A 248,157-nucleotide genomic window follows, 5' to 3' on the forward strand; every position below is an offset into this window, starting at 1 on the left:
AAGTAATTCTAGGTATTTTTGTATAATTCTTTGCTTATAATTTAAAATACTGTAATGGGTACTTATAAATGTTTTTGAGTAAAAAAAAAAAGTATGGGGTCGGGGATTTAGCTCAGTGGCAGAGCGCTTGCCTTGCACCCGTAAGGCCCTGAGTTCGGTCCTCGGCCCTGAAAAAAAAAAAAAAAGTAATGTGGGGCTGGGGTTGTGGCTCAGTGGTAGAGCACTTGCCTAGAGTACATATGAGGCACTGAGTTCAAAGCTCAGCACAAAACTAAATAAAATACAAACTAAATAAACTAAATAAAATAAGGTTATTATTTTTAAAATCCATTTTAAAAAAAATAGAAGCAGCAGCTGCAGCTGTGTGCTCTGGGGATGTAGCTCAGTGGTAAAGCACTTGCCTAGTATTGCAAGGCCCTGGGCTTCAGATCCAGCACAAACAATACAAAACAAATACATGATCCAACTACATACTGTTTGCAAGAAAGTGATTTTAGATTGGAAGATGCAAATGAGTTGAAATTAAAGGATTAGAAGGGCTGGGGTTGTAGCTCGGTGGTGAAACATTTGCCTTGCATGTGTGAGGCACTGGGTTCAATCCTCAGCACCACATAAAAATCAAATAAATAAAGGTACTGTGTCCATCTATAATTAAAAATATTTTTTTAAAAAGAAATTAAAGTAATAGAAAAAGATATTACTAACAACTAGTACCTGAAAGAGAGTTAAGGTGGTTATATTAACATCAAACAAAATAGACTTTAAGTTAAAAAAATGTTACAAGAGACAAAGAAGGTGGGTCATGGTGCTGCACACCTACAACCCCAATGACTCAGGAGGCTGAGGCAGGATTGCAAGTTTGAGACCACCCTCAGCAAGTCAGCAAGACACTGTCTCAAAACTTAGAAAGGACTGGAGATGTGACTTAGTGGTAGAACATCCATTGTTCAATCCCCAGTACCACAGAGAGAGGGAGAGGGGAGGGGAGGGGTAAGGGAGGGGAGAGGAGATCCTCAGCATCACATAAGAATAAATTAAAGGTATTGTGTCCATCTATAACTTAAATATATATATATATGGATATATTTTTAAAAATCAGCTGTTTTTACACATCAACAGGAGAGGGAGAGGGAGATTGAGATTATAAATTACTCAAGAAGATATAACAATTGCAAACATCTTTGTAGCAAATAGTAGAGTTCCTAAAATATGGGAAAAAAAAAAAAGGCAGAATTGAGGGGAGAAATAGTAGTAGCTGGAGACTTCAATGTGTGAGCGATGAGCCCCCAAGTCATTGGCTGATCCTGCTGTGTCAGCAAAAACTAAGGCTGGGAATCACTCCTTGCCAAAAGGCAAGAATGTTAACAGCCTTGACACTTGGCTCTGATGCTCACAGTTATTAGTCGCTCCACTACAATGGGCTTACTAGGTGCAAAAGAATAACTGCAAAAATGTTTCTAGCTCTGTAACTTTTTAGTCCACAAAGAAGCCTCTTGATAACTCATAAGCCTTGAACAATTTACAATGCCCCTATAGTTTAACTTCCTGATCATGAGACCCTAGATAATAAACTTGCAGAGCTAGTTCTGGGTCACTATTCCTCCATCAGAGTCCCAACTTTACTTGAAAATGTCTGTGTTTTCCCTCCATCTCCAGTTGCCCCTACTTGAGATCCTTTGTTGATGCTGCATGGGTTGTAAACTTCAACACACCCCACTTTCAATAATAAACAACATCTAGACAGAACAATAAGGAAACAGAAGACTTGAATGGCATTATAAACCCACTACGCTGGGCTGGGAATATAGCTCAGTTGGTAGAGTACTTGCCTGTCAAGCACAAGGCCCTGGGTTCAATTCCCAACAAAAAACCAAACAAAACAAAACAAAAAAAACCACTGTTCCTAACAGATATATACAGAACACTTCCTCAGTAACAACAACATTTTTCTCAAGAGCACGTGGATATGTTCAATTAATCTTAAAATATTGAAATCACACTAAGTATCTTATCTGATCACAGTGGAATTAAGCTAGAAATCAATAGTAGACAGAAAACTGGAAAGTTCATAAATACATGGAAATTAAATAACACAAGATTGATTCAGGAACAAGTCAAGGATACTCACTTTCACCACTTTGATGGGAAATTCTAACCAAAGCAAGGAAGAGGAATAAAAGGCATTCAGATGGAGAAAAGAGATACAAAACTATCCCTATTCATAGATAACTGGACCTTTATATAGAAAATGCCAAACGTTCCACAAAAATGTTAATTAAAAAAAGTCTGGCAAAGTTATAAGATACAAGACCAACACAAAAACCAACTATGTTGGGGCTGGGGTTGTGGCTCAGTGGTAGAGTGCTCACTTAGCACATGTGAGGCACTGGGTTCAATCCTCAGCATCATATAAGAATAAATTAAAGGTATTGTGTTCACCTATATCTTAAATATATATATATATATATATATATATATATATATATATATTGTTTTTTAAAAATCACCTGTTTTTACACATCAACAATGAACCATCTGGAAAGAAAATTGATGAAGAGATTCCATTTACAATGACATAAAAAATAAGAAGGAATATCTAGGAATAAATTTACCCCAGGAGATGAAAGACTCAGACATTAAAAATTGCAAAATAGCCAGGTACAGTAGCTCAGGCCTGTAATCCCAGTGGCTTGGGAGGCTGAGACAGGAGTATCATGAGTTCTAAGTCAGTCTCAGCAATTTATTGAGGTATTAAGCAATTTACCAAGACCCTGTTTCTAAATAAAATACTAAAAAGTTCTGGGGATGTGGCTCAGTGGTTAAGTGACCTGGGTTCAATTCCTGGTTAAAAAAAGTTGCAAAGCTGGAAGAATGGAGGAATCCCTAAGTAAATGGAAACACATGTGGACTGGAAGACTTAACATGTTGAGGTTAGCAATTATACTCAAAGCAATTCAAAGATTCGATGCTAGCCCTCTAAAATTCTAATGGTTTTTTATTGTAGAATTGGAAATACTAATCCTAAAATTCATTTGGAATTACAAGGGCCCCAAACAACCAAAATAATTTTCAAAAAGAAGAAAACAGCTGGAGAATTCACACTTGCCAGTTTCAAAACTTAACTAGAAAAATAAAACTTAACTATAGAGTTTACAATAATCAAAATACCACTAGCAATTTGACAGATATAAAAGTCAATGGAATAGAATCGAGAATCCAGAAGTAAAATGATGTATCTACAGCAAATTGATTTTTTGACAAGAGTGCCAAAATCATTTAATGAATTTTTGGTTTTTCAAACTGGGGATTGATCCCGGGGTGCCCTACCACTGAGCTACATGCCCAGCGTTTTTTATTCTGACACAGGGCTTGCTCTAATTTGCAATCCTCCTGCCTCAGCCTCTGGGGTCACCAAGACTGTTCAATTTATAAAGAAAGTTGCTGGGACAACTAGCTGCCCATATGCAAAAGAATGAAGCGGAACCCACCCATCTCCCACACCATATACAGCAATTAACTGAAAATGGATCAACAAAAAAGATCTAAATAAAAGAGTTAAAAGTATAAAATCCTTAGAAGAAAACACAGGGGTAAAATTTCATGACATTGGGATTGGCATTGGAATCTTAGATACAAAATGAAATCATGAGGGAAAAAAAATTTTTTTCAGAGTCAGGCATGGTGGCATAGTCTGTAATCCCAGCAACTAGGGAGGCTGAAGCGGAAGGATCGAAAATTCAAGGCCAGCCTCACTAACTTAGCAAAACCCTGTCTCAAAACAAAAAATAAAAAGCTCAGTGGCAAACGGCCCTTGGGTTCAATTCCCAGTAGAAAAAAAATATATATATATATATATATAAATCGGACTTTATGTAGGTGTTTACAGCTACAGATTTCCCTCTATGCTTTAGCTGCATCCCATTTTGGTGTGTAATGCATTCATTTTCATTCATTTCCAAATATTTCTTGATTTTCATTCTAATTTTTTTTTTTTTTTTTTTTTTACCCTTTGGTTATTTTAAGAGTTTGTTGTTTAATTACCACATATTTGTGAACTTCTCAAACTTCCTTCTCGTTAAAAAGGTTATAAAGCACATTATGGGGCTGGGGATGTGGCTCCGTTGCAGAGTGCTTGCCTAGCATGCACAAGGCAGGATCAACTCCCAAAACAAACAAAATAGTAGAGTTCCTAAATAGATGGAAAAAAGAACCAGAATTGAAGGGAGAAATAGTAAAAGGCTCAATACAAGAACTCTCGACAAAATTAAAAGCACGGTGAGACAGGGAGTGCCACCTGCTCCCGGGGCCGCCTGAGCTGGGGCCCGGGACAGGTGCGGTCTTGGCCCTGCGGACACCAGGAGCCGCGCCGCAGCTGCCCGCTGCCCAGGGCGTGGCCAACCTCTCCCCGAGCCTTCCTCCACTACCTGATGACCTGACCGAGCACGGACCCCAGGGGCTGCTGGGTCTCTATGACGTCACGTGACGAGAAGAATGAGGCCGCAGAGGCCGTTGGAGGCTAAGAGGGCCGGAGGCAAGTGGATGCCCCAAAGCTCGGCTGCCACTTTACACAACCCGCTGCACAGTTCTGTGTCCTGGAGTGGCCGTCCTGTGCCATTTGGACGAGACCTCACCCCATCCGATGGCCATGAACAAAGAGGCCTTACCGGTGCTGGAAGGTGAACGGAGCCCTGATCACGACGTGGGGACCGGCTAGCGCCCGCGGGTGTGTCTTCCTTCTACCAAAGAGAAACGGCACAGGGTTGCTCAGTGGCAGAGCACTTGCCTAACGTGTGCCAGGCCTGGGTTCCATCCCCAGCACCACAAAGAAAAAGAAAAAAGAAATGGTGAAGGAACATGCCACGTTTGGCCAGCTGGAAATGCCCACCACCCTTTGGGAAGGCTTACTGGCCATTTGTAGAAGACCTGTGTATCCAGTATGAAAAAGCTATTCTCAACTTTCTCCCTATCCTTTTAAAAGAAAACTTTTCCTACATCTGGACATCCTAGGTGTAAAGAGGCTGGACTTAAGATAGAGTTAGAAAATAACAGTTCTGGTAAATGTCCATTTGTTTTAAAAGTTCAGAAATGTCTATTGGAAGTGACTTTTTGAAACAAACTTGGTATTTTGACTTTAGAAATTACTTGGGAGGCTCAGACAGGATTACAAGTTCAAAGTCAACCACAACAACTTAGAGGCCCTAAGTAACTTTTTTTTTTTTTTTTTTTAATATTTAGTTGTCAATGGACCTTTTTTTATTTATTTGTATGTGGTGCTGAGAATCTAACCCAGGGCCTCACACATACTAGGTAAGTGCTGTACCACTGAGCCACAACCCCAGCACCCCCGAAACTTTTTTTTTTTACTATGCCTCAAAATAAAAAACTAAAAGGGCTAGGGATGTAACTCACGTGGTAGAGGGTCCCTGGGTTAAATTCCCAGTACCTAAAAAGTAAATAAAATGAACTTCCTAGGAAAGATTGTCTTCTGAGAATTTGAGCATTGTAGCCCACTTAATTGTGAATTTGAAGACACTTTCTAATTAGAACTATTGTGACATGTGTGCAGTTTATTCAAGACTATTGAGTACCTAGTGGACAAATTGAGTCTTTACTTGAAATATCTAGTGTTATGTAGACGTTTAGAAGTGCCAGTGTATGGTAAGTATAGAGGTAGTAAAGTATCACTTTGTAAGTATCTTCTTTTTTTTCTAAAATTCATATGAGATATTATCTTTTGGGAATGGAATTATCTAACCACCTCTGTGTGCATTATATCACTGCCTGTATTGTTCACTGGTGTGGAGGTGACAGGAGGGGAGCAGTGGAAAGGGTAATATGCTAGTACATTCACACTTGGGCATTTTCAAACGTTTTTCTGTAGGCTTTGTACATTTTGTTTTGCTGCATATGTAGTATAAATAATGGACAAAGGAGTCCCAATTTTGCAACATTTATTTTCTGGATGTTAAAGAGGTTGCCAGTGTGTGGCAAAGTTGCAAAGTTGCACATTTGTATATTTTGTGTTGAAATTCATAGGAAAACTTGTTCTCTGTAAATGATTTCTGAATATGAATTTATTCAACCATCTGGAAACATTACATATGCCTATACTTAGCCACTGGACTAACGGCAGAGAGAAGGAAATGAGAGAATGGTTTAAGAATGATCATATCAGAAGATCATTTTGTGTTTTGTGTGTGATTGTATTCACTAGGACTATGTGCATAGCAGACAAGTTCCTATATGAAATATCTAGTCCCTGATTTATTTTTTATTTTTTGTACTGGGGATTAAACCCAGGGGTGGTCTTATCCACTGAGCTACATTCCCAGACCTTTAAATTATTTTTATTTTGAGACAGGGTCTTGCTAAATTGCTGAGACTGGCCTCAAACTTGTGAACCTCCTGCCTCAGCCTCCCCAGTTGCTGGGAGTCACTGGGATTACAGGTGGGCGCCACAGCATACATATTCTTCAACAACTAATGTGTCAAAGGAAAAAAATTTCCAAGAGAATTAAAAAATAATTTTGAATGAATGAAAATTAAAACATGGATTCAAAAACTTATGGGATATAGCAAAAGCAGTGCTGGGAGAGAAATTTATAACCACAAAAGCAGAAATTACAAAAGCAGATCTCAAATCAATAACATAATTATACATGAAAAGGAATTTAGAGTCTACAAAACCCAAATTCAGCAGATGGAAGAAAATAATACGCATTAGACTGGAGATCAAATAGAAGATAGAAAAACAACAGAGACAATAAAACTAAAATCTGGTTTGTGAGATCAACAAAATTGCCAAAATTTTAGCCAGATTAACTTAAAAAAATAGAAGACTCAAACTATTAAAACCAGAAATGAACTGACACTGCTGGTGCCCTTGGTCTGCTTGAAGTTCAACCTCTTGGTGATGTCTGACCACCACAAAAACCACAACAGCACATGCTCAGGAAGATTTTGTTTTGTTTCCCCACTCCCCAAAGAGCTGTGACAGAATGACAAGTCCTGCAGGTGCCCATGTGCAAGGGCAACAAGGTTCAGGTGGTTCAAAGACACTGCAAGGACCAGCAAATCAGCAAGGTAGTCCAGGTGTACAGAAAAATATGTCATCTGCATTGAGTGGGTGCAGCCTGAGAAGGCTAATGGTACAACCGTCCACATGGGCATCCACCCAAGCAAGGTGGTTATCACCAGGCTAGACTTTGACGAAGATAGAAAAAAACTTTTTGTTTTCTTTTGTATGCAAAGCCAAGTCTCAGCAAGTTAGAAAAGAAAGGCAAGAATAGGGAAGAGTTCATGGAGAGAATGCAGGAACAAACAGAAGCTGTTGCACAACTGTGGTTTTAGCATAGTATGTGCTGCTTGGAACTTTTCAGGATGTCTCTGGAACATTTCATTGTCCTCCTGCTTTGTTATTGGTCTATGCCTATGTAAATCTGCTTTTGCAGTTTTGATTAATAATGTTATGAATAAAATTTGAACTGTTTCCTAACTCAAAAAATCATTAGAAATGAAAGTAAAAACATTATTATTGATTTTACAGAAATAAAAAGATTATAAGATAATACTACAAATGGTTGTACTCCCACAAACTGGATAACTTAGATGTAATGGAATTTTTTTCTAGAAACACACAATCTACCAAAACTGACTCAAGAAGAAATAGAAAAATCTATAACTAGCAAAGAGACTATATCAGTAATCAAAAAATATCCCAACATAATGAAAAAGTCCAGAATCAGATGGCTTTACTGATGTATTACTTAAATAAACTAATACCAATTTTTCTCAAACTCCTCCAAAAATTTGAAGAGGAGGGAATATTTTCTGACTCATTCTATGGAGTCAGCACTACCCTGATAACAGTTCCAAACAAAAACAAGAAAATTACAGACCAATATCTCATGAACATAAATGCAAAAATTCTCAACAAAACTCTAGCAAACCCAATTTAGCAGCAAATTAGAAGAATTACACAATCATAACAAAGATTAATTCATGGAATATGCAGATTATTAAATGTGGTAAATTGAATAATACAATGCATATAATAGAATTAACTAATAAAGAAAAAACATTTCAATGCTGAAAAAAGTTTAACAAAAATTTACATGTTTTATTCTCAAGATAAAGTACATTTATAAAAATCCACAGTTAGCATCATACTCAGTGGTGAAAGAATGAAAGCTTTAACTCTAAGATTAGGAAAAAGACAAGGATGCCTACTTTCATCACTTTTTCAGTGCTGGGGATCAATCCAGGGCAAGGCAAACACTTTACCACTGAGCTACATTGTAGCTCTACTTCTACCATATCTGTTTGACTTAGTACTGGAAGTTTTAGCTAGAGCAATTAGGCAAAATAAATAAATAAATAAATAGATAGATAAATAAATAATGGCACACAATTGGAAAGAAAAATATCAGTTTGCAGAGGACATGTTTTATGTAGAAAACTCTATAAAGAATTCACACACACACACACACACACACACACACACACATTTTTACTGTTAAAAAGTGAATTCAAGGGCTGGGGTTGTGGCTCAGTGGTAGAGTACTTGCCTAGCATGGAAAAGACCCTGGGTTCAATCCCCATTACCAAAACAAAACAAAACAACAACAAAAAACCAACAACAAAAATATAGGCTACAAAATCAACACACAAATATCAATTGTGGCTAGAGTTGTGGCTCAGTGGTGGAGCGCTTGCCTAGCATGTGTGAGGCACTGGGTTGGATTCTCAGCACCACGTATAAATAAATGAATAGAAGATCTATCAACATCTGAACTATTTTTTAAAAATGAATTTTATTTCTCTTTGTACTTTCAGTGAACAACCCAGAAAGGAAATTTAAAGACCATTCTAAATACAGTAGCTGAAAGAGAATAAAATACTTTGGAATAGATTTAAGGACTGATTTGTACATTAGAAATTATGGAGTAAGGTGGCAAGCACCTGTAGTCCCAGCTACTCAGGAGGTGGAGGCAGGAAGATCGCTTGAGTTCAAGAGTTGGAGATCAGCTTGGGCAATACAGCAAGACTGCATCTAAAAAAAAAAAAAAGTAAAACTGAGACCTAAACAAAAAGATATTTTATATTCATTGATTAGAATACTTAATACTATGAAGGTGATAGTACAAAGGTGGTCCACAGATTCAAAACCTTCTAAAAATCCAAATGGTGGTGTTTCTAGAAAGAAAAGGCCATCCTAAAATTCACATGGAATCTTAAAAGACTCCAAATAGCCAAAACTATCTTAGAAAAAAACAAAGTTATAGAGCTCACACTTCCTGGTTTCAAAACTTCCTACAAAGCAGCAGTCATCAGGGCTGGGGCTGGGGCTCAGTGGCAGAGTGCTTGCCTAGAATGTGTGAGGCACTGAGTTAGATCCACGGCACCACAGAAGAATAAAGTAAAGGTATTGTGTTCATATATGACTACAAATTTTTTTTAAAGTAGTCATCAAAACTGTGATACTAGATAAAGACAACACATAGACCCATGGAATAAAGATGAGAACCCCAAAATAAACCTCCACTCATACCATCAACTGATATTTGACAAGGGTGCCATAACCATTCAATGGACAAATGTGGACAAATGACATCTTTTCAACAAATGATGCTGGGCAAACAAAATATTTACATGTAAAAAAATTGTTTTTTCTTGTATAGTGGCAGAGATGTATATTTCTGCATAAAAAGTGTGATGATGTACTTATTCATGCTAAACTTTTTATAAAAGTCTAGTTGTAAACTTAACCCTTTTAAACAAAATAAATCAAGTGTATTTATTGAATGGCGATTGCCTAGGGGCTGGGGAGATAGCTCAGTCAGTAGAGTGCTTGCCTTGTAAGCACAAAGCCCTGGGTTCGATCCCCAGCACCCAAAAAAAAAAAAAAAAGAATGATGATTGCCTGCTTTATTTCAGAGGAGGACCAGTGCTTTGATTTTTATTATACTATGTTATAACTGAACCCAAATAAATACAAGTTCAAATTTATGTAGACTGTATTAAGATTATAATAAAATGTGTCTGAAGTAAAAAAAAATTCAGTTGGACTCAAACTCTATACAATGATTAACCCAATTGATCAAAGACTTAAGAGTTAAAATTAGAAATTCTTTGAAGAAATCATAGCGAAAAATCTGACATTGGATTTGGTGGTTATTTCTTGGATAGAACACCAAAAAGCACAAGTAATAAAAGGCAAGATAGGTAAGTGAAACTTCATCAAAATTAAAAACTTTTATGTATCAAAGGACACTATCAAAGCACCAGGTATGGTGGTACACACCTGCAATCCCAGTGACTCAGGAGTCTGAGGCAGGAGAATCACGAGTTCAAAGTCCACCTCAGCAAAAGCAAAACCCTGTGTCTAAATAAAATACAAAATAGGGCCGTGAATGTAGCTCGTGGTCGAGTGTCCCTGAGTTCAAACCCTGGTATCACCCTTCCCCCAAAAAAAAGACACCATCAAGAAGGGCTTTTTTTGCAATAGGTTTGCCACCAGAGGGTGTCGTGAAAAACCACTGCTAAGTCAAATCCAAAATGGGAAAGAGAAAGACATGAACATCGTTGTCAGCAGACACGTAGATTCTGTCAAGTCCACCACTGCTGCCATCTGATCTACAAATGTAGTGGAATCAACAACAACAAAAAAAAAAAACAAAAAATTGAAAAATTTGAAAAGGAACTGCTAAGATGGAAAGGGCTCCTTCAAGTATGTCTGGGTCTTAGATACACTGAAAGCTGAGACCCGCAAGACCATCAGTGATGTCCCAGGACACAGAGACTTTAACAAAAACATGATTACAGGCACATCTCAGGCTGACTGCGCTCTCCTGATTGTTGCTGCTGGTATTGGTGAATTTGAAGCTGGTATCTCCAAGAATGGGCAGATCCATGAGCACGCCCTTCTGGTTTACACACTGGGTGTGAAACAACTAATTTTGGTGTTAACAAAATGAATTTTACTGAGCCACTCTACAGTAGGAAGAGATAAGAGGAAATCATTAAGGAAGTCAGCACCTACATTAAGAAAATTGGCTACAACCATGACACAGTAGCATTTGTGCCAATTTCTGGCTGGAATGGTGACAACATGTTGGAGCCAAGTGTTAATATACCTTGGTTCAAGGGATGGAAAGTCAACTGTAAACACACTGCTGGAAGCTTTAGATTTTCTCCTGCCACCAACTCATCCAGCTGACAAGCTTTTGCATCTGTCCCTCCAGGATGTCTACAAAATTGGTGGTATTGGTACTGTCCCTGTGGGTCAAGTGGAGACTGCTGTTCTCAAGCCTGGCATGGTGGTCATCTTTGCTCCAGTTAATGTCACAAGTGAAGTAAAGTTGGTTGAAATGTACCATGAAGCTTTGAGTGAAGCTCTTCCTGGAGACAATGTGGGCTTCAATGTCAAGAATGTGTCTGTCCAAAGGTGCCATAAACATACATTGGAGAAAAGACAGCCTCTTCAACAAATGTTGCTGATGTGACAGGCTGACATATTTTGACTCCATGGAAATGTTATAGGCCAGGCTAGTGGGCAATGACAAAAAGACTATTTTACCCTGAGGCTCCATGTTATGTAGGAAATGCTTCTCCCATGGGAGCACCTTGCTTCTGTACCCATCAACGGTTGCTTAGCATAGCATGTTTGGCAACACAAAATGGCAATTCTTATATAATGAAAAATTGTTCTCTTTTTGATTCTTATTTTTCCTAAACAATGTACCATGTCAACAGTGATTATGTTAGTAACCATACTTTAACTTGTACCCAACTAAGGTCATTTTGACCCACTTCCCCCTCTGCTAATGATTTTGAATCTCATGATGTTAGTTTGTAGTTTTGAATTATAGCAACAGACATTTATGATTGATGTATTGACTTATGGTATAAAAACCCCTCAACTCTATGTTTGGGGCTTCTCCCAATAGTCATTTTTGGGGCATTGTGTGAGACAGTCAGCTGGCTGGCTAATAAAGACTCTCAAATTTGGACTTCTCAGTGGTGATGGGTCTGTTCTTAAGTTGTACCCCACAACAGCTGGGAAAACTTGAAATCCATTTATAGCAGAATGAAATTAAACCCTTATCTCTCACCCTGCACAAAATTCAAAGTAGATCAAGGACCTAGGCATTAGACCAGAGACCCCATACCTACTGAAAGAAAAAGTAGACCCAAATATCCATCATATCAGTTTAGGAACCAAATTCCTCAACAAGACTCCTAAAACACAAAACAGAAAGTGAAGAATCAATAACTGGGATGATATAAAATTAAAAAGCTCTTTTACAGCAAAGGAAACAAGAACATGAAGAGAGAGCTTACAGAATGGGAGAAAATCTTGCCACCTTCACCTCAGATAGCCTTAATCTTCAAGATATATAAAGAACTAAAAAAACTAAACTCCAAAAAAATCACAAATAACCCAACCAATAAATGGGCTTAAAGAACTGAACAGACACTTCACAGAAGAAATATGATCAGTCAACAAATATATGAAAAAATGTTCAACATCTCTAACAGAGAAATGCAAATTAAAACTACACTGAGATTTCATCTTACTCCAGTCAGAATGGAAATTATCAAGAATATAAGTAACAATGAATGTGGGGATAAAAGTACACTCATACATGCTGGTGGAAATACAGATTGGTGCAACCACCCTGGAAAGCAGTATGGATATTCCTCAGAAAACTTGGAATGGAACCACCATTAGATCCAGTTATTCCACTCCTCTGCATATACCCAAAGGACTTAAAATCAGCATATTACAGTGACATGACCACATCAATGTTTATAGCAGCTCAATTCACAATAACTAAGTTATAGAACCAACCTATGTGCCCTTCAGCAGATGAATGGATAAAGAAAATGTGGTATATATACACAGTAGAGTATTAGTCATGAAGAAGAATGAAATTATGGCATTTGCTGGTAAATGGATGGAACTGGAGACTATCATGCTAAGCAAAATAAGCCAATTCCCCAAAACCAAAGATTGAATGTTCTCTCTGATATGCGATGCTAACACACAATAAGGGAGGGGGATAGAAGTTCATTGGATTAGGCAAATGGAAATGAAGAGAAGGGAGAGGGATGGGAATAGGAAAGACAGTAGAATGAATCTGACATAATTTTACTATATTCATAACATGAATGCACTATCATTGTAACTCTGTACCATGTACAACCACAAGAATGGGAAGTTATACTCCATGTATGTATGATATGTCAAAATACACTGTTTTGGCATGTATAACTAAAAAGAACAAAAAAAAATTTTAAAGAATGTGTCTATCAAAGATGTTTGTCATAGCAATATCACTGGTGACTGCAAAAAATGACCCACCAGGGGAAGCAGCTGGTTTCACTGCTCAGGTGATTATCCTGAACTATCTAGGCCAAATCAGGACTGGCTATGCCCCTGTATTGGATTGTCACACAGCTCGCATTGCTTGCAAATTTGCTGAGCAGAAAGAAAAAGATTGCTATTCTAGTAAGAAGCAGGAAGGTGTCCTAAATTCTTGAAATTTGGTGATGCTGACATTGTTGTTAGGGTTCCAGAAAGCCCATGTGTGTTGAGAGCTTGTCTATCCTACTCTGGGTCACTATGCTCTTCATGATATGAGGCAAACATTTGCTGTGGGTGTCATCAAAGCAGTGGACAAGAAGGCTGCTGGAGGTGGCAAGTTCACCAAGTCTGCCCCAAAAGTTAAGTGAATATTACCCCAAACACCTGCTGCCCAGTTTTTTTTTTTTTTTTTTTTTTTTTTTTTTTTTTTTTTTATTGTACCAGGGATTGAGCCCAGTGGGACTTACCCACTAAGCTACATCCAGGTCTCACTGAGTTGCTTAGGGCCTCACTAAGTTGCTGAGGCTGACTTTGAACTGAGATCCTCCTGGTTCAGCCTCCCGAGTACTAGGATTACAGGTCTGCACCACCACGCCCAGCTGCCACCAGTCTTAATCAGTGGCAGAAGAACAGTCCCTCAATTGTTTGTCTCAATTGACCATTTAAGTTTAATAGTAAAAGACTGGTCAATGATAACAATGCATGTAAAACCTTCAGAAGGAAAGGAGAATGTTTTGTGGATTATTTGGTTTTTTTGTATGGCAGTCATTTTGGTAATGTATTAGGGGTTTTTTATAATTATTTTATTTATTTTTATGTTGTGCTAAAGATTGAACCCAGTACCTCATATATGCTAGGCAAGCACTTTGCCACTGAGCTACAGCCCCAGTCCTTAAGTTAATAATTTTTTAGATCAGTACTTTTTTTTAAAGGAATGAGGATGCAAGCATTTTTTATTGATGATGTTTTGTTTTTGTGGTGCTGAATTGAACTCAGGACCTGGCACATGCTAGGTAGGCACTTCACCACTGAGCTGTTTCCCCAATTCCGAAATCAGTACTTTTTAATGGAAACAACTTGATCCATGAAAACAAAAGTTTAATGAGGGGCAAAAGACAGAGAGTGTGAAAAAACAACTCACTAAATGGGAGAAAATATTTTTAAATCTTGTTTGATAAAGAATTAATACCTAGAATATATAAGGATTTTCTACAGTTCAAAGACCACAAAACGAAATCCCAATTTAAAAATGGGAAAGGATTTGAAGACAACGGCCAAGAAGCACAAGAAAAAGATGCACAGCATCATTAGGGGAAAGTATATAAAAACCACAATCAAATTCCACATCACACACATTAGGTTGGTTATTATTAAAACAAAAATGAAAAATTAAATGTTAGCAAGGATTGAGATAAATTACAATCCTTGGGGGCTGGGGATATAATAGCTCAGTGGTGGAGCAAGTGCCTGGAATGTCTGTAAAGCCCTGGATTTGATGGGGGGGGGGGGCGGGAATGTGACCCTATATATTGCCTGGGGCTATGTAAAATGCTGCAGTCATTACCAAAAGCAGTTTAATGGTTCATAAAAACTCTAAATATCCATATGGCCTAACAATTCCACTCGGAAGAATAGAAATCAAGGACTTAGATACTTGTGTGCCAAGGTTCAAGCACCATTATCCACATAGCAAAAGATAGAACCAAGCATACCAACAGATGAAGAGAGGAATGTGGTATATACTTATATACAATTATTTTTCAGCAATTAAAAAAAATGAAGTTCCTTCTGATAATGCTATAACATGGATCAATCTGGCCAAGTGAAATAAGCCAGACACAAAAGCACAAATATTTTATCATTCCACTTATATGACGTACCTAGAATAAGCAAATTCAAAAAGACAAAGGAGATTAAAGGTCACCAAGGGGTAACCTATACCTGGCAGGAGGGAAACATGGGGAGTTCTTACTTAGAGTGTCTGCAGAGTTTAACACTGGTCAGTGCCTAGGAATGCTTGTTCCAGGGGGTAAGAAGGACTTCAAAGAATGTGCTAGAAGGGAGGTTAAGGAGGAGGCAAACTGGCCACTTTCCTTATCTCCAGTCTTCAGGGTGGGGACCAAAGCAGAAGAACCTTGGCTTTGAAGTAAAGGCATGTCCTCATAAAACATCTGAAGAAACTCATATACACAGTTGGCACACAACCCATCCTGTGTATCTATTCCTCCAGCTTGTAAGTGCATCGTGCCCTCCATATGGTCCCAGTCTGCTGTCACCATGGAGTGCGTGAGTCATAAAATGCCCAAATCCTCTCCAAGTTCTTTCCTTGGGATGAGCAACTTGGTATCACTGTGCTGGGGCTTTCACAGCCCTAGAGTTGAACAGTGTCTTAGCTAATTTGTACTGCTATAAAAAAATACCGGAGGACTAGGTAACTCATAAAGAATAGAAATTTGTTTTTCATAGTTCTAGAGGTTAGGAAGCCCAAAATTAAGACCTGCCAGCATGTGTTGATGCCTGGAAGAGTGAGTACTCCAAAGGGTAGGAACACTTCATATTCACATGGCAGAAGGGCAAAGAGAGAAATTCCTTCCACCAAGATCTTTTATAAAGGCACCTAATCCCATTCACAAGGTAGGAGTCCTTGCAACCTCATCGCCTCTTAAAGCCCCCACCTTTCAATACTGTCACATTGGTCATTCAGTTTCAACATCTGAATTTTGGAAAGGACACCTTCAAACACAACACAGAGCTTCTGTCTGGTGTGATTAAAAAAAAAAAAAAAAAAAGCGGTGGCACACATCTGTAATCCCAGGTACTTGTGAGGTTGGGGCAGGAGGATTACAAGTTCAAGGTCAGCCTGGGCAACTTATGAAGACCGTGTCTCAAAGTAAAATGGACTGGGAGTACTGTGAAAGAGTAGAGACCCACTTATAAAAAGAAAAAGGTAGAGACCCTCTGATATAAGACAAATATATCTAGGTAAGATTGACCAAACCAAAATGGGCACGAATAAAATCTTTGAGTTTATGCTGACTGTGGTAAATACAAGGACAGAAATACCCAAGATAAAATAATGTGGCCATGAGTTAAGGACATTGTGACCATTTCTGTGAAGCAACCCATCCCTCTGGAGGCCCCAGAAGCTGCTGGTTTCAGATATGGATAGTCTAGCTCCCCCGCCTAGCCCGCCCTGCTAACCCGCCGGGTGCAGCCTGAAATAGATAAACTGAAGCTTGCTGTTTGTATTCCATGAGAAAAAGAAAAAAAGAAAGACCCCTATTGTGAGCCTGCCAAGATTTTTTTGTGGTTTTCACTTTAAAAACCAGCTTGCTGAAGTCACTCTCCACTACTGCTCCCTTTACTTGGAGTGGTGGTCCTGACGTCAGTCTGTATTTTCTTTTTCCCCAAAATAAACTTTTTTCCTACTTTAGTCTCTGGTGATCTCACTACACAGGGATAACCAGACCCCATAACAAGTACAGCTCAGTGGTTGCACCACAAAGTAAATGTAATTAGTACTGTTGACTTTAAAAATAGTTAAAATAGAAAGTTTTACATTAATAGCCTGGTGCAGTGGCCCATGCCTGTAATCCAGTGGATCAGGAGGCTGAGGCAGGAGGATCTTGAGTTAAAAGTCAACCTCAGCAAAAATGAGGTGCTAAGCAACTCAGTGAGCCCCTGTCTCTAAATAAAATACAAAATAGGGCTGAGGATGTGGCTCAGTGATAGAGAACACCCCCAAAAAGTTTTACATTAATAGTGTATTGTAAAAACCATTGAACTATATACTTAAAGTACATAGTATGTATATATGGGTAAATTACATTGTACATAGATAATATATAGCTCAATAAAGCTGTTTTTAAAAGTTTGTAATTGTAATATTCAATATATCACCCTTTTCCTTTATGACTCATCCTTTGTCAAATAACTCTGTCTAGCACCAGATCCTGATGATTTTCCCATTTTTTTCTCAAAGTTTTAGTTCTTACATTTTACTTTTAATTCTATAATTCATTTTGAAATAATTTTTCTAACTTTTTTCCTATGCATGTTGAATTATACTATACCATCTGTTGAAAAAGGCCTATATTTGGGTCAGCTTTTTCACCGCTGCAACTAATAGATCTGACCAGAACAAGGAGGAAAAGTTTATTTGAGGCTCACAGTTTCAGAGGTCTTAGTCCATAGAAGGCCACCTTCATTCCTCAGGGCTTAAGGTGAGACGGAACAACATGGCAGGAGAGGGTCATGGAGCAAGCAGCTCACATCATGGTGATCGGGAAGCAGAGAGAGACTCCACGTGCCAGATACAAATATATACCCCAAAGCCACGCCCCCAATGCCCACCTCCTCCATCCACACCCCACTGCTTCAGTTACCACTCAGCTGATACTTATGGGGATTGATTCACTGATTAGGACTCTCCCAACCGAATCATTTCTCCTCTGAACCTGCTTCCACTGTCTTACATGTGAGCTCTTGGGGGACATCTAAACCATAACACCCCAATTAATTGTTTTTCCATCTTAAACAACAACAACAGCAAAAAACAAAAAAACTGTTGGGAATATTTGTGTGAGTCTACTTCCAGGTTCTGTATTCCATTCCACAGTCTTGGTTAACTTTAGATAAAACATCTGGAAAATGATTCCTTCCTCTTTATTCTTTTTCCAAAAAATATGTTTTTAGTTGTGGATGGACCTTTATTTATTTACATGTGTTACTGAGAACTGAACCCAGTGCCTCACACATGCTAGGCAAGCGCTCTACCACTGCGTTACAACCTAGCTCCCTTTATTCTTCATTCTTCAATTTTTGTTCAAGCTCATCTACTTTCCTTGCCTTTTCATAAAAATTTTAGAATAATCTTATCTCTATTACAAAAAAAGTATTGCTGGGATTTTGATAGGAACTCCATTAAATCTATGTACCAGATAAGGGATAATGATTGAGTCTGCTGTTCCTTTTTAATTTCCATTTATAGCTTTCTCCTTTGATTTCTTTTCATTGATGTTGTAAAGTTTGGGACATAGAAGTCCTGTATATGTTTTATTGGTTACTAATTATTAGGTTATTTCTTTTTTTTCATACTTTAAGAGATTGCAGATGGTTTTTTCCCATGCTGAGTATTGAACCCAAGGGCACTCTGCCACTGAGCTACATTTCTAGCACTTCTAAAAAAATTTTTTTTGATACAGGTCTTGTTACATTGTTGAAGCTAGCCTTAAACTTGCAATCCTCCTGCCTCAGCCTCCAAGTCACAAAGTTTACAGTTGTGCACCATCACACCTGGCAATGATATTGTATTTTTTCATTTCAATGTCCACATGTTCATTGCTAGTATAAATAAATATAAGTGCTTTTGAAAATGTTCATCTTATATCTCCAGATCTTGGTGAATTCATTAGTTCTAGGAGTTTTTTTTTTTTTGTTGTTGTTGTTGTTGTTTTGTTTTGTTTTGTTTTGTTTTTGTCTTTTGTGGTACCAGGATTGAACCCAGGGCTTTATACATGCTAGGGAAGCTTTATCATATCTCCACCCTGTAGTATTTTTCTTGGTAAATCCCTTCATTTTTTTTTTTCTATAGACAATTATGTCGTCTACAAATGGTTAGAGTTTTCTTTTCCAATCTGTATGCCTCTTTATTTCTATTCTTGCCCTATTATACTATCTAAAACTTATAGCACTTTGTTAAATGAGAGTAGTAATGTGGACATCCTTTAAATTTTGTTTTCCATTTTTTGCTAAAATTTACAGCTGAAAATTTACAACTGAAAAACATAAAACTGATTTTTGCATATTGACTTGTATTCCAGAGTCAAATTAATGTATCAGTTTTAGTAATTTTATAGATTTTGCTTCTTCCTTTCTAATTCTTATGTATTTCCTTTTTCTTGTCTTATTGCACTGGCTAAAAATTTCAGTACAATGTTAAACAGAAGTAGTGAGAGTGGACATCTTTGATTTGTTCACAATCTTGGAAAGAAAGCATTCAATGTTTCACAATTGTGAACTTGTCTATAGGTATATCTTTTATCAGATAAAGATGTTCCATTCTATTGAGTTTAAATTTCAATTATTGTGTTTAATTTCTAAAAAGTTTCATTTGGGTCAGGCATGGTGATTACCAGAAACTTGGGAAGCTGAGACAGGAGGGTTGCAAGTTGAGGCCAACCTTCATAACTTAGGAAGACCTTGTCTCAATTTTATATTAAAAGGTTTATGGGGGCTGGGGGGTGTAGCTCAGTGATAAAGTGCTTACCTAGCATCTGTGAGGCACTGGGTTCATTTCCCAGCACCTCATATAAGTAAAGTTCCATCAACAACTAAAATATGTGTGTGTGTGTGTGTGTGTGTGTGTGTGTGTGTGTATTAAAAAAGAAAAAAGGTTTATGGATATAGTTCAGTGATAGAGCACCCCTGGGTTCAATTCCCAGTTCTGAAAAAAAAAAAAAGTTTTATCTGTTTCTTTTCAGATCTGATAGGTCATTTAATGTTGTTTCTTCTTCCTTACAAATATTTTTCAAGCCCATGTTTTATTTCTTTCAACATATAATCAGATATTTTATCATTTAAATATAATTCCAATATACTAAGTGTTTGCATGTCAGATTCTGCTTTCTCTTTTTTCTCTATGTGGATATTTTGATTTTATATTCTCCTTGAAAACATTTTGCAAGATTTGTATTTGCTTCTTCTAGTTATCTAAAGGCAGTCAGTCTGCAAGCCCTCTGTTTTTGTTTCATGGTTCATTTTTTTGTTTTTGTTTGAGACAATGTTTCACTAAGTTGCCCAGTCTGACCTTGATCTTGCCAACCCTTGCCTCAGACTCCAGAGGAGCTGGACAAGTGCACACCACAGTGTCCTGTTTCTGCAGACACTTTAAACTTATAGCTTAAGGTGTTTTTTTTTTTTTTTTTTTTTTTTTTTTTTTTGCAGTGCTGGGGATCGAACCCAGGGCCTTGTGCTTGCAAGGTGATCACTCTACCAACTGAGCTATCTCCCCCAGCCCGCTTAAGGGTATTTTTAACTGCAAAATTGATATAATCTGGAGCTACATATCCACCCCAGGGCTAGTGTGTCATCACAACATCTCAACATCTCAGAAAAATTTCTTCCCTCTCTCTTCTTTCCTCCTCACCAGGAAACTTTTTTTCCAATCCCCTGAGGTGGCAAGGAACCTGTGTCAAATTACTCTTGTTCTACTGCTTTGGGCTCCCAGCCTTGGTAGGGGACATCTCTTAATCACTCAGCAGACCCAGGGCTAGTTCTTTGTTCTATAATGCCTGCTTACATTCACCTATCCACTTGCACCAGTTCATGTTCACCTGGTTTGGCAAATGCCTTTGGGGTAACACAGCATAAGTGCTTAGATTCTCTCTGGGTTCACACTTCCACTTAGATTTAGCCTGGTGATTCCTTACTACTCCTGTGTGTGTGTGTTTGCAGTACTGGGCTTGAACCCAGGGCCTTGAGAATGCAAAACAAGTGCCCGACCACTGAACTACATTCCATGCCTCTACATATATCTTTTTTAAGTCTCTTACATGATTTTATCTTCTTCCTTGTCTTAGCTGGAGGGTCTGTAAACACAGGCTTATCCATCCTACCTACAGGCAAGGCAAATATTAGTGCTTAATATGAATCCTCTGGTCATCCAACCCAAGTTAACCCTTGCCTGGCTTTATCCTTACTCTACTGTGCAACCATGTCATTGAACCTCATTCCAGACCTTAACTTTTCCGTGGCTTCCACGATTTTGCCATGTTTTACCTGAATGTGCCTGACTTTTCTTACATTGCCACCATCTTCAGAATCCTGAGCCTTCTTCTCATCACTGTCACTTCCAGAAGGCTGCTCTTCCCTTCCCTCCCCCTCTTCCAGAACCACTTTTTTCTTTCCTTTGGGCAGCATCTTTGAAACTTGCAGTTGAACTCTCAACTGCTCCCGCTGTTGTACAAAACCCCTTCATCCTGCAATCTTACTGTTTTCAGTGAGCAAATGGGTCTGAGTGGCCACCAATATGCACCAGAAAGCATTCAAACATTTCCATTATCTCTTGGCTGCTCTCAACTTCTCTTTGTATATTAAGCCTGTTTTAAAAATTCCTTTGGTCTCACAGGGTACTTGCAATCCCAGCTACTGGGGAGGCTGAGGCAGGAGAATTGCAAGTTCAAGATGAGCCTGAGCAATTTAGCAAGACTCTTGTCTCAAAAAAATACAAAGGGCTGGAAATGTAGCTCAGTGGTGAAGAACTCTGAGTTCAATCTCCATTACCCACCCGCTACACACACATCATCCATATGGGGTGAGAGAACACCTTCCTGACCCTCAATTAAATTAGCAAACCCTGTTACATGCTCTGGTTAAATTTATGCTTCTCTGACTAAAAGATTCTAAAATATTTATTTTCCTGAGTCTCCACACCTGCTCCTCCAGTTCTAGCCTTTTCTATTTCAATTGATGTCAAATGCCCCTTTAATTACTCAGGCCAAATCCTTAAAGGGACTTTCTTTTCTTGAGATGGGATCTTTTTTTTTTTTAATTTTATTTTTTTAGTTGTAGATGAACACAATACCTTCATTTTATTTATTTGTTTTTATGTGGTGCCGAGGATCAAACTCGGTGCTCTACCACTGAGTTACAACTGAAGCCCCTTAACATGGGATCTTGATATATGGCTCAGTCTGGCTCAGAACTCCAGGGCTCAATCAATCCTCCTACCTCAGCCTCCCAAGTAGCTGGGACTACAGTCACAGACCACCAGACCCGCTTAGAGATTCCCTTTTGCGGGGGATACTGGGGATTGAACTCAGGGGCACTCAACCACTGAGCCACATCTCAAGCCCTATTTTGTATTTTATGTACAGACAGGGTCTCACTGGGTTGCTTAGCACCTCACTTTTGCTGAGGTTGGCTTTGAACTCATGATCTTCCTGTCTCAGCCTCCTGAGCTACTGGGATTATAGGTGTGTGCCACCACGACCAACAGAAATTCTTAATTCCTTTCTTTATCTCATCTTTTGGGAAATCCTGGGGGCTCTACCTTCAAAATGCATTCAGTCTAACCACTTTCAGCCAGTTGTAGCATGTAATTGTGCTACTCAGGAGGTTGAGACAGAAAGATCACAAGTTTAAGGCCCTGGTAATTTAGCAAGACCCTGTCTCAAAATAAAATAAAAATGGCTGGGGGTGTAGCATAGTGGCAGAGCACTCAAGCATAGTAAGAGGACTTCAGTTCAATTCACAGTACAAAAAATAAATAAATATATATATATATATATATATATATATACACACACACACACATATACATATATAGAGATAGATGTAGATATATAGATAAATCTCTCTATATATTTAGATATATCGATATATCCAGATATCTAGATATATCTGATATATATATGAACACCTTTCACTACTAACCTGGTCCAAGTTATCTTCATCTCCTGCACCCTGAAATATGCACTGTTGCACTAACGTTTTAGCAGGCTTCCCTGCTTCTGTCAATGTCCTCTTCCATCGGTTTTCAACACAGCAACCGGAGCAATTATTTTAAAACATAAGTCAGATGGTGTCATTCTTCTGCTCAAAATCCTGCAATGCTCCCCATTCCTGAGTAACAGTTACGCATACAGGACCTTGCAAAAATCTGTACCCTCACCTTCTCCTCTCTCCAAGCCACTCTTTTTTTTGCTGGTGACAACTATTCTCTCAGCTCGAAATGCTCTTCTCCCAGCCTTCTCCAATTCTTTGTTCAGATCTCACTTTCCCACTGGTGTTTAACCTGGCCTCCTATTTAACGATGTGATCTGCCCTACTTCTTTCTCACCCAAACCTTGTAACCACCTTCTAACACACCATATAATGTTTGACATTTCTTTGTTAGAATGTAACCTTCAAGAATGCAGGAATCTGGAGCTGGGGTTGTGGCTCCGTGGTAGAATGCTTGACTGGTATGTGTGAGGCCCTGGGATCCATCCTCAAATAAAATAAAGGTCCACTGACAACTTAAAAAAAAAAAAAAAAAAAAAAGAAAAAGAAAAAAAGAATGCAGGAATCTGTTTCCTTCACTGAGCCCCAGACCTTCCAACAGTGCCTCGCACGTGGCAGGTGCTCAATAGATGTTAAATGCAGGACTGGGATTGTGGCTCAGTGGTAGAGCACTTGCCTTGCCCGTGTGGGGCACCGGGTTCTATCCTCAGCACCATGTAAAAATAAAGGTATTGTGTCCATCTACAACTAAAAATATATTTTTTAATTAAGGTATTTTGTCCATCTACCACTATCATTATATATGATACATTTTTTAAAATGTTAAATGTAAAAATCAAACGCCTATCTCTTGCAATACTACTAAAAAAAAGACTACTACTAACAACAGCAGGTAGTAGGACCCAGGTCATGGGCATTCTTGGGCTTCTTGCACACCTCTGACAGCAGGTATTTTGGAGACACCGAATTTTCGGTCCGCGTAATCCTTTTCCTCTGCTCAGTTACAAGCTTATGCTACTCAACTAACCAGTTAAATTCCTTGTTCTTTTTGTCCCTTAAAGGACCTTGACTTCGCGAACGGCTGTTTCCACACGGGCGGATGGCAGGCAATTCGTAGGTGTGCGGTTAGCTTCGGCGGTTGCCTGGGTCACCGGACAGTTTCCGCCGCGAAAAGCTGAGGGGGAGGGGTGGGACCACGCCCCACCCCTAGCACGGTGTGGCCTGGGATTGGCTTGCCGTAAGACCACGCCCTCAACCCGGGCGCGCTCAGCGCCCTAAGCCGTTGCCTGCGGGGGCGGGGTTCCCAAGCGCTGGGCCCGGCCGAGGAGGTTGGAGACTGGTCCTAGACGGCGCGGACACCCGAGCCCTGCCGGGTGTAATCGTCGCGGCCCGGCCCTGGGAAAGATGCCTCTGCTCCTGGGACCCCTCCGGGTTGTTCATTCAGGCGCATTGCCAGCTCGGAGGATCGAGGTCCAGGAAATTCCGAGAAACCTCGGACTCTAGTCCTGTTGAAAGGCCTGTTGAAAGAGGAATGGGACTCACCAGGTGATCTTCAAGGATCCTGTCCGTCTACAGTCCTTTTTTTTTTTTTTTTTTTTCCCTTTTCTCTTTCTCTTTTGGTACTGGGTAATGAAACCAGAGGCCTTTTACCACCGAGCTACACCCCCAGTCCTTTTACTTTTTTATTTTGGGACAGGGTCTTACTAAGTCACCGAGGTTGGTTGACAAGTCCCATTCTTACAGAATTCCTTAGACTTCTTGGGGCTTGGGCTTCCTCATATGTAAATGAATAAGCATGGGGAAACCTAAAACTGACTCCAGCCCTGGCACTCACTTGCTGGATGCCTTGATTAAATTACGTCCTATTTCTGGGCTTGTTTCCTTTTCATATTGTGTAGGCATTGGACTAGATGTCCTCTAAGGCCCTTTCTAGCAAAGTTTTGATAATGTGTTTGTAAATGCTTGACATTGTTATACAAATCGTTAGTAATTCACATCTTCTCAGCCACCTGCACTTTCTGTAAACTTAACTTCTAGAGAAGAAAAGTCAAGTCTAGGTTGGCAGTTAGAAATAAAATAGGGACTATCAACAGATCCCTGAAAGACGGTGACTGCAACTCAGGAGATGCTGCTGGAGAGGGCAGTGGTGTGGCCACTATGTTTTAATCCCCTCATTTTGCAGAAGAGTAAATTGAATGGCAGCTGAGTCACAATATAAAGAACCCAGGTTGGGGCTGGGGTCGGGGCTCAGTGGTAGCACTTGCCTAGCACGTGTGAGGCACTGGGTTTGATTCTCAGCACCACATATAAATGAGTAAATAAAATAAAGGTCCATCAACAACTAATTACAAAAAAAAATTTTTTTTAAAGAACCCAGGTTGTCCAACTTCATGATTAGTTCCTGTACCAGAGTTAGCAAACAGAAGGCAATGTATAAAAACAGGGAAAGAAAGTTGCCCACAGAAATGGAAACAATTTAATTTGCAGCACTTCCCACTTTCATTTACTTAGGATTTCTTTTTTTTTTTTTTTTTTTTTTCTTCTTCCTATTTGATATTGGGGATACAGGGCGCTTAACCACCGAGCCACATCCCCAGCCCCTTTTTTATTTTATTTAGGGACCAGGTGTCATTGGGTTGCTTAGGGCCTAACTAAATTGCTGAGGCTGGCTTTGAACTCGGGATCCTCCTGCCTCAGCCTCTAGAGTTGCTGGGATTACAGGCATGCACCATCACGCCTGGCTTACTTATGATTTCTATCCTGCCTACATTTAGGGTGACTTTCAAAGCAAAAATAGAGCAATAAAAAATAAAACAGAACTCTTTTTGTTTTTCCTGTTATTCTTGTCCCTTCCAAAGAGGCTCCAAGCACACCTTCACATAATCTTAATTGATCACTCATCCACCTTCCAAAAAAAGCAAAGGGGGGGAAAGCCAATTAAAGCAAAAAACAGAATGTGTCATTTATACAAAATGTCAAGATTAGGCAAATTTACAGAGATAGTACATTAGCTGTTGCCTAGGGCTTGGTGGTGGAGGTGGAGATGGGACTGAGGAGAAATAAGTGACAGCTAATAGACACAAAATTTTTTGGATGAAAATAAACTTTCATCCCAAAATGCCCAGTGCCAAGATGAAAATGTTCTAAAATTGATTATGGTGATAGCTGTACAACTGTAAATATACTAAAAATCAGTGTGTTGTACACTTTAGGTAGATGAAGCGTATGAAATGTGATTACATCTCAGTAAAGCTGTTACATCAAAAGCAACATCCCAGAAAACAAAAATAAAAAGAACCATGTGTTTTTGTTTCTTCTCTTTCACTCTTGGGAGATCTGGGTTGCTATTCTGGACCTTCTGGCCCTACAGACGGTTTCCCAAATCTCTGAGTCTGTCCATCTCCAACATACAGTCAGAGGAGTGAAAAACTTCCTAGGGAAAAATTGGAAAGAACAAAGGGAAAGGTGAAAAAAACTTCCATTTTTGTGATTTTTCTTGCTTCAGGACCACTTCAGGGATGGCTTATCATGTGGAAGTAGCTTTCTTTGTGGTTTCTTTTCTGGAGGAGTTCCTGGAGTGAGCATCATTTTAAGAGTTTATTCTTGCCAGGCTCAGTGGCACATGCCTTGTAATCCCAGCAGCTTAGGAGAATGAGGCAGGAGGATCATGAGTTCAAAGCCAACCTGGGCAACTTAGGGAGGCCCTAAGTAACTTAGTGAGACCCTGTCTCAAAATAAAAAATTAAAAAGTGCTGGGGATGTGGCTCGGTAGAGTGACCCTGGGTTCAATCCCTGGTATAAGGAAAAAAAAAAGAGAGAGAAAATTTGTTTATTCCTGTAGCCAGGTATTAAACATCTACTTCCTTTATGTCTTTACTAAAAGTTCACCTTCTCAGAGAAGACCCACTGGCCAAATTATTCAAATATTGGACATTTGCCCTGATCCCCACATTTCCTATCTTCCTTTCTCACTTTATTTTCTCATTACTTTTTTGTTTTGTTTTTATGTGTCTGCCTTAGTAGAATTTAAGCTGTGAAGGGCAGGATTTTTTTTTTTAACCTTTTACATGTTTTGTTAAATAACTATACCTACAGTGCATAAGAGAGCCCAGAGTAAATCCTTAATAAGTGTTTATTGAATGAATAAATGAATGAATGAACTAATGACCAGGTACTTTTGTGATAAAAGTTTTACAAGGATATTTTGTAAAACCTACCTGTTTGTGGTTAGGAGGCATTGATTTTTCCTTCCACAGACCCATCTAAAAGAACACTGAAGTACAAGAAGGGAAAGCCTAGGATAACATTTAGGCAGTCATCACTAGGGTGGTAGCCCTAAAACTCATGGGTTTCTTTGTCCGGACCATTTCATTAAGAGACACAGAGGGGAAGTGTTAGGCACTTTGTGACCACCAGGACTGGTATCTGATCCAAGCTCTCCCCCTCAGTGTCAGCTTATTGCTTGAAAAATTACATAACATTTGAAGCCTTCACTTCCCTCTTCTGTGAAATAGGATAATACTTTCATATTTATAAGTATTCTATAAGACATAATATGAAAGCATCTGTCAGTCCCTGGTATACAATAGGTATTCAATAAATACATGGTTTCTCTCTCTGCCCTTTCTTTGGGAAGCAGCTTCTTCCTCTCATGATTTCCCTCTGTTAATGTAGGCTTGTGGACTGGGGTTGTGGCTCAGTGGTAGAGTGCTCACCTGGCATGTGTGAGGCACTGGGTTTGATTCTCAGCACCACATGCAATATAAAGATATCTTGTCTACCTACAACTAAAAATATTTTAAAAATATATAGGCTTGTTATTCTAGACTTTGAAGCTACATCATCAGTTTGATAAAATAAAACATAAAAATCTGAAGTGCTCTCTTTGGACTTTGTAATGTTTTCTTACTTTTTTTTTGCGGTGCTGGGGAGCGAACCCAGGGCCCTGTGCTTGCAAGGCAAGCACTTTACCAACTGAGCTATCTCCTGAGCCCGTAATGTTTTCTTACTTCTGATGATATATTTTTTGATCTCTCTGGGGGGGGGGGGGGTTAAAGAAGGATGGTAGAGAAAATTGAGGGAAAGGAGCTGGGGGTTGGCACCACCAAGAACCTGAATAATCTGACAACTATCTCTGAGTCCTGCCCAGCATCCCTCATCATCCCTTAATGTGCCCTACACATGCTAGGCAAACGCTCTACCACTAAGCCACAACCCCAGTCCTCAATATTTTAAAGGAGCATTGGGGTCCTGGAATGGGTCTGTGTGCATTTGAAATCCTGGCTGTCTGTCACTCTTTGGGTTTAGGCAAGCTTCCCGGGCACAGGAACCTCAGCCTTCTCATCTGCAGAACAGACATAATCATAGTATTGTGGCATGGAAGCCAGAAGGAGGTCACGGTTATGAAGCTCTTTGCAAGTGTTTGGCTGAGAGAGTGCCTCAGTACTATCAACCTTTGTTGTCATTCTAGAGTTTGGAATTCAGAATCAGAATCCAGCTGGTGTTTTGCTCACTAGGTCACGTGGATATAGCTAAGCTCTGGAGGTAGCTTTGGCTGAATCCTGAGCAGAACCACTGGGTCGGTCGAGTGGTCTGTGACATGTTTCCTGCTTTCAGGACTAGTAAGGCCTCTGCTCTATTTTCTGGGGTTTCCTCTTTATTCCTCTGTACTATGAAGGCTCAGGTGGGTGGGTGGGCTGTTTCCAACTGTGGCACCAAAAACTTGTCTGGGGCACCTAGCTACAGCCCATTTCCTCCGGCATCACTATGTTCACTATGTGCCAGGCACTGTGCTAGTCACTAGGGCAGTGCAAAGACAGATAAAAGGTCTTATAAACTAGAAGACAAATATGCTATTTAACCAGATACACCTACCAAGTACAACATTATATAACATTTATTATCTTATATTTAACTATAAGACTGTGACTTAAGCACAGATACAGAAATCCAGAGAAGGGAGAGGTGATAATGATCTTGTCATACCCACCCAACCCAGTTCCTGGATTCCAAAAGTGTTGATGAGGTGGGTAGCTGGATGATGGATGGATGGTTTCTTGACTGGGAAGCCTTTACAGAATAAAACTAGCTCAGGACCCTGCTGAATAGAGTTTACTCACTGGAGAAGATGGTGCAGATATGAAAAGCTGTGAGGCATCTAAACTAGATATATTGATTCCTGTAAGGCTGGAATGGCAGATTCAAACAGCTACAGGGTCCAAAAAAGAAAAGAAAATGAGTTAAAGAAACTGGGTACATTCTCAGTTGTCTTTCACACCATCCCTCTTGGTCTAACTTCCACATGTGTACTTTCGGTAGAGACATGAGTTCCAGATGTATTCACTATTATATAAAAAACATCAGTGCAAACACAACAGCTGACTCTTAGGCTCAGAGATGGGAGGTACTTGGGAGTGGTGAGGACTATGGCAAATTGGGAGACATAGACATGTCTAAAGGGGGCAGCCACTTCCCAACTTAAGCCAGTTACTGAATGCAAGAACATGGGCCAGGTGTTCTGGAACTGTTGTTTAAAAAAAGCTGTAAATTTGTTTTCATGTTTTTTGTTGGTGCATTATAGTTGTATATAATGATGGCATTTGTTGTTACATATTCATACATGCATACAATGCAATAATATAATTTGGCCAATATCACTCCCAAGAAGTAGCCCTGCCCTGCTTTATTATTATTATTTTTTTATTTTTGTACTGAGGATTGAACCCAGGGTCACTGAGCCACATCCCCAGTTCTTTTTTATTTTTTATTTTGACAGTTCTAACTTGCTCACAGTCTTGGTAAATTGCTAAGGCTGGCCTTGAACTACTTCTGCTTCAGCCTCCTGATTTGCTGGGATTACAGGGGTCCACCACCATGCCTGGTGGAAATCTGGATTTTGAAGGAGGGTACTGGAGATTGAACTCAGGGGCACTCAACCACTGAGCCACATCCCCAGCCCTTTTTATTTTATTTAGAGACAGGGTCTCACTGAATTGCTTAGCATCTCACCATTGCTGAAACTGGCTTTGAACTCAGGAACCTACGTCCTCAGTCTCCCTCACAGCTGGGATTACACGTGTGGGCCATAGCACCCAGCTGGAAATTTGGATTTTTTAAAGAATGAAATCTCCTGATTTTAAAACAAATATCGACTTAAATTTTAAAAGAAATTCTGAAGGCTGGGCTTGTGGCTCAGTGGTAGAGCAATTGCCCAGTATGTGTGAGGCACTGGGTTTGATTCTCAGCACTGCATATAAATAAATATAATAAAGGTCCATCAACAACTAATTAAAAAAAAAATTCTGCTGGCCAGTTGATGCTCATTTTTCTGTTGAATCTGCCCTCTACTTAGGGAACCAAGAGTCAGGTTAGAAAGGGAAACTGGAGCCAGCTTTCAAATTACCTTGAATGCTAAGTTCAGGAGTTTTGATTTGGACTTAATGAGCAAATCATTTAAAGTTTTTTGTTTGTGTGTGTGTGAGAACCAGGGAGCCACTCAGGGTTGGGGACTCCTCTACATAAGTGGCCTGTGAAAAAAGGGAGAAACAGTCAAGATGGCAGGTTACATTAGTGACAGAAGCTTGTGACAGTGAGGTCCAAAGATGGTGGCAATAGGATTGGAAAGCCAGGTTAGATGCAAAAGTTGAAGACTAAAAGTATGATAAGGTGGAGACCAGGGAAGTGGTTCAGAGTGGTTGGTAAGGAAAGGTAACTGAGGTTTCGATTTGAGAATGAGTCCTCTAGCTGCGAAGGAGAAGGGCCAGCCAGTGTGGTTTCGGGGCGGCTGGGTGTAGAGAAGCCGGATCGGGCCATGACACCTGGTGGAGAGGTGCTGCGCCCGAAGCTGAATACCGCCGCACTGGTCCCACTCGGCTGCTGCCCCGCGGCGTAGCGACCTTGGACAAACCATTTATCAAACAATCCGTAAGGACATCTCGCCATGACCCGACGGCAGGACCACGGCAAGGCGGTTATGAGGGTCACAAGGAGGCGGCCAGGCCGCCCTGGGAGGTGGAGGAACGATGGTTCCTTACCCGAGGGACTCTGGAAGGCTCAGTGTCACTTGAAGGGCCCTGTGCAGCGGGTTGGGTACTCCCAGAAGAAGTCCCTGCCGCTGCGGGCGGCCGCCTGGGCCCGCCTCAGGGCGGCCGAAGTCCCCGGAGAGACCCGCCCCGCTGCCTGCGCCCCCTGCGCCCGGGGTCTGAGCCGCCCGGCCTCCGGTCCCGGCTCCTCGTCCTCCCTTTCTGGAGTTCAGGTGGGCAGGGAGGATCTGGGGGAGCCTCCTCCCGTCGCCCTCCAGGATGGGGGCCCCCTGGCCTCAGCCTGGCGTGCAGCCTGGCCCGAGTGTCCAGCATGGAGCCGAGAGCCAGCGGGTCGCAATCCCGGAGTCCCCGCCACTCGCAGGAAGCGCGCGCTGCTCCCGCCCACATCGGGCCTCTCTAGGAGCCCGGGGCTGGCGTCTCAGTGGGAATAACCCCTTCTGCTCCAGCGGGCTAAGTCATTCTCTGGAGAAATTCGTTCACTTTCTTCCCGAGATGGGCAGAGCAGTCTGTTGTGCCCATTCGGGGACCGTCCTGATGATTCTAGGGCCTGCACGATTTATATTTCATGTGGAAATCCTTGCGGATCCCCTCTAAGTTATTAAACCTCTCTGAGCCTCTGCTCTTTTGTTTTTTCTCACTTTTTTGGGGGGTGGGGTGGAGTGGGGGTGGGTACCCGAGATTGAACTCCGGGGCACTCGACCACTGAGCCACATCCCTAGTCCTATTTTGTATTTCATATAGAGACAGCGTCTCACCGAGTTGCTTAGCGCCTCGCTGTTGCTGAGGCTGGCCTTGAACTCTGGGATCCTCCTGCCTCAGCCTCCCAAGCCACTGGGATTACAGGCCTGCACCACCATCCGGCTGACCTCTGCTTCCTCATATGTAAACTAATCGTATCTATTTCAAAGGGTTGCTGTAATTAACACGTGTAAATTGTGTAAAGCACTTAGAAGAATGCCATATAATTAGTGCTCAATAAATGCTAGATATCATTATTTTCTTTTTTTAAATTCTATTTCGTTTAGTTTTTATGTGATGCTGAGGATCGAACACAGTGCCTCACACGTGCTAGGCAAGTGCTTTACCACTGAGCCACAACCCCATCCCCGAGATATCATGATTCCCATCATTTTTACTGTTTCAAAAGGACAGTTGATGGAGGGTAAGTTTTGTGACCTGAGAATAAGGATCGTGAACCAAGACATGGTGATGCATGCCTATAATCCCAGAAATTCAGGAGACTGAGACAGAAGGATTGAAAGTTTGAGACCAGCCTGGGCAATTTAGCCAGACCGTCTCACAGCAAAAATAAAAGGTCATGGGAGGCGATGTGGCACATGCCTGTAATCCCAGCAGCTTGGTGGGCTGAGGCAGGAAGATCAAAATTTCAAAGCCAGCCTCAACAATTAGCAAGGCCCTAAGCAACTTACAGAGACCTTGTCTCAAAATTAAAAATAAAACGGGCTGAAAATGTAACTCAGTGGCTAAGTGCCCCTAAGTTCAATACCTGGTACTAGTATACATAATCAAAATAATAATAATAATAATAATAATAATAATTAACATTCTGGGGATGCAGCTCAGTGATAGATCACACCTGGGTTCAATCCCTAGTACCTGCTTGTGGGTGAGTGCTTCCTATTTGCTAGATTTCTTACCTATCATATTTCTATTATCTCTAACCACAGGGTCTTCTGTGAAGCAAGCTTTATCAGTCCCGTTTCATGGATGAAGAAACTGGGGTTAATAATGGAGTGCATGTCAGAGTCTGATCTGAACTCATGGCCCCTGATTCTAAGATGCATGGTCTTTCTTCCCCACACTGCATCTGTGATTTGGGAAACTTTTTTCTGATAACCCCAGTCTAAAGCATTCATCCCATCGGGCTGTCACAGACATTGATGTCTAGTTAGTCAGAGCTGAAGAGGCTGTACAAAGTAACCTAATTCCTACAGCAGGATAAAAATCCATAAGGAATGGTGCCACTGCCCCAGAGTGGACCCCAACCTTGCTTGAAGATCTTATGACCCTGAAACCAAGCAAGAGGTGGACAAAGAGAGAAAGGCATTGAGTATGCATTTTAAAGATACAATAAAAGCACATTTTGATGTGCAAGCCTGACATTTCACCCAACCAGTGGAGTCCTTGGAAGAGCAGACATCATTACTGGCCATTTCTTCCTGCTCAGGGTCCCTCTGAACAACTTCCACATGGTTCCATGTTAGAGCCTCTAAAGGGCTCCATTAGTTTGGAGGCCTGGAGAACATGGTCAGGCTCTCCTTTCTTCCTTTCATTCTCTGCAGATCTTGAGCCCTAGGGATTAGTCATAGAAGAGGGCAGGTTTGCGGGGAGGAATTTCTCACCTCCTTTCTTTTGGTCATGAACCTCTGTCTGGTTCAAGTTTTGAGAAGGCAGGACATTGCCTATCCCATCTTCTCAGCACCCTAACCCTGAGACAGTGTGGGACTTTCCCCGAACGACCGCAAGTGAGTGGTTTTGTAAAGCTTCCCTGTTGGTGGAGTGGTTCACTTTGCATCAGGTTATTTCCTGTGGGCAAGGTCAGGGCAGTGAGCATCCCATAGAAAGCATAAGGACCCCTCCAGAGCATGATATGTCCCTAGGCTCCAAGACTATGTACACTTTCGTCTACAAGGAAAATCATGTCCGTACAGGGAATGTGTGTGTGTGTGTGTGTGTGTGTGTGTGTGTGTGTGTATACATATACATCTATTTTTTTGTTTTTCTATATTTTTTATTGGTTCTTTTTAGTTATGCATGACAATAAATTATATATACTTTTTTAAATGTTTTTCATGCCTTTTCTTTTTTTTAATGGGTCTTTACTATGTTGTCTAGGCTGGTCTCAAATTCCTAAGCTCAAGTGATCCCTCTATCTCAGCCTCTTGAGTAGCTGGGACAACATGGGAGCATGGTGTACGTCACCATGCTCAGCTTCCTTGAGGTTTTCTTTTTTTTTTTTTTTTAATTTTTTTTAGTTGTTGATGGATCTTTATTTAATTAATTTATTTATATGTGGTGCTGAGGATCGAACCCAGTGCCTCATACAGGCTAGGCAAACTCTCTACCACTGAGCCACAACCCAAGCCTGCTTGAGGTTTTCTTTTTCACCTCTTTTTATATTTTGAAAATACAAATCCATGTGGTCCCTGCAGACTGCATTAAGCCATAGTTCAAAGCAGCCTGCATCCTTGGGCAAGGTTATATCTCTGAACTTAAATTTCTTCAGCATGAAATAGGAGTAGCAGCCAAAGGCACGGTGGCGCATGCCTGTGATCCCAGGGACTCAGGAGGCAGGAGGATGGAAAATTCTAGATCAGCCTCAGCAACTTAGCAAGGTCTTAAGCTCAATTCCTAGAAGGCAAAATGCTTGGTATACAATGGGTGTTAATGAAAATGGAAGGAAGAAAGTCAGATTCAAACCCTCTGAGGTTACAGTCCTTGACCTCTGAGCAAAAGGGAAGAAGGCCCAGCAGATGGTTGACCTGGAGCTAGAATAGCTTGAGGCCAGCACAACTTGATTGCCCCTCTAAAAGGCAGGCTTTCACCAAACCTAGTGGGCAGATCTTGAGTAAAAACAAATGCCACCACCCCAACCTCCAAATACTACACCCTTATAGTACGTACCAGAACCCATCTTCTTAGCCAATGGAGGCACACACCTATAATTCCAGTTGAGAGGAGGCAAGTTCAAAGCCAGCCTCAGCAACTTAGTGAGACCTTGTTTCAAAATTAAATTTTTTTAAAGAGGGCTCGGGATGTAGCTCTGTGGTTCAGCACCCCTGAGTTTAATCCCAGGTTCCAAACAAACAAAAACAAAAACTAAAAATAGTAATAAATAAAAAGTGCAGGGATGTAGCTCAGTGTTAAAATGCTTCTAGTTTCAGTCCCCAGTACCAGGGGGTGGAGACAGAACCCATCTTTTTACTAATTGGATACTTCTAGAACCACCATGTTTCTTTTCTTTTCTTTTTTCTTTTCTTTTTTTTTTTTTTTTTTTTTTGTGAATGGCTGCAGAAACAGGATTAGAAGAGGTACTCTGTATCTAGCTAGTAACCTCATAGAGCCAAAAGATACATGTAGTAGCTAGTTCCTCCCCCCGCCCCTTGGAGCTCAACACTGCTTAAAATTTGACATTCTATTAATCTGCTGTTGGAATTAAGACTGGGATGTGATTTGTACCAGTGGCGGCCATACTCTGTATGACACATCCTTGGAGTTTCATCTGCCCCTCTGTCTTTTTTGGACTGGATCCAGAAGTAGGGGATGGGGTTGAAGATGTGGCCGTCTGCATCACAGAATACTTGTTTTTCTTTTTCAGCACTGGAGACTGCATTAAGCACTCTATCACTGAGCTACATCCCCAATCCACAAAATATCATCTTGATGAGTCTGCACAGGAGAACTCTACCTGAAGCTTCCCATGAATTATATAACCAATATTTGCCTGGACCTCTAGAAAGCTCAACAATAACCCACTTTAAAAAATTTTTTTGTTTTATTTATTTATTTATTTTTGCGGTGCTGGGGATTGAACCCAGGGCCTTGTGCTTGTGAGGCAAGCACTCTACCAACTGAGCTATATCCCCAACCCTAATAACCCACTTTTAGCAATTGCATAAACAGAACTTTTTACCGGATGCTTACCGGAAGCTAGCTGGCTTCAGGCCATCATTTCCCCAATTTTCCTTTGCTATTTAATTTTTTTTTTTTTATCTCATTACTGATACTCCTTGACAACTGCTGCTACTATCAGCAACAATGGTCAACATGGAGCATCCATGAGTCTTATTAGACACCAAGCACCTGTCGTATAATATGCGACTCTATAAATGCCTCCCATTCTTTTTGAAACCAAGCAAGGTATAAATAAGCAAGCACAACTGCAAAATTCCTTCATCATCTTATGGTGCCCACTCAAAGATGGGGTTTTCATGTCTCAGGCCTTATACACTAGAGATGGGCTGCACACTTTTGACCTTGTAGCTCTCTTCATTGACCTGTGTTTGAAAAGAAACAAACTTATAAAGCAAAATAAATCTCATAGTGGTCAGAAGCCAGTCTTCTAGTGATAACCAAAACTCAACCCCTGATACTTCAATGAGGAATCTGCAAAGAATCAGAGTAGCAAACTAATTGCATGTCCTTTATAGAGTGATCAGAATCATCACCTATGACAGCTGAGTGCTCACTCCCAGCTAGGCACCATTCTAAGAGCTTCCATGCACCTACAAGTTTTGTCCACATGTGCACTCTACAAAACAGAAACTATTTTCTATGGTTATAAGATCAGGGAAATTTTATGCATCTAGTGTACTTATAGCAAGCCATGTAATAAACTCTGTCCTCACATCCTTTAGAGAAGATGGAAAGATATAGGCTAACTGTCCTTCATTAAGACTCAACCACTTATAAAATTAGGCACTATCAAAGTTAGAGAAATATTCATAGATTTAACCCACTACTACTATTTCTGGGACTGTATTTTAAGAAAACTCTAAAAAGTAGGAAATGTATATCCTCAAAGACTTTCATCAGTCGGGTGCAGTGGCTCACGCCTGTAATCTCAGTAACTTGGGAGACTGAGACAGGAGGATGGCAAGTTTAAGGCCAGCCTCAGCAACTTAGCAAGGCCCCTAAGCAACTTAGTGAGAATTTGTCTCAAAATAAAAAAATTTTTAAAGGGCTGGGAATGTGACTCAGTGATAAAGTAACCTGGGGTTCAATCCCCAGTACTCCCAAAAATGTTCATCGAAGTTTTATTTACAAGATGAAAACATAGGGGTACAGACTGGGTATATAGCACAGTGGTAGAGCGCTTACCTAGCAGGTGCAAGGCCCTGGCAATTGCTCGATAAAATACTGGATATGTGGTAGCAATTATGTACAGCCAATGAAATCATGGCTGTGAAGACAATGATGCAACAAGAAATAACTACTAGGTTTTAAAAACTGCTTAGAAAAAAATACCAGATATACCACAACTTGTCTATCTACTCATCCCTCGATGGACATTGTGTTGTTTCCACCTTTTAGCTATTGTGCTAATAGAACTGCTTTCAGTTCTATTCACAAACTTCATGAACAAGTTTTTTGTGTGGAAATATGTTTTCATTTACCTTGAGTATATAGCTAGGAGTGGAATTGCTAGGTCATATGACAATTCTGTGTTTAACTTTTTCAGGAATTATGAAACTCTTTTCCATACTTACTATACCATTATACATTCCTACCACCAATGTGTGAGGTTCTAATTTCTTCACATCCTCAACACAACTGGTTATTTTCCTTTTTTTTTTTTTTTTTTTTTTTGGTGGGGGGCGTACCCAGGATTGAACTCAAGGGCACTTGACCACTGAGCCACATCCCCAACCCTATTTTGTATTTTACTTAGAGACAGGGTCTCACTGAGTTGCTTAGCGCTGCTTTTGCTGAGGCTGACTTTGAACTTGCAGTCTTCCTGCCTCAGCCTCCCAAACCATGGGGATTACACATGTGTGCCATTGCACCTGGCCTTATTTTCGGTTTTTTAATTATTTGATATTTTGTACTATTGGGGATTGAACCCAAGACCAAACAAGCAGTCTACAACTGAGCTGCATCCCTAGTTCTAATTAGTATTTTTATTATAATGATCCCCGTGGGTGTGAAGTGGTATCTCATTGTGGTTTAGGGTTTTTTGTTGTTGTGGCTGTTATTGTTCTTTGTTTTGGCAGTGCTGTGGACCCAACCCAAGGTCTTGCGCATGCTAGACAAGCCCTCTCCACTGAGCCATACTCCTAGTCCCTCACTGTGGGTTAGATTTGCATTTTCCTTATGATTTGCAATGTTGAACATCTTTTCTTGTGCTTGTTGGTTATTGCATACCTTCTTTGGAGAAACTTTAGATACTAGAACATTGTTAGATATTTGGTTTGCTAATATTTCCTACCATTCTGAGAGTTGTCTTTTTTTCATGAATGTGAGTTGTCTTGATAATTTCCTTTGATATACAGATTTTAAATTTTGATGAAGTCCAGTATATACATTTTTCTCGTTGGTTGCTTGTGCTTGCTAAATCCAAGGTCATGATGATTCAGACCTGTTATATTCTTAAAGTTTTATAACTTTAGACTTTAAATTTAGGTCTTTGATCCATTTGGAGTTGATTTTGAATTGTATTTATTTTTATAATCATGACTTATAGCAAGCAGTTTTCTATTTATCATCCTAATGTTGAGCTTCCTTCTCAGATATGTTTCTTTCAGTAAAAAATAATGAGTCAAACTGAAGAAAAATATCAAGTAAATAACAACACAAGAGGGAAGGTGGGTATGGCAAAGATGGGTGTTCCTGCAGTCAGACCAGGGCAATGAAGAAGAGTGATTATCTAGGAGAGACGGTAGTCAGGGAAGGCTTGGTGGAAGAGGTAGGATCCAGCTGGATTCTGAAAGTGGGAAGCTCCAGGCCTGAATTAGAAAGTTCAAGACCCCCAGATACCAAGACCTCACATGTTTTGGGGAACATGTTATCTCATCAGTCTGAAGTCCCACTTCTTCATGAATAAAGAGAGGGTAATAATGACCTCTTAGAGATAATCAAAAGAAACATATGGGATTAGGGTTGTGGCTTAGTGGTAGAGTACTTAACTAACATGCTTGATGCCTTGAGTTCAATTCCCAGCACCACCAAAAACAAACAAAACAAAATAAAAAAATAAAAGAAACGAATGACTTAATGTGTATGAAAGTACCTTACAAATTGTAGAATGTTTAATGAATGTAAACTAAATGTGAGTTAATACCAGGGCCTAGACTTTAAGTAGGCTGGCATTTGAGCAGGACCCTAAGAGATGAAAAATTTGCCTAAGTACAAAGGAGAAGTTCTGCAGGAAGTGAAGGGAGGCCTGGCTCAGCTAATGGCCCATGAGCAGAATGGTCCTGACTGCCAGGGGAGGGGTGTTTAGAGCCACATGAGAATGAGAATTACCAGGAAAGTATTGTTCAGGCAGGCAGAAAGAGCAACTTTTGTTAGGAACAGGCCCTTAGGGAGTTGGGCCTTTGCTGTTTTATAGGCATTCAAGGTTCCTTGGGGTATGCCATTGGTGGAATTAAAAAGTGTTTTGAAGGATTTCATAGGTTTTTCAAGTATTCTTAATTGTGTGCAACAACATAATACTCTCCTCCAACTGCCTTCAATCCTCTTTCCTACCCTGAGGCTACACTAGGCCATTTATTCCTGGAGGTGATTAAGGACCTCTTCAGATTAGGTCATATGTTACTTGTGGTTAGGAAATCAGTCATATTTGTCTCAATCTAACTTGGATCAGTTCAAATATGAAAAGGAAATCAACATGTTGTTTAATCCCACATTCTCCATTCCCAACATTATGCTACAATTATTTTTAATGGTGCTGGGGATTGAAATTTGTGCATGTGAGGCAAGTACTCTACCAGCTGAGCTATATCCCAAGCCATACTGCAAATATTTACCATTTAAAAAGTATTTTTAATTAGAAATTATCAAACAGAACACAAGATTGCAAATTAAATTTCCTTCTTACCCCAGATCTTCAGTCCTTCCTCCCAGGAACAACTACTATTTCCAGGCACTTAATACCCACCCCAGATAGTCAAGATAGACACCAAAATTACTGATAGAGTCACAAGTTCTTAAGAGTTGGAGAACTCTTAAGGGTTCATCTGACTCTGTTATTCTGCAGATGAGGAAACTGAGACCCAGAAATGTGACAGGGTTATTTCAGATCACACCTTACTACAAATATTTGGTTATAAAATCATCTAAATACTTTAATTTTATTCATATTTATTTTAGTTAATACAATACACATTTTATTTGACCAATTATATGTGGTTTTCTATAGTTTAAAATTATTTTGACTTTTTTTTTCTTTGTGGTACTAGGGATTGAGCCTGAGACACTCTATCACTGAGCTGCATCATTTGTCCTTTTTATTTTTAATTTTGAGGCAGGGTCTTGCTAAGTTGCCCAGGTGATCCTCCTGCCTCTGTCTCCCAAGTTGCTGGGATTACAGGAATGCACCACTGCACCCAACTTATTTTTACTTTTTAAAAATATAAAAAGTTCGTAATTTCGGACTGGGGAAATAGCTTAGCTGGTAGAGTGCTTGCCTCGCAAGCACAAGGCCCTGAGTTCAATCCCCAGTACAGCAAAAAAAAAAAAAAAAAAAAAAAAAAAAAATTCATAATTTCAAAAAAATGTTTTTTAAACCCCCCCCCCCCTTTGATAATAAAGACCATGGAGGTGTTCTGCGGGAGAATACAGCAATGCTTTTAGGAAGATCCATGGGGTACCAGAGGGACAGGAAGGAGTGAAGGGGGCTAGAAGCAGGACAATCAATTAGAAAGTAACTGTGGTAATTCAAGAATGAGAGTCCAAGGGCAGATGGGCACAGTGGCAGGAGGATACCAAGTTCAAGGTTAGCCTCAGCAACTTCGAGAGACCCTAAGCAAGTTAGCAAGACATGTCTCAAAACAAAAAAGGCCTGGAGATACAGCTCAGTGGTAAAGCACCCCAGGTTCAATCCCCAGTACCACAAACATATAGAAAATGAGAACTGAAGGGTTGAAGCCTGTGGCAGGGGCAGAAGAGAAGGGCACCCTGGACAGAAGACTGCAGGGCTTCCACAAGCCTGAGAACATTCTGGCTAAGCCGGTATATATGAGGGTCTTGGAGAGCAGGATGCCTAAGTTTGGTGCAGGGAAATAGAGCTGGTGAGTCTGGGAAAGATCTGTGAGGCAAATGGAAAGAAAGACCAAGGCAAGGAGAGGGTAGGGCTGTGCAGCTGGCATCTAAGGACTGAGGAGGAGAATTTTGAGGAAGACTACGTAGGGGAAGGACTTATGTCTAAGCCTTAGGAAAGCAGCAGTGATGAGGCAGCCTGAGGGTAGGCTTGATGTGAGAAGCCTTAGGGAGCCACTGCACGTTCTTGAGCAGAGGAGTAACTGGCCCTGGAATTCAACTCTCAGAGGTGGAAGAGTCCTTCCAGGTCCTCTGGACCAGCTCTTGTCCCACATCTGAGGGCCATATCTTGAAAAGCAGACCCCAACACACCCTGCAGGGGCATGGACATTTCCAAACCCCTTTCTTTCCCAATGGCAGCCTTCCCTACCTGTGGTTGGGCAGCTATCCTGGTGAGAAGGCAGCTCAAGTGGTTGAACGAATCAGCCTCTCCAGCTTCACATTAGATCGTTTGTTTGTTTTGGAGGTGGCAGGGATCCAACCCAGGTCTTGCACATGCGAGGCAAGTGCTCTACCATTGAGCTACATTCCCAGTCAGCTTCACTTTTGACCTTTGCGTCCTGCTCTCTATAAAGTCCCCTTCCATGGAGCAGAGGGTTAGACTCGTCTGGGTCCCTAAGTTCTCCCAGTTAAACATCCCCTGAGCCAGGCTCCCCTGCTTGATGAGGAAGGAGGATGCAGACTTGGCTAGAGATGGTCATTTCTTTCTGGGAAAGGAAACAAATTCTTGTCAAGTGCTCAGAAATGCATTATCTCATTTAACACTCTCATCCCCTAGGTACCAAACTTTTTCCTTTTTTCAAAGAAGAGGAAGCTGCTGCTGAGGATGTAACTCAGTGGTAGAGTGCTTGCCTAGCATGTACAAGGTCCTGGGTTCAATCCCAGCTCTAGAGGGGGGAAAAATAGCAGAAACCAAAGAAGAGGAAGCTGAATTTCTAAGAGGCAAAGTCAGTTGCCCAAGAACACCCCAGTGAGGATGGCACAGGGTGTGGACCAGGGTCTACTCAAGTACCTCACAGCAACCTGGGCCTTGGGGCACAAGGACTTGTATTGAAGAGCTCTGCAGGAGGTTGGTGAGCTATGACCAAGAACGTGGTGGTGGGGTGTTTATGAAAGGTATGAGGGGAATGTCACCCTCATCCTTCTGAGAGTTCCCCTGCCAGGACTGTCACCTTCCTGGCTGCCCCGACCAGGTTATTGTAGGCAAGAGGACTTCACACTATTGTGAATAATCAGAGCACCCTTCCTAGGAGCAGGATCCCCAAGCTGTTCCTGGGAAGGACCTGACCCAAACAGGGCTTCCCTGCTTTTTCAATTCCTCTCTCTAACTCTTAGAACAAGACAAGGGAGAGCATGGAAGGACTGAGAGGTTTACCCTTTGATCCCAAATACACGTGGGTTCCTCCAAGTAGCACTGTGATGGTTAGGAACCATGGCCCCAGAGCCACTACTCCTGGGTTTCAATCTACTTTTGTCACTAGTAAGCTGTGTGCAAGGGACTTACCCTCTTTATCCTGGGCTTGTAGTAATACTGGTATCATGAGTCATAATGAAGGTTCAAGGAATCTTAACCTGCACACACTTGGAACAGTACCTGGCACATAGTGCCATCAAGGCAACTCCTTCAGAAGATATCATTTCAGGTTGCTTACTCTAAATTTGGGGAATGCAGACTAAGGGGTATCAATACTTACAGTTAAATAGTTGTTGGGGCATCAATAGCAAAGGCCATTCAGATAATGAAATCTTCTCAGTTTCAGGGTTGAAGACAAAAAAGGAGAAACCTTGGGATGTCAATGCCCCTATATAGAAGGAAGCTGCTGCCCCACTAAGATCAATCCCTCCCTTCCCCCTCCAGGACTGGGTATTGAACCCAGGGACACTCTACCACTGAGTTACATCCCCAGTCTGTCTGTCTTTACTTCTTATTTATATTTATTTAATTAATATATTTATGGTACTGGCAGATTGAACCCAGGGGCACTTAACCACTGAGCCACAACCTCAGCCCTTATTATTTTTTTTGAGACAGGGTCTAAGTTGCCAAGACTGGCCTCAAATTTGCAATCCTCCTGCCTCAGCCTCCTGAGTCATTAGGATTACAGGCATGGGCCACCAAGCCGTTTGTGAATGTTTGGATCATATTGTCACATCTTTGGATTTTCCAAGGAAGCAGGAAATTCAGATATTTATGTGAAACATACTGTTCATTTGTTTGGTTGCTTTTTGAGATGGAGACTTACCCAGGCTGGCCTTGAACTCCTGGGCTCAAGCAATTTTCTGTCCCAGCCTCCCAAGGAGCTGGGACTACAGGTACATGCCACTGTACAGGTCTTCTGTGTACTGATTTTTAAGTGTGGCAATTAAATTCAGTTAAAACATCAAGCAAACAAACAAAAATTTGTAGGCCAGATTAAACTCCTGTGAGCCTCCAGGGTACAGCTTTCCTTACTGCCCCATGACTATATGCCAATTGCTGTTTAGGTACTGGGGACACAGTAGTGAATGCAAGAGATAAAGCCCCTTCCCAGGAGGAGTGATGTCAGCAGAATGTGTACTCAAAGGCAGGGGAGGGTATGTGGAGGGACAGATGGGGTAGATAGTGAACACAGAAGTATCCCATTGTGGGCTGTGAGAAAAAGAACCGAGTAAGAGGACCAGGAGGAGCAAAGGCCCTGAGGTGGGAGTGAGGAGTTGAAGACGATGGCAGCCAGGGACAAGGGGGAGATGTGCCTGGAGGGCAATGTAAGTGAAAGGAGATGGCACTGGGAAGAAAGCAGAGGCAGGGCTGGGCTGGGTCTCTTTTCATGATGGCTACACACTCTGAATCCCAGATGCCAGCCCAAAGAAACTTCATTCTTTAACAATTCTGGACATTTAATTTGTCCCATTCCTAGATCCCTCCCCTCCCTGGACAGATAACCCTTCGCGCACTCTGTGATTCCTTTGTGTCTGTAACACAACCTTTATTTATTTCTTTATTTTTCCTGGTGGTGCTAGGGATTGAACTGAGGACCTCCCACATGCTAGGCAAGTGCTTGACCACTGGGCTACATTCCCATCCCTTTTTTGAGCTAGGGTCTAAGTTGCCTAGGTTGGCCTTGAACTTCAGATCCTCCTGCCTAAGCCTGCAGAGTAACTGGAATTACAGGCAGTGACACCTTGCCTGGCTATTATCAAACTTCTTGAGGGTAGAAAACCTGATTCTCACTCAACTCTAAGTTCTCCTGCCCCTATGTTCAAGGAATGTGCCCTTAAGCATGTTGCTTCACTTCTCACACCTTGGTTTCCTCACCTGTGAAGTAGAAATATGCAGTCCTGCCTCACTGTACTGAAGAAGGAATGAGATAAATACCGTAAAAATTGGAAGTTCAGATAATCTGGGCTTTGGAAAGTCACCAGTGTTCCTGGGGTTTCGAAGTTTTCTCCTGCTGGGAGCTGAGTGCCCCTTGAGCTGCTAGGAAGGATACTTGCCCTCCTTTTCCAGGGGAACCCCCTCTGACTTCTCCCCTGACACTGTGGACCTCAGTTTCCTCTTCTAAGGGGAGCTAATAAAGGAAAAGAAGCCGAGAGCACAGGCTGCCACCAACCCTTCCTGGCCTTGCTGTCCTCATTGTTGCCACGACTTATTTCATTTAAGCCCTTTTTGGTTTGTAGCGGATTCTCCCTCTGCTCCACCCTGCCAGCCTCTGCTCCCACCCCAGAACCCAGGCATTCCAGCCCCATCCCAGGGTGAGTCCAAACAAAGGCCGGCCCCAGGGGACTAGCAGCCGCCAAATCCGAGATAGGGCTTAACTGGCGAGGCCGGCAGAACCCCTGCTCCTGCGGGATGGAGAATGGCCAGAAATCCGGAGACCCTCCCTGGCTCCTGGGCTTCCCCCAGTCGCCTGACTCGCCTACTTCCACTTGAGACCGGGAGAGGGGCGTCATCTCCGCCACCTCCCCGCTCCTGCCGTCCCCTTTTTTTCCCAGGCTGTGGGAGGCAAAGGGTTAAATCCCATAGAGCTGATGCTCTGACTCCAGGCTAGAGGGGCCCGGGAAGCTGGGGTCACTTCCTGCTCCGTCCCAGTCACCCTGAACTGGTCCCCGGGTCCTCAGCCTGGAATTACCCCTTGAGAAGGACCCCAGAGTCCTCGGCGTCTAGCCCGCCCCCCGAGGCAGGGCATTTAAGGGGTTAAGTCCCCTGGGGCTGGAGTCTGCCTTCCGGCTTTTCCCAGACCCCAGAGCCGTGAGTTGGGGACGCCTGGGTTCCTGGGGGGTGGCCTGGAGGGCCCGGGACGGCCGCCGGGGAACAATGGGGCCCGGGAGGCAGGGGCCCCGCGACTGGGCCCGAGCCCCCCGCCCCGCCCTCGTCCGCCCGGGGCCGGGGTGGGGGCCGGGGCAGGGGGCCGCGGAGGGACGGAGGATTCTGGGAAGAGCGCGAGGGTCTGGCCGTGGGGGAGGGGGAGGCGTGAGCATTCTGGGAAGAGGGAATTCGGCCCGGCGGGGCCGGGGGCCGGCGGGCGCCAAGAGCCGCAGCTCTGGAAGGAGCCCGGCGCCGGCGGGAGAGCCGGAACCCCGGTGCCGGGCGGGGGCGGGGGAGGATGCCCGGGCTCGGGATTGGAAGCCGGAAAGGGGGTCGCTGTGCGGGGGGAGCACGAGTCCGGGGTCTGGCCTAGTGCGGGCGCGGGGGGGCCGGGGCACGGGTGGCCGCATTCCCGCTGCCTCCATGTCAGGGTCACCCTGGGCCGCTCCCACACCTCTCCGGGAGGCGGTCTCCTCCTCCGCGCCCTCCGCAGTGGGGCCGTCCCACGGTCCGAGGCTGGTGCTCCTGGGCCTGGGCTGGCTCCAAGCACTTCTTGCCTCCCTCAATCTTCCCACTTTCATATTCCTTGTCAGCCGGCTCATTAACCCTTTCCCTTCTGCTCTGGACCACTGAGTTTGCCTCTCTCAGCCGATCAAGGTACATAAGCTCTTACCTGTCCTCAGCAAACACAGCAGGGCACCTTTAGCTCTTCCTGGCCTCCTCAGGACAGCCAGCTGGAGGTCTCAGCTTCCACCTCCCCAAAGACACTCACAGGTGGGGGAGGGGGATTCTCAGAGCCCAAGTGGCTGCAGAGATGAAGAAATTAATTTACTTCCTAAAAACTAACATATCTTACTGCTCTTTGGCAGGGTTCAGCAGACTCTTGCTTCACTTTAGTCACCTCTTGGCTGCCTCCTCTTGAGTCCTTGCCATGTCTGCTTTGCACCATTGCCTCTGTGTACACAGTGCCCATCCACACAGCCACCCAAAGCCGAGGCCCTTCCCAGGGATTCCCATCAGGGTCTAGATGTGATAGGAAGTCCTCCTAGCACTTTGCTTCTATGGCCCTGTTCCCTGAAATCATCTCTTTGGGGGAATGACAACTGCTATGTTTTTCCCCTGGGCAAGGGGTCACTTTGAACTTGGGTTCCTTTGCTGCCATCCCCTTGCAAATTGATCTTTAAAGGCTTTGGAACAAACAGGTTTTCTAGGAGCAAGTGGCATCTAGCTCATTTGTTCATCTTTCATTCATTCAACAAAATATTTATTGAGCATCTGTTATGTGCTAGGCACTGTCCCAGGCATGTGATACAGCATCAGAACAGAACAAAAGAAATACAGAAGGGGGCCGAAGATGGTACTGGTGATGGAAGGCTTTGGCGAACAGAATTGTCTTGAGCTCATAGACATATCTCCAGGCCTAGTCACTGGGTTCAACCCCTCCTTTTATAGCCAGGGAAATTATGGTCCCAGGAATTTCTCCAACCCATTTTCACAGGCAGCCAGCAGTCTCTGTCTGAGCTTTCCTTGTCACTGGTCTTCTGCCAGCAGCCCACGAGTATGACTCTCACATGACTCCCAAGGTCACCTCATGCTCTCAGAGACAGGGGCAGGGAAAACACAGAACCCTGCATTTATGGTCATAGCTCTGCCACATCCTAGCCTGAGAAGTTTCCCCCTGTATTGATTTTACTAATCTGTAAAATGGACAACCTGATTCCTGGGTCTTCTCACAGGTTTGCAAGAGGACTGGGTGTGAGAAATGAGGACACCCAGGCAGGCACCAAGTCCTCTGCAGGTGTTCTCCACATACTTCTTCCTTCTCTCTTCCTTTGTTTATCTCACTTGAGGCTCCTGCAGAAGCCCCTGACTTTAAACTTCCCCTCCCTCCACCTCTGACCTGAACTTCTTTCTGTGCTTAGAAAAAGGGAAGGTGCCCCAATCCTTTTGGAGGACTTCTGTCCCCTCTGGGAAGTTGGGGTGGTTTCTTTTTTTAACCCTTAAGTGTGAACCTCAGTTCTCTCTGGGGCTCATAAGGGAAAAGTTTATTGGTCTCAATTAGCAGCTCCATTAGGGAGGAAAATTGGAGTCTTAATGAGCTTCCTCTGATTCCCAAAATAACAGGTTTCCCAGCCTCTGGGCATCAGAGTGTTGGTAAGAACCTCCCTACCCTGTGGGTGTCAGGTACTTCTCCAGCCCCCAGTCTGAGTTCAAAGGGTCATGACTGATGAGTTTTTAATTGCACTCTTAAATTCAGCTACTTGCTTAATTGTGATCTTAAGATCTGGAGCAAGATTCAAGCCTGCGGCAGAAAGGGGACCACAGGTTGGGAGCCCAGAAAAATGAGGTGGTAGGATACTGAAGTTCACATTAGTAGGAATAAGGAGGAGTGAGGCTCAGAGGGAGTAAAGAAAGTGCAAAATCACCTTGTGCTGTGTGCTATCTCTCCCTTTCTCCCCAGGGTCCCTGGAACCCTCAAAGTCCTGAGCTCTGGGATGGAGCCCGAGACAGTGCTGTGGGGCCCGGATCTGCAGGGTCCTGAAGAGAGCCTGAATGATGCTCACAGAGGTGAGGGGCACAAAAAGGGACTGTGGTCCTGACAAGACAGTAGCCCCGGTTTAGGGCGGGGCCCAGATCTGAGGGAAACAGGGGAGGGAAGAGAAACCAGACCCTGTGTTCTGAAAGGAGATGGATGGGGGCTGGAGACTCCCTTTCTGTCTGTAGGTGCCGAGAGTGGGAATGAAGAGGAGAGCCCTCAGCAGGAAAGTTCTGGGGAGGAGATCATCTTGGGAGATCCAGCTCAGAGTCCAGAATCCAAGGACCCACCAGAGATGCCCCTGGAGAGCCCCTCCCAGGATCCTTCAACCCCCCAGGACTCCCCCACCCCATTGGGTCCCTCCAATCCCTTGGACCACCAGACCTCCCTGGACACCTCAGCCCCAGAGGTAGTCCCTACCCCGTCTGACTGGACCAAGACCTGTGAGGCCAGTTGGCAGTGGGGGACCCTCACCACCTGGAACAGCCCCCAGGTGGTCCCCACCAATGAGCCTAGCCTGCGGGAGCTGGTACAGGGTCGCCCTTCTGGGGCCGAGAAGCCCTACATCTGCAACGAGTGCGGCAAGAGCTTTAGCCAGTGGTCCAAGCTGCTGCGGCACCAGCGCATCCACACGGGTGAGCGGCCCAACACCTGCTCTGAGTGTGGCAAGAGCTTCACGCAGAGCTCGCACCTGGTGCAGCACCAGCGCACACACACGGGCGAGAAGCCCTACAAGTGCCCCGACTGCGGCAAGTGCTTCAGCTGGAGCTCCAACCTGGTGCAGCACCAGCGCACGCACACGGGCGAGAAGCCCTACAAGTGCACCGAGTGCGAGAAGGCCTTCACCCAGAGCACCAACCTCATCAAGCACCAGCGATCCCACACTGGCGAGAAGCCCTACAAGTGCGGCGAGTGCCGGCGGGCTTTCTACCGCAGCTCGGACCTCATCCAGCACCAGGCCACTCACACCGGCGAGAAGCCCTACAAGTGCCCCGAGTGCGGCAAGCGCTTCGGCCAGAACCACAACCTCCTCAAGCACCAGAAGATCCACGCCGGTGAGAAGCCTTACCGCTGCACCGAGTGCGGCAAGAGCTTCATCCAGAGCTCGGAGCTGACGCAGCACCAGCGCACGCACACCGGCGAGAAGCCCTACGAATGCCTGGAGTGCGGCAAGAGCTTCGGCCACAGCTCCACCCTCATCAAGCACCAGCGGACTCACCTGCGCGAGGATCCCTTCAAGTGCCCGGTGTGCGGCAAGACCTTCACCCTGAGTGCCACGCTGCTGCGGCACCAGCGCACACACACGGGCGAGCGGCCCTACAAGTGCCCCGAGTGCGGCAAGAGCTTCAGCGTCAGCTCCAACCTCATCAACCACCAGCGCATCCACCGCGGGGAGCGGCCCTACATCTGCGCCGACTGCGGCAAGAGCTTCATCATGAGCTCCACCCTCATCCGCCACCAGCGCATCCACACCGGGGAGAAGCCCTACAAGTGCTCGGACTGCGGCAAAAGCTTCATCCGCAGCTCGCACCTCATCCAGCACCGCCGCACCCACACTGGCGAGAAGCCTTACAAGTGCCCCGAGTGCGGCAAGAGCTTCAGCCAGAGCTCGAACCTCATCACGCACGTCCGCACCCACATGGATGAGAACCTCTTTGTGTGTTCCGACTGTGGGAAGGCCTTCCTGGAGGCTCATGAGTTGGAGCAGCACCGGGTGATCCACGAGAGGGGCAAGACCCCTGCCAGAAGAGCTCAGGGCGACACCCTGCTGGGGCTGGGGGATCCCGCCCTGCTGACCCCACCTCCTGGAGCCAAACCCCACAAGTGTTTGGTCTGTGGAAAGGGCTTCAATGATGAGGGCATTTTTATGCAGCATCAGAGAATCCATATTGGAGAAAACCCCTACAAAAATGCAGACGGTCTCATCGCACACCCAGCCCCCAAACCACCTCAGTTCCGTCCTCCAAGGCTCCCTTTTGGAGGGAATTCCTATCCAGGTGCTGCGGAAGGCAGAGCTGACCCCCCAGGACAGCCCCTTAAAGCGCCTGAAGGGCAGGAGAGCTTCAGTCAAAGGTTGGGACTGCTCTCCTCTAAGTCCTACATTTGTTCCCACTGTGGAGAAAGCTTCCTGGATCGTGCTGTGCTCCTCCAACATCAGCTCACCCATGGCAATGAAAAGCCTTTTCACTTTCCGGATTATAGGATTGGCTTAGGGGAAGGGGCAGGACCCAGTCCCTTCTTGAGTGGAAAGCCCTTTAAATGTCCTGAATGCAAAAAAAGTTTTGGCCTCAGCTCTGAGCTGCTGCTACACCAGAAAGTCCATGCAGGTGGGAAGTCCCAGAAGAGTCCTGAGCCGGGAAAGAGTTCTTCTGTCCTCCTGGAGCACCTCAGGAGCCCCCTGGGGGCCAGACCCTACAGCTGCTCTGATTGTGGGGCCTCCTTCCTCGATCGCCTGGCCCTCATCCGACACCAGGAAACCCACAGCCAAGAAAAGTCCCCCAGACCTGAGGACCCCCTGCCAGAGCCAGCCACCCTGTCCACAAGCCAGGAAGGTGAGGGAGAGGCCCCCACCCCCACAGGGAGCAGCAGCCACAGGGAAGGAGAGAGCGTAAAAACTCCCTTGGAAGAAAAGCCCTATTTGTGCCCTGAGTGTGGAGATGGCTTCACAGAAGTTGCAGCCCTCCTCCTCCACAGAAGCTGCCATCCAGGTGTCTCCCTGTGAAATAACTGTGGAGACCAGGGGCCTGCCTCTCCTGAGAGGAACACTGGCTCCCCCAAAAAATCATGTGGGGAAAGGAGGACAACCCTATCAGATTGTAGAGAAGTGGAGGATAAAGAACCCTGGGAAAAATAGTGCTTTTACATCAGTGATAAGAAACCCTATAAAATTGTTGGTGGGAGCCACTTATAATGCAGTAGAGAAAAACTGTTGGGTTAGAAACCCTATAAATATGTAGGAAAAAAAAAGCCCTTTAAGTCTGTAGCAGAAAAACCCTATAAACCTTAGTGGATAAAAGCCCTATTAATTGTAGGAAGAGGTCCCAATATGTCTCTAGACACCCCCATAAAACTGTATCAAAATCCTGTAGGGTCAGGGAAGTGCAGAGAACCCAGCATAGCATTGACTCGGGATGGTGACTCTAAGAAGGTCTAGGAAACGCCTCCCACAATGCTGGTTCTGCAGTGTCCTCTCCTACTGGCCAATGGGAGAAACCCCTCTCCCAGCAGCCTTGGACCATTACACTGAGAGAATTTGCAGCTGGGGAGTAGCATGGGAATGACCTGGAACTGGAAAAGAAGAAAACAAAACAAGGACAAAAATAAGTGAGCTTTTGAACCCACAGAGAAGATGAGACACAGAGACGGGGTAGAGAAAAGGTGTAGCTTGTTTCACTGGGGGTACAAGGCCAATCTTAGATGAATTGTGTGTTAGGGGAGGCCCATGGAATCTGTTAACATGAACCCAAAAAAGAGGGAGAAAAATTATGTCAAGTCTTTAAAAGCTGAAGTTTGGGGTGCATAAAAAACTTGATGTGTAAGAATACTGAGAAACCTCCACAAAAATTAGGGGGGATTTCTGTTAGGTTGCTTGGAGGGAGGCAAGGTGGAGAATATGTTCAGATGGAATCCAGTAAACTCTAGGCCAGATTCTCCCCTTTCCAGGAGCTTGTTAAACTGTAAATGCAAGCAGATCCCAGCCCAGGCTGCCAGGGTTCTCCCTGAGCCAGGCAGGACCACTTTCCCCAGCCCAGCTGGAAATGTCTACTCCAAGAGGCCTCCAGGATTGGAGGGGGCCTCTGCCACATTCTCAGGTCTCATGGTCAGGAGGTTTTTCCTGAAATCTAACTGCCCCCAGTCTTGCTGCAGTGGCAGCTTATTTCCTCAAATTCTGTCCTCAGTGGAGAGGGAAAACCGCTGCTAGTCAACCTCCAAAGAATAAATCCCTTCAGAGACTCAAGACTTGTATGTGGTTGTCCTCCCTAGACTGAGTCAGTGAGAGCCACTTGAGGGCTCTCTCTGGCAACAAGGGATGGCAAAACGACAGAATAGAAAGCTTTGATTAGCCAGCAATCTGATTTTAAACCTCAGCCTTTCATGTGAGCTGGTGGCAAGACTGCCCACGTGCAGTGGGTCGGTGCCCAGACCCCCCACAGACTGGACCAGAAGTCCCCAAAAAGTCTACAGAAGCCCAACCACCTTCCTCACCTGGTATCTGGAGCCCTCTGAGGTGATCTTAGCCTTCAGAAGGGAAGATTCCCACCCCTCTTGGCTCTTCTCTCCTCCTCATCTGGAAACCACAGGAGGGAAATGGAAGGATGAGAAATGCTCTGCTAGGCACATTTCTTCTCGCACACCACACAGCTAACACTTCATAAACCCAGCCAGTCCTGCTCATGTGACTGGGGCTGTGATGGGAAGAGATGGGTGCCCCATAAAATGGTTGAAGAGAGAAGACTCTGGAGAGAAGCATCTGCAACAAGACCCCCCCCACCCCCGCCAACCCTGGAAACCCTTAAAGATGGGGAAGACTCTGCTCAGTGCCCAATTGGAAAGGAAGTGCCCCTTGACCCCACACTGGCACCAGCGATACACTGTCGTGGAGTAGGAGGACTGAGATGCCAAGGTGAGGTGATCTTCAGGAGTCACATGCCCAGAGGGGCACCCTGGATTCCTACAAAGCTGTGAAAGAGACCTCTAATCCCATTATCTATAAGTTCAAAAGGTGAAAACCCTTCACCCTCATCTGTCCTGTCCACAGAGGGATAACCCTCAATCTAAAAGGATCAAAATCTAGAACACTGTGGGAGAAAAAGGCCAGGCCTGCTGTTGGGGAGAGAAAAGGCAGGCCTTATATAATTGTCAGGAAAGCCTTGTTAACATCTGCATTAAGCCCCACCCCACCCAAGTGCCAGGTAGGAGAGGGCCACTGAGGGGAGGAGCCTGCCTGCAGATCTCTGTCAGAAATGTCCATGAAGGGGTGTCCCTCTAAGACTAAGAGGAGGTAAGTCCCCAAGTCTCAGCCGATTTGTCCCCCTCTGAGATGGTAGCAGAACTTCAGTTGTAGAGACAAACTCCTTAAAGCTAGGAGCAGATTCCCTCAGACACAGGTCCGAGAATCTGACCTCGGAAGAGTGCTGAGGAACAGCTTTTGGACTCAGAGGCCATTCTGGGGGGAGGTGATCTTAGTCGAGGTCAACTGTAGCCTATTGAGGACTAGGGTGTAGCGTACATAGTAGGATGCTCGCATGTTGTGGGGACAGGTGAAGGCTAAGGGTCCTGGCTCAGGTACTGAATGGATGATATGGACACTACTGGTGGACCCTGGGGCTTCCTAGTAGGAAAGGGGAAGAGTCAGACCTCTGGGTGTGGCCTGTTCTCTCTTGCCCACTTTCCCAAACTTCTTTAGCCAGGTGACTCCCGGAGCCAGCTGCATCTGGGGGAGGAACTGAGCAGGGAGGTGGCAGTGTCTAGAGTCCTCACTGGCTCAGACAGGGCCAGGGCTCGAGACACCTGACCACCAAAACAGTCTGGAAAGCCTAATGTAGTCAAACCCTCTTATCCAACTCCATGCCAGCCCCAGAGCCCTCAGAAGTGCCCTAATGGAGAAGCCCATCAGCCAGAGGCAAGGAGTCATTGGTAAAAGCAGAGGGGAGGGTAGAAAATGATCTGAGCTTAGGGTGAAACTAGAAACTGCTGTGGCTATGGAGGTCAGATGGGAACTGGGCATGAATCCTGAGTTGGGGGGAACTTGAAACCATCACAACCAAGAGGTGGGGCTCCATGACCCCCACCTGAGGTGAGCAGCTCCCAGACTCCTTTGCCCCCATGAGGGAAGCCCCACTCACCTGATTTGTCCCTGTGAAGAGAGGCCCCACTTTTGAGTGTTTGTGTCAATAACAGTGTTGTGTCACTGGTGGTCATGTTGATTAGTTGAAGAGAATAAAGGGAATAAGATTTCCCAGTGTGTTTTTTTTGTTGTTGTTGTTGTTGTTTTGTTTTTCTCATTCAGCCTAAAGCAAACTCAGTTTGTCTTCTCCTTGAAGGGCTCATAAGTGACAGAAGCTCAGTCCAGCCCCAGGCCTAGCATTTTCCTAGGAGTCCTAAAATCCCTGTCCAGTGGAGTTTATGAAATTTAAAAATCCTGCTGGCTGGGGTGTAGCTCATTGGTAGAGTGCATGGCATGTGCAATGGCCTGGGTTCCACCGTCAGCACTGGAAAAAAAAAAAATTTAATCCATACCCTTATAAGAGAGCAGGAGAAATCTGATGAACTGGTGGTGTGCTACTAGATGGCTGCGTGGTGACTCTGGCACTGGCCAGCTCAGGTCCAGCTGTGCAGGGAGGCCTCTGTAGCTGTAATACCCACACTGTCCCCAGGGTGCCACTGGGGAAAGCTCCTAAGATCTAGTTCTAGCTACTATTCCTGATTCTCTTGGTCCTGGCCTGGCTCAATCACTCCTCTGGACTGGGGCCTCCTAGACCCTGAGAGTGGGTGGAGCTCTGGCCATAGGCCATCTTCATATGGAAAGCTGAGGCTCAAGGAAAGGCAGCTGCTTGCCCAAGATCCACAGTAAGTCAATGAGGGGAAACCAGAATGGTCAAGATTGAGTGGCTCTGCACCCAGCCAAGCCGTTTCCTCCTATGGCTGGCCTGCCTGGGCCTGGCCTGGGCTCCACACTGTCTGGGCCAGGTGGGACTGCTCCAAGGAATTCTCAATGCCAGGTTCACTTCAGTGCTCTATCTCCTGAGCCTGGCTATGGCCCCTGAGTGGCTGCTTGAAGTCAAGCACTTGTTCTAGCTGTCACCTGCCTCTGTCCCTGTCAGCCAGGGGATTCTTGTCCTAGGCAGAAAGGCGTGTCTCCACAGATGCCACTCTTACCCAGACCCCAGGACAGGCTCTCTCCTACCTGGAAAGTAGGCAGGGTAGAAAGGGATGGAAAGGACTTGCCTACATAGAGGGGAGATTAATGAAAACTCCATATTCTGTGGGTTCCCAGCACTAGGGACACTAAGGCATATCAGAACTAGGGTCAGTAAGGTGAGGGAACTCCAGGGAGACAGCAGATACTGGAATGCTGTGACTTAAAACACTCTGGTTCAGAGACAGCAAAAGTGGCTGTGGACACAGAGATAGTGCCTGCCACAGTAGAGGGCCAGATATTACTGGAAGAAGTGACCTGGAAGATGGTGGGGGGGGGGGGGGTCTCAGGAACAGGAAATCAAATGTATAGAGGCCAGGTGTGGGACGGGCAATAGAGGGCACAAACAATTGAGTATGGACCTTAAAGCAGAGTGGGAATTAAGGGATGTAAAACTAGAGCAGAGGCAGAGTGGGGTGTCTTGTTTGAGGAGTCTAGGAAAAGTGAGATATTAGGGAATTGAGAATGACATGATTCCCCCCACTTATGAACAGGGTTATTTTCAGGCTCAGGAAAGAGATTTGGTGGTCTAAACAGCTCAACTGTAGTCATGGCCACAGAAAAATACACTCAGAGTGGCAAAGCATCAAGAGTCCACTTTAGGGGGTAGAGAAAGAGGACCAGCAGAAGGCAGTGAGTACCAGGAAACCCAAGCAAGTGCAGTGCTGCAGGACCCAAGGGAAGCTCTGGGAGTGGTCCGTTTTAAATGCTGGCAATTGCAGGTAGTAGCCCTAGTCCATCACTGATGTCATCTGCTCACTCAGGAAAAAACAGCCAAGGTCAGTGTTGGCCAAAGAGCTCTGGTTTTCCTATCCCTGTGGTCCTGGGTACCACAGCCACAGAGACTAGAGGAGCTACTGCCAGTAGTAAGGAGTCAAGCCTCCGGTTGGAAAGGCCAGACCAGTCATTAAGACAGACCCTGCCAGCAGCTGGCACGCTCATGGTAAATCATGGTTTATTGAAACTTTTGGCCACCGCTATAGTGAGATTCTGGGACATCTACTCCATTCTCTTTGGTTTGAGCTTGAGAAAGTGGTTTGATTCCTACTTTTCTATTAGGTAGGAAGACTCACAAGTTTTTAGCACCTCCCTCCAATATGGAGACCGACCTTTAGGGAAAATATCTAGAGAGATGATATTCAGTTACTTCCTTTTACTTAAGGAGCCCACGCGGAGTTGACTCCTAAGAAAGAGGATCGTGCTCGCAAAGAACAGGCTGGTCTCCACCTGCGCTCAGGCTCAAGGATCCTCTCAGACGCGGGTCCTATCCACCTGCGCAGGTGGCCGCGTCTCTGTGATGTAATACCCTGAACCCGCCACCCCTGCCCCGCTCCGCCCCACTGCACACCAGTCACCGACACTTCCTTGGCAACCCGATGTCATCACCAGCCGCGGCCCGTGCCTCGGCGAGCATGCCCATTGCCACCAGTCCCGCACCCGAAATCTCCGTAGCTCGCGTCTCCGTCTCCAGTCCGATTTGGTTCAGCCACTGTAGCCCCGCCGAAACTCTAGGCCCCAGGTGGACTCCAAAAGCCGACAAGAGCGCGAGTCCCCATGAAGGCTCGCCCGCTGACAAGGCTCCGGGGTCCCGAGAAGGCGCAACCGCAACCATAGCCATGGCTGAGACTGCTACTCCGGCACCAACCCCAACCCGACTCAGCACCGCCTCAGTAAGGGTTCCCCCCGAAGGCAGACAGCGAGCTGAACCCAGAAACAACGCTGGGCAACCCCGAGGACCCGGTCAGCGGCCTGAGCAGGTGCAATGAAGGAAGTCACCCCGCTAATGTGTACCGATCTGTGCGTCCATAGGGGAGGGGCGGGTGAAGCCGCTGAAGGCCGGCCAACAGATTTGAGTTCACACTCAAGTCTTTGGCCAGCACAACCTGGTCTCTCATACATTTGGGAGGATATTCTCGCTAGGTACGAGTATGGGACTACATTTCCCAAGATGCAGCTCGAGACTTCCCAGCATCCCAATGGCCAATGACTGCCGGAGGCGGGACCAGTACAGACCGCGAGGGGGTGACAGCCTTCCCAATAGAAGGATCTGATCGGTTGACTCCAGTCACCTAGTGCTGCTTGTAGATGCGCTCCCGCCAATGCACTGTTGGGATCCCTGGTCGCTGTTACGCCTAAGCGTAACAGCCTTTGGGGTAGGCAGAAATGGGTTCTCATATAGGCACTGCCCCTCCCTCCCCAGGTCCACAGCAAGTCAGGGAGATGCCCAACAAGTACTACGCTTGGGGCAAGAGGTCTGGCAGTATACTAACTGTAGGCAGAGGGCTGGACGTTTATTCACAACAAGTAACAGCCTATATAAGACATCTCTAGAGCAGAGGCTGCAACCAAATAAGTCCCTGCACCTGTCGGCAGCTCCACCTCCCAGGCTCCTCTGGGTGCTATTGTCACAGTCCACAGGAGTGTATTTGGGCAGGCAGTATGGGAAGCATCCTGGGTACAAGCTGTCAAGAGTGTGTTGGCCAAAGCTTTTCTACCTGGAATGATTGAAAGTTGGCCCAGCGGCTGGGGCTGGTCTGTCCCTTTCCATCCTGGGAAGTTTCAACTCCACTGCAGTTAAGGCCACCAGGATGAAAGCATGGTTAGAGCCAGGGACCCAGTGGAGCCATGGGATATACATGGGGTAGTGGGTATGTGGGCTTGGGAGAGAAGTAGAGATTGGGAAGGGCCTGATTAGAATAGAAATTGATGATCTTGGTTCAGCACTCCCAAGATGAGGGCAGTGACTGCAGCAACTGTAGAGCTTCCCAGAAGAGGGTAGTCGCCCCAGGGGTAGCTCCTTCAGCCCTTGGCACAAGAGCCAGACCAGAATCCAGAGAACTCCACAGGAAGGACAGAAGCCCTGCCCAGGCCTAGGGGACAGTGGGTGAAGAAAGTCTCCCTGGGGCCCATGTCCCAGTCTCAAGCAAGGACTTGAGGACTGGCCCACCCTGGTCCTCACTGTGAGTGTGTAGGTAGGTAGTGAACCTCCTCTTGGGTGGGTGGTCACAGCCTGAATACCCCCCTTAGGGATAGGATGGGTCCATGGAGACAACAGGAGCAGGGTTAGGGCCAGCTTCTGGGAAGCTCAGTTGAGTGTCCTGAGCCCCATGGGAGCACCCCTTAGGCTACAGGGCGAACCTTCAGGAAAAGATGGAACTGAGCCTAGCTGATCCCACTCCCATAGCATGCACCAGGACCCCAAACCAACTAGGTGGGCAGGGGCTGGGCCCATGGGGTCTGGAATGAAGGGTGGGGCCACTGCACCTGGGTGGGGAAGGGCTGGGGGCACAGCCCCCAGGGTCCACGGGTGTTCCAAAGTCCCCTGAGTTTCAGGTTCAGCTGATGTAGACACGGTGGAAGTCGTGGGCACCAAAAGCTGCGTTGCACTTGGGGCACTTCCTCTGGCGGGCCTCATAGCGACCCCCGCACACATTCGAAGCAGAAAACGTGGAAGCACTTGGTAAGGACTGCATCCTTCTTGCGGGTGTTACAGCAGGGACAGGTCAACCGCGCCTGGATCAGGCAAAGGCATCAGCTTTGGAATAACTGCTGAAGCCCAGACCCTAAGCTGACAGCAGGAAGTGGTTCACAGCAGGAACTGGTTCAGGCTAAGCCCACCACACAGCAGACAAGTATAATCCTCACCAAACCTTGGGAGGTGGAATGAGCACTCTATGAACACAGGAACTGAGACTCAGAAGCCAAGGTCTCAAAACTAAAATAGCAGAGTCTGGATTCTCCCAAGGACAAGGATCCACAGACCCAGGCTGGCCTCTTCCACCTGGGTTTCTCTCTTGTCATACTGGCTTCCTCTGGCAAAATCCCAATCCTGACTACCTTCTCTTCAACTGTACCTACTGTCACACCTCAGCATGGTGTGCCATTAGAAATGTGCTACCTCTGCCTCAACTGGGCCCAGCGCTGGTGCAACCCAGACATGCTGCTGTGGGTCTTCTCTCAGCCTGGGACCTCCCATCTGCCACTAGGAGGGTCTCACCTTCAACTCCAGACAGGAATTACCCCAACTCAGCCTTTCCAGTGCTCTTGGAATACCAGGAGACAGCCTCAGAAATTTCTCAGCATCACTCTTCCCTATCTCTCAGACCCTGCCATCAGCACTGAACAGGTTCCCAAGTCTTCATCGTCTTTACTTCATGGCTGCCTCCAGCTATCTCTTCAAGGTCCAAGTGTTTCTTAGAGTTGTCTGTTTTTTGACTCACTCCTACAATCGCCTCACTCTAAGTGGCTCTACCCTCAGCCCTTGCCCCAAAAGCATTCCCTCCCAAATCACCAAGTCCTAGTGGCATTTCTCATGACTTGGTTCACTGCCTTTCCCTCAACTCCCCATGACTTTCCTTCCTCCCAACCCTAGGGCTTTCTCTTCTGCCTGTCACTTAAGCTTCCAGATTCCTGAGAATGACTCTTGTCTCTACTCATGCCACAAACCCTTGCTGAGTGACCACAGTCATGTTACCCCCACGACTAGTTTCTTAAACCAGGAATCTTCTCCAGTATTTCCCTTTCTTGAACTCTATGTATTCTATCTATCCCTGCATCCAAACAATTCTATCCCCTAAATATCTCCTGAACCCCTCTACCGTAAACGATACCTCAAGGTAGCTAAGAATAAGTTTTCACCTCAGTGACTGTAATAACAATCTTGGTGCCACTAGCCTTTACATCTTCCCGTTCAAATCCAACAGCAAACCTATGTTATTTTCCTGTTTAAAAACCTTTTATGGGGCTGGGAGTGTAGTTTAGAGACAGTGTATGTGTGTATGTTTTAAATGCCCTGCAAAAGGCCATGGTTTCCATCCCTAGAACTTCCTACCCCTCGCCAGATAACCCTTCGATGTCTCCACACTGTCTTCAGGTAAGCCAGGCTGCTCACCCCAGCTCCCACACCCTCTGGGATCTGCCACTGCCCATCCTCTCCACTCTTCCCTCCAACCACACTGACAGTCTGTCCACCATTCTCCTAAATGGGGGCTTCCACACCTGCCTTTCCTTTTACCTGAGCCCTTTCATCCCTGACTCTGCATAGTCAACTCACTCTTCAGGTCTTGCCTTAGGTGACATTCCTTCCAGGAAGCCCACTGACCTCCAGGGCCTTCAAGGGCCTCCCCAGAGTTCCCACAGTCCCTCTGGCTTCTGTCATCACATTCCTTATCACTGGTCCAGGAGGAATAAATGTCCCCAAAGGTCAATCTCAAGAGATCTAAGCCCTATCATCCCCCACCTCCTTAGGCACTGTACCTGGCACATGGCATGTGTCCAGCAAATACTCATGCCAACTGTCAGACTTCATAATCAGTGGACAGTTTTTTGCCATCCTACATCATTTCTATGGTCCCAGACTACTCACTACAACTCTCTCCAACCCATCTAAAATTCCTGACTTGAGGGGGCACAAGTCAGCCCCACAGCCCCACCTTGTACTCCTTGATCTCCTCCTGAAGAATTTCATCGGCATCTGCATACACCTCCACCTTCCTCTGTTTTTCTAGCTTGCGCCGCAGCCGTGAGATGTCCTCCTGGAGCAGCAGAAAGGCTAGGCTAAGGGAAAGGGTCCTCACCCTTGAACCATGTGCTTCATAGTCCAACTGGGGACCCTTGCCCACCCGCTCTCTCCAAGGCACACCACCTGAGCCCTCTTGAGGTTGAAGCTCTCTTTCTCACGAGCAGCCCTGCTCTCTGCCAGGCAGGGCTGGATCTCTCGTAGCCGAGTCTGCACATGCTCCAGCTGTACCTTCAGGTCCTCAGCCAATTGTGCAGCTTCCACAGCCTTAGGTGGGTGGGAAGGGAAGGAGAGACCCTTTGCCTGAGCCTACAGAGCTGTGTTCCACCAATGTTTGTGTCAAACATTTCACTGGTATCTGCACCAGAGCTGGTCCCACCTCCTGATCCTGCCTCACCTCCTACTCTCCCTCTCATTCCCAACACTGTTCCTCACCTACAAGATGCTCTCTCTGGTTTCTGAGCCTTCACCAGGCCCTTCTATTTCCCTGAACTCCCCCAACATAAAAGCAACTCCCTCTAGGACTCAGTTCCAAGTGTCACCTCTTGTAGGGCTTCCCTGCCATTTTTCATACCACCTTAGTTTCCTTAATAAAACTTACTGTGCTCTGAACTGGCACTGTTTTATTGTTTATTGGCTTGCCATCTACCCCTCAGTAGTTCCAGCCTTGACTGAAAGGCAGGGGACCCTCTTGTTCCCAGTCTCTGCAGTGGTCAGCACAAGACAAGAGGCATTAAAAAAAAAAAAAAAAAAAAAAAAAAACTGTTTCATATGAATGGATTAACTGGAGAAGATAGAGCAATAGGGAAAACAGGATGAAAATCAATGTTAACAGCTTTAGTATAAGCTAAATAACTTTTATGTTTAATAAACTATTAAAAGACTACCATCCCTGGGGTGGGGATGTGGTTTAGTGGTAGAGCACTTGCCTAGCAGGTGCAAGGTCCCAAGTGTTCAATGCCCAGCACTGAGAAGGAAAAAAAAAAAAAAAAAAAAAAAACCCATCCCCATACCCATTGACAGTTATCCAGTGAGTGGTTATATGGGTCATGAAGCCAAGAGCTGGACCCAAACCCTAGCTCCACTCTTTTTTTAAAGTACTTTTTTAGTTGTAGATGGACACAATACCTTTATTTTATTTATTTTTATGTGGTGCTGAGGATTGAACCCAGTGCCTCACACATGCTAGGGCAATTGCTCCACCACTGAGTCACAACCCCAGCCTTCCACTCTTTCTGAAGCAAGTCAATTTGACCTCCTCAGTCTCAGATTCCTCACATACAAAATAAAATGGGGATGATAACGAAAACCATTCTGGTAGGTTTTGTGATAGAAATGTAACCACACATGTCAAGTATGGCACACAGGAAATCTTTTGATACTTGTGAGCTATCCTATGGAAGAGGCAGAACCAGGGAATTTGCCCCAGGCCACCTGCATCAGGTTCTCCAAGCAGAATGGGGAGGATATGAGCCAGAGGCCTAGGTGGGCCCCCTTTAGGTCCAGCCTCACCTTCCTCTTGTTAAGCTCTAGGGCCTGGCTGCGCAGTGTCAGCTCCTTCTCCACGCCCCCTAGGCTGCCCTGTAAGGCCCGTTCTTTTTCTTCCAGTTTCTGCACAGTCAGCAGTTGGGCATCAACCTGGGGGGAGAGGTTGGGCGGGGGGGGGGGGGGGGGGGTTGTTAAATGCTAGGAGTTCTGCCTCTCCCACTCCACCCTGCAAGCTCCTGGGCCAGACATACCTGGGACTTGAGACCAAGAACCTGCTCGCCCAGCTCATCCTTCTCCTCCCGTAGCAGTTTGTGAATCTGGTTGGCCTTGATTCGCTCTGACATCAGCTTAAAGTTGGCATCATCCTTTTCCCGCAACTGTTGGAGTAGCCGCCCATTCTGCTCCTGCATATCCTCAAAAGCCTGACCTGTCACATCCATCTCTGACAGCAGAGCCTCCTCCTCCTGCAGCCAGTGGGTAGGAACAAGATGGAAAGTGCTAGGTGGACAGAATGGCCGGCGGGGGGAACCACAAGAAAACATGGCAAAGCTAAGAACCACAGTGGACCCAGGACATCAAGGAGTCACATCTGCTAAAGGCATCCAACCAAGGGCTAAGGAAATCCCGATGTCAGAAGCAAGGGGACCACGAATGGGCTTATACCTGTTTGGTGGCACCCAACTTGCGCTGCAGGTGTTCAATCTGTTCTTCGGCCTGCCGAATGCGCCTTAGGGCATCCTCATCTGCAATCTTTTGCTCTCCCTTCGATCCCTCTCTTCCAGTTCTCGGATGCGGCTCCGTAGCTCATCAACCTACAGCCACAGAAGGGAGCTCTCTTCACTGATTTCTGCTGACCTAGGGCCAGTCTCCCTGCATGCCCCACATGCCCTACCTGCCCTCACCTCAGCCTTGGCCTTGCGTTCAGCTGCCATAAGCTGCACCTTATCCCGCTGCTCCTTGGGTGCTGACTTGTACATGTCTAGCAGCAGCTTCATCTCCTTCTGGCTTTCCTGGGCCTTCCTGGGGAAGGGTATAGGAGGAAGGAATGGTAAGTAGGGCTTAAGGTCACTTGACAGGGATGAAAAGAGAGAGCAATAGGGCCTCACTTGAGCTCTGCTCGGAGACCCTTCAGCAGCTCTGACTCCTTCCTCTTGGCTTCTTCCACTTTGGCCTTCTCCCGATCTACCCTTGAGAGACCTGAGGCTATAGGTGGAGGTCCTAGGCCAGGCCCTTCCCGTTCCCGAAGTTCCCGCTGGGCCTGGCCTCAGGTTCTCGGCCCCGAGAGGAGGGGCCCTGGGCCCCAGGGGTTAGGGCCTGTGAATCCTCTTCGGAGGGGACCAGCTCCTCCTTCTTCACTGAAGAGGTAGTAGTGGTGGCACCAGGGACTGAAGTCATCTCCTTTCTGCTATCAGGAGTACTAACAGGGACTGGCCCACCCTCTTCTTTCCCTGGGGTTGGAGCACTGAGGCCAGAGTCCTCTGGGTGGCCCAGGTTTGGGATGGAGTGAGTTGAGCCACTGGCCTGGGCCCGGAGCTATTGAGAGAGAGGAAGAGAAATGAGGTGAGCCAGTGCTTATTGGGGTCCAGCCGAAGTTTTTCCCAGGCAGTCACCTCCTCACCTTGCCAATCTCAGCCTGTACTTCCCGAAGCTTCCGCTTATACCGCTGGGCATCCCCTTTAAGTTGGTGGTTGTGATTTTGGAGACTGCTAATCAGGTGACGCATCTCACGGTTGATGGGTCCTGGGGAAGGGTTGGGAAGTAAAGGTGTTGAACTGATCCCTATATTATGGTCCTAACCCTTCAGTGGGAAAAGAAGCTGAGCCAGAATCAATACTCTGTCTGTGCAGGAGGGGTAAAATGAGGTCTAGAGTGTAACTAACGTAATTATTGATGAAAATTTCTCTAAAAAGTAACTTAATACTGCCTATTTGTATTATTCTTGCTAAGATAGATTTTTTTTTTTTTTTTTTTTTTTGGGTGCTGGGGATCGAACCCAGGGCCTTGTGCTTGCAAGGCAAGCACTCTACCAACTGAGCTATCTCCCCAGCCCTGATAGATTTTTTTTTTAAATACCTCCATATTTCCCTGTATGGAAGAGATAACTAACATTCATTAGATACTTAAACAAATGTCCTTCTAGGTGACATCTGTCTGGGCTCCCCAGTCCAAGCTATATGCCCTCTCCCTTTCCTGCTTGGTATCTTCATCACTATTTAATGTACACACTTTATCTTTTCCTTGCCATCTGTCTTCCCATTGCCAAAACCCTGTTCCATAATAGCAGCAATTCTTTGTACCTGGTTCACTATCATAACCCCAAAACCTAGAACACAGCCTGGCTCACAGGTGGTATTCAATCTCTATAAAATAAGTATCTGAGAAAGAGACACCAGAAGATCAGAGAAACAGATGGAACTGATAGTTCATGTTCTGGCTGAACCTGCTCCATCAGTCACCTAGGCTGGTTATGACCCTCACCAAGCCTAAGAGCCTGGTAGTACAGTCCTATTTCTCCGAGGGAACTGAGGCTCTGTAAAAAGAAAGGGCTCTGCTTCCTGCACCTGAATAGCAGCAGCTCCAGCAGGGTCCAGCACCCCACAAAAGGCCCCAATTCACCATTTTCCACCACATACCCGCCTGCTCATTGGCCGCCAGGTTCTGTTCAAACTCGATGCGCAACATCTCGTACTCCTTGCGTACCTGGGCCAGGGTGTCTTCCAGCTGAATAACTTCCGTGCGCAGCTTCTTCTGGAGCCCCAGCTCGTCACTCTGTAGGTTGAGGTGTTAAAGACCCATACAACCCCTCAGCCCCACCTCAGGCCTTGGTGTCCCAGGAAGAATTTATTCCCAAGGGACCCCTGGCAGGTACACAGGGCCTCAGAAGCCCAGTAATATTTCAACATTATGGCTTGGCCTTCACTCACAATGCCATACCTCCATGTGCTCAATGTGTCGCAAGTGGGAGTTCTTGGTGGCCAGCAGCAGTCCCCGGGCCTCGTCCAGCTGGGTCTTCACTTGCAGAGACTCATTGTAAAGTAGTGAGAACTGGGCCTGCAGCATGCGGTACTCCCCCGTCTCCCTTACCACCTCCTCAGGAAGGCTCCGCAGGGCCACCTAGGGGAAAGGTCAGAAACAGGCTTATGGTTCAGTCCCTACCTTGTAGGCCCAGGCCTTCTCAGCCCCAACCACAGCCCACCTTGAGGCGTTCATTGGTCCGCACAGCACCCTGAAGTTCCGTCTGCAGCTTTTCCAACTCTGCCATGCGGCTATTGGCCAATTCCTGGTTTTCCTCCAACTCTGCATTCAACATCTCAAACTAAGGAGTGGGAGAGGTTGTGGTTGGCAGGGCCAGGACAGGTGGCATGTTCCCCTTACCCACAATCACACACTCCACCCAAACTACCCTGTGCAGTGCACTGATAGATTCTGTAGCCCCAAACCAAGGGCTTTCCTAAGATCTCCCACCTGTCTGGTTTAGGGCTTCAATATTGCATGGAGTACTGAACATTGGGAGCTAAAGTTCTTAACCGAGAGGGAGTCAAGGAAGCATTCCCAAAAGACCTGAAAAACCAGCTGAAGCAAAAGGCAAACAGAGCAGTGACCCTGGGATGCCAAGGGACTCCATAAATTCCCATTTATCTCTTTCTGGGCTTTTTCTCTGTTGTACTTATAACCAACTGATGTACTATTTTATTTATTTGTCTACTCCTCCCAGTTAGAACCTAAGATCCATGGAAGTATTGATTTTTGTCTCTCCAATCTGCCTAGTACTTAACACTTAGTCCTAATAAATAAGAAGATAAATAAGTGAAAAAAAAAAAAGCTCCAAAAGTGACAGGGAAGGGGCTCTGAGGTAGACATTTGCCCTTAGTCCTGAGGGAAATTTCAAGGGAGGGCCAGACAAACGGACTGGGAAGAATGATGTTGCTCACCTTCTGCATGCTGAGTGTGATCTGGCCCCCTTGGAAGCCTGAGGAGCTCCCAGACACATAGTAGCCAGAGTTGAGCTGCAGAGAGAAGAGAGAGAGGTGACGGATATGAAGGGCAGAAGCTAGGGTCCCAAGTACCCAATCCTGGTTCCATCTGCCCTAGCACTTCAGCCTCACCTGCTCCAAGGCCTCTGCCAGGTGCTTATTGAGCTTTTGCTCCCGCTTACGCAGCTTCTCAATGTCCCACTGTAGGTCTTCCACTGTTGTCTCCATCTCTAGCACCTTAGTCTCTGCTGATGTCACTTTATCCTGGAGCTCAGAGTACTGGGGGCAGTGGACAGGACAGATACTTGGATAAAGAGACTTGGCAGCGTGAGATTTCTGTGTGCCATCTAACCCAAACCTACCCAGGTTCTAATTCCACCCCAAAAGCCCGACTCCCACCTCCAATGAAATGCGGTGGTGCTTCTCCTGCAGCTGAGTAGCCAAGTCCTGTAGTCGTCGGTTCTCACGGCCCAGCTCCCGGGTACGTGCCCGAGCTGCCTCACCAGGGGGCTCACTGTCCCCTGGGAAGGCAGGGCCCAGGTAAGAATCAAGCCCTGGGCAACAGGGCAAAGTACTAACTCATTCTGGAGTCTGCTATGTGCCCAGTGTGATCCACCAGCTGTCTTGCCAGTTTCTCATGACAAAGCCAGGAGTCTACCCCCACTGTACAGAGGAGGAAACTAGCTCAGAGAGAGGAGCCATTTGCCTAGAAAGCCCACACTACAGAGGCAGAACTAAGGCTGGGAGAAACTAGCCAACCTGCAAAGCCTAAGCACTTGTTGCTCTGCCTTGTGGGTCAATAGCTACCACCGAGATTTACAAAAAGCGTTCTAGCTAGGTCTCTAGTTAGAAGAAGATGGCACTATCAGCATCAACAACTCCTCCATCCAGGGAATCAAAGCTGGAATCCCCATCTACAGACTAACCTTTTCCCCCCAAAACATTCCTTGGGGAATTCTGGGCTCAAGGCATTAATAGATTGGGGGATAGGAGGACCACAAAGATATAGGTGGAGACAGACACCTCTAGGGTAGGACTAACCTCGGCTGTATACTCGCTGACACAGTTCCTCCACCCGGCGCTGTAGGCGGTCTGAGGCCTCTACCACCCGGGACACAGCTGCCTTAGAGAACTCCATCCGGCCCTGCAGTTGTAGCTCCACTTCCTCACTGCTGCTGGCACCCAGCGCCACCACAAAAGCCAAGGCTGGCTCACTGAGAGGGGGCCTCAGCTGCATTGGCAGGGGCTCTGAGAAGGATGGACAGATCCTCATGAGAGTAACAGCAGCAGTGACTACCAACCTGTACAATTTCTAGACTGAGCGCTTCAATATGCCATGACTCACTTAACACAATAATTAGTGCCCTGTTATCCCCAACTTGACAGTAAGACAACTGAAGTTTAAAGAGTCAATGTCATTTCCTCTAGGCTACAAAGCTACCAAATTAATTCCTCAGAGAAGCCCTCTACCTTCTCAGTACAAAGCAGAACCACACACGTGTGCACCTATACTTATTCTCTTTCAGGAGAGCCAATAATTTTTACTTATGATTTTTAGTCATTTCCTCCATAACAGGAACAATATTGTTTCTACCTGTCTCTGATTCCTTCTAATTCAAAATAATGTTAAGTGCACAGTTAACACTGAGTACTTTTTGGACTTGATGAGTATCAACACAACTGGCACTATGAACAAAGCCAAATTCTAAAGTCTTTGTTCTCATCCATGGCAATTTGCTACCGAAACATGAAAATAATTTCTTGGGGGGTGGATAGGGTGGGAAATCCAGGAACCCAACATCAAAGTCTCCCATGCCCCAGGACCTTTCCCAGAAGTTAAGCTTCTCAGATCCTAGGGCTCTGGTCCTACCCCTCAGCTCTGATGTCCCTGGCTCTGTGAGAGGGATCACATCACGTGTCGGCCCCTCCTGAGTCCCAGGTGCCTCTGTCCCTGCAGATGGCTCCCCTGGCTCTCATGGCATCGGAGAAGAGCTTCTACAATTTCATCCAGCTGAAGGGAGAAAGCACCAGAAATGTTATGAATCCCTCAGTGCTTTCCGGCACAAGACTCCTTTCCCAGCAGGTTAAACTGAGAATCAGCAACTGAATCAAGGCTAATTGAAAGCAGAAGGCATCCACCTGGGCCCAGTAGCGATTGACAATGAGGAGTGTGGCATCATCTGTGGCCTGACGTTTCTCCAACTTTTCAATTCGTTCTCGAAGCTCATCTTCACACGCTTGTCGCTGTTCCAAACGCTCTGCCAGTTTCTTGTTCTTGAATTGCAGTACCTTCAAGTCCATCTCCTCCTGCCAAGAAAAATAAAGGAGTCAAGCAGAGTGTCAAGCAGGGCTCATAAACCACCAAAAAACATAAGGAAAGCAACTGGAGTGGATGGAAGGGTGGTATTCCCAAACTATCTGTGAACAGGATTTAAAGAATTTCAGATATCACAGAGAAAGCATCCTGATTATAAGAAGGCTCAAGTTATGCTTCTGCCTCTGTCCCCAACTGAAGTTTTTGAGAAACCACACACCCTCTGGGACCTGTTTTTGTAACTGCACAGGGAAGGCAGATATCGTATTCTTCGTTTCCTTCAAGAAAACATGCTATAAAGGGAACTTTTCTAAGACTGGGAATCTGGCACTAAGATTCTGGATGGTTTGGGCGGACACCAGAGATAGGAGAGGTAGGCAGCTCAGTTCTGAAGACTAGGGCAAAAGACTACGAACCGTGGAAGAGATGCCCCCAAGGCGAATGGGTTCGATAAGAGTAGTTGTGGTCTTCTCCTCGCGGCTCATCTTCTTCTCTGGGGGCCCTGAGCCCCCGTCGCCGGCTGCGCGTTTATTGCCGGGACCAGACATAGCTGCGGCAGCGAGGAGCGGCGTAGGGTTCCCCGAGGGGCGCGGACGAGGGCGGCACTTCCGTCACCTGCAGAAGACAGAGCAGAGATGTGGAAGCCACTGATGCTCCACAGCCCGGAGCGGTCCCCTGCACACACCTGATACATCCCGCCCCGCCAGCCCGCGCCCTCACCGACAGCAGGGTCAGACTAATGCCGCCATCTTGGATTTCACCGGACGTCACCGGACCTCCTGCACAGGGCGCAGGCGCCACAGACGACACCGGATGTGTCGAAACGCTCTCATTTCCTGTTTTTATTCGTCGCGCTTGGTCCCGCCTCTCGGATCATTTGATTTCTTCCTGAACACCTCCTCTTTCACTGGGTGATTGGTCAATAGGCAGTTCCCATGGCAACTGACACCGAACTCCCAGTTTCCAGCCCAGAGGAAAGCGCAAGCCCGCCTATTAGGAACTTCGAAGGGGGCCTACAGCTTGCAATTTATCACGCATGCGCATTCTCCTCTCGCTGATTGGCGTGAGCCTGCACTTTCTACCTTTCTCTCTCTTCCCCTCCCCCCTCTCTCACAGGCCCCTAGCAACGATCACCGTGGAGACCGGGAAGACGCCTTCCCGGCCCTGCGGATTGGCTGCACCCGGCCTAGCTGCAGCGTACATTGGCTGGAAAGTCGCTAGAGGGTCAGACCTTGGCAGTCGCTGCCAGAGAATAGGCTCTCAGAAACCTAGACTGGAGAGATCTGGTGCTGACTTGAGACACCGAGGAGATGAAGCCCAGCGAGAAGTCCAGCCCGTATCTGGGAGGTGAAGGTGCAGTCGGAGCTTGAACAGCCCTCTGAACTGCGACGGGAACCGGAGAAGGATATCAGTTCAGTGAATGCATCAGCCATGATGGGAACAGGTGTGCGGACCGATTCAGCTCCAGTGGGCTCCGCCTGTATGGAAGCGGACGAAGATCCAGGAGCCAACTTGTTCCCGGTGAGGGTGGGACAAAGTGGTCCGCTCACGAATGTTTATAAATGGTTTTCCCACGGGGCGTCACCCGTCATTACGTTTCCTAATGTTCGGGACGTTTTCCTGGCTGCCTTGGAGAGAGAACGTGTAGCCCAGATTAAGTTCACAAATAGTACTTGGGGCCTGCTTAAGTCCAACCATTCCCGCGTTGCTCTACATAGTTCTAGAGATGAGAAGGCAAATTATAGCGCGTTCTCAGCTGGAGATTCACGACGGACCAGGGACTAGGGGCCAGATACAATACAGCTCTTTCTTCCCCAATGCGCTTTCTCTCCGCAGCCGCCTCTGCCCCAACCCCGGATCTGCATGTGGTGAGTGTGATTAGCCCTGAGGAGTGTGAATTGTCCCTTTAGTGTTTCCCAACCAGGGCATCCCCATAAAGATGAGGAGACTGAGGCTCAGAGATGCATCACTCAAGGTGGTAGCCACCTTCCCAGGTTCCCCAGTCCAAAGAGGCAGTGTGAGGATGCAAAAGGAATATCATAGCTTTCATGGAGCATTGTACAAATGGGGATAATGAGGATCATAGGGGCACTTAACCAAGATCGTATGACAAGGTAGTGGCAGAACAGAGACAAGAACTCATTAATGGAGTAAGATTTCATATAGGCCATTTACAGAGACAGGAAGCAAGGTCCACATGTAAGTTACTTGTCAAAGGTTACACAAGTTAGTGAAAGTACCAAGCCTCAAACTCAGGTCTCTTTTTTCTTTTTTTTTAATACATGCTTTTAGATGTTGATAGACCTTTATTTTATTCATTTATTTATATGTGGTGCTGAGGTTTGAACCCAGTGCCTCACACAGGCTGGGCACAAGTGCTCTACCACTGAGCCACGACCCCAGCCTGGAAAACTCAGGTCTCTTGAGCAATCAGTCCCATCATGAATTCAGTGTGTACCAGCCATCAATACTGTTTCTCCTTTTCCTGTGATAGGAAATACCTGGACATCCATTCCATGCACCGGCTGGAGAAGACCTCCAACGTTGAGGAGATGAGGGAGTATGGGACTGAGCAAGGAGGGGAAAGCTCTTGGGGAGGAGGATATGAGGAATGGCTGGCTCAAACGTGGTGAGTGAAGGGTGGTGAAACAAGGCTTCTACTGTCACTCAATCCTTCCCTCTCTCTCCTAAGAGTACTGGCTGAGCTGTTGAAGATTGGTTGTCCTGAGCAGAACTTGCGGGATGCCATCACCCTGGACCTTTACTCCCATGCGCTCATCTTCTGCCGACAGCAGGGCTTCTCACTGGAGCAGACATCGGTGGCTTGTGCCCTGCTCCAAGATCTTCACAAGGCCTGTGCTGGTGAGAGGGAGGTGGCTACCAGGTTTGAGCCCCAGGGAGAAGAGATGGCCTGGCACAACTGACCATGGAAACAGGAGTAGGGGGATTACCACCTGGAATCTTTGTTTCATCAGTACTAACAGTAGTATTGTGTACAGTTATCATCTTTGAAATCCTGTTTCCTTACCAGTAAATTAAAGACATAGCACTAATTTTATGTGAGACTGTTCTGAGAAATAATATATACAAATACATGCACAGTGCTCAGTAAAATGACTTCTGCATTTTCCTCCAATCCCTTTATTCCAGATTGATTTATTCAGAATGTTTAACAACTGAAGTTATTTATTTCTTGGATTATTGTATGTTACTTCCACTAGAATATAAGCTTCCTGATGGCAGGACCTTGTCTGTCTTATTCAGTGCCTACAACATTACATACTGAGGATTCAGTATTTGCTGAATGAATTAAGGAAACGAACCAAGACTTAAACCTAGATCTGTCCATCTCTGAAGCTTGTGTTCCTTAAGTAGGGAGTGAACTGGAGGGATGGATAGCAGGAAGGGCCTCACTGCCATACCCTGCTTTCCCTACCAGCAACTCCTTTGGGCAACGTGGAGGAATGCTACCGCTACTTTACCAGTGTTCTTTTCTGCCATGGAGTCAGGGTCAGTATCCTAGGACAAAACTATCATTGTCCCCCAAGACAAGTTCTAGCCCAATCTCCTACCCTCTCTCCCACTATCCCCCTCTTCTTCCTCTAAACTCCTGGAGCAAGGGCCAGGGCTTCTGGATGCTCTCAGTGCTGTAACTCCCAGTTGTCACCACAGCGGCCCCCATTCAGTATCGACCTCTTTAAGGAGGAACAGCTGCTGGCCCTGGCAGACTACGTGGTCAACACCTACTTTCGCCACTTCAAACTCTACAAATATGTCTTCACACCCCAGGTACTGTGATGTGGACTGCAAGAAACTGTCCCTCATCTTTCCCTTTCCCTTAATGCAGATGCTTTCTCTTAGCCTTGTTTTTTCTCTTCACCTTGTTCTTTCTCTTCCCAGGTACGGTTGGATCTATCTTTGACTTACATGGGGCTACAGCCACCCAAACTCTGGCCAAAGGGTAAGATGGGTACCAAAGAGGCCAGGGCCAGGGCTGGGCCAAGCCCAAGGCTGGGGCTGAGGTCTCTTCCTGCTTCTGGCTTGCAGAGAAAGAAGGAGAGGAGGCAGAGGAACAGGCACTCACCCCACAGGAGGAAGAACTGGAGATAGTGGCCCAGCCAGAGCAAGAGTCAAGTGAGCACTTGGAGGGAATAGGGTGCCTTGCGACTCTGAATAAAGGCTGTGGACCACATCAGGACTTCAGACTTTTAGTTTTAGTCACACTGTCCATCCTCCAGAAGAATCCTGATGCAGTCCCAGTTGAACTGATAAGAGCACAACTGCTAGGGGAGGGGTGAGAGGTGGCAAAAGAGGTGGCTCTAGAAAGATGATTGGAAAAGCAATGACAATGATAGCCTGCACAGTTGTATGTATATTAACCCACTCAGTCCTCTCTTGCTAGGTGTCATCACTGACCACTCTTAGTTTTTCAGTTCTGAGGATTGAACCCAGAACCCAGGGCCTGTGCATGCTAGGCCAGTGCTCTACCACTGACCTATATTATCAGCCCTTTTAATTTTATTGTATGATAGGATCTTATTAAGTTGCTGAGGTTGCCCTCTAACTTGCAAGCCTCCTGCCTCAGCCTCCTGAGTAGCTGGGATGACAGGCATGTGCCACCATGCTCAGCACTATCTATATTTTACATGAGGAAAATGAGACATGGAAAGGTCAACCTGCCTACGGTTACTACTAAGTTGCATTCAGAATCTGAATCCAGAAAGTCCAACATAACCACTCTGCCCACCAGTCTCTCCAAAAGGGCTGAATATGTCCTAGACTGAAGTAAATAATATTGTCATCCACATGGGGGGGCACCTTGGGGGTGTGTTCACCCAGGTAGGGACAGTCTCTCATTCCTAGACTGCATCTCTACTGACCTGCCCCTTCCTTCCCTGCAGGCCAGGTCTGCGTCCTCCGAACCTACATCAAGACCCAACTTAATAAGGAGCTGGGGCAGCTCCAGCAGCTGGTGGAGGAACGACCTGAAGGCCAGCGAGGAAAGGCTGAGCACCAAGTTGACTGCTCTAGAGCGACCTCATCAGCTACCTCCAAGCAAAAACAAGAACAAGACTAAGTGACCCCCAACATTTTCCCCAATAAAAGCCTGGGCCAGAGTGCCCCGTCCTGGCCCACCCTCCTGAGCACCTTCCAACAGACAGGTACATGATGTCCCTAGCATGGAGCAGATTTTATTTCAGATGCAGCACAAGCAGCATGGACAAGGCCAGGCACAGCATTCAGAATGGCTCCCTTCCACCCCAGCTCTGATTTCCAAGCCCTGGCCAGTGGAGTAGGTGCACAGGGCTGTTCTCTCCAACAGTGGCATGATCAGTGGTGGACCTTGCTAGGCAGGGGAGCCTGAGGTCAGAGCCCAGAGGGGCTGGAATGATAAAAAAGTCTCCTCCTGGAGAATCCTGCTTTCTGAGACTGCCCAGGGCTAAGATTCTAGCCCAGCACCAGTGCTGCCTCTTCCTCAGTGACAGCAGTGGAGTCCCCCTCCTCTTCAGTGCCCACGAGGGGAAAAGGCCCAGGGGGCCTGTGCTGGAAGAGAGCTGCCCGGTTCTGCTGCTCGCCCTTCTTCACCCAGTGCCCATAGAGTCGGAAGGCACAGTTGTCAATGAGGCGTCGCACTGGCCGCAGTGCATAGGGATCCCTCAACAGTGCACTCTTGGTTAGTGGCCGTACTCGGTGTGTGCTTAAGGCCACTCGTCCAGCAGCCAGCACTGTCCACACTGCCACCTGGGGAATGAGGGCAGTGTGAGCTCTAGTGGAGCATCCATCAGGAAAGGTCACAGGTCAGACACAGGTGCAGACCCTGATAGTCTCAGGCTTACCCGGAACCGCTGGCGGGGTGTGAGATTCCAGGGTTGGCTGCCTTCACAGCGCTCAAAGAAGGGATGCTGCAAGGCCTGCTCAGCTGTCAGGCGCTCCTCGGGATCCACCTGTAGCAGCCTTGAGATCTAGAGGAAACTCCAGAACATGAGGGGCAGATCCTGGGGCTTCCCCATTGTCCTCTCATAGCCCAAGCTCACCAGATCTTTGACGGTGTTTGAACGGTCATCCCACTCAGGTGAACTAAACTGATACTGGCCCTCCATGATCATGCGTAACATCAGGATCTGGCGCCGGTGCCAGAATGGTGGTGAGCCAGCCAGGAGTGTGAACAGGATCACCCCACAGGCCCAGCTGAGAAAAAGACTAGTATCAGGCAAGCCTAGGTAACAAGCAATGTGAAGGACAGTACATATGGGAGAGAAGACCAGACACTCACAGGTCAACCTCCTTGCCATAGCCGGGGTGGGTTTCATCCATGGAGCATTTAAGGATCTCTGGTGCCAGATACCCTGGAGTCCCACACAACTCTGGGGAGAGATGGCAGAGATTGAGGGGATGCCACCAGCCCCCTCCAAGGCCTTTAATACCAGATCTCTGCTGGAGTTAGCAGTGTTCCCACTCTGTTCCTGCCTGCTTCCTACTGAACCTCAGAACTAGACACTGTCTCTGCTGAACAACTCAACCCACCAAGATGCCTGGTGGCCTTGCTGAGAAAACCTGGTTTGGGGACTGACTTCAAGGTCCTACCCAAACATATCATTTGCCTCCAACATTCCAGCCAAGCTAACCTATCTATTCCTCAAACAATATGTTACCACATTTTGACACACATGACACATATGGGAAACTGAATGTTTTTTGGCATTTCTTTCTGCCTCCAAATTATAATTTCTCTTCTGGTTAGTGGAACTACCACTCAAGGGGAGCAAGTAGAAGTATGGGATTCCTTTTTGTGTGTGTGATACTAAGGATCGAATCTAAGTGCTACTACTGAGCTGCATTATCAGTTGCACCCCCCACCCCCACTTTTTTTGGTAGTACTGGGGAAATTATTGAGACAGGATCTGCGAACTTACTGAGGCTGCCCTCAAAATTATGATCCCCTGCCCCAGCCTTCTGAGTTGCTGATACCTGTAATCTCAGGCATGCATCACTATGTCACTATACCCAGCAAAATAAGGTTTTTGTTTTTGGTACTGGGGATTGAACCCAAGGGCACTTAACCACTGAGTCACACCCCCAGCCCTTTTAAGAAAATATTTTTAAGTTTAGATACAGGGTCTTGCCAAGTTGCTTAGGGCCTCACTAAGTTGCTAAGGCTGGCTTTGAACTCATGATCTTCCTGTCTCAGCATCCCAAGCTGCTGGGATTACAGGTGTGTGCCACTGTGCCTGGCAAAATGTGGAATTTCTTACTAAGTTCACCTCTCCCAGAATAATACAGCAAGACAAGTGTCATAAAGGGAGTATAAAGGAAAAAAGGGGATTACTGGGAATGTAGCTCAGTGGTAGAGCATTTACCTGGTATCTGTGAGGCCATGGGTTCAAACCCCAGTACCACTAAAACGCAAAAAACACCAACAAAAAACCAACAGTGGGACCTGACCTGGAAGCTTACAGTGAAATTAATTACTCAAGCCAAGGGAGAGGGCAGAGTAGAAAGGGGCAAAAATGATTCCAGAAAGGGGAAAAGTATATGTCAAAGCCCAAAGGGAAATAAAGCACAGCATCTGCAAGAAGTGTAAGTCCACAAAGGACTGCCCAAATCCTCATTTGAATCCTGGCTCAATGACCTTGGGCAAATCATTTCATCTCTAAGTCCAATCTAAAAAGGAGACACAAATACTATCTATTTCCAAGGGTTCTTGAGAAGATTTAGAAAAATAAGCCATGTAAAGGCTTGGTGTGGTACCTGCCTCATGGCAAGTATCCAGGATATGTTATCTATTAATTGTAGTGCAATGCCATTGAGGGACACATAGTAGCATATTAAAGGGTCTGAGGATTCTTGCAGTTGAACTTTGCTTAAAGTTTCCCATTTGCTCTAGGCTATTTTTTTATTCTTATTTGACACAACAAATATATCAAGACTGAGCCCCTACTCTTTCATTCCTGCTGGGACAAGGCCCTACCCCACAGGCCTCTCCTCTGTGGATCCCTTGGGCTGAATTAGAATTCCTTCCTCCTGGCTTTCCTGGTGTGGTCCTTTGCCAGCTGTGTGCCCAATTGCTTACTTGTCTGTCTCCATCCTCCCAGGTCAGGAAGCCCACTCAGAATTACACAGTGTATGCATCCAGAGGGTGCTTGGCAAATGCTCACTGACTTCCCTTTCTTTGGTACCTGGGACTGACTAATCAGATCCAGCCAGTCAACCAACCTCAGGCCTGGGTCTCCTTCCCTCCCACGCCACTTAGGGCAAGGTCCCCTCACCTCGAAGCTTCTCGCCAGGTTCCAAGTGGCAGGAGAACCCAAAATCTGAAAGTCGGATCTGCATATTGTCATCTAGGAGAATATTCTCGGGTTTCAGGTCTCGGTGCACAATGTTGTTGGCATGGAGAAAGCTCACTGCTTCCAGCAGAGACCTCATGATGGACCTGAGGGAGGCGTAGTCTCCTCCTCTGCTTCTCCCTGCCCCACCCACCCCCTGTTCACCCCAGGGGCTGCAGGCTGTGCCATTACCTGGTTTCCTTTTCTGAGAGGGCCACCTTCTCTGTGAGATAGTCAAACAGCTCTCCCTTCCGCATCCTAAGGGATAGGAGGGGCAGAGGAGGCAGATGCACCCCACAGTGGGAGACTGAGAAAATGAATCAGCTCCCATAAAGTACTATGGAAGGGCATGGGGTGTGGCTCAGTGGTAGAATGCTTGCCTAGCATTTGTGAGGCACTGGGTTTGATTCTCAGCGTCATATATAAACAAATAATAAAGGTCCAATATTTAAAAAAATATTTTTAAAAAATACTATGGAAGAGGCCAGTAACAAGATTCCTCTGCAGACAAGCCAAAGTGCTCAAGACAGAGCACTCTGAGATTGACTGAGATCCCAGAGACAGTTTAACTCAGTGAGCTGGTTGAAATACCTGCAATATGCCAAAATGGGGCAAACTGCCTCATTTTACAAGAATAGGTGACTTCTTGTAAAGTATTTGAGAATAGCTAAACCTGAAAAAGTCCTGTTAGCTGGGCACGGTGGCATATGCCTGTAATCCCAGTGGCTTGGAAGGCAACTTAGCGAGGTCCTAAGCAACTTAGCTGAGACCCTGTTTCTAAATAAAATTAAAAAAAGATCTGGGGATGTGGCTCAGTGGTTAAGGAACCCTAGGTTCAATCCCTGGTACAAAAAAAAAAAAAAAAAAAAAAAAGAAAGATAGGAAAGGTCCTCTTAAAAATGAATCTATTTAGGGCTGCAGGTTGTAGCTCGGTGGTAGAGTGCTTGCCTTGCATGTGTGAGGCACTGGGTTCAATCATCAGCACCACATATAAATAAATAAAATAAAGGTCCATTGACAACTAAAAAAAATTTTTTTTAAAAAATAAATCTATTTAGAGCATGGATCAAAATTTTTAGCCAAAAATGGCAAAAAGACTGACAAGGACTTTATTTTGAAATTTTTTCTTTTATCATGTCTTTAAAATCGAGGTTGTTATTACAATTCTGTATTAATCCTCAAAATAATGTCACTGTCCTATAAAGTTGGAGATATGTGTAATGGAGACTACTTCCTTTCATATTTCTGCAGTCCCCATTCTATAAATATACTGAAGTGAATTCTGACTGGCCAAAAAAAGAACCAATGAGCAGAGACAGAGCAAGGCACTGGGTTAAGTAACAAAGAGTGGTTAAGTGAGGATCTGTTTTATAAGTGGTCATTTCACTGTTGGAACACTATCCTCTTAAAATAGCTTTTTTTTCACTGCTCAATTTATAATCTTATCTCCCTTTTTAAAGGGGAACAGGGACAGGGACTTCTTGGGTCACAGAACTCTGGTTTTGGTGACTATCACCCTTGAAGAACATGCCTTAATCATGGCACAAAGGGAGAGAGCCAGAGCCATGGGCCAGTGATAGGCTGTGGTAACAGGACCCTAGCTGGAGCAGAGGAAGGTATGAGCAGGGGAGCCCACTAAGCTGAAAGCATGGGGCCACATGGAGGTGGGAATCAGTCTTCTCAGATGGGGCAGGGAAATACTCACAGGTCAAACACCAGGAACATGAAGCTAGAAGACTCGTAGGAATCGATGAGAGTGACTGGGAAAAGAGGCAGAAAAGCAGAGAAACAGAGATGGAAAGGAGCAGATACACATTACAGGGGCTTTTCCACCCTGAGGAGGCAGTGGGCTATTACTGGGAAGGAAGGAAAACTGAAGGAGGCAGAAGGGACCCAAAGGCTGGCCACTCTGAGGTAGAACAGAGCCAGGAGGAAAGGAGGAGAGGCCTGGCGGCAATGTGGGGAAAGTGGGCTGTGTGGGCAGGGGTTGTTAGCTAATAGGAACAGGGAATGCAGCCTCACTGATGTGGGGGTGGCCGGCGACCTGGCGAAGGATGTGTGTCTCTCGCCGAGTGGCTTCCCGCACCTCCTCTAGTTGCTCAGGACTCAACCGCTCAGCTGTAACCTCCATGATCTTCACCGCGAACTCATCACCAGTGGCTCGATGAACACAACGGCGGACCACAGAGCTCACTCCTCTGCCAGAGCCAGACAACAGTGCAAGTCCAAGGCCTCCTGTCTTCTCATTTTCACCCAGAATGTAGTGTTAGCATCCTTCTAGCCGTTATGCCAGATTCTGAAGAGCCATCCAGACAATAGGGCAACTGCCAAAGGAACTCACCCTAGCCTACAGTAGCTTTGCAGTGGCCTCAGCAACCTGGGTATCCAGCAAGGTGCAACACAAAACTTACAGGAAGATAGGCCCTGGTTGAATCCACACTCTGCCATTCCCTCCAGGGATAAGCCTACGTAAGTCCTTTCCACACTTGAGACCCAGAACCTGTCTCTTACAGAAAATGGGAAGAAACAATTCAAGTCTCCTTCCATATTTCACCCAAACTTCCCTGATTACGCCATCCAAATCCCAAAGATCCCCTACAACACTTCGAGTGTAGGGGGCACCAATAAATATATGGAGTCATAGGCCGAAAGACCAAAGTTGAAAATTAGATCTTAGTTCAGAACCCAAATTTGCACCAAATAACCTCCAAGTGACTCACTGACATAAGGCTCTGGGCTTTAGCTTTTGCAACTCTGAAATGTGGCCAACAATATCGTGAAGGGACACTGAGAGGCATTAATGAAGTAGAGATGGGCTTTCCTAAGAGAAAGTCCTAGACAAGTATTTCCTATTAATCCCTATTCCCACTTTCAATCTCAGGTAATCATTAATCTACTCTCTATCTCTACAGAGTTACTTTTTTAAAATTTCATATAAATAGAACTATATGGTAGTGATTTTTTGCATCTGAATCTGGTTTTCCTTCATTTAACAGGTTTTTGAGATTCATTCACATTGCAGCATATATTAGTATTTTGTTCCTTTTTATTGTTGAATAGTATTTCATTGTCTGATTATACACGGTTATGGATTATTTTTTTGAAAGTCCTTTAAGCAATTCTAATGTGCAGCATGGGTTGAAAGACACTGAACTAAACCATTCCATTATGGATAAGTAGCTTTGAGATACCCAAGCAGTAGGTTTAACTTTCTATTGTTTATATTTTTAAAAAATCAAAATCAACAAACCTCCCCAGCCTCATGCCCCCCATGAAACAAGAGAATATCTTAAGTGGGACAAGAACTCTCTGGCTGCCAGAAAAACCATCGCTTCTTAAATTCTTACCCTTGGCCACTTTGAATTCAATTTCCTGAGCAACCACTAAGGGCATCTGAGTCTGAGGCCCATGGTCTCATCAATAATTTTGTTGTTGTGGTGGTGGTACTGGGGTTTAAACCCAAAGCCTTATGCATACTAGGCAAGCAGTTTACCACTGAGCTAATTATCTCCAGCCCTCACAGTCTATTACTCATCTTTTTATTTGTAGTACTAGAAATTGAACCCAGGGCCTTATGCATGCTAGGAAAATGTTCTACTACTGAGCTACACCTCTAGTTCCTTCTAATTACTCATCTGTAATTAACCTTTTGAAATCAGAAAGCTACATACATTTTGTTTTTTTATTTAAATTTTTATTTTTACAAACTGCATTTTGATTCATTGTACACAAATAGGGTGTAACTTTTCATTTCTATGGTTGTACACAATGTAGATTCACACCATTCTTGTAATCATACATATACATAGGGTAATACTATCTCAGTCTACTATCTTTCCTTCCCCCACTTCCCCTCCCGCCCCATTTTCCTCTACCCATACAAGTTCCTTCATTCTTCTCTCCACCCCGCTACATACATTTTCACAATTTCAGGGAGTTCAAAGACCCCAAAAGCCATGGAACTTATTCTCCCTCCTCTGGCATCCCACAGCCTTTTACCTGTAAGAGCATTCACTCTTCAGTAACTAAGCCTTCCGGAACATACACACATTCGAACTCCAAATCTAAACTCTTTTCGCTGATACCACTCAGAGCCTTGTTCTCTGCTGTTCCTTAAATGCCAGACTTGGCTGGGAGTGTAGCACAGAAGTAGAGCATTTACCTAATAACCAGAGGGCCTCAAATTTGATAAATAAATAAAAATCAGGTTTGCCAACCTTGGCCCTACTCTCTGGCTAGGTACACTCTCCTCAGTAATTCTCTGTACCTCCACCCAGATATTTCCATACCCAGATATCTTCATTAAGTGTCAGACCAACATCTCTTCTGTGGATACTAGAGATATTTCATAGACATGACCACTGAACACTTCATCTTCCCCTGAAACTAGCTCCTCTCTCTTTTTTCCTGAGTTCTCCAAAACTGGAAAACCTGGTGCTACTCTTGGTTTCTCTCTCCCCCTCAAAATCCACAATCAACCACTCCAGTCCATACCCCACAGCTCTCAAGATATGGATTTAGATATTTCTAGTTCTAGTAATCTACCTTATCTTCCTCATTTGGAAAACTACAGCAGTCCCCTCTCTCGTCTCCCTGCTACCAATCTTAAGGCCACACAATCCATCTCTCACATTACTTCTAGAATTAGATTTCTAAAGCATAGACCACACTGTTAAAGCCTTTCCAGATTAATTTTTCTAACAGATTCTATGTGTTACCTTATTCCTTGGCTGGATGTTAAGAACTTTTTTTTAGTGTCTCTATTTTTTTTTTTTTTTTTTTGGCAGTGCTAGGGATCGAACCCAGGGACTTGTGCTTGCAACACAAGCACTCTACCGACTGAGCTATCTCCCCAGCCCAAGAACTTTTTTTTGAAATTTTATGGCTAATTGTATGATGCACTCAAAACTCTTCTTTTCATGCTGCCTCCCTATTACCTACAAAATAAAAATCAAACCCAATTCTTTCACTGGTCGTTCAAGGGTCTCACCAGAGTCCCTTTGCAGTTTCACTGCTGGATATGATCCTATTTAATCTTTGTTTCTGTGACTTATGACTTGTCACCAATTTCCAGAATGTGCCAAGTTCTTTTAAAGCTTCTAGCCTTTATTCATGAAGAAACTGTGACTTGAGAAAGTAATTTAGTGAGAGTGTGCAAGTAATTTACTGTGCAGCAAATACAAGAAGGAATGGGGGAAAGAAAGAGGTGAAAACCAATGGGATGATACTACCATAATCTTAGGAGAAGACAGGTCCCTTCCCTCTGATCTGAGTACTACAAAACGGTCTTCTGCTTCCTTTGGCAGGCAAGTCAGTTTGTGCTTTCCTATGGGCTCTTATCCATCTTCTTGATGCATCCTGCCTTACCTAGTCCCCAAATGCTGCAGCTCCTCAGGAGTTGGATCTGAGCTCTCTTCCCAATACTCTCTCAACCAGTTCTAGGGGCCTAACATCTATTCTGTACAAATGACTCTCACTACTTTGTCTTGAGCCTTGATTTTTCTCCAGAATTCCTGATTCTAACTTCCTTATTGATATACCATATGATATCTTAATGATGCCTAGCCAAATCTAATGGTCACACCTCTGCCTGCTTTCCTGGCCTCCAGGAGCATTTGGCAAAGCAGACTCTGCCAACCTTCTCAAAAGATATTTTTATGATTTTGTTATTTTTTTTTTCTCGTTCACACATGGCATCTCCTCAGTCACCCTTCCTGGTTCCTCCTCTAATTAACCTCTAATGGTGACATGCCTCAGGGCCTAAGTCTACGTTCCTTTCCCTTCTCTATTCTCTGTCTCCCTTGTCAGGATCTATATGCTGATGCCTCCTAAATTTACAGTCCCTTTCAACTCTCTTCTTTGATTCCCAAACACATACACTTGACAGTGCGTTGGCACTACCGTTCCATCTGCTGGAATATGTCCTGCCTTAACTTTCAGGTCTCAGCTCAAAACTCACTTCCTGGTGCGGGGGATTTAGCTCAGTGGTAGAGTGCTTGCCTTACATGCACAAAGTCCTGAGTTCGATCCCAGCATGTGCGTGCGTGCACGCACGCATGCACACACGCACGCACACGCACACACACACACACACACACACACATACACAATGGGGATGCTGAGGATGTAGCTCAGTGGTGAAGTTCCCCTGGGTTCAATCGTTGGTACCCTCCCCCCAAAAAAAAACTCACTTCCTTGGGGCTGGGGATCTAGCTCAGTGTTAGAGCACCTGCCTACCACACACACCGCCCTGGATTTGATCCCTAGCATCATAAACAAATAAATTTCCTCACTTCCTCAGAGATCATCCAGGCTTCCCAATCTGCAGTGGCATCATTAATTATACACATATCATTGTCCTATTTATTCTCTCCCTAGCACTTACATTCATCTTTATTATTTTTACATTTATTATTTATCTCTACTGTTAAATTGTAAACTCCAAAGGCAGAACTCATGGATTTCTGTCAACTCTCATTGGGTATCCCCAGTGCCTAATATAATAATATACCTACTACATTTAGGAAATTTTTGATGAATAACTATCTGTCACTGACTCTACACGTAAGCTCTTCCTTCTATTCTCTGCATGTTAAATTCCTATACATACTTTAGGACCCAGCCCAAAGATGACTCCTTCCGAGTTTTCTGGGACACCCACAGCACTTTACGCAGACCTCTGCCCAACTGGTTAGATACCTTTTGAAACATCCATGTGTCTTTTTCACTTGGAGTACCTCCAGGTCATACACATCTTTTCTACCCTCCGCGCATTTAGCTTTGTCTATCACACATACATGCTTCAATTATGATGTTTAAAACATGAATGAATTAGTGAGAAAATGGGGTTAACCCAGAATACAAATCTAATCACCAAATGTTCTCCACCGACCATTGACTGACCTTTCCCATCTAGCCAGCCCTCAGATGGAAACGTGTATCCTGGCTAGGACCTGACCTCTCTGGCCTCCGTTTTCCTGGCTGCGGCTCACCTGCCAATGACGTCCTTGGTCGTACTTCTGGTAAACCCTTGGCCGCAGCCCAGTCGGGGCAGCTCATCCTCCGGCCCCACGTCCAGCGTCATTCTGAGGGAGGTGGGGGCCTGTGCAGAGGAAACGGAGGGCAGTGAGGGAAGGGAGACCCACAGGCTCTGAGACGACGCACATCGCGGCTCGCGGAGGCGCAGCCCCTGCGGCTGGGGCGCCAGGGTCCTGGGGGATGGGGGCGGGGGTAGGGTAAGGATCGGGACTGGGGAAAACCTACAGAAGGGCCTAGGGGACGGGATGGGTGGCAGGACAGGGAGGGGGACAGGGGAAGGGGGACGGGGGGAGGGGAAGGGAAAAGGTGGTCAGGAAAAAGGGAAAGCGGCACAAGGGCTGGCGGCTGTTGCCGCGCAGGCGCACTTGGCAGACGCTAGGAGGGGGCGCGGGGTCTCGCGCAGGCTCACCCGCTGGAAAGGGCAGACAGGCTAGGGTCCACGAGAGGCAGCTAGGCGAAAGGGTTCGCTTTTAGTCCCTTGCTTTGCCCCTGGCGGTGCCGGCAGCGACCTGAGGCTCCGCCCCGATCCTGCGACCAATGGCCAGCGCCTTCGAAAGATTGAGGTTCAGAAACCCTTCTGATTGGAAACTGGTAGTCTAATAGGAAGCCGAGAGTCCCGGGGCAGGAGTCGGCGTTGGAGCTCGAAGTTACCTAAGACTGCGACCATAGGGCCGCGGTTTTAGAGACAGCCAATCAGCGCATGGCGTCTGCTGCAGAGGGTGGAGTTTGTTGTCAAGCAATGTTGGAGGCCTGGAATGGAACCCGGAAGCTTCTGGGCAGCCGAGTTGTAGGGCTTGGCTGCGCTAGGTTCCTGGGTTTAGGTAGGGTTCTCTCATTTTTCTCCAACATCCCTATCTGAATTCGGCTCTTTTTCATATTAGCAGCCTAGTCCAACGTGCCTGCTATGTGGGGCGAACTCCAGCCTTTGAAACGCTTGAACACTTGCTCAGCCATTTGGTGTGGACTTGGCCGGAAGAGGTCTTCTGGTACTGTGGCCACTCACTCCTCTTGAATATCTCCCAAGTCCTAGTGTTTACCACCCGGGATTGTACACTTTCCCAATATTGCTCCGCCTTCCAAAAACTGTGGGGGCGGGGATTTATCAAACTTTGCTCCAAGCCCATCAGGTTGTGGAGATTTCTGCCAGGAGTGAATTAAGTCAGTTTAGCCCGGCACTCATTTATTCAACAAATACGTGTTGAGTGTCTGACGCCTAGACTCCAGACCAATAGCAATGAAAAGTCAACACACCCTTGTGGAGGTTATGTTCTAGCAAAAGAGTAACAAAACGAATGAATTTTTCAATAGCTATCTTTAAAATGTCATTTTGAAAGACATTTCTACATAAAGGGAGAAAAATGAATCCAAATAGTTTTTTACAGTATACTTTGGCTTTATATCAATCTAAAGACAAAAACTGTGAAGAAATTTTATAAACTTTACTAAAGTAGTTTTGCTGTATGGTAACCGCAATGGGATAATGATTCTGAAATTAAGTTAAATACACATTAATAATGTAGGTTGGGAGCCAAGGTTTGTTATTTGGGAATATGCAATCTGTAATGGGAAAAGGAGAGGAAGAATGAATGAATGAAACTGGAGGAACGACTAAAAATAGATTTAAAATAAATAAAATAACGTTTTCTAAGTCTGGCAATAACCCACGAGGCGCACACCAGGTGTCTGGATACTGATTTCTAAAGAGTCTCTTGGGAGACATGCCCACTACCCAGGTGGCAGCAATGAAAGTATAATCATCTGAAATAATGTGTGTCAGTAAGTAGCTAAAGAATGATGTGGTCTTGCTGGGCATCCAGTGGGGCTGTAATCCCAGCAGCTCAGGAGGCTGAGGCAGGAGGATTCCAAGTTCAAAGCCAGCCTCAGCAGTTTAAGCGAGTCCCCAAGCATCTCAGTGAGACCCTGTCTCAAAATAAAAAATAAAGAGGGCTGGGGATGCGGCTCAGTGGTTAAGCATCCTTGGGGTTCAATTGCGATGGCAAAAAAAAAAAAAAAAAAAAAATTGTGGTCTTACAGAAAGAAACAACAACCATGTTTAAGAGGTTTCCACTGGTCAAAACCAGGGAGAATTCTCTGGAGGCTGAAGCAGGAGGATTTCAAGTTAGAGGCCAACCTCAGCAACTCTACCAGGCTCTGTTTCAAAATAAAAAGGGTGGGCTGGGGATGTGGCTCAGTGGTAGAGCGCTGGCCTAGCATGCGTGAGGCCCTGGGTTGGATCTTCAGCACCACATAAAAATAAAATAAAGGTATTATGTCCATCTACAACTAAAAATATTTAATAAATCAATAAATAAAAAGGGCTGGGGATGTAGCTCAAGGGTAGTAGTGCTTGCCTAGCATATGAGAGACCTTGGGCTCAATCTTCAGTACTGTGTAAAAAAACGAAAACAAAAACCAAACACAAAGTTTAAGTAAATAAATGTACATGCTAGGTAGGCACTTACCATTAAGCTATATCTGCAGCCCCAGATTTTTAGTCGAGTGCCAACTAATGTAGAAAGAATGATATAAAGTTAGAACATCAACATTTTGCAAGTTTCATGATAATATGTGATTTGGGCAAAATTAGTAGGCATTAAAATCATTAGTGAAAATTTGCTGAAGAACAGGATATTTACATAGATTGCTTTTAATTACAAAGAAAAGAAGGATCTTTACCTTGTCGTTAATGCTAACACCAATAAGAGGACAAACAGCATATGCATATGCCTTCTGATGTGATGGGGCCTTGCTTCAAAAACATCATGAAAGACAAAAATAAGGATGATGAGCTATCCAAAATTGAAGAAGACTTAAAGGAAAAATAGTGAGGGTTCTCAACTGGATCCTAAAATAGGAAATCCATTGCAATCCATGATGTTGCTGAGAAAATTGGCAAATTTTAATATGGACTACATATTTCCTATTGTAATGTTAAAACTGTATACGTTAGCTTCTCTGAATTATATCATTGTATTCTAGTTATATGAACAAATGCACTTGTCCTTAGAAGATAGACCTTAAAAGGTCTACAAATTACCCTCACATGGCACAATCCCAGCAGCTTGGGAGGCTGAGGCAGGAGGATTGCAAGTTTGAGTTCACACCTGGTGACTGGGAGAGCTGGAGATGTAGCTCAGTGGTAGAATTGCCCGTGTTCAATTTCCATTGCTAAAACCCAAAAACCAACAAAAACTACCCTCAAATGGTTCATCAATAAAACAAATATGAAATATTAAAAATTATCAGTTTAGGTAAAGGGTATACATGACTTTATTGTTTGGAAATGTCTTCCAAAATGTGGGGTTGTAGCTCAGTGGCAGAGCACTTGCCTAGCATGTATGAAGCACTGGGCTCTATTCTTTGCACCACATAAAACGAAATAAAATAAAGGCATTCTGTCCATCTAAAACTACAAAAAAAAAAAAAAAAATTAGGGCTGGGGTTGTAGCTCAGTGGTAGAGTGATTGCCTGGCACATGTGAGGCACTGGGTTCGATCCTTAGCACCACATAAAAAATAAACAAATGAAGGTATTGTGTTCTTCTACAAAATATATATATATATTACAAAAAAAAATTTAATAAAACAACAAACAGCAAAACCTCATTTAATCAGTTTGGGAGAATGGGATAGTCTCTTCTAATACACTGAAGTTGCTGGTTAATCAAAATTCGTTCAAAAGTTTCCATAAAAATCTTCCTATAATGAATTACTCTGGACTGTAGGGTGCCAACTCTGTGGTACAGAGCTTGCCTACCATGCACAAGGCCCTGGGTTCAATCCCAGCACCGCAAAAAAGAAACAAAAATACAATGTTAACAATTTCCCAATTTAGAAATTAGTGGAGTGAATGCAATAAAATCTTATTTAAAGAGCAATACCCAGGCAGCACCTCATACCAATTAAATCAGTTCAGGCAAGGCTTAAATACTTTTTAAGACTTCACAGGCGGTTCATTGTGAAGTCAAGGGTGAGAACCATTGTCACCCACTGTTGGTTTTTTTTTTTTTTTTTTTGGTACCAGGGATTGAACCCTGGGGCACTTGTAACCACCGAGCTACATCCCCAACCTTTTTTATTTTTTGAGACAGGGTCTCACTAAATTGCTGAGGCTGGTTTTGAATTTTTGATCCTCCTGCCTCAGCTTCCCTGGTTGCTGGGATTACAAGGTGTGCACCACTGTGCCCAACCCACTGTTAGAATTATAACTTCTGGGGCCACCAAGAATTCTCTTCACTTTTCCTTCTCAGAGTACTTTGGAACACTGAACTCTTTTCTCTCTAATTCTCTTTCTTCAGTGTGCACATCTCTAATTCCTGTAGGTGCTCTTCTGGTCTCTGAATTATGGTGAGATAACCCCAAAATGCCATTCTCAAGGCACAAGTACTCCAAGAGACATGTACAAGAACATCCACAGTAGCATGATTTATAATATCCCCAAATTGGAAACATCCCAGAAGTCCAACAGAAATGAGTTGAGGGCTGGAGTTGTAGCTCAGTGGTAGAGCACTTCCCTAGTATGTGAGGCGTTGAGTTCGATTTTCAGCACCACATATAAATACATAAAATACAGGTCCACTGACAACTTAAAAAAATATAAAGAAAATTAGTTGATTTCTACATATTCATACAAGGAATACTATACAACAAAAACTATACTGAATATTGATGAATTTCACAATGTTGAGGTTAATACAAAAAAATAAATGAGATTCCATCTATATTAAGTTCAAACATGGGCAAAATTAAAACTACAGTGATAGAATTCAGAATGGCAGTTACCTGTGGAAAGAAAGGAAGTAGTGATTGGGAAAGACATAAAAGGCTTTGTGGAGGGCTGGGGTTGTGGCTCAGTGGCCTAGCATGAGTGAGGCACTGGGTTCAATTCTCAGCATCATATTTAAATAAATGAATGAAATAAAGGTCCATTAACAACTAAAACAAAATTTTAAAGAAAGACTTGCATTAAAAAAAAAAAAACCAAAATTTTAAAGAAAGACTTGAGTGCTAATGATGAGTTTCTTGACTGAATGGTGGCTTTTCAGATGTTTGAGTTGTATATTTGGGTACTTTCCCGTGTGAAATATTTCACAACTTAGAAAAATGGTTATCATCATGAAGTCTAATATAAAGGATATAAAAGCTCATTATAATCATATAAAAGTCATACACAGGATGGTTGTCTGCCATTCATCCCTTTCACTCCTCTCTTGGCTCTGGAGTCAAAACTGGGTTCAATCCCAGCTCTGCCATTTACAAACTGAGTGACTTCGGCAGATATGTGCCTATATCCTCAACTATAAAGTGAAAATGATGGTACCTGCTATTGTGAGTACTGAAGAAGAAATATAAACTGCTTAAAACACAGCCTAGCATTAAGTAGTCAATAAACAAACAGTAGCTGCTGTTACTACTCTTCCTCTCTGGCCTCAAGGTCTCTGCTTATGTATAAGGGAGAAGCTGTGTTTTTTCCAAGAAGGGAAACTTCCAGAAGAAGAAAAAATAATTTTCTTCTCTTGGAGCTCCTAGGTAGGCCAAAGACCATATGTAGACTTCTGCCATTAATCAGATGTTCAGTCTGGCTCTCACAAATGGCTCAGGGGAAAGTAGGGAAAGAACAATTAGACAGGAACATTTCACCACCAAAAAAGATTTTTATTACAAAACAAATTCTAATAAAATCAGGCCTGGTCTTCAACCCCTCTTCTGGGTAAAGGCCCTGGGATGGTGCAGGGTAAGGAGATAGAAGGTGGAGGGCACTGAAAGAACAGAGCAGGCTGACCTCCCTTCATCAGTCTCAGCTGCTGCTCTCCTTATATAAAGGGCTAAAAGAGCTCTTCAAAAGGCCCTTGGGAGAGACACCATCCTTCCAACCAGGAAGGACCACTGCTGTCATCAAACTGTTGGATCCAGGTCTCAGCTGACTCTTAGCAGAGGCCACTCAGGGTCACTCAGCCTGAGCGATGGCGTAGGAGAGCAGCCATAGCAGCAGGGGGGCCAGAATAAGGACAGCAAGCCAAACAGCAAAGCTGGCCAGGATGAGCCTCCGGGCCCGGGCCCCCCAGTGTACTGCCTCCACGAACCGGCCTGCCTTATGCCGTTCTTCTGCCTGTGGGGGCAGGTTCTTGGTTAGGTTCTCCCCCTGTTTCTGCCCAAAATGGCCCATTGTCCCATTCCACTCCCCCATCCTTCATAGCTCAAAACCTCACACCCAAATATTTCACCTTCCTTTCCAGTTTCTCTCATGCCTAACCTGGAAAATAGGGTATCCATCTTTTCAAGGTGGCCATGGTTAGCAGTCAAGATCACATATGGAAAAAGTACTTTTTTTTTTTTGGTACTGGGGATTGAACCTAGAGGTGCTTTACCACTGAGCTATATCACCAGTACTTTTATAAATTTTGAGACAGGGGCTTAAATTGCCAAGGCTGGCCTCAAACTTGTGATTCTCCTGCCTCAGCCTCCAGAGTAGGTGGTATTATAGGGCATGAGCCAGGAAAAGTACTTTTAATCCTTTCATTCTCTATTCTATTCATCCCAGATTCATTCAGAATGTGGAATTCTTGACTTTTTATTCATGTCCAAACTCGATTCTCCTAGCCCAGTCGGTGTCATCTTTTTCACCATTAAAAATACTTTTCATAGCCAGGTGTGGTGGCACACACCTGTAATCCCAGCAGCTCAGGAGGCTGAGATGGGAGGATCTCAAGTTCAAAGTCAGTCTCAGCAAATGTCAGGTGCTAAGCAACTCAGTGAGACCCTGTCTCTAAATAAAATACAGAATAGGGCTGGGGATGTGGCTCAGTGGCTGAAAAAAAAAAAAAAAAAAAAAAAAAAGAATATTTTTCATAATTTTGCTCTAATGAAAGTCAGAAATTCTTATGGTAATAGAAATACCGACTGTTAATTCCAACATGATATTTAAGTTAGTCTTTCAAAAGGTACACGTGCAGCCTACAAGTGTAGCTCAATGGTAGAGCACTTGCCTAGGATGTATAAGGCCACAGGTTCAATCCCCAGCATTGCAAGAAAAAAAGAAAAAAAGGGTACATCTGCAGGCGAGGCCCTCTCAAAAGACCCCACTGTTTTTTCCAAACTCCTATAGATTGCTCTCATTGTTGCTCAGCTGCCTCTAGTCTTGCCCCTTTCAATTCACTCTCCACACAGACCTTGAGAACGGATTTTTTTCTGAAACACAAATCTTACCATGCCACTCTCCCATGAAAAAATCCTTAAATGGTTCCCCAGTACTTTAAAGTCTAAATTCCTAAAAACAGAATGTGAGGCCCTCAGGAATGTGGATCCTCTGCCTTCATCTGTCACTATTCTTCACTGGACCTGCCATGCGGAACGAACAGTCAAGGCCTTTGTACACTACTGCCTTTACATGGAGTGACCTTTCATCCTTATCCACTCATCTTTTATTTAGGGTTACTTTCCTGTCACCTCCCTAGGCAGCCTTACCTACTCAACACAGACGTGCACACAAACACACACACAAACACAGATCCCTTCTGGCTCCCAGAGTACCCTGTACTTCCTCTATCACAGTATTGATGAACTAAATTCTATGAAAAATTATCCATTTTCACTGCCATCTCATTCATTAGACTATGGGTCCTTTGACAATAGGAACCATATCTTATTCTGGCACTAGCCCAAAGCCAAGCACCAATAGGTATTTAGTAACTGTTCAGTCAATACAGACAGGTCAGATACACAAAACCATTGCCTTATACCCACTCCCCTGCTCCCATAGGAATTGCTTTCCTCACCTTGATGGCAAACACAAGAGCCATGACTCCCAGGCAAGAGCAGCCACAGATAATGCTAGTAGCTGCCAAGTAGCGGAGGCGGAGCCAGCAGCAGCGGATGGGGGATGGAGAATGAGCAGCTCCCGTGTTGCTCACCATGATCTCCACTGCCTTCTCCTCGTCCTCCATCACCTGTGGGCGATACAGTCAAGGTACTTGTAAGCCCAACAAATGAGCTCTTGGCCTGGCTTGCTCTGACTCCACCCCTCAGAGTATGCTGTCCTCATGGCCTAACCCAACTCTCAGGAATGCTGCCCTACTGGGAAATTCCTCTAGTGACTCAGACCAGGAGAGTAAACGCATGGCTAGGATCCTTTTCCTTCAGCTTAAGATTCTGAGTCTTTGAAGGCAAGCAAGTATGAACATATTACTTACTGTTTTGACAAGTGGGGAGAAGCAAAATGATAAATGCATACCTAGAAGCAGAAGGAACAGAATCTTGAAAGCTTGAGGCTAAATGATTTAAAACTGTACTTCAAAGGGTCCTAAAGTTACCTGAAGTTCCCCAGAGTCTGCCTCTGAGTATTGAGGAACCAGAGGGCAGGACCCTAAGCCCTGTACCCAACTTCAAGCAAGCAGCGACTTCATATGAAAAAACAATTCTGACTGGTTCTGATCATACACACTTGTAATCCCAGTTATTCCAGAGACTGGGACAAGAGGATCACAAATTTGAGGGCAGTTTGGAAATTCGGACCCTGTCTCAAAGTAAAAAGACTGAAAAACAGAAACGGGGTACTGGGAATGGAGCTCAGTAGTGGAGTGCTTGCTTAGCTTGTGCTAGGTCCTGGTTCAATCCTCAGTACCAAAAACCAAACCTACCATGCCTGGGGATGGAGAAGGAAAAATTACACAAACTCTTTTTAACAGCTGAAAAAACATCAGAAAAGATCTTACTCCCCCAAGTTGGGGCCTCCTTTTCTATGCCATACTTGCCACCTTCTCTCCATTTTAACCCAAGCCACACAACACAATCAGATTAAGAGTTCAAATGACCTCATTATCCACACAGAAACCTGCATAATGATGCCCTACTTCTTTCTCATCTCCCTATTTCTCAGGCCCTCAAAGCTCTAGCATCAAATCACTTTTCCATCCTAATGCCTAATCATTGTCCTATAGATTGAACAAAATCAAACCACCTATAGTTCCACATAGTAACAAGACGAAAGGGTGCAAAAGGCAAGACAAGTAGAGAGCAAAAAATGATGTATGTCACAAAGCTGCAGGGGAACAGGAGAACAGGGACTGAAGAAAAAAAGTCAGATGAGGAGAACACAGACGCCAAGTCAGCAGGGGGAGAACCACCCCAGGGCCCAAGGTGTCCAGATCAGAAAATGTAAACACGAACAAGGGGCTCTTACCTGGCTATAAGTCTTGCGGGACTGTGAGTTTCGGCTCCTGCCTCAGGTTTGATTTGGCTTGGGCGGTAGAGCTGACTCAGGGCTCCAAGCCAAGCCCAGGGGTGGGGTTGGGTGGCCAGCCACCATCTGAAGAGCCCCAGGAGCTGGGAAGGGGGTGTGGCTGACTTAAACCAGTTTGGCTAGGAGGAGAGGAGGGGAGGGCCAGGGGATGAAGCAAGTGGAAGTAGGATGCCTGCTTTCTTTTGAAAGGAAGAGAAGCACCTAAGCAAGATGGTTAAAAGAAGGGAAAAGGCTGAGGCACTAGAGAATGCTGAGGGAAAGGCAGAGAGCCAAGGGGACAGAAGGGAGACAAAGAGTGTGTCTGAGTGACTTAAAACTGAGACTTTTGGGAAACACACCCTGCCAAATCAGATTTGCCAATTTTTCCTCTTCTTGAGGGTGATTTCTGCCTCAAAGGTATACAATCCTGGTTTAGAGACCACTTAAGTATGAGGGTCTTCCCAAGAGCAAGAGTAGAAAAAATGATGCCCAAGTTCCCACCCAACCCTCCACCAGACCAGAAAATCAGAAGCCTCCTTACGCGGATGCTCGTACAGAAACTAAGTTTATTATTTTTTTCTTCTTAAAAAAAAAAAAAAAAAAAGAAAAGAAAAAAAAAAAAAAAAAAAAGAAAAAGAAAAAAAAAAAAAAAAGAAAAAAAGAAAAAGAAAAAACTCATTGTAGAGAAGCCCCTCCCCCTTCCCCTAAGGGTGTGGGGCTATGAAGATAGCTGGGGAATCAAGTACAAGGGGGTGGGGACAGACTATCTTGCCACCCTTAACACTGCCCAGCCATGTGGGGTGGAAGGGAAGGGGGGATTGTGATGAGCCCCATTTCCATGACAACCAGTTGCCTACCCCCTACTTTGGTGGAAAGAAGGGAGAAGGCCCTTATGTCTCCCTGGAGGCTTTCCCCCTCAAAAGACTTCAAGTAGTGGTTAACAGAGTCAGGCCTGGTCATGGAGGGAGAGCAGCCATGGTGGAAAGCCTAGGTGGAGGGGCAGCCCACTCACGTCTTGGCCTTTCGGCCTCTGTGACTAACGGTAGGGCCAGACAGGTGGGGAGGGGCACTGCTGCGCAGGATGCGCTGGTCCCCTTGGTTGGTGGTCCCAACAAGCCTGCGGGGGCCAGGCCGGCGGCGTGGGGTCCCATCCCCTTCTTCCTCCTCACCTGAGGCTTCAGCCTCAGACTCCTCTACTGAACCCTCAGGCCCCAGGGGACTTGGGGGCTGTAGACGGCTCCGCTTTGCCAGCCCAGGACCCCCACCAATTGGGGCCCCCGCCCGTTTGCGAGGCACCTTCTCAGTCTCTAGTGGGGGGACTAGAGACCCTGGTCGCAGCCGGGTTGAGCGCAGTTTTGGGGCTAATGAAACCACAGGAGGTGTCAATTCTAATCCGCCTGGCCCACTATCTACTAAATCCAGATCATCCTGAATTACAGCCACCACCATGGACCCTTCACTTTTTCGTCCCCGCATTCCCTCTGCTTCAAGCCGCAGGCGGGCCAGGCGGGTAAGGGGGCGGCTTCCATCCTCATCAGAAGAACTGCCCTCACTCTCCCCCAGGCCCTGGGCTTGCCGCCGTCTCCCCAATCCACAGCTCTCAAGGACAGAAGAGCTGTCACGGTCCAAGACAGGGAGCTGGCTGGGCCGAGGCGATGGTGGATTCTTGGGAGGTCGGCCCCGCTTTCGCTTGGGTGGGGATGTTGAAATGGTGACAGTGGTGACAGTGTTGGCGACAGTAGCAGTGGGACAGGCTAGAAGTGGTAGGGGTGGTGGCAAGGGTGGTGGTAGTGGGAGTGGCTGTGTCCGACTCTCTAAATTGCTGTCCCCTGGAGAGGACATAGTCCCAGGGATGGGCAAATCTCGTGCCTTAGGGGGCCGCCCACGTCTTCTTTTCTCCACAGGTGACAGGATGATGGGCTCTGGTCTATGAATTGACTGGGGTCCAAGAGGCTGAGGCCCAGGAGTAAGCTGGGGCTCCAGGACAGGCTCTGCAACAATTAGGGTCTCAGCTCCAGGGACTGGATCAGCCCCATTGGTTGTTCCCTTAGAGGTGGATGAGGGTGCCTCCTCAACCCCTCTCCTGGCATCTGCTGGAGACCTGTTCTTCTTGGGGGGCCTCCCCCTTCGACGTTTCACAGCAGGTGGAGTGATAGCAAGCAGTGCCCCTTCTCCATTCTCTGGGCTGCCCCCACCAGTCATTCCCAGCTCAATGTGACGACGAGCTATGAAGGGCTGCTGAGTTGGGGTGGGCAGCGAGGATGAGGGAGCAGCTTCACAGGGCCCACTGGTGGGAGGTGAGGATTCTGGCCCTGACAAGCTGCGGGTAGATGGACTTCCTGGGCTGGCACTAGTCTCAGAGACCCCAGGTATTTGGATGCTGGCAGTTCCCCGCTGCTGTCGCCTTCGCCTCACAAGTTCCTTTTCCTCCACCACAGTTACTAGCCGTCCTGGCAGCTTGCGAAGCACTTTGGGGCCTGGAGGTTGTCCTGAACGACCAGCCCCCTGACCCCTAATTTCTACATCGGCACTGGTGCGACGCCGAGGGGGTCGGGCAGGTGAAGGACCCTCAGGAGAGGAGGTGGCTGAAGATGAGGTTGATGGGGCTGTGACCTCAGCTGCACCAAGTTCTTGTGGCTTCTCTGGGCTGGAGGTTGGGGTCTGAACTTCCACCAACTCTTCCAAGTTCCTGTCAGCCTCCAGTTTCTCCTGAAGTGGCTCATCAGATGTTGAGGGTGGGAGCTCCAGTCCATTGCTCTCTCTCAGACCGGAGGGCAACGCCTCACCATCAGGCAGCACTGTAAGGATGGTCCCCTCAGCAGAAGCTGGTATCCCCTGCTCTTGACCATTGGGGATGCTGTCAGCCTCCAAGGTTGGGCTAGGTGCAGAAGGGATGAGAGGAAGGTTCTTCTCAGACACAGGCATGAGCTCAACAGAAACTGGCAATAGATCCTTAGGGGGCACAACAGGAAGCGGGGAGATGTTGGAACTGGTCATGCCAGCCAGTTCCAGGGACTCCGTAGACGCTAATGCTTGTACACGGAGTTCTGCCTCAGGCCCCAATCCCAAAGAGAGGTTGGTGACCGGGGGAGAGATGGGCACAGAAGGTGAACCAAGCAGGAGAGGAGAGGAAGGAGTTAAGAGAGAGGTTTGGGTGGGTGGTGGGGTATGAGGTGGTGGAGGGGTACAGGCAGAAGGAGGGGTACAGGCAGGAGAACAAGAGGGAGCAATCTGTGGAGGAGTCGGGGGAGAAGGCAAGATATGGACAGGAAGAATGGTTATTGGATTGGGGGCTGAAATGGGTACTGGGGACAGGGACTGGGGAAGGAATTGCAGCAGGAGCTGAAGCTGGAGCAGGTCGAGGCCTAGGTGTTGGCCTGGGAACTCGCTCCCTGGCAGGGCTGCAGCGGGGAGGTGTGGAGGTGCTGCGGGTATGATGGGTAGATGTGACAGGAGTGTGGTTTGCCCCTTGAGTTTCAGCCCGGGCTCCTCGAAGACGCCTCACTGACACGGAGTCCCTGGCCTCTCAGGGGCCTTGACCTTCTTACTGCGCCGGTGGCTGCCTCCACCAGTCCCACAGGAAATCTCATCCCCAGCCCCTGACCCCTCCTCTTCTTCTTGGGGTAGACGAAACACCTCCTCCTTGGCTTGGTCCAGGTCTTTGCGGGCAGCTTCCACTTGTTCCTACCAATAACAGAACCCAAAGGTGGTCAGCAGGAGGAAAGCAGAGCAAGGAGTATGTAGAAAGCAGCAAGTCTCAGCCGCCAGAGATACTTACTTCTGCTTGCTTAAGCTCCTCTCGGCTCACTTCCTCAAGTGAGGCCTCCAGAAATTTCATGGCATAGCGCTCAATGGGGTCAGCTGCAGGGAGGAGCAGAGGTGATGAACATGACCAGGGATCTAGCACCCTAGTTTATTACCATCAGGGAAGACAGAATAAAAGGGTCCTGAGTCCAGGAGGGAAAGTTATGAAGGATGAAGGCAAGAACTAATGGTCTTTTCAACACTAACCTGTTCTACAAGGGCAGCAATCTCTGCTCAGCCCTGGATATCTCCTCATCCTCAGCCCCAGGCCGACCAGGCTCCTCTCCCTCACCAGCAAGAAACCCATCATTCTCATTAAATTCTGCAAGTTCAGCCACTTGTTCAGCCTTGGCCTGGGTGGCAGCACGGATATCTTCTTCATCCTCGGCCCGACACAATGCCTATAAGAGTGTACAGTGGAAAAATAAAAACAAAAAACATAAGACTTAATTAACCTAGGAATTAATTTCTGACCAAGTTTACATAAAACAAGGTGTGCAAAAGAACTCAACCATCTAGAACCTCAAGAGTTACCAAAGCAACTCAGTGGTCCATATGGGATGAAACAGATTTCACTAGAATTCCCACCAGGGAAAACCCACTATTTGGAGGTGGGGGGCAGAGAGAGAGAGAGAAAGAGAGAGGGGGAGGGAGAGAGAGAGAGAGAGAGAGAGGAGAGAGAGAGAGAGAGAGAGAGAGAGAGAGAGAGAATGAATACAGACAAGCAGTCACAGAAGTCACAGATTCGAACGTCTTTTTTTTTTTTCTTTTAATACCGTGGATTGAATCCGGGGCCACTTAACCACTGAGCCACATCCCAGTCCTATTCTATATTTTATTTAGAGGCAGGGTCTCATTAAGCTGATTAGTGCCTCGCTTTTGCTAAGGCTGGCTTTGAACTTGAGATCCTCCTGCCTCAGCCTCCTGAGCTGTGGGGATTACAGGCATGTGCCACTGTGCCCAACCAGATATTATTATTAAAAAACAAAGCTTTCCAAGAGAATGTTATGCTTCAATGCTTAGCAAACAATGTTTCATATCACATACAAGGTGGCACTTACAAGTACTACATCACTTAATCATAAAAGTTACTATTTCCTTTCCATTCCACTTAGGTGGAAGGTTCAAAAAGTAACAAATGTGTGATTTGGCTTAACAAATGCCAATTATTAAGCACTTGCCATTGAGGCAGGAAGATAGCTTGGAGTCCAGAGTTTTAAGCAACCTGGGCAACACAGCAAGACCCCCATTTCAAGAGGCGGTGGGGCTTGGGGAGCAACGGCACTGCTGGAATGTGAACCTAGGACTCAATAACTCCAAACCCTGTTTTTTTCTTATTAAATCATGTGAACCAATAAGCAATAAACTTAAAACTATCAAAGGCTGACTAGAGTCTAGAAAGCAACAGAAACAATTCTTTCCCCCAAACTCAACCTCCTAATGAAAGACAAGTTAATGCTTTAAGGACTGCCTGCTCTTTTTTTTTTTTACCTGCTCCAGAATATGGGTTTGCTTGCTGGCCACAGTCTCTTCTTCCTCCTCAGGGGCAGAGGGCACAGATGAGCCAGATGGCTCCTCCAGAGGCATATCAAACAGCTCTCGGATGGTCTGCTATTAGAACAGAAGGAAAAGTATCAAGTCAAAAGAATGTTAGTCAGGCTGGGGGATATAGCTCAGTTGGTAGAGTGCTTGCCTCACAAGCACAAGGCCCTGGGTTCAATTCCCAGTACCTCAAAAAAAAAAAAAAAAAAAAAAAAAAAAAAAAAGACAAAAGAACGCTAGTCCCAGGGCTACAATTGTGAAGTTGACAGCTCCTAAAAATATCATAGGTACCACTAGTTGAAAAGTAGGTCTGTCAAAACCAAAGCAGCAACTCTTTAATAAGCAGAAGTAGTTTCTACTGGCAAAGCAGTTTTCTTCTGCCTATGCTAAAAGATCATCTTATGTACCTGTTTAAAATAGGCTGTGGTGAAGTTGCGCCTCCTTCAATGGCCATGTCTCCCAACATTCTCTTCTGATTTGCTTTTTTTAGGATGTTCTCCTCCACTGTCCGTTCACTGATAAGTCTAGGAGATGGAGGCCAGGTGTAAATAGCCAAATATATCAAAGAAACCCTATCAATAATAAAGAAGTAAGATGAGAGAAGACTGGGTAATACCTATAAATGTGGACATCTCGAGTCTGGCCAATTCGATGGCAGCGATCCTGGGCCTGAGCATCCATGGTGGGATTCCAGTCGCTGTCATAAAAAACAACAGTGTCTGCTCCTGTCAGGTTCACGCCCACACCCCCACTTCGAGTCGAAAGGATGAAGCAGAATATGCGTTTGTCTGCATTGAACCGTTCCATCAAGGCCTAGAGGGAAAGGAAAAAAAAGATGGTATTGGGAAACTTACCCCCCTCCACCCCCAAAATCTCTAAGGCTTAGGAGGGTCCCTTCTAGAAACCCAAGGCTTGGGAAAAGGAGAGAGAAGCTGAAGAGCCTCTAAAAGGCTACAGACGCCTGGGTTACCTGTCTCTGTTCAACTCTAGTAGACCCATCCAGACGCAAGTAGAGGTGGCCATGGTAGGTGAGAAACTGCTCTAGAACATCCAGCATTCGGGTCATCTGGGTGAAGATGAGCACCCGGTGGCCCTCTGCCTTGAGCTGCCGCAATAGTGCTGCCAATGTTTGTAACTTTCCTGAAGAGATATGAAGGGGTACAGGGAACTAGCTACAAGCTGGAATGGGAGAATACTCAAGGCTGTGGTTAAAAGGTAATCAAAAGGGAATGGGGGAGGGCATAGATCAGTGGCAAAGCGCTTGCCTAGCACATGTAAGGCACTGGGTTCCATCCTTAGCACCACATAAAAATAAAGTCATGCTGTCCACCTACAACTACAAAAAAAAAAGTAATCAAGGGTAACCAGGTGTGGTGCCTGTAAATCCCAGCAGCTCAGAAGGCTGAGGCAGGAGGATTGCAAAATCAAGGCCCTAAGTAACTTAACAACTGTCTCAATAAATAAATAAATAAATAAATAAATAAATAAATAAATAAAGGGTTGGGATGTGACTCAATGGTTAAGCATTCCTGGGTTCAATCCCCTGTACTCCCCCTCTGCCAAGAAAAAAGACAATCGAGGCTTTAGGCCAAGTTTTCAATTAGGCTAGGGAATCAAAAATATTTAACTCCATACTTTTTTTCTCCCTTTAAAGGTTCCCCTCTTCAGAGTATTTCTAGGATCTATCTTCTCTGAGTCTAACTAGGGATACAAATATTGACGGAACATCAACGGAATAAATACTCAGTGGTTTACGAATGAGCAAGAGATCTATTAAGTACGATAAAAGTCATACCAACTGAAATCAAATGATTCACAAGGTAGACACTGACAAATCTGTGGTCATGACTTATATAGAGATTTAAGGTCACAGTTCAAAAAAAGAGCAAAGTAGGACCTTAAGAGGTTATTTAGTATACCTCCCATCAACACAGAAATAATTTATACAACATTTCTGAGAAGATAGTTTGAATTTTTTTTTTCTTTCAGTGCTGAGGATTGAACTCAGGGGCCTTGCGCTTGCAAGGCAAGCACTCTACCAACTAAGCTATATCCCCCCGTCCCAAAATTTTTTTTTGAAATTGGGACTTGCTATGTTGCCCAGGCTGGTCTCAAGTGATCCTCCCACCTCAGTCCCCCAGACGGCTAGGACTACAGGCATGCACTGAAGCGGTTTTATTTGGTTTTGTTTTTCCTTCAGTAATGGGGCTCAAACCTAGGATCTTGTCAATGCTAGCACCTGAGTTCTACACCTGGTCCCCAGTTTAAACACCTTTTTTTTGGGTACTGGGTATTGAACCAAGTGGTGTTTAACCACTGAGTCACATCCCCAATTCTTTTTTTGTATTTTGTTTAGAGACAGAGTCTTGCTGAGTTGCTATGGGCCTCAATAAGTTGCTGAAGCTAGCTTTGAACTCATGATCCTGCCTCAGCCTCCGGAGTCACTGGGATTATAGGCGTGTGTCTTAGTACCTGGCTGGTTTTAGTTTTTAAATTTGTTTTTTAGTTGTAGATGGGCACAATACCTCTATTTTTTATGTGATGCTAAGGAATGAACCCAGTGCCTCACACATGCTAGGCAAGTGCTCAACCACTGAGCCACAATCCAGCCCTCAGTTTTACCACTTTTAAAGGTTTTCAATTCATCTACTCTGGTTTCAAATGTTTAAAATCTTTTTAGAAAAATATTTATTGAGCTGGGCACAGTGGCACATGCTTGTAATCCCAGCAGCTTGAGGCTAAGGCAAGAGGATCACAAGGTCAAAGCCACCTTCAGTAACTTAGAAGGCCCTAAGCAACTTAGCAAGACCCTTTCTGAAAATAAAAAAAAAAATTTTAAAAAAAAAGGCTAGAGATGTGGCTCAGTGGTTAAGCTCCCAAGTTCAAACCCAGGTACCAAAATAAAAATTTATTGTACACATATGAATAAAAATTCTCATTTTCTTACACTCTAAGACATAGGAAACCTCCAAATATATTACTATAAAAATATCTCCATATTTATGGCAGAAACTAATCACTACTGTTCAAGAGCCACTATTTGGAACAGAACCTGATAAAACACTGTGGACACCTGGCAGAGATCCTTTGAGCACAGGGGTAGCAGGCCCCAATCCAACCAGAAAATAAATCATGATTTTTCTAATAAACCATGGTTGTTCTTTGCTGTTCCCTTTGTCAGTGATTGCCCTACAGCTGTTTACATGGCTCAGTATGAACCAATGAGTTATGAAGTAAAGTCAATGGAGAGGGCCTTCCTCCCTGCCAAAAAAAAGACTTACTAGGATTAAGTGTTTTTATTTCAATTCCATAATTCGCATTTAAAGAATTGGTATGCTACCTGGAGCAATGGCAGCTACCTCAATACCTTGAAGAAACAAACAGAATAAAAAGATAAAAACTAAGGATGGTATGCAAGGTAGAAAGATTAAACGTTCATAGGTTGGTGAAGATAGCAAGCTGCTGAACCCAAAACACACTAGTGTTTCTCATTAAGTAAACAATAAATGCCCCTGTGGTTTAATTCATTGTTAGCTGGTTCTGTTACTTGCAGTCAAATGCATTCTATCCAATATAAGGATTCTTTCCTTTTTTCAAACCAATATTAATTTTGTTATTTTTTAATTTTGGTACTAGAAACTGAACCCAGGGTCACTGAGCTATATCTTCAATCTTTTTTATTTTTGAGACAGGGTCTCACTAAGTTGCTAAGGCTGGCCTCAAACTCACGATTCTCCTGCCTTAGCTTCCCCAGTCGCTGGGATTACAGGTGTGTGCCAACCATACCTAGCAAAAAATTATTTACTATACTGTCTTATACTACCAAATACCTTTTCCCCATAAATTTAAATACCATGCTGTGCAGACTCACTCATTATTGTATCCAAGATAATTTGCAAAATATGATAAATGTTTGCAAAACAATCGCTGTGTGAATAAATGAAAGAGCAGCATACTTTCAACTTTCAAGGAAGTCAAATTCATGAATGCCATAAATCCATCAGAGGGCCTACAATTCTCCATTTTACCCATAAGCATAACCTAAAAAACTGCCTATAATGTACAGAAATTCTGAGAGATATGATGTATAATATTCCTCAGATGTTACAGTCCTGCTACAAGATCAAGGGTCCTGCACTAACCAGTGAACTCACCGCAATCATACTGGATGAGTCTCAAGTCGGGGAACTGGGTGCGCATGTTACACACAATACGGTGCAAAGGACGAGCCCGGGGCCAGAGCTCAGAGGCCAATTGTTCCTGGAAGGCTGCCTGACGAGGGGCCAGCCAAGGAGGTGGGTGGCAGGCATGCAGGGAAGGGGGAGGTGCCTCCACAGGAGGCATGACAAAGATGAACCTGTGAAAAGGAAGAAGGCAAGCAGTGTAAGAAATAGGACTCCGAAAAACCCCAAAAGTTAGCACCTTCACCAGCCCTAACCTCTATATCCACTCCCCATTAGCACTTATCCCTGCCAACCTCTCAATGATTTCTGACAGCTGGTCTAGTCGCTGCTGGGGAAACAGTACAGCCCGGTGGGCAGCCTCGGTATAAGTCCAAAAGGTGGGGTGGCTGGGGCCAGGAGAACGAGGGCCGATGGGGCTGGCAACAGGTTGGGGCAGGGTACAGAAATCCAGGACTTCAGTCCCATACACAGGTGCCAGGGCCCCATGAGCCTCACTAAGTTGGAAAATCCGTTCCAGGCGTTCAGACCTCTGCCGCTTCCGCTTTTCCTCCAGAGACTCCTAGGGATGAGAACAAAACAGAGAAAGTAATCAGTGTTCTCAAGAGTTCATATCAAAACCTTACAGTATTTAAAAAAAAAAAAAAAAAAAAAAAACACTTACAGAAAACCTGATGGTTCTTCCCAAATGGAAATAGTCTATAGAAACCGTGAGATCCAAAAGTTATACTATACTTTTGTAGTTATTCAAGCTGTCAATGACAAGTGTTCCTTTTTTAATGTTTACCAAAATGAGTAACTCTATACTAAAGAAAACTCGTCTTCCCTTGTAAGCTACGAAAGCAGAATGCCTGAATATTCAAAATTAAGATCTGCGTATCCAACAGTTTTGTAACATGGATGGTTTGTGAGAATTTTCCTATGTAACACTGAACTCCGGAACACCTAACTTAATTCATCTTCTTGTGGGTCCAAAACATTAGAAGCCTTCCTTGAGCAGGGGATGTGGCTCAGAGGTGAAACACTTGCTTACCATATTCCAACCCTAGCATTGAAAAAAATAAAAAATAAAAAAAGAAGACTTCTTCAAATCACTGAGAGACAAAAGGGCTAATCAAATCCACAGCAGGTTTTTTGCCAAGAACAGAAAGAAATGGGGTGGGATAGAAACTGCTAACCAGATATTTAGGAGAGAAAAGGACATCCTGATAGTAGGAAACCTGTGTGACTTTGACCCAATTCTTTCCTATCTCTGTGCTTCCAGTTTCAGTCTATAAAACGACCTAATTCTCCTTTGTAAAAGCACTTACCATGCTTGTAGTTTTACATTTGCATGATTAATGTCTTTTACGAAACTGTTAAGATTCATATAAATGAACAATATCTGGTCTTGCTCAAAATGAACAAAGTAAACTGGAACCCAGGACTTGGTCCTAAAAAAGCAGTGCCCCAAATACTTCTTTCTGACTACTATCTTAAGCTTTATTTCCTGGCCTGAGGTACTCTAAGTGAAGAAGGAAAATGTCCTAACAGAGGAAAAACAGTAGCAAAAGAAAATATTTGGAAACCAGACATCTGAAAGGGGACTTGTAACAAGAATATTAAAGAATTTTTACAACTCAGTAGTAAGTCAAATTCTCTATTTAAAATGTCAAAAGGATCTGAACAGACATTTCTTTAAAGATACACAAATGGTCAAAAACCACATGAAAAGATGCTTAGCATTAGCCAACAGGAAATGCAAATCAAAACCACAGTGAGATTCCACTTCAAACCCACAAGGATGGCTATAATTAAAAAACAATAGATGTTGGTGAGAATGTGGAGAAACTAAAATCCTCACATACAGATGATATCAAACAGTGTAGCCACTTTCGCAATTCCTCAAAACAGTTGAACAGTTACCATGTAACTAGCAATTTTCTTAGTCTACATCTAAGAGAAATTAAAACCTATGCTCATACGAAAACTTGTATATTAAAGTCATAGAAGCATTATTCATAACAGCAAAACAGAAATAATCCAAAGTCTCCATCAGCTGATGAATGAATACACAAACTGTAGCATATCCATACAAAGGGATATTATTCAACAATAAAAAGAAACAAAATACTAACATATGTTCCAACGTAAGTGAATCTGAAAAACATTATGCTAAGAGAAAGAAGTCATTCTAAAAGGATTATATATGAGCCCACAGGCAAACAGAGAAACAAATAATAAATCAATGGTTGTCTTGGGACAGGAGGAATGGCGGGGTTGGGAAGCTAAGGAGTGCAAAGTTTCTTTCTGAAGAACCATGGAAAAGTAATAAAACTGATAGTGGTGATAGTTGCACAACTCACTGAATATACTAAAAACTACCAAACTGTTTGCTTTTGTTTCTTTTTTGCTATGTTGGTGATTACACCAAGGCTTTCCATGTGCTAGGCTTCTCTACCATCGAGCAACAACCCCAATCCTGAAGTGTACATTTTAAATGGGTGAACTGTAAGATTATTTACACCTTAAACTGTTTAAAGAAAAAGATATATTGTATTGAGAAGCTACTATCTACTTGCAGAGCAATCAAAATTTGGTATGAACCACAAGGAATGAACCCAGGACCTTGCACATGCTAGGAAGGTACTCCTACCACTGAGTTACAACCCCAACTCTTTTAAAAAATATTTTTGACAGCATCTTGCAGCCAGACATAGTAACATACTCCTATAATTTCATCAACTCAGGAGGCTGAGGCAGGAAGATTTCAAGTTCAAAGTCAGCCTCAGTAACTTAGCAAGGCCCCATGCAATTTAATGAGACTCTGTCTTGGGGGGGGGCGGGGGGATGTGGCTCAGTGGTGAACAGCCCCTGGGTTCAATCCCAGGTAGCAAACAAAAGTTTGGTATGTTGCTATGTTGCCCGAGCTGGCCTTGAACTCTTTTTTTTTTTTTGATACTGGAGTTTGAACCCAGGGGCTCTTTACCACAGACCTACATCCCCAACCATTTTCATTTTTTGAGACAGGGTCCCACTCAGTTGCTTAGAGTCTCAATAGGTTGCTGAGACTGGTCTTGAACTTTTGTACCTCCTGCCTCAGCCTCTCAAGGTGCTAAGTAAGATTACTAAGTAAGATTACAAGTATGCAGTTACCCCCTACTTGGCTTCACTGTTTTTAACAAAATAGGCCCAACATAGCAGCATTAGGAATCAGTGGCTCTGGTAGAAAGTAGGAATAAGCAGAAGCTCTAATTCAAAAGACAGAGGGCCTGGAGGAATTTACTAAACTAAGTACGTATAGTAAGGGGGAAAATATGGCTATCAAAATGCTCATGAGCCAGGTGCGTGGCACACTCCTATAAATCCCAGCAGCTCAAGAGGCTGAGGCAGGAGGATCACAAGTTCAAAGCCAGCCTCAGCAATTTAGTGAGGAGCTAAGCAAATCAGTGAGACCATGTCTCTAAATAAAATACAGAAAAGAGCTGGGGATGTGGCTCAGTGTTTAGGTGTCCCTGAGTTCAATCCCTGGTACCAAAAAAACAAATTGTTCATGGATGGCATGGTGTGGTAGCACACCCCTATAATCCCAGAAACTCAAGAGGCAGAGACAGGATATTCCAAGTTTTAGGCTTTAGGCTAGCTTCAGTATTTTAGTGAAGCCCTAAGCAACTTAGGACTGGAGATGTAGTTCAGTTGTAAAGTGCCCCTGGCTGGGTTCAATCCCCAGTATCAAAAAAAAAAAACCCCACACAAAACGAAGAGATCACGCACAGTGACACATGCCTATAATTCCAGCTACTCAAGGCTGACGCGGGAGGCCAGGCCAGCCTAGGCAACTCAGAAAGACTTTGTCTCCAAATATAAAAAGGGCTAGGGTGATGTAGCTCAAGTTATAGGTGCTTGCTTTGTTTTGTTTTTGTCTGGGCTGGAGTAGGTACCAGGGATGATGCTGGGGACTGAATTCAAGGCCTCATGCATGCTAGTCAAGTGTACTACTGAGCTACATCCCCAGTGAGCTACATCCCCAGCCCAGGAGAGGGCTTGCCTAACATGCATAGGTGACTTGGGTACAATCCCCAGTATGGGGGGAGAAAGGTATATTTGAAGAGACAAGTATGGTAAGTGTGCACCTGTAGTCCCAGTTACTAAGGAAACCAAAGAAGAGGGATCTCTCCAGTCCAGGAGTTCAAGGCCAGCCTGGGCAATGCAGTGAGACCCTCCCACAAAAAAATAAAAATAGAGCACATTTGGAGAGTAGAGGTAGAACTCAGTGGCAGAGTGCATGCTTACATGCATGAGGCCCTTGGATTCAATCCCCCCAGCTCCAAAAAACAAAGAAAACAAACAAGCAATCAACAACCAAACCCCAACCCCTTGGTTCTTACCCCTGAAAATGGCAGGACATGAATTAACATTCACACTTTACAGATAAGGTTATACACACCCAAGAAGGGACTTGTCCAAATTTCAGTTGAGCACTTGCTAACACTAGGCTTTGTAATTTACCAGGTTAAAAGTGACATTATTCTGTTTGAATTACTCATACTTCAAAGAAACCCAATTTTCTATTTCTGTTCCTCTGGGGAGGTAAACTTACCAGATAGAAAGGGGAACGAGGTGGTGGGGGGGGCTGGCGTCGAGGTCGGGGGCCACCGAACGAGGTAGCAGTGGAGGGAGGGCTGGGGGGACCAGAGCGCAATGTCAGTGTGTCAGGCTCATCCTTGGGAACAGGCAGTCGGTTTACCACGGAGACAGGCAGGGAAGCGGCACCAGATGCCGAAACCACAAGGGAAGATGCCTGGGAAGCTGGGGCCTGTGTTGAGGCTGGGGCCAGTGCCAGGGTCTGAGCTGCAGCCGGACCCAGGGTGGGCACAGGAACTGGGGCAGGGCTCAAAGTCAGTGTCTGCACTGAAGCTGGGGCCAGGAGTGAAGCAGATGATGTTGCTGGAGCCAAAGTCAGCGTGTGAGCTGGGGCCGGGCCCATCGGAGAAGCTGGAGCCAGAGACAGTGTCTGAGTCGGACCCAATGGTGTTCCTGGTGCCAAAGGCAGTGTCTGGGCTGGAGTAGGTACCAGGGATGATGCTGGAGTCAATGACAAAGTCTGGGCTGGAAAGGGCCCCTGAAGGTTCCCTGTTCCTAAAGAGTGTGTCTGAGATGGAGACGAGCCACCAAGAGTGGATGCTAAAGCTGGGGCTAGAGCCAGTGTCTGCGTAGAAGCCAGGCTTGAGAGAGGTGATGGAACAGGAGCTGGTACCATAGTTTGAGTTGATGATGAAGCCAACACAGAAGGTGGAGTGGGCACCAGTGAGGATGAGACTAACGGGGCTCCTGCTGTTGGTGATGAAGCCATAACTGGAACTGAAGTCTGTGATGGAGCCAGTACTGGAAGAGGAGCCAGAGGAGCTGGAGGACCCAGGATTGCTGTCTGTGGAGCCACCATAGGAGCTAGAGAGGTGGCTAAAGCCTGAGATGCAGAAGGTGCTGGAGCCAGAAGGGAAGCCTGAGCAGGAGCTGGATTTGGTGCTGCCGAAAAGGGATTGGCCAGAGCTGAAGCTGGTACCAGGACAGGTGAACATGCTGGGGCCACAGATGAGTTTAACCCTGGAACATGTGAAGAGGTGGGAGCCAACAACAAAGGGTGACCAGGTGTCTGAGGTGGGGACAGGGCTGGAGTTGTAGCCAAACCTAGAGTCAAGGCTGATGCAGTTGGGGAAGCCCCAGCTGGTGCCAAAGAGGGAGGTCCAGGAGACACTGAAACAACAGGTGCCAGTGTTGGAGTCACATTGGTCAACAGAGCTGGGCCTGAAGCCGAAACAGGCAAGGGGGCTGAGATGGGGATGGTTAGGGGAGTTGAGGCTGGGGCGGGAAGCGTGGTAGGGACTGAGATGGGGAGTGAAGATGACAGTGGAACTGAGACTGTAGAGGGCACAGGACTAACAAGGGGAGAGGAATTGGGAACTGGCATCGGAGAAGAGGCTGGCCCTGGGAGTGAGGATGGCACATGGAGAGAAGAAGAGATGGTCATGGGAGCAGCTCCGGGTGCTGAAGCTGTGGAGACAGAGGACAAGTTAACTCCAGAATTACTTTCTGGATCCTTTTACTACCCACTTTCTCTCACCCCACACTTATCCTATGTTCCAGAAAGGAATCACTATACAATATAACACCAAAAAACTAACAGAACAGGACAACTTATCATTTCCTTCTCCTTCAAGATTCCAATAAATTTATCTTGGAATTAGGTTAGGATTTGGGCAAATTATGTACAACTTAAGACAGCATGCTGATAACAAGGGGCTCTGTTATGACAAAGAAATCTTCAGGATCACCCCACCTCATCTCTATTTTTGGCAAAAATTCATGGCATCAGCAAATCTGGACTCACCACTGACATCAGGCGAAGGACTGTGGACCAGCTTGAGAAGGGGCCTCACCAGAGTGGGCGCAGGTATGGGAGCCCGGGCAGTACCCAGAGTAGGTGTGGGTAGCCGTCCAGGGCTTAAAGTGGAGCGTGGAGTCAATGCAGCTTGAAGCCCAGAACTTGGAGGTCTGGGTGCTGGTGCCAATGGTGGAACAGGAGTCAGTCCATCCCGAGGGGCCTGTCTCACCACAATCTTCACCACGCCTGTATTATTCACCATGGATGGTGGCACTGCAAAAGGAAGCTACATTGAGAGGAAGGTAGAAAAAAAGCAAGAGACCCAAAGGATGGAAAAAGTGGTGGCAGGTGGAAGACAGATATTGGAGATGCTGGCAAGGGAAAACGACAAGGGAAGGTTGGACAGACAGTAGCCCAGGACATGCCTGGAAGGACCAAGGCTAGCAAGGGCTAAGTAAGAAGGCCAGGAGCCTCACCCTGGTTAGCAGCAAGCGGAAGGCTGAGGCCAGTGGGGGCAGGGGTGGTGCTGGGGGTCGAAGAAGGCAGCACAGAGACAGGGGTGGGGCCAGGGGTCGGGGCCACGGCCTGGATGAGGGCCACATGGGCAGGCTGGCTGATGAGGTGGTGCTGCCCCCCTGCTGACACCAGGTGCACCACATTCCCTGGGTTGAGGGAAAAGAGAGAGAGAGAGAAGCAGCTATCAGCCAAAGGAGGCCGAGGCAAGAGCAAGAAAGGGAAAAAACAGGGAATTATATCTCTAGAAGGACCTTTTCCCTATTTTTAATCAAAAGATCCCTTTTCCAACCATTCCCCTTGGCCCCACCAACTAAAAGCTAGAAAAAGAAACATAAAGGCTGACATCTAAAAAGAGCCACAAAAACAAGGGGACAGAAAAGAGAAGGAAAAGGGCAGGACAGGGGGTGGGTTTTACCTACTTTGCAGCGGGCGGGGCTGCCCCACAGCAAGCTGGCGCACCTGGGCACCAGTCAAAGTCAGCTTGTTGCCCTGGATTTGGAAGGTGAGAGGTTTGCTTCCCCCAGCACTTGCCACTGGACGTTGCGCCAGTGAAGCCAACTGCCCAATGCTGACCACTTCACCTGCTACAAACAAGAGAAGGGCATATTGTTCACAGGGTTCACACTGTTCAACATTTCTCAGAACCTTCTGAAGAACACAAACAAGTCTCTAGTTTCTCCACGATTTGCCATGTCTCAACAAAGCCCCCACACATAGCCCTTCAGTTTTTGAGGTACTGATCCTTCCAAGTCCACCTGTTTAGTTAGTAATCTTCTTTACAGTCTCCAATGTCCCGCTATCAGACTGAATCGATTGTGTCCTTTAACCCTTAGTTTTTGTTGTTTTTTGCTTTTCATTTTGCAGTACTGTGGATTATTCCAAGGCATTGTGCCTTAAGCACGATAGTCAAGTACTCTATCAATGAGCTATATCACTGGCCCCACAACTACTTTATTGGGAGGCTTATCACTATTTACCAACCCATGGGTCACTTTCTCAACCAGACTAAACTCCTTGAGGGATCTTAATTATAATTTACCAGTATCTGACAAAAATACCTAATATATATTAGTTGCCTAAAACTTCACAACTTATGTCCCTTTTATTCTCCTGTTCCCTCAAATATAAACCTTTGATCTCAAGTCCCTCAACCACAGAGCCCTGGGTACTTACAGGGCAGACGGGCCTGCATATCAGGAGACAGGATCAGGCGCTGTGGTGCAGGAGTTGGAGCCGGCACTGCTGTGGTGGTAGCAGTTGCTGTAGTGGTAGAGGTGGTTGTGGCAGCAGCAGGAGAGAAGGTGTAGCCTGGTGGCACTGTAAGGGGCTTCAACAGGCTGGAGGAGCCTGGGGGTGGGACTGGGCTCAGGCGAACTGGGGCAGGTGGGGCCGGCTTCAGGGATAGGGTTGGTGTGGGAGGCCGTGAGGTCCCACTCAGGACTCCCAAGGGGGATGGCAAAACTGTAGATACAAACCAAACACCTGTCAGATAAATCCTGACTAAAGCATTAACCTGGTCCCAGAAGCCTCCATTATTTCCCCTTCTCGTCTATGAAACACCACACCCCCTACTTTCCAACCAGGTACTCAAACTCATTTCATTAGTCCCTAGTCTGAACAATCTTCCTGAAGCACCACTCCACTCATAACCCTTGGCTCCCTTTCAACTCACCCTGGGGGAGAGGACCACTGTTTGGCTGCAGGGGAGGCAAAAGAACAGGTCCAGGGGGTCGGGATGCAGGAACAAGCGGGGGTCCAGCAGGTGAGGCTGACATCATCAGTGGTGCTGGCAGTACTGGGGGGGTTGGGCCAGGGGGAGGCTGGGCTGAGAACTCAGGGCCTGGAGGGGGTCGGACTGGGACAGGGCCAAGGGGTGTCCGTGGGTTGTTCACCACCACCACTGTGCGGGCTTCTTGCTTGGGCACTGGCTGCAGCATCCTATGAGGAAAAATCAAGGGGGTGGGTAGAGAGGGAAAAAGGAATAGCAAAAGAAAGAAAGATGAGGCAGAAAGATTATAAGAGCAAAGAGGGAAAAAAGAGAGACCCAAAGGAGAACAAGAGAAAGAAATCCAAGATGATCACAAAGCACGAAGCAAAGAGAGAAGGCAAACAAAAAAATCAGTAACAAACATAGGAACCACCCCCAGAATCCTCTTCTAGTTATTTTCTTCCCCAATCCCTCCATAAAACTTTGCACCTTTCCCACATAAAACATTCTAGCCTAGCTTCTAACACTTCTTTTCTACCCCAATCCCCTCCAGTCAGCTGTCGTTACTTTTTCTAAGAACCCATTCCCCTTATTCCTGGTACCTGTTAACCTTCATCTTGACTGGCTTGGGCCGGGGTGGAGGGTCAGGAGCAGTGGCCACTTCTAGCAGTACCCGGCGAGAGAGACGGTGCCGGGGCAGAAATGTATCAGCCTCATATCGAGAAACACGACCCTCCAAGCCAATAAGGTCAAATCGACCCATATCTATCCGCTGCCACAAGAAGGAACACAAAGCATGGTGTCAAAGGGACCAATTTGGCAATGATTTCTTGGATATGACACCAAAAGCACATGCAATAAAAGAATAAACTGATAAAGTAGACTATATCAAAATGTAAAACTTTTGTACATTGATGGATGCCATCAACAGAATGAAAAGGCAATCCATGGAGTGAGATAAGATATCTGCAAATCATACATTCAAACTGAGTTAATTTCCGAAGTATACAAAGAACAGTAACACAACAACAAAAATAACCTGGTTTGAAAAAAATCAGTGAAGGTCTTGAACAGACATTTCTCCAAAGAAATACAAATGGCCAATAAATACAAGAAAAGATACTGAACACCAATAATCATCAGGGAAATGCTAATCAAAACCACAATGAGCCGGGCACAGTGGTGCATGCCTGTAATTCCAGTGGCTTGAGAAGCTGAGGCAGGAGGATCCCGGAGTTCAAAACCAGCCTCAACAAAAGCAAGGCGCTAAGCAACTCAGTGAGACCCTGTCTCTAAATAAAATACAAAACAGGGCTGGTGATGTGGCTCAGTGGTCAACTGCCCCTGAGTTCAATCCCTGGTACCACCACCCCCCTGCAAAAAAAATCCCAAAACCCCACAATAAAATACTACTTCACACACGCTAATATGGTCATTATCAAAAAATATCCTTTGGGGGCTGGGGAGATAGCTCAGTCGGTAGAGTGCTTGCCTTGCAAGCACAAGACCCTGGGTTCAATCCCCAGCACCCAAAAAAAAAAAAAAAAAAAAAAAAAAATTTCTTTGGTGCTGGGGTTGTAGTTCAGTTGTAAAGTGCTTGCCTAGCACCTGTGAGGCACTGGGTTAGATCCTCAGCACCACATAAAAATAAGTGAAATGCAGTATTGTGTTCTCTACAACTATAAAATATTCTTTGAAAAACGTGGCAAAATTAGAACTTTTTTTTTTGGTACTAGGAATTGAACCCATAGGTACATTAACCACTGAGCCACATCCCGAGCTTTTTTTTTTTTTTTTTTTTTTTTTTTTTTTTTTTTTTTTAATTTAGAGACAGGATCTCGCCACTGGGATTACAGGCATGCACCACCATGCTCAGTGAAATTAGAACTCTTGTCTAGTTGCTATGGAAAAACAGTAAGGGTATTCCTCAAAAAAATCAGAAATAAGAATTACCATATGATACAGTAATTTGGTATTATGAGACCAAAATGCAAAATATGCATTTTGGTCATATGCACCCCCTAAAAATTGAAAGCAGGAACTGGTGCACCCACAATCATAGCAGCATTATTCACAACAGTTAAAAGGTTCAAACAACCCAAGTGTTCATTGACAAACAGATAAATATAAAATAGTATATATCCACACATGGAATATTATGTAGTCTTAAAAAAAGGAAGAAAATTTTCACACATGCTGCAACATGGATGAACCTTAAAGATGTCATGCCAAGTAAAACAAACCAATCCCAAAAGAATGAGTACTTTATGGCTGCCAATTCTATCAGGTACCCTGACTAGTCAAATTCACAGAAACAGAGAATAGAATGGTGGATGCTAGAGGCTGGAAAGAAGAAAGGGACTGTTATTGTTTAATGGGTATGGAGTATTTCAGTTTGGAAAAATGAAACAATTTCTAGAAATGGATGGTGGTGATAGCTGCACAACAATGTAATTGTACTGAATGCCACTGAAACATATCATTTAGAACGGTAAAATATGGGCTGGGGATATAGCTCAGTTGGTAGAGTGCTTGCCTTGAAAGCACAAGGCCCTGGGTTCAATCCCCAGCACTGGGGGAAAAAAAAGGGGTAAAAGAAATAAATTGTTAAATGTATTTCATTGTAACAACAAAAAAATCGAAGTGGGGTGAACTGGGTCAAAAAGTGGGAAGGAGTAGGAAAAACAAAACATTTACACAATATCTGTAAGTATGCCAGGCCTATAGATCTTAGCACTTGTAAAAATATTAACTCAATTCTCAAACACACTGCATATAATCCTTGTTTTGAAGGGTTAAAAAATACTAGACAAAGAGGTTATTAATAAATTTACAGAAAGTCACATGCCTAGAAAACAATGAAGCAAGGATAACAAATGAAAGGAGATGAAATGAAGGAATTAGGAAGAATACAAAAGGTCAGACCCCAAAGAAGAAAGGTATGAGATTCTAAGGGCCAACTACCTTGGGGGGACAACTACTTACCTGGAGTGGGTGGACATCAGTGGCCCTTAGCACCAGAGAGGCGGTGCTGAAGCAGATACCTGGGGTGATGAAGGGGGAGGTAACAGGTCGCGGGTCAAACAGATTTGGATGATTGCAGACTTTTCGCAGTTGCATCAAAATGTTGATGACGCTCATGAAATGGCCCGTGGCTAGTGTCTCCTTAGTTCTGGATAGAAGAAAAATAAACAGGACATTCTGACAGCCATCTGCACTCCAGAGTCCCAGGGCTCACCCTTAGTCCTTCCTTACGTGGTCTGTGCCATGAAGTCATCATAGAGACAGCGCTGGCGCTTGGAGAGCCGGCAGCGGATAACATGCTCATACTTTTTAGGCATCTGCTTCTCAACATCCACCTTAACTCGGCGCAGCAAAAAAGGCCGTAAAACCTAAAGCAAGTAAGCAGGAGGCTGACAGGAGAACAGTGGGCACTAAGCCCCAGCCTAGCCCCTCTAGCTGGGTCTTGGCCCAATGCCAGGTGAGTACTGACTTAACCAACTACCTATCATGGAGTCATGCAGCATGCCAGATACCAATCAGATAAGGATAAATTTGAAGTAAGCCCTCTTCTCACAGAACTCACTATCCACTGAAGGAGACAAAGATAACTACACCAAAACTAAGATAAATAGGAAGCAATGAGAACAAATCAAACCTGTACAAGAGATGACTCAAAACTACATTTCAAGGAGTGACTACAAGTTTACAAGACTACAAAAATAAACCCAGGAGAGAAGTTGAGAATAAATACTGTGGCCTTGGGGCTGAGACGTAGTTCAGTGGCAAAATGTACTCAGCATGCATCAGGCACCAAGTTCAATAAAGTATAGTTTGCACAGAATAGAAAAAGAAAATTTTTTTAAAAATATTTTTTAAGTTGTCAATGGACCTTTATTTTATTTATTTATATGTGGTGCTGAGGATCGAACCCAGGGCATCATACATGACAGGCCCACAGTTCCCAAAAAGAAAATCTTTAATATAAGTATATAAAAGCTAGTAAAGGACACAATCTTCCATGTCTAGTGACATGAATAAGTAAAGGAAGGGAGGAAAATGAAATAAGTGTAGTACTTAGGAAGACTTTTTTTTATTTTTATTTTTTTGGTTGCCAATGGACCTTTATTTTATTATTTTTATGTGGTACTGAGGATTGAACCCAGTGCCTCACACATGCTGTACTCTACCACTGAGCCACAAACCCAGCCCAAGATTTCTTGATTTGTAGCTTAGTTTTACGAAACAATGATGTGACTGACCAGAGAATTATTAAGAGATATTTGGCTAAGAAATAACAGGCGTAAGACCACAGATATTTGACTTGACTAAGAAAAGAATGAATTAAAGAGAAACTTTTAGGGTAGAGTATCTGACTCATATGCACAAAACCCTCAGTTTACTCCCCAGCACCAAAATACCCTCCCCCAAAAAAGAGAGAAACTTTTAAATAAAGGTAGAAAACAAAATTCAGGTCAAGTGATCCAGAAACCCAAGGTGTTAGAAGAATTATGATCACATAGCCTTGGTAATGGTAATGCATATAAAATATATAGACTGAAAAGAAAAGGATCAGAATGTTGAAAGACATGGTTGACAAGGTGGGAAGAGGAGGAGGAACCACAAACAACAGACCAAGAAAGAAAATATGAGTGAATAAATATGAAAACAAGAATGAAAGAACACCAAACACTCAGAGGTGAGGAAACCCAGATAGAGAAATCCAAGCATGGGCCTGATTAACAGCATCATTTCACTCAAGGAAAATAAGGACAAAAACATCCCCACTCAAAACCAATAGAATGATGACTCAAGTGAGGTCATTTATTTGGCAATGAATGAGTCACTATCATATTAGAGTTTGACAACCAAGTTCAGACTAGTATGGATTTCCCTCTCCCCCAGGGTTTTCTGGCTATTGTCCTTAGCTCTTCACCATACCCCATACCCTTAACCACAACCGCAGGCCCTACCTTGTGGAGGCGTTTGACTAGACCTTCATTATACTCTTGGCTGCCCTCAATCATGCCAGTTAGGGGGTTAGAGAACCATTCCTTGAATTCACGATGAGACTGGAAGACATGGGGCATCAAAAAGTGCATCAAGGACCACAGCTCCATGAGGCTATTCTGCAAGGGAGTTCCTGTAAGGAGTAGGCGCCTCTGGCTGCAAAGAGACAAAGGGAATCAGAAGAAGAATGGTCAGCAAAGTCCCAACCTCTAAGCATCCTTAATATACTCCTCAACCCAGTATTTCACCCTTCAGGCCAAGCCAACCCTCTCATCAATGCCCATCTCAAATCTGTACCTATTGAAGTTCAGCAGTGACTGCCAGCGCTGGGACTTGAAGTTCTTGATATTTTGAGCCTCATCCAGAATAAGATAGCGCCAGTTCTTGCGGCGGAAGGCCTGGTGGTCCTGCAGCACCAGCTTGTAAGATGTGATACACACATGGAAAGCATTGGGCTTGGTCCAGCCCTGAGGGATCAAAGAGAAAAGCAGTAGATAGTGGGATGAAAAGAAAATAAAGAGGGCAAAGGACGACACCTAAGGTCCTCAAGGGATAGAAATCAGGTTGGAAGAAAACTGAACAACAGGAAGAGAGAAAAATTTTATCTGAGGAAAGGACCAACATTGTAGGAAGCATCAATGCAAGAAAGTAACCACATGGAGGATCGAACCTGCCGCTTGAGCTTCCTTTCTTTCTGGGCTCCATAGTAAGTAAGGATTTTAAAGCTGGGGCACCAGCGTTTCAACTCCATCTCCCAGTTCAACATCACACTGGTAGGAACAATGATCAAGTGGGGCCCCCAGTTACCTGTTTAGAAAAAGAATTAAGACAATAGTAAGGACATGTAAGTTTACAGTTCTGGTTCCTTAGGTAGAACCCTGACCACCCTCTCCTAATAGCCCTTCCTAAGAATCCTAGAACCCACACTATTCTCCCTACAGGGTTATCAACCAGAGTTAAGGAAGCTACAAAGACATTAGTAAGAAAATAAGTACTTCACCATCCTGCAGGTCCAGTCACCACCAAATAAACTCTAAGTTGGCCAAGAGGGCCCAAAGAGGGACCTACTATTTACCTTTTTCACAGGCCAAGTGGGCAAGCAAGGAGATGGTCTGGATGGTCTTCCCCAGTCCCATCTCATCTGCAAGAATGCCATTAAGTTTCTTCTCATACATAGTAACCAGCCAGTCAAGCCCAATATGTTGGTACTCCCGGAGTTGGCCCCGCAGGAGTAGGGGGATAGGTGTCTTTACCTGAGAGGGAGGGGAAACAAAAAGAATCATCATGGTCAAAGTGAGAAATTTATTATTGGAAAACCACAGTCAAGATATGAGAAAGCAGAACATGGGCCTGGTGATACCTGGGTGGTGGCCAAGGTGTAACCCTTGGGCTGTAGACTTTCAGCTGCAGCAGCAATGTCAGTAATTTCTTTCTTAGGGCCTAGAGTGGTAGTGGGCCCTGGGGTAGGAGGCCCACTGCCTCCATCTGCCTCACTCTGCTCTTCATCACGGGCAAGCAAGTATTCAACCCCAAAATCATCATCTTCCTCCTCTTCTTCATCTGCTTGGCTCTGTGATCCAGCATCTTCAGACTCATCAGATTCCGATTCCTCTGATTCTGAACTCCCACTTGTGTCTTCCTCCTCTGAATGCTCATCTTCCTCATCCTCACTCTGCTCCTCAGGGGAGTCTAAATCACAAGACCAAGGCTTAGGTTAGTGCTCACTGTGACTGCCAACACCTGCCCTCCCCAGTTCCTGCCTCATGACCACACCTTCACCTGACTGACTGCTACTATCCTCTTGAGGAGCTTCTTCAGCTTCTGTTACACCCTCTGGTTCACAGTCAGAGCTGTTAGCCTCAACCTCCTCATCTTCATCATCTTCTTCACTACTCCCAGAGCCTGGAGCAGAGGCATCAGAGGCATAGGCTCCTGCATACTGCTGCAATAGCTCCTCCATGGACAGCTCACCTGGTGGGAAAAAAGAAGTGTATGTTTCTGGTTGTTTTGAGGGGAGGGGAAAAAGGGTTCGAGTGTTACCAATTCATTTTACCTAAATCTCTGTAGATATTACTAGGCTCAAGACTAGGGGAAAACTATTGTGTACTTGCAGTACCAGCTACCAAAGCCAAGTCCAACCTGGGCTACAACAACAGTGGTGCTGCCTTCTTCTGGGAAGAATGTTATCAATCTGGTAAACCTTCCTTTCAAAGCTCAGGTCAAATATTGCCAATATCCTTTTTTTTTTTTTAATATATATATATATTTTTTATTGTCAATGGATCTTTATTTATATGAGGTGTTAATAATCAAACCCACTTCCTCACGCATACTAGGCAAGCACTCTACCACTGAGTTACAACTCCAGACCAGCTAATATCCTCTTAAAGTAGCTCTTCCCTCCAGTGAACTCTAATATCAAATTTCAAACCTCCATCATAAGTATTCATCACTTTCTACTTCATAATTCCTTTATAAGTCTACTTTTACCATTAGGCCTAGACTTATACCAGAGAAATAGAAAGTATCTTATTCATCTCTCTATTCTAGACACACTACTTCAAGTGGATGCTCAGTAAGTTATCTGGGGACTATCACCTTCTCGAGCCAACTCGCTCAGCTCCATGGCATGATCCACCTCCCCTTCCAACTGCTCCTCAGCGGCTATAGTGTCCTCTTCATCCTCCGCTAGGAGACAAAATGAAGCAGGATCAAGAAAGAGACACAGGAGTTCAAGAGAACAAGTGAAAAAGTCTGAAAGGTTAGGTCCAAACAATTAATTCAAGGGGTAAGGGGCAATAGGATAAAGAGAACAGGCCTCTGACCTTCATCTTCATTAGCAGTAAACTCTTCATCATCTTCATCAGGATGCCAAGGCTGTTTGTTGTGCTGTGTGACAGAGGAAGGTGGGGGCTTCACCTGAGTGGATGAAAAGGAGGACCTGAGGTTAGAGGAGCAAGAGGAAGGCACAATGTTGAGTAAGACATCCCAAAATGATCCCTGTTCCAAAGAGTAACAGCTGCCACTGCTACAATACCAGGGGCAAGGATGCAATCAAGGGTTTTCTCTCAGCACCAGCTACCAAATCCTGGCCCCACTGCTAGGGGAGGATCTGTGAAAGTGCTAGGAAATAACAGCTCCCAACAAATGGACATATGGACAAACACAGCACACAGGCACATGGGTCCAAAAAGACTTCAAGATGACCATCCCAACACTCAACTTACAAACTAGAAAGTATTAAGCTCATTTCTCAGAAGTGGCAAGGAATGGCCAAAATAAGATCACACTATAATTTAAAGTAAATTCTTTTCACCATAGCATAGAAACTGCCAACTGTAGACTGAAACTTGCTGAAAACCCAGATTCTTCTCCGGTCATCCCTAAATGAGAACTCAACTGTCTTTAACCAGGAAAGACTCTTGAAAACACAACCAACCTCACAGCCCAGGACTCAGACCTGAACCCTTCCCTCTGCTTCTACTTTGAACCCTCCCTTTCACCTCCTGTGCCTATACCTCCAACACCTGAGAAGGTTCCTCTTCAATACTTTCTTCAGGCCCATCTCGTGTGTCACTATCATGAGAGGAGGGTGTTTGAAAGGGGCTAGAAGACCCTCCCAGCAGTTGAGGGGGGAGGGAACGGAGTAGCTCTTCCAGTGGCAGTTCTCCCTCACGTCGAAGCAGCTCAATCTCACGCCTCTGGGTCTCTGCATCATTGCCTTCCTGTTGTTCTTCAACCTCAATGGTCTCCTCATCATCTTCCTCCTCCTCCTCTTGGGGTTGGAAGTCCCCATCTATAGCAGGAGAACAAGGTCACAAAGTCCACGGGCCCTGCAAGCCACAGGGTGGGTTTTTCAGCTCTGGAAAGGGTATGAAGCGAAGAGTAACAGGGCCAAAGAGAACACACACCTTCATCATCCAGCCGGGAGGCAGGGGGTGGAGGACTGGAGGCAGCTGAGGAAGAGCCAAGGCAAGGGGAAGAGCCAGCTTTGCTGGAGGCTAGTGGTTGGTTGAGGCTCTGAGACAGAAGATCTGAATACTTTTCAGTTTGTCCAACAATGAAGTCCAGGTGGAGGTCCAAGGCTTTTTTGCGCTTTTCCTCAAGTCGGGACTGCTGCTTGAATTGCACCACCTGCCACCATCATGAAAGGTAGTGCTCACAAAAATAACCATGTATATACTCTTTTACCTAAAATGTACGAAAGCATCCTCTATCCCAGACTGACTGCTCAAGAAGAACTAAATAACCTTTAGGAGGTTTGAGATGTATAACTCAGTGGTAGTCTACTTGCCGAGGATGCACAAAGCCCTGTGTTTGACCCCTAAAACCACAAAAAAAAAAAAAAAATCCTAAATAACCTGGAGGGCCTTATGATTTAATAGGATGCTTCTAAGGAAAGCATAAAGGGAATAAAGCGAATACAAGAATTTAGCTTTCATCAGCTTGGGATGATTTACAGATGACTCTGGAGCTGGATCTTAAAAAATATGTGGGCTGTGGTACCTCAGTGATAGAGCACGTGCCCAGCATGCAAAAAGCCCTGTGTTCAATCCCAGAATAGAATGGAAAGGGGGGAAAAAAGTGGATGTCACCTAAGTACAAATGAGAAAAGCATTCCCAGCAGCAGAAAGACCATGTGTAAAATGGCCAGGAAGGTGCATTCACCTCACATGAAAAAAAGATTCAAAAAAAAGCACCACAGGTCACTTCCTGTCATTCCGTATTGCTAAGGGAGAAGATGGCGACACTGGGGGGAAACTGTATGCCTGGAGAGGGATATCTGTAGAGCAATTGAATTGTTGGAAAAACTACAAAGGAGTGGAAAGGTACCACCACAGAAACTTCAGGCTTTACAAAGAGTCCTTTGTAAATTCCTTCAGAGTGAGTTCTGCAATGCTGTAAGAGAGGAACTTTAAAACTAATTTGTATCTGGACATGATTTTTAAAAATACTGGCAAATGATATTCTTCTGCTTTTTTAGTTTGAGATAATATTTCTCCAAAATGGATGTCAAATAACATTTTTTCAACAGATGACTTCATTTATCAATTTAATTCTGATTCTTAACTTATTTAAAATAAATTTGTATGTTATGTCCTTGTTCACACTGGAGTTGAAAAAAATTGATACAATTAGAAATAGATATGTTTCTGAAAAGTGTTACAAAATAATTTTGCATAAGGTAAAAATATAATTAATGGTGATTGCCTAAAGAGAAAAACAAAAAACAAAAAACCACAGGCACAATTCAGTAGCAGAGCAAGAACTTAGCATGCACAAGACCAAAACCTTAAGTTTAATTCCCCAGCACCAAAGGGGGAAAAAAAAAAAAAGTCAGGCATGGTGTTGCATGCTTGAAATCCTAGCTACTTGGGAGGTTGAGGCAGGAGGATTGCAACTTCTAGGCCAACCTCAGCAACTCAGTGAAACCTGTCTCAAAAAAGAAAATAAAGGAATGGGGATGTAGCTCAGTGATAGGGGGTACTGCAGTCAGACAGTGATGGCACATGTCTGTAGTCCCAGCTCCTGGGTGGCTGAGATGAAAGGAACATATGAACCCATAAGTTCAAGACCACCCTGTACAACATAGTGAGACCCCCATCTAAACAAAACTGGGCAAGTACTGAATTCTGAATTTGTACATTTGTCTTCATTGCTACTCTCTGAATGATATATTGTAACAACTATTTATATAGTATTTATGAATACATTATAACAACTATTTACGGAGCATTTATGTTATACTACTTATTACAAGCAACCTGAAGTTTTTTTAATGGATATGAAATGTGGGTAGGTTATATACAAATACTATATGGCCTTTTACATATGGGACTTGAGCATTCCCAGATTTTGGTGCCCACCAGGGATTTCTTGAACCAATTCACTGTGGATATTGAGGGAAAATAGAACTTGAGAAGTATTTATAACTTAATACACAAGCAATAGGAATTTAATGGTATTCAAGCAAAATAAGCAAGTAAATGACACAAATGTATTTTAGAAAAACCATGCTAGCCAAGTGTGGTGGTACATGCCTGTAATTCCAAATACTAGGAGGATTCAAAGTTCAAGGTCCAGTTCAGCCTCAGCAACTTAGCTAGAACTTATCTTTTTTTTTTTTTTTTTTTTTTTTGCGGTGCTGGGGATTTGAACCCAGGGCCTTGTGCTTGCAAGGCAAGCACAGAACTTATCTTTAAAAAAAAAAAAAAAAAAAATAGGAGGAGGAGAAAATGAAAGTAATAGAACACTATAAGCCTTTCAAAGAACAAATGGGCCAGAGGGGCCAAGGAGTCCTGTTAACAATCCCCAGAGGCATGGACCTTATTTTGCCACTATAATTCCTTCTTCTTCACAGCACTCAATGCCAGAAAGGTCCAACACACAAAGAGAAATGTCATTAGTTCCTTGAAATTAGAATATCCATTCCCTCAAGGAGAAGTTTTCATCATTCCTACTACCTTACCATCCTTCAATCTGATCCAGGGCCATTTCCTTTTTTCCAATTCCCATCACTTACCTTCTCCACGTTGCTCCAGAACTGTCTGACATCCTTGGCCATGGTGGAAGCAATTCGGCGCAACTTTGCCTGCTCTTCCCTCCGAGCCCGTTCCTCTTTCTGCCGCTGCTCCTCGTGGTGCCGGATCACCATGCGCACCACCTAAGAATAAAGACCCAGAGTGAAAACACTCAAAGGGGCTGGTTTGTAGCTCAGTGGTAGAGCACTTGCCTAGCACATGTGAGGTACTAGGTTTGATTCTCAGCACCACATATAAATAAATAAATAAAATAAAGGTTTCATCAACAAAAAAAAAAAAAAAAAAAAAAAAAAAAGATAACACTCAAAGCCAAACCTCCATACTCACCCAACCAAAATCAAAGGTCAAGAAATATGGGATGGGGGCTGGGGATATAGCTCAGTTGGTAGAGTGCTTGCCTCGCATGCACAAGGCCCTGGGTTCAATCCCCAGCACCAAAAAAAAAAAAAAAAAAGAAATATGGGATGTTAGGCTTTCATCAAAAAAGGTCTACACCATTCTGTTTGGTTTCCTTCCAACTAACCCACCCATTAAGGAAAAGCACATCTGAATAAATGGAAGGTAAAAGTCATTGAGGACATACCTTACGGGCCACACCCCGTTTCCATCGGCGCTCCTGAGCAAAGTCAGCAGAGAGCCACTGCATCTCCTCACAAAGATAGTCCCAGTGGCCTTTGGGGCGAGGGGGCTCTGGCACCTTAGGCAACCTCTTCAGTGACCAGAAACCTTCTTTCCGCAGCTCAGCAATCCGAGTCTCAATTTCAGCTTCCTAATGAGGGAGAGTTAGGTCAACAGCTCCTAGATATACAGGCCATCTCATTACCATGGCTGAAATGCTGAGCACTGACTAGGCTGAGTATGCTATGCTTATATTTTGTCCATATACCAATCTTCTCTTCAGATGAGAGGGAAAAAAGATCAGCAAGATTTTAATTTGTCTGAAATCATACCAGAAAGTTGTAAGAGTTGGGAACCAAAAATAAGTCTAAGGACTACAGACAACATTTCATGTGATTTCCATTCTTTCACACAATCTCCATACTCTGTGGACACAGGTGAGACTTGAAAAACCATATCCCAAGCACAGAGTATATTTCCTTCTCTCTCTCTCTCTCTCTCTCTTTTTTGGTACTGTAAATTGAATCCAGGGACCACTAAACAATACCCACTTCCAAGTCTTTTTTCTTTTTTGAGATAAGAGTCAAAGTTGCTGAAACCAGCCTCAAACTTGCAATCCTGCCATTTCTGCCTCCTGAGTAGCTGGGATTACAGGCTGCAGGACCATGCCTGGCTGCTTCCTTCTTAACTCTAGATACAAGGGCTCTTTATTACTATAGAATTCTATTTCCTCAGGGTATGTTCAAGTTGTATTAAGCTTCAAAATATGCTATACAGCCCAATTTACACAATCATGTTTCTGTATTAAAAACATTCATTCTGGCTGGGGTTATGGCTCAGTGGTAGAGCACCTGCCTAGTATGTGTGAGACCCTGGGTTCAATTCTCAGCACCATGTGTGAGCAAATATTAGGTCCATCGAAGACTAAAAAAAAATAACTCATTCTGGGGAAATGTAGTTCAGTAGTAGAGCAATTGCCTAGCACATGCAAGGCCCTGGGTTTGCTCTGTAACACCACTCAAGGAGAAAAAAAAAAAGTAAATGTGAAAAATACTTTGAAAAGTTACACATGAAAAAATTAACAGTGGTTAGGTATAACAGAAATAGTGAGGTAGTCATCATTATTAAAATTTCTACATTGATTAAATTTGTAGTAAGATAGTGAATAAAACCACCTCAAATATGTCTTAGAAGAGGCGGCTTAAAAAAATTCCTAACAGCTGAATTCTGTATTCTACTAATAAAATCAAATAAAACAACAGTCGGAGATGAAACAAAGAGCTTTATAAATGGCCTGATAGTGAAGGAACCAACAAGAAAAATATGGATATTACCCCAATAGTTTTCATATTGGAGCACGCATCAGAATCACTGTAGAGCATTATAAAACCGATTACTGGGCCCTACTCCAAGAGTTTTAAATGGGTAGGTAGGGGAAGAAAAAAAAAATTTGCATCTCTAACAAATTCCCAAATTATGTTGATCCAGGGACCACATACAAATATAACAGGTAGCAATATAGAAACAATAAGTAGAAATCAGTGAATCTTAAGAATCTTAAGAGCCTCACCATTTACAAAGCACTTTCATGTCTAATTCTTTCTTTAATTCAAACCACATGACTGAGCTAGGGTATAGTTGAGTAGTAGAGTACTTGTCTAGTACTCATGAAACCCTGGGTTCAATCCCCAGCTCTGTTCAAAAATAAAAGGAGGTTGAGGCAGGATTGCTAGTTCAAAGCCTGCCTCAGAAACTTAGTGAGGCCCTAAGTGACTCAGTGAGATCTCGTGTCTAAATAAAATATAAAAAAGGTCTGGCAATGTGGCTCAGTGTTTAAGCACCCCTGGATTCAATCCCTAGTACAAAAAAAAAAAAAAAAAGAAAGAAAAATTCCACAGTAAATCTCACAACAGACAGCTGGGTGCATGGTTGCAATTGTAGCTATTGAGAAGGCTGAGGCAGGAGGATCACAAGTTCAAGGTCAGCATGAGCAAGAAAGTGAGGACAAAAAAAGGAAAATGTGGCTTTGATTTCAAGCTCAAGCAATTTGCTCAAGATAATATAAATATACTAAATTAATGACAAGAAACAGACACATAACATACCCACGGGACATGGAAACTAAGAAAAGACTCCCAAAAATTCTTGTGAGTCTTCCCAATACATACATGCTTAGCCTGCTCTGCAATTTCAGCATGGCTCTTTTCCCACTTGGGGCCCTTGTTAGCCAGGTCAACAGACTGGGGTAAACTGAGCCCCTCCAAGGGCACTGTGGCACCATCTGGGGGGCCTGGAGGTCCATCCAGAGAAGAATCTTGAGCTATGTGCTGGGGGGAGATGCCGCCTGCCCCACTAGAGGCTGGGGAACTAGATGAGGCAGGGGACACAGGATTGCTGCCTGTCATGCCGTCCGACACCATCTAGAAAAGGGAAAAATGATGAAGAAAATGAATGCACCATGGTAAGTGTTTTAAGTGTATTATTCCATCTTATTTTCATATAAAACTCTGGAATAAGATATCAATTTCATTTAAAAATAAACAATTAAGATGAAGTTTAACAAGGTGCTCAAGATGGTGGTAGCAATTTTAAAATCCTATGCAAAAAATCTGGGCTACCACTAAACTCAAGAGCCACCAGAAAAAAAGCACCTAAAACTCTTCACACCGGGGATTGAGTGAAGGACTGAGTGGAGCTGGAGATAGATACTGCTATCAAACGTCTACATATTACTTTACAAGGTAACGCACAAGAAGTAGAAAATAAAAGTTCCAGTAAATTATGAATTCTCAGGGAACTCATAAAATTTCACTCCAACACACAAGTCTCACAGTACACCAAATTCTTACCTCAGCTAAGTGACACATTTTCCCAATTGCTAAAGAAATGCTAAAGAATACCAAATCCAGGCTGGGATTATGGCTCAGTTGTAGAGCACTTGCCTAGCACCTGTGAGGCACTGGGTTCAATCCACAGCACCACATACAAAAATAAAGTTATTTAAAAGAAAGAAAAAAATACCAAATCCATACACATCAAAAACCTACTGGTTTAAAAAAAAAAAAAAAAAAGGTTGAGCATGGTAACACACGCCTGTAATTCCAGCAACTCAGGAGGCTGAGACAGGAGTACTTCAAGTTCAATGCCAGCCTCAGCAACTTAACAAGACCATCTCTAAATAAAATGTAAAAAAAAGGTCTGGGGATGTGGCTGTGGTTAAATGCCCATGGTTCAATCCCCAGTACCAAAAGAAAGAAAAGGAAAAAACAAACAAACAAACGAACAAAAAACCTACTGTTCATAAACTGAGAACTAGTGAATTTCAAAAGTAATGACTCCTGGGGGCTGGGGTTGTAGTGGAGCACTTGCCTACCATGTGTGTGGCACTCGGTTCAATCCTCAGCACCACGTAGAAATAAGTGGATAAAATGGAGGTATTGTGTCCATCTACAACTAGAAAATACTAAAAAAAAAAAAAAAAAAAAAAAAAAAAAAAAAGGTAATGCTCTTTTCCTACCCTACACATTCGTTTCTTATCCTAAAAAAGTGAATGCCATACATAAAGTTTCACTCTCTTCCAGTTCCCAAAGAGGTCAAATCATTGGTAAAGCATAGTCTTAGAAGCTCGTGGCCCAACCTCCATTTCCAACCTGGTCTAATTCAACCTTTTTAAGGCAGCAAGGAGCTCTGTACTCTTGGAGATCAATACGGCATTTATGTCAACTAGAATGTGAGTATCCAACAGGACTGACAAACTACAGCCCAGTCCACCTGAGTGAGCACTAAAGATTCTCCAGACTCAGCTATTTGGGTAGCTAGGATCTGCCACATTTCTTCTGCCTCAAAGCCAGCAGTCCACAAAGCAGAAGCAGAAAAGGAACCCTCTCCACTTTCAAACCTGTGTCTGTAGGATTGGGAGCTGAGCATGAGCAGAGGAGGGGCTGCTCTGCATGGTCCCACTCCCAGGCTCCTTGTTGGATGCCTGAAGAATGACTGGGTCGTTATCACCACTGCTGCACGCCGAGGGGCTGGCGTCCGGCTGCAGGGCATGCTGGGAGCTGGCCTCATTCTGGGCCACCGGCCACCGGGACCCACCTTCCAGGGCCCGGGGCCCACCAGGGCGTCCCAGTCTCCGCTCAGGTCCACCAGCCTCTGGAGCACCTAAAGTTCAGTAAAAGAGAGATAAGGAAATTTTAAAAACCCATTTAAAAGCTAGGAAAACATTAACAATAAACAGTCTTTACGGTTTATATTTCTTAAACATTTGCTATTTATGTGTCAGATATTTTAAAAAGCATTTTTAATGTGTTCTAAAATCTTCATATCTCCCTTATGAATCAGGTGCCATGTTTATTTCCTTCTATACACTAAGAACTGAGAACAAAGTCATAGAGAAAAGATCCCTGACCTAAATGGAAGTTATATTCCAATCCTATCTCTATTTCAAAAATTAAGAAATGAGGATACAGATCAAATGACTTGAATAAGGTCATACATTAAGGAAGCGGAAAATTAAAACCAAATTGTCTCATGCCAAAACCATGGAGAACTTGCTACTCTCACTGATAGAACTGGGTGACCAGATCTTCCTCTATCCATAGCCCCAGTTCTGCTGTTATCATCAAACTATCATCAAACTCTAAAGAAAATTCACATGCAAATATTCCCATAGTTCTTCAGAGCAAAAATTCACAAGTATTAACCTATAATTTCTTTCGTTATCTCACACATTTCTTCCGGTCAGCACCGTACACAAAATGGTATCTGAAACCCTCACCTGTGTGAGCTGAGACCACACCCCCTGTGAAAGTCTGCACTTCCACGGTGCCGCCGTACTGAGGGGAATCACACCTAAAGTAGAAGGGGAGAACAGTAGCAGTGAGGAAACAATTTACATTTGCCAACTTCCTCCAAAATCTTATTACTTATTCCAGCTTTTTGGGATTTTTAAATATACCCAAATCAGTTGTCCCAGTAGTAGGAAAAACTCACATTTTAGAAAAACAAAAGCAAATTATGTTTCATAAAAACAGAATTCCTTAGGGAATAAATTCTGGCTGGGGAGTAGGAACAGGGAAGTAGTAAAGCAAAAGCAAAAAAAAAAAAAAAAAAAAGTTAAAAGGCTTAAATGTAGAGCTGGGATTGTGGCTCAGAGGTAGAGCATTTGCCTACCATGCACGAGGCACTGGGTTCACACCACATACAGATAAGTAAATAAAGGTTCATCAACAACTAATGAAAAATTAAAAATAACAATTAAAAATAGCTTAAATGCAAAAGGTTCCAACCACAGAATGAAAGCAAACAAAACTAGCTGTCACATTCAGAAGCTCAAAAGGATGCTGGCTGCCTAGCAGCCTACTTGTTTTTTCAGTGGACTGAACAGCCAGGAAAAAGAATGGAATTCCCAGTAAGAGCAAGCAAACGTGCTGGTCATAAGACCTACTCAGTATTTAGGACAAACCCTGAATCTCACACCTGGGCCATTAGACACTTCCCCAGACCCAAGAACTATAGCAAGGCACTAAGGAGCAGTAAGATGTGAGGAAGGCCCACAATGAAGAACCATGCTCCGGAAACTGGCAAGGTTAACCCACAAAAGGCCCGGAAGTGTATCCCCATTAGTGTTTAAGGAAATTCCTTAACCATGGTGCCTCCTTTGATTCAGTTCCTCCTCCACAACAGATTCCCAGGACCCAAGTTAACCAGACTCCAAGAAGCCTGAACTCTTGACCCCAGTGTTCATTACCGTCTCCCAACCCCTCCCAGAAGACTGACCCAGCGTGACCCCTGACCTCTGCCCAAGTTGCCACTAGCACCGATAGGCCCGCCCCCTCCTAGACTCCCACCCCACCCAACGTGCGCGCCAGACTGGGGGAGGGGCCCGCGCGTGCGCGCCTGGAGGCGGAGTGAGCCGGCAGCGCGCACCGCCCGGGGGCTCCCGCCAGAACCCAAACCCACGCACACAAGGGTCGCAAGACTGGAAAGTCCCTGGTCCACGCCCGTCAGGGAGCCCCCCCCCCAATCAATAGACTGCGAAAAGCTAAGAGGTGGGAGGGTTCGTGCCACCAAGCCTTGATCCAATGACTGGATATGGTGGTCGCGCGCCCCGACTACTCGTCCCACGCCCCCCTTCCTCTTCCCGCGCGCCCCTGAGGGGGCACTAGGGTTGGTGGGCGGGCAGGAGCGCACCTGGGTCCGTCCTCTCAGGGCTTGTTCGCTCAGGCACGCGTGCGCAGAAGGGCGGGAGAGGAGAAGAGACGCGCTGGGGCCCAGTGCTGGCCGGACTGGCCCCCTCAGTCTGTCTCTATGGGCGCGCGCCGACAGCCTCGCGCACCGGCCCCGGGGCCCCGGCTGAAGGTGCGCGCGCAGCACCCCGGGAAGGTGGGAGGGAGGCGGTGGCGGAAAGATGCGCGCGCAGTCACCCATCAGGGGAGGGGGAACTGCGGAGCGTCCGCCATCTTGTCTCCCTCTCCTTACCTGCGTCCTCGGGGGCGTGTGCACCACCCCCCTCCCGCCGAGGAGGGGGGAGGGCCCCCTCTTGGCCGCCGCCTTCACAGCCTTTAAATTCCCTTGGGGACCGCGGCTCCTGCCACCGCTAGTCTCTGCTGCCTCTTCTCACAGCACAGAGATGTCAGCAGTGGGTTGGAAAAAAAAAGAGACGCTATTCCCAGCGAACCGCCGCCGCCGCCGCTCCCGAGGCCTCACCAAAATGGCCGCCGCCGTCTCGGCCGCCACCACCACCACCACAACCACCACTGCTCGCTATCGCTACCGCTGGCGCGGCCCGTCCTCTCGCGAGACACAGTAACTGGAGGTTGGGGGAACGAGAAGGCTCGCGTTCTCTAGCGTAGGGCGCAGCCTGGTGCGCAAAGCACTCTGGGAGATGTAGTCCTCCCGGGGCTCCGCGCTGGCCGGTATTTATCAGAGCGTCTTAATTCTCGCTGCTGAAGCTGTCTCAGGCTACCTTGCGACTTCCAACTCAGATCACCATCGCCTCCACCCATCACCTTTTTTTAAAAAACACTCCACCCAGCAAGTTAGTGAAACCAGGGCCTCCCAACTTCTGTGGAAGCCTACTTTTACAGAGCCGTTCCTTAAATGTGAGGTTTACCGATAGCTCCCAAACACCTATGTCACAAAGTTTGTTCGCAAACTTTCTAGGTTCAGAACTCTTTGAGAATCTGATACACTCACCCCAGAATAGTACAACAGCTACCTTCAAGTGAAACTATTTTGTACTTCGACTCTTTAATAGCAACATTTCTTAAAACAGTTCTCCATTTTACAAATGAATTGAGGCTCAGAGGTTAACCACAGTGACAGAGCCCAAAGCCAACACCTGTAGCCAAGCAACGATGCTCTTGATCTCACGAAATTTTACTACCTGAAGTCCACCTTAAGAGACCAGGTTAGAAAGCCCTAAAAAAATTTATTCTGCTCTTCCCTTTTATACAGTTTAGCCCTTCCCTGTGAAGAAGGTCTTATTGGTCCCATATTTACAGATGTTTTAGATTAATGAAAAGTGAATGATACCAGTTTGTTTTTTGTTTTTTGTTTTTAGATGTGAGGAGCACTGGGGCTTGAACCCAGGGCTTCTCGCACACACTACCACTAAGCTACATCCCCAGCAATGCCCATCTTTATAGACCTCTTCCCATCACCCTTGTAAGAGAGGAAGGAGGTCAGGCAGAGTCTGAGTGAGTTGGACTTAGCTTTGTGCTACTAATTTCTTGTTATATAACCTTGAACAATTCACTTCTCTTCTCTGAACCTCAGTTTCCTCATCTGAAACATGGGGATAGAGTCCCTGATGTAAAATTATTTGAAATCTGTAAAGAATCACCCCAATGCAGAACGTTTTTAGAACCTATATTTCACAGTCTCAAACTTACAGTCTGTATGCTTTAAATAGTAATTTGTGTGTTTTGCAGTACTGGGGATTGAACCCAGGGGCATGTAACCACTGAGCCACATCCCCAGCCTGCTACACAGTGTTTAAATGTTCTTGGTATTAGCAGAAGATCCAGGAGGAGAATGAATCTCTAACTCACTTGCACCTCACCATTCCCAATTCCTTTGCACTGGGCCACTTAACACATTTATCATATCTGTCTGACTCTTGAAAGCAGTGGAATTTGCTGATGTCCGGGAGTACACCCTCCTGAACAGCATTTTCTCTACCCCACTTCATGTCAGACTCCCTACAGAGTGCACTGACATAGACATGAAGGAAGATCGCACAGTATTTGCTCTCAAGAATTTCATCTTTCGGGGTGTGACGGCGCACGCCTATAGTCCCATCTACCCAGGAAGCTGGGGCCGGAGAATCACTTGAGCCCAAGAGTTGGAGACCAGCAACATAACAAGACCCCAGTTCAAAGAAAAAACTTGTTCTCATTGCAGGATGAGCCTTGAGCTTGATAAGAATCATGACAGAATGGTCTGCTACCTCAGGAGAAGAGTTGTTAAGGAACTCAGCAAAGGTTGGGTTGGATATTCAGTAAGGTATTAGCGAAGTCACTTGGATCCACATGCATAGGTTAGGTATGAGCCTTTTGGAATGAGAAAGAAATACTGAAAGTTGTTGAGCAGGGGATTGGCATGGTTAAAGCTCCGCTTTACAAAGACTAATCTAACAGGATGGTTTTAAGAATACCTGGATACCTCAAGGCTGGAGAAGGTTGGTGTAGGGAGTGAGCATCACCCAGTGTAATGGAAGCCTTTCACCAGGAGGTGGCAGTGGAGATGGGGAAAAGAGAGAGGAGGAGGAATTAGAACTTGGTAATGATGAGGTTTTGAAAGCATTCCCCTTCTCTGAAACCGGCTTTTCTCAAGCTCCTCCTACTTTCCTGGCTATTCCTTCCAAGTCTCTCTTACAGGACGCTTCCCTTGGACCCTGCTGTCAGTTGTTGGAGTGCCTAAGAATTCTTCCCTCAGCTGACATCTCTCATCCAATGTGTTCTCAAGGACAGAGGTAAATAGCCTGAAACTAATGAAGCTTAAGTTTCCAGGATGCTCACATGGACCCTTCATTAATGAGCTAGAAATGACTAGGAGGTATAAAAAACATCTAGGTGAGGTAGGGAAGCCAGGTTGTAACCGGAAAGCATTTGCATGGAAGCATTGCTTGTAATTTGTCTAAAAACATCTCAGAAGAAAAGAACACTAATCTCTAAGTCTCCCATAATTTATCATTTTATTCTTGTGCATTCTAATTACCATCTCTTAAGCAAAAGATTCCCAAGAATTATCCCTAGCTTAGGACTGGGTTCCCTGATATACCCATGCTTCACTGGGCATAGTGAAAATGAGGTTTGTAATGGTGACCTAGAGTCAGTGAAAAATTCTGAAATGTCTTGAATCATCAGATAAAGATTAAAATTGTTCAGTGTTTTTTTTAAACTTGGGTTCCCCTCTCTCTCCCATATTCCTCCTACAGGTGGCCACTTAAGAGCCTTTGATTCACATGTCCAAATGTGAACTCATGATCTGAAACATAAAACCTGTTCCTCCTCACCTCTTCTCCAGCATTCACCCAGTTACGCATAACTAGAAAAGCTAGAAATGGCCAGGCAGGATGGCACACACCTGTAATCCCAGTGACTTGGGAAACTGAGACAGGAGGATTGCAAATTAGAGACCAGCCTCAGCAGTTTATCAAGGCCCTAAGCAACTTAGTGAGACCCTGTTTCAAAATAAGAAGTAAAAAGTGCTGGGAATGCAGCAGCTCAATGTTTAAGTGTTCATGGGTTCAAATCCCGGTACCAAAAAAAAAAAAAAAAGATTTTTCCCTTTCACTCTAACTCCCATCATCCAGGCACCTAGCTTTGTCAATTATATCTCCCTTTTTTCTTTGGTTTTGTTTTGTCTCATTTTTTGCTGTGCTGGGAATTGAACCCAGGTTTTCACACTTGCTAGGCAAGCACTTGTGTGTGTGTGTGTGTGTGTGTGTGTGTGTGTGTGTGTGTTTTACTGGGGATTGAACACAGGGACACTGCCACTGAGCTATGTCCCCAGCTTTTTTTATTTTTTATTTTGAGACTGTCTCACTAAGTTGCTAAGGGCCTCACTAAGTTGCTGAGGCTGGCCTTGAACTTGCAATAATCTTGCCTCAGTCTCCCAAGTCCCTGGGATTACAGGTGGGCACCACTGTGCCTAGCCAGCATCTTAAATAAAATCTTAAATCTTAAATCTTTAAATCTTAAATAAATCTTAAATTTCTCCATACTATCCATTTTCTTACCAGCCCCCCTAAATCCTAACCCTTCAATGATTTATAATAAAGAACTGACTGGTGAGAACATTAGCCCTGGCCTCTGCCTCCTCCACCCATTTTTTCATATGAATACTTGCTGTTTCCTCAGTCTTATGTAAAGTATTATATAAATAAAGCTTCTAGATGAATTGAGTTTTGTAGCTCCTTGCTCTTCCATTCGGTTAGCTGCTTCTAACCCTCTTGGCAAGTAAGCATTCTTGGTCCTTGGCAGTCTTTAGCAGCCTCCTAATTGATCTGGTGGCCAGTCTCTCCCACCCACCAAAGTCCCCAGTTCCTGTGGGGTTTTCATTCCAAGGGGTGAAACAGAACAAGCATGTGAGAGTGTAACATAATATCAGGACTGATGAGGATGCATAACATCATAAAGCTGTTGGAGTGGGCAGGGGCGATGCTATCGGAGACAAAACAGTTTCTGGGAGGTGGCAGCTGAACAGAGACCCGAAGGTTTCTCCATACAACAACCAAGGAAGTCTTAGTTCTAACTAATGTTAGTTCTGCAAATGTAACAGTCACTCTACTTCAAGTCTTTTCCTGCCTCTCAAGAAAATTTTTTCTAAGACCCCCAACACCGAGTATGGTGAGCCTCTGCCCAATTCTCCAGCCTCATTGCTCCCAGCCCTCTATGCTTCATCCATTTTCTTTACTGACTCTTTCTCCACTCTGGGCTTTTTCATGCTGCTTCTTTATTTCCCACCACCTAGTTAAAACCCACACATCCTTAGTCCCAGGGTCTAAGTCCCACTACCTCCAGCAGCCTTCTCTGCCCTTAGACTACATTAAGTCTTCTTTAACATTGTGCTTTTTTGCTTCTCAGCACTTGAACAATGCTAGAAATAATCCCTTGAGTTCACATCTGTCTTGTTCATATCAGTACAGGGACCTACACCCATTGTCTGAGGGAGTGCCAGGCACATTGAAAACATCCGTAGCTAGGGCTTGGTTGATGCCTGTTATGTGTAAATGAAAGCAATAATTTGTATGTGTTAAATTCACTCACAAAATAATGACAAACAGCAAGCACTAACCTTTTTTGGGGGGGTATTGAGGATTGAACCCAGGGGTACTTAACCTCTGAGCCACATACCCGACCTTTTTAGTTTTTCTTTTGAGATGGGGTCTCCCTAAATTGCTTAGGGCCTCTCTAAATTCCTGAGGCTGTCTTTGATCTTGTGATCCTCCTACCTCAGCCTCCCTGGTTGCTGGGATTACAGGCATGTGCCACCCATGGGGGACACCAACCTTTTTCTATATAAATGATTTTAGTTCTCACAATAACTCTATTAAGTAGATTATCATCTGCCTTTTACAGATGGTAAAAAGGATGCCCAAGTATCTTGTCCCAAATTCTACACGTGGAAAGGAAAACGGGGACAGAAAGACTGATTTGTGCTCTTAACTGCTGTACCTATCAAGTTTAGGTCTACTGTGTTCCAGGCATTGTCCTAGGCACTGGGGAGATAATATTGGGAAAACAAAAAACTCAAAGTTCCAGTTTTTATCAAGTTTATGTTCCTGGTAGGGGAAAATAAAGAACAAACATAAACAACAGTATAAAATATCAATGGGTAATATGTATTATGAAGAAATTTAAGCCAGGGGTGGTAGAGAGCTGGGCACAGTGGCTTCCACCTGGAATCCCACCAACTCGGAATTTGAAACAGGAAGATCGCAAATTCAAGGCCAGTGTCTGCAAATTAGTGAGACTCCATCTCAAAATGAAAAATAAGACAGGTGTGGGGGCATATCCCTGTAATCCCAGCAGTTTAGGAGGCTGAAGCAGAAGGATTGCAAGTTTGAGGACAGACTCAGTAATTTAGTGAGACTCTGTCTCAAAATTTAAAAAGGGGCAGGGGGGGGGGGCTTGGAATGTGGCTCAGTAGTAAAAGCATCCCTAGGTTCAATTCCTAGTACCACAAAAAGAAAAATCATGTAGAGGAGAAGAGGTAAGAGGCAGGAACAAAGTTGTCTGGGAAGGCCTCTCTAGTGCAACATTTGAACAGAGATGCTTTGGGGGGAAAGCATTCTCAGCAGAGGTAAGTACTGCATCCAGCCTATCCTGACATGATTTAATCAGGACACTGTATGGTACAGGGGAGCAGCAGGAGATGAGATCTGAAAGGAGAGGGCTTTGAAGACCAAGCTAAAGAGTTTTGGTTCAAATTATAAGTGTAGCAACAGAGTTGAGCAAAGACCAGATACACTGCATTGAGAATGGACTATGGGAGTGAGATTCAAAAGTGATTGCTGTAGTATAGGGGAGAGATGATTGAAGATTGAGATCTTTAAGGAGAAATGGAATCTGGAGGTTGGTTTTCCAGATTTACCAAATAATTCTTCCAGGGGAAGGGACCTCTGGAAGGAGCCACCAGTGGGCAACTGTAGAGTGTCTGAGGTTGCACAGGGCTAGGAGAGGGTGGAAACTGCTAGAACACCTGTCTCCGCTCTGAGAGGGCAAGGAACTCTTGAGAACACAGCCAATTCCAGAACCTTCATAGGTTGAATTCAGCACATCTTAAGCAAACACAACAGTCAAAAACATCTGAAAACCCTGTAAGAAATTTTTAAAGACACCCTGTTCTAGGAAGGGTATGGGAAGTTAGGCACTTTCATGCAGCCACAGGGACTGGTAAATATGTATGATCTTTTTGATTGGCTTTTTGAAAAACTTTTCTTAAAAAATATTGCAGGGCACGGTAGCACAATCCTGTAATCCCAGGGGCTTGGGAGGCTGAAGCAGGAGGATTGCCAGTTAGAGGCCAGCCTCATCAATTTGTGAGACCCTGTCTCAAAAAATAAAAAGAGCTAGGAATGTAGTTTAGTAGTTAAGCACTTCTTGGTTTACTGGCACCCAAAATAAACAAATAGATAAATAATGAACATTAAAATTTTTAATTTTTAAAATATCATTGCATCAGAAATTCCACTTTTAAAAGTTCACCCTAAGGAATGAATCAAATGAATCAAGAATGCATGTGCACAGATAATCATCACAGCATTATGTATAAAAGCAAAAAAAAAAAAAAAATTCAACAACAACAACAAAAAAATAGAGGAAGAATAGGAAAAAGTAGTTGGGGGACAAGGAAACTCCAGGGTCCAATAAATATATTGAAAAGATGGTCAAGGGTTGTAGGTTTTCTCTTATATATGACAGCTAGAGAGAAGAAAAGGGGGGAATCTCATGAGAATAGAAGGGAGATCAGTAAAGGAAGAGGACAAGCAGGAAGGAGGCTGTGAGGGAGAGGGGAGGTACTGGGGAACTGAATTGACCAAATTCTGTTATGTACACGTACAGATGTGACACGATGAAACCCACTGGTATGTGTAATTGTAATATGCCAATAAAATTAATTTTAAAAAAGGTCTCTCCCACTTGGGAGCCTAGCACAAGTGAGGCACTGACCAATACTCAGCACCACGTAAAAATAAATAAATAAAATAAAGGTATTGTGTCTATCTATGACTAAAAATTAAAAAAAATTTTAAATCATACTTGGGCTAAGGGTATAGCTCAGTAGTAGAGCACTTGCCTATCATGTTTGAGGCCCTGGGTTCAATCCCCAGTGCTGAAAAAATAAATATAAATAAATAAATAAATAAATAAAAGTCACTCTCGTGAATAATCAGAGAAATGTAAAAATGATGACAACCATTTCACAGAACAAAAAGGACTTCACTGTTACTTCACTATTACATATTATTATGATAAATTTTGTTTATCAGTGCCCTTTAGCACCCAGATTATGTTCTGTAAAAGGAACTTCTTCTGATTAAGGAGAAAGCTAAATCCATTTAAGGTGAGCCTGGAAGATTCATTGAGCCAGGAAACAAGTTTTCAAAGATTAATCAAGTTCTAATACAAAGACACACAAACCATCCCACTAACCAATGTTAAGACCATTTTTATCCTCAAAAGAAGAATATGCATGGGTTGAGGTCAAGTGACATGCATTCATTAAGAAAAATCTTGGTCCACTAAATGATTCATAAAATACTTATCTTTTAATTTTTTAAATTTAATTAATTAATTTTGCAGTACTGGGATTGAACTACATCCTCAGCCCTTTTCTCTTTTGGTTTTTTTTTTTTTTTTTTTGTACCAGGGGATTGAACCCAGGGGTGCTTTACCACTAAGCTACATTTCCAGCCCTTAATTTTTTTTAATTTGTAGAGAGTCTGGCTAAGTTGTTTAGGGCCTCCCTAAATTGGAAAGGCTGGCCTCAAACACTTTCATCCTCCTACCTCAAGTTCCCTAATCACTGAGATTACAGACATGTGCCACTGCACCTAGTTTATACTTTTTAGGCCTTAAAAACAACCACAAAAAGTATTTTTAGGGTAGAGGTAATGAAAGTGTATTCTTTTGGGGGCTTTTTTTTTTTTTTTTAACCAGGGATTGAACCCGGGGCACTTACCTACTGAACCATATCCCCAGACCCTTTTTTATATTTTTATTTAGAAACAGAGTCTCCCTAAATTGCTTAGAGTTTTGTTAAACTGCTGAGGCTGGCCTTCAACTTACCATCCTCCTGCCTCAGCCTCCCAAGCCACTGGGATTACAGGCATGGATTATAGGCATTCCCTTATGCATTTTTTAAAAATGCAGATGGACACAGTACCCTTATTTTGTTCATTTTTATGTGGTGCTGAGGATCAAACCCAGTGCCTCACACGTGCCAGGCAAGCACTCTACCACTGAGTCACAACTGCGGTCCCAACCTTTATGCATTTTATTTATTTTTTTTATATTGTTTAGTTGTAGGTGAACACAATACTTTTATTTTATCTTTATGTGGTGCTGAGGATCGAACCCAGGGCCTCACACATGCTAGGCGAGTACGCTACCACTGAGCCACAACCCCAGCCCCCTTTATGCATTTTATTTTATTTAAAAATTTTTTTTGTAGTTGTAGATGGAAAATGTGCCATATTTTATTCATTTTTATGCGGTGCTAAGGATCAAACTCAGTGCCTCACACATGCCAGGCAAGCACTCTGCCACTGAATACAGCCCCAGCACCTCCCTTTATGCAATTTAAAGTATATATTTTTATAGGTTCTTGTATGTGTTATATATCTCAATTTAAAACTGCAGCAGTAAGAGATTGCTTGGTTCAATTATGGTCTTATGGGAAAATGTGCAACCATTAGGAAGAATGATGTAGTGACTTGAAACATGAAAACAGCAGGGTACAGAGCAAATGTATTTCATATGATTCAGATTTATAACTTAAGAGAATGAGCATGAGCCAGGCGTGGTCACACACACCTGTAATTCCAGAAACTCAGGAGTCTGAGGCAGGAGGATCTCAAGTTCGAGGCCAGCCTTCACAACTTAATGAGAACCCGTCTTAAAATTTAAAAAAAAATTAAAACTTCTGGGGATGTAACTCAGTAGTAGAGTGACCCTGGGTTCAAGCCCCTACAGTGCAAAAATAAATAATTATTATAGAGGTATAAAATCCTTGTAAAAATAAAATTTAATATTAGGAAGTGTAAGTCTAAAAATAATTCTCTTCCTCTCAGCTCCTTAGTGAGTCTGCCCAGAAGTAGCCAATATTAATTAATAATTGCTTGTATTTCCTTCCAGAAATTGTCCATGAGTATGTGTCTTTTATCCCTACAAATGATATACTGTTCTACATTTTGCCTTTTTATCTTACAGATATCTTAATATCTGTAATCTGTAGGATATCTTAATATCTTAATAGGTCAATACATGAAGATGTATTTCATACTTCTAAATAGCTGCCTAATGGTCAGTTGTGTGGGTGTACCATGATGTATAGGAAACCTTGTACAATACTGTGATGGACAACCATGTACATTTCTATCCTGAGTAAAACTAAGAGGTGTTTTGTTGTTGTTATTGTTTGTTTTTTATACCAGGGATTGAATCCAGGGACACTTTACTACTGAGCCACATCCCCATCCCATCCCTTTTTTATTTTTTAATTTGAGACAGGATCTTGTTACGCTACTCAGGGCCTTGCTAAATTGCTGAGACTGGCTTTGCACTTGCCATCCTCCTGTCTCAGCCTCCCAAGCCACTGGGATTATAGGTGTGCACCAGCCCACCTGACTGAATATAGAATTTTATGTGTATGGCCAATGGGTGTTTGTAATGATTATGACACAAAAGATAGCATACCGTATGCTTTTCTTTTTTTCTTAAAGGACTTTATGGGGCCAGGTTTGTAGCTCAGTGGTACAGCGCTTGCCCAGCATGTGTGAGGTACTGGGTTTGATTCTCAGCATCATATATAAATAAATTAATAAATTAAATAAAGGTTCATTGACAATTTTTAAAAATTTAAAGAAAGTTTATTGGTGTGTGTGTATGTGTGTGTGTGTGTGTGTGTGTGTGTTTTAGTGCTGGGAATTGAACCCAAGACTATTTGTGTGCTAAGCACACATTCTACCACAGAGTTATATGGTGAGTCCCAAAAAAGAATTTTAGGCTAGGGATGGTAACACACACTTAGTCTCAGCTCTTGGACTGGTTAAGGTGGGAGGACCACAAGTCCAAGGTAAATCTCAGCAGTTTAGCAAGATCCTCTTTTAAAATAAAACTTGTTTAAAAGAAAGTTCAGTGGTAAAGTGCAGCTGGGTTCAATTTCTGGTATCGAAAGGTATGAAAATGTTTAATTTTACAAAAAGATGATAAAGTTTATGTTCTTCCTCAAAATGTCTGTATGAGTGTGTACACCAATAATGTACAGGAGAGCTATTGATCATCTCCAGTACTTGGTACTATCACCTTAATTTTCCCCAAATACTGGGTATAAAATGGTATTTCCTTGATTACTAATGATGTTGAATATTTCATAAGCTCTTAAGCCATGTTTCCAATTTTTATTTATTTATTTATTTATTTATTCTATTTATTTTTTTGGTGGAGCCAGGGATTGAACCCAGGGCTTTGTGCCTGTAAGGCAAGCACTCTACCAACTGAGCTATACCCCCAGCCCCTCCAATTTTTTTGAAATGTATTTTCAGGACTTCAACTGAGCCAGGCAGTGGAATATGACTGTTATCCCAGCAGCTAGGGAGTCTGAGGCAGGAGAATCAAAAGTTCAAAGTCAGCTTCGGCAATCCAGTAAAGCCCTAAGCAACTTAGTGAGATCCTGTCTCAAAATAAAAAGTTAAAAAGGGTTGGGGATGGGACTCAGTGGTTAATTGCCCCTGGATTCAATCCCTGGTACAAAAGAAAAAAAAAAAAAAAAAGACTTTGCTGAGTTTTCCTACTGACTTTTGTCCTTTATTGATTTTTAGAAGGCATTTAGGTTATCTCAAATATGTTCTTGAATTTTTTTTAGTATTTTTTTTAGTTGTAGATGGACACAATAACTTTTATTTATTTTTATGTGGTGCTGAGGATTGAACCCAGTGCCTCACACATGCAAGGCAAGTGCTGTACCACTGAGCCACAACCCCAGTCCCTTGAATGTTTATCTGTATTTACAATGTATATTCTTAGATTTATGGATTATAATTTTTTTTTTTTTTTTTGGTGGTGCTGGGAATTGAACCACAGGCCCTGTGCATGCTAGGCAAGCACTCTACCAACTGAGCTATATCCCCAGTCCTAATTTTATTTTCTTTAATACAGTTTTATATATCACTATTTTCTTTTTCTAAGCAGTGTGAGGGATGGAACCCAGGGCTTTTGCACATGCCAAGCAAGCCCTCTGTTATTGAGCTACATCCCCAACTCCCTAGTTTTCTTTTACAGTTACTCTTTTGTGTTTGTTTTTACCTTTTGTGTTCTAAAAGATTCTTCATCATTCCAAAGTCAGAAATTCATTCCTTTATTTTCTTCCTTCCTTTCTTTGCTTCTTCTTCTTCACTCCCTGCCCCTCACACCCTTCCACCCATTTGTGGGGACTGGACTCGGGGCCTGGCATATATGCTGGGTGAGTGCTCTACCATGGAGTTATTTATCCCCAGCCCCCAAATTTCTTTATTTCTCTTCTAAAAGTTTTAGTTTTGCTTTTTGGTGCAGTCTTCATATCTGCTATTGACTTGTGTGTAGTGTGAAGCTCTGCTCTAATTTCATTTTTTCCCATATAGATGACTTTTTTTTTCCAGTTGCACTTATTGAATAGTCCCTTCTTTGATTTGTCGTGCCACTCCTGTCATTTATCAAAAAAAAATTAGTCAATATTGGTAAATTCCTTTCCCTGGTAGCACTACATTGTCTTCGTCACTACAACTATAACAATTCTAATACAGCAAGTCTTCTCTCTTTAGTTTTCTTCAAAAGTATCTTTTTGTTCTTCTTTATCTTTTCATATTTTCTTAACCCACTTGGCAAATTTCATGAAAACCCTGTTGTAATTTTTTTTTTAGCATTGCATTTTCTCTTACAGATCAATTTGGAAAGAATCTATATTTTTACAATAGTGAGTCTCTCCCTATTCAGGAATATGAGACATCACCATTTACTTATTAATGATAATTCTTGAAGACTACCCGAGATCTACACACTGGGATCTACCTTATTTTTGTTTTGTTTGTTTTGTTTTGTTTGTTTTTTGTTTGTTTGTTTTGGGGGTGCTGGGGATTTAATCCAGGAGTGCTTTAACACTGTGCTCCATCCCCAGTCCTTTTAATTTTTAATTTTAATTTTATTTATTTATTTATTTGGTAGCAGGGATTGAACTCAGGGGCACTCAACCACTGAACCACATCCCTAGCCCTTTTTTGTATTTTTTTATTTAGATACAGGGTCTCACTGAGTTGCTTGGGGCCTTGCTAAATTGCTGAGGCTGGCCTTGAATTTGCAATCCTCCTATCTCAGCCTCCTAAGTCTCTGAGTTTACAAGTATGTGCCATGAGGTGCAGCTACACTTCACATTTTTAAAGGTCATACTAATCCATTATGTGACTTTGTCAAGACTTTTTTTTTTTTTTTTTTGTAGTTTTAGATATTGAACCCAGGACCTTGTGCATGTTAGGCAGGCATTCTAACACTGAGCTACATATGCCCCCAGCCCTTTTTTTTTTTTTTTTTTTTTAATTGACGCAGGGAGTAGTGGTGCATACCTGTAATTCCAATGACTCAGGAGGCTAAAACAGGAGAATTCCAAGTTTGAGGTCCTAAGCAACTTAGCAAGACCCTAAGCAACTTACTGAGATCCTATCTCAAAATAAAAAATGAAAAGGATTGGGGTTGTAGTTCAGTGGTTAAGCACTGCTGAATTAAAATCACTGTGCAGCAAAAAAAAAAAAAAAAAAAAAAAAAAAAAAAAAAAAAAAAATTGAGACAGGGTCTCACTAAATTACCCAGACTGGCCTCAACCTTGCAATCCTCCTGCTTCAGTTTCCCCAGTAGCTGGAATTATAGGCGTGAGCCACTGCAACTAGCCTCTAAAGATTTACTTAACTGATCCCCTATTTTGAACACTTGAGACATTTCCATTCTCTAGATCTACAAACAAGATTTCAGTAGATTCCTTTGGAGTGAATATCTTCACACATATGGAAAAACTGTGTGTGTTTTAACTATTCTTTATTTAATTGGCCTGTTCCCACACCTTGTGGGGTGGCTCTAATCATTCTCAGGTCTTATTCCACACCTATTCCTCCCTTCTTTCTTCCCCAGGAAAGTGACGGTGTGGCTCTGTGATCCCCAGCATGAGGGCTCAGAATCTAAAGGAATCTACAAATTGCTTGTCCTCAGATACTGATGGGGTGAGGAGATTTGGGATAAAATAAACTGATTTTCTTAGGTAACAAAATAGGGTACTAGCAAATACCAAGCTGCTCATACATTCACCTAAGCCCCTAGCAGTTAGCATCCTACCTCCCTGTTATTCCTGCATTAACCTGAAAAGTGGTGAGTTTGAGTAACAGTACCCAGTTCTCCTAGAGACTGTCTGGTCTAATCGCCCAGCAGGCATGGGAAGTGTTTTCTCTTTTCTTCTTTTTGTTGCTGGGGATTGAGCCTAGAGGGCCTGGCACATGTTATACAAGCCCTCTGCCACAGAGCAACATCCACAACCTCTGGGAAATGTATAAGGACAAGTGAAGGTGGGTGTCCATAAATATCTGTTAACCTATTTCTCTCCTTTCAAAATTCTAAACATTTCTACTGTATACTCCAACAGACCCATTGCTTTGTTAAATGGAGGTTCACATTCATCTGCATCACTGAGAGCTTCTCAAGCTCACTCACAGTGGGGCTCAGAAGAGAGAAGCTGGTATTAGGGAGAGAGAGACCAGAGATCTGCCTGATCTGGGGACCTAACAGAAGGGTTGACACCTAGTTCCATAAATGTTAGCAGTTGTTATTTAAAATATTTACATGATAATCACTGGAATAGCTGCTTTCTTGGATGTCTACCATAATCCAAGCGCAGTGGGAGACCTTTTTCATTCCTAGCCATCTTTTTTTTTTAACTTCTGAGGTTGAACCCAGGGGCACCTACCACTGAGTTACCTACCAGTCTTTTTTTTTTTTTTTCCAGAGAGTCTCACTAAATTGCCAACTCTGGCCTCAAATTTGTGATCTTCCTGCCTCAGCCTCCTCAGTAACTGGGATTAGTTGTGTACCACCATGTCTGGCTGGCAGCAATTTTAATCCTCAAAGTCCTGTGAAGTTCAAGGCCTTGTGTCTTTTTGATATATATATGATTAACTCTCAGAGAGAGTGACTCAGAGAGGTGACTAATTTAACATCAAAAGACAAATAGCAAAGCCAGGAATCAAACCTGTATTTTGTCTGACCCTAAACAATTGCCCATCTTGAATTTTTCACCAAGTCAGGAGCCCTTTTCATTTTTGTGCCTCAGTGTACTCATGTATAAAATGGGAATAGTTGTATCAATCCTGCCTGCTTTGCTGTATTGTTGTGAGCACATTTTATTCTTTTTTGGTGCTGGGGGCCCTGGAGCATGCCAAATACATGCTGTACCACTGAGTTACATCCCACACCAAGTGTTACATTCTTTTTCTTTTCTTTTTAAATTTTTGCAGTACTGGGGATTTAACCCACAGACACTTTTCCACTGAGCTGCAACCCCAGCCTTTTATATTATTATTATTATTATTATTATTTTATTTTATTTTATTTTTTTTGTCTTGAGACATGGTGTCACTAAGTTGCCCAGGCTGGCTTCTAATTTACAATCCTCCCTCTGACTCCTGAGTTGCTGGGATTATAGGCATGTGCAACTGAGCCCTGCTCCCACACAGCACAGTATCTGTCTAATGTAATTGGTAACAAACCATACTCTCCACACAATATTTGTTCATTCTTTCTTTGCAGTACTGGAGATCAAATCCAGGGCCTCTTGGATGCCTAGACAAGCACTCTTCTACTGACCTGCACCCTCAGACCTTCATGCAGTTCTTTACCTTATTTTTTAAGTAAATATAATCACAGATAGCTTTCAATATTTCAACATCTGCAAATGCAGACATACATCTTGTTACCTGCCCCCTGATGTTTATCCACTGATGGTTGTACAAGTTTATTTAACTGATCCCTGTGGAGATACATTTAGGTTGTTTCCAGTCTTTGAGCTATGCCCAACAAGGTTCTGGGAGTATTCTTTTATTATCAATAGTGATAAAAATTTACATACCATAAAACGTACCTTTTTTTGGTACCAGGGATTGAGCTCGGGGCACTTAACTACTGAGCCACATCCCCAGCCCTGTTTTTTTTTTTTTTTTTTTTTTTTTTAAGTTGTAAATGGACGCATTACCTTATTTTTATCTATTTGTTTTTATGTGATGCTGAGGATCAGACCCAGTGCCTCACACACGCTAGGCAAGTGCTCTACCACTGAGCCACAACCCCAGTTCCCCAGCCCTTTTTTTGTATTTTATTTAGAGACAGGGTCTCACTGAGTTGCTTAGCGCCTCACTAAGTTGCTGAGATTGGCTTTGAACTTGCCATCCTCCTGTCTCAGTCTCTGGAGCCTATGGGATTATAGGTGTGCACTACCACACCCAACAAAATGTACCCTTTAAAGTATATAATTCTGGGCTGGGGATGTAGTGCAGTGGTAGAATACTTCTGTAGCACACCAGAGACCCTGGAGTGAATCACAGATAACTGTCCATATTTCCACATCTGCAAATGCAGACACATCTTCTTTTTACCTGCCCCCTGATATTTATCCACTGGTAGTTGTACCAGTTTATTTAACTGATCCCTGCAGAGATATGTTTAGCACTGCAAAAAGTAAAGTGTACAATTCAGTGATTTTTTAGTATATTCCAAAGCTGTACAACCATTACCACCGTCTAATTCCAGGAACATTTGGGAACTCACATTTGAATGGCCTTGTATGAATGTGTCAGCGGGAAACTCTTGTGAAGACCTTTTTAAAATTTTCCAAGTTTTTCATTTTTTCTTGCAGTGCTAAGGATTGAACCAAGGGTTTCAGGCATGCTAAGTGTGCACTCTGCCACTGAGCTACACCTCCAGCCCCCTGGTAGTCTTTGTTCACTGCCAGGTTACTAAAACAGATTCCTGAAGGGATGGTGGCACATGCTTGTAATCCCAGAGACTGGGGAGACTGAAGAATCGCAAGTTTGAGGCCAGCCTCAGCAACCTAGTGAGAACCTGTCTCAAAAAATAATAGGGCTGTGCATATAGCTCAGTGGTAGAATGTCCTTGAGCTCAATCCCCAGAACCAAAAAATAAATAAATAAAATAATAGACTCTGATTCACAGTAGATAACCAATAAATATTTGGATTTTGTTAATGGTTTAAATAAACAAGTAGCTTTCATTTCATTTAGGCACAAAACATAGGTTATAAAAACTCTTAAGGCCAGGATGGTGGAGGAAGTGAGTAAGGAATAGGCAAAGGACGTAAAGAGACAATTCACAAAAAAAAACTGATTTTTATTTTTTAAAATATTTTTTAGATGTTGATGGACCTTTATTTTATTCACTTATTTATATGTGGTGCTGAGAATCAAACCCAGAGCCTCATACATGCGAGGCAAGTGCTCTACCATTGAGCCACATGTCCAGCCCCTTGATTTTGAAATATCTGATAAGATGTTCAACATCACTCATAATTTAAAAAAATGCAAATTAATACTGCCATGAGTCACCACTTTTCATCCATTAAATTAGCAAAGGTCAAAAAGTTTGTTAGTTCTCCATGTTAGCAAGAGTGTGGGGGAAACAGGTCCTTGCGGAATTGCTGTTGAGAGTCAAGATTAGTGAAGGCTTGTGGAGGACAAATTGGCAACATCTACCTAAATTCTGAAAACATATACTATTTGACTTTGCAGTTCCATGTCTAGAAATCTATCCTGCAGATGCATTGCTCAAGTGCACAATGTGGGTATTCACAGCAGCACTCCTTGTTATAGAAAAAGGTCAGAAAGAATGTAGATGTCTGTTGATGGAGATTGGTTACATATATTACTGTATAGTCTTACAGTGGCATACTATGCAGATGTTAAAAAGGAGGTAGATCTCTGTGTGCTGAAATGGAACATGGAACAATCCCCAAGAAATAGCTACTTGAAAAATACAGTATGCAGGAACAGTGTGTACTACATGTAAACTTTTGTTTAAAAGAGGAAAGCAAGAACTCCTAGAGAAACAAACGAGAAATCAATAATATGTCTGTAGGAAGAGGAAACTAACAAGGGAGGGAGTGATCAGGGGAAGGAAGGAAACTTTCACCTTTTTTCAGGCCATGAATATTGTTTTTTCTTGTTACTGGGGATTGAACCCAGGGGCACTTTACCACTGACCTACATCCTCACACCTTTTTATTTTTTATTTTGAGACAAGGTCTCCCTAACTTGCTTAGGGACTCACTAAATTGGAAGTTGGGCTCCTCCTGCCTCAGCTTCCCCAGTCACTGGGATTACAGGTCTCAGGACCTTGCCCTGCTGTGTTAATTACACTAGCTGTTATTTTTAACTTAAAAAAATACAGTACATGCACATGAGACAAATTTCCAAAGATACAAAAGTATAAACAGTAAAGAGTCTTGGTGCTAGAGACAGTCCTACCACACACAGTGAAGGGGTATGTTAAAGGGCTGAAGACACAGGAGGCTTTTTTTTTTTTTTTTTTTTTTTTTTTTTTTTGTGCTGGACATCGAAACTAGGGGCACCTCTACCAGTGAGCTCCATTCCCAGTCCTTTTATTTTTTTATTTGAGACAGGGGCTTCTTAAATTGCTTAGGGACTCACTTAATTGCTGAGGCCAGACTCTAACTTGCAATTCTCCTCCTGCCTCAGCTTCCTGCGTCACTGGGATCCACTATGCCTGGCCACAGGAGCCAACTTAAAACTGTAAAAGCTGGGTTTGGTGGCACAGGCCTATAATCCCAGTCTAGGGAGGCTGAGGCAGGAGGGTCACAAGTTCGAGGTCAGCCTCACTAAACAAGGTTCTCAGCAATTTAGCAAGAACCTAACTCAAAATAAAAAAATAAAAGTAGTGGGATGTAGCTCAGTTGTAAACTGTTGCCTGTCACTGTGTTCAATTCCTAGTATTTACATACATATATACAAACATAAATAAAATAAATTTCGAAGAACTTCAACATAATAAAGTAGCACCATATTATAGCCTCAACTGCAAAATAAATGCCCATGAGTCCATAGTAATATAAATGATTGAAAGTCAGGTGTGTTGGTGCAGGAGGCTGAGGTAGGATGATTTCAAGTTTGAGGCCAACCTCAGCAACTTAGTGAGATCCTGTCTCAAAAAATGAAAAGGGCTGGGATGCAGTTCAGTGATTAAGCACCTCTGGGTTCAAACCCCAGTGCTAAAATAAATAAGCACATAAAAAACTGAATAAACAAACAAATGGGGGAGAAGAGACAAATATTCCATCAAGTATTCTGAGTGATCCATGCAAATACTCTGTCCTCAAAGAAGTAGAACTAGTGACTTTATTCCAAAGAATATAGCAAGAAAAGAGGGGTATTCTGACAAGCACTACCTGGGTCAGTTGCTCAAGGTCAACATCAACAATGATAAATCATCTTGATATGATGTGATGAAAATAGCATTTTTATGCTGGGCACAGTTGTGCATGCCTGTAATCCCAGTGGCTCAGGAGGCTGAGGCAGGAGGATCTCAAATTCAAAGCCAGCCTCAGCAAAAGGGAGGTGCTAAGCAACTCAGTGAGACCCTGTCTCTAAATAAAATAAAAAATAGGGCTGGGGATGTGGCTCCATGGTCGAGTGCCCCTGAGTTCAATCCTGGGTAATCCCCCCAAAAATAAAGGAAAATGGCAAATTTTATCATGTGACTAAGGGTAACAATAATGTACTGTACATTTCAAAAACTTAGAAGAATTTCAAAGTTTTCACCATAAAGAAATGATAAATGTTTGTGAAGCTAGACATGCTTACCTGATTTAAATATGACTCAATGTATACATGTATAGAAATACCACCTAATCTCATTAATAAATACAGTTGGGGTCTGGGGAGGAAACTCAGTGGTAGAATACTTGCCTTGCACATGAGAGGCCTTGGCTTCAATTCCCAGGACCACAAAAACAAAATCTGTCAAGAGTATCAAAAATAAGAATCTGGGAAATGGTCACAGTCAAGAGAAGCCTAAGGAGACACAACTAAATGTAATGTGGGATCTTAGCAAAGGACATCAGGTGAAAACTAAGGAAATCTAAATAAAATAAAGACTTTAGTAACACTGCACTGATTCGTTAGTTGTAACAATTATACCATAATAATGTGAGACTCTAGTAACAGAGGAACCTGTAGGGTATGTGGGGAACTCTCATCTTGGCAACCTTTCTGTAACTCTAAAACTGGTGTAAAAATAATGTCTCTGGGGAATGATATTGGCCAAATTATAGTACACTATTTGCATGTACAAATATTTAACAAATCCCATCATTATGTACAACTACAATGTACCAATAAAAATGTGGAAAGAGAAAAAAAATCTCTCTGGACTCTAATTCATTTGATATACAGAAATTATTTCTAATGTTGGTTTTTGTTTTTTTCTCAGTGCTAGGGATTGAACATAGGGCCTCCTGCATGCTAGGCAAGTACTCTATCACTGAGCTATACCCCAATCTTAGGTCTGATCTTTCAAACTACATACACTCATGTATCAAATTTTACTGTGAACTAAATTCTGTGCTAAGCATCCTTTACATGTATCATCCCATGTAACCATCACGAGGGACCTGTGGGCTGGGATCATTCCTACCATGGCAACAGGCTGCATCTAGGCCATAGAGGTGGTAAGTGGTGGAGGCCAAACTTAAGCCCTGGCTCATCTGATGTCAAAGCCTCTTAGCCTAAGTTCTTCACTCAAGTTCCTGTTTCTCCATCTGTGCTCTGAGATAGATTCTGCCCACCTCAAAGCCAATTTTGAAAGATGTGCTTCCCACACAAACTGCATGTAGGTCAGCATTCTCCATTGAGGCTCTCAAAACCTGCACTGAAAAATTTCTGATTGGCAAGGCATCACCAGGAATGACAGCAGTTCTTTGAGCACCTACCCTGTGTCCTGCACTGGGAACTTAAAGAATCCATACAGTAGTGCTGAAACAATTAAAACTCTGTCTTAAACTCACATACACTGATGGTGGGAATGTTAAATAGTGTAGCCATTTTGGAAACCAGTTTGGCAGTTCCTCCAAATATTTTTTTTGTGTGTCAGTGCTGGGGATTGAACCCCGGTCCTTGTGCATTCTAGGCAAATACTCTACCACCGAGCGACACCCCCAGTTCTCAAAATATTAAAGACTGCATGTGCACTTAGCAGTTCCACTCCTAGGTGTATACTGAAAAATTGAACATTTGTTCATATTAAGAAATTGTATATGTAATATATTTATTACAGCATTGTCCCTAATAATCAAAAGGTGGAAACAAGTCAGCTGCAGAGGCACAAGCCTGTAATTCCAGGAATTTGGGAGGCTTAGGCAGGATTGCAAGCTAGAGGCCAGCCTCAGCAATTTAACTTCAGGCCCTAGCAACTTAGTGAGCCCCTGTCTAAATATAAAATATAAAAAAAGGAGCTGGGGAGGTAGTTCAGTAGTAAAGTGCCCCTATGTTCAATCCTCAGTACCAATTTAAAAAAAGAAAAAAGCCAGAAAATGAAAAAACAACAAAACTCCAAAAACCCAAATGTCCATAAACAGAAAAATAAACAAAATATGGTGTATTCATACAATGGAATATTATTTGGCAGTAAAAGGGACAAACTAAAATGTGGATGAACTTTGAAACCATAATGCTAAGTGAAGCCAGTTACAAGACACTGGGTGAATTACATGTAGTATGTGAATTGTATCTCCGTTGTTTTGAAAACTGTATTTCATGAATTAAAAGACAAATCATAAACACGGTAGTTACACTGTTTAAGGTTACATAGCTACTGGCACATGCCTGTAATCCCAGCGACTCAGAAGGCTGAGGCAGGAAGATGGCAGGTTGGAGGCCTGCCTGAAGAAATTGAGCAACACCCTGCCTCAAAACTTAAAAAGGGTTGGGGACGTAGCTCTGTGGTAAAGTGCCCTTGGGTTCAATCTCTAGTACCAGGAGGGGAAAAAAAAAAAGAGTTACTACACCGAGCTCCTCGTTTTCAAAGCCAAGTAATGCATTTACTATTAGCAGTCTATGGCAATTTTTTATTTTTCAGTACTAGGAACTGAATCCAGGACTTCCCACAGGCTAGACAAGCATTCTACCACTGAACTACTTCCCTAGCCCTTTTTAATTCTTTGCTTTTTAGTCTCTTTAATTTTCTTCATGCAGTGTTTGTTGCTATTCTCTCAGTAGAACGTAAGCACCAGGAAGGCTGGGATTTGATGCTTACTTCTGTATGTCCAGCCCCTAGTTCTGAGCTTGGCACAATGGATTAAATCAGTAGTAGTTGAAATAAAAAAATAAGTTCAGAAGCTTAAGTGAGGGAAGAGAGAAATTTCTGATTTGGGTACTGGTGACAACAGAGATGGAAACAGAATGGCGAGGGAGACATCACATGTAGGATATGACCCAGTTTGGGATATCTGAGGTGTATGTGGGAGAGATACCCAGGGGAAATTGGGTATACAGGTGAAGAAAAGATTTGAGAGTTCCATGATCAAAATGGCTATGGGGTCAGAAGGATAGCCTGTTCTAAGATAAGAGTAGACAGTGGCTATCTGGAGAGATCACATCCCATCTCAAAGAACCACCGTGAGAAAGCATATCCAGCATCAGTAGATTTTCAGAAGCTGAAAACCAAGACTTCCATGTAAAAACTTGCCTGCAAGCTATACCTCACCTTCTGGTCACCTGTTTGACTTCTGTTGGGGAAATCTTGAGTAGTTGTGGTAGAGAATAGTAGATAAATCTTTACTAAGGAAATGGTACACTTGGAATAAGCCCACCCAATTAATTCTAGGGTGTTAAGGAGAGCCAGTTCAGATAGCCCAGTTTAGCACTCCACTTGTTAAGGGCTACTTTATAATGCTAAGTGCAAAATAGAAGTTGCCAATGGTATGTTTCACAGATCAGTCCCGCTTTCCAAAATATTATAAGCATATGGTTAGAAAAATACCCAGAATGTTAACCTTGAAAATTAACAATGGTCATCTCTTGACAGGTAGGATGATGGGGCACTTTCTCTTCATACTTTCCAATTGTATGAACTGCTTTACAATGACCATGTTTGCTTCCCCCAAACCAACAGGTTTGTAAAAATCATAGATCTTGGACATTAACATTACTATGCATATACATACATTTGCAGGTACACATAGAAAGGAACCTGAACAATAGACAAGAAAGGACGACTGTGGCTACCATGGGGAAAGGAGTGGATTTGAGAAAGGCTGGCATCAGGTGAAGGGGAAACTTGGTATTTTGTTCAATGTCTCTGTATTGTTTCAATCTTATATGAATTCCAAGGTTGTAGAAAAGTAATGCAAAAACTTCATTTTCAACACTAACCAACCCATCCATTAAGAACCTGAACAACTCCCCAAGAGGGGGGTGGTTGTGAGGAGATGGCCAGTATTGTTCTCATCCCTGCCTTACCGCAGGACCCAGTCCAACCCCCACCAAGCGACCCATACAGATTGAAGGAGGAGCCAGGGGGCCTCATTGTAACACTCATTTTTATATAAATATCCGCAAGTCATGTTACAGAATAAGCCCCACCGGGGGAAAAAGTCAACGTTATGGTTTTGTTAAAGTGAGCCCTGCCTTAGGTCGGGCCCCAGCCTGGAGGCGCCTCTGCTTTGGGAAGGCTGGGGCTGCTGCCATGAGGCTGCTGAAGAAGCTGCCTGTGTCGTCCACCCCTGGGCCAACCCCCTTCTTTGGTGTATGGTACATGGTGACCTTCTCTGCCCCCCCTCCAGCTGGGGCAGGGTTCTGGAGAACAGGGTTCTGTGGAGCAGGGCCCAGGAGTCCTGGGGGCACTTGGAAATTGGGAAGAGAGGGACTGAGCCATTAAGAGGTGGAGTCTGAGGCTTAGAGGTTGAGCCTTTTGGAGCTGGGGGCACACAGTTAACAGGAACAAGTTGGGGGGAACCTGGGCTGTCAGCCAAGCAGAAAGGATCTTATCCTTCCCTCTAGCCTAGGTCCCTAGGTCCATTCCCCTGTTGGTCCACCTCCTGCTAGACCCCATATTCCCAGGGACAAGCCCTGGGTTCCTGCCTGTCCCCTCCCGGCTCTCCCCCTGCAAACCCCCCTCCCCCCACAGAGAGGCCAGAGGCTAGGAACACAGCACCAGTCTGAGGATTTAATTAACCAGGAAGGGGACTGTTGGGAGGGGCACCCCTGTAAAAATGTACAAAAGGTCTGGGGGGCTATGTGGGAAGGGGTAATATGTACATGGAACCCCCTTTCCTTTGGCCCCTCCTCTCCCAGCCCTAGGAGGGCATGAGGACTTGGGTGGTAGGTGAAGGGGAGGGGGGCACTTTGGCCTCTGGCTTAGTGAGCCCTTGGGGAGGCAGGTCAAGGACCTAGAGGCCCTTAGAGGGGGCAATGGTGCACCTCAGGTCTGAGCCATGACCTCTGAAATGACCCCCAATCTCATGTACACACATACCTCTCTCTAGAGGTTTGTGACCTCTACCCTCCCAGTGACCCCACACTCCTTGTGAAACTTGACCTCATGGGGGTTGGGGATTCTGCTCCCAGGTCCATGACCTCAGAGATGGCCATGAGGTCATAACCTTTGCCCTCCAGCCCTGGCTTAAAACCTCAGTCCTAGAACCTTATCAAAAGGAAGGGGGAATAGAGCTTTGCCCCTGCCCCTCCCCTCCCCTCACCTGTCAGCCCGGGCTGGGCCAGGGGCTCTAGGTGGGGAACTGGGCCGAGGGGCGGGCACGAGTGGAGGTGGTGCCCCCAAAAGGGCTCCTGGTGGGGTTTTGCTGAGAAGGTGAGGGGTTCCTGGAGCCGCAGCAGGTGGCGGTGGTGGTGCCAAGCGGCTGTATAGTAGGGGATGAGCAGGCTCTAGACCATAGAGGCGGGCAGCAGCCACGGCCCCTGGTCCGGTCAGCTCCTCACCTGCCTCATAGAAGCGGGGTGGCCTAGCAAGGCGTGGGGGCCCTGCCAACCAGGTTGGCTCCAGGAAACCCGCACAGCGCTCTGGTGGACTAGGGCCCAAAAAGGGGGGTGGCCGGGGCCTCTCGAACAGCAGGTGAAGGCCCTGAGGCCCAGTGGCTGCAGCAGCAGCTGCAGCAGCGGCGGCGGCAGCGGCGGCTGCAGCAGCAGCAGCCTCTTCTTTCCGCTCTTCCTTTACCCGCACAGATTCCTTGGCTGGCCGGGCCCCTTCCTCACCAGCCCGGGCCTTGGGAGTAGCAGGAGAAACGCGGAGCTGGGGCCGTGAGAAGGGGAGGTCCCTGGGGGGGGCAGGTGTAGAGGAAGAGAATGAAGGTATCCACAGAGGTGAAGAGGCTGGGGCAGGTGTAGCTGCAGAGGGGCAGGGGAGGCAGACCTGTCCTTCTCCTCCTTGGTGATAGAGGGCTCCCTCCGCTCCACAGGCCGCTCCTTGTCTGAGCCTGGTGTCCGGGCGGCCTCAGGGGGCCGGACCCAGGCAGGAAAGGCCAGAGGACTGCGGTGCAGGCGGCCCCATGGGTCTGGGGGGGAAGCGAAGGCTGGTGGGGCCCCTGGGCTTTCTTTCTGGGCAAAGACGGCGCCGGAGTCTGGGCAGAGGGTGAAGTAGAAAGTGACAGGGGCCAGGAGGGGAAGGCCCCACGCAGGCATCCCCTTAGACCCTGCCTGAGCATGCAACCCCAGTGCTACAGCCCCACCCACCCCACCCCACCCAGCACTCACTGAATGTGGGGCTGCCCAGGCCTCCAAAGGCCCCGTTGGAGAGGGCAGCCAAGGAGGCGAAGCTTGTGGGACGCCCAAAGGGATCTGTGGGAGAAAAGGGGGATGGTCAGAGCATGGGGCAGCCAGCTCTGATCAGGTACAAAGAACTGGCAGGGAAGAGGCAGGTCGGCAAGCCGGCCAGAGCCCTTAAGTTGCTTGGTTTTAACCACCATATGCTGAGCATTTTCACGGTCCAGGCAAGGCTCTGAACTTTGACATGCATTATGCTGTTTAGCCTTACAACAAATCCCATGAGGCAGTTTGGATCATTCTCACTTTTAAGATGAAACAGGCTCAGAGAGGTGAAATGACTTGCCAACGGTCATCTAGTTGAGAGTGAAACTATCAACCCAGGGCCTCTCTGACACCAGAGGTCAAACTTTTACCCATTTCCCTTATACCAGCTACTTGGACACACCTTAGCAGATCCCACCTCTAGCAAGTTATTCCCCTGCAGACTTCTGCGGGCTTCTAACATGCAAAGCCCTTCCTAGCCTGACCCTAACTTCATGCATGTATCACACGGCCATCAGAACAACTAGCCTATCCTCCCACGGGAACCTGTATGCCAACAGGCTCAAAGCGTTCTTCCCCCACACCCAGGTAAACTCTCTCCCAAAGTCTCCAAGTTCCTTAGGAGTCAGGGGGTCATGCTCTCCCCTGGGCCTATACAGCCTCCCTCCTCCACCCTCCTCTCCCAGGTGGCACGCTACCCCCCTACCACTGGCTACTTTAGAGATAGGGGTCTGAGCTGGCAGAGGCTGAGAATCACCCTGGCCTTCCCTACTCCTACCACAGATACGGAAATCATGGCTCAGAGCGGATAGAGTAACTTGCCCAAGGTCATAAAGCAAATGGAACCAGGTCTACCCCATTCTAGCTACTTCTTGAGTCTGATTTCCATTCCCAGTTCAAGAACATCTGGAAGTCTGAGACAAGGCCTGGGTTGCCCAACATGCCCTTGGCTCTTACCAATGTGGGTGCTGGGGCTCAGGAAGGGTCCGTGGGCCCCGGGAGCTGCCGTGAAAGGGTTGGCTGCAGCATGGACGGCACCTGGGGCAGAGAGGTGGGAGACTCTGATGAGGCTAAGTGGGTGCAAAGTGGGCCTCGGCTATAAATGGGAAACCTCAGGCCCTGAGAGGGCTGGCCAGACTCACCAGTCGCAGTGAAGAGGGAGGCCGGGTGGGAGAGCTCCTGCCCAGGGGGCAGGGCCCCATAGGGACCCGGAAGGCAGGGCAGGAGGTCGTTCCGAAAGTCAAGCTTGTGGGAGTCACCCTGCGTGGGACACCGGGAGAGGGGCAGTGAGTGAGGAGCGCTTGTGCTTTTTTTTTTTTCTATGTCTCTTTAAGTCCCTGCTTCTTGCTGTCCCACCCTTATCTCCCCTCCAAGGATTGGCTGGCACTAAGAGGGGACTTGGGTGCTATCCCCTGCCTCTCTCAGAGCCTTATCTGACCATCCCTGTAATCAGCCAGAGAATACAGGTGCTAACTGCTCATTAGTGACAGGACAGGAGAAAATGTTTCTGCTGTTCTTTGTTGAAGGTAGATGCCCAAAGCTCAGGCCACCCCTGACTCTCAGACCCACTTCCCCAGCCCTCCAGCCCCAGTACCTTCATCTTTTCCTGGTGTCTCAGGATCATGTAAGCCACACGTACGTGCATGGCACACCACTTCCCTGGTTTCTGCCGCCCCAGAAGGATGACCAAAGGCAAAGGGAAGGAAAGAACGTTCACTCATCACCCACTCCAAGCCTGGTCCTGGGCCCAGCCTTGCCACACAACATCCCCACTCGTCATCCCTAAAATTGAGGGATGACTAAGTTCATTTTAAAGCCTAGGAAACTGAGGCTCAGAGAGATAAACTGTCTTACCCAAGGTCCCATGGCCAGTTACATCTGAGCTCAGGTCTGCAACTTTAAAGCCCTTCACTTTCTACTGTTTCATATCTGGCTGCCTCCACGTCTTAACCTACTCACTCTTTCCCAGTAGGACCCACCCCCTCAGCCAAACACGCTGACACACCAGCCCCCAGCCTCATGCAGCCTGAGGTCTTCACCAAACTCACCCTCAAAGGTGGCCGGAAATGGTCGGGGATCTAGGGATGGCAAAGGAGAGATTGGAGGAGATTCAGACCTGTTTACTGACCTGGGTGTCTCATCTCCATTGTACCCACTTACCCCCAGACACTTCCCTGAGACTCTATGCCTCTCTCTAACTTTTCCTTCCTGTGTCAAAACTCCTTTCCCATCTCTCCCACTCTAGGCATCTCTCCTCCAGCACCAAGTTCTGAACCTGGCCCCAGGGAGGTGCCTGTTGGGATGGCTAGTGGGTGGCTTAGAGCAGGAGGACAGATTTCTCAATTAGGGAAGACATCCTATTAATAACTTTATATAATGGGGGTTTGTTTAAGATTTTTTTAGATTAAAACACCCATTAAGGAAGTTGAAAAACCTCTGGTCTAGTCTACCCTCTAGGAAACATATTCCATGCTTTTCACAATGTTCCCAGAGCCATGGGGTCTAAGCCTGCTACAAGTGCCAAGGGGAAGAGAAGGCTCTGGGTCCCCAGCCACTTCACAAAGGGGAAGCTTAATTGTTATGGCCAGGGCTTCCTGGTATGATATCATTTGGGAAAAAATTTAAAAGTTCTGTGACTTAAATTTGAAAACCCCCACAAAAACCACTGTCCTCAGGCCGAGGGTATAGTTCAACAGTACAATGCATGGGCAAAGCCCTGGGCTTGATCCCCAGCTCCACAAAAAACAAAATCAAAGAACAAAATACTGTCCTGGTAATTATCTTTTTCCTGGGACAACCTCAAGAAACTCCTATCCCTCATGTCTGGTAAATTCTGGTGTTTATGTAAATTCTCTCCTTAGCTACCCAGGAACACCCCAATCGTGTATTAAAGAGAAGAGCCAGTGGTTTACTCTCAAGACAACCCTGCTTTCCCATCAACATGTGTACTAGCTCCCCCAGGATCTGCCCTGGCCCCCCTCACCTGTGTCCCCTTTTGGGGGAGCCCGCTCGGCACTGGCCCCAGTCGTGGTGGCAGCTCAGGGTTCGTGCTCTGGGAAAGGGGAGTGGAGGGATCAGACCGGAGAGCTGGCACCAAGCATAAAAGGAGTCTAGAACCAAGCTGGGGTATGGGACAGGCAAGGGAGCATGGCTTTGCAAAAACCTGGGTCCAAAAGGGAGGGCAGGAGGCTAGACATGGTTTGGGTAAGTGGGAAGAAGGTATGTGGATCCAGGGTGTCTGGGTTTGTAAAGGGCAGGAGGTGGCAACAGTGTCTGAATTGGGAGCTCACCTTGGGCTGGAAGGCCCCCTGCAGGGAGCCAAAGGAGACAGCCGGCGGGAGGCCCGGAGGTAGCCCGGGCACTGCGGGAGGGAAGGCCGTGTACGGCTGTGGAGAGAAGGGGACTAGTCCAAGCAGGGAGTGGAGGTGCAGCCCAGCTCTGGTCTGCCCATCAGTCCTCTGGCCTCCACCCTAAACCCCCCAGGGAGCTTTCCCAGGTTCAAGACTCTTGCTTTGGGGGCTGAAGACTGGACCTGAACAGTCAGGCCACACGCAGTGATGCATCCATGCCCACACACCACAAACAAACACACACTCACTCACATTATGTCGGAAAAGGCCTTCCATCTTTCCTGGGTATTTCTCAAACTAGGGAAGAGAAGGGAAGAGTAAGCTGCCAGCCAGGGACCCAGGGCCTTCCCCTGGAAGCCATACCCTCCCCCCAGGCCTCTGAGCCTCATCAATGGGCCCAATGAGGAGCTCACCATGTGGGGGCCGTGGGGTGGCAGCAGGCCCGGGGGATAAGGGGTGAAGTGCTGGTGGGTGTGCTGGTGGGTGTGCTGGTGCTGGTGGTTGTGCTGGTGGAACTGGAAGGCCAGGGGCCGGGCCGAGCCCCCTGCCCCCACCACCTCAGGGCCACCCTGGGCATTCAGGTAGCGAGAGTTCAGGTCCTGGCCGATCAGGTCCTGCTCTGTGGGAGGGGAGGGGTAGAAGGCTTTAACTTCTGTGGCCACCAAGTCAGCCTCCTTGGGCCCAGGTGACTGGCCTTCCCTCTGGCCTTGAGCCACTCCCTCCTCAATCCTTGCTGTCTGCTGAGGCCCAGATGCCCCAAAGCCAACTGGGCCCAAGCTCAGGGCCATGGCCCCCCACCCCCCGGCCAGGACCCCAAACTCACCAGAAAGGGCGTTAGCGGCTGAGGCCCCAGGGTGCCCTGGCACCTGCAGCAGGGGTGGGGGAGGGGGCAGGGTGGGGCCAGGGGAGAACAAGGAGGGGTGGTGGGGCGGTGGGGGGGGCCGCAGCCCAGGAGGGGGGAAGCTGTGGGTGGACAAAGGCAGGGGCAGTGAGGGCGTCGGGGGCCGGTGGGTGAGCTGCGCGGACGAGGAGGAGGCAGATGAGGAGGAAGAGGACGAAGAGGATGATGAGGGGGGAGGCTGAGCCACGGGAGGGGCCGGGGCCTTGGGGGGCGGCCGTGAAGAGCTGGGGAGAGAAGTGGGGAGATGAGTGAGGGGGTTGGGAGGTGCCAGCTCTGACGGGAGGGGGTCAGAAGCCTGGGTGATACCGTGACCCTGGTTCTCCAACACAGGAGATGGCAGAACCTGGCCCCCAGGAACTCCCCCGGGGAACCCATCCTCAGACTGAGGTGCCTCCCACTCCCGACAACCCCCTCTTCTCCTTCTCTAGGTCTCTTCTTCCACACAGCTGCCTCTGCCGTATCCAGCCATATGACTTTCCCTTTTCTGACTCAACCACAGCACAAAACAAATCACTCATTTTGACGCTTAATTACAACAGGCCACCTGGGTTCCCACCCTAAGACAGTGGAAGCAGCACCTCATTGGCCTGTCCTGGGATTCAGGAGACCTGAATTCTAGGCCCATCATGCCATGAACACCCTGGGTGACCTTGAGCAAGTCACTGCCCCTCTCTGAGCCTTAGTTTTCTCAATAATAACAACAATGATAATGATGATGACAACAACAGTTATAGCATCGATAACAAGAACATCAATAATTCTTACCCTTTGGTGAGCACTTACTGTAGGCCAAGTGCTGGCACCTGCTTTATAAGCTAATGCAAGTCTCCAAACATTTCACACCACCTTCCCAAGTATTGCCACAGCCACGAACCATCTGTACTACACCAGTTATTTCTTTCTATAGCTTAACTTTCTTTTTTAACCTCACCCTGAGCAGTACCACCTGAAATCAAGGAGTTGAGGTATTTTGCTAGAGCACATGACTACTTCATAGGTTACTCAGGTTAAGACCTGTCATCATTCCACGTCCCCACTAAATGAGTATACACACTTTGGGAAACACTGCATTCACTCAGAATTAATCCTCACAACAGCTTTAGTATGAAGGTATCATTATTATTTCATTTCACAGAAAATAGGAAATTGAGGCTCAGAGGGGTTAAATGACTTGTCAAAAATCACACAGCCAATAAGTGGCAGAGCAATAATTTGAATCCAGGTCTGACTGACACCAAAGCCAGCACTCTTAATCATCATGTCAGCATTTCCCAAAGTATGTTCCAAAGAACACTATTCCTAGCAGATGCACCTTGTGAAAAGTTCTCACCGGTCAAAAAAAAAAAATAAAAATAAAAATAAAAAATAAATAAATAAAAAATTGGGTACACAACAAACTGGATTACCCTGCACATAAATATATCAAGGGCTCAGAAAAATCCTTTAAAATTTGCTTCACCCAATGTCTCTCAAACTTTTCAGCCTCAGAATCCTTTTTCAAGGCACACCCCACAGGTATCATCCCATGTCCCAGTTACAGAGCGCAAGGGTGGCGCCAAAATAACCATGCCCATCCAGATCACAGCAAACCCCTGGACCACTCACCTGCCAGTGCTGAGGTCCAGACTGCTGCCATAGGGAGAAGTGCGGAGGCCGAAGGGCGAGACCCGAAGCTGCAGCTGGGGTTGGGGTGGGGGTGGCAGACTGGGGGTGGCCGGCAAGGGTGCTGGGGGTGAGACAGGAGGCCGAGGGGCCGGTGGAGGCGGTGGTTCCTTTGGGGGGAAAGGCACTAGCAGCGGGTCGGGCCCTGGGGGCTGCTCCTGGCTCCGCTCCAGGCCCGACACTTTAGGGACCACGGAGAGTTTAGCTTCACAGTTCCCATTGAAGGCGCCGTGGGGGCCCGAGGCTGTGAGGGCAGGATGGCAGACATGCTCAGTTGAGGCTCATGCTCACCCAATTTCCCTCCCTTGCTTCCATCCCAGCCCTTGGGACCAACCTTTGCTGGTTGAGACAGTAAAGGATGGGTCAAGGTCATCATCGGAGACCTAGGGAAGAAGAGAATCAAGTTGTAGTTGGGCGAGGCCTCCACCTAGGAAGGACAACAGCTTCTGGAGCCTGCCAGAAATTGGTGGCGGCAGCAAGTCTACTCCCCATCAGCTTAACTGAAATCCATTGGATTGTGGGTACTGGGGAGGGTCTAAGTTTGGAGATAGAAGTGAAGTAACTGAGCCCAAGAATCTGCTAGGCAAGAACTCAATCAAGGCAGCATTGAAGTGTCAGAGAAATGGAAAATCAAAGAAAAAAAATGTCAGATATCACTAACTGCTGGCCCCCAGGACAGTGTTAACAAAAATCTTTTAACTGCTAAGATTTTGAAACCTGGAGATTCCCCATTAAAAACCCAGAGTTCAGGTTTTCTTGAGAATGGGTCCCCATTTTCATGTGGCAACAGTCAGCTAAAATTGGATAGTGGTCATCCCCTTTATATGGACAACTCTCTGTGTCACCACAGTCCCTGACCAGCCAACTTCTGAGGGAAACAAGGCATACAACAGGAAGTGCAAATTTAGTTACTAGAGTAATTGTGTATAGCACTACCTGCTAGGATGTATCACTACAAATCAATCAAATCAGCTGTAATCATAAACAAATATACTTCTAAAGGATAAGCTCCTACACTGATTACAATGGTTTAGTGTCCTTACTGCCACGACAAACATCTCTGCTCAGACTCTCACCCGTGAAACCCATGTTGTAAAAGGTGAAATGGCCAGTAGGAAAGACCACCTCTGTTCCAGTCATTCTGAATTCCCATGAACCAGTGGTAGCTCTGAGAGCTTTGGAAAGGATGGGTCACCAAGATATGGATCTTTCTCTGGTTAGCTAGCCATGTGCCCTCCCAATCCCCCATCTTTCTCCCAAAAGACCAATTCAGGCTCAATCTAACCCATGTTCCCCACTCAAGATGAGGCTGTCTGTTGTATGTAGGCCTTTAAACTGCAGTTCATATTCCAGGCTGGGACCCTGCCCGCCCAGTATATTCTAGCTCCACTCACCCTCTCATCCAGATCACTTTCCGCATCACACTGGAGAAGGAAAGAGAATGCGTGTCAGGATAGGGAAAGGGAGTGAGGCCCAAGAGGGAGGGGGAGGAGCCAGGACAGGTAGATAGCACTTACTATGTATCCAGCTTCCAGAGAGTGACGGGAGAAGGCCTGAGAAAGACCAGAGTCCAGAGGTAAGGGAGGCTGACTAGCCAGGTAACTGGATAAAGTCTCAACTCCCAGCAAGGCATTCAAGGTCCCTCTCATGGTCTATTTTCAACCTCTTTTTGTAGCTGCTTCTCTGGCTAGTGCCCATCCCCATTCTCTTGTCATTTCCTAAATACACGAAGTTCTTACATTTATGCATGTTGACCCCAAACAACTTTTCTCCATTCCTCCTCTTAGCAAACTTCTGACTACTTCAGGGCCTGACTAAGCCATCCTAGGGGGCTTTCCCTAACCACAACCCTCCTCCCATCCCCAGGCAAAATGAGTGGCTTCCTCATGGGGGTTTCTGCAGCATCTCTTCCACACCACTCCCAAGATAAGGCCTTGTATAGCTTTTCTCAATCTTAAGTCCAGGAGTTTGATTGTTGACCATTTTCTTTCCTACTAAACTGCCACCACCTCAAAGGAAGGGCAGGGTCCACATCTAATTTATGGTTCAACTAAGTTCCTTTGATGTGTCTCTTAAAATTATCAACACTTTTGAAACAAACGTAGTATCAACCAAAAGCAGGCGAGTATGACAGTAGACAAATCTTGAGTCAGACCTGGATAGAGGAAAGCTGGGGGGTCAAATTTGCTATGCCTTCCTCTATGCCCTGTAGTCTAAGGTTAGTGTTAGGGTTTAGGATGCACTGCTGACAGAAAACCAGCCTATGTTAAAGACATTCTAGTCAAAGAGTTTTAAAGGATGGAGATCTGGAACACCTCACCTCTTTCCTTCTCCGCTTATTGGGCCATTTGCGGGCCCGATCCCCAGGGGGCCGGCCAGGCTCCCGATCAGAGCTGTCCCCTGGCTCCCCAGTGGCCCCACTGGAGCCCCCCCTCTTCCGTTTCCCAGAATGCTTCAGCCGATGTTCCAGTCGCTCTGGGGGCTGAAGAGATGCATCCTTCTGTGGAGGAGGAGGTGGGACTGAAGTGGATGGAAAAAGAAAAGCTTCCCACCTCTTTAGGGGTGACCAGGCCGACAAAGTGCCTCTCAGGCCCGGTAACCTGGTTGGTCCCTGGAGACTAGCTCTACCTCCTCCCACCCCAGGGTGGGGCAGAGGCCTGGCCAGAGGAGCCGGTTGCTCTGGTTTGGGGTGCCAGCATTCCCCCCTCAACCCCACCCACTCTAGGCACTGTACCCTTCTCTCTGCCCTCTGAAACCCCCAAAGGCCCCCAGCCCCATCAGGCCCCACCTGCAAGGCCTCGAGGCTGGCGAAGCTAGCGATGGCGAAGCCATCGATCAAGTCCTCCTCTTCTTCTTCCTCCTCCTCAGGCTCCTCCTCGGCTTCCCCGTCTTCTGCGCCCCCCTCCTCCTCCTCCTCTTCCTCCTCCCCGCGGCTGCCCGAGCCGGCGGGTCGCTTCCGAGCTCGGGGTCGCGGGGGCCGAGGCCTAGGACGGGGACGCCGCCGTCTCGGGCCCCCGGGCCGTTCTCCAGAAGAAGCTGACGACCAGGGCCTGGTGGGCGGCGGCGGTGACGACGAGGACGAAGAACCGCGCGGGGCGGCCAACAAGGCCCGGGGCGCGTCGCCGCCTGGACCTCGGCGGCGCCGCTGTTCCCGGTCTCGGTCTCGGCGCGAGCAGCGTCTCCGCCGCCGCTCCCCCTCAGCTGCCCAGCCCGGGCCCGGGGCCGCGGCCGTCTCCATGGTGACGGCCCTCAGCGCCGCATCCGGAGGCGGCGGGGCCTGAAGCGGCCTGTCGGCAGGCCCGGGGTCGCAGGCGCGACGTTGGCGGCTGCACAGGGACGAGAGGGCCACGGCTTCCCCTTTAAAGCAGGATCTGCTGGCCCCGAGCTTGCCCCAAGGCCAAGGCCCCGAGAGCCGGCGCCGCCCCCGGGGCGACAAGCCCGAGGGCCCCCCCCCTGTGGGGCCGACTGGGCCGAGACGGCGAAAACGGGCGGCCGTCCCTTTAAGGTGAGGCCTCAAGTTGTCCAGACCCTGGCCCCTTTAAGACTACCCGACACAGTCCGACTGGCCTACTGCGGTGGCCGCCCCCTGCCAGGGGTCGAGGCAAGTCTCCCCGAGGAAGAGGAAGGGCCGCCCCTTTAAAAGGGGCCGAAAGCTCGACCCGAAACGCAGACCTCCCCTTTAAGAGTGTCTCAAGTCCTCCGGCTAAAAGAGGCCACCCCTTTAAGGAGTCCAGGGTCCTTCAAACAGCCGGCCCTCCCTTTAAGGGATCAGGAGTTTGTTTCTAGTCCTCCACAAACGGCCACTTCCCCTTTAAGCTGGGTTTAAAGGACTTCTTGCGTAGGCGGCGTAAAGGTGGGAAACCCCACTCGCCCCAATCCTTCCAACAGCACAATTCTCAACTTGTCAGCTTCTGTTCGACGTTTCCCCTTTAAGGCTGGCGCTGGAGTCTGCCGAGTTCGGCGGCCACCCCTTTAAGGAGATTTAAAGGGGCCTCCTCCGGGCCCAGCTCCTCCAGCCTCCGCCTCCGGTCGCCATGAAAGGTGCGAGGGGGGGCGGGGCCGCGGGGCCAGCCCTCCGAAGCCCCGGATGTGAGGCACCGGTGACGGGTAGAGCTTCTCTGTCCGCCGACATAAAAGTCTCTTCCTCCTTTCCTCCGTCTCTGTCTGACTTGAGCGTTGGGAATCCGGAACGGCCGTTGGGGAGCGAAGGAACTCCAGCGCACCCTCCCGCTGTCTCCTTTGGAGTCTTGGGCCTCTTCTCCGCCAGGACTTCCCTACCCCTCCTCCCTCTTCCTCCTCAGCCTACGCCTCCTTCCTCTCTCTGCCTCCTCCCACTCCCCGCCCCCTTCCCCTCACCCCCCACAGGCTCAGTCGTTGATAGGTTGGCAAGACTACGTCAAAGCGAAGGGCGGAGCCAAACTCCCGGGGATAGGTAATATGTAACCGCCCTCAAATCTTGGATTGGGTTACGTAGGATTAGCTCCGCCCTTCCTCGAGTCTTGTGACTCGACTGGTTAGAAGTAGGTGTTTGGGGCGGTCCCATGGATGGCTCCGCCTCTTCCTGCTCTTCGTTTATTGGACGCCTTCTGACGGCGTCGACGAAAGTAGTTGAGATGCAGTGCCGGAGTTTAGAGGGCAGTTGGCCGCTGGGCGGCGCGTGGCTGCGGAAGGTGCGGTTCGACCAGTTACGTCGTGTCTGCCTTTCCGCCGCTTGGCGTTTAGCGCACGCGCATGGTAATGCCACCCTCTTGGCAGGTCTCTGGGAGGATCACTCAAGCGGCGCGAGGTGGCCTCAGTATGTCGCTTTTTTTTGCGAGTGCCAGAGTTGCGGGATTGAGATGTGTCAGTTACCGTTTGGTTCAATAGTGCTGGCCTATCCTCTCTGAACGCTAACAAGAAACACTTTGCACTTGTATGCACTTTATCATATGTTAACTCATTTGGTAATTATTCGCCCCGTTTTACAGGAAGGGTGGGGAACTGAAGACAGCTAGGATCTATCTCTGTTCCGGAATCTGTCCTCTGGCCCCTGCTCCGCACAGCCTCTAAATTATGAGAGTCACTCTGACCTCTTGTTGCCTGGGTTACTGGTTTAATGTGAACATAGCACTCACATGCTTACCTTGTTTTCTCATCTATAAATTGGTATAATTCCCTCTCACAGGACTGCCTGTCATAGGTGTTGTAGGTGTGCAATAATAGCTGGTTGCACTTAGCGCTTGAATTCAGCAGCAGATCTTGTCCTGCAGATTGGGAGGAATTCAGGGCCATCTTGATCAAGGCCTTAGTCTAATCTGGGCCTTTCAGACTCCATATAAACCAGGGTCCCAGTTTTGGTATCATCTGAAGCTTTTTCAAGGATACCACTCCAAACAGAATTCTCAAATCAAGAGAGCAGATCCAATGACTATTCCATCTCCTCTTTGTCCCAAAGCCTTCTCATCTTCCCTGGCATCACCTCCCTTTTCCTAGTTTTTTTTTTTTTTTGGTGGAGGGGTTGTGTGGTGGCCTATGCCTGTAATCCCAGCCCCTGGGGAGACTGAGGCAGGAGAATTTCGAGTTCAAGGCCAGCCTCCAGCAATTCAGCGAACCCTAAGCAACTCAGTGAGACCCTGTCTCTAAATAAAATATAAAAAGGGTTTGGGAATGTGGCTCAATGGCTAAGTGTCTCTGGGTTCAATTTCCATTACACCCCCCCCCCAAAAAAAAAAGCCTCGCCCTTTGGAGGGGCCAATATAGAAATATCAGTCAGAACTGTCAGTCAGTTTCAAACTCAGCTAGAGACACAAAAGAATCTGAAACATATTGAACTTTACTAGAAATATAGATTAAAAAATATAACTGCCTCAGAGAGGTTTCTCCTCCCTCCAGATGGATGGACAGACAAACAGAGCTTCTAGGGTTGATGAGGCTGCTCCCCATCTATTTCTTCCTCCTCCAGGAACAAGGCATCTAGCTCCTTCAGCCGCTGCTGCAGCAGGGGTCCCACATCTGGGCTGGGTACCAGATTGGGAGTAAGGGTTCTGCTAGCTGCTGCCCGGACCCCACGGGATGGCCGCCGGGACCGGGGAAGACTGCTGTCCCGAAATTCTACAGCCCGCCGGAGCTTCCTGGAGCTGGTGAAAATCAGAGTCCCGTTGCGCTCCCGGGGTTCCTCAAAGATGGTCTCAAAGGTCCTGGACCAGGTAGGGAGAGGAGCTGTTTACCAACAGGCCCCTGTTTTCTGGCTCTCCTCTACCACCCTCAAGCTTTCAAAGTTCCTCACCTCCTGGTTGTGGGTGATTGATAATTCTTGTTGGTATAAATTTCTTCCAAGCTGAACTCCTTCTTGTTTAACCTGGGAGCAAAGATCAGAGGCCACTGAGAAACCTTGGGCCAGTGGGGCCTGAAGAAGGGCTAGGTAAGACCTGGTCTGTATTTCAGTTTCTGGATCATGCCAGGGCCAGGAGTGCTGTGTGAGGCAGATAGGAAGTTCTAAGCACAAACCATGTCCATGCCAAACTGACTCCTTCAGGCTGGACTGTGCTCCCTGAGAGGAGACAAAGCCATACTTCAGGGGACATGAGCTTCCATCTGCTTAACCAAGGCAGCTCCCTGCCCAGTGAATCTCTCACCTGACTGGTCTAGGCAGCCCCATTGGTGTAAGGTTTAGTTGAGGACGGACTGGTGTCTTGCGTATTCTGAATCGAGAAACCTTTCCCATGGTCTGCAAAAGTGGTGTAGGTGGTGAAAGAGTGGCATGAGCTCAGGCTTCCATTTGTCTTTTCCCCCTCATCTGTAAACCTACCTTGGTCTCAGGATCTGAAAGCACCTGGTCCTTTGAGGCTCTTGGCTCCTTCCCCTTGGTTGAACCCAGTCTGCAGAGAGAGCCCAGTCTGCTCAGGGACAAACAAGATTCACAGCAATATCCCCATCTCCTTCCCACTGGCTACTTAAGGAAGGAAGTTGGACCCAGGCTGTGGCCAGGGCTTCAAGGAAGATTTATTGAGTGCACTACCTGGATTCTGCTGGTTCGGAGAAGGAGGAAGTAGATGCAGTGGACGAGCAAGATGTGGCGAGAGAAGGGGAGGCCACCACTCCTCCAAGTGGGAAGACCTCTTTCCGGAGACAGGGCCGAGGGGGTGGTGGGGCTTGGGCCATCTCCCCACCACCCACAGTGTGCCGTCGGGGCCTGGACCGGCTTGTATGGGATGGAACAGGGGGCCACGTGCAGGTACCTCGGCCAGGGGGCCCCAGATCAGGGCAGGAGTAGCTTCGGCCCAGAGAAAGCTTAGGGAGAGGTGCTGGGGTATTACGGTCCTGAGCCCGCCACTGGCGGATAGGGGGCCGGGGACTAACAGATGCAGTGCCCTCAGCCTGGGACTGCTCAGCCTCTGAGATGGCAATCTTCAACTCCAGCTTCATTGGAGGTGATGGGGGTGGGGCCCGTGGGGTCTTGTTGGGTGTGAGGAAGATGTCAGCGAAACTCTCCAGCTTGGAGCGGACGGATCGGAAGAGGGGTGCCAAGCCCCAGGGACTGAGGCGGGGGCGTAAAAGACTGGACGGTGGTGGGGTCGAGGGGGGCTCCAGAGCAGGATCTGGGGCTAAGGAAAGGAGAGGGTCAGAGGTAGGCATTCCTCAGCTGTGGGAGTCTAAGCCCCAACTTAGTAGCCTTGGCCTGTCCCAAACACTAATCTTTGTCCATAGAGGAATAAACCCACTTCTAAATATGAAGTCCTACAATTAGGAGTTGAACCTCAAAGCCTCTAAAATCTAAATCCCATTTTCATGTACTATATTCTGTTCCAGAAGGACCCCACCCCCACCCCTGTACCTGACACTTCCAAGTTCAACTAATATTTCTAGGAAATCTTAGTTTTCAGTCTCAATTCTCTACCTGAGTCTTACCTGGTGGTGGGCTTTCTGGAGGGTTTGCAGGAAGGGTGGATGGCTGGAATGAAGGTTCTAGGTCCTCAGGTGCAGGCATTAGCTGGTGAACCATTGCCATGGGTTCAACTCTGAGATTAAGGGGCAAGGTAAAGGCTGGGGGTGAGGGCTTCCAGGTCTAGATCCCACCTAAGCCACCACCTTCCCTTTCTTTAGTTTTTGGGTTTTTTTGTTTTGTTTTGTTTTGGTACTGGGGATTAAACCTGGGACACTCTGTCACTGAACTATATCTCCAACCCTTTTTATTTATTATTTACTTATTTATTTTAATTTTTGGTACCAGGGATTAAACCCAGAGGTGCTTAACCACTAAGCCACATCCCCAGCCCTTTTTCTTTTTTATTTTGAGACATGGTCTCACTAAGTTGCTTAGGGCCTTGCTAAATTGCTGAGGCTGGCTTTGAACTTGAAATTCTCCTGCCTCAGCCTCCCAAGTCTCTAGGATTACAAGCATGGCTCCTCTGTCCCTTAAGGCTTCTAAAGGTGCTACAAGGAAGACTGGAAAGTAAATCCTGATGTCCCTAGATCCAGCTACCTGGATGATGACTGTTTCCTAGATACCTTGATAACCCCTTCCCCAGCCCTCTCACCTTTGTGATGGGACGATGAAGGTGGGGCTCTCATCTGCAAAGTCCTGGATATAAACAAGGGATATTTGTGGAGAGGCAGGGAAGCTCTCTTTGGCTTCCTTAGTTCCCCATGTCCTGACTCTTTCAGTCCCCAAGATTTTCTCATATAATTTTTTCTCAGGTAGTGTATGCTACCCAAAATGCTATAGTTCTTGCCCTGAGAGAAAATTAACCCCAGAGTCAGTTTTCTTATTTCTCTCTTTTATCCCTGCTGGAGTGCCCCAGCTAAACCCCTGACATTTTCTCCCTCAGTTCTCATACCTTAGCTGGGAGTCTGGGACCAGCAATATCTTCCAGCATCACCACCAGGGTAGGTTGGGGGGCCTGGCCCACCTTTGGTGAAGGGTTTTCCTCTGGGACAGGAGTTGTCCTTGATCGCCGTCTCAGGGTGGAAGAGGGCCGATGGATACGACTCAAGGGTTCTCGGCACAAATGCAGTGGGTCGGGAGGCCTAGAGTGGGAAGAGAAAGATCAGTGGGCTCAGCTGTGTCCCCAGCTTACTCCCCATCCTGCCATGCTTACCTGGCGGGTGAAGGCCACTTGACCTGTTGGGGTGGTGAGGCATGCGATTGGCTGCAGAAAGAATCTTGAAGCTTGCTGTATTGCTGTGGAGTGGAGGTCTCCTCTTGGGGGATTAGGGGGACCTGGAAGAGAGAGAGATGTCAAGAGCAAGGTAATGGAATGAGGTTGGACTGAACAGTGTCTCCCTTTACCTAACAGTCCCCTTTCACACAGAGGCAACAAAGATCATGGCTAGAATTCACTCAAATCCCCAAAGAAGAGGGGAATTGGTCTGAATTAAGTGCCAGTATTAGAGATCTTGAACTGCAGATGTGGAATGTGGGAAATCTCAACCAGGTTGTTTGGAGAAATGAAAGAGAGGGTGATCTTGGGTGGGTCACTACCTTACTTTGGGCCTCAGTTTTTCTCATTTGTGCAATGGAGCCAAGGACCCCAGCATGCTTCCCCAAAGAAAAAAGCAGAAGAGTTTCTCATATTTGAAAGTTGTAGGAATGTGGAAGGTGGGGAAGATATGAGCACTGGAGACCCTGCTCAATTCTACGTTGAAGCGGGAACCATGCAGAACTGTAGCATTAGGGAAGCTGCTTGGGCCATAGGCATGAAAATGAGGTGTTTGGACCTCAGAATATTCTTAAGGAATCTAGTCTGACTTTGGTACTGGGGAGTGATGTGCGGGGGGGGTGGGGGGTGGGAGGGGGGGAGAAGGTCTTGCAGTCCAGGGGGCTCACCATGTGGGCAGCCATGACATCTTCCAGCACCACGGCCAGGACCCGCCGAGAGGCCTTTTCCAGGGGCGAAGGGGCCCCCACGGGCTGCAGCCTCGGCCGTTTGGGGCTCCTGGCTTCCCATAATGATCGAGCTAGGGGCTGACGGCACAGACTCGGCCGGCTAGATGAGCTGGAGGGTGAAAGAAGCAGAGGACGGTCTCCTGGAACTGTTGCTGGCTCTGTAGTTTCCCGGTACAGCCGCCAGGACCCCCGTCTCCCCGGCTCAAGACAGGCGGGCGGGGTGCGCTCTCACCTGGAGTCCCCAGGCAAGTCCATGGGGGAAGCGGCGGCTCCGGGGGGTCCCTGGGGGATGCCAGGCTGCGGCCTGGGGCAAGGGGGGAGCAGGGGAGCGGGGAGTGAGGGCCAGCCCCTCCCCCGGGCCTCCGCCCTTCATGGTCCTCCCGCGGCTCCCGGTAACCCACGGACTGGAAGCTTGGTGCGCTGAAGGGCGCCCCCGGCTGGCAGCCCGGGGTGGGTGTACTCCCGCTGCTGCCGCCTTGATCAGCGGTTCACTCGTGCCCTGCCTGGCACCTGCCGCGAGATTCTGGGTTGCAAAGGCCCCAGTTCTCCCACGGTCCTAGCCTCCCAGGGCCTTTGTCCCTGAAGATTCTGCCCTGAGATTCCCCGGGATCCGCTGGGATCCCGGTCCTGGGAGTCTTCGTTTCCGCTGGATGCCTCAGCGATCCTTCTCCCCTCCCGGCGAGTAGCCGAGGATTCCAAAGCAATACTCCACACACCGACGGTCCTCCCTCCCACCAGATCCCTTAGACCGGATTCCTGGGGAAAGAATCCTACAGCGCGGTTCCTCCAATCAGACGCCGCGCGACGCTCCTCCTCCCCCTGTGAGCTTTAGCTCTGCAAAGCTCCACTCCGACAGGGGCGGCCCGAGCTTTGGCATCACGGAACTCAGTCTGGATCCCGGGGGATCCACTGTCAAGCAGATACCCCCTTCACTCCAACCCGGGGAGGTCTCGCCCACAGACACTATCCCACCTTCACCCCCTACCCTGTCCGTATCCCCTCCCAGCGTTCTACCCAGCCCAGGACCAGACAGTTCAAACGCTTCCTATCTCGCCGCCCCCCCCCCCCCCCCGCTCCTGCCCGCTATCCAGCCTCTCCGTGCCCTCCCCCGCGCGCCGCTCACCGCCGCCTCCCGTGGATCCCGGGTCTTCTACAGCTCCCACCTCCGACTCCTTTAAAACCAGCCTTACCCAACGCTGCCCAACCGCCGGAGGCCTTCTTCTCGGAGTCTCCGGGCACCGCCCAATCGCCGGTCCCCGTCTTCCGGGGTGGTAAGAAACTAAGTGAAGCTGCCTGGCGGCCATCATCCCTAGGGGCAAGAAGCCAAATTGGGCAGTACCGCCATTATAGTTGAGGGCAAATATCGTAATCCGGGTTGAACCTCAGTGGACACGATAGCGTCATCTTTTTGAAGGCCAGTTAGTAGCCAAATACTCGGCCAGATTTCTTGAGATGCTGAGGCAACCATAGTGAAGCTAGGGTGCCTCCACGTTTTTTAAGGGCATCTTCCGGTTCTTTCGCTCTTAGGCCAATAAACGTCGACCGACTGCTAACGATTTGTGAAATTCCCAACATCCTAGAGAGGCCTCATTTCAGGCTGGTTCGGCACGATCCTGGGTTCTTCCCCCAGATTCTCACAGCACAGCATCTGAGTTTAGAAAGGAGTTGCGGGGGCTCTGATTCCGAACACCGGAGGTCAAAGACCAGGGCAGGTGCAACCTCAGGCTTCGTTGTTGCATGGTGTCCTGGAGAAATTGGGCCAAGCCGAAGTTGGGAAGAGGTTGGGAGTGTTGAGCTTCATTTCGCCTGAGTTTTGTATGCTTCTTCCTGGAGGAGTGAAGGTGTCTACCAGCCGTGCAAAGGGCTCACTATAGGGGCTCCATTGCAGGAGTTCATAAACCCACCTTAGCTTGCTCGGTGGGCGGGTTCGGCTTCCTTCTTTGTTCGGGACTCCCAGGAGCCACTCTCAGGAGGAGCCTGACTATTGCAGGGCGTAAATTGTCAGGGATCAGGGATGGTCTCTCGCGGCTTGGAGAAACTGCATCATGGAGTTTTTAGCAGGAGCCAGATTGTTGTTGGGGAGGAAGAGGGCATATACCGTCTTCTCGCACTGCGAAGGAGCCCTCACCACTTAAAGTCCATGCCTCCGCTAGTTCTTCCCCAGGATTCCCTGTTCCAAAGCATACCTTGTTTTCTTAATAAAACAAGAGAGCCTGAAGCCTAGAATCTTAGGTTTAAGATCAAGGTGTAGAGGCACCTGCAAGTCTAGAATAATTTTCTTTTGGGAGACTGAGTGATGAAAGTAACGAAATAGAATGATACGGAAAGAACAGAATTGGTAACCAGCAGCGTAGAAAGTGAAGATTCTCCAACTGTGTCTCCAAGGACTCTCTTCCAGATAAAAGTGCTCTCAGGACTACAGTGTCCCTTTGTGACAGGAGGTCTGCTGGATCCTCTGGAAATCATTTATGAGATTTCTGGTGTGAGTAAGCAACAGCTATTCCAGCTAGAGGCATTTTCTCTCTTCCTGAATCTAGTTGACTGTGTGGTGCCTAAAAATATTCCTTGGAGGTATGGTGATACTTAATCCAGTTGTGAGTGCCCGGAGTGTTCTAAACTTTGATAAATCCCGTGTTTAAACACACAGGACCTTTCTAGGCCCCAGGATAGGAAGAGCCTTCAAGAGCAGAGCAAACCTAATCAGATTTTTTATTCTCTAGGTAGCCTGAAGTCTCAACAATACTAAGGGTAAAGGAAGTAGCCCTAGGAGAAGGCCTGGGGGCTGGGGATTTGGTAGATAGAGTCCAACCCTGGGATCCCAACTTAGGGCACAGAATTCATCAAGTTGAAGTCTAAGGTAGACTATAGCAGTCTCAGCTCTCAGCCTACGATGGCCTGGGTGAGTATTCATAGCTTCATGGAATTGGACTCTGCACTTTTTGTGACTCCCATTTCAACAATTCCTACCTTACCCACCATCTGGGTACATATTATAGCATGTGACCAATGTGTGCTGAATGGATCACGTAAACTCCAGTGTGCTGCTGATGGGCTGTTGGTGCACTTTAGTTATCATCCCTCAGAAACTGGACCCCTGAATCTCCCATCTTCTTAACTGTTTTTGGCCTCAGTGGTCTCATATATATGATAGGAACACTAAGCCCTATCATGCCCATCTCAAAACAGACTTGGACAAGGAAGAGCAAGAGAGAAGACACAAAGAGGGAAAAATTTTTTTTTAAAAGTGAAGCTGCGTGCAATGGCACATGCCTGTCATCCCAGTGGCTAGGGAGGCTGAGGCGGGAGAATTGCAAGTTCAAGGCCAGCCTTAGCACTTAGTGAGATCCTGTTTCAAAAAGGGCTGGGGATGTAGCTCAGTGGTAAAGCACCCCTGGGGTTCAGTCCCCAGTACTGCATACAAGAAACTGCTGCTTTTTGCTCTGGGTGCCCTGCTAATTTGGGTTCTCCAGCTTGCTGCTCTGCTCAGAGACCTCTAGCTTGAGCTCCAAAACAGCCAGGGTAGTATGGGCGGGGTTGTGGCTCCAGGGTATTGAGATGGGTGGAATGGGTCGATTTTAGCCCTTTGTCAAGAACCATACCTCAGAAATAATAGGAAGCTTTGGGTTTAGGTTGCTGCTCTGCATTAATCCATTCAACAACATTTTAACACTTCCCAGGTACTATGTCCTGGGGAGACATGCCTGACCCCTAAGAATCAGGAGTTTGCATCCCTGCATTTATATCTCTATATGAGATTGCCATTGGTTCTGATGCTTCCAGCAACTTCAGTCCTCTACTCTGTGGTACTTGATTTAGCCAGGTTTAAGCCTTTCCTGCCAATTTAAGTCCCTTGATGAACATTGAAGCCCCACTTCTGGAGGCTTTTCTACTCTAGCCAGCTACTTCAGATTGTTATTATTATTTTTTAATATATTTTTTAGTGGTCGATGGACCTTTATTTTATTTATTTATATGTGGTGCTGAGAATCGAACCCAGTGTCTCACACATGCTAGGCAAGCGCTTTACCACTGAGCCACAACTCCAGCCTGTTATTATTTTTAATCTGAGAAATCTGGTCCTGCCTACGCTCCACCTCCTCTTTCCCAGTGTAGAGAGCCACTTGTGGTCAGTTTCATCCTTGTCCAGTCCCTCTCTTTTCCTGCAGAGGGATGGTAGGCAGGGCTCAAGTTTGGAAGAGCTGATGGTAAAGTGATGGTAAACTTCATGAAGATGTTGGGAGGGAAGCAGATTGGGAGGTTGGAGAGGGGACAAAGAAGAGTGAAGGGAGCTGCCTATTAATATCCGAAACAATGGTATATTATGATGCCTGTTATCAATTTATTATCCTTCATTTCCAATTTTTCCCCCTTAGGGCTGTGAATCAACCCAGGGTCTCTTACGTGCAAGTACGCTACACTGGGAGTTACACTCCCAGCCCTTATTTTCTTTTTTTTTTTTCTGCTCTGAAAATGGATCTGGGCCATTGAAATGTTTTTTTTTTTTCTCTGCCAGCTGGCATTGTGTTAAGGATTGTCAATAGACTGCTAGAAAAACATTGCAGTAAGAAAGGGAGCTACTTCTTGGTTCCAGTGAGCCTTACTGGCAGACTCCTGCAGTACAAGTGGGTTCTATCCCTCAGCAACAGCATCCAATGGCCAGCAGCTCACTCTGGTACCTCCTTGGATGGCTTTGTAGTGACTCCACTACAAAGTACCTCTGGTGAGTCACCTTCCCATGAACAGCCTTTCCTGGCACCCTAGGGGAAAGATTTCCAGCAGGTTCCACCAGAAGGGCACTCCAGCCAAAAGTTCTGGATCTCAACCCCGAGAAGGATGCAGGGTTTTTTCTGGATGCAGTGTGAGAGGTAGTGATTGCTCCTTATATCTGCTATTCTTGCAGTTTTTAAGATTCTCTTCACTGCTTACTATCTATAGTGGACTGAATTTTGTCCCCTCTGAAAGATAGATTCAAGTCCTAAACCCTCCCCCTCAGTTCCTATGAATGTGACTTTATTTGGAAATAAAGTCTTTGCAAATGTAGTTAAAATGAGATCATACTGGATTAGGATGGGCCCTAATCCAATGACTGGTGTGTCCTTATAAGAAAAGGGAAACTGGGACACACACATAAAAAGGAAACTGCAATGTGAAGATACAAAAGTGCAGAGAAAATACCATATGACAGAGGCAGAGATTGAAATGGTACATACAAGCCAAAGAAGGCCAAAGATTGCCAGTAAGATTGCCAGCAACCTTCTAGGAAGAGGCAAGGGAAGAGATTCTACCCAAGAAAATGATACATAATCCAATCTTTCATTTCTTTAATTCTCTGTTATAGTTGATCATTTTTGCATTAAACTTTTCCTTATTTAAATTACCATGTGGTTTCTCCTTGCCGATTGGACCAGACTTAATATCAAGAAATATACTAGCATCTTAGCATGAAATAAAGTAGAATATCTAAGCTAAGTGCTGTGCCGCATTTCCCTTAACTCCAGCTACTTGGGAGGCTGAGGCAGAAGGATTGCCATTCTCAGCAATTTAGCAAGATCCTGTCTCAAAGTAAAAATTTAAAAAGGGATGGACACCGGGAATTGTATTGGAGCAAATTATATTTCATGCTTGTATAATTATGTCAAAATGAGCCCAAATGTTGTCTATAAAACTATAATGAACTAATAAAAAATGTTTAGCTCAGTGGTGGAATACCCCTAGGTTCAATCCCTAGTGCTGCAAAAAAAAAAAAAAAAAAAGTATACGTGTGTGTGTGTGTGTGTGTGTGTGTATTTGTGTGTTGCACAGTTGAGCTGTTAATAGAAGAAAGAAACAACAAAAAGAAAAATTAGGAAAAAAAAAAAAAGAAAAATTAGGGACTGGAGTTGTAGCTCAGTGATAAGGTGTTTGCCTAGCATGTATGAGGCACTGGGTTCGATTCGCAGCACCACATATAAATAATAAAAGTCCATTGACAACTAAAACATTTTTTTAAAAAAAGGAAAATTAAAAATAGTGCACACCTGTAATTCTGTTACCTCAGGAAGCTGACACAGGAGGATCATATGTTTGGGACCAAACTCAGCAACTTAGTGAGACTCTAAGCAACTTAGCAAGACCCTTCTCAAAACAGAAAAATTTAAACTAATTTAAATTTAATTTTTATATTTATTGTTGGTTCTGGGTATTGAACCAAGGAGCAACCTATCACTGAGCCACATCCCCAACCCTTTTTATTTTTGAGTTTTGAGACAGGGTCTCACTAAATTACTGAGGCTGGCTCTGAAGTTGCAGTCTTCCTGTCTCAGCCTCCAAGTCACTGGGATTACAGGCATGTGCCACTCTGCCTGCCTGTGTTCCCTTCTTAAATGTTACCTCAAAGAACTGGGTGGCGAAAGTTTGTAAAGTGCTCCAAATTTTCAGTGAAATTACAATGAACTTTCACACATTTTGAAACAGATTTATTAAACTAGAACTCAGATACCATATAGTTCACCTGTTTTAGTGTACAGTTCAATGGATTTTTGTGTTAGCATGATCATGTAAGGGAGGGGTCCACTTAATGTTTTGAATATAAACCTTGCTGCTCCAGTGCAGACAGCTTATTTTAAAACAGACACCCCCCTTTTCTTTCTTCCCCCCTTTCCCTCCCTAACAGCAAAGGAAACAGTAAAATTTTTCCTCTCCCAGGCTAAGCAATTGTGTCCTTCACAGCTCAGAACAGTGTCACTGTCCACAAGAAAAACAACAACAACAACAAAAAAAACTCCAAACCTGGGGACTGGAGCAATGACTCTCTCAAGGACACTTGATGGACACTAATTAATCTACTGATAAAATTTGGATCCCAGCTCTTGTATTGCCCTTTTAAAATTTCTACGTTTTTTTCCCCTGGCAGGAAGAATCACAGCCTCTGGGATAGGAGTCCCATGTGTTACTCCCTTGTTGACAAATCAATAAAGGTTTTTTTTTCTTTTTTCAAAATCTTGTAAAAAGAGAGAGGGGGGCGGTGGGCTGGGGAGATAACTCAGTTGGTAGAGTGCTTGCCTTGTAAACACAAAGCCCTGGGTTCGATCCCCAGCACACCCAAAAAAAAAAAAAAAAAAAAAAATTCATTCGGCCTTCCCCTAGTCCTTCCGTAGATTTGACTATTCTGGATATCTCATTTTAGGTTTTCACACACTTTTTATTTGACTTCCACAATTATTTTTGTTTGTAGGAATACTTTGCATTGATCTTTAGGGATCAACATCCTCCCATTTTACAGGAGAAAACGGACTATTACTGAGAATTCTGAAAAAATTTATTTTTCGAGGGCGGTGGCTGACGCCTATATACAATCCCAGCAGCTCCAGAGGCTGAGGCAGGAAGATCTCGAATTCAAAGCCAGCCTCAGCAAAAACAGGCGCTAAGCAACTCAGGTGAGACCCTGTCTCTAAATAAAATACAACATAGGGTTGGGAATGTGGTTCAGTGGTTGAGTGCCCCTGAGTTCAATTCCTGGTAGCCACCCCTCCCCCCCCAAAAAAAAGGGGGGACTGAAGAGGTGGCTCAGTGGTTACGGACCCTGGATTCAATCCTCGGTATATTAAAAAAAAAAAAAAAAAAATCCCAGCCTCTATTGAGGATTTCTTAGAATAAAATTCACACAAAATTCACACATGAGTTTCCGATTCCATCAGTACACAATCGGGCTGAGATTCTGGAGGCGCGGGGATGTTTGATATTCTCAGCTAGTGCAGTTGGGCTTCTAGGTCAGGAATTGGGAGGCGCTGAGCCTGTTTGCGATCGCCTGAGTGCAAAGGCCCTGGGTTCTCCCACTGCACCCTTGGTCGCTCCTTTGCGAATGAGGAGGAACACAGGACTCTCTCGGCGTTATGAAAGACAATGAAAGCGTCTTGTTTTTTGTTTTGTTTGCAGTGCTCCGGGACGTTTCACCCCCGAGTTACATCCCCATCTCTTTTTATTTATGTTAAGCCAGGGTGTCATTAAGTTGACCTGGCTGTCCTGGAACTTGAGATCCTCCTGCCTCACTCTTTTGAGTCCCTGGGATTACGGGCTGCGCCACGGAGCCCGGCACTATTCTATCTTCTACCTGGGTGTCAGAGCTCATCGAGACACTTGCAGCCTGTGCTGGATCGGGAACCGGGTAGGAATAAGGTGACACTCACGCAGTCAGTCGTTGGTCCTCAGATGAGATTTTATTGATGCTCGGTTCACAGCAAACAGCAATCAGCAGTCTAAGTAACAGCATGCAGTGACCGGGAGCCTCGAGCTGGGGAGCACTATCATGTCACTAGTCAGCAGGACATAGTGACAGACTCTGTCGATGGAGTAGTGCCCGCTCGCTCCGGATCAGTCTGCAGTTTATATAGTCACATCAAAACAAGTTCACGCATTACATAATTTGTTTTTCAAATCCTAGATTCTGCAAACTCATCTAGTAAATATTTTTACCAGTTTTACCATTAAAACTAATGTAAATTTGGTGTAAACAAACTGCCAAATGTTTTTCTCAGTGACTGCATAGTCACTCTACCCCACCGCACGTCATTCTACTTATCTTAACACTACACACACATTTTGTTTTGATCTATCACAGCAAACAACATGTTTTTTATAAGTTTCACAAAATGGAGTCAGAAAGTAAAATGGAAGTTGTTTGGTTCACTTCAACAATGTTCCATACACTGGGCCTGTTCACCTGGTAACCAGACGATCCCTAACCCGGAAGACTTCCCGCTACTCCCACGCAGGAGTCATTCGAATGTCCCCGCCTTCTACCGCCCAATCACCAACGCCTTGGGTTTAGAGGTTCGACTAGAACTGACCTATCAGCAAGCCCGAAAATAGAGGCTGACACAAAGTTCCAAGGCCGGTCCCAGTGGGAAGTCCTATCATACTTACTTAGTTCTGAAGGGCGACCAAAAGGGTACAGCCTTCACGGTACCTTATTTGGTAAGGTTAGCTTGCCTAAGCGAGGAAAGAACATCTTAGGGCTTTTGGAAACAAACGGTGAAGCTGGCAAGGCCATGTTTTCTAAGGGACATAATTGGGATAAGGATCCAAAATGACAGGTGCTGTAGTGGTTCATAAATATGAAAGCCTTCCTGGGACTCCTAGTGGGGCGAAAGGGGACCTCTTGGCACTGGAGCGCCGGCCGCTTCAAGTCCACGTGGTTGTTAAAAGACTGTAGCAGAGCCAGGGGAGGTGGCATGCATGTGATCCCAGCGGCTCCAGAGGCTAAGGCAGGAGGATCAGGAGTTCAAAGCTAGCCTCAGCAATTTAGCGAGGCCCTAAGCAACTCAGCGAGACTCTGTCTCTAAATAAAACATTAAAAAGGCCTGGGATGTGGCTCAGTGGTTAAGGCCCCCCCCCCCCCGGGTTCAATCCCTGGTAATAAATAAATGAATAAATAAACATACATTTGGGTTTCCTGAGAGAAAAGCCTGGGATCAGACACTCTACCCCACCCCTCCCCACAGGACATGCTTCTGTGACCCTAAAACTGTGTGGTTCACCAAGGTTGCATACTCGAATACTCAGTACATAGCAGTAGTTAAGTGCTATGGGGTTGATATCAGACAAACTTGGATTCTGATCCTAACTCCATCCTTCACATGCAGTGTGCACTTGGGTAAAGGACCTAATTTCTCTGAGCCTCAATTTCCTTAACATTAGAATGGTTCTAATAACACTTAGTTGAGGACCTGCTGGAGTTATATCCCTCCCTTACCAGGGACTTCCTCTGAGACTCCTATACCAGCTCTAACTAAGTTTTCTTCCCCAGAATTCAAAGAGCCCCAAACCACTTTCTCTCTTAGATGTGAGGTCTATGTTGACCTGAATCTGGACTAATGAAAGGCAGTCCCAGAAGTCTCTTTAGGTCTCTTGCACACCTAAAGTCAGACTTCTTGGAATGCCCCCAAAGGCCCACTGCTCACAAATATCTTCTTCTAAAGGAATTGTCCATTCAATATCAGGACCTTTTCTAGGCAGTTCCATTCTCTTAAATTCCAGGTGGCAATGGATTGCTTCCACCTTTTGGGAAAATGAAAAAAAATGTTTTCTCAAAGTTACCATTGACTCTTCTTCACACACCCCTTGTCCAGTGAATAATATGAAGACAGAGGGCTACAATGCAGGGAACCAAATTTTGTGCAGCACATACTGAATTCAGCTCTCTCTACTTCAGAGGATCACTTTCTTGAAAGTACCTATTGTAGACCCCATACTTTAAATTTAAGATGACATTTCTGTGAGATAGGTAGTATGTTCTCAATTTCACAGATGAAGAAACTTACACTGGCAAGGTGTAGTAACTTGCTTACATCACATAGCTACCACGAGGTGGAGCCAGGGTTTAACAGATATTCCCGATTGACCTGAGCTCTTTCCACTGAACTCTGAGCCTATCATACATATATCCTATGTCCTATGGTCTGTAAAGCGGGTGAATTATGGAATGAGGGTGCACTGCAAACCACTGGAAGTAGAAACACAATCTATTTCTTGGAGACAGGGGTGGAGGAGCACAGGGGAAATGGAAAAAAAAAAAAAACAATTTTTTCATCCAATATTGTTAAGCAACTGCTAACTGCTGTGCTAAAGAGTAGCCATATAGCACCATGTTTAGAAAGCATGGGTTTCAGAATTGGATGCATTGGTTCAATTGTTGGCTCCTTGACTTATCAGTGTGACTTTGGAATTTTCTTGCTAAACTAAGTTTGAGCCTTCCCAATCAGGGTGCAAGATGATTAGTCTCATGGGATTGTTTTGGGAATTAAATGAGATTTTTGAAATGCTTTTGCACAGTCTCGGGCACATTATGCTGTTGCTCTTATTATTACTGCTGTAGTATTAGATGCTTAGGAGGAATACAGAATACGGTTCTGATTTTACCCACTTAGCCCTCAAGAGCAGTGGAGAAAAAGGAAGAGGACACTTACTGAAGTCTCACAGGTGGCCACACCTGATCTGAGTCGCTCAAGGGTGTGACAGCTCACAGGGAAACCCCTAGTGATGAGGTCAGTAGGAAGAGCATTGAACGTGTAGTCAGATAGGCCTGGGATAGGCTGTTGCACACCAGGCACGATGTAAAAATTCCATAAATATACTCAGCACCCAAGAATTAACTTCTCTCAGGACAGGAGCCCAGTTCATTTTGCAGCTAGGACACACTCTCGTTGACTTTATGGGTAAAGGGAACAAAAGGAGCCAAGGGAGAATCACGCTGACCAATATGGCCTCACTACAAGATTACCTCCTCTGAACCTCCTCCGGCTGTGCGTAAACAGCTGTCAGTCATTACCTAGCAACAGCGTCCTAGAGTCTGGTTCAAGACCCCAATCTGCACATTATTTCGATGCCAGTCGTCCAATCACCGCGCACTGTCTGAAGACAAGTCTTCAAGCCTGTCTCAGCAAGAGCCAATGAGGGGTTAGGAATTTTAAGAACCTGGGCTGAACCTGTTTAGCTGTTTCTTATAAGATCAAAAGGAGGAAATGAGTGACAAGCCTCAGAATGCATCTGAATGATGGTCGTAAAGGCTGGTCGCCGCCATATCCTCTTAGGGCATTTTTGGTTCAGTTGCTCATTTGGGTACCAAAGTGACCCACGCCGCGGTGATTCCTCCATTCTGACCGCAACTCTGCCCCTTGCGAGGCCTGTTCAAGGCCGGTTCGGATGTCGGGTCCAGCACAGTGGTGTCTCCTCATCTGGAAAATACAGTATTCATGGGGCTGGAGCATTCAGCTGGGGACGGGGACCGGGGAGGGTCCAAAGCGCGGCCCAGAGCCGGGTTTCTCATCCTGAGCCCAAAAAGCCTGGATCCGCGCAGAGGAGGCGGAGGATCGTGAGCTGCACAGCGGTGGTGTATTTCTTCAGATCAATGGTCACCTGGGGGCGCTCGGTGAGGCCGTTTAGGACCTTCATCCTGTCCATTTATGCAAAATATTCCTTAACCAGTTCTTGGGCAAGAGCTGCAGATGTAAAGAATACATAGTGGGCGCCAAAATGCTTGGAGAGGACAGAGAACTGACGAAAGTGAATACTGAGTTGGCTGAGGCTTGGGGAGAGACTGTCCCAAATGCCTCCTGGCAAACTTATTTGCGCGCGCGCGCGCGCGCGCGCGCGTGTGTGTGTGTGTGTGTGTGTGTGTGTGTGTGTGTGTGTGTGTAATTTACCATGACCATATTTTTATGTCTCTGATTATCCCTCCTCAGCAAGGTTTTTTTTTTTTTTTTTTTTTTTGGTAAAAGCTTTTTTTGAGTATTATTCACATACCATTACAATTCACTCATTTTAAATGTACAATTAAATGGGTTTTAGTATATTCCCAGAGTTGTAAACCCGTCATTACAATCAATTTTAGCACATTTTAATTAGCCTCCAAAGAAATCCCACACCTCTTGGCCATAACTACTTCTCTCATTGACTGCTTCTCCATCCCTTAGCAAACATTAATCTACTTTCTTCCTCTATACATTTGCCCATTTGGGGTCTTTCATATAAATGGAATCATAAAACCTGGATTTTGCCCAGAAGTACTTTACCACTGAGTCACAACCTGGCATTTTATTTTTTTTTATTTTTTTCTCCTTCAGTCATTCCCTGGGGTTAGGCCTTCTCTGTAAAACTTTTTTTAAGAATTTTTTTCTGTATTTTTAGTTGTAGACTTACACAATACCTTTATTTTGTTTTTTATGTGGCGCTGAGGATGAAACCCAGTGCCTCACATGTGCTAGGCTAGCACTCATCCACTGAGCTACAACTTAGCCCTGAAAAACTTTTCTCCTCATTTAAAATCTTCCTCCCAGGACCTGCCAGGTATGGTCTCATGTTGCCATGGCAACCAGCCTGACCTTTGTTCCCACTCTACTTGATGAAACATTATCCTCAGGATTCTCCAGATTCAAAGTCACTATTTTTTTTTTTTTCCCAGAAAAGTAGTTTCAGGGGTCTATGTCTTCACAGATGGGTCCAACGTCCTTTCAGTCTGAGAAGAAGAGGCCTATTCTAATTCACCTAGGTTACGTCAGAAGTGGCCATCAGGAGTGTGGAGACTTCCACACTATGTGGAAGTCTGCTATGCCTGAAACTCAATTATCATTCACATGTGCAAATCCATCTTCTTTCTGGCTTGGTCCAAATTTCTGACAAATTCATAGAGATCTCTTGAAGACACTAGTACACAATTTCTGGATGTCCATGTCCTGGAATGATCCACCCACTCCTGCCATCCTGGTTTCCCACTTCCAGCAAACCCATTATGATGTGAAGAATTGTTTCTGTGACACACTGTAATCTTGGATTGCAACACCAGTACACATATGGAAATAAGGCTCCCAGATTTTGTCAGGTAAGTGGAAACTACCTGAATATATTCCCTCATCATGAGGTTCCTGCAAGGGTCTGGGGGAAAATATTCTCAGCTTCTTTCAAATGAGACACTTGTGGCTGTGAATAACAAGTTCAATTTCTGACCCAGTAGGCTTTGTATGCTCTATGTGAAATATAAAACAAGCTTTGAGGTGTTGTAGTCATTGTATTCAGCTAATCTGGCTTCCTTTTTAATCACTAAAGGAGATTTCTATTTCAATAACTAAAAAGTTCCATAGAGATTAAAATATTTTTAAGTTTCCCTAAAAGACACAAAATTACCAGTGTGAATTTGAGATAGGTGGGCTCCCACAGAGACAATAAAAAGGAACCTTAGTAGATGGAGACTCAGATCTACAACCATGACTAGTTGTGTTTATCTCTTTATTTATTTTTTTTTCCTGTTTTTTTTTTTATTGTAAACAAATGGGATACATGTTGTTTCTCTGTCTGTACATGGCGTAAAGGCATACCATTTGTGTAATCATAAATTTACATAGGGTAATGTTGTTTGATTCATTCTGCCATTTTTTCCCTTCCCCCCACCCCTCCCACCCCTCCCCTCCATCTATGTGTTTATCTCTTTAGTTAGATAAGACCTCCAGTTAATGCTTGTACTAGATCAACTAATTCATTTAATGTCATAAGATTCAAAGATCTGCACAATGTGCCCAGAACTGATTTATGGTATTCTGCTTAATCAGGAAGAAACTTTGTGAATCCTAAGTCATCTGATTTTTACAGTAGCTTGCCTGATGATCTGCAATTTTCTGCCCAGGAAAAATGAACATAAAGTCATAGAGCTCAGTTCTGGCTGCATCATTTGTCTTCTCTGAGAGATGATGGGTAACTGACACTGTAATTGTGGGATGTGTGCTTTGCTTTGCTGTCCTATGATAAATCCTTGTGCCTTTCTTTGGGCAGGACATGTCCTGAAAGTCTCTTCAGTGGTATAAGTCAAGAACTGTGCCAAATCAAGTTTCCACTGCCCTTGATAAGACATTCTTGGACCTCTATGTGGTGACAATTTCATCACTGGCTCTGCAGCCCTGCAGTAAGAATTTCCTTTCCGTCGATACACTCAGGGAAGCTAATCTGATAGATAAACAGACATGTATGGAACATCTTTAACATTGAGAATTAGTAAATATCCACAAGTTTCAGTGTAGTTTACAATATGGAACCTGGAAAAAAACACATGCACATGTATATGGAGATTTCCATAACAGACCATCCAGTCAGTGTAGAGCTATTTATCACTAAAGCCAAAAACCAAGTCTGAAGACCCAATACACACAAGGCATTACATCATGTTCATACAGGTGGCATGAAGTGCCCCATATATGTCCCCAACCTATAGTCAGGCTACAGGAATGCAAAGTTCACTTCTTTCCCTAGGAGTGAGTTTGCAAACACCTACTCCATTTTTCCTCCTTGTGAGAGTGGGCCTCAGGCTGCCATGGCCACTATGACTGTCCCAGTTTCCCCATTCTGCTTGGTGATGAATTGTCCTCAGAAAACCCCAGTTTGCACTGCTGCTCCATTAAGGCAAGGTACTTAAATTGATACCTGCCTTCCTTGCTGTGTCCAATAAATCTTCTTAGACTAGTCAGTGGAGGCTTATACCAATTCACCCATGTTCTGCCAGAAGTAGCCCTTAGGAATATGGAGATTTCCACTTCTGGGTCACTGAACCTTCCACTTTGGGGTGCTTCAGTACCAAATCCTACATATTTCTGACGTGGTCCTAGATTATCTCCCAGGCATTCAAAGAGAAATCTTCCAGTAACTCAGGTGTCCTTCAACATTCTAAATCCATCTTCTTTGCCACCTGGTCACAGCTTCTCTCACAGGTTTTCACAGATATCCTTTGGAGACCCAGGTTCTGCCAAAACTGGCCTTCAGGTGTGTGGAGCTTTTCAGCTCTGGACTGTTCTTTTGATAAATCAGGTATCCTTTACAGTTCCAAATCCATCTCCTCACTGGCTTGGCCCTAGCTTCTCTCCCAGGCATTTACATAGATGGTTCAAGCCCTAGCACTCAGGTGGCATGAGGTGGTCTCTCTATGTCACAAACTTAGGGGTAGGGCTTTGGGTATTTTCATTTCGATTCCCTCCTCTGGGATGAGTTGAGGATGACCTAGGTTTTCTGTGGGATTCCTCCAAACACACAGAACTGCAAGAGTGAATTCATCTGTTGCTTTGAGGCTGTGCAGCAAGAAATTTTCTTTCCCCCAACATATTTTGGGAGAGTAGTCTCCTGTGGAATTAGACTATGCCCACTTGTGCTGAAAAACAGTTTTCCACAATAATAAAAACTATTTCTCCAAGAACCTCCCAGGAATGTCCTCAGGCTTCCATGTCAACCAGCTACACCTGGTGTCCCAATTCCACTAAATAATACATTGTCTTAGGATTCCCCAGGTTGAAAGTTGCTACTCCATTAGGGAAAGGCATTTTAGTGGCCATGCCTTTCCAGCCTTTTCCAACCAATCTCCTCCTCTGAGCAGAGGTGGCTCATTCCCATTCACCTAGGTTCTGCCAGCAGTGACTTTCAGGAGTATGGAGACTTCAAGATCATCTGCCTGCAAGTCAGGTGTCCTTTGCATTTCCAAAGTCATCTTTTCTTGGTCTGGTCCAAGGTTCTCTCCTAGGCATTCACCAAGGTCACAGGAGAACCGATGGCCAAGGGTGTTGCGACTTTACTGAATTCAGTTTCCTTTTCCTCAAAGTGGATCAAGATGGAGAAACTCTCCCCCAGTTGGTTCTCAAGTTCACCAGGCACCTTGCATCCTCAACATGGAAGTGGGGTTGCTTGGAGAGCCAGTCCTGCCCAAGAAAGCTAGAGCAGGGGCTGCTCTTGGGTCCTTTTGTGGGTCACCGATTTTGTTATCAAAAGCTTGTCCTTGTCCCTGCTGCCAATTTAATGAGGACATGGTTTTGAGAAATAGGAAAGAGAAGTTTTCTTGCTGTGTCAATAAAGGAGAAGCAGAAGGGACTCCTGTCCCAGAGGCTGTGATTCTCCCTCAGCCCTTTTTATTTTTTTATTTTGAGAGATGGTCTCACTAAGTTGCATAGGGTCTTGATAACTTGCTAAGGCCAGTTTCAAACTTGTGATCCTTCTGCCTCATCCTCCCAAGTTGTTCGGGTTACAGGTGTGTGCTGCCACTCCTGGTAAACATGTGGTCTTTTGTGTCTGGCATCTTCCCTGGGCATAATATTTTAAAGATTCATTCACGTTGTAGCATGCATTAGTATTACTTTTTTTATTGAACCCAAGCTCATGCACATCCTAAGCACATTTAAAAAATAGGCTTTTTTAAAAAATAGCAGTTTTAGGTTAACAGCAAAACCGAGGGGAAAGTAGAGTTCCCATATCTCTCTGCCCTACCCTCTCAACACAAAGCTTCTTCCACTGTCAATATCCCCCTCCACAGTGATACATTTGTTAAAATTAATGAACCTACCAGGACACATTATTATCACCCAAAGTTCATAGTTTACATTAGGGTTTACTTTTGATGTGAAACCTACATCTTGTGGTTTTGGATAAAGGTATCATGACATGTAGCCATAATTACAGTATCATTCAGATAGTTTTGATAACCCAAATAATCCTCTGTGTACTCCACCTATTCCATCTCTTCCTGCAATTCCTGCCTTGCAACCAGACTTTTGTTGTTGTTGTTGTTTTTGTGCTAGGAATTGAACCAGGTGCACTTTACCATTGAGTCACATCCCCAGTCCTTTTTTTTTTTTTTTTTTTTTTATTTTCAGATAGGAGCTCATTGATTTGCTAAGGCTGAGAACTCACAATCTTTCTGAGTTGGCCTCCAGAGTCAATGGTATTATAGGTATACCACTTCTACCTGGCTGAAAATAAGTATTTTTACTTTTTGTTACTGGGGATTGAACCCAGGGGCACCATAACCACTGAACCATATCCCCAGCCCTTTTTATTTATTTATTTTTTTGATACAAAGTCCCCCTAAATTGCTGAGACTGGCTTTGAACTTACCATCCTCCTGTTTTAGCTTCCGGAGTTACTGATATTACAGGTCTGTGGTCACCCGGCCTGGGTTAAAAATAACTTTCAATTTAATTTCTCTACCTCTTTCTTCATATTTCAGTCAGCTGGTGACTATTATTGACCCTTTTCCCTTCACTGATTCACAATGCTTATCTTTTTCTGCATTAGAACTCAGAAGTGAGAGACCCTGACATAATTCCTGTCAGTGCTTACTAATATGGCACAGGTGTGTGCAAGTGCCCTTTGCACAACTGTGTGTTTCCCAGAACAGGCACCCTGACAATCACCTTTCTCCAGTTCCTAGTCTTAGGCTTGAAGTTGCCCTGCTTAGATAAAAGCAGACAAAGAGCCAGTCTGGTGCTTGAGGACTGAGCCTTCCGTGAAGTGTGATAGAGAACTTAGAATCAGGAAGGTTGTAAGACAATTGTGACCTGCAGGAATAAAAATTTGTTTAGCTCCCTGCCATATATCTGGGCACCTAGAACTGTGCTGTTAGTAGGCCCTTAATAAATGCATGTATGCTGTTCCAGCCTGGGTACAAAGGAAGTGAAGAGGCCCAGAGCAGTGCAGATGGAGCCCAGGCAAAGGTGGACTGAGCACTGGTTTGCTGTTTCTCTCTCCCCAAGTCCAGCACAGTGCTAGGCACATAGCAGGTGAACCTGAAGTCTGGACGTGGTGATATCCAGACTGCAGACTAGATGTTGCTCAAGGTAGACAAGATGTTCTGCTTCCTGGCTATTGCCAGCTTCCTACAAATTAGCAAGTTTTGCCAAGACCCAATTTAAAGGCTTGTACTTGGCTTTCTGCCAAGATCCCAAGGAAGTGGCTAGGCACCCAGGATCTGGGACAGGTGAGGAAAAAGGAGTTGAGTTTCCCCAGTAGTCCCTGTTCATGCACAGCCCAGCTCTTTATGGGTCCCAGTTGGTAAGAATCCTCTAAATCTTCTCTTCCAAAGTTCCCTCCCTGACTTGGAGTCTTGCTCACATTCAAGGATAGCTGATCACAATGGAGTAGAAGGGAGGTGGCAGAGTGGGGATTGGGGCCTTTGTTTTCTTTCTGCTGAGTACCCACAGTATTGCTGTCTAAGAGAGCTTTTTGCAACCTTAGGTATGTTCTGTATTTGTTCTGTCCCCTGGAGAAGTCACTGGTCACATGTGGTTATTTAGCACTTGAAATGTGGCTAGTGTGCCTGAGGAATCAATGTTCACTTTTGATTAATGAAAGCCCTTTCTGATTGGCCTCAGCTTGACACTAGAAGATTCACAGTCACCCTTTTTTATTCCCTGTGTGTGAGTGTGTGTATGCGTACTAAGCATGTGCTCTATCACTGAGTTGCACCCCAACTGCCCTAGAACATACTTTTTTTTTTGGTACTAGGGATTGAGCCCAGGGTGTGTGTGTGTTTGGGAAGTGCTCTATCACTGACTTATATCCCCAGCCATTTCTAAATTTTTGATGCAGAGTCTTGCCAAGTTGCCCCAAGTTGGTCTCAAACTTCCGATCTTCTTGTTTTAGTCTCTGGAATAACTGGGGTTACTGTGTGTGCCACCACACCAGGGTTCCTAGAACATTCTTTATGTAAAGAATTTGATGACTTGGCCCTTAGCAATTAGGATAAAAATACTCTTTTTTGTTTGTTTTCTGCTCCTGTTAAGATTCTTTTTTTAAAATCTGTTTTCATTGAAATGCCCATTTTTAGGATCTTTAACCAGGGAGAGGTGCCAGTTTACCCCTGAAACAAATCCAGCCCTTTCTTATGAGAATACTGTACATTATTGGATGTCCACAGTAAAGAACAGTCCTAGAAAAGTGATACTGAAAATGAGAAGCCACTGCCTTTGGTAAGTAGAGTTTCTCTGAATGAGAGATTTGTACAAAGGTCCTACACCTTGAAAGAGCAGACAATCTCAGGTGCTGTTCCATCCTCATGTACAGCAGTCCAATTCAAGAAGACAGCTTTCGAAACACCCTATAATTTTCAGTTCCAATTCTCTTGTCTTAAGGAAAAAAAAGAGAAAGAAGGAAGAAATGATCAAGACACTTGATGCAGGGGTTGGGGATACAGCCCAGAGGTAAAGCACTCCTGAGTTCAATCCCCAGTACTGGGGGAGGAAGAAAAATATTGTCTTCACAAGGACTCTAGAAGGTGTGTTGAATGATTATCTATATTAGTGTGCCAGGTATTTAGTTGAACCTTAACACCATTTACTTTTATTTTTTGTGTGGCTTTTGGTGTAGACTTCTGGGATCTTCTATACCCTTCTGTGCAATGGGCCATCTCACTTCAATAGGAGCCTTGCTTCACCTGGTGCCCAGTGTGGATCCAGAAATGTATACAGAAGGGAGCAAGGGACTCTGCTCTCACACTAAGTCCTGGTTAATTCTTTCTCAAGAAGTTGCCCTATATATCTAAGATCATCTGATTCTGCTTATCAAGATCCTACCTTTGTGGCTCCTACCAGATGATGGCAAACCTTGCCAAACAGGGCCTATACAGCTGAGGGCTAGAAAGGCCAGGATGAGGTTACACCATTAAGTCTGGCCTGTCTTCCCACTGCCTGGATGTGGGCAGAGGGCCCAGCACCTTCTGACCTCAGTATTTAATCTTTCTTTCCTTTCTTATTCGACCTCATCTTCTGGTTCAGCTGTGCATCCAGGCAAGCTGACTGCAGAGATTTTTTTTTCTGGTACTGGGAATTAAACCCAGCTGTGCTGAACCTTTGAACTACACTCTCTGCTCTTTTTATTTTTTGTTTTGAGAGAGGGTCTTGCTCATTTGCTGAGGCTGGTCTTGAACTTGCAATCCTCCTGCCTCAGCCTCCCAAGTTGCTGAGATCATAGTTATGTGACACCATGCCTGGCTACTACAGAGAATTGATTCCTTCCCCACTTCCTTTCAAGTGAAATGTCTGCTATTCGTTTGCCTTTTTATTCCCTTATAAGCCTAAGTTTACACTCATATTTTCCCAGACTGAACTGTGTGTACACAGAAAGAGTAGTGCAAACCTATCAGTTCAGCCTGCAAAATCCCTAAAATATTAGTAGGTCATTCACTCCTATAGACTTGTTTAGGAGCTTCCCAATATAAGAATGAAGTCCACTAATGTCAGGTGCCAACTAACCTTTTTGGTTTTACCACCAGTACCTTTTACTACATCAAAAAATATCATTATTCCCTTCACACCTAGAACTTTTCTGAATTCTTAACTTTGTGTCAGAGACCTTTGTAGCCATGATTCAACAGTTTATTCAACAAATGTCTGCCTATTGAGTCCCTAAATCCCACACCTTCATGGGCCAAATTCATCATATCTGATGAATCAATCTGGAAACAAAGAATTGTTTGCTACTCATCCTGGCAACCTTGATATTCCATTAGTTCCCCAATTTAGTTCAATAAATAACCACTTATCCCTGGGTAAGAACTCAATGAATTTTTTTGGTTTTGATTTTTCCAGAAACCCAGAGTGCTGGGGACTTGATGGTTTTGATTTTTTTTTTTTTTTTTTAATAGGGTCTCTATGTTGCCCAGGCTGTTCTTTGGTCTTAAACTGATGTCAAATGATCCTCCTAGCTCAGCCTCCTGAGTGCTGGGACTACAGGTGAGCACCATTGCACCAGGCTGAAACTGCAGTTATTTAGTTAGTACAGAAGGGTAACTGCACGATTTTTTTTTTTTTTAACTATCTCTGTTCAAAGATCTTTCTCATAATTTGTCTTATTTTGTGATTTATGTCTTTACTTTGTGAAGGCTAAAGGGTTACTGTTTTTACCACAGTAGGTGCTTTTAAGTATTGATTGCTGGATTAGATTGCCAGTGTAATTCCAGCAACTCTGGAGGCAGAGGTAGGATTAGAAAGATGTCTATGTTGCCAGCTAAGAGAAATGGCAAATGGGCCAGACAGTGGTGCACACCTGTAATCCCAGAGACTTAGGAGGTTGAGGCAGGAGGATTTAAGTTTAAGGATTTAAGTTTAAGGTCAGCCTCAGCAACTTAGTGAAGCCCTAAGCATTTTAGTGAGACCATGTCTCAAAATAAAAAAGGGCCGGGGATTTGGTTAAGTAGCAAAAGGGTGTGGGTTCAATCCCCAGTACCAAAAAAGAGAGAGAGAGAGAGAGAGAGAGAGAGAGAGAGAGAGATGGCAAATAGTATATTCTCCTGCCCCCAGTATCCCTGGTTGATGGCATTGGACTGCAAAATTCTGCACCATAATACACACAAGTGGGGACTTATGGGAAATACATGGACAGGCTTCATCAGTCTTTTTTTTTTTTTTTTTTTCCCCTTTTGGTGCCCTTTACATGCTTGTAGCATTTGGTTATTACTGTTTGTGAATTTGCCTCACTAGACTGCAAATTCCATTCAAAGCATAACCCATGAGTTATTAGGATAGTCAAGTGGTATGAATAAAAACTTTGTCAGCTCCAGGTTTAAATCTTGACGACCCCCCTCAAACCCTATCACTTACTAGCAGTATGATCCAGGAAACTTATTGAATCCCTCTTAAGTCATTTCTGTAAACCATCAACTCACAAAATGACAGCAAAGGCTAAAATGAAGCACCAAGTGGTGGCCGGTCATCCCAGCAACTCCGGAGACAGAGGCAGGAGACCTGCAAGATGGAGATTAACATCAGCAATTTATCCAAACCCTGGGGATACAGCTCTGTGGTAAAGCACCCCGGGTTCAATCCTCTGTACTGTAAAAATAAATATTAAAAAAATAAAAAGGGCTGGAGATCTTCCTCAACAGTAGAGCACCCCTGGGTTCAATCCGTAGGGTGCACGGGAGAAGAGAAAGGAAGGAATTTGGGCGCTGTGGCCCATGCCTATTTTCCAGGACACAGGGAGGCTGAGGCAGGAGGATCCCAAATTCTAGACCAGCCTGGGCAACTTAGACAGTCATAAGTAAACAAACAAATAAAGGGGTACAGCTCACTGATAGAGTACTTGGCTAGCATAAGAAAGTCCGAAGTCCTGGGTTTAACTCCTTAAAAACACCGCACTAATGGTCTAGCTTCCTGCCCTTATGCATCCGTTAGCTTCGTTCAAACAGGCCGCCTTCGCTAGCAACCAATCAGAACGTTCGATCTTCAGTCGCGGGCCAATGAACAAGTGTAACAAGGAGAGGGGGGGAAAGGGCGTGAAGCCTAATCTCAGCGCCATTGCACTTTAGGGCAAAAAGGTTAGAAAGCCGGCATGGCGCTCCGGTCAATAAAATCGATAGCTGGAAGCTGCCTGTGTTACAGGCAAAGGCGGTGCAGTAGCAGCGCCGCCATTTTCCCCGAAGGCATCTTCCGGTGCCTTTCACCCAAGTTCGGGCAGGAGTTTCCTGAATAACAGCGAGAGGTTTCCGTTAGCCCCGCAGGCGGCCGATTCTGATTCCCTCCGGGCCTTCCAGGGCACGCTCAGCTCTTGGCTGGCGGGGGCTCCTAAATCTCGGGGTCCGTCATCGCCCAGAGGCCAAGGCTGGGAAGGGAAAGGCCGTGGCGCGGGTTTCTCAAGTCCGATGGCGCCACCTTCGGCTCCGCTCCCTGCCCGGGGACAAGGAGAGGCCGGACCTAGCCGGAGAAGGGGAAGGAGACCGAGGGCCTTGAAGTTCGTGGACGTGGCCGTGTACTTCTCCCTGGAGGAGTGGGGGTGTCTGCGGCCCGCGCAGAGGGCCCTGTACCGGGACGTGATGCGGGAGACTTACGGCCACCTGGGCGCGCTCGGTGAGGCCCGCCCCAATCCGCTTCCGCGGGGCCCCGAAGGCATAAAGGAGTTTGAGGGCGGGGGCAGGCAGGGAGTCCAGGTTTGTGTCAAGGGAGGGGTCAGGGTCTGGACAGGAGAAGCCGTCGGGTGGATATTTAACCAGCATAATCTGGGGATAGCCCTCTGACTTGGTTCTCCTTCTCCAGGATGTGCAGGTCCCAAGCCGGCCCTCATCTCCTGGTTGGAACGAAATACCGATGATTGGGAACCGGCTGCCCTAGATCCGCAGGAGTACCGGAGAGGATTAACAGTCCAGAGAAGTGAGTGAAAAATGCCCACGGAGAGCCTGCAGCCCTCCTATAGTCTAATGACTCAGTACTGAGTTTTTTGGCTAGGGGTACCCATAATCCATTCTGTGTTGCTACATTTAACTTGTGTTCATTTTCACAGCCTTAGGTTGTTGTTCTGCAGTGTTGGGAATTGAACACTGGGCTTGGTGCATGCTAGGCAAGCGATCTACCACTGAGCTACATCCCCAACCCAGGGTCTTGTTTTTGATGGTGTGGGGTTGGTCCACATGCAAGATTCCCAAGTCAGTTTTCAAACTAACCACCTGCTGTACTCTATTCTGTAAATGATAAAAAGAGCTATACTCTCCTGCTTCCTTTCCAGGATCCCTGTTGTGGCCTTTGAATTGGACTCTGGTTGAGACACCCTAAATTTCTGTATTTTGGGGTTTGGTTGGAAGGAAGCAAGGGACCCCCATGGGAGAACACTGCCTGGGATGTAGCCCAACCCATGCCCCAACTCCCATATTGAGCCTAGAACATACTAGGCAGGTGCTCCACCACCAAGCTACATTCCCAACCCTTTTTATTTTGAGACAGGTCTTGCTCAGTTACTGAAGACTCAAACTTGCAATCCTTCCTCAGCATCTGGAGTAACTGGGTTTACAGACATGCCTTGCCCTGTCCAGCCTCATTCTGCTTTTATGGCAGTGTGACCCTAAGTGGTGAAAAACATTTCTCCTCAGGATCAAGCAAGACTCTGGTGAAGCCCATTCACGTAGAAAGGCCCCAGATCAGCCCACAGGGGCAGATAGAACTGTCTGGGCTGGAGTTTCTGAGCCAGATTCTCTAAGGCCACCGGAATCTCTAAAATTTAGATCTGATCATATTTCCTCGGTTAAAAATGTTCACTTAGTTTTTGCCAAGGTTATCAAATGGCTGTTGTTTATATCTGAGTCATTTGAGGAACTTGGTAAAAGTACAGATACCAAGACCCTATCCCAGATGCACTGATTCACTCTTGTGGATGTCTAGGAGTTTGTATTTCTTTTTTAATAGCCCCACTGATTTGTTGTTGTTGTGCCCCTAGATTTGTGAGCCAGTGGGTAAAATATAGTCCAAGGACTTTAACAAGGCTTACAGCACCAATTCTCCAAGTGTGGTTCCAGAGTTTCAGATTAGCAGCCTTACTTGGGAACATGTTAGAAATGCAAATTCTTGGACCTTTCCCTAGTTTAGCTGAATCCACAGCTGGCAGTAGGGCCAGGCAATTCTAATCACAATAAAGTTTGAGAGACATTAGAGGGTCTTATAACCTCGTCACTGCCAGCTTATACCTTATTTATTTCCATTTCTGCTTATACTTTTGCTTGGGGGTGAGGTTATAGGGGATTGAACCCAGGGATACTTAACCACTGAACCACATCCCCAGTCTTTTTTTGTTTTTGAGACAGGGTCTCACTGAGTTGTTTAGGGCCTCACTAAGTTGCTGGGGCTGGCCTTGAACTTTCAATTCCCTGTCTTAACCTCCAAGTTGCTGTGATTACAGGCATTTCCCACTAGTGCTTTAGACTTCACAGCCCCTGCAACACTGCACATAATAGCTTTGGGACTTCATGCTGTCTCTTCTGTCTGGTCTGCCATTTTTTTTTTTTTTTTTTTTTTTTTTTGGGTGCTGGGGATCGAACCCAGGGCCTTGTGCTTACAAGGCAAGCACTCTACCATCTGAGCTATCTCCCCAGCCCCTGGTCTGCCATTTTTATTTCCATTACTTCTAATATTCTATATTCCATTATTTCTATAAGATGAACCTTAAAATATATTAAGTGGAAAAAAATGAAGATGTAGTAAAGTATGTATAAAGCATGTATATATTATCTTTTATGTAAGAAAGGTAAGAGAATATTGTACTGCATAAAAAATACTGGAAGAAACTAAATAGTATGGTTCCTCCAATGTAGATGGGGACAAGGGTGGGAGTTTTTAAACTTGTGTTCTTCTGTGTTGTTACCTTTTCAAAAACACCCAACTACACCGCAGCCTCTAGGAACTGTTCAGTTTTTAAAGTCAGCTTAAACCCTTCAAAAACTCTTCTCTGACTTCCCCAAGCTGTTTTATGAGTTCCTATAATACCATCCACATTTCCAGAATAGTATGTCATACTTACCTGTCTCTGGCACTATTAAGGACAAGGGCTGAGTCTATGGGTTTTACAACCTATAACACTGTAAGAACACAAGCCCAGTATTTGTTAAATTAATTTCTCCCTGTGTCCCTGTAGAAACCAGAAAGAAGAATGGGGAGAAGGAAGTATTCCCACCTAAGGAGGCACCCCGAAAAGGCAAACGGGGGCGGAGGCCCAGCAAACCCCGACTAATCCCCAGGCAAACGTCTGGGGGCCCAATCTGCCCTGACTGTGGCTGTACCTTCCCTGATCACCTGGCCCTGGAGAGCCATAAGTGTGCCCAGAATCTGAAAAAGCCTTACCCTTGCCCAGACTGTGGGCGCCGTTTTTCCTACCCATCCCTGCTGGTCAGTCACCGGCGAGCACACTCTGGTGAGTGCCCCTATGTTTGTGACCAGTGTGGCAAACGCTTCTCCCAGCGCAAGAACCTCTCTCAGCACCAGGTTATCCACACTGGTGAGAAGCCTTACCACTGCCCTGATTGTGGCCGCTGCTTCCGCAGGAGCCGGTCCTTAGCCAATCACCGGACCACACATACAGGCGAGAAACCCCACCAATGCTCTAGCTGTGGGCGTCGCTTCGCCTACCCCTCCCTGCTAGCCATCCACCAGCGCACACACACAGGAGAGAAGCCCTACACCTGCCTAGAATGCAACCGCCGCTTCCGCCAGCGCACAGCCCTAGTCATCCACCAGCGCATCCACACTGGTGAGAAGCCATACCCGTGTCCAGACTGTGAGCGCCGTTTCTCCTCGTCGTCTCGCCTGGTCAGCCACCGGCGTGTGCACTCTGGGGAGCGTCCCTATGCCTGTGAGCACTGTGAAGCCCGCTTCTCCCAGCGCAGTACGCTGCTCCAGCATCAGCTATTGCACACGGGGGAGAAGCCCTACCCCTGCCCTGACTGCGGACGTGCCTTCCGGCGGAGCGGTTCCCTAGCCATACATCGCAGCACACACACCGAGGAGAAGCTGCACGCCTGTGAAGACTGTGGCCGCCGCTTTGCCTACCCCTCACTGCTGGCCAGTCACCGGCGGGTGCACTCGGGCGAGCGGCCCTATGCCTGTGACCTTTGCTCCAAGCGCTTTGCCCAGTGGAGTCACCTGGCTCAGCACCAACTGTTACACACTGGGGAGAAGCCTTTCCCCTGCCTTGAGTGTGGCCGATGCTTCCGCCAGAGGTGGTCTTTGGCAGTTCACAAGTGTAGCCCCAAGGCCCAAAACTGTAGCCCTAGATCTGCTATAGGGGGGCCCAGCCAAAGGGGTAATGCTCTTTAGAATGAAAGGACTGGGTACTTCCTTTCATTTCATGGAGGAATCCAGAAAAGAGGAGTCGCGGTTCAAGGTCACACAGGGCAGAGCCAGAACTAAAATCCAGGTCTCCTGCTTCACATACCTGATCTTTAGTGTATTCTACCACACTGGCTGCCTTACTGTATGTGTCTAAAACAGTCAGTCCCATTAGGAGAGGTGACATTTTGTTAAAAAGTTTTCCAAGCTACCCTATCCTAAAATAATTTATGTGAGCAGATCTGAGGGCTAAAAGTTTATCTATTTTGAGGGCTACCAGTTTAGTTTGTGCAAACAGGGATTACCTGTCTCCTTGCATGCAGTCAGGAGAATCCCATCTATAGGGAGCAGGACCTCCCATACTCTGCCTCTTTCTCCACACCAGGCCAAAAAGCCTACTTTTTGCACCACTCCTGCCAAGTGGTCTACTGCTTGCTTGAAAACCCCTCTTGAGGTAGGGGGCTCACTACCTCACAAGGCAGGTCATTTCATTGTGGGATAGAGCTAATCTTTAGAAAGTTAAGTAGACCTGGCTTAGAATATATTTAATACTTCATCTACATGGCAGCCCTTCGAATGAACTAGTTTCTAGGTATTTAACACTGATCTTTTTGTTTGTTTTGTTTTTGATACTGGTGATAGAACCCAGGGGGCACTTTACCACTGAGCTACATCCCTAGCACCTTTTATTTTTTATTTTGAGACAGGGTCTTCTTAAATTTGATGAGGCTGACCTTGAATTTCCAATTTTCCTGCCTCAGGCTCCCAAGTAGCTGGGATTACAGATGTAATCCCACTGCCCCTGGCCCCTTTTTACTTTTTGAGACAAGGTTGCTAAATTCCGCAGGCTGGCCTGAAACTTGCAATCCTTACTCTCCTGAGTAGTTGGAATTATAGGTATTCCACTGTTCCTGGCTTGGTCAATCATCCTTTAAAGACAGAGTTTCAATTTCCATATGTCATCTTTCGCCAAACAGGCTCTTTTTCAGTGTCCCTTTTTAAAGGGTCATACAAAAATAAGGCAGCACCCACAGTGTATGCTCTACATCTCTTTGGTTTATACTTTTAACGATTCTAGGTTGCATTGGTTTTAGGGCAGCTGCACTGTACCAGGGCTATCTTGAGTTGCAGACCTCTAAATTCTCTAACCTTTCTAAATGGCATTTGATAAAGCTATTATTTTTACCCTGTGTTTGGAAAACTGGTTCAAGTTAGGTATGAGACATAAATACACTAATCTTTGGAAGAAAGACTGATTTATTTTTGAGACAGGGCCTTGCAAAATTGCTTAGGGCTTCACTAAACTGCTGAGGCTGACTTTGAACTTGTGATCCTCCTGTCTCAGTCTCCCAAGTTGCTAGGATTACAGGCATGCACCACCACACCCAGCAGAAATACTGATCTTAAGGAAAAGCAGAGGATCTGTGGTCTAGCAGTTAAGAGGTAAAAATGGAATTGGCTTATTGTACTTCATCTGGGGACTTGGATTCACTCTAGGCAGTTAGTGGCTGAAAATTCCAGAACTGGGTCCTATTCCTCCCTGATTCTCATATGAGAATCAACACAGAACCTTCTATGAGGTCTCAGTCAACATTTTTTCATAAACTAAAGTGAGGCCATTCAAGGAGGGTAGAAAGATAGGTAACAACACAAAGAACTGTCTCATCATATAATGTCCATACCCACCTCTCCTAATCTCCAAAGGGACCATGGCAGGAGTGTGTCCTAATTTTTGATGTCTCCACAGCACCCATAAGAGTGGGCAGGTGCACAGTAAAGCTTTACTAAATTAAATGTGAATGAGGCCTACCACTTTGCCTTGGGCAGCTGCACCAAATTGGAATTTGCAAACATGACTCACTGCAATAGCTGGAATGGGTCTTTCTCCTACACTGGTTGCTTCTTCCTACAGTTCTGATCTTTGCCCCAGAGTTGGGGAGCACAAGGGGAACACAGTGGTTTGTAATTACCTCCATTCAGTATTTAGCAAGCTGTATTGTAACAGTTTTCTGTTTCTCCTTGGATGATGAGCTACTAAATGGGCAGGGATCATACCAGATTGGGACTCATAAAATATCTGATGAATGAATTATGTTCCTTGTGGAATTACTGTTTACAATGTAAATCTAGTTCCTTGACTTAAGAAATTCACTGTTCTGATGGATAGCTAAACTTCCAGACCAGGATACCTGCCCTGCTTTAGCAGGACCAACTGAAATGGCTGTTAAGCCTCCTGTGTTAAATAGCTCTTTCCCTACCGGTTATCACCAGGCTAGTCCAAGTATTTCCTCACGTACAAAGCTTATATTATTTATGCTAGGACTTGAACCCAGGACTCACAATTGCTAGGCAAGTATTCTACCACTGAGCTACATCTCCAGCCCTTTTTGTTGTTTGTTTTTAACTTTAGACAGGCCCCAAACTTGCTTTCTTCTTCCCTCAGCTTCCAGAATAGCTGGGGTCACAAAGCTTGTGCTACCATGCCTGGTAGAACTTTTATAACTTCCTTTGGGCCTGGATTGTAATTCATAAAACTTGGGAGCCATTGGTAGCTGAATTCTATCATGTGGTCTGTGGAGAGCAGAGATGAAAGACAACTTCCTAGACTCCCTAAGGCACTTCAGTCCCAGGGTCCATTCCAGCTGTGACCTGGACTCATATTTAGCATGTGATCCTTCCAATAAATGTCTTTTTCTGCTTAAGATAGTTTGAGTTTCTCTTACTTGTAAGCAAAAGAATTAACTAATATTCAGCTCCATTATGGGTTAATCTCCCATCTGCCTTCATGCCTATATGTAAACTAAACAAATAAACAAAAAAAAAAAAAAAAATCACAGTGCTGTTGACAGAAGTCACAATTACTTTCCTGATCTCAAACCTCAGTTGATCTTCTAGTATTTATGTCTTCCAGATATTCTTTTTTTTAAAAAAATATTTTTAGTTGTAGATGGACACAAGGCCTTTATTTTATTCACTTATTTTTATATTGGTGCTGAGGATTGAACCCAGTGCGTCACACATGCTAGGCAAGCACTCTACCACTGAGCTACAACCTCAGCCCCTTCCAGATATTCTTAACCAGTGAGTAAGTACTTCCTTGCTCACTAAGAAAACTAAGTGTTGAACAGGATCTCCTTAAACATTACTCCTCACCCTGACTCTAACTTGCCAATATAAGTACCCACTCAGATTTACTTGCTTTTATGTCATCTTGGGGCAAATCCCTCATATAAAATGCTCATTGACATAGTTGTGCCTGGATTTCATCCATGTTTATTCCCTCAGACTTTACTCCATCTATTATTACTTTAGATTTGTGGTTTCAGAGTCCCTCTCTTGTCTTGACACACACAGTCCAGCCTATAAACATGCTAAGATCTGTCTTTAAAATAATAAAGAACTTTCCTCTGGCCTCTGTTTCCATCTCCTATTTTCAGCTAAATTAATTTCTTTCTCTCCCCCACCCTCCTCTTCCCTCCTTTGTTGAACTTAGGAATGCTCTACTACTGTGGTACATCCCCAGTCCTTTTATTTATTTATTTTTTAAACTTGAGACAGGGTCTTACAAGTTGCTGAGGCTGGTCTTGAACTTGTGATTCTCCTGCCTTCCCTTCCAAGTTGCTGGGATTACAGGTGTGTACCATTACACTGGGCTTCAAGTAAATTTCTTGCAGTAGTAGCCTATACTCATGTGTCCACTTCTGGTGATTCTTTGACCTACTGCAATATTGTTAATAGCCACTTGATCAAGTTTTTCATTTTTTTGGTTTTTTATTTTTGGTACAGGGGATTGAACACAGGGACACTTAATCACTGAGTCATATCCCTAGCCCCCCCCCCCCCTTTTTTTTTAGTTAGAGATAGGATCTTGCTGAGTTCTTAGTGCCTCATAGGTTGCTGAGACAGACCTTGAACTGGAAATTCTCCTGCCTCAGCCTCAAGCCACTGGAATTACAGGCATGTGCTACCAGGCATGGCTTGACTGAGTTTTTATGATGTGCCAGGTATTATATTAAGCACTGGTATACATTCCAATCTAATGCTTACAAGAACCCTGTGAGGTAAGTGTTAGGAGATACTTTGCCATGGGTCCCTCACGTTCCTGCACATCCCTCACGTTCCTGCACATCCTGGTGAATATGCCAAAAATGCAAGACACTACCCTCAACCATTTCTCACACTTAAGCCAATTCACTGACCTAGACAGATCCCCTTAGTGAGATCCTATCTCAAAAAGTACTGGGGAGGTAGCTCAGTGGTACAGCACCCCTGTGTTCAATCCTCAGTACCACAAAGTAAATATAACAAAAATTTAAATAAATAAGCAAAGCAACTTTTTACCCAGGCCATTTTCTCAGGGTTGTGTTTGTAGCAGGCAACCTTGAGGGAGAGGTAATGTCTCCAACTGGGAAAAAAAGCAGCTTGCTTACCACTTACTACAAAATAGCAGGTCCCCCAAGCTCCTTGTTCTTCCCCTATAGGGCAATTCCCTGTATGCTGAGCATCCATCTGATCCCCTCCATGTTGGCTTTGGGGGACTTGGGAGGCAGAGGAAACCAAGGCATACATGCTCATGCTACTTGTGCCTTGAATTATAAGATCTTTTGTCTCTGACCCAGATATCTCTTGTTTTCTACCAGTATTCATGAAACAGTAACAGACTAATTTATTAACTTGTAAGTAGGGTAACCTCAAATTCCAGACCTGACAGTTGATATTATTTCCTTTAACATCCAATTGATTGGATGGACACATAAAAGGGATTTTTTAGGGGAATTGGCTCATAAGATAATGTAGGCTAAGAAGTCCAACCACAGGCCCTCCGCAAATTGGAGGCCACGGGAAGTCAAAAGGATGATTCAGTCCCAGCCCTAAGACATGAGAACACAGGGCAGGGGCACTGATGTAAGTCCTGAACTCCCAAACTGGAGATCCTGGAATTCTAATGCCCCAGAGCAGGAGAAAGCATGTACCAACTCCAGGAGAGAGAGATCTTTGACTTTTTGTTTTCTCTGGGTCTTCAGCTGATTGGATGGTGCCCACCCATATTTAGCATAGATTCTCACCACTTAGTTCACTCAGACCCACACACCAATCTCCTTTGGAGACTCCCTTACAGACATGCCAAAAAATGCTTTAGCAGCTTTCTAGGTATTCCTCAATCCAGTGAAATTGACACCTAAAGTTAACCATCACAAGTTCAGCCTTTGCCATTTTGGAACCCATATATACTTCTTAAATGACATTTAATCTGCAAATAAAGATAATAATGAGGCAATAGTTCCACCCAAGATTATGCAACTATTCTGTATACAACTAAAAGTGCACTATCCCTTCCCCCAAAGAGAAAGTAAAGTCCTTGGGCGATGGTTTACTCTTTTCCTGATATCATTTAACAACATTTAAGTACTGAAATAAATCCAATAAATCTTACTGTTACATGATAAAAGAATGAGAGGAATAGAAAACAAAGATATTTTTAACATATATAAACACACAAAAATAATCTTAACCAAACAGTGTAAGAAAATATTCCTCATTATCACCGTCCTCATTTCTGTAGTTAGTCACTATTTATATATTTATATATGCCCCCAAGTGCTGGGGATGGAATCCAAGGTTTCATACATGCTCAGTAAGTGCTCTACCACTGAATTACACCCCAGGTCCACAGCTACCCTCTTCTACTACCCATACTGTACTCCATTTACCTTCAGCAAGCACCTCAGCTAGTCATGGTTCTTTACCTTCCAGGGTGGCTCCAATCTTCATTCCAGAAGTGTCTTGCTTGAATTGGGTTGTAATTTCCCCTTGATCTTAATCACAGGGCACAGTAATACTAGGAGATACTTTAAAGGATTACCAGACATACTCTTCCTTACCTCCATTGTGGAGTACCAGTCCCAACTTCCCCTTGGTAGTCGGATAAGTCACCTGTAAAATGACCTGGTGGTTGTTTTAACTTCCAGTTCAATGTGTCTCCTGGTGGAAGCATCCCCGCTCTGGCACTAAGACCTTTAGGCCAGAAGAGCATAAAAAGTTGCAGAAGCAGGAAGCAAAAAATTGGTTAGTTGGTCACTAGGGGTAATGGTGAATTATATCACTCCCATTTCTATCCCTTGATTCCTAGAGTCATGAATCCTGGCTATGGGAGAAATAGTACTATATACAGACAGTCCACAACTTATGATGATTCATTTTTTGATTTTTCAACTTTACAATGGCGCAAAAACAGCATTCTGAATTCATTAGAATCCATACTTTGAATTTAAAATATTGATCTTTTCCCAGGCTAGCAATATGCAGACTGATACTCTGTCATAATACGGGACAGTGGCAGCAAGTCACAGTCCCCATTCAGCCACATGATCATGAAGGTAAATGAATGATAGTCTCTAATGTACTGTGTTGCTAAATCATGATATTTAGTAGGTTAATTATATTAAATGCATTTTCAATTTGATATTTTCAATTTACAATAGGTTTATCAGGACAAAACCCTATCCTAAGTCAAGAAGCATCTATGTTGGATGCTGATTTAGAGCAAATGCAGCCTTTAGGAGAACCCTGACCCAGTCCTGCAAAGTATTATGACCTACCTGGTGATGTAACCCTTCAAAGGGTCATTCCACTACTCCAGATGCTTCAGGATGATGAGGATCATGCAAAGATCAGTGAATCCACAAGCATGAGGCAACTGTCTCACTTCTTTGGCTACAAAGTGAGTTCCTTGATCAAAAGCAATGCTACATGGAATATCATAACAGTGGATAAAACATTCTGTGAGTCCACAGAAACTGTTTTGGTTGGATAGTAGGGGACTTGGAAGGAATGTGATTGGAAAACTGGTGACAAAGAATTTGACAGAAATACGTAGAGAGATCTCTCTGAATGGGCAAAGGATGTGGAAATATCTGTGTCCCATGTGAATACTCACCAAAGGATGACCTTTAATAATCAGGTGGATGGGATGGCCTGTCCAATGGATACTAGTCAGCCTTTTTTTCCAATCAACTTTGTCATTGCCACTTGTGGACCAAGTGACCATGGTGGCAGGGTTGAAGGTGTTATGCATGTGCTTAGCAACATGGACTTCCATTCACCAAGGCCAAATTGGCTGTGCCACCACTGAGTGCTCAGTTTGCCAGTAGCAGTAACCAAGCCTCTGAAATGACACCATCTCTCTCTGGAGTGATCAGTCAGCTCACTGGTGGCAGGTTGGTTACACTGTACTGCTTCCACTTTGGCAGGGGTAGTATTTTGTCATTACTGGAATACACACTCCAGATATGATTTGCCTTCTGCACACAATTCAGAAGTGGAAACCAGGGGAATTTGGGCTATTTCTTTATGTAACTTCCTTGTTCATTCAGGATCTGCTTGGGCCTGATCACATATGAGTTTGGTAATAGACTGCTTCTGTACACACCTAATTGTTACGGGAGTCCTGGGCAGAGGCCAGACTCCAGGACTCCAACAAACCAGGTCCAGCCACTTGTCCAAAAAACCACCCAGAAAAGCAATGCTGAAAAGCAGGAAAAGAACTTTAATCAATATGACCATATCAAGAAGGCAAAGTGAGATCTGTCACCTTAGCCCTATCTTCGGCATGCCGACAGAAGCTTTAAGTTTAAGCACAGGAAGAATTGCGGTGGGGTAAGAGGTATGCATAATTAAGCAGTCTTAGCCTGTAGTCTGGTTGATCACTATTTCAGTTCTGGTTCTGTGAGGTGGCTCTGGAGTTCTTACTGCTTGAGAAGACAATTTCTACTTTCTGCCTAGGATATTTATTTACCAGACCTGTGAGCCTAGGACAGTTCAGTGCCTATGAAATGAGATGATTGTTCCTACTTAGAATGGCAGTCTCACAGTGGGATAATTTGTCTGTAAGGTTCTTTTGTTCCTGGAAGGTGTAGAACAATGACTGAAGACTTATAGGCACCACTCCAGGAATCTGAAACAGCTGACAGTTTAATGTCCCTGAAAATCTCATCTCAGTCTTGAAGGTGGACAAATTGGTTAGGTAAATTTAGGGCTAATAGATATATTAGCTATAATAGTTTTTAGATCAACACTCCTTAAATGATTAATATGCCTACATACAGAGCAGGTTACAAAGTTTAAGGTAATAAGAATGAGAGATACAAGGCAGAGATGTCAAGCTTTATCCTCCTTTCAGTTACCCAAGGGGCATCTGCAGACCTAAGTAAAGAGCCACTACTTTTAGGGAAGGCAACTTCTTCAAGTCTCTGTGTTACCACTTTCTTGGCTTGGTGGAAGTTAGTGATGGACAGGTCAGGCTGCATGGTAACTTGGTAGCCCATGGTCAAATATTCAGTTTTTACCAAGGTCCAGTAGGCCAAGAGCTGTCTTTGAAAAGGAGAGTAGTTATCTGAAGATGATGGCAGACCCTGGCCCCCAAATCCTAAGGGTCTCCACTGTAATTCACCTGTAGGGGCCTACCAAAAGCTCCAAATAGCACCCTTGCCTGCCAGTAACACCTCAAGTACTATTGGATCTGCTGGATCCTATGGCCCAAGTAAGAGAACAGCTTGCATAGCAGTCTGGACCTGTTACAGCCTTCTGTTCTGGACTTCACTTAAAACTAGTAATTTTTAGGTCACCTGATAGAGGGGCCAAAATAGCACGTCCAAACGGGAAAAGTGTTACTTCTAAAGTCCAAATAGGCCCACTAGGCACTGTGCCTTCTTCTTGGTTGTAGAAACCCTTTGAAGGGATCTTTTTTTCTTTCTTTTCTGGTGCTGGGAATCAAACCCAGGGCCTCATACATGCCAGGCAAGCACTCTACTACTGAGCCACATTCCCAGCCCTAGAAGGGATATCTTCACATGCCCCATACCTTTGGACCCCAAGAAATCTCACTGAGATAGAGAGCCCCTGAATTTTCATCTGATTTATTTCCCATTTTCTGATATACAAACGTCTTACCAAAAAGTCCAGAGTAGTGGCTATTTATGCTCACTAGTTTGCTTTGCCAACTAAAAGCAAACTGCTTCTGGTGGGCCTTGTGGACAGGGATGGCGAAAAGGCACTTGCCACATCAATGAGCTGCATTCCAGGTATCAGAAGATATGTTAATTTGCTCAAACAATGAAACCACATCCGATACTGCAGCTGCAACTGGAGTCATTTCTTGGTTAAGTGCACAATGATCCAGTCATTCTCTAGTATCCACATGTCTTCCACAGAGGCAAAGTAGGAGAACTGAATGGGGATATGGTGGGAATCCCAACCTTTACATCTTTCAAGTCCTTGATTATGACAACAATCTTTGCAATCCCTCTAGGGATGGGAATTGTTTTGATTTACCATTTTCTTAGGCAGAGGCAGCTCTAATGACTTCAGTCGACCTTTCCTCATGTTAATCAGCTTCTTGTCACTATAGAAAATACAGTGACAAGAAAATAATTTATAGGAGGAAAAGTTCATTTTGGTTCACAATTTCAGAGGTTTCAGTCTATCATCCCTAGTTCCATTGCTTTGGGGGCTAGGCAGAACATAATGGCAGAAGGGTGTGACAGGTAGCTAGCTCTTGGTAGCCAGGAAGGCAGGGGTGGAGAGGAATGACACATGGACAGAATACAGTCCCCAAAGGCACACCCCCAGTGACCTATTTCCTCCAACCATGCTCCATCTTCCTCCACCACCTCCCAGTAGTCCATATAGTTTATTAATCAAATAGATTAATCCACTGATAAACTGAAAGCCCTCCTCATCCAATCATTTTCCTAAAAGCCCCTGGACATTGTTACATGGGGGACAAAGCCTTCAACACATGAATCTTTGGGGAATACTTCATATGCACTGTCACACTTACAATACCCACACCTCACTCCACAGGTTAGGGAACCAATGTGGGGATTTGCCAACTGCTAAGTACATCAATTTACAATTATGCATTCTGGAACTGGGGAAATATCAAAGGATGGGTTCAGGGACCTGCTGTCAACTGGATCTGAGCTAAAACTTCATCCATTACCTGACTTCCATCAGCTCCTACTCTAACTGGAGAGCCACAGTGATGTTTTGGGTCTCCTGGAATCAGTGTTCATTGAGAGCCAGTGTTCAGTAGTTCCCCAAAAAGGTCTTTTTATTTCTATTTACCCAATGTACAGTTACACACACAAAAGGCTGTATGTCTGTTTGGAGAAGGATGGGAGGAAGATTAATAGTATAACTTTTTTGTAATATACCAGGGTCCTTTCTGGATGCAACCTGGTCTACACTTCATTGAAGGGGTTCTGGGTCTGTAACCTGGCTCAAATCTGAGAATTGATTGATGGGCCATGATTTTGTTTTTATATTTATTTTTTTCAAGGCATTTTTCATCACATTTACTATCTTTCTCTATTATTTATATCACATTCAGTAGGGCTCTTTTTATACACGAGAAAAAGTTTATTTTATCAGGCATCTCAATGTGCACAGCACATATATCACATTATTGATTGGCACCTGTAAAAAACTATATTCTGAAAACAGTGATAAATATAGAAACCTCAAATCCTTGTCACAGCAACTTGAAAACTCTGCAATACTTCAAAGGTACAATTACATCACTAGACACATAGCCAATGATTATACAAACAACTGGTAAGGATGATTGAACTTTGCACTTAAGACATAGTTGTTTTCATGATTCAAGTTAGACTCTTATTCACTTGACCTGAGAGTTTTCTAGTTATACAAGTGAAGTAAGAATTTAGTAGGCTTCCTATCTATTTCACTTCTAGAAACACCATGAGTAACTAACCAGCCAACATCATGGATCTACACTAATCAGACTATTCTGATTATTGCTTTGACTCTTCTTTCTGTTACAGTAACTTTGTTCATCTTGAATTTGATGGTTGAGTGCTGCCACTTGGCCTCCGCCTTGCTAGGATCTGATTATTCCCAATGCATTTAAGTTGTCCAATTGACTGTGGTTTCCCATTGTAATGTTTGGTCTACAGAGAAGCACAATCTGGAGTTCTGCAGGGATGCTGGGGATCCCCTCACATATCTATTTCTCAAAGTATTGGTGAAAGGTACATCTTCTGGACCCTTCAGTGTGGGAGAAGTCAGCCAAGAAATCATAGACAAAGTTAAAATAAAAGCAAAGATGTTTTAAAATTCAGATACAGAATAGATTTGCAAATCAGGAGGCGTAGTTTTGAGACAGCTAGGCACCACCATAGGGACAAAGGGCAAGTGTACTCCTGCACACACATGACCCAACAGCCATTAAAAAATAGCAAAAGGTGCCCCTCACCCTTCAGCTCTCCCACCCTTGACTACCCCATTAAACAGCTTTGTCAGCTTCAGAAACCAGGTGCATCATTAGGGGCAGGATGCTGTTGCCATGACTCTCCAAGGACAAACAACATAAAGGAAAAAAAAAAAAAAAAAAAACTGTTGAGAAGCCATCAAAATGGCAAATTCCTAGGGTCCTTAACTTGTTGCTTGCCACGATATGGTTCTCTTCCATTTCCCACCTGCCTGTTCTCTTAACAGCTCATCCTTATCATAAGACAGAGATGTTTATACAGACCATCATCCTGGTATGAAAAACAAAGATTTGGCACCACAGTGACTTCCCCGGAATTAAAATGTCCTCAAAGGAAAAGAAAAGCACACTTTTAAACATACCTAAAGACCATCAACATTCCTAAACTTAGCTCCCTCCCTTGCAAACAGCTTTTTCACAAAAATAACTCTCCCTTTGTTACCAGGGCCAGCCTGACACTGTAGTCAATTCTGTCTCCCTTCTCTTAGGAGAAACCCTAATTAAAGTCTTGTCCATATGTTCTCTCCCCTGACTTGCTTTCCTTTCTACTGTCACTAAGTCAAAGAAGTTCCCATGTCTTGCATCAGGCTCACTTAGAAAACCAAACAAATAGGTCTCTGGATGTGGCTCCTTAGTAGAGAGTTTGTCAGCATGCAGGAGGCCTGGGTTCAACACCCAGCACCTCAAAGGGAAAAAAAGAAACCAAACAAATATTCCAAAGCATTTCATCAAGGGTAAGGAAGACTGTTTTTTAGCTATGGTTTTTTTTTTTTTTTTGCACCAGGGATTGAAGCCAGGGACACTTTACCACTGAACCACATTCCCAGTCCGTTTACTTTTTCTATTTTGAGACAGGGTCTCCCTAAATTGCTTAGAGTCCCATTAAACTGGTGAGTCTGGTCTCGAACTTGCAATCCTCTTGTCTCAGCCTTCTGAGCCGCTGGGATTACAGGTGTGGGCCACCGCACTCAGCAAAAGCCTGTTTTTGTTTTGCTTTTTAATACAGTAAAAGGGAGACTGTGGAATGAGGTAACACAACATTATTATTACATTATATCACCCCCCTCCTTCTCCTCCTTCTCCTCCTCCTCATCACCAGGTGCTGAGGAGTGAATCCTGGATGCTCTACCAATGAGCTACACTTCCAGTCCTTTTTATTATTTATTTATTTAGAGGCAGGTCTCGCTAAGTTGTCCAGACTGGCCTGGAACTTGCGATCCTTATCTCGGTCTCCGGAGCCACCGCGCTGGGCTTGGACACTTTGTGCAGGGCCACTACACTAAGCACTCGCCGGAGTCTGGGATTCAGAACCTTTAGGTCTCAGTTCTGCCACCTGGGAGCAGCGCCCTGGCCTTCCGCATCTGTGACCGCGGCCAGGGTCAAATCAGAAAGAGGCAGGAACCTGCAGCCGCGGGCCGGCCCTGCCGTGAGACCGCGAGCGACGGTGGCTCGGGCCGCCCTTCACCTCCTCGGGTCGCTGAACCGCTTCAGTCTTCGCCCCTCGGCTTCTACTCACCTCACCTATCCGCAGTAAGTCTCACCTAAGTAGCAGGAGGAACCGCGCCAGGCAGTCAGAACTTTTCTCCTAGGTTGCTGTCCGGGAGAAGCGAGTCAGGACAGGTCGTGCGCCCAGTCAGCTCCGGCCACTTCCAAACCAGTCACTCCTTCACCCTCAGCCTTTCAAACAGGCCGCTCCGGAAAGACCAATCAGGCTTCCCGGCGCTGTCCAATCAACGCAGTCATCTCTCAGTTAGTTGCGCCGTGGAGTCCAACCTCCCTCCCTTCCGGTTTTTCCACTCCCGTAGGGTCAGGTCGGAGGGGAAGGCGGGGACGTTGACGCCGGAGAGGCGCCATCTTGGTTAAGGGCAGGACTATGGGTCTTGATGGACTTCTCCGAGCTGGGAAAGCCAAGCACTGAGGGGATTTCTCATGGCGCTGCCCCTGGCGGATGCACCCGGGCCGCGGAAGTGAGCTTCATGGATGTGCCCGTGTACTTCTCCCCTGAGGAGTCGGCGTGTCTGCGGCCGGGGCAGAGGGCGCTGTACTGGCACGTAATGCGGGACACCCACGGCCTCCTGGGCGCGCTCCGTGAGGCCTGGAGATCCTGCCAGGACCACCCCGCCCCCGAAAAATCTGGACAAAGTGGGGATTGATGTTCCCACAGGCGAGTGGGCTGAATGTGAGGCAAGGAGGAAGCAGCAGCGTCCTCCCCACTTCTATGGTGTTAGACGAGCCCACGGTTTCTCTGCAGGATTTTCAGGCGCCAAACCTACTTTTATCTCTTGGATGGAAGGAGAGGTGGAGGCATGAAGTCCAGAAGCCCAGGATCCAGAGGGTGAGAGCCCAGCAGCTGTGAGCAGAGGCAAACTAAAGGTAGCAGATACTTCATTTGAAACCCACCCCGTACCCGACCCAGATCCTCAAGGCTCACCGCCAGCACCAAGATCCTTCGGTATCTCCCTTCACCTTACCTGAAAGGTGATACATTGAAATTGTATCTCAATGCAGAATGACCAAGAGAACCAATTAATCATACTGGAAAAACCCAGTTTAACGTGAAATACATCTTGAGCTTCCCAGAAGTCAAGGAATAGAGAAAACAATTCAACTTGATTTTGGGTGTGTTGAAAATGAAGGCAAACGCTACTCCAGGAAAGTTGTTACATGGATCATAATGTGGTAGAGAATCCCTCATCAGATCTTAAAATGAAGGCAAAATTTTTCCCCCCAGCAGACATAACATCACAGTAAATGTTTGTTCCTAGGTTTTCCCATGGATTCTAGGGTTCGGTCCAAGTGTAGACATTTTGCAGATGACTTCAAATGGCACCAAGGAAGTTCATTTAATGGCTGCATTGCAAAGATCGTAAACAGGTTCAAGATTCTAAGTTCCACCATTCTTTTCCGTTCATAAGTGTGCTGACTGGGGGTTCACGCTGTTGTGAGGTGTGCCTCCCTCTAAAACCTTGTTATGACATTGGCACATTACCCATCTGATGTGAAAAACAAACAAACAAAAAATCCTGTGGTTCCATGAGGGGTGGGACTATGGCGTACTCAGTGACAGACATGAGTAGGTGTTCAAAATTGTCAACTTCTTTCACTATCTCCAGTGCTCAGAAAATGGATATTTTTCTTACTCCAGGCTCCACCGTCGTCCCGTGCCAGGATCCAACCCAGGGCTTTGCACATGCTAGGCAAGTGCTCTGCCACTGAGCTATACACCCCAACCCACTCCTGGCAAATCTTTAGGGCTTCATGAGGCCCTATTGAGCCAGGGTCCCCAGAGGCCATACATGCCCTTCCTGCTGCCTTTCCAGGCAGGACGATTTGGAACATGCTACTTACACTTCAGGTTTTATTTTTTCCCCGTCTCAGGATCCAGGGATGGGAATGAGGCGAAAGAAGGGCTGGCCAAGAGTCCAAAACAAAAAGAAATGGAAAATGAAGTGTCTTTCAAGGAGTGGTTGCCAGCCAGCATGTCACCTGTCTATTCCCTCCAAAGGTGCCTGCTCACATCTTCGCTGGAGCCCCAGGCAGAGCCCCATCAAGCCTTGGCCCAAGAACACGCCAACATGCAGACCACCCTACTCTTGTTCAGACTGTGGCTGAAACTTCAGCTACCCTTCCCTGCTGGCAGCCGTCAGCGGGTCCACACTGGGGAGAGGCCTTTCCCCTGTGACCAATGCCAGGCCCCTTTCTTCCGCAAGTACCTGCTCCAGCATCAGTTCATCTACACGGGTGGAAAGTCCTATCCATGCCTTGACCGTGGGCACTGCTTCCGCCAAAGGGGTTCCCTGACCATCCACAGACGGGCCCACACAGGGGAGAAGCCCCACCCCTGCCCAGACTGCAAGAGTCGCTTCACTTACCCCTACCTGCTGGCCATCCACCAGTGCAAGCACACAGGCAAAAAGCCCTATAGGGGCTGGGGAGTTAGCTCAGCTGGTAGAGTGCTTGCCTTGCAAGCACAAGGCCCTGAGTTCGATCCCCAGTACCGCAAAAAACAAAAACAAAAAACTATGGATGCCCCGACAGTGGCCTCGGGTTTGCCTACACCTCCTTGCTGGCCATCCATCGGCGCACGCACACGCACACGCGAGAGAAACCCTACCCGTGCCCTGACTGTGGCCCCTGCTTCACCTACTCTTCCCTGCTCCTCTGTCACAGGCACATTCACTCTGACAGCCAGCCATTCCCCTGCCCTGAGGCTGGCAAAAGCTTCAAGCGCAAGTACACCCTGGAAGCACACCAGTGAGTCCATCGCCTTGGTGGCAAAAGGCTGACATGGCAGCAGGCTGCAGCAGGGTGTTCTGAGCATGGCTCTGCCTTTGGAGGCCAGGATTCCCCAATCCATTTCCGGTATTTTCCAGATATATTTCAAGAGTGTGGGTGACAGATCACACAAGTTGATTACTTTTTCTCTGGAAAGGAAGAAGCAGGTTTATAGATCTGGGGGATGAAGAAAGGATGTGGGCATTTAAGGAAAACAGTTTGATAGGAAACAAGCAAAGGCAGGGGGCACGGGAAGGTGTAGGGAGGAGGAGGGAGGAGTTGGGGGGGATTGCATTGCTGGAGCCGTAAAGCTCTATTATCAGAGTAAAAGTGTATTCCTAAACTGTAAGGTGCTAAAAATAAAACTTTTTTTTTTTTTTTTGCGGTGCTGGGGATCGAACCCAGGGCCCTGTGCTTGCAAGGCAAGCACTTTACCAACTGAGCCATCTCCCCAGCCCAAAATGAAACTTTTTTATACTAAAAAATGAACGAGGCAGAAATCTGAAAAGCCATCTAAGAGCTGAACCTATTTTAGGTGGTTCCTGCTCACAGAGCCTGTAATTCTAAGTTCCACTTGGGCTTACTTCACTGCAAATCATTCAACTAACTGGACTGTTCTCTCCCATGCTGTGCTTTCTGGCCTGTATCCCTCCTGCTCCTCAGAGAGAAGGTTCCTGAGATGTCGGAGCATATTAAAGGAACCTGGGCCCACTCTGGGTCCCCTAGAATGAAGGGCATATGTTGAGCCTGTCTCCATGGGAGAAATTCATCCCAGAATTTTTAGCCAATGCAGGTGAACCACGAGGCAGGAGACACGTGGTGTCCAGTCATTGCTGGCATTCTGTGGTCCTGAAACGCTAGAGGTGGCCAGAGAGGACAGTGGCTCTTGCAAAGCTCTTTCCTGCCCTAGGGTTACCCTGTACACAACAAACAGTATCAGACCTAGTGAACTGTGGGACTGGGCTGCCCTTATTGTTTGGATTAGTGGTTACAATGTTTTCTTCCTTCCTAGATATTTGCATGTTCCCTGGATTTTGCATCTTTTGAATAAAGATGTGTTTGGGGGGCCACAGCAGCTGGAAATCTAATGCTGGGGACTTTTATTTTTTAAGACTATTCTTTCTTAAATTTATTCTAATAAATAAATAAATTTAAGATTTAAATAATTTATTCTAATTATTTGTGATTAGAGTTGAAATCAAGACATAGTATCTCCTAATTTTTATTGTAATGCTTGTATATGTCAACAATAAAAAGAGAGGCCTTTCTGGCCCATTTAGAACTGGAAGCCCTACTTTTGGATAGAAAACTGAAGGAATAAACAGTTTGGTGGGTGGGACTGAACACATCTGCAGTCCCAAGACTGTTGCTGGGAACCCAAATCTATCACTGCTTCTCTGAATCCTTGAGATCCAAGTGTTTATTATTGAGAACTGGGTGTTATTTTTACTTCACAACGCAGTCTCTTCCAAATTGGCAGACCTGGAGTCCAGGCTCAACTTACGCTCCACAAGCTGTATGGCCTTAAGCTTATGACTGAACATTTCTGAGCCTTAGTTTAAGGGGCTATTGGCAATGTCACAGGGTAGTCTGAGATAGAATGTGATAGGTGTAAAGGCACCTAGCAAAGTCTTAGTGGTTTGAAGAGCTCTCTCCAACAATATTTGACCATAAAAATTTTCAAACATTCAAGAGTCGAGAGAATTGTAAACATACATATACCCATTACATAGATTCTACAGCTAACATTTTCGTCTATTTGCCTTACTACACATCAGTCTTCCCATCCCCCTATCCACTTATTTAAACTATCATATAGTTGTCGCAGACATTATTACACTTCCCTCCTAAATTCTTCAGCCCAAGACTGAGCTTTGTCCAAGAAACTTTAGCTCTCACTTAAAGTTCAGACACAACTTGTGCTAGGTGTAGTGGTGCATGCCTGTCATCCTAGAGACTCCAAAGCCTGAGGCAGGAGGATCACAAGTTCGAGGCCAGTCTCAGCAAGTTAGTGAGACTCTATCTCAAAATAGAAAATAAAAAGAGAACTGGGGGTGTAGTTTAGCGGTAGAGTCCCCTGGGTTCAATTCCCCAGTACCACCACCACCAAAAAAAAAGTAATCCCAGTGACTCAGGAGGTCAAGGCTGGAAGATCCCAAGTTAGAGGCCAGGCTTAGCAAATTAGCAAGGCCCTAAACAACTCGATGAGGTCCTGTCTCAAAAAAATAAAGCCGGACATGGTGATGCATGCCTGTGACCCCAGTGGATCCAGAGACTGAGGCAGGAGGATTTCAAGTTCAAACCCAGCCTCAGCAATTTAGTGAGGCCCTAAGCAACTTAGCGAGACCCTGTCGCTAAATAGTTTAAAAAGGACTGGGAATGTTGCTCAGTGATTAGGCACCCCTGGGTTGAATTCTCAGTACCGAAAAATATAATAATAATAAATAAAAAGGGCTGGGAATGTAGCTCAGTGGGTTTAATCCCCAGGACCAAAAAAAGAAAACAAAGGAGACCCATTGCTGGGTGTGGCAGCTGGCGCACCCCTAGTCCCAGCCGCTCATGAGGCTGAGGTAGAAAAACAGCTTGAGCCCGGGAGTTTGAGAGGCCAGCCTGGGAAACAGCAGACCCTGACTCAAAAATAAACAAATAAAAGGAGACTCATTCTCTTCCTCCATCTCTACACTGCTGACCACAATGAGTGCAGTGAGGCACCATCAGAGCTCAAGTTATAAAACAAGCATACAACTCTAGTGAGATGAGCAGAAGTCACGCTAAAAGCCGAAGATATTCCAGCAAAAAACAGTCAGCGGAGGTCAGAAAATAGAAAAGGTCCTAGTATTATCTGCAATGAAGAATGTTAAACAGGAAGGGGAGGCTTGGCCTGAACTCGGGCAGGCAGGAGCACCTGCCAAGAACCTAGTGGGTCTTGCTTGTTTTCTCCAGTGACCAGCCCCAAGCTCAGCAAACACTCTTCTGGCATCTTCCTGCCTGACTGTAAGAATGTTCCAAGCGTGGGGTTGAAGACATCTGGCATTGATAGTCCAACACCACAAGCCATTAAGATGACCCATCTTGACTAAAACGCAAAGAGGAAAATGCTGAATTTAGGAAGCAGAGGTCACAACCGAGGGAGACCCTGGACGACAGGTGAGGTCCAGTCCAGTCTGGAGAGAGGCATGAAGCTCAAGGAAGGATGTTTCCAAAGGGGAAATATATGGATTTGAGAGCTGATGCTATTAATTTGGAACAACTTAAATGAGAAAGGCAGATAACAGAAGAAGGGAAGATAATTAGAAGCCTCAAGCAAACAACTGAACAAGGAAACAATCAGCACATACAGGAAATATTTACAATGGTTTATTTCATTATGTTTGGAATAGAGGTGAGAAGGGGGCTGGAAACTAAAGCAACAAGTATCAAGAAAAGTCTTCTCCTTGACCAAACTGAGCAATTTCTCCACTAGGTCTCAGCCCTGGCCTACAAGCACATTGATAAGACAATAACATAGTTTTAACAGCTCAAGGGCACACTCATAGAGTGATTCCTTCACCCCTTTAAAGTTCCTGCCTGAGAAAATTCAAGGCTGCCCAAAGAATCCAGTGTGTGTTCCAGCCAACACCTGAAGACAGGGGCCTTTCTCCCAGCCTCTGTGGGAAGGTATGAGCTTAACTTTAATAAGCATCAGTTACACCTTGTCAGCAAACCCAGGCATGTTTCACACGGACCAGCATCCCCTTCCTGTTCCCTTCATTCTCCTTTTAAAGTGCTCAGTGACAGCTGTAGAAATCAAAGTTGAGTTCAGTTCATGTTGGGCTCCTTTCCTTACTGCAATAGCGTATTACTGATTAAAATCTATCTTTACCACTTTAGTGCCCAGTTTTGTTGATTTGTCATAGCATCACAGCAGGATGCCCTAGATGATGACAAAAATTGGTATATCAATTGTAATCCCAGCAGCTTGGGAGGCTGAGGCAGGAGACCAGCCACAGCAATTCGATGAGACCTTGTCTCAAAATAAAAAAATAAAAAGGGCTGGGGATGTAGTTCAGGGTAAAGCGCCCCTGGGTTTAATCCCGAGTATCCTACCCCCACCAAATTAAAGTTCTAAAAGAAACAACTAAGAACATTAAAAGTGTATTGACCCAATGTGGAAAGATGAAAATGTTCTGGAGATAGTTGGGGTAATGGTTACACAATATGAATATGCACTTAAAATAATTAATTAAAATGGTTAATTTTGTTTTGTATATTTTGCCAGTTTTTTAAAAAGAGGAGTAAAATCCTAATATACCCTACAACATGGATTTACCTTGAAAACACATTAAGTCAAATAAGTCAGATTAAAAAAAGGACAAATATTGTATGACTGTTTACTAATAAATAAAAATAAAAATAAAAATGCCACCAGGCATAGTGGTGCAGGCCTGTAATCCCAGCAGCTGGGGAGGCTGAGGCAGGAAGACGGTGAGTTCAAAGCCAGTTTCAGCAAAAGCAAGGTGCTAAGCAACTCAGTGAGACCCTGTCTCTAAATATAATATAAAATAGGGCTGGGGACGTGGCTTAGTGGTCCAGCAATCCTGAGTCCAAAGCCCGGTACCCACCCCTGCAAAAGAAAAAATAAAAATCCCAAAGTGGTGATGGTTGTACATTGTGACTGTACTAAGTACCACAGACCAGGAAGGCTTAAATGGTTTAACAAGTATTTTACCACAATTAGAAATTTTGCCTGTATGAGAAAAAAGTTCTGGTGTTCTGAATGGCAGGTTGAGTACAGATAACAATAATTGTACTGTATGTTTCAAAAAAGTTAGAAGGAAGAATTCTGAATATTTTCACTACAAAGAAACAATAAATATTTGAGGGGACAGATATGCTTATCCTTATTTGAACATTACACAATGTATACACGTATCAAAAACATCACAGAGTATCCCACAAACGTACAATTTTAATGTGTCAATTTAAAAAAGCGACTGGAAAGGGTACACAAGGAAACATTCAGAGGTGACATCCATGTTCTATATCTTGTTAGGGGTAATAGTTACATTTATCAAAACTCAAGGAATTTTACATTTAAGATCTGTGTATTTTACTGTATGTACACTATAACTCAAATTAATAAAGAGAGTTAAAAGTAGTTTAAGAAATAGGGGTACTCCTCTTTTCAAAACCTGGTTATATTACTTTTATTTTGCGGTATTGGGGGTTAAACCCAGGGGAGCTCTACCACTGAATTACATCCCAGCCTCTTTATTTTTTGCTTTGAGATAGGGTCTCGCTAAGTCGTTGAGGCTGGCCTCGAATTTGCGATCCTCCTGCCTCAGCCTCCAGTGTACCTGGAATTACAGGTGTGTCCAGAGACAGAGCAAGCAGAATCATGGATTCAAAGGGTCCGGTTGGCTCTGCGACTGTAAGCACGTACTGCTTTCTACCTTGACTGCTGTACAAAGGTTTTGCCACAGTCTTCCCAGCTGTTGCGGCATCGGGAGGCGGGGTGGGAAACCGTGTAAGACCGCATTCTCAGGCACTAAAGCCACCAAGGCTCTCCCTGAGCTTCAGTTGGCCAACGGAGGATTCAGGGCCTCGAGCTGTTTCAAACGCCCCGCCGATCCGGACCAATCACAGCGCAGCTTCTTCCTTGGTTACCGCCAATCATCGACCGCTGTGTGTTGAGGGCGAAGAAAGGCGTAAGGAGCTGCGGGTCCCTCCATCTTTCTTGAGGGCAAGAACCTTTTTCTCTATTTTCCTGCCAGTCTTCCCTTCACACCAAAAGAAGGGACCCGGGGAAACAGGAGGGGCGGGGGAAACTACTGCAACGGCCATTATATTTAAGGGCAAATGAGACGCTGATGCCAGAGAAGCCAGAAAGTGCCATATTTGATATGCTTAAGAAACGGCGCCCTCAAAAACAACGAGTGGCAATTGAAGCCAAGTTGTCGCCATATTTTCTGAAGGCACCTTCCGGGTCCTTTAACCCGGGTGTCTATGTCCAAGCGGCCATGAAGTGAATAAACACCAAGGAGTTTTATTTGTCCCCATCCCTGAATCACTAGCAGCCAGTCCCTACTAATTCGATTCCCGGCAGCTTTCGGACGTCGAGGCTGGGCGGGGCCGGGGCCCGGGCAGCCCTTCCCGTGGACGAAGAAAGCTGAGGACAGGAGCGGGGAGGCGGTGGCCTCAGGAACAAGGCTACCGCTGCTTGGGGCTGGGAACCCCCATGGCGCCGCCCCCAGCCCCGCTCCTGGCGCTGAGACCCGGGGAGACCCGGCCTGGTTGCAGGGAGCCTGGGGCCGTGAGCTTCGCGGACGTGGCCGTGTACTTCTCCCCTGAAGAGTGGGGGTGTCTGCGGCCCGCGCAGAGGGCCCTGTACCGGGACGTGATGCGGGAGACCTACGGCCACCTGGGCGCGCTCGGTGAGGCCCCTGGCCAGAGCCCCCCTCCTCCTCCACCGGGTTTCACAGGGGGAGACGATACAGAAGGACCCAGTGGGTTGTGAGCCCTAATCCCGCACCACTCCACCAACAGCGCCAGCCACCTCCCATTCCCGGGCTTCAGGTACCCCCCTCGGGAGTCTTACCCTCCCACATCCGCTTCATCCAGGCAAGAGTATTTGCAGATTCTGTCCAGGTTGAGCATAAGTTCTGAGGAGGTGCCCTCACTCTGGCAGGGGGATGCCATCTTCCAGGACACCCTCTCAGGCCAGCACTGTGATCCCTATTCTCTCCCAGGATTCCCAGGCCCCAAACCAGCCCTCATCTCTTGGATGGAACAGGAGAGTGAGGCTTGGAGCTCCGCCGCCCAGGATCCTGAGGAGGGGGAAAGCCTGGGAGGAGCTCTGAGAGGTGAGGGATTGTCCCAGGTCTCCTCCCATCCCCCTTGATACTCTTCCTAGCAAAGTTTTCTTTCAGGTCCTCAATCTCAACTTCTCTAAAAAAATGAAAGAGCCAACCTATGTTGGATATTAGAAGAGGAAAGAAGGCAGACCTAGTACAAAGTTTGCAGAACTTGGGACATTAATCTTATTGACACCAGAGTAGGAGAATTAGGAGCCCAAGTCCAAGACTCAGGTTTCTAGGTCCCTCTGATAGAAAACACCATTCTCCCCTTCTCAAGAGCAACTAAAATGTCCCTAACAATGGGAGTGGCTTCAGATCTGCTTTTCACATTTCTCAAGCAAGGCAAAGTGGTATAAGAGAAAATACTGGTAATTGGTTAACTTTGGTCTTTTCCCCTCTTCATCCCCCAGGGGAGTGAACTGGAGCAAATGTTTCCTCATCTGTAAAACAGTCTTATCCTTCAAAAACTGAAGAAATCACATCAATAACTTTTGCTTATTGAGCATTTACTAAGTGATGAACACTTATTACTCATTTAATTCTCCCGTGGATCTTATGTAGTCAAGAAAACATTATTGTTCCCATTTTGACACATAAGGAAGGAGATCTGTTCACTTTCCACCAAAGCTGACTTGTTAATTACTAGCAGTATTTTTTTGGCACTACATAAGTAAAAACCACTCTATAACCTGAGATAATTTATGCAAAAGTGTTATAAAATGTACCTTAATACCTGTTTCTCAGGAAGCATCCCAAACAAGGAGAAGTTGGAACCCAAGGAAGGTCCCAGAGCCAAGAGACCCGGAAGGGTTCCTGGGAAGGAGCAGCATGAAGAGTTTGTTAAACACAACCCTGACTCCACTACTAGCAAGGCCTCTGCAAGAGCACAGCTGCCCATGAAAGCTTCCTGGGACCAGACGGCAGGTGCACAGTCCCCAGTCCCGGTGCCAGTGCCCAACGTGGATGCTCAGGCAAACCAGCGGCGCCACGTGTGTGCAGACTGCGGCCGCCGCTTCACCTACCCATCACTGCTGGTCAGCCACCGGCGCATGCACTCGGGCGAGCGGCCCTTCCCCTGCCCCGAGTGTGGCATGCGCTTCAAGAGGAAATTTGCCGTAGAAGCGCACCAGTGGATACACCGCTCCTGCTCTGGGGGTCGGCGAGGCCGGAGGCCTGGCATCCGGGCTGTGCCTCGGGCCCCTGTCCGAGGTGACCGGGACCCGCCAGTGCTCTTCCGGCACTACCCAGACATCTTTGAGGAGTGCGGGTGAGCAGCTCCCACCAGCTGGACTTGAACCTCATCTTGGCACTGACTGAGCCTGAGGTTGGCTCCCGAGTCAGGGATTTGGGAACTGATATTAATCCCTTGCACTTCCCTCAAGGATCCCTCAAGTTTCCAAACTTGTAAAAAAGAAAAGTGCCTGTAAAAATTTAAATAGATTAAAATTGATAGCCCTCCCCAAGTCTTTTGTTAAAAAAAAACAAAACAGGAGAGTGCGAGGCTGGACTTTTCTCAGTGTTACCTCAGTAGCAGGTGCAACTGAGACCTTGCCATCATCTCAGGAAACATCCACTGGCTCCCTGTCTACTTCAGAGGTAAATCTGAGGCCTGGGGAGAGAGGCCTGCTGGCAGACATAGTCCCCCAGGATGGGGGCAGGTGGTCCAAATCTGGTCTCTGCAGATTGCCCCAAGGCACTGGTGGCAAGTCATACATGCCCTCCCTCAGCCTCAGTTCCCTCATGTTTAAGAGGAAGGTAAATATCTACCTCAAAGGGTTCCTGTGAAGATTGAAATTTTAACAAGATGATATGTATGACATAGTAAATGTGCAATAAACATTTGTTGAAAAGACTGAATTACTGTCAATATTTTACACTTTATAAAGTGTAAAAAAGAGCTGGTTGTGGTGGTGCACACCTGTAATGCCAGCTGTACCAGATACTTGAAAAGCTGTGGCAGGAGGAACTCAAGTTTGATTTGAGGTCAGTCTTGATAATTTAGTGAGATCCTGTCTCAAAAATAAAATAAAATAAATAAATAACAAAAGAGGGGAGCTGGGGTTGGATGAAGTGGCACACACCTGTAATCCTAGCAACTTGGGAAGCTGAAGCAGGAGGATGTAAAGTTCCAGGCCAGCAGCCTGGGCAACTTAGTGAGATCCTATCTCAAAATAAAATTTTTAAAATGCTGGGGATTGGCCCAGTTACTTAGGAGGATGAGGCAGAAGGATCCACAAGTTCAAGGCCAGCCTCAGCTACTTAGTGAGGCCTTAAGCACCTTAGTGAGATCCTGTCTCAAAAAGTAAAAAGGACTGGGGATGCAGTTCATTGGTAAAGTGCTTGCCATTGGGTTCAATCCCTAGGATGGGGGTGGGGGATAAAAGAATAACAAAAGGGAAAGAGAAGTCAAGTGTGGTGATGTACACCTATAATCCCAGTGACTTAGGATGTTGAGGCAGGAGGATCACAAGTTTGAGGCCAGTCTGGGCAATTTAGTGAGACTGTGTCTGAAATTTTTGTTTTCTTCTTCCTTCTTTTCTTTGCAGTATGAGGGATTGAACCCAGCACCTGTGGCCTCCCACATGCCAGGTAAGTACTCTACCACTAAGCTATATCCCCAACTCTTCAAAAAAAAAAATTTTTTTTTAAGGGGCTGGCAATATGGCTCAGTGGTAGAGCACTCTTAGCATGTTTGACCCCCAGTACCAAAACAAGAAAAAGGAGAAGGAGGAGGAGGAGGAGAAAAAGGAATAGGAGTGGGGGAAGAGAAGGAGAAGGAGAAGAAGAAGGAGAAGGAGAAGCAGCTCCCTAGGGAGGGCATGGATACCAACAGTCATGTTTTACAAAGAAGTAAACTTGGGCTCAGATTTAGTGATTTCGTGATGTTCTCCAAGTTTGACTGCTATAACACAGCAAGGCTGGAAACTGACATACAGCCCCAATATTTCTACCACTTCTGAGAAGTCAGATCTGGGCAGAAAATATGGGTCAGGGACTAAGGATACAGAACCTAGCCCATCCTGCCTGGGGAGTCTGCGCAGAAAACTGAGCGCCTCAGCAAAGTTGGTGTCTGTTTCCACTTCAAAGATGGAGCCATCTGATTCAGTGACTGTATTGAAAGCTTTCTTTGGAGGGGCTGGGTGCTAAGGGAATTGCAAGATGAGAAAAGCTGACCTTATTCATTCATTCGTTCAGCAAACACTATCTGAGGCCTCTGTGGGTTTTGTGTTGGGCTCTGGGGTCACAGCTCACCCAGGTCCCACATGGAATGTGGAAGAAAGTGATTGGGGCAGGACAGGGAAACCCAGAGGCACCACCTAACTTAGCCTAGCTGGTGCTAAGCCAGGAAAAGCTGCTGGGAGAAGGAACTGTCCCTGCTTACCATGGCATGAGGAGGAACTGGTGTGGGGGAGGTTCTCCAGCAGAGGAAGCAGTAAGGGAGGCTTGTTTCACAAAAAGGATAGAAAAGAGACACAATTCAGGACAAGGGTAAGAGCACTGGCTCTAGGCATACTGGGTTCAGCTCCTGACTCACCTGCTCTTTGCCATGCAATCTTGGGCAAATCGTTGCTGGTGCAAGTCACTTCTCTGTGCCTCAGTTTCCTCGTCTCTAAAAGACTGGATAATAACAACACCTAACTCATAAGATTGGTATTAGGAACTGGTCATGGGGATGCACACCTGTAATCCCAGAGGCTAGGGAGGTTGAGGCAGGAAGATCCTGAGTTCAAAGCCAGCCTCTGCAATTTAGCAAGTACCTAAGCAACTCTGTGAGACCCTGTCTCTAAATAACATATAAAAAAAAGCGCGGGGGATGTGACTCAGTGGTTAAGTGCCCCTGGGTTCAATCCCTGGTACAAAGAAACAACAACAACAAACAAAACCCCAAAATCGGGGCTGGGGTTATAGCTCAGTGATGGAGCACTTGCCTCCTATGTGTGGGGCACTGGGTTCGATCCTCGGCACCACATAAAAATAAATAAAGATATTGTGTTCATTCACAACTAAAACAACAACAACAATGAAAAGCTTTAAAAAAAAAACCAAATGAAAACAACAACAAAAAATTGGTATAAAGATTATCAAGAAGAGAATCTTTCACATTTAGTGGGTTATTTTGTTTTGACTTGTTTTTGTTTTGCAGTGGTGAGGATCAAACTCAAGGCCTTGCACATGCTAGGGAAATACTCTACCACCACCAAGCTCTACCACCACCAGGCTCTACCATCCCCAATGCTCTACCACGACCAATGTTTTTGTTTTTTTGTGGAGTCTCACTACTATGCCCAGGTTGGTCTCAAATTCCTGGGGTCAAGCAATTCTCCCACCCCAGCCTCCCCAGGAACTGAAACTACAGATACCCATCACCATGCCTGGCTTCACATTAGTGTTTAATAAACATTGGTTATTATTAATACAAAATAGTATGTGGGAGGACCTAGCAGAGACTTGGCCAGGTCTTCTGAATCAAGAGAGGTGTCCTAGAGGAGGTGGAGCATGCGGGACTTGAAGAATGACAAAGTTTTCAACAGACTAGGTAGGCAAGCATGGGGAAAGGTCAGTAGTTCCACTTGACTGAACATAAAGAACTAGGTATGGGATAATGGAAGACAGGCAGCTGAGGGACAGGGGCACGTTTTAGTCAGCTCTCTGTCACTGTGACTGAAAGATTTGGCAAGAACAACGTAGAGAGGGGAAAGTTTATTTGGGCTGATAATTTCAGAGGTTCAGTCCATGTCCGCCGACTCCATAGCTTGCACCCAGTGAAGCAGAATATTATGGTGGAAGGGCAAGGTGTAAGAAAGCAGCTCAGGACATGACAGCCAGGAATCAAATGGGGGTCGGGGGCACTCTGTTCACCAGGGACAAAGTATATACCCTAAAATCAAGCACTCAGTGACGTATGTCTTCCAGTCATACCCAACCTGCCTATCCTCACAATCCAGTTAATCCACATTAGTGGATTAATTCACTGATTAGATTCAAACTCATTTCATCTCTGAACATTCTTGCATTGTCTTGCACATGACCTTAGGGGATATTTCATATCTAAACCATAACAGATCAAATCTGAGAGAGTAATCCATCCCATCAGAGGAGTTTTAAGTTTGTTTTGCAGGCACTCAGGAACCATAGAAAATTCTTGAACAAGAGCAGGACTGTTTGATAAGTGCTGTCAAAAGATGTCTTTGCAAGGTAGTGCGGAGTGAGATTGTGGAAGAAGCCTAGACACTAGAGATCTGTTGAGCAGCCGTGGGAGTTGGAGAGGAAAGGGTCTCAGGGGTTGGGGTGATTGGGGTGGGAAGAGCAGGGATACAGGGAACAGCAAGTGGAACCTTCTAAACTAGGGATGAGTTTGGTAAAGGTACAGAAAGGACACCTGTATCTGGACCCAGAAGTGCAAATTTATAGATGGGCTTGGAGAAGAGGGAGGGGCACATCACAGCAGCTCTGGCTTGCAAGAATGTGAAGTTTGGACTTGATTCTAAATAGTCCAGGATTATATTTGTCTGTACAGTGCTATGGATTAAACCCAGGGACTCACACATGCTTGGCAATTGCTGTACCACTGAGCCACATCCCCAGTTCCACCTAAATTATTTTTAAGAATACAGTACAGTGGTTTTAAGTACAATCATGTGTTAAGGACAGGGTTTCATTCTGAGAAATGCTGCCTTAGGCCTCTTCACTGTTGGGTGACTATCATAGAATACTTAAACTAAGAAGGATTTGACATCACCAGGCAATATAATTCCATGGGACCATTGTTGTACTTGCTATGGACCAAAAACCTCATCAGATGGCTCATGACTGTATATTCAAATTGTTATATGACCATCAAAACCATCAGGCTCCAGAAGTTCTTCATTTTCCCTAGCTGAAAGTCTGCACCCATGAAACACTGACATTTTTCCCTCCCTGACAACCACTGGCAACCACTGTTCCTTCTGTCCCTTTGTGTGTGTGAAGTTGACTCCTGTATGTGCACTGGGGGTTTAAGCAGTATGTTAAGGTGATCTTATTTGCATTAAACAAACAAACAAACAAACTGTACTCTGGCTGCTCTGCGAATGAACTACAGAGGGGGATGTAGGAAGGGTGGAGATGTGGCTGGAGATTAATGGGAAGTACCTGCTCTCTTCATGGGCTGGACATGGACAGCAAAAGAGGAAGTTGGAATGATGGTCTCAGGTTTTGGTCAAGTGAAGAGAAGGATGGAGGAGCCAGTTCCTGGAGTAACCCTGGAGTAACCCTGGGTGGACTTTTAAGCCTTTTAAGCTGGAAGAAAACTCCTGAGATCAATGTTTTAAGCAGGGTTTGGGAAGCAGTAGATGCAGTTCTTTCCTTCCTTTCTCCCTCCACTCCTTTTTTTTTTTTTTTTTTTCCAGTACTGGGGATGGAACTCAGGGCCTCATACATGCTAGGCAAGTATTCTACCACTGAGCTACATCCTCAGCCTTCTCTCTTTCCGGTACTAGGAATTGAATCCAGTGGTACTCTACCACTGAGCTATATCCCTAGCCCTTTCTATTTTTTCTCTGAGACAGGGTCTTGCTAAGTTGCCCAGGCTGGCCTTGAAACTTGCAGTTCTCTTATCTCAGCTTCCTAAGTAGTTGGGATTACAGATATGTGCCATTGCACTTGGTTCTTTCTTTCTTCTTTCCTTCCCTTTTTCCTCCCTCCCCCCCTCTCTCCCTCTCCAACCCCCTGTCTCTTTCAGCAGGCTCTCACCACATGCCCAGATTGGTCCCCAAATCATGGGCTTAAGGGATCCTTCTGCTTCAGCATTCCAAGTAGCTGGGACAACAGGCATGCACCATCACACCTTGTCTTCTTTCTTGAAGGCTGCCCTGTCCCTTAAATATGCTAAAGGAGCTCTCTAAGGGAGGGGGGGTGCCTAGTTTTCCCCCCGCAGGGTATTTCATGGGAATAATGCTCCACAGAATATAGTCAGAGAATGCTGAGGCCCAGAGACAGGAGGGAACTTACTGAGGGTCACACAGTTGAGTCAGTGGCAGAAGCAAGTCTGGAACCCAAATCTCCTGATTTCCCATTTCTTTTGCCTACAACAGACAGTCATGCAGGATGGATGGGAAAGGCAAAAGGTAGGGAGCCCAAAGACCAGCAAGGAGACTCCAGATTTAAATCTGTAAGGGCCTGAACAAGAGAAGCCCACTGATGAGGGCAGCCACTGGGTACCTTTGGTTCCTCCACCACTCACCCTTTCTCCTGGGCAATTTCATGTACTTCCCTTACACTTGAAATGACTTTCTTCCCCTTTTACATGACCCCTAAATGTATCTTTCTTATTTACTTTTCAATGCTTATCATAGCCTGTTATTATTAGTTTTTTTTTTTCCTTCAGGCTTATATGACTATGGAACAGTGCATGTGGCCAGAAGCAGCTTCTCTGATCTTAGGTCTTTGCTTCCTGTGCTACCCCATGTTACTACTTTATCTGGCCTCAAATTCCACTTCTCTCTGGTTGTTGAAAATTTGCCTTCACCAATTCTGTGTGTTCCAGCATGTGTTCCGGAGTCACATTGCCTGGATTTGAATCCTGACTCCACTACTCACTAGTTCTGTGGCCTGGAGCAAGGTAATCTCTCTGGGCCTTAGATTCCTGATAAACGAGATTGCCTATCTCTGAAGAGTTAAGTGAATTAACCAGAAAGAGCACTGAGAGTTTTGTTTTTTAAAGCAGGAATTGAACCCAAGGGTGCTTAATCACTGAGCCACAAACCCAGCCCTTTTTATTTTTTGAGACAGGGTCTTGCTGAGTTGCTTAGGGCCTCGATAAATTGCTAAGGTTGGCTTTGAATTTGCCATCCTCCTGATCAGCCTCCCCAGCCGCTGGATTACAGGTGTACAACATCTGCCCTGCCGCACGTAAACTCTTGCACATAGTAAATGATCAATTGGGGAAAATGAATACTATTAATGTCTTCAGTTATATCACAGAACCAAGTGCAGTTTTGTATAGTGGGCTATTGTCTTCTTTTGGAGTACCTGGAATTAAGAAATCCCCAGGAAGTAGAGCTTTACAACAAATGAGGGGCTGGGGATGTAGCTCAGAGGTAGAAAGCTTCCCTAGTATGCTCAAAGCCCTGGGTTTGAGCTCCAGCACCACAAAAAAGTAAAAACAAATAAATAAATAAAACAAACGAATCCTGTCATCCATTAATGCACCTAATTTTTAATACAATCATACCTTAATACATTTAAAATTCAGTTCATTTTCATATGGTCAGCAGGGGTCAGCATATTCAAAGTGTTCACGTTGCTTTTCTGGAACATACCTGGAGGAGGCAGTGCGAGGCACTGGAAAAGGCTCGTGTTTAGTACTATGAAGACCTGAAATCACTGAAGGGGTCTGCCTTTGGTTAGCACCCGGGCTTTGGCTTTTTCTTCTCTAAAATGACGTTTAACTCCTAAGGCATTGAGAGATAGTGGGCCCAATGTCCTCAGAGCTAGTAAGTATATGGAGTATATGGTATTCATAGACTATCTTTAGAGGAATATTTAAGAAACTGATAATAAAGTAACAGAATGAGAGGTGACATCACTGAATATTCTTCCGCACCTGGTAAATGAATTTTTTAAAGAAATAAATGAGTTTGTTAAAAAAAAAAATTATTTTCTGAAGTTCAGATCCCTGGGTGGGCCTTCTTGCTGAAATTGGGGTGGGTGCATCAGCCTCCCTGACCCCATCTTTTCCCACTTCTGGACCACTCGCCGCCGCCGGCCCTGAGCTCGTAGCCGAAGCGGCCGAGGCCATCTTAACTGTGGGCAAGGGGAGTGGCCAAGGCCACTTGAGGAACAACAACAGAAGACAGACCGTTTCTAGGGGAAACAATCCAGGTTACTGACACCAGGTTGGCATTCAAGCTGTTCAGCGACTTTTTCTAAAATGAAAAGAACCGAGGATGCAGGCATCTTTTCTGAGGGCACCTTAGTTTCATGGCCCCCCGCACCACCGGGTTCGTGTAACTGGCGTTTCTCGCTGTCCTACAGCGGCCGCACCCAAAGCTATTTCCGGTGCCAAGGCTTGAAACAGCCCCCTCCCCCGCGCCGTCTCCCGCTTTGTTGGCCCCCAGATTCCTTAGCATCGCTCTCTGGGGTAGCGGAACTCTTGTCTTCCTCCTGATGTGCCTCTGAAGGCTTGGCAGGACTAAGAAGGGTAAAGAGACCAAAAGCCGTGAGCTTCGCAGACGTGGTGGTGCAGGTCTCCCTGGGGCAGTGAGGTGCTTGCCTTATGGGGGTGTCCACGTGCCCGTGAGGTCTAGCTGATGGGGATTTCTGAAAAGGGAAGAGGGCGGGTGGCAGGGGCAGGGCCTTGTGTCAGACTCGCCCCAGCTTGATGGGGTCAGATCAACCTCACTGAAATTCCTAACTGCTTCCCCTGCCAGATTCCTCCAGTGGCCTCTCGGGATCTACTGTAAAAAGATCAGAGTATATACCACAGTGGCCAGCATGCTCCGTCCCTTGGAATTCCAACCAGCTCACTACCTACAGATAAACCACCCATTTAGGTTACATCTCCAAATTTAATTCATCCTTTAATGCTGTCAAATGTCACCTCAAGAAATTCCTCCCGGAGCTGGATGTGGTGGCTTACCCCTATAATTCCAGCGACTCTGAAGATTGAGGCAAGAGCATTCAGGTTCAAGGCTAGCCTCTGCAACTTAGCAAGGCCCTGTTTCAAAAAAATGGAAAAAGGGTTGGGGATGTAGTTCAGTAGTAGAATGCCTTGGGTTCAATTTTGAGGGGAAAAATTCTCCTGAATTCCTTCTACCCATGCTAGAAAACTACTCAGAACCGTGGCTCTGTGTCTTATTTGTATAGCCTTGGAGGTCTATACAGTCTGCCCAGAAGGTCTTTCAGAAACTTGTGCCAGTGAAATTCATACCTGGTATCTCTCTTCTCCAGCTTACTGTCAAATTAGAATAGAAACTTTATTTTGGTTTAACAGTGACTCCAACACCCAGAACATCTAGAACAATGCCCTGTGGGGAAGAGATGCTCCATTTTCATTCAATTAGTGCACAGGTAATTTTTTTGTTGGTGTGCGGGTATCAGGGACTGAACCCAGGGGTGTTTAACCAGAGCCATATCCCCAGGCCTTTTTATTTTTTATTTTGAAACAGGGTCTCACTAAGTTGCTTAGGGCCTTGCTAAGTTGCCCAAGCTGGCCTCGAACTCCAGAGTTGCTGGGATTACAGGCATGTGCAACCCTGCTGTGCTATGCACAGGTAATCTTAGGATAGGTTTCATAAGTGTTGAGTGTTTTTCCCAGGATTCTTACACCCCAAAGCAGCATCTATCTCCTCGGTGAAGGAGGAATCTCAGCTGTGGGGCCCAGATACTCAGGATCACTAGGAAGACAATCCTGAAAGCCAGTAGGGACAGTATCCTGGTTCTAGCTAGAAGAATATTCTGTTGAGCAAGAAACATCATCTACATATTCTTTGCTGCCAGTGTTACTAATTTCTTCTGACCTGAATTTCTAACACACACTGGAGCCTGGGATTTTGACCTTCTTCTTACTTAATTGGCTTTGAGACATCCAGTGGTACCATGATCAGGCCATACTATATGAATCACTCAAACTTGAGGTCAGTGGCAGAGTGTGAATTCAAATTTAGGTGGAGGCGGTTCACCTTTCCATCTCCAGTTCCCTAAGCAGCTGCTCCTATGGTCCGTCATAGGATGTGTGATTGGCCTGCCTGCCTGGTAAGCCCCTTAGTTACCCAACACCATCCAGGGGTGGGGTGGCTCCCAGGGGCTAGATACCCATCTGAATGCTGCTGCTGTTGTGAGGTTTGATGTCGTTACCTAAATATAAGTAAGCCTTGGGGAAGTTCCAGGGCAGCGGGGCAGGTAGATTTTGAATCTTTGTTAAAAAAAAAAGAAAAGAATCTATTTTCTTTCTCAGTAGCTACTCAGAAAAAAAATAAACAAAAAACCAATACATTTAGAAGAGGCCAGCAAGGGGGTCTATTTGGGAGTTGTCATGACCTTCTGAGCTCAGAGACACGGATGTGGTTTCTGAGTCTCTAGCCAATGCTCCATGTATCCCAGGCCTTCCCCAAACCCTCAATTTGTGCCAGGTTTCAACACCTGGCACTCACCCAGCAACCTCATGGCTGTTCCCAGGGGTAGTCATGCTTTGCCAAAACCTTCAGCCTTGCCCAGTGCACTGCAGGGAGTGACCTTTTGCCTGCAGCACCTGTTTCTACCACAGCGAGGATCACAGGAACAAATAGTGTTTTTATGTCTGTCCTTTTAGGAGGTGACAAAATACCATTGCTCTGTTTTGTTGTTGTTGTTGTTTTTTTTTTTTTTTGGGTACTGGGGATCGAACCCAGGGCCTTGTGTTTATAAGGCAAGCACTCTACCGACTGAGCTATCTCCCCAGCCCCAATACCACTGCTCTTAAGGGAAGTTTTCAATGTTCTCTTGTGTTCTTTAGGGACCTGAAAGTCTGGGAGAGCCAGGACTGGGATGTAGACCCTTGGGGGCAACTCTACACCTTCACCCTTTCCAACCCACTCTCCAACAAACCTTTCTTCTCAGTTGGTCTGACCCTGCCCAAGCTCTTTGTCTCCTCCCCAAGTCTGTTGTGATCAACTCTTTATTTGTCCAGCTACCCTGAGTGTGGGTGTTGAGAACAAGGTGACATCTGTGCAGCCATGTTGTATGAACAAGCCATTTTGGGAACTGGCCTGTAAACCCCCCCCCCCCCAGGAAAGGGCACACAAGTGCTACCCTCAAGAGTCAATACAGGACAAACAGGATATACTGGGTCCCTGGGGTTTATCAAGGCTGTTAAGAGATATCTGTCGGAGAAATGGGCAGCTGCCTGGGAACCTTATCTATCAAGGGGGGAGGGGGTTAGCCCTGACTCATCTCCTGCATAGTTCACCCCTTCCCTCCTCCCTTCTTCCTCCAGGACCGTTCAGTTCTGGCGGGATCCAGTGAGAATCAAATAGATTGGTGGGACCCAACCAAAGAGGACAAATGTTTAGCTGTTCAAATGTTAACCAATAATATACAGGTCTTTATGTGTGAATGCTTGAAAATTTCTTAAATAGAGTGTTTTCTCACCCCTCGGGGTGCTCCCCATTCAGCCATTGTAGCAGTCTGAGAGGCTGGTTTGCGGTCCAAGCTTGAGCTTGCAATAAAACCTCGTTGTGTGTCTTGCGTTATCGTGTGTGCACATTGACTCTCTGGGGATTGGTTGATATTGAACCCCAATATGGGGAGAAGCATCCACTAAGCAAAGTGTCAGGTGAAAGCCTCAGGAGGTCTTTGAAAGAAGGCAAGCAGGCAAAAGTTCCATACTAGACAGCAGACTTGTTGAAGAGGTGGTCTTTTTGTGAAGTGTGTGAAATGCTGTGATTGATTTAGCCTCTCCAGAGAAAAAAACAACTCTCCCTAGGGCTGGGTATGTATGAAGGCATGTGGGAGCTTAGTTGGCAGTCAATAAATGAGAGGGGGTTTTAGGGTTAGAGATGACAACATAGGTTTAAAAAAAGATCTGAGGCAGGATTGGGGGTATGCTTGGGAAAGAAAGTGATGAGTTCAGTTTGTTATTTTTTTTGTTTTTGCTTTTTGCAATACTGGCACACATACTGTCAAACTCTCTACCATTGAGGTACACCCATTCCCAAAGAGATCAGTTTGAGCCATGTGGAATCCAAGGTGCTTGTGAAACACCCAGGCCTAGCCAGGGAAGCAGTGGACCTCCAAAGGCAGGTACTGCAGGCGGGTGGGGGGAGAATAAGCTTGTACAAGAGGGTCCTTCTGTCCTTTCTCAGTCTCTAGGCTATGCTCCCCAGCTGCCCCCATTACCTAGGGTGTCCAGAATTTCAGTCTTGGACACACTTCCAGTGGAAAAGTTTCACTTTTATCTGTTTTTGTTTTGTTTTGTTTTGTTTTTTTTAACTGCCAACACTGAGAAATGGCTACTGTCATAGTTTTTGAGCTAATAACTTGAGCTAATAACATAACAAGAGAGTGATGAGCTGGAGCTGGGCTATAAACGACCCAGAAAAGCAAACTAATGTCCCAATCCCAAGGGCACAGAGATCAGTTCCCGCCCGCGCCGACTCTCCCAAGAGTCGCCTTGCGCCTAACTCTGGCAGGGAGGGACGCGGGGCGGGTTCTCAGACTGGCACCTGTAGCCGCCGCGGCCATTTTGGATGAGGGCAGGAAGACAAAGCGACCGGTAAACATCCGAGTGGCATCACCGTGGGCATGACGGCATGGGAGCAAAGTTCGAGAGGCCGCGTTGCCGCCATTTTTATGAAGGCATCTCTCGGTTCTGATTATGTATCCGCCCCTCTCAGTTTTCATCCACTCCAGTGGGCCCACGCGAGGCCGGGGCTTGCTCCCTCCTGGCCCTAATTCCCTCCCTCCGACCCCCGGGCCTGGGCTGGGGAGGCGTTCTTGAGCACGGGGCGCTCCGCAGAGCCAGGTTCGGTAGGGGGAGGTAGCTGGCCTGTCGCTGGGACTGGCAGTTTCCATGGCGCCGCCTCTGCCTCCTGTCCCCGCCCGGGAACCGAATGGGGCCGAAACACAGTGCGGGAAGCCGGGGGCCGTGAGCTTCGCGGACGTGGCCGTGTACTTCTCCCGGGAGGAGTGGGGGTGTCTGCGGCCGGCGCAGAGGGCGCTGTACCGGGATGTGATGCGCGAGACCTACCTCCACCTGAGCGCTCTCGGTGAGAGCCCTGCCTGCCCACGGGGGCCCACATTCCCCGTATATCCTGGGTCCTGCACGTGGAGTGGGGGGCCCAAGGTCGGGAAGTCGGGACCGTGTGGACAGGCCTCTCCACAACGCGGGGTTTGCGTTATTCCCAGGAGGCGGAGGTACCAAGCCAGCGCTCATCTCCTGGGTGGAGGAAGAGGCCGAACTGTGGCATCCAGATGCCCAGGATCCCGAGGTCGCCAACGGCCCAACAGAAGCAGATACAGGTGAAATAAATATGTACTCAGGCTCAAGGGGAATTACCTACTTAGCAGTTTCTTCCCTGAATTGCTTTCTCAGCTGAGACCATCATTCCTGGCCCCTGCCTGGCTTCTGGACTCAGCCTAGAAAGAGGCGGTTGGACCCACCTGACTCCACTCCTCAGAGCTCCTCACACATAAACTTTCTTGCTAGTTCCCCCCACACCATCACTGGCTTCTCTACCACCTTCTGTGTGTAGTTCATTTTCTCTTGCTTCTATTGCTTACTTTCTTCAGTTCGTCCTGTCAACCTTCACAAAGTGCTCAGCCTCGATTAACTTATTGCTGGCCACATTCATGCCTTTCTTTAAGCTGTTCCTGCTGCTGGGAACATCCAGTAAGCCTCCATTCATCTTTCATGATCCAGCCCAGGGGTGACCTTCCTGCCCCCAAGTGCCATTTCCCTAGCCCCGAGGGAGAATGTACTGCTCTTTCCTCCCCTCCTTTCTGTCTCTGCAGCTGAGGCAAGGTGTCACTTAAAGATCCTCTGCCCATTCTTCACTAAGTCCCAGAGACAGCCGTGGGTCCAGAAAGTGGCATATCTGAGAGGCCTGTCACCATGCAGGGGTGTGGGATTCAAGGACCAAGAAGAGCCTGAGTCTGAGCTTTCCCCCACCTATCTCCCAGCAGGTTCCAGAAACAAGGAAGAAAAAAGAGAAAGGGAAGAGACTGAAGCACTGGAGAAGCCACTCTCTGGGGACTCTCGAATTCCTGAGCAGAAGGTTCCCCAACCATCCTCAGCTGGGTTGCCTTCCAGCTTAGAGAGGCGATCCAAGGTCCGTCACCGGGGTCGCCCTCCACTCCGTGCCCACCCATCTGTCCCAAGAGCAGATCAGCGTCATGGCTGCTACGTGTGCGGCAAGAGTTTCGCCTGGCGCTCCACACTGGTCGAGCATCTGTACACCCACACAGGCGAGAAGCCCTTCTGTTGCCCTGACTGTGGCAAGGGCTTCGGCCGGGCTTCCTCCCTGAGTAAGCACCGGGCCATCCACCGAGGGGAGCGGCCCCATCGCTGCCCTGACTGTGGCCGGGCCTTCACGCAGCGCTCCGCCCTCACTACCCACCTGCGTGTCCACACCGGCGAGAAGCCCTACCGCTGTGCTGACTGTGGCCGCTGCTTCAGCCAGAGCTCTGCCCTCCACCAGCATCAGCGGGTGCACAGCGGCAAGACCCCTTTCCCCTGCGCGGACTGTGGCCGGGCCTTCGCCCACGCCTCAGACCTTCGGCGCCATTTGCGCACCCACACAGGCGAGAAGCCCTACCCGTGCCCAGACTGTGGGCGATGTTTCCGGCAGAGCTCTGAAATGGCAGCCCACAGGCGTACCCACAGTGGCGAGCGACCCTATCCCTGCCCTCAGTGTGGCAGGTGCTTTGGTCAGAAGTCAGCCATGGCCAAGCACCAGTGGGTCCATCGACCAGGAGCCGGGATACGCAGGGGCCAGGGGCCTAGTGGGTTGTGTCTGACCCTGGCTCCTAGCCCAGGGGACCTGGACCCACCTGTAGGCTTCCAGCTCTATCCAGAGATATTCCAGGAGTGTGGGGGACAGCCTCAAAAGTGAGAAAACAAAGGGTGAAGATCTAGGCCTAGCCTGAAGCCCCAGATTAGCTCAGGGGCATGAACTTCTGTGGTGGCCTCCAGAGAAGTCACAGAATTCATAAGAGCTGAACCTGGGGACTGAGGATGGTCTTACAGGCCTTTAGGAGCTTCATCTGCTGATGCCTTGCTCCCTACTGCCCAGGCTCTATAAGCTCTCCCCCTCCCATTTGAGGTAGGGCTGTAGTAACCCTCACTGGAGCTCCCTATGGGGGAAAAAGGCAATTTCTCAGCTCAGAAGTATCAAAAGGATCGAAGTCAAAGAGAACCTTGTTTGACCCATTGTCTCCTTAATGCAGAAGTTAAAACTCGTTGTCCCATCCTGAATCAGGCCTGTGGCTGCCTTGTTTACTTATTTTGACCCAGGCAGCATTTTCAAATGTTATAAATTAGCAATCAAGACTTAAATCTCAAGAGGCTGAGGCAGGAGACTTGCCAGTTCAAGGTCAGTCTCAAAAAAAAAAAAAAAAAAAGATTTGAAAAGGGCTAGCATGGGCAAAGGTCCTGGGTTTAATCCCCAGCACCATAAAATAATGATGCTAATAAAATTGGGGTATTTCACACAAAAATCCAGGTTTCTGGCTTCTCTTGAAAAATCCAAAGATTTGGCAGCTTGACCTAAATTCCCATTAAACCGCAACTGATAGGAGCAGATCAGCAGCTTCTCCCTCAGTGAAGCCAGTGCTCTTCAATAACCAAGGCCCATACCTTGGTTATTGAAGACCATATTAGCTCCTGATAGTCTCAGTTGCCACTTGTCATGGCTTGCTTTTAGTATTTTTCTTAAAGTAGAGCAAAAAGAGAAAGTAAATTGTTCCTGAAGCCATGTCTTTGACAAAGCAGGCCTTCTCCCTCTGGACCTGCTGGGCCCCTGGTAGTCATTTGAGTTTACAAACCAGTGTCTACAGTGTTTAGGTTTTCCTGACCAGGACAGGGTACACATGTGAGAGGGTGGCAAGAGGGAAGTAACAGCAAGGTTTGTTTCAGATTTTTGTTCTCCCCCGTTTTATGGTTTACAAAGTACTGTCTTGTCCATTGACTCATTTTACCCTTATAACAGCCCAGGAAAGGAAGCACCTTGCTTGAAGAGGACAACCCAGTCAGGATTAGGCAGTAAGGGTCAAATTGGTCACTCCAAACTGAGTGTGACATCTGCCACACCACAGTACCACTCTCAGTTGACCAGCAGCTCCTGTTTTTTTTTTATTTTTATTTTTTGGTTTTGGTACCAGGGATTGAATCCAGGAGTATTTGACCACTGAACCACATCCACAGCCCTTTTTATATTTTATTTTTTTATTTTGAGACTGGGTCTTAAGTTGATTGGAGCCTCATTAAGTTACTGAGAATAGCCTTGAACTTTTGATCCTCCTGCCTCAGCCTCCAGAGTTGCTGGGATTATAGGCATGTGCCACCGTACCTGGCAGGTCCTGGTTTTGAAGAGGAAGGCCTCAGACCTTCCTGAGAGACCTCAGATCTTATCCACCCTAGAAGGTCTCCTCACACTTTTGAAGTGGAGTTCTTTCTTGTCCTTTTGCATTTGTGGACATTGGGATCAGGTGAGGCTAGGCAACCTGTCCCCTAGGTCACAAACACACACACAGTGAAACTCCATGGTTCTCAGTTATTTTTTAAAAATTTTGTACCAGGGTTTGAACCCAGGGGCACTTAACCACTGAGCCAAATCCCCAGTCCTTTTTAGTTTTTTATTTAGAGACAGGGTGTTGCTGAGTTGCTGAGGCTGGCTTTGAACTTGCAATCCTCCTGCCTCAGCCTCTTGAGCCGCTCGAATTAAAGAGATATGGTCTCACTTTATTGTCTAGGCTGGCCCTGAACTCCTGGGCTCAAGCAGTCTTCTGCCCCAGCCTGCAGAGTAGCTGGGACTACAGGTACACTCTACTCTGCCTGGCTATTGCTGTTTTCATCATACCACTCATGCGTTCCTTGCCAACTTCTCAGTCAGAGTTCTAGAGGCATCTACCTACTCCTTATGATAACACTCAGGCATTGACCTGGATGGGGATAGTCAAGACCAGGTACAAGATGGGTCTGAGAGTACAGCCATGTGACAGACTCAGGCAAGGGAAACCTGGCCTGAGATGAGAGTTGCAAATCAAGAGCAAATCTTGCATCTTCATTTTTTGGGTACCTGCCATAATGAACAAAGGGAGACAAGGTCAGGAGCATCTGGCATTATGAGGGGACTGTACCATCTGTTCCCAAGCTCTGTAGAATCCCTTCCTGATTGACTTGTGACTCCATTATCCATCCACCACCAATTACTTTGTGGTTCAAGTCCAGCCTCATACAGGTGGCAGGAACAACCATCCATGGGTGAACCCTGACTTCCTTTGGTCAGGATGACCCTTCACTTCATGGAGTAATAGCAAGGGCTTATGTCCTAGTTGTCCTATGTGCACTTGCCTATTCACCTGTTTTAGTCCTGTGTTTGGGAGGAAGAAACCAGGCTTGTCAACTTCAAGAAAAGGTAGAAAATTGGGAGGAAAGACACTTCCGGTGAAGTAATGAACTGACTTCACCCACCTAATCTTCAGATCTGACCCCGTCAAGGTGTCCCTAACCCTAACCTTTTCTGGGGAGGATTGTTTTATGTGTCACCTTATCACAAGGGGAACATGGGGTGAGAAGAGGTACCTTGGCAGTAGGAGCTACGTCTGTATCAGATTTTAATTCCCCCATACAGCCCTAGCCCCTCCCTGGGGCTCAGTGCTGCCTGGGGAAATCCTAGCTTGCAACACCAGTTCTCAGCTCAGACTCAAGCCAGATCTGGCCCCTGCACTCCCCTTGCCAATTAAAGGTGCCATAATTGCAACTTAAACATCTCTGAGTGCTTTGAAGTTTGCAAAGCTTGCTCAGGGCTCAACCGAGAAAGAAACCAGACTCAACTCCTCTGCTTCCTGCCCTTATGACACAATTTTCCACTTAATCAAGTTTTTAGGGTCATGAAACCCTGAAGCCTCAGCCCCATTCCATTCTCAGCTGCTCATTTTTTGGCACAAATACTCCCACCAAAGGTAGGGCTCCCTTTTTTGCTAGCATAGGTCTTTGAGGCTCAGCCCCAGAAACAATTTAAGCAAGGAAGAGGTTTTGTTTTGTTTTTTACTGGGAATTAAACCCAACAGTACTTTGCCATAGAGCCACATCCCCAACCCTATTTATTTTTTGAGAAAAATTGCTAAATTGCTTAGGGATTTGCTAAATTACTGGGGCTGGTCTCAAATGTGATCTGCCTCAGCCTCTTGGGTTGCTGGGATTATAGAGGTATGGGCACGGTGCCCAGCAGGAAGAGGGTTTTCCCAAGGCTTCACTGGTACCATTGGGAGAAACACTTGTCTGCACTAGACAAGATAAGCCCTATGTGAACAGCCAAGTAGAGTGAGAAGTAAAGGCCATGACCACATCATCCATCCCTAGCTTGACCAGACCATTTAAAATAAGGGCAAGTATGAATTTGCATTCCAAAGACCCCATAAAATTCCTCAGAACATTTGTCTTTCTAGAAATAGGACACAAAAGATATTTATGATCCAAAGAAGCTAAACCCTGCTCTAGGCCAGTACAGTTGGTTCCAGGATTGGGGAATTGGTTCCAGGATCCCCCTGGATATCAAAATCCACAGCTACTCAAGTTCCCTAGATAAAATGGTATAGTACTTGCAAATAACCTACACACATCTGCCTGTATGCTTTAAATCATCTCTAGATCACTTAAATACCTAATACAACTTAAGTGGTACACAGTTATACTCTGTTGTTTGAGGAATACTGACAAGACCAAAAAAGTCTATACATGTTCAAAACAGATATATTTTTTCTCAAATATTTTCAACAAATGGTTTGGTTAAATCAGTGGATGCAGAACCCACAGATACAGCGGGCCAATTACATTTTCAAAATAAGGCCTCCCTTATCACATGGGTGTCTTTTTAAATATGTAGCTAGTTCCTGGGCTCTGGCCCTACACTATTGAATCAGTATTTCCAGGGGTGGAATTTTACGCTTGCTAAAGTTCAAGAGAACTACTGCTCTGAACCAAAGGTCCATTTTCTAACCGTGCACGCACGTGCGTGCGTGCGTGCGTGCGTGCGTGCGTGCGTGTGTGTGGTGCTGCTGGAGATTGAAGTTGATTTTCCAGGGTCACTTTCTTCTGCATTCAAAACTATACCTGGGGCAATGTTCTTAGGTTCTCTTCCTCTACAAGCCTCCAATCAAGCTACACAGGACAGGAGAGTTCTTAGATCACTTAAAAGGAATCTCATTTATGCTAAGCAAGCATCCTACCACCGAACTGCATCCCAAGCCCTTCACTGTTCTTATATTTGCAAGAGTAGTGGTTGGTTCCAGAGCCTGGCCCTGGTATAAAAGACTCCATTTCCTTTTTCCATTCCAAGGGGCCCTGTGCCTTAGCTGGTCTCTCCTGGGTACCTCAAATCATGTTGACTACATTGGGGTATTCTCACATCCGATAGAGGCCTTTTAGAGGGTTTGTCCTCTGCTTGCAGGAAGGGAGCAGTTCATACAGAAGTCTCACACATGGAGAAGCTCTAGCATGGGACCTAAAGTAATGCCCAATAAGTTTTGTCCCTAGACTGAATGATTCTGCCCCCAGGCTCCTGCACACGGAATGGACAAAGTGGCCACTTAGCTCAGGACATGCACAGGGCTCCTCATCATGGGCACAGTGGTAGAACAAGTCCAATGGACTCCTGAGTTTTCTCTGCCTTGCAGTGAAGTTGTGACTCTTATCAGAGAGGACTGCACCATCTGCTAGAGCCTCTCATTCATGGGTGTGTGGCAAGTGGAGGCTGGATACCGTTGAAGGCCCTTTGCATAGACAGGACTTGGTGCTGGGGAGGTGGAATGGAAGTCAGCCACTCTTTCCCTCCAGGCACCAAGAAGGCTGAATTTCCATGTGGAAATGCTGGTGACAGAGCAGCTGAAGTCCTGGTCTGACTTCTGCCACACTTTGGGCTTGTGACTCATGATAGGAAGAATGCAGGCAATGGACTGTGTCAGAGCTGTGGCTGGAGGACCTACCACACAATTGGTAGGATTTGGTTGCTCTTCTGTGAATCTTCTGGTGGATAAGTTGGGTAAGTTGGAGGTCAGAGAAAAGTTGTAAAGAAAACTTTTGTTTCTTACCTTTGTTTGTGCTTTGGGGACAACAACAGTGCACTTCGTAGAGTGTTCTGCCTGTGTGGGTTCTCCAGTGATGAACCAACACACATCACTCTTAGCAAAGGTTTTAGGACAAACAGACATTGTGATAGGACAGAAGCACAGAACTGGAGGCTGTTTCCCTGGTGGGTAGAAGGGTGCTTCCACATCACTGTGGAAAGATGTGTAATTCTATTTGTAAATCTCTCTCTCCAGTCTTTTACCATTTGGTATTCTCCAAATTATTGTTCTCATCACTTTTCAAGACTATTGGAAGATGCCATCTTTCTTCCCAATAAGTTTCTTACCTTCATTTGTTTGGTTAGGCAAGAAAACACATAATCCATGGCCACTTCATCACTTACACAGGACAATTTGACTCCTTAATTATCAAGAATGTTACCTAACTTGTTTCAGCAGGAAGGGTAGAAAAGGACAAGATTGGATGATATTAAGTTGTCTTTTCAGGGTTACTTTCTTTGGCATTCAAAGCTACACCTGGGGCAGTATTCTCATGTTCTTTTCCTCCACAAACATCCAATCAATCCAGACAGGACTGGAGAGTTCTTAGATCACTTAAAAGTTCCTGTGGTTCCATCTCTGTCCAGTTCTCCTCCTGAAATCTTCATTGTCATCCTCCCCTGAAAGAAATCCTGCTTCCCTGAGAGAAAATTCAGGAACCTGGGACTAAGGTTTCCAGGGATCGAGCTAAATTCAGGCTTTGAGGAGAGTGGAGGGAAGAGACAGGGTAATGGAAAAGAAAGAGGCTTCCTCTCTGCAGGAGGATCTCTGGACTGGCCCCTTCAGCACCTGCCTGTGGAAAGAAGGAAACTGCTGTGAAAGGAGTGCAGGGGAGAGCGGGGAAGGAAGGGTGTCTATCCTCACCCTTGGCTTTAATTTCTCAAAAATATAAAACATAGCGAAGGGCAAATGGGGGTGGGAAAAGTTTTGAAAGGACGGGCCGAGACGCCGGGCACCTCCCTCCCACTCACTCCCCAAGGCATTTCTGGCGGACAGGGGTGAAACCGGCCTGAGCGCCTTCAGCCAATCATAAAGATGCCTTCGGTTCCCTGGCGACCATTAACGCCTGGCAGTCACCAAAGTCGGAGGAGGAGGGGCGATGAGAGCACTAGCCACATTGGCCAATCGTTGAGCTCTCTAGGAAGTTAGGGGCGGTGCCTCTGGAAGCCGGAGGCGGAGCTGTCTCCTTGGCAACGATCCTAGCCCTCCCAGACCCGGAGAGGGGTGGGTTGGGAAGAACCCGGAGGGGGCAAAGGAGTGAGGGTGGGCGCACCGGTGTGGGGACAGGTGTTCGACGAGAGAGTCCCAGGCTCAAGAGCCTTGATGAGGTCAAAGGGGAGTCCGTCTAGGATTCAGAGGCGCGGCCGGTGCTGACCCGGAGGCCTGGGAGGGGAGGAAGGGGAGATAGACACCGCCCCCGCTGGCGCCGGGAAGCGTCGCTCCTTCTCGCTGACCTTGGTCTCGCTTGTCGCCTCGCCCTTGGCCACAGGCACTGACGGACACAGGGCCCAGGATATTGACAGACAGGGCCCTGAACAGACGGACCCCAGGATATAGGAACACAAACTGCCCTAGCCTCTTCCGCTGGCTCCGGCACGCTGTGTTTCCCCTCGCCCCAGCGCCGGGGCCATCCAGCCCAGGGTTAATGCCAACGAGTTTCCACCTCCAGCCGCTCCTAGAGAGGCCGCGGCGCTAGCCAGCGGGGGGAACTGGCCGCGGACGGACACTTCCTGTGCGGGGGGGAGGGGGGTCGGAGAGCCGCAGCCCAGCCCCGGGCCGGGGGGCCAGACCGCGGGGTCTCGGGCAGGGAGCGGTGGCCGGGGGCGGCAGGGCGAGTCGTGAAGCCCCTCATCTCCGAGGCCACGACGCGTGGGGGCCGGTGAGGGCCACAGGGCAAGTCGAGACCTTGGAAGGGGGGCGGGGCCGCGGGTAGGGGAGGGGCTCGGCGGGCCGGAGAGGCCCAGGGTCAAGACGTCCGGCCTCGGGGTCCGGGGCTGGGCAGCTGGGTGCCCTGGGCGGCGCTGAGCGAGCGAGTGGCGAGGGCCCAGGTCTCAGGGCACTCAGGCAGGGTCTCAGGATCGTTCACCATCGCCACCGCCGCTGCACTGGGAGCTGGCGGGGATGGAGCGGGAGGCGTCGCCGTGGGGCCTCGAGCCCCGGGATGTGCAAAGTCCTGACGAAATGGGGAGCCCTGAAGGGTCCCTCAAAGGTGAGGGAGGGACCTCTCCTCCGAGAAGTGTATCGGGAGCGGGAGAAGGGGCTTTGGTCCGTGGGAGGGAAAGAGGGTCGGGGGCTTGGACACCTGGGACTTGGTGGGGGGTGCTGGGGACTTGATATCCTGGGTCTTCTGAGAAGGGTTGGGAATTTCAGCACCTGCCCAAGGGCCAGCGACCCTGCTTGGGTCGCGGGGAGAGGTTTGTGGCAACTAATGGATCAAATGACCTTCGAGGTCCCCACACAATCTGGATTTTCTGTAATTCTCTGACCCTGCAGGCAACTCGAGTGAGAATGAGGAAGAAGAAATTTCTCAGCAAGAAAGCAGTGGGGACTATGAAGTTGAAGAGATACCTTTTGGGCTTGAACCCCAAAGCCCTGGGTTTGAGCCACAAAGCCCAGAGTTTGAATCCCAAAGCCCCAGGTTTGAGCCTGAAAGCCCGGGGTTCGAGTCCCGAAGCCCTGGCTTTGTGCCCCCAAGCCCCGAGTTTGCCCCCAGAAGCCCTGAATCAGATCCTCAGAGCCCAGAGTTTGAACCCCAGAGCCCTATGTATGAACCCCAAAGCCCTGGCTATGACCCCAAGAGCCCTGGTTATGAACCCCGGAGCCCTGGCTACGAACCCAAGAGTCCCGGGTATGAACCCAAGAGCCCTGGGTATGAATCCCAGAGCCCTGAATTTGAATCTCAAAACTCCAGGTATGAATCCCAGAGCCTGGAATATGAACCCCCAAACCCTGGAATTGAACCCCAGAATCCTGGGTTCAAAACCCAAAGCCCTGAATTTGAGGCTGAAAGTTCCAAATTCCAGGAGGGTGCAGAGATGCTTCTCAACCCAGAGGAAAAGAATTCCTTGAGTATCCCCTTAGGAGTTCACCCCCTGGACTCCTTCACTCAGGGGTTTGGGGAACAGCCTACAGGAGCCCTGCCCCTAGGGCCACCTTTTGAAATGCCTACGGGGGCCCTGCTGGCTACACCCCAGTTTGAGATGCTCCAGAATCCCTTGGGTCTGACAGGGACCCTTCGGGGTCCAGGCCGACGGGGCGGCCGGGCCAGGGGTGGGCAGGGCCCTCGGCCTAACATCTGCGGAATCTGCGGGAAGAGCTTTGGGCGGGGCTCCACCCTCATCCAGCACCAGCGCATCCATACTGGTGAGAAGCCCTATAAATGTGAGGTCTGTAGCAAGGCCTTCTCCCAGAGCTCTGACCTCATCAAACACCAGCGCACCCACACGGGCGAGCGACCCTACAAGTGTCCCCGTTGTGGCAAGGCCTTCGCTGACAGCTCTTACCTGCTTCGCCACCAGCGCACCCACTCTGGCCAGAAGCCCTACAAGTGCCCCCACTGTGGCAAGGCCTTCGGCGACAGCTCCTACCTCCTGCGGCACCAGCGCACCCACAGCCACGAGCGGCCCTACAGCTGCCCTGAGTGCGGCAAGTGTTATAGCCAGAACTCGTCCCTGCGTAGCCACCAGAGGGTGCACACCGGGCAAAGGCCCTTCAGCTGTGGCATCTGCGGCAAAAGTTTCTCCCAGCGGTCGGCACTTATCCCCCATGCCCGCAGCCACGCCCGTGAGAAGCCCTTCAAGTGCCCTGAGTGCGGCAAGCGCTTTGGCCAAAGCTCTGTGCTGGCCATTCACGCCCGCACCCACCTGCCAGGCCGCACCTACAGCTGCCCCGACTGCGGCAAGACCTTCAATCGCTCCTCCACGCTGATTCAGCACCAGCGCTCGCACACGGGCGAGCGACCCTACAGGTGCGCGGTGTGCGGCAAGGGCTTCTGCCGCTCTTCAACGCTGCTGCAGCATCACCGGGTCCACAGCGGGGAGCGGCCCTACAAGTGCGATGACTGTGGAAAGGCCTTCTCTCAGAGCTCCGACCTCATTCGCCACCAGCGGACCCACGCGGCTGGCCGGCGTTGACCCGGGACCCATCAGGGGTTGGGAGGAGGTGGGCAGAGGAGAAGGGGGGCTGGGAGCTAGCGAAACTTTAACCTAGAGAGGTTAGTGGAAAAGTTGGAGGAGAATGGAGGAGTTGAGCATTCTACAAGTGGGCCAGGGTGCAGGAAGTTACATGCCCTGGAGACTTATGGGAAATGGGCTATGAAGAGGGGTTGGAGGGAGGCCAAACAGGCAGCAGGAGGCTCTGAGAGAGATCCAGAAAGAGGTCAGCAGAGAACTGGCCTCAGCAGCATGCTCCTTAGTGGGTGCCTGGTTTGGCAAAGTGCTAGATGGGAGGGGGGAGGGAGAGGGAGGGCTAATTAGAGTGGGGTAGTTTAGATTGGTAGCTGCTGAGACCCTTGAGTCTGGAAGGGGTTAAAAGGGTAGGTAGGGTGGGGATTGGGGCCTTGGGGTAGGGCCTGGGCCTCTTGAGTGCAAACCCCAGCCTGCCTTGTCTTCCTCAGGCTTTGGAGCCCCTGAATTTGAGTTCAATAAAAACCTTATGTGATAAAAGAGACTTGTCCTTAAAATGAGTGTGTGGACAGTGCCCTGGGCATCATGAACCACTAGTCATGACTTTGAATAGCCAGTGAAGCCGTAGGGCCTTATCTGGAAAGTGCTTTCATGTTCAGTGTTTCCTTGGAATCTTATCTGAAATTCAGAAGACATGATTTCCACCCAAGTTCTTGTCCCATACTTTGCATGCTGCACAAATAGAGTGACCCAGTGTGGGAGGTGTGAGGAAACCCTCAACTTTTTATGGAGATTCCGCTTCCTAAACAGAGTTTCCCCTTGGGCCGGAAAACACCCCGATTGTCATCTCTCCCTGGTTCCTAGCACCCAGTTGCTCTGTCCCTCAAGTTGGAATCTCCAGCCACTATCTTGTGCAGATACTTTGTCCAGGCTCTGAAACTGAAGTGAGCAGCTGCAGTTAAAACTTCACCCAAAGCAGAGTGTGTATTTGACCAGGTGTGAGGACTGGACCATTTTTCTCACCCCCATGACCCTCCCAGCATACTAGGCTGGATTTGCCACAATTCTTCCTTTTGTACCCCTGTGCCAGTTGTTGGGACCACCATTCCCTTGCCCCACCTTTATGCTACTTTCTTCTCCAGTCCCTGCATTCTTATTCTTAACACTTGGCCCCTCAGGAATGGATGGAAATTGCCATCAATGAGTCTGGGGTTTTCTGGCGTGTGGCCTCTGTGACCTTTGCTGAGGAGGACAGAGGCCACAACTTGGGGAATCACTTGCTGCTGGACACATTTTGAGATAATGACTACTAAGAGCCTGATAGTTCTCTCTGAATGTTTACTCATTTTATTCAAAGATAAGGAAAGAACTTACAGAGCTAAGTGACTTATCAAAGTTACTCTGTGGCTAAGAGGCAGATGTGACATTCAGATTATGTCTACTTGGCTCCACCTCTCACCAGCAGACTTATTGGTCACACAGACTTATTGGAGTCTCTTGGGTCTCTGGATCCAAGCCCCATACTCATCCTTAGGGCCTTATAACTTGTAAAGAGCAATTAACTTCTCTGAGCGCATTTCAGTCCAGCCTATCATGATTTGCAAGATCTAGAGTTAGGTAGTTCAGTTTGGTTTTCAAACTAAAATATTTCTGAAAGTAGGAGTTGGGAATTTTAGCTCACAGGCAGAGCTTTTTCTTAGCATGCCCAACACACTGGGTTCAATCCTCAGTACCAAAAAAAAAAAAAAAGAAAACATTATTCAAGTGAAATACTAACGATCATTTAAAGGCCTTTATGAATGAATTTGTGTGTGTATGGGGGTGGTGTATGGTACTGGGGATCAAACCTAGGTCTCGTGCATGCTAGGAAAGCACTCTATTGCTAAACTACCTCCTCAGCCCAACCTTTATGAACTTAGTGAACATTTTTTTTTTAATGAGGTCTCACTGTTGCCCAGGCAGTCCTCAAACTCCTGGATTCAAGTGATTTTCCCGCCTGAGGTGCATGCCACTGTGCCCAGCTGATGCAGATTTTTTGTATTGACGTTCTACCACACATAATTTCAAATACTAAAACATTCCAACTTCCACATTTAAAATAACTATATAGCTACAAATGTTTAATGGTACTGCTGCTGACTACCTGACATACAACATATATGTGCATTTACTTAACCATTTATTTCAATTCTATAATTATATTTTTGCATTTTGGAGTTGATTTTTGTATTTAGTTCCCAAACATGTCTATAGACCCTTGAAAACTGGAAGACCCTAGGTACAGGGTCTGTGGCACTTAATTAAAAGAGAAGTGGCTTGTATGAACAGACTTTCTATAGGGTCATTCCTCAGTATCCATGGGTAATTGGTTCCAGGACCCCCTGTGGATACCAAAATCTGAGGATGCTCAGTTTCTTTATATGAAATGGCATAGTATTTGCATTTAACTTTTGTATATTTTCCCATATACTTTTTTTTTTGGTACTGGGGATTGAACCCAAGGGTGCTTAACCACTGAACCACATCCTCAGCCCTTTTTGTATTTTTATTTATTTATTTACTTATTTTTAAATTTTTTTTAAGATGTTGACAGACCTTTATTTTATTTGTTTATTTATATAGTGCTGAGAATTGAACCCAGTGCCTCACACATGCTAGGCAAGCACTCTACCTTTGAGTTACTACCCCAGCCCTGTATTTTTTTTTTTTTTTTTTTTTTTTTTTTTGGCGGTATTGGGTATCGAACTCAGGGCCTTGTGCTTGCAAGGCAAGCACTCTACCAGCTGAGCTATCTCCCCAGCCCCCAGCCCTGTATTTTATTTTGAGGCAGGGTCTCACTGAGCTGCTTCGGGCCTCCTAAATTGCTGAGGCTGGATTTGAACTCATGATTCTCCTGCCTCAGCCTCCTGAGTCACTGGGATACAGGCATGCGTCACTATGTCTGGTCACTTTAAATCATTTATAGATTACTTACAATAATATTACTTACCTAATATGTATACTTGTAAATAGTCATTATACTGCATTGTTTTAAGGAATACATTTTTTGATACTGGAAATTGAACCCAGGGGCACTCGACCACTGAGCCACATCCTCAGTCCTATTCTGTATTTTATTTAGAGACAGGGTCTCACTGAGTTGCTTAGTGCCTCACTTTTGCTGAGGCTGGCTTTGAACTCATGATCCTCCTTCTTCAGCTTCCCGAACTGCTGGGATTACAGGTGTGCACCAACACGCCTGGTTGTTTTAAGGAATAATGACAAGAAAAAAATCTGTGCATGTTCAGTATAAATGCAATTTTTTCTGAATATATATTTTGTAGTGTTGGAGATTGGACCCAGGGCATCATGCATGTGAGACACATGCTGTACCAGTGAGCTACAGCCCCAGTGTCCTAAATATTTTTGATCCACAATTAGTTGAATTGGCAGATGTCATAAAATCTTCGGATAAAAGGTCAATTGTACATAAAAGCAGATCAATTGAGGATGAGGACTTAGGTGCCCAGACCCCACCCTTCTATTGTATGACAGCTTTCAGAGGGACTTACAGAGCCTAGGCAGAGTAGGAAAAACACAGAAAGGGCAGGTTTATTTCCCAAAACCACACAGAAAGCTAATGGGAAAATTCCAACTCCAGATTAGGTCTATTTGAGGTTCCACGTTCGACTTTCTACTACCGTCTACACAAGGAAACCATTGACATCCACTACACATGGAGTTAGGAATAGTGCTAAGTAGTTAGCAAATGTCACCTCATTTAATGCTCACAGGAACTCTGAAATAGATACATATGTTTTTATTTCCATTTTACAGATGAAAAAGCAAGTCCCAAGAATGTAAAGTAATTGGCCTATGTCACACAGAGAGGAGTCATCAGAGCCTGAACTCAAACTAGGGCTGACTGGATTTTGACTATTTTCCTTTGCGATGTTAAGACGTTCTTTGTTCACTCTCTCTTGTAAGTACAGCATTTTCTAGTTATGATATGCAGTGACCTGTCATCATTCTGATGGTTCATGT

General features: G+C 45.8%; 11 protein-coding genes, 1 long non-coding RNA gene and 3 other non-coding genes across 29 annotated transcripts; 8 read left to right on the forward strand and 7 right to left on the reverse strand.

Moving 5' to 3' along the window:
• Positions 1-8,842: 8,842 nt before the first annotated feature.
• LOC124970402 (uncharacterized) lies at positions 8,843-31,179 on the reverse strand. The gene is made up of 4 exons (XR_007106114.1): positions 30,907-31,179; positions 23,901-24,390; positions 22,805-22,894; positions 8,843-9,052 (listed from the first exon to the last, which is right to left on the reverse strand). It is a non-coding gene; the product is annotated as an uncharacterized LOC124970402 (long non-coding RNA).
• A 13,576-nt stretch (positions 31,180-44,755) lies between these two features.
• Positions 44,756-53,469, forward strand: Znf629 (zinc finger protein 629). 2 transcript variants are annotated; one of them, XM_047534050.1, is made up of 3 exons: positions 44,756-44,923; positions 47,442-47,548; positions 47,705-53,469. In XM_047534050.1, exons 2-3 carry the CDS (start codon positions 47,476-47,478, stop codon positions 50,236-50,238), a joined length of 2,607 nt encoding a protein of 868 aa, XP_047390006.1. In that variant the 5' UTR covers positions 44,756-44,923; positions 47,442-47,475; the 3' UTR covers positions 50,239-53,469. The 2 variants fall into 2 exon arrangements, with proteins under 2 accessions (XP_047390006.1, XP_047390007.1); XM_047534051.1 differs by lacking the exon at positions 44,756-44,923 and adding an exon at positions 45,376-45,637.
• Positions 53,470-56,705: 3,236 nt separating this feature from the next.
• On the reverse strand, positions 56,706-68,584 carry Rnf40 (ring finger protein 40). Its single transcript, XM_047534313.1, is given in 24 exon segments — positions 56,706-57,857; positions 57,859-57,948; positions 59,868-59,969; positions 60,080-60,220; positions 61,466-61,591; positions 61,693-61,905; positions 62,105-62,196; positions 62,199-62,253; positions 62,344-62,461; positions 62,548-62,695; positions 62,698-62,974; positions 63,060-63,181; positions 64,075-64,210; positions 64,376-64,555; positions 64,638-64,757; positions 65,374-65,448; positions 65,548-65,694; positions 65,815-65,936; positions 66,457-66,663; positions 67,286-67,375; positions 67,378-67,426; positions 67,555-67,722; positions 68,146-68,344; positions 68,450-68,584. Coding segments are annotated over 23 exon segments (2,997 nt in total). The 5' UTR covers positions 68,278-68,344; positions 68,450-68,584; the 3' UTR covers positions 56,706-57,770.
• A 118-nt stretch (positions 68,585-68,702) lies between these two features.
• Cfap119 (cilia and flagella associated protein 119) lies at positions 68,703-74,635 on the forward strand. Of its 3 annotated transcripts, none has more exons than XM_047534323.1 (9): positions 68,703-69,250; positions 69,566-69,597; positions 70,224-70,289; positions 70,422-70,591; positions 71,169-71,239; positions 71,432-71,518; positions 71,630-71,690; positions 71,777-71,863; positions 72,631-74,635. In XM_047534323.1, the coding sequence occupies exons 1-9, from the start codon at positions 69,161-69,163 to the stop codon at positions 72,804-72,806; spliced, it is 840 nt and encodes a 279-aa protein (XP_047390279.1). In that variant the 5' UTR covers positions 68,703-69,160; the 3' UTR covers positions 72,807-74,635. The 3 variants fall into 3 exon arrangements, with proteins under 3 accessions (XP_047390279.1, XP_047390278.1, XP_047390280.1); XM_047534322.1 differs by having other exon boundaries at positions 71,402-71,518; positions 72,631-74,633; XM_047534324.1 differs by lacking the exon at positions 69,566-69,597 and having other exon boundaries at positions 71,402-71,518; positions 72,631-74,633.
• On the reverse strand, positions 69,867-92,832 carry LOC124970758 (phosphorylase b kinase gamma catalytic chain, liver/testis isoform). 7 transcript variants are annotated; one of them, XM_047534316.1, is made up of 11 exons: positions 90,866-91,001; positions 83,501-83,639; positions 83,046-83,155; positions 78,076-78,251; positions 77,759-77,813; positions 76,246-76,311; positions 75,997-76,160; positions 74,004-74,094; positions 73,765-73,918; positions 73,567-73,692; positions 69,875-73,471 (listed from the first exon to the last, which is right to left on the reverse strand). In XM_047534316.1, the coding sequence occupies exons 3-11, from the start codon at positions 83,135-83,137 to the stop codon at positions 73,178-73,180; spliced, it is 1,218 nt and encodes a 405-aa protein (XP_047390272.1). In that variant the 5' UTR covers positions 83,138-83,155; positions 83,501-83,639; positions 90,866-91,001; the 3' UTR covers positions 69,875-73,177. The 7 variants fall into 7 exon arrangements, with proteins under 7 accessions (XP_047390271.1, XP_047390276.1, XP_047390272.1 ...); XM_047534317.1 differs by lacking the exon at positions 90,866-91,001 and adding an exon at positions 85,554-85,588; XM_047534314.1 differs by lacking the exon at positions 83,501-83,639 and adding an exon at positions 92,269-92,828 and having other exon boundaries at positions 69,876-73,471; positions 90,866-91,036.
• A 155-nt stretch (positions 92,833-92,987) lies between these two features.
• Srcap (Snf2 related CREBBP activator protein) lies at positions 92,988-129,375 on the reverse strand. Its single transcript, XM_047533369.1, is given in 38 exon segments — positions 92,988-95,617; positions 95,619-95,820; positions 95,823-95,991; positions 96,086-96,168; positions 96,315-96,344; positions 96,347-96,512; positions 97,603-97,722; positions 98,061-98,087; positions 98,090-98,177; positions 98,270-98,466; positions 98,624-98,793; positions 101,808-102,010; positions 102,131-102,396; positions 106,414-107,864; positions 108,202-108,468; positions 108,672-108,857; positions 109,131-109,295; positions 109,885-110,172; positions 110,384-110,649; positions 111,022-111,191; positions 113,405-113,591; positions 113,675-113,811; positions 115,393-115,585; positions 115,727-115,896; positions 116,100-116,236; positions 116,505-116,682; positions 116,790-117,118; positions 117,209-117,400; positions 118,028-118,117; positions 118,255-118,348; positions 118,948-119,225; positions 119,341-119,563; positions 121,953-122,093; positions 122,555-122,740; positions 124,758-125,009; positions 126,488-126,750; positions 127,367-127,440; positions 129,070-129,375. Coding segments are annotated over 36 exon segments (9,657 nt in total). The 5' UTR covers positions 126,542-126,750; positions 127,367-127,440; positions 129,070-129,375; the 3' UTR covers positions 92,988-93,315.
• Positions 97,772-97,846, forward strand: Trnav-cac (transfer RNA valine (anticodon CAC)). Its single transcript has one exon. It is a non-coding gene; the product is annotated as a tRNA-Val (tRNA).
• On the reverse strand, positions 118,428-118,556 carry LOC124970846 (small nucleolar RNA SNORA30/SNORA37 family). The gene has a single exon (XR_007106217.1). It is a non-coding gene; the product is annotated as a small nucleolar RNA SNORA30/SNORA37 family (small nucleolar RNA).
• Positions 129,376-151,934: 22,559 nt separating the features above from the next.
• Positions 151,935-164,398, reverse strand: Fbrs (fibrosin). 2 transcript variants are annotated; one of them, XM_047533850.1, is made up of 18 exons: positions 162,876-164,397; positions 162,408-162,587; positions 161,605-161,640; positions 161,482-161,511; positions 160,422-160,470; positions 160,031-160,331; positions 158,348-158,649; positions 157,938-158,143; positions 157,777-157,821; positions 157,465-157,560; positions 157,158-157,226; positions 156,223-156,252; positions 155,769-155,840; positions 155,317-155,434; positions 155,132-155,212; positions 154,121-154,204; positions 153,780-153,987; positions 151,935-153,684 (listed from the first exon to the last, which is right to left on the reverse strand). In XM_047533850.1, the coding sequence occupies exons 1-18, from the start codon at positions 163,323-163,325 to the stop codon at positions 153,108-153,110; spliced, it is 2,934 nt and encodes a 977-aa protein (XP_047389806.1). In that variant the 5' UTR covers positions 163,326-164,397; the 3' UTR covers positions 151,935-153,107. The 2 variants fall into 2 exon arrangements, with proteins under 2 accessions (XP_047389806.1, XP_047389807.1); XM_047533851.1 differs by lacking the exon at positions 157,777-157,821 and having other exon boundaries at positions 162,876-164,398.
• A 1,483-nt stretch (positions 164,399-165,881) lies between these two features.
• Positions 165,882-171,363, reverse strand: Prr14 (proline rich 14). Of its 5 annotated transcripts, none has more exons than XM_047533517.1 (12): positions 171,076-171,349; positions 170,185-170,256; positions 169,893-170,061; positions 169,165-169,286; positions 168,904-169,093; positions 168,604-168,647; positions 167,975-168,084; positions 167,085-167,670; positions 166,875-166,944; positions 166,702-166,793; positions 166,353-166,424; positions 165,882-166,263 (listed from the first exon to the last, which is right to left on the reverse strand). In XM_047533517.1, the coding sequence occupies exons 2-12, from the start codon at positions 170,205-170,207 to the stop codon at positions 165,984-165,986; spliced, it is 1,758 nt and encodes a 585-aa protein (XP_047389473.1). In that variant the 5' UTR covers positions 170,208-170,256; positions 171,076-171,349; the 3' UTR covers positions 165,882-165,983. The 5 variants fall into 5 exon arrangements, with proteins under 5 accessions (XP_047389473.1, XP_047389470.1, XP_047389471.1 ...); XM_047533514.1 differs by lacking the exon at positions 171,076-171,349 and adding an exon at positions 170,727-170,928; XM_047533515.1 differs by lacking the exon at positions 170,185-170,256 and having other exon boundaries at positions 171,076-171,346.
• A 21,168-nt stretch (positions 171,364-192,531) lies between these two features.
• Positions 192,532-197,523, forward strand: Znf689 (zinc finger protein 689). Its single transcript, XM_047533835.1, has 3 exons — positions 192,532-193,069; positions 193,256-193,369; positions 195,618-197,523. Exons 1-3 carry the CDS (start codon positions 192,865-192,867, stop codon positions 196,793-196,795), a joined length of 1,497 nt encoding a protein of 498 aa, XP_047389791.1. The 5' UTR covers positions 192,532-192,864; the 3' UTR covers positions 196,796-197,523.
• A 12,457-nt stretch (positions 197,524-209,980) lies between these two features.
• Positions 209,981-212,493, forward strand: Znf785 (zinc finger protein 785). The gene is given in 6 exon segments (XM_053743320.1): positions 209,981-210,185; positions 210,349-210,474; positions 211,473-211,602; positions 211,634-211,737; positions 211,740-212,016; positions 212,118-212,493. Coding segments are annotated over 6 exon segments (1,218 nt in total).
• LOC124970851 (small nucleolar RNA U13) lies at positions 210,994-211,096 on the forward strand. The gene has a single exon (XR_007106222.1). It is a non-coding gene; the product is annotated as a small nucleolar RNA U13 (small nucleolar RNA).
• A 5,784-nt stretch (positions 212,494-218,277) lies between the features above and the next one.
• Positions 218,278-236,082, forward strand: LOC124969930 (zinc finger protein 764-like). Its single transcript, XM_047532942.1, has 8 exons — positions 218,278-218,785; positions 219,101-219,214; positions 219,953-220,475; positions 230,682-230,824; positions 232,357-232,439; positions 232,698-232,932; positions 233,072-233,185; positions 233,846-236,082. The coding sequence occupies exons 1-8, from the start codon at positions 218,590-218,592 to the stop codon at positions 234,775-234,777; spliced, it is 2,340 nt and encodes a 779-aa protein (XP_047388898.1). The 5' UTR covers positions 218,278-218,589; the 3' UTR covers positions 234,778-236,082.
• Positions 236,083-241,926: 5,844 nt separating this feature from the next.
• Positions 241,927-244,653, forward strand: Znf768 (zinc finger protein 768). The gene is made up of 2 exons (XM_047534241.1): positions 241,927-242,219; positions 242,504-244,653. Exons 1-2 carry the CDS (start codon positions 242,132-242,134, stop codon positions 244,141-244,143), a joined length of 1,728 nt encoding a protein of 575 aa, XP_047390197.1. The 5' UTR covers positions 241,927-242,131; the 3' UTR covers positions 244,144-244,653.
• The last annotated feature ends 3,504 nt before the right edge of the window (positions 244,654-248,157 follow it).

This window comes from Sciurus carolinensis, chromosome 18, assembly GCF_902686445.1.
Source record: "Sciurus carolinensis chromosome 18, mSciCar1.2, whole genome shotgun sequence".
Lineage (NCBI taxonomy): Eukaryota > Metazoa > Chordata > Mammalia > Rodentia > Sciuridae > Sciurus > Sciurus carolinensis.

Bases quoted from the DNA above. Each gene is read 5' to 3' on its own strand.
- LOC124970758 (XM_047534314.1), bottom strand. From the start codon at position 91,033: ATGGAGGACGAGGAGAAGGCAGTGGAGATCATGGTGAGCAACACGGGA. The intron at 83,156-90,865 runs GTGAGGAAAGCA...TCCTCTGCACAG, and splicing joins CTCTTGTGTTTGCCATCAAG to GCCCCCACCTCCCTCAGAAT. The intron at 78,252-83,045 runs GTGAGCCGCAGC...TGGCTCTGGCAG, and splicing joins ACCAAGGACGTCATTGGCAG to AGGAGTGAGCTCTGTGGTCC.
- Cfap119 (XM_047534322.1), top strand. From the start codon at position 69,161: ATGATGGGAACAGGTGTGCGGACCGATTCAGCTCCAGTGGGCTCCGCC. The intron at 69,251-69,565 runs GTGAGGGTGGGA...TTCTCTCCGCAG, and splicing joins CAGGAGCCAACTTGTTCCCG to CCGCCTCTGCCCCAACCCCG. The intron at 70,592-71,168 runs GTGAGAGGGAGG...TTTCCCTACCAG, and splicing joins TCTTCACAAGGCCTGTGCTG to CAACTCCTTTGGGCAACGTG.
- Znf689 (XM_047533835.1), top strand. From the start codon at position 192,865: ATGGCGCCACCTTCGGCTCCGCTCCCTGCCCGGGGACAAGGAGAGGCC. The intron at 193,070-193,255 runs GTGAGGCCCGCC...CTCCTTCTCCAG, and splicing joins CGGCCACCTGGGCGCGCTCG to GATGTGCAGGTCCCAAGCCG. The intron at 193,370-195,617 runs GTGAGTGAAAAA...GTGTCCCTGTAG, and splicing joins AGGATTAACAGTCCAGAGAA to AAACCAGAAAGAAGAATGGG.
- Prr14 (XM_047533517.1), bottom strand. From the start codon at position 170,207: ATGGACTTGCCTGGGGACTCCAG. The intron at 168,648-168,903 runs GTATGAGAACTG...GTTTATATCCAG, and splicing joins GTCCCAGACTCCCAGCTAAG to GACTTTGCAGATGAGAGCCC. The intron at 166,425-166,701 runs GTGAGAGATTCA...CTTTGCTCCCAG, and splicing joins GGGCTGCCTAGACCAGTCAG to GTTAAACAAGAAGGAGTTCA.
- Znf629 (XM_047534050.1), top strand. From the start codon at position 47,476: ATGGAGCCCGAGACAGTGCTGTGGGGCCCGGATCTGCAGGGTCCTGAA. The intron at 47,549-47,704 runs GTGAGGGGCACA...TTCTGTCTGTAG, and splicing joins CCTGAATGATGCTCACAGAG to GTGCCGAGAGTGGGAATGAA.
- Znf768 (XM_047534241.1), top strand. From the start codon at position 242,132: ATGGAGCGGGAGGCGTCGCCGTGGGGCCTCGAGCCCCGGGATGTGCAA. The intron at 242,220-242,503 runs GTGAGGGAGGGA...CTGACCCTGCAG, and splicing joins CCCTGAAGGGTCCCTCAAAG to GCAACTCGAGTGAGAATGAG.
- LOC124969930 (XM_047532942.1), top strand. From the start codon at position 218,590: ATGGCGCCGCCCCCAGCCCCGCTCCTGGCGCTGAGACCCGGGGAGACC. The intron at 232,440-232,697 runs GTAAACATCCGA...CAGGTTCGGTAG, and splicing joins GCAGGAAGACAAAGCGACCG to GGGGAGGTAGCTGGCCTGTC. The intron at 233,186-233,845 runs GTGAAATAAATA...CCTATCTCCCAG, and splicing joins CCCAACAGAAGCAGATACAG to CAGGTTCCAGAAACAAGGAA.
- Fbrs (XM_047533850.1), bottom strand. From the start codon at position 163,325: ATGGAGACGGCCGCGGCCCCGGGCCCGGGCTGGGCAGCTGAGGGGGAG. The intron at 158,650-160,030 runs GTGAGTGGTCCA...TTCTCTCCCCAG, and splicing joins CTGGACCTCAGCACTGGCAG to CTCTTCACGGCCGCCCCCCA. The intron at 155,213-155,316 runs GTGAGTCTGGCC...TCTCTGCCCCAG, and splicing joins CTCCCTCTTCACTGCGACTG to GTGCCGTCCATGCTGCAGCC.